This window comes from Labeo rohita, chromosome 15 (assembly GCF_022985175.1).
Source record: "Labeo rohita strain BAU-BD-2019 chromosome 15, IGBB_LRoh.1.0, whole genome shotgun sequence".
Lineage (NCBI taxonomy): Eukaryota > Metazoa > Chordata > Actinopteri > Cypriniformes > Cyprinidae > Labeo > Labeo rohita.
In genome coordinates this window covers 38,261,740-38,497,808 of record NC_066883.1, presented here as the reverse complement: position 1 = coordinate 38,497,808, position 236,069 = coordinate 38,261,740, and the positions used below count along the sequence as shown (strand labels likewise).

General features: G+C 35.5%; 15 protein-coding genes across 27 annotated transcripts in view; 11 read left to right on the top strand and 4 right to left on the bottom strand.

Annotated features, from left to right (window-relative positions):
• The first annotated feature begins 9,818 nt into the window (after positions 1 to 9,818).
• On the top strand, positions 9,819 to 39,317 carry LOC127177641 (mitogen-activated protein kinase kinase kinase kinase 5). Its single transcript, XM_051130033.1, is given in 30 exon segments — positions 9,819 to 10,048; positions 17,389 to 17,446; positions 17,523 to 17,613; positions 18,547 to 18,611; positions 19,166 to 19,221; positions 19,316 to 19,363; positions 19,444 to 19,486; positions 19,575 to 19,647; positions 23,612 to 23,743; positions 25,941 to 26,003; positions 26,084 to 26,165; positions 26,263 to 26,379; positions 26,507 to 26,588; positions 26,663 to 26,727; positions 27,035 to 27,117; positions 28,346 to 28,394; positions 29,757 to 29,919; positions 30,007 to 30,107; positions 30,378 to 30,419; positions 31,044 to 31,122; positions 31,197 to 31,273; positions 31,349 to 31,409; positions 31,502 to 31,604; positions 33,827 to 33,885; positions 34,060 to 34,163; positions 35,347 to 35,524; positions 35,628 to 35,696; positions 38,290 to 38,379; positions 38,456 to 38,582; positions 38,687 to 39,317. Coding segments are annotated over 30 exon segments (2,577 nt in total). The 5' UTR covers positions 9,819 to 9,952; the 3' UTR covers positions 38,808 to 39,317.
• A 1,288-nt stretch (positions 39,318 to 40,605) lies between these two features.
• On the top strand, positions 40,606 to 51,978 carry zmp:0000000529 (WD repeat-containing protein 20). The gene is made up of 4 exons (XM_051130006.1): positions 40,606 to 41,418; positions 43,849 to 44,031; positions 45,817 to 47,157; positions 48,799 to 51,978. The coding sequence occupies exons 1-4, from the start codon at positions 41,059 to 41,061 to the stop codon at positions 48,856 to 48,858; spliced, it is 1,944 nt and encodes a 647-aa protein (XP_050985963.1). The 5' UTR covers positions 40,606 to 41,058; the 3' UTR covers positions 48,859 to 51,978.
• Positions 51,979 to 52,337: 359 nt separating this feature from the next.
• Positions 52,338 to 58,688, top strand: si:ch1073-429i10.1 (delta(14)-sterol reductase TM7SF2). Of its 2 annotated transcripts, none has more exons than XM_051130014.1 (12): positions 52,338 to 52,536; positions 52,608 to 52,672; positions 52,742 to 52,847; positions 54,372 to 54,559; positions 54,660 to 54,714; positions 54,985 to 55,182; positions 55,263 to 55,366; positions 55,440 to 55,556; positions 56,302 to 56,470; positions 56,561 to 56,641; positions 56,824 to 56,946; positions 57,047 to 58,688. In XM_051130014.1, the coding sequence occupies exons 2-12, from the start codon at positions 52,646 to 52,648 to the stop codon at positions 57,205 to 57,207; spliced, it is 1,329 nt and encodes a 442-aa protein (XP_050985971.1). In that variant the 5' UTR covers positions 52,338 to 52,536; positions 52,608 to 52,645; the 3' UTR covers positions 57,208 to 58,688. The 2 variants fall into 2 exon arrangements, with proteins under 2 accessions (XP_050985971.1, XP_050985970.1); XM_051130013.1 differs by having other exon boundaries at positions 52,341 to 52,536; positions 52,640 to 52,672; positions 57,047 to 58,687.
• Positions 58,689 to 59,133: 445 nt separating this feature from the next.
• si:ch1073-429i10.3 (uncharacterized protein LOC100331798 homolog) lies at positions 59,134 to 68,746 on the top strand. 3 transcript variants are annotated; one of them, XM_051130027.1, is made up of 4 exons: positions 59,134 to 59,267; positions 60,272 to 60,415; positions 60,506 to 60,659; positions 61,625 to 62,441. In XM_051130027.1, exons 2-4 carry the CDS (start codon positions 60,288 to 60,290, stop codon positions 61,751 to 61,753), a joined length of 411 nt encoding a protein of 136 aa, XP_050985984.1. In that variant the 5' UTR covers positions 59,134 to 59,267; positions 60,272 to 60,287; the 3' UTR covers positions 61,754 to 62,441. The 3 variants fall into 3 exon arrangements, with proteins under 3 accessions (XP_050985984.1, XP_050985986.1, XP_050985985.1); XM_051130029.1 differs by lacking the exons at positions 60,272 to 60,415; positions 60,506 to 60,659; positions 61,625 to 62,441 and adding exons at positions 65,877 to 66,021; positions 66,125 to 66,277; positions 67,561 to 68,746 and having other exon boundaries at positions 59,149 to 59,267; XM_051130028.1 differs by lacking the exons at positions 59,134 to 59,267; positions 60,272 to 60,415; positions 60,506 to 60,659; positions 61,625 to 62,441 and adding exons at positions 64,078 to 64,233; positions 65,877 to 66,021; positions 66,125 to 66,277; positions 67,561 to 68,746.
• Positions 68,747 to 70,791: 2,045 nt separating this feature from the next.
• eif3k (eukaryotic translation initiation factor 3, subunit K) lies at positions 70,792 to 75,158 on the top strand. 2 transcript variants are annotated; one of them, XM_051130026.1, is made up of 8 exons: positions 70,792 to 70,983; positions 72,313 to 72,411; positions 72,504 to 72,624; positions 72,826 to 72,900; positions 73,165 to 73,231; positions 74,624 to 74,701; positions 74,787 to 74,912; positions 75,008 to 75,158. In XM_051130026.1, exons 1-8 carry the CDS (start codon positions 70,922 to 70,924, stop codon positions 75,037 to 75,039), a joined length of 660 nt encoding a protein of 219 aa, XP_050985983.1. In that variant the 5' UTR covers positions 70,792 to 70,921; the 3' UTR covers positions 75,040 to 75,158. The 2 variants fall into 2 exon arrangements, with proteins under 2 accessions (XP_050985983.1, XP_050985982.1); XM_051130025.1 differs by having other exon boundaries at positions 72,823 to 72,900.
• A 1,229-nt stretch (positions 75,159 to 76,387) lies between these two features.
• Positions 76,388 to 86,479, top strand: kbtbd3 (kelch repeat and BTB (POZ) domain containing 3). 4 transcript variants are annotated; one of them, XM_051130009.1, is made up of 5 exons: positions 76,388 to 76,432; positions 76,550 to 76,608; positions 78,118 to 78,334; positions 78,773 to 78,938; positions 82,129 to 86,479. In XM_051130009.1, exons 3-5 carry the CDS (start codon positions 78,129 to 78,131, stop codon positions 83,560 to 83,562), a joined length of 1,806 nt encoding a protein of 601 aa, XP_050985966.1. In that variant the 5' UTR covers positions 76,388 to 76,432; positions 76,550 to 76,608; positions 78,118 to 78,128; the 3' UTR covers positions 83,563 to 86,479. The 4 variants fall into 4 exon arrangements, with proteins under 4 accessions (XP_050985966.1, XP_050985967.1, XP_050985964.1 ...); XM_051130010.1 differs by having other exon boundaries at positions 76,391 to 76,432; positions 78,115 to 78,334; XM_051130007.1 differs by having other exon boundaries at positions 76,396 to 76,608.
• LOC127177640 (sarcolipin) lies at positions 86,422 to 88,039 on the bottom strand. The gene is made up of 2 exons (XM_051130032.1): positions 87,892 to 88,039; positions 86,422 to 86,897 (listed from the first exon to the last, which is right to left on the bottom strand). The coding sequence occupies exon 2, from the start codon at positions 86,840 to 86,842 to the stop codon at positions 86,744 to 86,746; it is 99 nt and encodes a 32-aa protein (XP_050985989.1). The 5' UTR covers positions 86,843 to 86,897; positions 87,892 to 88,039; the 3' UTR covers positions 86,422 to 86,743.
• Positions 88,040 to 88,123: 84 nt separating this feature from the next.
• sfrp2l (secreted frizzled-related protein 2 like) lies at positions 88,124 to 102,181 on the top strand. 5 transcript variants are annotated; one of them, XM_051130018.1, is made up of 5 exons: positions 88,124 to 88,302; positions 89,855 to 90,004; positions 97,821 to 98,323; positions 100,736 to 100,816; positions 101,364 to 102,181. In XM_051130018.1, exons 3-5 carry the CDS (start codon positions 97,954 to 97,956, stop codon positions 101,669 to 101,671), a joined length of 759 nt encoding a protein of 252 aa, XP_050985975.1. In that variant the 5' UTR covers positions 88,124 to 88,302; positions 89,855 to 90,004; positions 97,821 to 97,953; the 3' UTR covers positions 101,672 to 102,181. The 5 variants fall into 5 exon arrangements, with proteins under 5 accessions (XP_050985975.1, XP_050985976.1, XP_050985972.1 ...); XM_051130019.1 differs by lacking the exons at positions 88,124 to 88,302; positions 89,855 to 90,004 and adding an exon at positions 90,013 to 91,936; XM_051130015.1 differs by lacking the exons at positions 88,124 to 88,302; positions 89,855 to 90,004 and adding an exon at positions 96,643 to 96,732.
• Positions 102,182 to 102,235: 54 nt separating this feature from the next.
• Positions 102,236 to 106,458, top strand: tomt (transmembrane O-methyltransferase). Its single transcript, XM_051130021.1, has 4 exons — positions 102,236 to 102,519; positions 103,954 to 104,228; positions 105,340 to 105,536; positions 105,662 to 106,458. Exons 1-4 carry the CDS (start codon positions 102,302 to 102,304, stop codon positions 105,980 to 105,982), a joined length of 1,011 nt encoding a protein of 336 aa, XP_050985978.1. The 5' UTR covers positions 102,236 to 102,301; the 3' UTR covers positions 105,983 to 106,458.
• A 953-nt stretch (positions 106,459 to 107,411) lies between these two features.
• Positions 107,412 to 112,778, bottom strand: anapc15 (anaphase promoting complex subunit 15). Its single transcript, XM_051130031.1, has 5 exons — positions 112,618 to 112,778; positions 109,555 to 109,676; positions 109,411 to 109,470; positions 109,189 to 109,326; positions 107,412 to 107,872 (listed from the first exon to the last, which is right to left on the bottom strand). Exons 2-5 carry the CDS (start codon positions 109,672 to 109,674, stop codon positions 107,825 to 107,827), a joined length of 366 nt encoding a protein of 121 aa, XP_050985988.1. The 5' UTR covers positions 109,675 to 109,676; positions 112,618 to 112,778; the 3' UTR covers positions 107,412 to 107,824.
• Positions 112,779 to 112,996: 218 nt separating this feature from the next.
• Positions 112,997 to 120,244, top strand: folr (folate receptor). The gene is made up of 5 exons (XM_051130024.1): positions 112,997 to 113,162; positions 113,785 to 113,914; positions 115,288 to 115,476; positions 115,930 to 116,065; positions 119,855 to 120,244. The coding sequence occupies exons 1-5, from the start codon at positions 113,143 to 113,145 to the stop codon at positions 120,115 to 120,117; spliced, it is 738 nt and encodes a 245-aa protein (XP_050985981.1). The 5' UTR covers positions 112,997 to 113,142; the 3' UTR covers positions 120,118 to 120,244.
• Positions 120,245 to 122,170: 1,926 nt separating this feature from the next.
• On the top strand, positions 122,171 to 161,247 carry inppl1a (inositol polyphosphate phosphatase-like 1a). Of its 2 annotated transcripts, XM_051129994.1 has the most exons (28): positions 122,171 to 122,544; positions 134,522 to 134,585; positions 136,648 to 136,789; positions 136,904 to 137,000; positions 139,716 to 139,862; positions 140,116 to 140,206; positions 140,465 to 140,554; positions 140,700 to 140,795; positions 140,876 to 141,026; positions 141,148 to 141,254; positions 141,389 to 141,491; positions 143,153 to 143,349; positions 144,027 to 144,144; positions 144,363 to 144,459; positions 144,541 to 144,679; positions 144,825 to 144,924; positions 146,440 to 146,528; positions 148,948 to 149,029; positions 150,775 to 150,864; positions 150,941 to 151,054; positions 152,462 to 152,638; positions 154,139 to 154,294; positions 154,378 to 154,459; positions 154,542 to 154,664; positions 156,658 to 157,125; positions 157,159 to 157,417; positions 159,225 to 159,361; positions 160,583 to 161,247. In XM_051129994.1, exons 1-28 carry the CDS (start codon positions 122,393 to 122,395, stop codon positions 160,674 to 160,676), a joined length of 3,762 nt encoding a protein of 1,253 aa, XP_050985951.1. In that variant the 5' UTR covers positions 122,171 to 122,392; the 3' UTR covers positions 160,677 to 161,247. The 2 variants fall into 2 exon arrangements, with proteins under 2 accessions (XP_050985951.1, XP_050985950.1); XM_051129993.1 differs by having other exon boundaries at positions 156,658 to 157,417.
• A 4,101-nt stretch (positions 161,248 to 165,348) lies between these two features.
• phox2a (paired like homeobox 2A) lies at positions 165,349 to 170,684 on the bottom strand. Its single transcript, XM_051130022.1, has 3 exons — positions 169,495 to 170,684; positions 168,586 to 168,773; positions 165,349 to 166,750 (listed from the first exon to the last, which is right to left on the bottom strand). Exons 1-3 carry the CDS (start codon positions 169,715 to 169,717, stop codon positions 166,268 to 166,270), a joined length of 894 nt encoding a protein of 297 aa, XP_050985979.1. The 5' UTR covers positions 169,718 to 170,684; the 3' UTR covers positions 165,349 to 166,267.
• An 8,594-nt stretch (positions 170,685 to 179,278) lies between these two features.
• On the bottom strand, positions 179,279 to 220,812 carry clpb (caseinolytic mitochondrial matrix peptidase chaperone subunit B). Its single transcript, XM_051130005.1, has 16 exons — positions 220,209 to 220,812; positions 220,044 to 220,095; positions 217,465 to 217,551; positions 204,912 to 205,015; positions 202,608 to 202,736; positions 194,920 to 195,017; positions 192,935 to 193,049; positions 188,641 to 188,718; positions 186,335 to 186,390; positions 186,206 to 186,250; positions 183,888 to 184,049; positions 183,639 to 183,795; positions 183,492 to 183,565; positions 183,293 to 183,412; positions 181,476 to 181,580; positions 179,279 to 180,981 (listed from the first exon to the last, which is right to left on the bottom strand). Exons 1-16 carry the CDS (start codon positions 220,597 to 220,599, stop codon positions 180,760 to 180,762), a joined length of 1,995 nt encoding a protein of 664 aa, XP_050985962.1. The 5' UTR covers positions 220,600 to 220,812; the 3' UTR covers positions 179,279 to 180,759.
• Positions 220,813 to 224,547: 3,735 nt separating this feature from the next.
• The window catches only part of stard10 (StAR-related lipid transfer (START) domain containing 10), a 16,254-nt gene continuing 4,732 nt past the window's right edge, over positions 224,548 to 236,069 (top strand). Inside the window, exons 1-2 of the mRNA XM_051130023.1 lie at positions 224,548 to 225,229; positions 235,979 to 236,069. The exon at positions 235,979 to 236,069 is cut by the window's right edge and continues 57 nt beyond it. Of these exons, the coding sequence (XP_050985980.1) occupies positions 225,056 to 225,229; positions 235,979 to 236,069 (265 nt within the window). The 5' untranslated portion in view covers positions 224,548 to 225,055. The remainder of the gene's footprint in view (positions 225,230 to 235,978) is intronic.

The window sequence follows — 236,069 nt, the reverse complement described above, 5'->3', positions numbered from 1 at the left end:
ACATGACAGAGAAGAACGCCAGTGTTTCTGTCTCACAAACAGCAGATCGTGGTGCAGGCAACACCAAAGTCATGGGTTCAGTTTCTAGGGAATGCAGGATAATATTCCCAGGTGACAAGGTTTTGAAAAAATTTCATACATTAACAAAATTAGAATCTGGTGTTTAATAATGTTCTCAAAATGCGAGCACAAAACATTACTTTTATATTGCTTTTATCTCTGAAACATTTTGGAGATTCATCAAACCTTTTTTGAATGTTACTTGTTTCAGAACGTTCAGAGAACATTTCCACAATGAAACATTTTAACGTTTCTGACACATTTAAACATTTGAATTTGGAATGTTCGGTGAACATGCTAAAAAACATTCTTGGAACATCATTTTTGTTAGATGTGTAAACCTTGAATGCAATGCAATCTGGATAAAAGCTTCCGCTAAAGCATCGCCAATTATATGTAAATGTGTCTGAGAGACCAACAGAGCAGTGACTGTATGTTTCTGCATTGGCAGATGCTTTTATTATTGCATTCAATGTTTACATTTGATCATTTCATGCATTCCCTGGGGATCGAACCCATGACTTTGGCGTTGCGAGCGCCATGTTTGAGCTGCAGGAACATTTGCTCAAAATGTTTAAACATCATCTGTGTAAATCTGCTCTCTCTAACACCCTATCATGGTATTTACAGCACTGGATACACACGCATAACACACACACACACACACACACACAGTTCAGCCGATTTGTCATAATATGCTTTATCTGAAAAGTAAGTATCTTACCTCGGGATAAAGAGGGGAAAGAGGCATTTGTAGTGAGATTGCGGGCAGAGGACGCGACAGAGAGACGCAGACAGACAGCGAGAGTGAAAGAGGACGTGAAACACACCTGAATGAGACGTTTGTGTGATTCTGTGAGGACTTTGTGGACTATGTGATGTGGACAGACAGAGAAAGACGTCTGACAGACACACACAGGTACGTGTGCGAGAGACGGACAGATGGATGGATGGATGGAGATCTGGATGAGGTGAAGGAAAGGGCCGGAGGAAGAGGGTGGGCGGGGCTTATTCACTTCACGTTTGACTGTCTGAAACTTGACGCTTTATGATGGTTTGTGTGTTTATTAGTTGATTTAGTTGATGTCTGGATGTGTGTTAGCATGATGTTGAGTTTTCAAAGCCGTTGAATTAGTTTTCAGTAAACGGCAGAACTAAACTCGTGGTTAGATTCTGATTCTGACTAGTGTAGGTTGACCAATTGAATAAACACATCAACTTGCAAACATTTTTAAAGAATCTTCAACTTTTTTTCTCCCAATCACCAGAATATATTTCTCAAAATTTGGGGCACGTTTTCAAAACTCTGTAATAGTTATTTAGATATTCTATGAACTAGAAGTGCCTTCATCCACTTATTTTCTAAACCTAACCTTTACCTAGCACTAGTACTCCAGTGAGTGATTTAGTTACTTATAGTTAGTTGAATGTCTGAAGTGAACTCAAAGTGAATGGAAACCCAAAACTCTTCACTCTCTTCTGCCCCTAAATAAATTTACTGTAGACTTTACTTTAAAACAGTTTTGAAATATCTTTTTATTGATTGTATTTTGTGGCAAAGCGATGATAAGTGATCAAGTTTATCCACATAGATGCTGTTAGAAGAGTTTTGATTGTTGAGAGTCTAGAGACTGTAATTGGCACTTCATTCATCTAAAATTAAAATCTCTAAAATAAACCTTGCTGTGGTGAGAATGATGTCATTTAGTGATTGTTTTGAAGACATTCATAGATGAGCTGATGAAGAGACATATGAGACATCTGGACTCAGACAGATTGATAATCCACAGCAGACAGCAGCAGGTGGCCGTCTGAGTGTGTGTGTGTGTGTGTGTGTGTGAGATTACGCAGGTCGACATGCTCTGTAGCTCTGATACACACTCAACCTGGTGCTCCTCGCGTGGCATTCAGAATAACATTTTTTTTAATTAATTTATTTTTTATTTCAATTAAATTAATGTACTATATTTTACTTTGATAGTGTTTTTTATTTAACATTTTGTATTTTTCTGGGATTTTATGGCACTAAATAATATTTCTAGAATAATTATGATCCATTTGTTACCTGTTCACCACTTTTTGAGCACAGACTTTAAAATGACATTTCCAATTTAAAAAGCTGTAAAACTCAAATGCTTTGGAGCAAAGACTTTGTTTGATCTCTTTTTAAAGAATCACTTGGCAGATTATTGCTGAAGGGGGAAAAAAAATTATTGTGAAACATACAACTAAAAAAAATATATTTTATAGTTTGATATGAAATATGTGACACTGGTCCACAAAACCAGTCGTAAGGGTCAATTTTTGGAAATCGAGATTAAGAATAAATAAACTTTCCAATGGTATCTGGTTTGTTAGGATATGACAATATTTGGCTGAGATGGAACTATCTGAAAATCTGAGGGTGCAAATGAAGTTCTTAGCAATGCATATTACCAATCAAAAATTAAGTTTTGATATATTTCCGTTAGAAAATTTACAAAGTATCTTCATGGAACATGATCTTTACTTAATATCCTAGTGATTTTTGGCATAAAACAAACAAACAAAAAAAAAAAAGATAATTTTGACCCATACAATGTATTTTTGGCTACAAATATACCTGTGATACTTAAGACTGGTTTTGTGGTCCAGGATCACATATATATAAAACCAAAATATGGTTTACTTTAAAACGATGAGAAAATTGAAGCAAGTTGTGTTCCAAATTTGATATTAAAAAAAACTTTGCTTTCAGTAAGATTTAGTTTGGGTGTAATATCATACATTTCCACCAGGGTTGGGGCCATTCATGAACTGAATTGAGAATGAATGGTAAATTCCAATTCACTTCCTGGAATGGAATTGGAATTGGAATTGGAATTGAATTGAAATGTCAGGAAACAGAACTGAAATCAAATAAATTCCACTAAATTCCACTTGAGATATTTAGGCCTGAGAGATGCAGTCTTAGCGATGCCAAATTTCAGGAAATGATGATAATTTGATGCAATAAAAAGTGAATGAAATACATGAATGAACATGACTCATTTTTTTTTGTGAGTTGAGACATATATTATGTGGTAATCATATATTGAATGTATAGTACATCCAGAAACGTATCACCACTGTCATTCAGTTATTAATTCATAATGTACAGTTCTCATTTTTATTTACTTGCATTCGATCAACTCTATTTCATACATTACTTGGTATTTGTAAAGCATCATAAATAAAGTTCAAATGTATGTCTCTAAATGCAATCACAAATAAATGCTCAGAAACAGCAATAAATGGAATTCAGTGGAATTTCCCTGAATTGAATTCCACTTCCTGTAATTCCAACTCTGTTTCCTGTAATTGTTGTTGAATTCCAATTCCAATTCCATTTCCTTCTTTGAACTGGAATTGTTGAGTTCATTCCTGAACTGACCCCAACCCTGATTTCCACTAAATTCATTTCCCATTTATTTCCAAGCAGTACAAGTGGGACTGTTTTTTCAGGACCATTTAACCTTTTTAAATGATGCCCATGATTTTATTTGTGTGTGTGTGTGTGTGTGTGTTCGTGTTCACATAGCAAATGCCAAAACCTTTACTAAGTTTCATACCATTCCAATGAAGTAAAACATTCTAAAAAAAACACAAAAACCAAAAGAGATTGTTATTCATTGGGAGACTGAAGTTGATTTGGGTTTCACTTTAGTGATTTGAGGAGGTTTATGTGATTCTGCATAATGTTAAACACATGAAATGTCCCAATGAACCTGAATTTGCTCTGATTGTGTTGAAGTGTGAGTGTGCAGTGAAGTAATGAATCAGTGTTTGTGATGTTGGGCAACAGGAAGTGAGGTAAATGCTAACAATGATGTGTTGTTCTGTGTTTAAGGCAGTTATGGAGTCTCATTAACACAGACTCATTAATAAGCTCAGGTTTGATTGTGTTAATTGTGCATGCATTACACACACGCGCGCGCTCGAGCTGTGTGTCCCAGCGTAAGCCTTCATGCATGAGCGCACAACGCATTCTGTTTGTGCTTGGGTAGATTGTGTGTGTGTGAGAGAGAGAGAGAGCTGGTGCTGATGGGGTCAGGGGTCGGGTGGTGGTACAGCGGTAATAGAGGGACGCGTGCGTGTGTGTTTGTGTCCAGATGGCATCGGCTGATGAAGAGAACGGCAGTAATGCAGCAAGTGGAACAGTAGCACTAATCCGACTCCATCCTGCACGTGCCACGCAAACACACACACACACACACACACACACACTCACAAACACAATAATACACACATTGACGACTGTGCAAAATATGAGCCCTCATGAGGTTTCCGGACTTTATAACACAACTTCACATTTCACACGGTTTTAATCTCTGAACACTATTTGGTAACCTGAACCTCCATTTCGGCTCCGGACCTTGTGACTCTCCTAATACCACAGACAGAACAATCCTTTACAATTCATTTTTAAATTTGTTTATTATGCTTTTGTCATTATTTTATTTAATTACTTTTGGTATTGGTAGACAATGCAAATGTTGTTTACTTATTATATAATTCATAAATGGTATTTTCTCTAAATAGTGCACTAATCCGAGCGATCCGTTGCTTCACAGAGAGAAATGCTGGATAAACTGTGATCCAACACACAACTAACCTACAGCTCATGCTCACTATTGTTTAAATGTATGGAACAATTAAGAATTAAAAATTAAGAGCACATCTCTTCTACTCACCAAATCTGCATTTATTTGATCAAAAATACAGTAAAAACCGTAAAATATTATTGCAATTTACAATATATTTTTTCTATGTGAATATCTTTTAAACTGTAATTTATTTCTGTGATGCGCAGCTGAATTTTCAGCATCATTACTCCAGTCTTCAGTGTCACATGATCCTTCAGAAATCATTCTAATATGCTGATTTGCTGCTCGACAAACATTAATGATTATTAGCAATGTTGAAAACACTTGTGCTGCACAATATTATTGTGAAAACCATTATACATTTTATTTTTCAAAATTCACAGATGAATCGAAAGTTCAGACATGAAATAGAAATATGATGCTGATGTCTTTAGTGTTTCTGGAATATTACAGTAAATCACAGTCATCCGTAGGATCTGAAGCATGTACAGTGGCTGTAGCTAAAAAAAAATCACAGGGGTTTGAAATCATTTTCTCAATTTCTACAGTTTCTACAGTCGTCTATGAATACAATGATTATCAAACTGATGCTCAGTGTTTGTTTCATGGTCACACAAGGTGCTGGACTGATTTGAACTCTTGACCACAAACACACACACACACACACAGTCTCACAATGGTTCTCTGATTCTTAATTGGCCCTGTAATCCTGAGGAATGTCTCTAATTAGCAAATACTGCAGTTCAGATCCTTACCAGCCTGTTCCTGCACAAAACACACACACACATTATTATCAAATGATCACATATCATACACTTCTGTTGTTTTATATGAAATTGTATTAACTACTAACACAAAACCTAAAAGAAATGACATCTGGAAACTGTTCCCCGATGACAACAAGTGACAACACACACACAGACAGGTGAAGGTTCAGGTAGGCTACAGTGTAGGCTATGGTGATACCAGTATATTTTGACATTGTTGGGACATTTTTTGGTGTTTCCCCATGAGGAAATAAGTTCATAAATCACACGTATTGTGTTTTGATCTAACAATTGCCTGTAGTGTGAGGGGTGGGTTTAGGTGTAGGGTTAGTGTAAGGGGATAGAAAATACAGATTGTACAGTAGAAAAAACACTACACCTACTGAATGAACCCATAATTATAGGAATACAAGTGTGTGTGTGTGTGTGTGTGTGTGTGTGTGCTGCTGACACACTGCTGACGGTAAATCCAGATTAGAGAGGCTAAAACAGGCTGCAGGACTGATGCATGAACCCTAATACACAGACCCGCTGTCACCCTCAATAACTCACACACACACACACACACACACACAAAAGCTGAACCAGCACAGCCTGGCACAGAGAGAGACACAGGCGAGACGTTGCAGAGACATGACGTATTTCCAAACTTCTGCGGAATCTGTTTTGGTCTATCAAAAATATGAACAAAAGAAGAACAAAAAGCTAAAGCAGACCAGTTTAGATACATCAGTGTCTGTTCACTTCAGTCAATTAAATGTTCAGATCAATTTTCTGTATCTGCAGGATCTTTTGTCTTATGTCACTTTCCTTCGTTAAGTTTGAAGTCTCTGTTTGAATAAGCTGGTGCTTAGGTGATTTTTAGTGAATATACTGTATGAAGTCAGTTCTGCTCAAGTGTAGAGAATCACATTAACTAGCAACACTAACCAAACAAATGCAGTACTGACTGTCATGATCTTCAACATTACATCTACTGGTTTAACATTTCAAACCCAGCAAACTTCTGCCTGTCAAATGTTCTTCACTGTAAAATATATATTCAGATTCAAAGTTTCTTTGTGAAATTTACTATCAATTTCTGAGTGAAATTTGATTCAAAGTAAATTCATTTTAGTTTTTACTGTTTTTATTTACAGTAAGTGACACATAATTTAATATTTAATGACATTCAGGCAGCTGTAAGTGTGACTGAAGTAAACAGATATTTTCGAGGTTGCTGCATATGTTTTGTTTAGATCATCACAGTGTGTTTAATGTGCTGTTTCTCTGTGTTTCAGGGTTCCTCACACTGGATTAAAGATGTTTCTTCTTCAGTGCTGCCCAGACGCTTCTAGTGTTTTAGACAAGGATGTTTTTCCAATTATATGTCACATACAACTCATAAAACAGCACGAGTGATGATTCTTCTTTTCAAGGCAAGGCACCCCAGGTGAACAGGGTAAAAAATAAACTAATACACATTAGCATACTTACCCAGTTGTTTGATAACATTAGGAATTGCATGCAGCCTTTTTAGTACAATTTTATGTTTAAATGTGCAGTAAAGACATTGTCGTTTTTGCACTGATTACACTGATTTTCCAAAATATAAATCTGAACAGTGGATAAAGCCAGGTTCAGAATTTTTGTTTGATTTTGCTGACATATTGGAGTTAATTATTTGTACAGAAGGGATTTTGGATTTCTCTTTTTATCACTCTATAAATCAGAAAATACTATCATCAGGCAGAAAACTCACATTTTCGCCATGTTTTTAGATAAATAAAATTATGAATTGTAAAAATCAATGTGAATGATATATGAACAAACCCCTCAGTAAAAACTTTCAGAATATAGAGAGGAATAAAACTCTAAGTTTTGGTGTATGTAAGTGTTGCTGAAGTGGAGATAAAGACTCACAACCTTTAAAGATTTGCATTTCATCATGTTTTAAGGAAAAAAAATAATTCAAAAATTGAGGACGAATCACATATAAACAAACCCTTCAGTAAAACCCTTCAGAATTTAGATAAGAGAAAAACTCTAAGTTTTGGTGTATGTAAGTGCTGCAGAAGTGAAGAAAAAACTCTTTAGATATATGTATTGTAAATGAAATCTACAGGCGCAAATGGAAAAAGTGCAATAAAATAAACACTTAAATATGTAAAATTAAAAAAAAAAAAAAGAAAGAAAAAAGATCTAATGATGCAACAGTTATAAACATAAAAGTGCATGCAATGTATTTGTATGTATGATTCATCTTGTATCCAAATTAAAATGCTTTAATTTCATATTTAGTTGTTACATATTACAAGTTACATAATTTGTTACCTGAAGTTATAGTAATTATCACATGTAAAAATAAAGCCAAACCAGTCTTAGTTCAACAAATGTTTCAATTAAGTTAAAAATAGAACAGTTTATTTGTGACAGGTTTATATCCTGATCAGTACTTTCATTTCATACGTACATGTGACTCTTTGTTAATGCGGTTGAATCAGAACACAACTGAACCTGCAGCTCAAATAAAGCTGTGATGGTTTATAATAGACGCATCAATGTCAGAGTAAATCTGAGACTTTATCTGTCCACGGTAACCCGCTTTACTCTTCTGTGAACTCTAAACAACCTGTGACTTAAATGAACTGACACTCACCGCCAGACATCTACTGGATCTAAACATGGAGCAGAACTTTTTCATCTCAACAAAGTTCTCAGCTGAACTGAAAAACCATAAATTAATTCAATTATTAGAGTTTAATTTTAATTGAGGCAGCACTTCTGAAACAATAATGTGACAAAATAGAATTAAAATTGACTTTTAAACCTTTAAAGAAATAAACATAGCTCTCTTTTTAAATAAAAAATATATATATTGGATGTGGATTTGACAAAACCTTGATTTAAATTTGTTTTTGTTTTTAAATTTTTTAATTGTTTTATATAAAGATTAATATTACATATATATATATATATTTATATATATATATACAAATTCTAAAAATTAACTATACATATATATATATATATATGTATAGTTAATTTTTAGAATTTGTTAATGTGTATGTGTTACTGTAAGTAGTAAATTGTAGTCATTAAAAAAATAAAAACAAAATCAAAACTTCTTTCATTTGTACTGATTTTTTTCTGGTATATCTGTGGGAGCTATATATATATATGGTTTATTTTTTTAAAACAGTTATTAAATGTAAGTTGAACATGCAACATAATCAAAATAGACAGTAAATGGTGAAATACTGTAAATAGTAGGCAGTGTGTTATGATGTGTAAATTCCAGTGGTTCAGATTTCTTGTTTGATTTTGTTGAGATATTAAAGTTAAAGGTTTTTCCAGAGGGGTTTTTGGATTTCTCTTTTTATCACTCCATCAAAAATACAGAAAAAAAAAAAAAAAAAAACAACAACAACAACAAAAAAACATTTTTAGCAAATGCAATTTTTGGCATGTACTTATGAATAAAATGTTGTATAAATCAGAGTGAATGATATATGAACAAACCCCTCAGTAAAAAAATTCAGAATATAGAGAGGAATAAAACTGTAAGTTTTGGTGCATGTAAGTGCTACTGAAGTGGAGAAAAAACTCTTAAAAACAATGTACTGCAATTAAAATCTACAGATGCAAATAGAAAACATGCAATAAAACAAACATCTTTTTTATTTACACTAGTCTAAAACAACATTTCATAAAAAGCTATACAGCAAAAAAAAAAAAAAAAAAAAAAAAACTGCATTATTTAAAGCTATACAGTGTTGGTATGTGATTGTGTGCTGATCCTGCACTGCCTCCTGCTGGCTTAATGCAGCATCTCCGTTCGGATCTTTCTGATTTTCACAATCAGATTCAGCTGCACATCTTTAATATCTAATCAGTCTGTTGCTGTTAGAAGATTCCACAGATATCACAGAGACGAACACAATGTTACTGGCTGGATCCAGAAGCTCCAGTGAAGGAGCTGAAGCTTCATTGTGTCCTGCAGCAGGTCAAGAGAGTTTCAAGGGTTCAGAGATCTTCATTATCAAGAGCGTCAGGAGATTCAGTGTTCTGCTGCATTATTGTACAGGAAGTACAGTCAGGCTGCACAGACAACACACGCTGATGCACTGCAGCACTGAGCATGTTCGACACACACACACACACACACACACACACACACCTGTCTCTCTTTCTTTCTGTCTCTCTACTTTGACTCTCTCTCTCTCTCACACACACAACAAATAGTCCAAACTGAGTTACTTTCACACTTGGGTTTTATGTTCTCAAACTCTCTCTCTCTCTCTCTCTTTCTTTCTCTCTCTCTCTCTCTCTCTCACACACACACACACCTAAACAGGAAATAAAGCGAGATGTAAATGAGGTGAGAGAGAGGAAGAGGTTGTGCATTCTAAAGTGTAAGTGAGTGTGTGTCAGTTTTCCTGCAGCAGTGAACACACACACACACACACACACACACACAAACACACACATGATCTGTGCGCCGCTGTGTGTGTTTGTGTGATGATGGACGTTCTGGAGATCTCCACACGAAACCCTCAGGATGACTTTGAGATTCTAATGCGGGTCGGTGGAGGAACGTATGGAGAAGTTTATAAGGTACCCGCCTCGCTCTCTTTTCTCACCATTTCTCTTTCTGTTTCTGATTTACAACTTTTAAAGACATGGCTCTGTAAAAGGTGTGTGTGTGTTTCGGGTCTCTGGTGAGGTGTGTGTTGGTAGTTGAAGAAAAAATGAAGTGTCTCAGTTCAACTATTCACTAATAGTTTTGTGTTGTTTTTGGTAACATAAAACACAAATGAGAAACATTCAATGTTAATCACAAATTTTTAGTTTGCTTCCTGTCTGTCTCTCCCTCTCTCTGTCTGTCTCTTTCATTTTTAAGGCTGTTTCATCCTCTGCCTATAAATGTGTGTTTTTCACACTGACTCAGAAGTGTGTGTGTGTGTGTGTGTGTGTGTGTGTATCTGCTTAACCATACTGTGGGACAAATTTGTACCCAGAAGTGAGCAAAACCTTCCTGAAAGCCTTGTGGAGACGTTAAACTAGTATATAAAACAACTAAAGTACACATATAGAGAGCTGTATTAATGAATGTGTTTGCTTAGTCTTATTTTCAAGCACAAACATCTAAAAAGTTCTTAAATGATTATACATTTGCTTGAGAAACAAACATGTCTTGTTTTTTTGAAAAATGTCACAAAAAAAGTGAACAGGAACAAATATCTGCCAATGGGATCAGAAAAATAAAACTTAATTCAAAGTGAAAACAATAGCTTTTTCTGACACCATTAGCAGATTTTATTTCTTGTTTTATCCAAGCAATTTGAACTTGATTTTTCATAAAATGAGACATACTGGAGATCATTTTGCATCTCCAGTAAATGCATTTTGAGATATTTAAACTGTAAAATGAGACACAAATACTGGGAAGTACTGCATTTTTTGCAGTGTATCTGCCTAACCATAGTTGTGACCCTGGACCACAAAACCAGTCGTAAGTAGCACGGGTGTATTTGTAGCAATAGCCAACAATACATTGTATGGGTTAAACTACTTTTAGAAAAAAAAAAAAAAGATTGCCAAAAATCAGTAAGTAAAGATCATGTTCCATGATGATATTTTGTAAATTTCCTATTGTAAATGTATTAAAACTTAATTTTTGATTAGTAATATGCAGTGTTGGGCAAAGTTACTTCTAAAAGTAATGCATTACAATTTTCCAGTTACTCCCTGAAAAAGTAACTAATTCCGTTACTTAGTTACTTTTTTATGGAAAGTCATGTGTTACGTTACTTTTGCGTTACTTTTTAAATCTGGGCAGGGCTTGCTCCTTTGTTTTTAATATAAAACAATTCTAATGTAAAAGCCCTTTTATACCAAAAGTGAAATGAATTCACCTCAGGCTGAAAGAAAAGTTCATTTATACAGGAGATCACTCTTCAGCTATAAAAAAATGAAACACAAATGTTAGTTTATCTAAAGTAATTTTTGCTTATGCGTCATCAAAGGTCGGCGGCAAAGACACTGGTTAATAAAATGGGATTAAATACATAAAGGATATTTGTTTTATTTAACATATTTAATTGTTGCAGGTTTGCGTCATATTCTGAGTTTGCATTTCACTGTTTGTATTCATTTTGAGGAATACTGAATCTGTTTTTTGTGAGTGAGATGAATTAATGCATGTTCACATTTAGTCTAGAATACAGTAACATCATGTTTACTCACAATTTCCTGACTGGACACTTGTCAATCAATAAATGGGGGAAAAAGTAACTCAGATATTTTCTTAGAAATTCAAAAGTAATGCGTTACTAGTTACTTGAAAAAAATAATATTATTACGTAACTCGCACATTCCCTCATCTGGACAACTTTAAGAGCGATTTTCAAACCTAACAAACCATACATCAGTGGTAAGCTTATTTATTCAGCTTTCGTATAATGTATAAATCAATTAGAAAATTGACCCTCGTGACTGGTTTTGTGGTCCAGGGTCACATTTTAGGAACTAATTTGTAAGTTTTAAACGTTACATGCGTTGCGCTTGTCGCATTTACGCATTCATAAAAATGCAGAAGTTATCTGTGCGGGTTAAGCTGTAGCACTTATAATGAGAGAAAACAATTGAAGTACCCATTTAGAGAGGTGTGCGAAAGTATGTTTGTACCCAACTATATTTTGGGGACAAATTTATACTTAGAAGTGAGTTAAACCTCCCAAACCTCCCTCATTTGTAAAAAGAATATAAAAATAAGTAACTGACGTGTTTTCGTGAGGGTTAGTGTGTGGGTAAGGATTAAGTTGTAGTATTTATAACTAGCTGTGGATATAAAACGATGTATGTGACACAGAAAAAGTTTTTGCCGTGTCCCCATTTAGACAGATAAGTAAATGTGTGTGTGTCTGTGTGTTGACGGGTCAAAGCGCCACATCCGGTGTGATGTCTCAGGCCTGTGGGGTCACAGTGAGACTGAGCGGTTTGTTTTAATGATAGACTCTGAGTTGGGCAGATCTGATAATGTGAGTGTGTGATGTTACGGTGAGGTCACTGAGAAAGCGGATGTGATTCCTGTCGTTAGAGAGCTGCGGTGTGTCGACCATAATGACCCAAATCTGATCCGTCCTGTAGATCCGACCTGTCAGAATGAATGATGACTGAGCTCCATTATCCATCACGGTTCAGGCTGATTTACTGTAAAACACGGCGCATCTCTAGAGGAGCGTGTGGTTGTGAAAGCGCTGCACCGCTGCTTCCTCTTTCCTCTCAAAAGCACCTTTGTGTGTCGACATTTCACCTGTAGAGTTGATTAAACACTCCAGCGTGAGCAAACGTGGATTAACAGCGACAGCAACGATACCTGCACCGCCTGCGCTGTTTTAGAGAATAAATAGTGTGTTTTATGTTTCACCGTCGCTGTGTTTCGCAGTTGAGTGTCTGCAGTATGTAAATGAGGGCATGCGGCCTGTCTTCCTCTCCAGAGCCACAGACATGCGCATTACTCATCTGTCAGACTGACCAACAAAATACAAGATTTCACGTCCTAGATTCTGTCAGCACAATATGATACAATACAAATATACCACCAGAAAATTTCTGTCATCATTTACTTAGTCACACCCACTGACTTTCTTCCGTCGAACACAAAAGATGATGTTTAGTAGAATGTTCTCGCTGCTCGCTTACATGCAGGCAAAGAGAATATAAACCCATATGACGAAAAAGAAAAAAAAATGCCAAAATTGTAAATGAAGTTAAATGCATTTTTGAAATATATTTTGAAATATATTTAGTGTCAGACTTCATATAGCAAAATATATTTTAAAATGTATTTCAGGGGCAAGAAAAACACATTTCCCAAAATTTGGAAATGGAAATGTGGATGAAAGAGCCTACAAGAGATCAAAAATAGATTTATTATGATTCATTCATGTTTTGTTTTTTTTCCAAGTAAAATTTTATAAACGTGTTATACATTATATGTGTTATAGACAACAGGTTTTTTTTTCAAATGAGAAATGTTAACGCAGTTTCTTGGACTGAAAATAAATGGAGGCAGAATAATTTTTAAATGCTTTTTAAACATATTTATATTTTTAAGTAACATTTTCAAAAATACACAAAAAATGGCCAAAAAAAAAAAACATTTATATTTGTATAAATATATTTTGAAACATATTTACGCGAATGTGTTTTTGTATATTTTGAAATACATTTAAAATTGATTTGAAAATCTTTTTTTTTACTATTTTTTGGATGCTGTTGAGACGACTAACAAACACCTTAAGTCTCGTAAAAGTTGTTCATGCACCACATGCTCCATACTCTACGTCTGCTTGCGTTATATGTTAACTTGCACGCTTTTCAAAACATTCAAACATTCAGGCGTGTAAAAAAGTTAAACCTGGTAAAACATTTCTGCAGGGGAAAAATTTGACTTAAAAAAATAGTTCACTGACAAATAAAATGAATGTGAGTTATGACAGAATGATTTCCTAAAGTACAGTGCACTAGTCATATGAACTACTGTTCTGATGCTTCTGTGGTACTTTTTGGAGCTCAAAAACAGATCATTCACCTTCATTGTATGTAAAGCAGCATGTTCACATGTTAGATTCAATTCAACCTTTTTAGTCTGAGTATAAATCAGATCACATGTGTGAGTAAATGATGAAGACTGTTCATTCTTTATTCATTCAACATTTTAACATTTAGTTCAAATGCGTCAAATAATATGTGCAGTTCCATTCAGAATGTCATAAAATGCAATAATTTATTTTAAATGTCAAATAATATTTGTAATTCCATTCAGAATTTCTAAAAATGCAAGAATTTAGTTTAAATATGTCAAATAATATTTGTAATTCCATCCAGAATATCAAAAAATGCAATAATTTAGTTTACATGTACCAAATAATATGTGCAATTTCATCCAGGATTTCAAAAACTGAAATAATTTAGTTTAAATGTGTCAGATAATGTGTAACTCCATTCGGAATGTCAAAATCATCAGTCTTGTATTGTTCAGTTCATCTGTCTTCACTTCTAAAGTGTGTGAATTGAATGTTTGAGATGTTTTGAATTCTAGAATACTTAAAATATGAAAATCAGCTTGTAACTTTTCGTCTGAAGTTAGTCAAGTATTTCAATCTGTGAATGTGTTTTTAAAAAACGTCAGGATTCAGCAAATCTGTCGATTTGTCAGTGACCTAAAGAACCTGTTTGAGATCAGCGGCGTTCACATGACCGCAGATAACCAGTTCAGTTCGTTCCACAGCAGAAAAAATTCCACGTTCATCTGTTATCTTTCAATCTGAATAAAACGCTCATGCGGGAATCGGTGTTTCTGTGAGGTCAGGAGGGGGCGGGGCCATGGAAGAGTTCCGCCCCCACACAGGCTTCTGACCCGCCCACGCTCACACGCTCTAAAGGTCAGTTTTTGTGACACACACAGACCCTCTTAAAGCACGCAAACAACTGAATAATCGAATGAAATTTTGTGTCACGTAAACCAAACCTTTTTCTCTCCTGCGTTACTAACTACATCTTTATTTCTGAAGGGTCGGTCACCTTACAAAGCAGAGATAAAGCTCAGTCCTGCTGTTTTTTGGCTTTGGAACATCATAAATCTAGATAATCAAACTGTTTTTAAAATATCTTGTTGTAGAATCATGACACTGAATTATTAATACTTTTTTACTGACATTTGTAGCATATGAACGACTCTTATGAGTCTGTAATAAGGTGTTTGTTATAGATAGAGAGATAGATAGAGAGATGTATTCTTGTGCCAGGTGTTTTTCATAGAGGAGAATTGCAGAAGTGAGAGTTGATATTTATCTTCTCTCTGAGTGTAAAGGAAGCGTCTGCAGTCAGACGAAGCGTTTATCAGCTGCCGAATCTGAACCTGAGTCCAGTGTTTCTCCTGTACGTCTCTGTCTCTGTCTCTGCTGTAAATGAATCCCACAATCAAACAGCACAAATATACGATCAAACCACATCCAGAACGGTCACAGATGGTTTTCACCAAGAAACAAACCTCAAAGCACAGAACCGTTTAATCACACTGACGTCTAAAGCTTCGTTCTGACGCTGGGAATGAACAATGTGTGAAGCAGCTTCACTGAATGAGGGATTCATGTGGTATGAGAGCTGACATCTCCTCATAGTGAATATGAATAAACAGCAGCTCGTGTTCACCAGCGGTTCCTGCCTGTTTACTTCTGCTACTGTGTGTGTGTGTGTGTGTGTGTGTGTGTGTGTGTGTGGGAGTGTTTGTGTGTCAGAGCACGTCAGGAGCGAATCTCCGAACAACTTTCCACTCTTCAAGTCAAGCGCGTGTTTTTCCTCCTGTGTGTTTTCATGTGTTCGTATTTGGTGTGAAAATGCAGAAGTTGTGGACCGTGGGGTTTATTTTGATGCTGCCTACAAGACATTTGACGGCTTTCTCAGACCTTTTGTTCCTGAAAATTTCACATATGCACACTTTATATAATTTAGTCTACATTTCATTTCCACTGATCATAATTATATACAATTTTCTTTTAATAACTATCATATTTTATCCATTAAGAGAACGTATAGTACACTCTGTAAAAAATGAAAAAGACTGAGTTTAAATGACATTTTCTTTCAAATAAACAAATAAAATTATAGTCCTTCTGAACACATTATGGTAAATGTCCTCCTAGTTTTATATTTCATCTCTAATAATCTATTTTAGTGTATTTATTGCTCATAAACTACGTTGGGTCCATTGTTATAGTTTGTAACATTTTATGGTTTATGTAATTATATTTTTTCAAACAATTTTCTTTAGAAATATCATTTTTATTCATTAAGAGAATATACAGTACAATCTCACACATATATTTTGTGCACCCTTTATTTCACTTTGCTTGAAAAATCACATTTATGATCCTTAAATTACAGTTTTGTGATGTCTAGTTTTCTTTTGAAGTGAAGAAAAATATTTTTAAAAAATTATTAAAATAATATTTACATTACAATTATTTCTATTTATTCACTTTATTCTATTTCTATCTAAATAATTTAGAAAAGTTTAAATTACATTTTGTTTCAAATAAGAAAACAAAATTACAGTCCTTCTGAACACATTATGGCAAATGTTCTCCTAATTTGTTTTATATTTCATCTCCAATAATCTGTTTTAGTTTATTTATTGCTCAAAAACTATGTTGGCTCCATTGTTACGGTTTGCAGCATTTTTATGGTTTATGTAATTGTATTTTTTCAAACTATTTTCTTTGGAAATATCGTTTTTATCCATTAAGAGAATATACAGTACACTCTCACATATATTTCGTGCACCCTGTGTTTCGCTTTGCTTGAAATTGCAATTAATATCCCTTAAATTACAGTTTTTGTGATGTCTAGTTTTTTGTTTTTTTTTTTGAAGTGATGAAAAATACTGAAAAAATAATAATTATTAAAATAATATTTATTTTACATTTATTTCTATTTATTTATTTATTAAATTTATCTAAATAGCTTTCAAAAATTTGAAAAGATTGAGTTTAAATTAATTTTCTTTCAAATAAGAAAACAAAATTACAGTCCTTCTGAACACATTATGGCAAATGTTCTCCTAATTTGTTTTATATTTCATCTCCAATAATCTGTTTTAGTTTATTTATTGCTCAAAAACTATGTTGGGTCCATTGTTATGGTTTGCACCATTTTTATGGTTTTAATTCAAATAAATATTTAAATTTGAGGTTAACCTGATCAAGAAAAAACTTTCGGTTGCCATTGCAATTATGAGTCATAATTGTAAAATCATGAACTGTCAGTTTGCATTTACAGTTGAATAACTGTTGAGGAAAAACGTCTTTCAGTTTATGATACTTAAACTGCATTAATTAGCATTTCCTCAGACAATAATACATCATGAATATGTTTGTGTGTGTTTTCAGGCTCGCAGTAAACAGAATGGGGAATTCGCAGCCATTAAAATCATCAAAATGGAGCCTGGTAAGAGCTGATTTTGGTATATTGATATATTGAGTCCGCAAATGATGTACCGCTCACAACCCGTCTGTTTCCACAGAGGACGATTTCTCTGTCATCCAGCAAGAGATCGTGATGGTGAAGAGCTGCAAACACAGAAACATCGTGGCGTATCATGGCAGTTACATCAGGTGAGACACAAAACCACACTGCAAATTCGTTCACTATATATACAGCATGTGATGTATAAATTGTACGCACTTCGTTACAAATGGTTCCACAATTTGTATTTTTCAGCATCTGTTAATTTATGCCACATGAATTTTCTTTGACGCTGGATTATTAGTATTTTAAGGCTTAAATTACAAAAAATAATAACAAAATAATAAAGCAATGAACTAAATATACTTTTGTAAATCTGAGTTTTGATTGGAAATTATATGTAAAACATACTGAATTGGTTTAAATCCTCAAGAACTGTGACAGTCGAACACATGAGAAAAATAAACAAAACACACTGAGAAAAACACTAATGTAATTACAGTCATCATGTATCATACCTGCTGGGAAATCACAAACATGGTGTTGTTCAACGTGAATCTGTGTTTGACTAATTAGGAAAACATTCTGGGGAATCTCTTTATGTAACATGATGTAATTCACATTTCTTTTGATTACTGTCTGGTCAGTTCTTGTAAAACTGGAAAGTATGCGGTTGTTTTTTATTTTAAAACCAACTCAGTCTCTATTAATACATTAATGCAGTGTCATTCAGCGTCAGTTCTCATCTCATTCGTTTGTGACTGAGATCAGAATTAAAGTCAGATATGAGTCTCATATATGGAAAATCAATGAGAGCTTGAGAATGAGTTTGACTCTTGGGAAACTCACAGTCAGCAGATGAATGTCTGTGAACATGAGTGTCAACATGTATGATTATACATGCTCAAAACGCTCATAAATCATACAGAATGAGTTTTTTCGTAAAGTAAAAATGCGCACAGTTTTCCGTGAGGGTTATGGTTAGATGTAGAGCGACAGAAAGTATGGTTTGTGCAGCATAAAAGCAATAGAAGTTTATAGAAAGTCCCCACAATTCACAAAAACAAACCTGTGTGTTGTAGGATGAATAAACTGTGGATCTGTATGGAGTACTGCGGTGGAGGGTCTCTGCAAGACATTTACCACGGTAAAAAAAGACCTGTGGTCTCTTACATACCATTGTTTGTGCTTGTTATCTTGGTTTCCTGTTTTGCACGACAGTCATGTGTCATAAAAATATCTTTAGCCTTTCAAACACCTTGGGTCTCTAAAAACAGCCCTGTCCACTACAGCAGCTGTGTTATCAGGACATATGTGTCTTTTAAATGAATATGCAAATGAATTTAATTAGAATTCACAGCTACATCTTTACTGTGAATGGAGAAAGACACTTTCCATTCAGATGGTCTAGTTATGCCATCTGTTTATTTAGCTAAATTTGTATTTTTCATTCTATTTTTTAATCTTCTATTTATATAATATTTTGGTTTAGTTACCTTTTTTTACACAGTTTTTCTAAAAACAGGAGAGCTGTAGTGAACAAATGTGAAAACAAAGTAACTGCCGTTGCTTATTTTATAGACAAAGTAACTCAAGTATTTCATTGTAAATTTAAAACGTACTTGTAATGCGTTACCCATGCTGTTCACTAAATTTGTCGTGTGCGATTCTGACGTGTGTGTGTGTGTGTGTGTGTGTCAGTGACGGGTCCTCTGTCAGAGCAGCAGATCGCTTACATCTGTCGAGAGATGCTACAGGTGACACACTCTTCATGATCAAACACACACTCCAAATCACTTAATTATAGCGCAACGCACTTATTTTAAGAGACACGTTCTCTCTCTCTGTCAGGGTCTTGATTATCTTCACGGACAGAAGAAAATCCACAGAGACATCAAGGTAAAGTCACACACTTCAGCAGCTGTTCGTCTCCATCAGTTACTCTGTTCAGTCAGTTACTCTGAGTTTGTGTTTTTCAGGGCGCAAATATTCTCCTGAATGATCATGGAGAAGTCAAACTGGGTTCGTAGAACAACTAAAAACCGTTAAACCAGTATCACTTGTCTGTCTGTCTGTCTAACGCTCCTCTGTTTCTTCTCTCTGTTTTCAGCCGACTTTGGCATCTCGGCACAAATCACAGCCACGTTTGCCCGTCGGATGTCGTTCATTGGGACGCCGTACTGGTGAGATGAACCTCATGATCTGTTTATTTAAGGCTCTTTTAGGCTTGTTTTAGAGAGTTCTGACTATAGCTGTGTCAAAGCCAGTGTTGGGGAAAGTTACTGTAACGAAGCGGAGATGAGACGAGGATCTATGTGCAGGAGTTTATTGAACATCCAAGGAAAACAACAAATAATCCAGAACGGGGAACACTGAGAAACCAGGCAAGAACAGGGAGCAACCATCACAGACATTAAACAACTGACCAAATACAGGGGAAAGACAAGGACTATTTATACACAGGGTGAGGTAATGATCTAATTGGTAACCGGGGTAACTGATGAGGGAGTGGGTGTGGTTCAATGAAGATCCATGGCAACAAACAAGGGAACAGAGGTACAGGGAAGCAGGGAACAATAAGACACAAAAACTACAAAATAAAAGTCCTTAAACACGAATACAGAAGACAAAGACCAGGCACATGACATAACCCCCCCTCAAAAGAGTGGCTTCCAGACGCTCCAAACAGAAATACCAGTCCAGGAAGGGGGAGGAGCTCAGGCAGAACTGGGGAAGGGATGGAGGGCCAGGTCCATGTAAGGGGAGATAAACAAGGGACTGAAGCAGAGCAAGAGGCCAGGGTGGAGTCGGCCAGATGGGAGGAGCTGAGGACCACCAGATCATGAGAGAAGACCTCCACGGCGGAGCAGGCGGTACCCAGCAGGGCGGAGCAGGAGGCTCAGGAGCCCTCCAGGGCGGAGCCGGAGGCAGAGCAGGTGGCACTAGAGCCCTCCAGGGTGGAGCCGGAGGCAGAGCAGGCGGCGCTAGAGCCCTCCAGGGCAGAGCCGGAGGCAGAACAGGTGGCACTAGAGCCCTCCAGGGCGGAGCCGGAGGCGGAACAGACGGCGCTACAGCCCTCCAGGTCGGAGCCGGAGGCAGAGCCAGCGACACTAGAGCCCCCAAGGGCAGAGCCGGAGGCACAACAGCCCTCCCAGGCGGAACAGGAGGCGGAACAGGAGGCGGAGCAGGAGGCGGAGCAGGAGGCGGAGCAGCCCTGCGGGCGGAACAGGAATCTGCATCACGCTCTGGGACCTGGGGAGAGCAGGGACAGAGGAGGCAGACAGAATAGAGGGAGAAGGCGCAGCAGCCCTCCAGGGCGGAACAGGAGGCGGAGCAACCCTCCGGGGCGGAACAGGAGGCGGAGCAGCCCTCCGGGCGGAACAGGAGGCGGAGCAGCCCTCCGGGGCGGAACAGGAGGCGGAGCAGCCCTCCGGGCGGAACAGGAGGCGGAGCAGCCCTCCGGGGCGGAACAGGAGGCTGCGTCATCGACTGGGACCTGGGGAGAACAGTGACAGAGGATGTAGACAGGGAAAAGGGAGAAGCAGAGAGTTTGGTGGTTAACGCCCCCTCCGTAAGAGGTTCTACGGCTGGCGCCGACACCTCTGGAGGCATTGGCGCAGCTTCTCCGACGGGGAAGGCCTCTGGAGCAGACTTGAGACCAGACGGGGCCTCTGGGGCAGACTTGAGACCAGACGAGAGCTCTGGTGCAGGCTTGTGATCAGACGAGAGCTCAGAGGCTGACCTGTGAACAGGCGTGACCTCAGGAGCACAGTGTGTAGCCCACACACACCACATGGCCACTGCCATTAAGGGAAGAGCAGCAGCGATAACGTCACTTGGCTTGTGAAGATCTGCTGTAACGTGGCTTGACTCGGGAACAACATGGCTTGACTCGGGAACAACATGGCTTGACTCGGGAACAACATGGCTTGACTCGGGAACAACATGGCTTGACTCGGGAACAACATGACTCGGCCCTGTAGCTTGACTTGAATCAGGGGTAGCTGCCGCAACAAGAGGGAGCGCCATCTTAGCTGTCCGTACAGCCATTAGGGGTGAGTCCAACACGTGGGTCATCATGTGGCGTGACTTGGAGACAGCGACCATCTTGTGGACTGGCTTTGGCGTGGCGGCCATCTTTGCGACAGGCTCTGGCGTGGCCATCTTTGCGACAGGCTCTGGCGTGGCGGCCATCTTTGCGACAGGCTCTGGCGTGGCGGCCATCTTTGCGACAGGCTCTGGCGTGGCGGCCATCTTTGCGACAGGCTCTGGCGTGGCGGCCATCTTTGCGACAGGCTCTGGCGTGGCGGCCATCTTTGCGACAGGCTCTGGCGTGGCGGCCATCTTTGCGACTGGCTCTGGCGTGGCGGCCATCTTTGCGACTGGCTCTGGCGTGGCGGCCATCTTTGCGACTGGCTCTGGCGTGGCGGCCATCTTGTGCAGTGGGTCTGGGCTGGCGGCCATCTTGCAAGGAGACTCAGGAGTGGCGACCATGCTGTGAATTACCCTTTCTACTTCCTTAACAGAAAAAGGGGATTCACAGAACAGCAAAACAAAGTCTATATACTGTGACAGGGTCCAGCTGGGGTCCTCATCCGGTAAGTTTAAACTAACCTCTGGATCGAGTCCACTCCAGAAACAGTCCTTTATTTTGGTGTCATCTCCAGGCACTAGCTGGCTGTAATAAAGGAACTCCTCCACATAATATTCGATCGGTCGGCCGTTTTGAAAAATTGAGCAAAGAGTGCTCAGAGGGTCGCGATAAACTCCTGCTAGATCCATAGTTGGTCAGTTGTTCTGTAACGAAGCGGAGATGAGACGAGGATCTATGTGCAGGAGTTTATTGAACATCCAAGGAAAACAACAAATAATCCAGAACGGGGAACACTGAGAAACCAGGCAAGAACAGGGAGCAACCATCACAGACATTAAACAACTGACCAAATACAGGGGAAAGACAAGGACTATTTATACACAGGGTGAGGTAATGATCTAATTGGTAACCGGGGTAACTGATGAGGGAGTGGGTGTGGTTCAATGAAGATCCATGGCAACAAACAAGGGAACAGAGGTACAGGGAAGCAGGGAACAATAAGACACAAAAACTACAAAATAAAAGTCCTTAAACACGAATACAGAAGACAAAGACCAGGCACATGACAGTTACTTTTAAAAGTAATGCATTACAATGTTGCGTTACTCCTGAAAAAAGTAACTGATTACATTACTTAGTTACTTTTTTTGGAAAGTAATGCGTTACTCAATCACGTTTATTTATACAGTGCTTTTCAACAACAAAAACATGTTAAGTTACTTTTGCGTTACTTTGTTTATTTTTAATATAAGTTCTGTTTTGGCAAATGTAAAAGCCCTTTCACACCAAAAGTGAAATGAATCAGCCTCAGGCTGAAGGAACAGTAAATTCACGTCTGTTCAGAGGAATGCAGAAGAAGAAAGTTAAACACATTTCAGTAATAATAATAAAAAAAAAATTATCTAGAGTGATTTTTGCTTATTAGTATATTTCAATTAATTCATGGAAGGTCAGCAGCAAAGACACTGGTTAATAAAATGGGATTAAATACATAAAGGATATTTGTGTTATTTAACATTTAATTATTGCAGATTTGCAGCATATTCTGATGTTGCATTTCCCTGTTTCTATTCATTTTGAGGAATACTGAATTTTTTTTTTTGTTTTTTTTTGAATGAATACATGTTGAAATTTATTTTAAAACTTAAGTAACATCTTACTCCTGATTTCTCTCAACACGGGGACAGGAGACTTGTTAAACAATAAATAAAGTAACTCTAAAGTAACTTTTTTACTGTAAATTAAAAAGTAATGCGTTACTTTATGCAATCATTGTATCATTTTCCAAACATTATGGGAATGTTACTTTGAATGTTCTCTGAACGTTCTAAAATACATTAGACGAACATCCATTTCTCAAAAACATTCCATGAGTGATGTTTAAATAATGTTTTATGCTAACACATTCAGAACATTATTGAAGACCAGATAACTGTGAAAGAATGTTTTATTAATGTTACTGGAAGAACGTTTGTTCATAACTTTGAATGTTCTTTGTGAGCTGTGACAGTCTGAGTAGTTCTGGTTATTTCTGTGCATGTGTTTGTCGACAGGATGGCACCGGAGGTGGCTGCGGTTGAGATTAAAGGTGGATATAACGAGCTGTGTGATATTTGGTCTGTGGGAATCACAGCGATTGAGCTCGCAGAATTACAGCCGCCTCTGTTTGATGTTCATCCTCTCAGGTAAATACTGAACTCAATCAACACTGAACTATAAATACTTCATGCAAAAATTAACCTTTGCTGAAAATGTGCTCACCCTCAGTTCATCCACAATTAGGATGTGTTTGTTTGTTAATCAGATTTGTAGAATTGTGTCATTCAATGTAAAGAAAAATCCATAAAATTTACAGTAAAATACAGCAGCTGTGGTTGCTGGAATTTTATCATTAAAAATATGATAGCAATGTTTTATGGTTGTAACTTAAATTTACATTTAAATACCATCATTTCATTAACTGATGTAATGTCAACCAACATACTGAAGTACTGAAATCTGTTTTGTACCTTTGTAATACACTGATAATCACCGAAAGCAGGTGGTGATGAGAAAATCACATGATGAACCAAAGCCAATCACAAGCAGCTTTTAAATACTGGCATTTATAGAGAATGTATGGTGTCATTCACACATACGCTAAACACCATCATGGTAACACACATCTGACTGAAATAACATTCATTTAAAGGGGTCATCGGATGCTAAGTTCACTTTTTCATGTTGTTTGAACATTAATGTGTGTTGTAGTGTATGTACAAATCTACCCTATAATGATAAAAATCCATGCAGTGGTTTTTAATAAATCTGTAAAAAAAATTCCCTTTTTCAAATCGAGCCGTTCTCAGATGTCTGTCGTTGTGGCGTCACATGACAGAGGACACTCCCACCATAGTTGATTGACATGAGCGTCTTACCTCAGATCAGCTGTAACAGTCCAGTAACTTTCCATGTTTTGATGCCGGAGCAGGGATGTAAGTTAGACGAGAATATCTCAGATTGAGTGATTGAGGTGTTGTGTTGCTGGATGTAATAATGAACATAGTGGTCGTCATTTACTCCCGACATCTGAGCCGCTGAAGATGCAGTGGATTACGTTTGTTTGTGAAGGGAATGTGCCTCCCGATCTACATATATCTGTCTATGTTCACGTGAATCATTCATGATCCAGCTTCACTTACAGCAGAAGTGAGTATAAGTGTTTTTTTAATGAATCTTTGCGATCGGCTTACCTAATAACATGGTAGTTAGGAAGTTTAGTGGCTAAACGCGGCTAAATGCGGCTAAAGTAAACAGGCTCGTCACTCCACAGAGAGAAGAGAGGGGCGGGGTGAGCAGAGCTCATTTGCATTTAAAGGAACAACCCCTTAGAATGAGATGATTTTTGCAGAGATGATTTTGTCAAGGTAAAAGGGTGTTGTGTTACAAAACCATTGAGAATTTTTAATCAAAGTATATTAGAGACTTTTCATCAACTTGTGGAAAATGGGCATCCGATGACCCCTTTAACAACATTAGATGTAACATACAACCCTAATGTACAAAACTGATAGGAAAAAAATAAGAATAAACAGTTATTTCAACAAAAACATCAAATTTGAATGTGGGAAATTCTGGGAATGTCAATGTTTTTTTCCCCCACTTAGAAAAACGGTATACTACCATAAATTGACATCCAATGTCTAATACAGTTTTTTACCATATATAGTAGGGGAATTTACCATTAATCATTTATCAGATTTTTACTGTAGCATTTTTACAGTCTTTTACTGTTAAATTCACAGCCATTTTTACAGTGTTGCATCAGTGTCTCACCAATGGATCATTTGCAGTGAATGGGTGCCGTCAGAATGAGAGTCCAAACAGCTGATAAAAACATCACAATAATCCACAAGTAACCCACACCACTCCAGTCCATCAGTTCACATCTTGAGAAGACAAAAGCTGAAGCAAATCCATCATTAAGACATTCTGAACTAAAAATACATTGAGTCTATAATCCATAATAACACTTCCTCCAGTGAAAAGTGGTGTGGTCTGAATCAGGAGAGAAATCTGCACAGATCAAGCACCGTTTACAAGCCAAAACTGTCCAAAACAGCAAATATGTGGCTGGATTTTGATGTGAGAGACAACAGGAGATGGACTTTTTTATGGATTATGGACTTAATTTAGTTTATTTTAGTTATGGATTTGTTTCAGCTTTTGTCTTCTCAAGATGTGAACTGATGGACTGGAGTGGTGTGGATTACTGGTGGATTATTGTGATGTTTTTCATAAGCCGTTTGGACTCTCATTCTGACGGCACCCATTGGCGAGACAGTGATGGAATGACACATTTCTCAGATGAAGACTAACACAGTTTGTTCTCCGGTTTCTCAGAGTTTTGTTCCTCATGTCCAAGAGCGGCTATCAGCCTCCCAAACTCAAAGACAAATCCAAATGGTGAGAGACTGAGATGTTCTTTAGTAAAACTCATCAGAGTCTGAGCTCAAACAGTTCGCTCACGGCTCGTCTTATTCCAGGTCCACAACATTCTACAACTTTGTGAAGTCCATGCTGATCAGGAACCCAAAGAAGAGACCCAGTGCTAAAAAGATGCTGACGGTACGTTTGGCAGCCGTGTGTGTTGTGTTAACGCATGTGTGTGTGTGTGTTTGTGTGTGTGTGTTTATAGCTGAACGTGTTTCATGTCTTGTTTCAGCACTTGTTTGTGACTCAGCCGTCTTTGAGACAAGAGTTAACCCTCGAACTGCTGGACAAACTCAGACACCCTGAGAAACTCAAAGACTGTTTACACACGGATGACGATGATTTGGAGGTACGTATGCAGACGCACACTTACGGGAAAGATGAAGCTCCATCTTTAAAATCTAACTTCTTATAGACAGCAATGAGATTGAATGAATGATTCAGTGACTCAAATCATCTGTCTGTGTCTCTCTCAGGTGATTGTCCCACATTCACTCAGAAGAATTCACTCCATCAACAGACACAACCGGGCCGAGAGAACGAACTCAGACATCAGCTGTAAGACTCGTGTTTGTTCGTGACAGAAACACATGCATTATTTCATCATTATAAGCCTGTTTTCTGTGTTTCAGTGGAACAGATTTACACACAGAGACCCGTCGCTGGCAAACGAGAGTCTCCGGAAGGAACGGTTAGTGTGTGTGTGTGTGTGTATATGTGTGTTTAGCATCTGAGAGAAAACTGCTGAAAATGAGCTGAGTTTGTCACAACCTTCCTTTGAAGATGCTCTCTAAAAAAAAGACCTTTGACCAAACGTTTCTGTGAGATTTATGCATTTAAATTTCTAGAATGTGTAAATTCTATAACATCTGTGTGTATTGCTGTGACTGGTGTAGTTAGGGTCATCAGGAGGTCAGTGGACGAGTCCTCCCATCATTTCCAGAAGAAGGTAAGACCCGATATCATTCTTTCTTTATTTATTCACCAGTATATGAAACATACAGCCGATATTCTTCTGATTTCTCATGATAAACTCTTACAGGGATGAGAGCGTGGACACAGATGATGATTACGACGACGTGGAAATGTAAGTTCTTCTCATTTACTGCATGCAAGTTATACAGTTAATGAGCTGATGCACAAATCGAATCCATATGAACAGCACTGCCAAAAGATCTAAATCACAGCTTTCTCTGTTATTTTAGTATTACTTACATACTATTGTTGTATTCACATTTCAAATGAGATTTTTTTTATTTTTAGTTTTCTTTTAATATAAATAAAATATAAATATTTTAAAAAATATTAAAATTAATCAAATATAAATATTGAAATATATAGTCATATACACAACAGAAAATATATACATTTTAATTTTAGTTTAATTTTTACACGTTGTTATTTGCTTTTGCCATTTTTATTAGGTGTTTTTATATTTCTGTTTAGCTTTTACTTTTATTTCCATTTTAGTTTTATTCATTTTATAAAAAATATATTTATATCACTTAATTGCTGAGGCAACATTTAAATTTTTTTTCGAATTAAATTTAACTTTTTTTATCTAATATTTATATTTTATTTAAGATGAATTTAAGTTAATTTAACAAAAATAATTTTATTAATTTTAGTTAACATTAACAAAACTGGTTTGACCTGCATTGCTGAATGAGTCTTTTTTGGGGGGCAAACTAATTATGATTTTAGCTGCAAACACAGAACACAGAGGTCTTTTTTAGATGAGTAAAAATAATTCTTGTAAACTGATTAAAAGAAAAAAAAAACGGTCCATTCACTTCAACCATGTTCTTAAACATCCTGTTGTGCTGTTTTGTATTTGTTCACGATGCAGCAGACGGATGTTTCTGGTTGTGCATTATGTGTTTCACTCAATAGCTCAGCTATTTGTTCATATTTACATTCATGCATTTGGCAGATGCTTTTATCGAGAGTGATGTGATGTGTATTGCATTTAAGGTTTACATTTAGTTCTTGCTTTCCATATGAATCAAATTCATGACCCACTATTTGATTTACAGGAAATATATTAATAAAGACAGAAAGACTAACCAAACAACATTTAGGATAAAAGTATCTGCTAAAAAAGCATATCTGTGTCATATCTGCACAAATGTTCTTGATCATGTCGAACAGAGCACTGTGATTGTGCGTACGGTATTGATATCTGTGGTTAATCGTGCCTCTTCTTCTCTCCCACAGACCAGCGAGGTACAGTACGTCACCAATAATCCACAGTACAGATGAATGTCTTCATGAATTATGAAGATCTGATGGAGTGTGTGGTTTTGTCTCTTCAGTAACACACTGCAGTACAGCGATGACGTTCCTCCTCCTCTTCCTCCTAAAGTGAGTCGCTCCATCGCGTCTGTTCACCGATTAAACCTAAAGTTCAACAAAACACATCCGCAGGGAAATATTTCGGCAATATTACAACATTATGTTTTTCATATAAAAATCTGTTGAGTTATGTAATCAAATGACTTTCTTCAAGTAACCAGTAAAGCAACACATTACTTTTAAATTTACATGAAATATCAAAGTTTCTTTTTTTTAATAATTAATGCTAGTTGCTTTGTTGTGCCGTTTATTCATAACATAATTTATTCATATAACAGCTCTCCTGTTGAGGTGCAGAGGCATTTCCTTCAGTCTGAGGCTTATTCATTTCACTTTTGGTATAAAAAGGCCCTTACAGTTGGCAAAAATAAGCAAACCCAGCCAGTGCTGCCAACTAGTTTTCGGGGAAAGTTTCTAAAGGCAGGACAATTTGATGCTAAATGATGTTGTGATGTCATTGTGCAGTGACTTCACTATGTAATCTCAATGCAAAACTGCATAAAATACACAGAAATCTCTGCAAAAAACGATGAATATGATTCGAAATATTACTTCAGATTTGTTAGTGAAACTAAAAAATAAATATAATAATATTAAAGTACAAATATACATTTGTATTTAAATACAACATTGAATTTTTGAACATTTACACATTTTTGATTTTTTTTTTTATTATTATTATTTTATTAACTAGTAAAACTACACATTCTGAAAAATAATACATTTTTAAGCGGTGTCACTTACACTTTAAGAAAAGGCGTTAAAATAGTGCACAGTGTAGGTTACTTTGTTAATTTAAAGGAATTTTCTGTATTTATTTATTTATTTTAAATTACGCATGTATTTTGTGTTTTCAGTTTACAACTTAACAGAGAATGTCCTGGCAGAAAATGACCAGAACCATTTCTGTTTTTCTACATATTTTTTTTTTAACTGATCAACAAGTGCATGTGCAAACTAATAACAAGGTGTTATCATAAATGAACAATTATTAATGAACAATTGCAACTTAATTCTGGTGATATGTGTACTACTAGATTTTGTATTTTTGTGTAATTGAGAGGAAAAATGTGTGTCTTTTTAAGTCGCAGTTCTTAAAGCTGCCAAATTAATTTTAAAAATAGCTAAGGTTGTCAAAAAAAGTTGCTAAATCTAGCAACATAATTGCTAAGTTGGCAACACTGAGCCCAGCTCAAGTGACAAAAAGTAACGCAAAAGTAACATAATGCACTTTTCATAAAAAGTAACTAATGCAATTAGTTACTTTTATATGGAGTAATGCAAAATTGTAATGCATTATTTTTAAAAGAAACTTTCCACAACATGTGTATATATATATATATATCTATATATGTGTGTGTGTGTTTTCAGCCGAAGCAGCGCAGTAGTTCAGAGGAGAGTATGGCAGCAGAGGACGATCACAGTAAATCTCTGGGCATCAGCATCCCATCACCTTTATTCAGGACGTCCAGCGGGACACACACACGACCTCGACCCGTCCCACGACCACGATCCGTGCGCAGCGTCAACTCAGGTTACCATCACAAACACACACATATGTGCACTGTTCTCTCCTGATCCACCTGCCTAACAGTCAGTGTGTGTGTGTGTGTGTGTGTAGATCCGTCCGCGTTCTCCAGTTTCCACAATGATCCACCAGCAGACCTTCAGCCTCCTGAACTTCCACCTAAGAAGGACAGAAGACGCAGACAAGCTCCTCAGGTGCCTCCTGATGTCCTTCATACTGACACATTGCGAAACTGCAAATTACAACCAGAACATCTTGATTTGTCGCGATCCTCCGCTTAAACAAAGAAGATTCTGTGTCAAATCTGTTATTGATTATTTTGTATCTTCTCATCTACACACATGTAAGAAGCGTGGGTTTGACTGAACTTTCGCAGGAAGTCAGATATCATGTGTGAGGTTAGTCGTGTTGCTGCTGTCGGTCACTTTGACTCGGTTTAACTGTTGTTTCTCGCTCTTGTTCAGGATCCGGTCGAGTGTGTCAGTCCAGTGGTCAAGAAACCGCCGGTACGTTCTGACCTCGATTCCTTCTGATCATAATGCTTTCTGGAAATGAATCATCACTGATTATAAGTCGCATCACAACATTGCATTGTTGAGAATTTAATTATTACATTCAGAAATGTAACATTTCAATACATAAAACAAAATGTTATAAACACTATAAATTAGTGATACTATTATACTTTTCATTAATATTTTGATTTTTTTGTATATATATATATATATATACATTTTTTGTTTTTATTTAATTTTTTGTTTTGTATTTTTGCAATTTTTTTTCTATATTGCTTTGTAATTTTATCTCAGGTTTATTTTTATTTATTTTAGCACATCAAGTTAAATTAAATGAAAAATAATAAATGTTGCATTGAAATAAATGTTAAATTATTTTTTAATAATTCTATTAAAAATACATTATAGTGGCATTCATTATAAAGAAGATTTATTATAAACACCAAGCCTAAAAACAAAGTTCAATTTGATAGGAGATGAACTGAAAAATATTATATTACATTTGCAATTAATTTCACTTCTATAATATCATATTTACTATATATTATATCATTTTCAGATGATAAAAACTATGAGTTCCATCCCAAAATAAACAGCAGTGTGTCTCTCTGACAGATCATCTTCAAGAAGGTGTTTCACGGCTGTCCTCTGAAGCTGAACTGCTCGAGCTCATGGGAACATCCCACCACTAAAGGTACAGACTGACTTCTTCTGCTGGAGCGTTTTCAGACCGTAGACAATTAGTAACGCTCCTGCTGTTGTCTTTAGATCAGCACCTGATCTTCGGGGCGGACGAGGGCATCTTCACACTAAACCTCAACAGTTCAGAGACGACCATGGAGCTGGTGAGCGAGCGTCACGCATCCTGATCATTCCTCATCACATTCACTCTCAATTAATCGGCTTCTGCTCTTTTCCAGCTGTTTCCGGGCAAGTGTGTGTGGCTGTACACCATCGGGGGCGTGTTAATGTCCGTCTCAGGTGAGGAGCGCGCCCGTGTGATGATGATGATGATGATGATGGTGTGTGTGTCTGTATGTGATGAAGCTGAAGGACTGATGTGTGTGAAACAGGAAAGTCGTCGCAGCTGCACTCGCACTCGCTGAAGGAGCTGTACGAACAGACGCGCAGAGAGCATCGCATCGTTGCCCTGCCGACGCACAGACTGTTACCACGGTAACCGCCTCCTTTTGTCACATTGTATACACAAACAGAAAGACAGTGACAGGACACAGATAATGAAAAGAAATGGATAAAAAAAGTTTGTCACTTTGAAGTTGGTTTGAGAGAGCCTGACCAGAAAGTCTGAAAAAGGTTTAAAAGTTTTAAAAATGTGTAAAGATTTTAGAAGTTTGACGTTTAAAGCAATTAAAGCTTAAAGCTCATGTTTTGAAGGCAATATAGTCTGTCAGACAGACGGATAGATAGATGTTACTATGTTACTAGCATGATAATCATGTTACTAGTGAGTTGCTAGCATGATTAGCAAATTATTAGCATGTTACTAGCATGATTAACATGTTAATAGTGAGTTGCTAGCATGATTAGCACATTGTTAACATGTTTCTATCATCTATATAGCATGATTAGCATGTTTCTAGCATGTTTTAGCATGATAAGCAAGATACTAACATGTTGCTAACGTGATTAGCAAGTTACTAGCATGTTGCTAACGTGATTTAGCAAGTTTGTAGCATGTTGGTAGCATGTTTCTAGCATGATTAACATTTTGTTAACACGTTGCTAGCATGTTTCTAACATGATTAGCAAGTTACTAGCATGTCGCTAGCATGTTTATAACATAATTAACATGGTACTAGCGTGTTGCTAGCATGATTAGCATGTTGTTAAAATGTTTCTAGCATGATTAGCATGTTGCTAGCATGATTTAACAAGATAATAACATGTTTCTAACATGATTAGCATTTTGATAGTATGATTAGCATGTTGTTACAGTGTTGCTAACATGTTTGTTGGATGATTAGCATGTTACTAGCATGTTTTTAACATGATAAACATGGTATTAGCATGATTATTTTCAGTGTTTTCAGTAAGTTTCTAGCATGTTTCTAGCATGATTAACATGTAGTTAACACGTTGCTAGCATGTTTCTAGCATGATTAGCATGTTGCTAGCATGATTTAACAAGATAATAACATGTTTCTAACATGATTAACATTTAGATAGTATGATTAGCATGTTGTTACAGTGTTGTTAACATGTTACTAGCATGTTTTTAACATGATAAACATGGTATTAGCATGATTATCATGTTGTTAACATGTTGTTAACATGGTTAAGACATTGCTAGCATGTTGCTAACATTCTTTTCACATGATTAACATGTTAATAGTGTGTTGCTAGCTTGATTAGCATGTTGTTAACATGTTTCTAGCATGATTAGCAAGTTACTAGCATGTTTCTAGCATGATTAACTTTTCTATAGCATGATTAGCATGTTGTTAGCATGTTGCTAACATGTTTGTTGGATGATTAGCATGTTTTTAACATGATTTGCATGTTATTAGCATGTCATTAGCATAATTAACATGTTAGCATATTGTTAGCATGATTCAACATGTTGCTAGCATGTTTTAACATGATTTAATACATTGCTAGCATGTTGTAGCACATTGACACCATGATTATTGATGATAGATAGATAGATAGATAGATAGATAGATAGATGAGTTTGAATGAGTTTGAATGGATTAGAAATACAGCACATAGAAGGGAAGCTTGATTGAGTCTCAAAGGATTCTGGGAGTTTGAATAGTGTTGCTCATTTGAACATTCTGTCAATGTAAGTCTATGGGATTTTTCCCAGTTTTATTCGTCATTTTTTGGAAAACTGTAAGTTGGATCAGTTAGAAAAGATACAGCACACTCGGTCAGATCAGTGTGAAGATCTGGGCTGAGTTTGGAGTTTGTAGAGTTAAAGCTCTAGGACGAGTTAGAGTTAATGTTTTAGTAAGATGAATAATAAGTTTAAATAGTATTTCAGTAAGTTCACTTTCTCAAGTCAACTTAACAAAAACAGAATAAGTGAATAGGAAACAACAATATACAACAAGTGTTTAAAGAAAAAATAGACAATAGATGCAGCAACAGCTTCACCAGTGTGTGTTTGAGTCTGACCACACATGCAAGAAAACTGAGAAACCACGCATGCACACACGCACACACACATAGAACATCCATCACTTTTAACGGAACTTTGTTGTGACTTAGTGACCCAAATAACGGCAAACCAAAGGAAAGGCACAGAAACACACACACACACACACACACACACACACTCACTCACTCACACACACGCATACACACACTCATACGCACACACACTCACATGCACACTCACTCAATCTAATCTCTCTGTTCTTGTCATCTCAAAACAGGAAGTTTGCAATCAGCACGAAGATTCCAGACACGAAGGGATGCCGGACGTGTTCAGTGGGTGAGACGAGCAAATCCTCATCGCTTCTACTTTAACTAGTCCAGATGAACTCTGACTGCTCCAGAACACCTCATTCATTATGCTGTAGTTTAGCACAATCAGAGTGATTTGCATAAAACACACAGTGGTTTTAGTTCTTTAACAAATGGCTCTTGTATGTTTTTACGTCTGTAGCTCACAACACTCAGAACGGCTGTGTGTTCCTGTGCTGTGCGCTGGAGTCCAGTGTGGTTCTGCTGCAGTGGTACGAGCCCATGCACAAGTTCATGCTGATCAAGGTGAGCGACACAATCCATCAAATATCCAGCACCTCGCTGCTCTTCACCTCTGACCTTTCACGTCAGATCACTCGCCCACCATCCACACACATAAATGTCAGCACGTCTCCGTTCTGTTAAAAATATTTTTCTCACTTCAGTCTCACAATGCATGTTGCAATGTTTAGCGTGCATCTTGTTTTCTGTCATCTGTGAATGAAAATCAACTATAGTGCATTCAAATGTAATATTTTAAAAGAAGCCTCTTCTGCTTAAAGGCTGCATTTATAAAATACTGTAAAAATTGTGAAATATTATTAGAATTTAAAACAGCTGTTGAATATCTGTTAAACTGTAACTGATTGCATTACAAGTAACGTGAGTTACGTAATCAGATCAGTTACTTTTCCAACTAGGTAACGCTAGTTACTTTGTTTTCACATTTATTGACCGACATCTCTCCTGTTGAGAGAAATGGTGAGTACAGTAAATGCTGTGTAAGCATGATGCTTACTATAGTTCTAAATGTCAACATGCATTTACAGATTCAGTGTTTCTCAAAATAAATAAAAGCAGTGAAATGCAAATTCAGAATATGACACAGACTTGCAATAATTAAATATGGTAAATAATGCAAATGTCCTATGTATTAAATCTTAATTTATAACTCAGTGTCTGACCTTCGAAGATCCAATTCAATCATATTAATGAGCAAAAATGACTTTAGAGCATCACATTTATTTTTTATTGCTGAATTTGTCAAAAATATAACTTTTTCTATTAAAAACAAAACAGCAAGAAAAGGTAACACAAAAGTAACACATAAAAAGTAACTATGTAACACAATTAATGCAACATTGTAATGCTTTACGTTCCACAAAAAGTCACTAAGTAACACAATTAGTTACTTTTTAGGAGGTAATGCAACATTGTAATGTATTACTTGTAAAAGTAACTTTCCCCAACACTGGTCTTGTGTCACATGATCCTTCAGAAATCATTCTAATATGCTGATTTGCTGCTCAAGAAACATTTCTGATTATGATCGGTGTTGAAAACACTTCTGCTGCAGAATATTTTTGTGGAAACTGTAATGGAAGGTTCAAAAGAACAGCATTTATTTGAAATCACTTTTGATCAGTTTAATGCATCCTTGATGAATATAATGATCACACATTATCACTTACTCTGTTCGGTCTCACAGCAATTTGACTTTCCTCTGCCGACGCCGCTGCGTGTGTTTGAGATGTTGGTGGTTCCGGATCAGGAATATCCTCAGGTTTATATCCGGGTGAGCAAAGGATCCGGGCCGTCACACCCGGTTCAGCTGGACTACATTGACCTGAACTCAAACACATCGTGGTTCGCGGATACTGGACTCGGTACGGATACACACACACACACACACACACACACGTACTCACACATAGTCCTGCAGAAAGTCTCACACATCTCTCTCTCTCTCTCCATGTGTGTGTTTAACAGAGAACCGCTGCGCTGACAGAGTTCAGGTCAATCAGCTGGACAGCGACACACTGATGGTTTTGATTGACAGTGAGTATCGTCTGATATAAACCTGCTACATATATTATATGTATATATAATAATAGAATAAAATAGAAAGTTATATATGGGTCATTCTACAGAATTGGTGCAAACTGCTGTCCCACAACCAAAAAACACTTTTAAAAAGTATTTAAGTATTAAAATCTTAGATGTTTACTAAGATTCTTCTATTATCTATTGAAACCCACAATAATATTAAAAATATTAGTAGGATAAAATACTTTTAATTGGGAGGTGTCTGTCCGGAACTCTAAGCATTAAATTTCAACTTCTAAAAATGATATTGAAATAATTTGTGTATTTTTTCCTTTGCTGGTTTTTTTTTTTTTTTAATTGATTCTTTAAAAAAAGTGAAGTTCAGAAAAACATATTTATTTTATATTTTCTTTGTAAATTAGTAAACTTGTGTCCTGCATTTTTCATGTCACTACTGAAACAGTGTATGTTTTAGTCTATTGGCCGAGACTGATTTTAACTAAACCCATAAATTTATGATCAGGAAATCTTCCTGTGTCCCCCTCTCTCACAGCTACAAGGTGTGAGTAGATCGTTCCCATCATTTTTAAGTGAATGTGTTTGAATGCCTGAAAAATCAGTGTGTAACCCTAAGGAACGTCCCTACCGAACATCATCTTTCTGCAATTAAGCACAAAATAAGCACTATTTTGGGAGTCATTCCATTACATTTAGTTTTTATATGCATAACACTGTTCAGAACTGTGCTAACTAACCATGTGCAGATCAGCAACTTTGAACTAGGTTCAAAAGTACCTAAAATTGTCACTTCTGAAACATTTGGTGGAGTTTCAGTAGTGACATCTTTGTATTTTGGGTGTTATCCCATAGAATTGTCTCTACCAAAACACTCACGAATGAAACATGTTACATTGTTTCAGTAGTGACAAAGGGGAACACATAGTCCTCATATTTGAGGGAAATCAACAAAATTTTAGTACAGTTACACATTTTTTTTTTTTTTTTTTGTATTTTAGTATGTTTTAGTTTGCAAGTTAAAATTCTGTAATATGATGTGGTCGCAACCAAAACATTACTGTCACCACTGAAATGTGCTGCCACGACAGAAACATGGGATGTTTTGTCGGAAATAAACTATACTGAATTATCAACTAAGATATTATGATAGTGTTTGGTTCAATGTATATTCAAACTAATTAACCCTTAACCTTGAAATCACTATGACCAACTTTTTGCCTTTTACAAAGAAAATTTGGATTCAAAATACAACAAATTTCAAAAATTACACTTTTAATATTGTTAAAAACAATTTTGGGGAAAGTTACTTTTAAAAGTAATGCATTACAGTATTGTGTTACTCCCTAAGAAAAGTAACGAATTGTCTTACTTAGTTACTTTTTGTGGAAAGTAATGCATTACGTTACTTCCGCATTACTTTTTTTAATCTGGGCAGGGCTTGCTTGTTTATTTTTAACAAACATAAAAGCCCTTTCACACCAAAAGTGAAATGAATCAGCCTTAGGCTGAAGGGAAAGTAAATTCACCTCTGTACAATAGAATGTAGAAGTAAGTTCCACACACTTCAGCAATAAAACAAAGCACAAATATTTATCTAGAGTGATTTTTGCTTTTTAGTACGGCTGAATTGCATCATGGAAGGTCAGCAGCAAAGACATTGGTTAATAAAATGGGATTAAATACAAAATGATATTTGTGTTATTTAACATTTAATTATTGCAGGTTTGCATCATATTCTGAGTTGCATTTGACTGTTTTTATTCATTTTGAGGAATACCGAATCTGTTTTTGAGTGAGATGAGTTAATGCATGTTCACATTACATAACATCTTACCCCCGATTTCTTTCAACACGGGGACAGAAGAGCTTTTAATCAATAAATGGGGAAAAAGTAACTGGTGTTACTTATTTGAAAAAGTTTTCTTGTAAATTAAAAAGTAATGCATTACTTTACTAGTTACTTGGAAAAAAGTAATCTGGTTACATAATTCACATTACTTGTAATGTGTTACCCACAACACTGGTTAAAATGTAACTGTTATTGATTTACCTCTGAAAAAATGTAGCAAAATAGCAATATCAAAAATAGCAATATTATTACTGTGTTTCAGTAGTGATACATATGGGGAGAGGACAAATACTCTGAAACTTTCTGAAAATGCAATATGAGAATCAACTGCACAATTACTAGAATTGTGCACCTTGGATATTATATAATTTGCATACAAAACTTTTTTTTTTTTTTTTAAAAGCACTTTTCTTTTGCCAAGACTTTGGGCCAATTCTGTAGAATGCCCCATATATAATTTTTGGTGCACGTTTAAACACATGTTGCACTTGTTTTTATAAAGTCTTGTCTGTGGTAATGAATGTGACACAACTGTTGTAAACAACTCAGAACATTCCACTAATGGCCACAGAAAGTTCTTGCATAACATCTGAGAATGGAACGTTCCACACACTCATACTCATGGGCCCCTTGATAAACAAACACTAGAGATGTTGTCATCAGTTGTGTGGTTGTCATCGTGGCACTGTGGTGAGGATGATGATGATGATGATGATGATATTTTTTGCTGGTCATCAGACTCTGTTCATACGGTCACCATGGACGGATCTGCTAAATTTCACAGACATCTGACGGACTTCAGCTTTAAGTTAGACATCGACGCCGTGGGTAAGTGTGTTCACGTGTGCGTCGCGTGTTTTCAACAAGCAAGAACTCCATCACAACCCACAAACTCTGTTCTCAGTGTATCATGACGAGACGCTGATCGCCGTCTGGAAACACGGGTGGCAGAGGAGAGGTCAGGGCTCATCAGAGATCCTGCAGGAGATCACTGACCACAAGAAGACATTCCGGCTGCTGGGAACTGACAGGTACACGCGCACACACACACACACACACACATATATATATATATATAATTTTAGGGTCTGAAACTTTTTTATGAATCATTATGGTATTTGATTCCTGTCAACAGAATTGTTGTCATGGAGAAGCGAGCGTGCGACGACCAATCAGGACTCTGTAATCTGTACATCCTGGAGACGGTTGACTCCATCCCTATTTCCCAAACACACCCGGCCAACCTCTGTTATTAAATAAACTCCTCCTGCTGTTAATCAAGACGACAGCACAGGTGTGAGAACACAGGCCGCGTCTGTCTCCAGTGTGTGTGTGTGATTTCTGAGCGATCAGTCCACCGATGAACCGCTACAAGATCAGCTTGTACAGTTTCCGACTGGTTTGCTGCACAGTAAGATATTCAAAAACAGACAAATCCAGAGCAAACGACAATGTGGATGAGATTTCCAGGTATTTCAGAGACACAGCAGATTCTGACAGCGCCGTCATTACAGTAAGAGTGTGTTTGTGTGAGTTTGTGTATGTGTGTGTGTGAGCAGCGCCACCGCCTGGTCAGATCTTCACTGTCTGTTTGCTGTTATTCTGATGGGACATTTCAGATCTGCTGAATATCTCAGAGAGAACAGACTGTTTTCTGGAGGAGCTGGAGTATTTGCACGTCTGTCGTGGATTAATAAATTTGTTCTGTGTGAAATCAGACGGAGATATGAATGTGACTGAAACTGAAATAAAAGCCATTTAAGCTGGTTGTACAACTACGAGTCTCATTTTTAAAAATAATATACACTCCTCTTGTAAGACGTTATAGATCAGTTGAAATTTTGTCTGTTTTTAAAATGTTACTGTTTGCTACTTGTTTCACAGAGCACTCCAAAGTAACATTCTCATAATATTTGCAAAATGATCAAATGTAACAGTCCCTTACTGTTTTCTCTGATGTTCACATAATTAAGAAAAACATTTTTTAAACATTTAAGTTCTAAGAACATTCAATAATTACGTTTTCATAACAAGGGTGTAGACAAGAGCAGACATAATCCAAATTTCACAAAAAGCTTATGGATGTAATTATGAGTTAAACATTGAAGTGACTTGCTGTTTTTGTCTCTTCTGAAGAAGATTCATTCTCTTGTTTGCCAATGAACCACAGAGACATTTTGATCAGATTTATTCATGTTCATCTGATTTCATTTTATAAGTGACTTTTCTTTCTGTTTTAAAGATGTTTTCCTTGGACTGTTTGACAGCCCAAAAGAGAGTATAGGAAAATAGAACTTAATTTGTGTTTTGTGTTACACATTAAAAAACATGGTACTTACTATGGTAAAACTACAGTTAGTTTTTTAAATCATTTTAGATCGGGACCGGAGCGTGAATCGCATCATTCAATTCACGAAATCATTCGCGAGCCTGATCCGAGGTTGCGATCTGAATCAAAAGATTCACGATCCTGTTCGAAGTTCTGATCTAAATATAATGATTCGTGATTCGAAGTTCAGATCTGAATCAAATGATTCGCAAGCTTCCGTTCGAAGTTCCGATCTGAATCAAATGATTCGCGAGTCAGTTCAAAGTACCGATCTGAATCAAGAGATTCACGAACCTGTTCTAAGTTCTGATCTGAATCAAATGATCCGCGATACACGAAGCTCCTAAATCATCTAAACCAGACGATTCACAAACCTGCTCCGAAGTCACGATTTGAATCAAATGATTCGCGATCGAAATTCTAAATTGAATTACTGTTTTTATCTGGTGTTTGCTAGTGAATCGCTTGATTTTATCAGGGTATATTGAAATAAATAGGGAATAAATTAATAAATTATTGTTGTATATTGTTGTATAAATTAATAAATTATTGTTGTATCTGATTGTATTAGTTTATATAGAATGACAGTCAACATAAAAAGAGCAAGTGGTGAAAGCAGATAAACACAAAACAGCATAACTACATAAAGTTAAAGAGGATACACTTTATCATTCAGCTGATCTGTGAAAGTTTAAAACACTTCGGTTCCCAAATGTTTCTCAGGTAATATCAAAGATGTGACCTATTCCAAACAACAATGGTTACACATCTATTTCATTGTTTAATCAAAATTATTGCTAGGGACAATTTTCATAGAATATAATAGGAACGCTATAGATAGATAGATAGACAGATGGATAGATGTGGGTGTGTGGTTTGTAATGAATGAGGTGTTTGTAGTGAATGGGTTCTTCACATGATGCTGATGCTGAGATCACAGTGACTGTGTGTCTGGAGTAGCATCTCATCATCCTCCTCCTCCTCCTCCTCCTCCTCATAAGCAGCATCATCATCTTTAACCCGGTCGAGCTCTCGCTCACCGGGTCAGATGCGTCCGTCCGCTCCGGTTCGAGTCCGCGGGCGAGCCGTGCAGCGCTGCTCCCATTTTGCTTGTAGTTTTCCGCATTATTTCCAGGTCAGAGGCTCGGCGCTTCCTGTGCGGCGCGTGCGGACTGAAGATGGCCGCAGATGGAGGCGCTCTGAAGGATATCAATGAGATTAAATCGCAGTTCCGGACCCGGGAGGGATTCTACAAGCTGCTCACCCTCTCGGACTCTCAGCAGCGGGCCGGGCTGCCGCGGGGTCCCTCGGCGGGCGTCACGGTGGGGCCGGGCGCGGGCGGCGGTGCTGGTGTTGGGCTGGTGCAGGGGCCCGGGTCCGCCGCCGCCGCCGCCGCCAACTCCTCTCCGGGCTTCCTGCCGCCGGTCCGGGTGTCGATGGTGAAGCTGAAGCCGGAGGACCCGAGCGAGGACTCGGAGCGAGTGTGTTTCAACATCGGCAGGGAACTTTACTTCTACACCTACACGAACATCAAGAAGGTACGAGCATCTCTTGGTCTGATTGATGATTCGTTTTGGATGACAGATTCGGTTCGACTGCGGATCTGAGCGCTTCAGTGCAACAGCGAGATTCGTTTTGTTTACATTCGCGGATGGATGATGACGAACGGATAAAAGCACGCTCCAAGAACGTTTAGCTGACCATCACATTAAGTTCTGAAAACATCATTTCTAAATGTTCCCTCAACGTTCAAAACGTCCAGATTTTTAAGTGCTTTGTAAATTGTGAACTTTAAATGAACATTCCGTTTTAGAATTTTGCAAAAACAGGTATAATGTTACTTTTGTACGTTCTCTGTAACATTTAAAAAACGTCAGATGAACATCCCACTGAAATCTTTGATGTTTTGTTTTGATTGACAGATTTGAATCTGAGCGCTTCAATGTAACAGCGAGTAATTGGCGGAATGTTACATTGTGACTGACGGACAAAAACACGCTCTGAGAACGTTTAGCTGACCTTCACATTAACTTATGAAAACATCATTTCTGAATGTTCCCTCAACGTTCAAAACCTCCAGATTTTTTTCTGTAAATGAACATTCAATTTTTGTAATTTCGCAGCAATATGAGAATGTTACATTGTATGTTCGCTGAACAAAAAGTAACATTTAAAAAATGTTAGATAAACATTCCACTAAAATGTTTCAGGAAAAAAACGTTGTGAGATTATTGTTGAGGTTGTATAAACACTATTGTTCTGTTAACGTTTAGAGAACGTTATTACAGACCAGATTATTTTGAATGAACGTTCCATTAATGTTACAGCAGCGTTTGTTCATAATTTGGGGAGAACATTACCAGAACGCTCTGAAAACGTTTCCTGTTAGCTGCATGTGTGAGATCCAGAGAATCACATTCAAATCCCTCTTCAGTCATTATATGATGATCTCTGTGTAAATATGACTAATAATGGCACTCATGTTTACATTATTTTTTTTAATCTCAGATATGGAGCTTTCAGTAAAGTTTAGATGTTTGAAGACATTCACAGATCGAATGGGCTAGTCAGTGAAGGGTACTGGGTTAAGGAAACCTTGCACAACCCATGTCTAGTTCTTGAAATGATTTTGAAATATCTTCAGTGGCCACTGAACCGCCACAAGAGGTCACACGAGATCCTGAGATCCTAAGATCTGGACTGAGATCAGTCAAAGCTGCATCACTGTAGTATTACTGTTGTTTTCAGGATTATATACTCAGAAGTCAGATCAGTACAGGATGCTGTTTCAGACAGAATGCTTTAATTTGGGTTTTCTGTAGCCAAAATTATTCTAAAAGCAATATACAACAGCTTTCCTGTACATCATGGCACTCACAAGGTCATGGGTTTGATTCCCAGGGAATGCATTAACTGAAACACACACTTTAAACGCAGTAAACGCAGGATAAAAGCATCTGCCAAATGCATAAATATAAATCTGTGTGACAAACACATTTCATCTGCACTCTGAGCCAGTCAGACTTTTAGTGTTTGGCTTTATTTTATTTGTTTACCACAGCCTCGCTATTTGAATACAAATGTATATAATACTTCCAGAAGAATACAGTGATATTGCTGTTTTATTTATGTGATCTTGAACCACAAAACCAGTCATAAGAGTTGATTTTTTTGAAACTGAGATTCATACATCATCTAACAAAGGAATAAATAAGCTTTTTATTGATGTATTTGTTGGGATAGAACAAAATTTGGCAAAAAAAAAAAAATCTAAATATTGAGAAAATGACTTTTAAAGTTGTCCAAATGAAGTTCTTAGCAATGCATATTACTAATCAAAAATTAAGTTTTGATATATTTACAGTAGGGAATTTACAAAATATCTTCATGGAACATGATCTTTACTTAATATCCTAATGATTTTTAACATAAAAGAGAAATTGATCATTTTGACCCATACAAAGTATATTTAGCTGTTGCTACTAATATACCCGTGATACTTAAGACATTTTTAAATAACATTTTTGTTATTTAATAATAATAATGATCATAATAAAAATGTGTTTTTCACTCTAAGTGTGTAATGATTTTCTAATAGTTTACGTTTAGTTTACTATAATAACCCTGATTCAGATTTACAAAAGGAAAACATCATTGCATAATTTTGGAAAGATTATATACATTTGTATTTGAATAGTGATTCTTATAAAGTCTAGTTTGAAATCTGGACATCCTTTGTTAAAATTTTCAAAACACAACTTTGCTTGTATGTACATACAGTTAAATACTAAAATAAAACTTAAGAAAAATTTTACAGACATTACAAAAAATGTCAAAAATAACAAAATGACTGATACTTCAAAATTTAGATGAAAATATGAAAAAGTAAAAAAAAAAAAAAAAAGTCAATAAAATCATCTTAATGACAGAACTAACATTGCTCTTTCTGTGTGTGTGTGTGTGTTCAGGCTGTGGATCTCAGTAAGCCTATAGACAAGCGCATCTATAAGGGAACTCAACCTACCTGTCATGACTTTAACCAGTATTCGGCCACGGCTGACAGCGTGGCTCTGATCGTGGGATTCTCCGCCGGTCAGGTGCAGTACCTCGACCCCATCAAGAAGGAGACCAGCAAGCTCTTCAACGAGGAGGTGAGCGGATGAGCGTGACTCCTCATCATGAGCTCATGCACACTTACACCTCATGAAGAAATCATTGTATCGGCTGATCTGGGGCCAGTTGCATAAACGGCTTAGACTAGTCTTGAAAAGACAGTCATGTAATGTTTTTCTTCTAGACTGCTCATAACTTTTTAAAATCAGTTACAAAAAGGTAGACTGCCCTAATTTGAATTGAAAAGTAAGACTGGTTACCCCTTTATATTATATGCAATATTTATGCGGCTGGCCCTGAATCTCAGCCAGATGAACTGGATCGCCTGCGACTGATTTTAATAATAGCAGTTCTGTTGCCTGCTGTTTACAGTCCTGATTATTACAGCATATTACCACATCCCAGTTTTCATTATGAATCATGTTTTTCATAAAGAATACCCTGAACAATTCTACATTTTTTAGTACTTTGTGGACCAGAATCGTGTCAAAGATGTTAATGTTGTGAATCTTAAACTGTGATTTGAGATCTGTCAGATCAGTGTGCAATCATTAAGATGCTCATTCATGTTTCTAAACCAGTGATATGAAAACAGGAACACTCTTTAGGTGTTCTTCCTCAATTATTTAGTAATTTCCTCTGGCAGTTTGAATTTGTCAATCTAATGCAAAGCAGGACCCCTGAAAATGAACAGCTCTTACTTACAACTTCACAGTAAAGTTGATCTGTGTTTGAAATGAGCAAATTTGCTGACGAATTATGTATAATGTTCATGTTTAATGGTGAAAACATGTTCTGGAAAAACCATTTTACATGTAAAACACTCTTTATTTGGGATGTAACAGACTCTCCAGCTTGGCATGTGACTCATATTTCAGACTGATAATAATATTATATATTAGATTATAATATTAATAATATATAGTAAAATAGTCAAATATTATTAGAATCTAAAATATCTGTTTTCTAAGTTAATATCTGTTAAAGTGTAATTTATTTCTGTGATCAAAGCTGAATTTTCAGCATCATTACTCCAGTCTTAAGTGTCACATGATCCTTCAGAAATCATTCTAATATGCTGATTTATTATTAGAATTATCAATGTTGGAAACAGTTACTGCTTAATATTGTTTTTGAAACCTGTGATTTTTTTTTTTCAGGATTCTTTAATCAAAAACGATTAAAAAGAACTGCATTTTTTTCAAATAGAAAGGTTTTCTAACAATACACACTACTGATCAAAAGTTTGGGGTCAGTATGTTTTTATTCTTTCTTTTTGAAAGTAATTAACACTTTCATTCACCAAGGATGTGTTAAATTAATAAAAAGTGATAGCACAGATTTACATTGATAGAAAAGATTTGTATTTTAAATAAATGCGGTTCTTTTAACTTGTTATTCATCAAAGAATCCTGAAAAAAGGCAACTGTTTCCAACATTGATAATTCTAATAATAAATCAGCATATTATTCTGATTTCTGAAGGATCATGTGACACTTAAGACTGGAGTAATGATGCTGAAAATTCAGCTTTGCATCAAAGGAATAAATTATATTTTAGAGTATATTAAAATAAAAACCATTATTTTATATTGCAATAACATTTTGCAATATTACTGTTTTTTTACTGTATTTTTGATCAAATAGACTTCTTTGTAAAACATTAAAACAAGTCTTACTGATCCCAAACTTTTTGCGCAGCAATGTAAATTTTTTCACGATTCAAAAGAAAGTTTAAAAGAACAGCATTTTTTTGTAACAGCATAAATGTCAATTTTGATCAGTGCTTATGCTGATATCATGTATTATTTTGTCCCTCCCCAGAGGTTGATAGACAAATCAAAGGTGACGTGTCTCAAATGGTTGCCCAAGTCCGAGAATCTCTTCCTGGCGTCTCACGCCAGCGGTCACCTCTACCTCTATAACGTGGAGCACCCGTGCGGCACCACCGCGCCTCAGTACTGTCTGCTCCGGCAGGGCGAGGGCTTCGCCGTCTACGCCTGCAAGACCAAGACGCCCCGAAACCCGCTGCTCCGCTGGGTGGTGGGGGAAGGAGGGCTGAACGAGTTCGCCTTCTCGCCCGACGGCGTTCACGTGGCCTGCGTCGGCCAGGACGGCTGCCTGCGCGTCTTCCACTTCGACTCCATGGAGCTGCAGGGCGTGATGAAGAGCTACTTCGGCGGCCTGCTCTGCGTCTCCTGGAGCCCCGACGGGAAATACCTCGCCACGGGCGGAGAGGACGATTTGGTGACCGTCTGGTCGTTCGCCGAGAGTCGCGTGGTGGCGCGCGGACACGGGCATAAGTCGTGGGTCAACGTCGTCGCTTTCGACCCGTTCACGACCAACCTGGAGGACGAGGAGCCGATGGAGCTCAGCGGCAGCGAGGAGGATCTCCAGCAGGGGGCGCTGCACTTCGGCCGCGTGCGAACCAGCAGCACGCTCTCGCGCCTCTCGCGGCACAGCTCCAAAGGCGGCGCGTCGTCCGTGTCGTACCGCTTCGGATCCGTCGGCCAGGACACGCAGTTCTGCTTGTGGGATCTGACGGACGACGTTCTGTATCCGCGGCTTCCGCTCTCCCGCGCGCTCACGAACACCTTCGGCCCTACCATCCCGAGCAGCACGGCGTTGAGCGGAAGCGGCGGAGTCGAAGGTCACCACCATCCCTCCAACCCTCATCAGACGTCAACGTTGCCGCTGCCTTTGCCTCGCTCGCTGTCGCGCTCCAACTCCCTCCCGCACCCGGCCGTCGCCAACACTTCCAAGAGCCAGGGGGCGACGGAGAGCGGCGGGACGGGCGGGAGCGGCGGCGGCGGAGGAAGCGCGCCGTTTAGCATCGGCCGCTTCGCCACGCTGTCGCTGCAAGAGCGCAAATCGGACAAATCCGGGGTGGGAGGGGAGAAGGAGCACAAGCGCTACCACAGCCTCGGGAACATCAGCAAAAGCAACGATAAGATCAACGTAGCGCCGCGCAGCAACCGGCTAGATGGCGCTAAAGTGCTGGGAACCACGCTGTGTCCTCGCATGAACGAGGTGCCGCTGCTGGAGCCGCTGGTGTGCAAGAAAATCGCCCACGAGCGGCTCACCGTACTCGTCTTCATGAACGACTGCATCATCACGGCGTGTCAGGAAGGACTCATCTGCACTTGGGCGCGACCCGGGAAAGCGGTGAGTCGAGATGACGTATAAGGATTTTCGACAGGCCAATTTTAAAAACATAAATTGATCAAACATTATGATCAAAAAAATGTCATGTGGTGCGACCATGGTTATATTGAAATTCATTCATTTCCATAACATGCTTAACATTTATTTAGATGTTCTCAGTAATTTAAGTGTTTTGAAACAAAATATTTGCATTTATTTATAAATAATGATCTTATATTTTTGTTTTATAATTTCATAGTCTTTCATAGTTTCTTAAATGTAGTTAGCAGACTTATTTTTCCTGTAAATTGCATAAAACTGATAAAAAATGTTTTAAAAATACTATTTGCAATACCAGCATGCTGTAGTAATGATTCATATTTCAACCACATAAATGAGATATTTATTATTTTAATACAGTTATTCTTATTATTGGTCGCACCACATGATGAGTGGTTGCTCCAAATGACGCAAATCATTAAAAATCTATTTAAAGAGACGTGTGAAAAGTGCAGCACATGGCATTTACTGCAGGCATTTCTTTTGCCCCAGTTATTTCTGAATTTTGCCCAATCTTGGCTGCTCAATTGCCGCTTCGCTGGGTGTTTAATTAACCGGTCTGACCAATCATAACGCCAAATACACCGTTTTGTCCATTGTCCGTTGGTGGACTTGAACTTGAAAAATGGTGTGTATTGACGTCTTTTCACAGGTAAAACGAGATACCTGCTGATGTTCATTCATGTTTATTTTGTGCTATAACTAGTAAAGATGAAGAGATGATTGGTTCAGGCTCTACAGCGATCTGTCAGGACACATTAAAGAGCCACAAAACAGTATTTGTTGTTTCAATTTCTTAAAAAAAGGACACAATTTGAACACGTAGACTTTGTTTCATGCCAAAAGTCACCAGCTCTGTCTTGTATGTCGGCGTGTTACAATGATATGCTCTAAATAATTTTTTTTTCTCGTATTGTACAAAAATTAAACAGAAAATTTCTGAAATGACCCAAATGGCATACAGATCTGCTCTAAATGATACTAAAATAAAGTATTTTATGTATATAAACCATCAATTGAATATAAAAGCACAAAACCCACCAATCTGGGACAAATATCTATAACGGAAAACACTCTGCAGTGGTCGCACCACATGATATTTCAAATTTAGTCAAAATTCACAAGCACAGAATAAACAAAGCTAAACAAAACTAGCTTCCCACAAAAGGTCACTATATAATTTAGAATAAAAATAAATACTTGTAGTTTTTTTTGTGGTCATACCACATGACATCCAAATGCAGTAACTACTTACCAGCTGTTAAAAATGTTATTTTTTTCCAAACTTGAAAGAGAGTTACAAACCTGTCTGATGCTTCCATGGGTCATTGGCAAATTGCTATTTGATGCAAAGTCCTATCTTTGGATGGATTTCAACATAAAAGTCCCTAAATGGTAGTTTATTGATGGTCGCACCACATGATATTTCATAAAATGGAAATCATCGAACAAAGTTTGTTTGTATATTATGATGGAAATATAAATACAAATGCTTTGCAATTTTATACAGGGTTACAAAACAGGAAATCATGACAAATATATAGCCAGTCATTTTCAGATGTAAGTAATTTCATCACTCATTTCTCGTCTGTGTTTCACTAGCACCCGTCTCAGCCGCTGTCAGCACAGAACGGAAACTCTCCGAGCGGGACGGTGGTATAGCCGAAGCCTCATTCCCAGAGCTGATTCCAGTGTCTGCATCGGGAGCCAGTCGGTCACAGCGTTACCATTGACCCGTCCACTGATTTCCCACCAAACTACACGCTTGAGTTGCACACGAACGTAAAAACACACACACCGGGACCATGATGCACCGCTCTGACGCCGGCTCTCTCCTGCAGACAGACTGCGAGACTCTTCCGTGCAGAAACCCTGCTGGCCTCTTCTCTCGCCGCGTTCACTGCAAAAGCCACGGCCATTTTATTTCCTATTTATTTATTTGATCATCAAGACTTCTATTGTACATATTCAGACTACTCTATAACGGCAGAGGACATGTATTGAAATAATGAACTCAGATAATTAATATATGAAGATCCTATATTGTACATAGTGACAGATGCATTGAATGTGGATCGACGAGTTGTTGTTCTTGTGCGCTAGTGCTTCGTAAGTGACGATCTGGCTGAGAAAGTGCATCCTTTGCTTTGGCATCGGGCCTGAACTGAGAGTTACGTGCATTCGTTCGACCGCTAGACTCGAGTTTTCCGCTTCATAGATTACAGATGCTACTAGAGAGGTCAGGTTAGTGTCGTCTAGAAATGGTGTCACATGGTAGGCAGGGTATATGAACCGTGAACGTGAGATTTTATATATTTACTAAGTTTTTGCTAAGCAAACAACATCACCGCTGAATGAAATCGGACGATTGTGCCATTCTCACGTGACTGTTTAGAGCTAGTCCAACCTGGAAGCGGATCTCTTGAAATTTGCCTTGTTGAAGTCTACGGAAGCCCGTTTCCGCCACGGAATAAAACATAAAAATTATACTATGACTTTTTCATCTCTCAATTCGGACTCTTTTTCTTATATCCCACAATTCAGATTTTTCCTCACAATTGAGAAAACAGCATATATAAGCTCAAAAAAAAAAAACTGAATCATGTGATATAAACAAATATTCTGTGGCGGAAAACAAAAAAATAGAATTGCGAGATGTAGAGTCAGAATTGTGAGAAAATAAGTGTGAATTGCAAGATATAAACTCAGAATTCTGAAAAAAGGTCAAAATTGCAGCATATAAACCCAGAACTCCAGAAAAAGTCAGATATGACAGATATAAATTCTGCAGAAAAACTAAAAAGTTGTGAGACATAAACTCAGAATTCCGAAAAAAAGTAAAACTTGTAACTTGTAACAGAAAAGTATAATTGACATTATAAACTCAGAATTCCAAAAAAAAGTCACAGTTGTGAGATATAAACTAAGAATTCAGAGATAAAACATAAAAATATAAACTTATAAAAAAAATTCAGAATTCTGAAAAAAAAGTAAAAAATTGTAACTCAGATTTCCAAATTGACATTATAATCTCAGAATTCCGAGAAAAACATAAAAGTTGCGAGATATAAACTCCAATATATATAATATCCAATTTATAAATTTCAAAAAAAGTACAAATTGTCACACAAACTCAGAATTCCGAGGGGGAAAAAAAGAATTCTGAAAAAGTAATTATTGCAAGATGCGAGATGCAAAGTAAAAATTCTGATGAAAAAATAACAATTGCGTGATGTCAACTCAGAATTATGAAAAAAATAAAAATTGCAACATGTAACCTCAGAATTACAAAAAGTCAATTCTGAGATAAAAAGTCTGAACTGTGAGATAAAAAGTCGCAATAACCTTTTTTTTTAATCTTTTTTATTCCGTGACGGAAATAAGCTTCCATACAAGTTGGATGTAATAGAAGAGAGAAACTTCTCTGTCATTTAAGCAACACATTTAACTATTGTAGCATGGAGTAGGCGCTATTCCTTACACCTGCTATGCCTCTTGCAAAATTTTGCACATTTACAGGTTGATTTTAGCTCATTGGAGGGACCATTTCAGGAGTCGGGATCACTGAGAGCCAGTGTGACGTGTGTTTGTAGGGTTTTGTCATGCAGACTTCTCAGAAGGTCAGTGTCGAATCATTTTTATTGACCTTTGTCAGTCAGTTCGATTCTTGCCATAAAGCAGATCAGTGCAAACCTGCGTTAACAAACAACGTGCATTCAGTGTTTCTGACTGCTTCTGTAGAGGAGAAATATACTGTCAGTCATTACAGTTCAAACAGTCACCAAAACCTGCTTCTCAAGCACGTTTTACAAATGTTTTGAGTTTCTTTTGTGTTCCTGACACCTTAAGGATGGATTATTTTCTCACACGCTCCTATTTAAAGCATCTAAATACTCAAACCAACTGGGAAAGCATTCAACTTGTTTGGAGAAGTTTGTGATAAGCCATATTTGAGGGCATTGAGTCTTTCTAGAAGTCTGCGAGGAATAACACTACTTAAACTAGGTCTTTTAGGTCATTGCACTGGTTTAAATGTGGTTTGGCTGCTTTAGTGATCCCGACATGGACGTTTCTTCTCCTGGAGGCAGAACTTTGCTTGTATTTTAGACAAAGGCCAAGCTACTGAACTCATATGCGATCATTCCCACGAATTACAGAACACTACGTGAAAAATTAAAAAACAAAACAAAACAGTGTTTTAGCCCTGACGGTATGTATGCTTAACACTCAGTTCTCATTTTTTATGTCTTTTTGTAACTTTAAGTGTTTATTGTTTTTTTTTAATCTCAGATATTTTGGGATTTATGTTTTGTACGGCTGTAGCTTTGTAATTGTCTTTGCTGTTAACTGGACAAATGCAAATGGACCAATTAGTGGATGTTGGAACGTTTTGTGTATTTTTGTTGTGCGCTTTTTAATCTACTGCTTAAACGATACCATCCATTAGGTTGTTTTTCTTGTTTTCTTTTCTTTTTTTTAGCAAATGCATTCAGTTCTGAAGGATCTTTTGTCTTACTGTAGTATCCTAACAGATGACGGCATCCATCTGCGCACACTGAATCGCTGTACGAGCTTCCCTTCCTCATCAACGTATGAAAATGGATGATTCCGGTGTAACTTCCATTCCGCCACAGTGCTTTTCTTTCAAATCGATTATCTTCCACTGCATGTGTTTTCATTTAGCACACAGTTATATGCCTGAGTCTGGTGATGTGGCCAACAATATCACAATATCCAGTTTGTATATGGGAATCTGTTATTAAAACATCAAATACTCATGCATCGCATTGTTATTTGTAATCACTTTGCTTTCATTTTGCACGTCTGCAATGTGTGCAAAGAGTTGAGTCTGTAGAGTTGAGTCTAGATACTATTGTGACTCTCAAACTGATGTCAAAATAATGATTCATATTGATGATTGTGTGTCTCTATTGCATGTTTAGCATTTATTGCAGACAGAACTGACTAAATGGATTCAGAGAAGATGTTAACGGGACACTTATTGATGATCTGACACATGTAATTGCTATTTTGTAATTCTCGCACACACTTTCCTTTCTTACACGTCTTTTGCAGTGCAACTCTGTTACAAACACACTGATTCACAGAACAAGTGTTGGGGGTTTTTCATCAAACTCTTGAGATCTTTCAGAATGAGGGAAGTGCGTGCAACTCAAGTTGTCTGTTGAACGTTTTAAGGTATTACATGGTTCACCCAACATGCTGAAGATATCGCAACAGGTCAGTAGTATGTAGTAAGAGCTGAAGTATAAAAACCGTTCTCTGCTGTGAATACAGCAGTGTGGGCTTGTTTTTGGAAAGTTGCTCTATCTACCTCTGGTAAGACTTGAAATTCACATTTGATCACATATTAGGCAAAGCAAAAGTCATTTGATTGTTTTTTTTTTTAGACTTGGTTTGAAATAAGTTGGTTATTTCACAGATTATCATGACGACTCACCAACAAGAACATCAGGTGAGTATGAGAAATGAAATTCAGTGTTTTTCTAGATTTGCTGTAAATTTACACATCTCTGTCCTACAGACACACAGGAACAGATCCCTACAGGACACGGGTAACGGGAAGCTTGAGGATGGAACTCATGATGGCAAAAGTGTGGTACAGGTCCACAGTAAACGGAACAACATCCGTAAGTACTCTAGTTAGGTCTTGAGCCAGCTATTAACCTCAGTTTACATGATATCTCTAGATATCTCAGCTAGTGGAAGATGACACAAACCAATCTGATTTAGAAATTAATCAACAAAAAAAAAAAAGTGTCTTTAAGGCAAGACACTAAAGGCAAAACATAAGAGAATTATTCCTATTCTTGATAGTTTTTATAGAAGGGTTTGTTAATAAATGATTTGTCCTGATTTATACAACATTTCATTTCTTAAAAACATGGCGAAAATTCAAATCTTTTAAAGGCTGTGAGTTTTTTTCCTCCACTTCAGCAGCACTTACATACACCAAAACTTACAGTTTTATTCTTCTCTATATTCTGAAGGTTTTTACTGAGGGGTTTGTTCATATATCATTCACACTGGTTTTTATAACATTTCATTCCTAAAAACATGGTGAAAATTTAAATCTTTAAAGGTTGAGAGTTTTTTCTCCACTTCAGCAGCGCTTACATACACCAAAACTTAGAGATTTATTCCTCTCTATATTCTAAAGATATTTACAGAGGGGTTTGTTCATATATCATTTGACTGGTTTTATAATCACACTTTATATATTTGTGATTTAATTTACAACACAATCTTTAAAGGCCAATTTCTCAAAATAAGTTTGTTGCACCACTTCAACAGCACTTACTTACACCAAAACTTAAGATTTTATTCCTATTTATATTTATTCTGAAGGTTTTTATAGAAGGGTTTGTTTATGATTTGTCCTGTTTTATACAATATTTTATTTCTAAAAACATGGCGAAAATGCAGATCTTTAAAGGTTGTGAGTTTTTTCTCCACTTCAGCAGCACTTACATACACCAAAACTTACAGTTTTTTTCTTCTCTATATTCTGAAGGTTTTTTACTGAGGGGTTTGTTCATATATCATTCACACTGATTTATACAACATTTTATTCCTAAAAACATGGCGAAAATGTATTGGACATTAAATAATAATTTAACCTCAAACAAGAATTTGGAATCTGGCTTTACCCGGTTTGTATGCAAATTAGTGCATTTTTAATTAGACAATGCCTTATTTAGGTATTTAAACATTTAAATATTTCAGAAAATGTTCGAAAAACATTTATTTTAATGTATTGTGATTAAACAACTGAGGACGTATGGTGTTATTTATTAGTTAATATTTTTACTTTATTCATCTGTAGTGTCTTTCCTTAATAGTTTTAGTGCAATGTCAAGGATTTTATAATAAGCCTCCATAAAAAAAATCCTGCTGTTTTCAGTCCATATGAAATGAAAACAGCAGGAATTTTTTTTGTATTATATTGTATTTATTGTGTTTATGTATGTGAGTTATGTTTGTAAAGTGTGTAGAGTGTAAACATACTGTCATACAAGATAAATTTCAGACTTAATTAGTTTGACAATAAAGTTATATCTATCTGTCTATCTATCTATCTATCTATCTATATTATAATATGTACAGTGATTCAGGCTGTTGATTGTGTGTGTGTGTGTGTGTGTGTGTGTCAGACCTGTCTCTGTTGTGCCTTTTGTTGGGTGTGTTTCTCATAATGCTGCTGGACTGCTGCCGGTCCTCCTCCGAGTCGTGGGTTCTGCTCGGTTCTGCTGGAATCCCGATCTGGGACTGGTCGTCTGTGTGCGTCGTGCTGTTATTCACTGTCCTGCAGATGGTGCTCTATTATCTACCTGTGGGACAGGTAAGATCAGAAACAAGTCATGCATAAACCAGCAGCCTTGGGTAGTAAGTTGTTATTTGTCATTAAGGTTTGTATCTTCCATATATTTTCTTTTATGAAGGTGGCAGAAGGCAAGATGGGCTGCGATGGAAAGCATTTGAAATACAAACTCAACGGTAAGACAAAATCCCACCTCCAGACCCCAAGCCCCTAATCAACCAGTATATTGACAAGTTTTTTGTATTTATTGCATTGTTTGGTAAATGTTGAATCTGTAATATAAATGAATCTGTACTGAATCTGTGTTGAATCTGTAAATGTCGAATCTGGAATATAATAACCTAAAAAGTTGAAGATGACAATAAGATGACACTAAATTTAAATATATCCGATCAATGGTAAGAGACTGGGCACAGATATAAAAGGGGTTTTGGCATCTTTTGCAGGTCTGTATGCATTTCTCCTGACTGTGGTTCTGTTGTTGGTTCTGTGGTTTGGTGGCGTCCTGCGGGCCGGCGCTGTGATGGACAAGATCTTCTCTCTGGTGACCGCCGGCATGGCCATTTCGCTAATCTTCAGCCTGGTGCTGTTCCTGTGTCCAATCAGAACACCCTCCTCCGCACACGTGACCTACGACAGCACAGGTACGAGCCACACCTCAACTCCTTCCTGTTTATCCACGGCGCCTGAGGTCAGAGGTCATGTGTGTGTTTGTGTTGTACAGCAAAGCCCCTGCTGAAGTTTGCTCTGGGTCAGAGTATGGATCCCCATCTGGGCATCATCGACATCAAACACTTTGTCATGGTCAGGATTGGATTCATTGGCTGGGTGAGTTTGTGTAAATCACGATTTACTACGTTTATAAAATGAACAGCGATTGATGTGTGTGTTGGACCTGCAGGCCATGATGGATCTGAATTATCTCCTGACTTCTGTAGAGATGAAGAACTGGTCTCTCTCTCTGCTGCTCGTCATTGTCTTTCAGCTCATTTACATACTGGACTTCCTCATCGATGAGGTCAGCGGGACAAACTGATTTTTATCATGTTACTGTGGTTTGCATAACCCACTGTGGGAATGCACTGTACAAAACGCAAAACCAAGTTAACTTCCATTCAGATGCCTGATGTTTGGGAATGCAACTGATACCGTAAATATATTAAAGCTTTTTTTTTTAATTAGTAATATGCATTGCTAAAAACTTCATTTGACAACTTTAAAGGTGATTTTCTCAATATTTAGATTTTTTTGCACCCTCAGATTCCAGATTTTCAAATAGTTGTATCTCAGCCAAATATTGTCCTATCACAACAAACCATATGTCAATGGAAAGCTTATTTATTATTTATTCAATTTAAAAAATTGACCCTTATGACTGGTTTTGTGGTCTAGGATCACATATTTTAATGGCATATTTTGCCCCAGGCATTTCAGAAAGACTAAAACTACATTTGAGATGATTTTTGCTACATTTGAGATTTTGTTGCACATCCGGGAATTTATTTGATAAATGTGTTTCCATGCACGTCTTCATATCGGCTAAAAAATATCTGCCTTAGTTGGTGTTAGTATACTTATTTTAATGCATTTTAAGATTTTATGTATGTCTTGCCATTTCAGTTTATGCATTTTGTTATGCAGTATCCTAAAATGTGCATAAAAATAAGTAAACAAATCTGTTTGTATTTCACGTTGTTTGTTATTCGCTGAAACAGAACAAGAAATGAACTGTGTTTCTGGCGTCTGATGCTGTGTTTGGACAGGGCTCTGTGCTGACGACCAAAGAGTTTACGGAAGAGCCGATTGGCTTCATCATGATTTTGGGCGAGTTCATCTGGATCCCTTTCTTCTCCAGTCTGCCTGTTTACTTCCTGCTTCAAAGGCCCAATTCCATCCATTTCCTGTCTGCTGTACCCATCTGTCTGCTCTTCGGTGAGAATAACCATCATCAGACCTCACATTTAGAAAACAAACATACTATAATGCAAAATATATTCATTATAACGCATTATAATACAACAGGTATTGGCTTCCTGATTTATTACCTGTCCAACGAGCAGAAAGACGGTTTCCGCAAAAACCCGAATGATCCGGCCTACGCTCGTACGTCACCTCTTCACATTCACCTTCTGCTTCCTTTTGTTTCTTCCACAGTTTTAGGACCATTTCTGTTCTTTGTAAACACCAGTTCATAAACGCAGATCAAGAAAGCACTAAACTTTTATTGGTCATAAAGAGAATGTAAATGCTGCGCTGGTGGCTGATGATCTCAGTCTCTGTCGAAGGTCTGAACACAATCCGCAGCCCGGCGGGAAGCAGTCTGCTGGTGTCCGGATGGTTCGGATGGGTCCGACACCCCAATTACTTAGGAGACATTCTGATGATGTTTGCCTGGTGTCTGCCATGCGGTACGCCCACATCTAACGAGATTAAAACTCATTCAAATCAGCTTTAACCAGATTTTACGTTAGCAGTGTGCAAGTCATTTACCTGGTTTGTGTCACGCAGGGTTCACCAGTGTTTTGCCGTACTTGCCGGCGCTGCAGTGCTTTCAGTTATTGAGGAAGCGAGCCAATGAGATCGAAGAATCATGTCTGAAGAAGCACAGAGAGGCCTGGAGAGAATACTGTCGCCAAGTGCCGTACAAACTCCTTCCTTACGTGTATTAAAGATCTCGCATGTGTTTTAACATAAACTCCATCAAAGCAAAGCTCTTGTGTTGAGAGTTATTATTTTTAGCTGTGTGGATTTAAAAATCCAGCCCAAGTAATTGTTACCTAAAAGAGCTATTTATACCTGATTTAACCCATAACATTTAGTGATATTAAACAATATCAACATCAAGTGTTTGATGTCGCGCCAATAGCCTACAGTGCAACTGCGCTCACGGCGACCCGAGTTCGAATCCCGGCTCGTGGTCCTTTGCCGATCCCACTCCCCTCTCTCTTCACCCACTGCTTTCCTGTCTCATCTACACTGTCCTTTCCAAATGAAGGCATAAAACAGCCCAAAATTAAATCTTTAAAAACTAAAAAAAACCAAAAACAAATAAAAAGTGTTTGATAATATTACAGGGTGGGGAAAAAACAAGAACAATTTTTATTTATATTAGGTGTCAAAAAATAATTATGTACTTACTGCATAAAGCAGGTGTTGCAACAGTGTAATTCTACATGTAATTACAAAAATGAATCACATGTCTTAAATGCTAGTACATCGTAGTTAAAGACTCTTAAAGTGGGTGCAAATTTTAGTTAATCATAACAGACCTGAAGTCATTTTTTACTAAAAACTATTTTTCTCTGCTGTCGTTTCAAACCTACAGTGGGAAAATATTTTTAACTGGAAAAAGAACGACAGAAAAACTAAATTCATTAACTAATTCATCTTCTCGTTTTGCTAACACAATGTACAAAATGCAAATTTTCTTTGCAGAAATGTTCTACTTGCTGACTTTTTTTTAGCTTTAGCTTTAAAAGTAACTGAAATATCATAAATCATTTAATCTTTCCCTTTAATGTGATTTATTTTGACCAGTTATGTACTCATACCATTGTTTGTTCTATTATTTTTTCCACTTCTACATTTTAAAGATGTTCCCAGTAATAAATAAATAAATAAACAGATCTGTTCTTTAGTAAAACTGCTTGAGAGCTTCTTACAATTGAAACCTTTTCCAGTATAAAATGTAAATATTATCCACGAATATTGTAATCCAACATAATTACGGTAAACAAAAAGTGCCATGATGTTATTTGAACGTTGCATAATCCGTAGCATGTAAATATGGAAATTCATCATGGTGTTTTTTTAAACTGCTTACAGTTTGTGTTGGGGAAAACTGCTTTTAAAAGTAATGTGTGACAACACTGTGTTACTCCCTACAAAAAGTAACTACTACGTTACGTTACATTACTTTTGCGTTGCTTTTCAAAACTGGGCGGGGCTTGCTTGTTTGTTTTGAATAGAAAACCAGTCTGGAGTATCACGGGTATATTTGTAGCAATAGCCAAAAATACATTATATGGGTCAAAATTATTGATTTTTCTTTTATGCCACAAATCATTAGGATATTAAGATCATGTTCCATGAAGGTATTTTGTAAATTTCCTACTGTAAATATATCAAAACTTAAATTTTAATTAGTAATATGCATTGCTAAGAACTTCATTCGACAACTTTAAAGGTGATTTTCTCAATATTGTGATTTTTTGACACTCTCAGATTCCAGATTTTCAAATAGTTGTATCTCAAACATTTGCCAAATATTGTCCTATCACAAACCACACCTCAGATAAAACCTTATATACTTAGCTATATATTAAAACTGTACATTAATTGTATGTAAATGTAATTCACGTCAGCAAAAGTAAAAGTAAACGTCTGTATGGTAGAACACAGAAGTTCTTCAGCACTAAAGAAATGAAGCACAAATAGTTTATTTAAAGTAATTTTTGTTTCTCGTGTCCATACTTAGTGTTTGAGTTCTGACTGGATGTTACATTATTGACAATAAAGGCGCAAAAATGTGTGTTTGATGTAATAAAAGCATCTTTGGCTTTAAAATGAGATTGTGAAATTAAAATGTGTCATGGAGCGGATGTGAGATTAGTGTAATGAAGCGCAGCGCCGCGGTGGATGATGGGACACATCAGCCATTTCACCTCAAACTCTCTTCAAGCAGCAAAAACCCGCCGCCGCGGAATAAAACCTCAGAAACACCCGACAGGTGAGTCCGCACCAGACACACGCGTCACCCGGGCCCGGTTAACGGTAACGGGCGTCGGTCAGATTACGGTGGGTTGTGAACGTGAGTCTCGTGAACTGAAATCGCTTTAAATAAAAGCGTCTCGAGCTGAAATGAGAACAGCGCGTCGCGCGTTCGCTCGTCTCTTTCGCTTTCCTTCGATGAAATAAACTCATCATCGAGCTTTTGCTCGCGGTGATTTTCTCAAACACTTGCTGAAAGTGTGCGCTAGCGCTGTACGTCGGTAAACGGGATCAGTTCACCGGTGATACGACAGAAATCGAGTCGTTTGTGTTTCGACTATAAACTGCTATTTTGTCTCTTCTCTCAAATTTCAAGCAGCCATTATGTCATCGGCTCGGGGGGGCGGGGCTGGATTGACACACTGAGCGCTGATTGGCGCGGTGGCTGAAGCCACGCCCCGCGCGCCTGTAAATAGCGTTTATAGGCGGAGACCGTGTTGATTGACAGGTGTCACTGAAACCACGGGAAACCCCGTGAGACTTGTCTGACAGCTGTAATCAAAACCAAAACCAATGCTTTTATTATTTTGGAATTTTTAAACACAAGACTTACATTAAATCTCTTTTAGAAATGCAATTTTACCCCATACTTTTTTTTTTTTTATCTAATTTATGTAACATTTATATTTAATGTATAATTATACTATTTTCACACCACCAATATATCATTAACCTCATTCTATTGTGTTTTTACTCTTTGAACATGTTTTTTATACATTTTATCTACACGTCAACATATTCTCTCATTTATTTGAAAAAGTGCAATATTGCGTCATGTTGATCCATCTTTGATAGTCAAATAACATCCATCTACCCTGAATTGTGTTTATGATGTAAATATCTCTGTTTAAACATGTTTGCACTTTTGTGATTGTGTCAGTATGACTTTTAGATGTTAAAATAAAGATTTTTACAACAATTTCAATAATTACACTTCATTGAAATATCGTGCGTGTGTTTCAGGTGATCGTGTGTCAGAATGGCCCGTACTAAGCAGACCGCCCGTAAATCCACCGGAGGAAAAGCTCCTCGTAAGCAGCTGGCGACTAAAGCGGCCCGTAAGAGTGCGCCCTCTACTGGAGGAGTCAAGAAGCCCCATCGCTACAGGTACGATGAACCGCGAGTCGAGTTTCGTCACGTTGAGTCGTGGGATGAGCACTGACATCTTTATGTGTGTGTGTGTGTGTGTGTGTGTAGGCCCGGTACCGTGGCTCTGCGTGAGATCCGTCGTTACCAGAAATCCACTGAGCTGCTGATCCGGAAGCTTCCGTTCCAGCGTCTGGTGCGTGAGATCGCACAGGACTTTAAAACTGACCTGCGCTTCCAGAGCGCCGCCATCGGAGCCCTGCAGGTCCGTCACCGCCTTCACACCTTTACATTAAATCGCTTATATTCGTCCCAAATGCGAGATATAAACACATGTGAGACGTAAACGAAGAAATGCAAAACGTAAATGCAGAATTCGGAGACAAACAAACAAATGCAAGATATAAACAAATGCGTGACCTAATTGCAGAATTGCAAGATGTAAAAGAAGAATTGCAAGATATAAACAGAAATGCAAGGCGTAAATGCAAAATTTGAAAACAAAGAAATGCGAGATATAAAAAATTGTGAGCCGTTAATGCAGAATTGCAATTCTTTTACATCTTGCAAGATATAAACACAAATGCAAGACAAAGTGCAGAATTGTGAGACTTAAAGAATTATGAGATATGAACAGAAATGCATGGTGTAAATGAACAATTGCAGGATGTAAACAGAAATGTGAGATGCAGAATTGTGAAATGTAAACAAAGAAATGCAAAATAAAAACATGCAAGGTGTACATGCAGAATTGCGAGACTTAAACGAAGAATCGCGAGATATAAACAAAAACAAGACATAAACGAAGAAACGCAAGACGTAAATGGCAAAATTCGTAATTCTTTGTAAACGAAGAAATGCAAGGCACTGACAAATGCGAGATATAAACAAATGCAAGATGTAAACGCAGAATTACGAGATGTAAACAAAAATGCAAGATGCAAATGAAGAAATGCAAGACATAAATGCAGAATTTGGAAACTATCAAAGAAATGCGAGACATAAACACGTGAGACTTAAACGAAGTTGCAATTACCTTTTTGAAGAAAAAACACTAAAATTGACAAAAACAACAAAATCACTAAAACTTTAACTAAATTAAAAACATTAAAAAAAAAATCAAAATATGAACAAAAAGTGTAATAGTGTCTCTGAACTCTTGTGCTGTTCTCGGGTCACGTGACTCATTGTGTGTGTGTGTGTGTGTGTGTGTGTGTGTGTGTGTTGCAGGAGGCCAGCGAGGCGTATCTGGTGGGTCTGTTTGAGGACACTAACCTGTGCGCCATCCACGCCAAGCGCGTCACCATCATGCCCAAAGACATCCAGCTGGCGCGCCGCATCCGTGGAGAACGCGCCTGAGCGCCGTCCCCGTCCCTGTCCTCACCCTCACTTCATCTCTGTGTCTGTTTGTTCGTGTTAGATGGCCGTGTGTTCGTGTTGCTGTCGGTTTCGTACTCTCAGACGAGCTCTTGTGACGTGCCGTCGTGTGATTTCGAGCACAAGAGTTCAAGCCCTCAGGGTGACTAATTAAGGAATCCAGGCACTAATCAACACTTCCTGTGCCTGAATGAAAGACGTGGATGTCGAGGACTGATTTCGGGTGCTAAACTCCTCACTGGACGTGTCGGAATCGTGGCGAAACACTCTCTTTATTTTCTCGAAATAGGTTTTGTATGCGTATCGTTCGAGTGCTTTATGATGATTTTCTTCATTTTGACGTGGTTTGTTTTCCTGAGATGCACGGATTGGCAGACGGGCGTATGATTTCAGTGATGCGTTCTGGGATTGGCGGGTGGTTTTGTTGAATCTTGTGTTTTTGATGAGCATATGTAGCAGCAGACAACAGACTGTATTTTATACCATTTGATATATTCTTCATGAGTTGTTTAGGTAGACACTCACTCAGGTTTTTTCTACACCCTTTCATGGTTTTTATCACAAGGTGATTACGTTTGTTTTGTTTTGTATGTGTAAGACCCTAGAAAGAAAAAGCTAATCTTTGTACTACACATAGAGAATTGGACAATAAATTGGTGTTGAACTGTTACAGAGTTTGTTTTATGGAAGTATTTCACCTCCAAAACCGTTTTCTAAGTTAAAAATGTGATGAGTGTAATTATGTGAAACTAGACTAATGCATTTTCCGCTCCAGTAACACTGCTGGACTGAAAACAGTCCGTCTTACTCACTGAAATGGCCATTTAATTGTGGATAAATGCCTGTAATTGAGGTTAACGTGGCACTGATGAATGTGAATTGTGGTAAACCCGTAGTATTCTTTAAAGCAGGAGGACTGATGGGAATCATATCAGAGGAAAACTTTAAATAAACTGTGTTGAAAATGTACAAAAAAAAAAAAAAATAGACTAAAATAAATAAATAATAAAATGTGTGTATATACATTGATTAAAATGATTTAAAAAGGTTAAAATAAGGAAATAATAAAAAGTGTTATAAATATAAAAAATAATAAAATTAAACAAAATGCAAAATAAATAAAAATAAAAAATAGACTTAAATAAGTGTATATACATGCATTTGATTAAAATAAAGAAATAATAAAAAGTGATATAAATTAAAACAAAATTAAAAACAATTAAAATGCAAAATAAATAAAAGCAAAGACTAAAATAAAAAATGAAATGTGTGTGTATATATATTTGATTAAAATAAATGGTTAAAATAAAGAAATAATAAAAAGTGATAAAAAATGTAAAAACAAAATTAAGCAAAATAAATAATGTGTGTATATACATGCATTTGATTAAATAGTTAAAATAAAGAATAAAAAGTGATAAAAATGCAAAAACAACAAAATTAACAAAATCCAAAATAAATAATAAAAACAGACTAAAATACTGAAATGTGTATATATTTGATTAACATAAATAAAAACAGTTAAAATAAAGAAAGTGCTACAAATAAAAAATGCTAAATAAATAAAAAACAAAAAATAGACAAAAATAATAAAATGTGTGCATATACATACATTTGATTAAAATAAATAGAAATTGTTAAATAAGTGATAATGCAAAAACAACAAAATGCAAAATAAAAAAAAGACTAAAATTAATAAGTTATAAAATGTATATAAAAAGTGATATAAATAAAAAATGCAAAAATAACAACAAAATGCAAAAAGCGAAATAAAATATAAATAAAAACAAAAACAATCTATTAAATTAATAAATGTTCATTAATGCGATATATATATAATATATAGATTTCGATACAATAATAAAATATACAATAATGAAAATTTATTTAAATAAAATGACACTGATTAAATGAATAAATAAAAATGATTAAAGTAAAATAATATTGATTAAATAAACAAATTGATTAATATTAAATAAGTGACTATATCTAACTGTACAGTGCTATAATAAGTAAAATAAACAAAATAACGTAAAAAAATAAAATAAAATGTTACACCTATTTATAATTTTATCATAAATTCTATCCGGGGAATCTAGAAGACTGAAAACCCCTGTTTTGAGGACATTTGTGAACACCACGGGACAGGAATATGGTGATCAAACTAGCATCATATTCCCATCTCAGCACCATGGTTTCACCACAGTAAACTGTCGACAGGTCGCAGCGACGGCCAGCGCTGATAAAGGCTGCTGACACGGGACAGTACAGTGCGATTTTAACAGATCAAGATGATTTTTGTAACATGCTGAAGCGCACTGTGACCGACAACAGTGGAGGCTGCGGCGCGGTGCATTGTGGGAGCCGCTGATTGGCGCATTTCCGCTCCCATTGTGCGCGAGAGACGGTAAATAACACTGAAGCTCAACTCGAAACACTCGTAAAACACAACTTCCACTAAGGTAAGGCCGACAACACACTTAAAATACACAGGTGTTCTATTTAACAGTTATTTTAGGCAGAAAATGCCGCGTTTTGTGTAAACTGGTGTCTGTTTAGTCGGGTTTGTGTTTATCTGTGTGAATCCTGAAGCGCTTCAGTCGAGCGAGCTGCAAAATCCATCCAAAACAAACGGATATTTCACAAACGCCGAAAAACACCATAAACGCCTCCATTCCTGCTTTAAACGGCCGATATTGTTTCCCTAGAGTGTTTGCTTTGTTGTCCGAGTGTCATTGGCGAGAACTGCGGAGTGATTCGCAGTGAAATTGTCGAAGTTTTATCGTTAGTTCGTCTCTTTTCTCGCTCGGTTTTCGGTGCGTATCAAACAGGCGCCATGATGTTCACAGATGAGGGGCGGAGCCTACGCCAACCGTCTGCTTTGTTTCCTGCCCTCTGATTGGTCGGCTCATGAATATTGTCGTAGATAGGCTGTTTTTTTCAGCATGATTGACATGCTGAACTTGCTGTTGTTTTCAAGCGTGTAGAGTTCAAACTCTATCCTGAAGCGCCTTAAATGTAATTGTCGTCTGATTTTTCTGGACAAACATTTTCCATCTGCCCTCAAATGTACTTTTATGACCGTGTGTGAGCATGACATAATTATATTTTCAGGTATTTTTGAAGCAGGAGTTTTCAAACTAGTCCATTGAAAGTTTTAGAGGAAAAGTGTCAAAATAAATCATGGTTTGAATAAACAAATTAATTATTTTAAACATAAATAAAATGAAGAGAAATAATGAATCTGATATTTTAAGGCAAATAAATGTGATTAATAATAATAATTTAAATCAGTAAATAATGAAAAAAAATATTTAAGTATCTTAATCAATGATTTGTTTATTTAAGGTTAATTTAAATCACATTTTATTCATTTATTTATATAATTAGCTTATTTTAATGAAATGTATTTTATTTAAATAATTTACTTAATGTTATTTTTGTTTGTTTATTTATTTAGGTACGTAAATCTGATTAAAATGATTTGAATATTTTAACTAACTTGTTTTAATCAATTTTCATATTCATTTATTTTAATCAGTTTATTTAAATCACATTTTATTTATTTATTTATTTATATAATTTGTTTATTTACACAACTTAATCATGTTATTTTTGTATATTTATTTAGGTACTTAAATCTGATTAAAACTGTTTAAATATAAATTATATATTTAATTTATATTTAATAATATAAATTATATAAAATTATTTATATATAAATGTATTTGTTTTAATCAGTTATTTTTTTATTTTAATTAATTTAAATCACATTTTATTCATTTATATAATTTGATTATTTTAATTTACTTTAATTTGCATAATTTACTTAATCATGTTAGTTTTGTATATTTATTGCATTAAATCATTTTAATGATCTAAAACTAAGTAACTAAATATATATTTAAAAAATATTAAAATAAGTACATTTAAATAAATGAGTAGAAAAAATGTAGTGATGTAATATAAACGTAATATTATTTTAACAGATATTTATAAAATGCATTTAAAAATACATGAAAAAATATAGCTGCATTTTAAATGGTAGCATGGGGTCTGTGGCAGACTAAAAGAATAGTGTTTTCTGTGCATGTGTGTGTTTCAGGTGATCGTGTGTCAGAATGGCCCGTACTAAGCAGACCGCCCGTAAATCCACCGGAGGAAAAGCTCCTCGTAAGCAGCTGGCGACTAAAGCGGCGCGTAAGAGTGCGCCCTCTACTGGAGGAGTCAAGAAGCCCCATCGCTACAGGTACGATGAACCGCGAGTCGAGTTTCGTCACGTTGAGTCGTGGGATGAGCACTAACATCTTTATGTGTGTGTGTGTGTGTGTGTGTGTGTGTGTGTGTGTGTGGCCCGGTACCGTGGCTCTGCGTGAGATCCGTCGTTACCAGAAATCCACTGAGCTGCTGATCCGGAAGCTTCCGTTCCAGCGTCTGGTGCGTGAGATCGCACAGGACTTTAAAACTGACCTGCGCTTCCAGAGCGCCGCCATCGGAGCCCTGCAGGTCCGTCACCGCCTTCACACCTTTACATTAAATCGCTTATATTTGTCCCAAATTGTTGTGAATGTACATGTATGTGCGACTGCATTTCACTCAAGGCTATTACTAAAACTAAAACCATGAAAAACATTAATAGCAATACAAAATAAACAAATTTAAATTAAATAAACATTAAAAAAAACGACAAAGTAAATAAACATTTGTTAATAGAAATAAAATAATGACTGAAATTAAATGAAATGTAATTTTAAAAAAACGTCCTTGCACTGCTAGCATGGACTAAAGAAATAAAAACAGTAATTGCGATCTCACAATTCTGACTCAAAATTGAGAGAAAAACACAATTTCAAGAAAAACTGTTTGAATTTGGATATTTAACTCAAAATTGCAAAAAAAAAAAAAAATACAAATATTAAAATTGTGAGATTTTAAAAAGTCTCAATCACCTTTTTTTCCACAGTAGAATGTAACCTCAGAATTCAGAGAAAAAAATGTATATGGAAAATATAAATGGAATGGCAAGATCCAAACAAAGATTGTGAGATATAAACAAAAATGGAAGACGTAAATGCAGAATTGCAAAACGAAGAAATGCGAAATGGAAACAAATGCAAGACGAATGCAGAATTTCTAGACTTAATGAAGAACTATGAGATATAAATAAAAATGTAAGACTTAAATAAAAAAATGCAAGATGTAAACAAATGCAAGACATGCAGAATTGCGAAATGTAAATGAAGAAATGCCAGAGAGAAACAAATGTAAAATTGCGAGACTTAATAAGGAGTTATGAGAGAGAAACAAAAATGCAAGACGTAAATGCAGAATTGCGAGACTTAAATTAAGAATTATGAGACGTAAACAGAAATGTAAGCCGTAAACGAAGAAATGCATGATATAAATAGAAAAACCAAGAATTGTGAGATAAAAACAAAAATGCAAGACCTATATGCAAAATATAAACAAATGAGAGACGATTGCAGAATTGCGAGTTAAAAACAATTGTGAGACGTAAATGCAGAAACTTGCAAATCCTAACAAAAAAGTGGTTTGAGTTTTTCTTGTGGAAAAAAAAAAAAAGTCTAAATCATGAGATATAAACTTGCAATTGCAAGAAAAAGTCAGAATTGCAAAATAAAAATTTGCAATTACCTTTTTATATTTTTGTTTAAAAAAATATTACAAAATAAACATATAAACTGTAATAGTGTCTCAGCGCTACTGAACTCTTGTGCTGTTCTCAAGTCATGTGACTGATTGTGTGTGTGTGTGTGTGTGTGTTGCAGGAGGCCAGCGAGGCGTATCTGGTGGGTCTGTTTGAGGACACTAACCTGTGCGCCATCCACGCCAAGCGCGTCACCATCATGCCCAAAGACATCCAGCTGGCGCGCCGCATCCGTGGAGAACGCGCCTGAGCACCGCCTCTCTCTCCCTCTCTCTCTCTGTCTCTCTCTGTCTGTCTGTTTCTCTCTCTCTTGCTGTTTGTTGGTAGTTTTAGAGTTCAGTCGTGGTGGGGCGGGTGGGCGGTGACGTATGTGGTGTCTCTCTGTTTTTTGGCAGCAGACTATTAGGGTACTTCCTGTTTGCATGTACCAGCCTGTGACCGATCGGCCTCACACACACACACACACACACACACACACACACACACGTGTGCTCTCACTGTCTGTCCATCGATCATGAGTGAAGGGTGAATGAGGCGGTCAGGGCTGATGTCTGCGTTCAGAGCTTTCCGTCTCTCATGCAGGGTGCTAGAACAGCCCTGACCCGTCCCAGAATTCCCTGCACCGTCCATCACGAGCATGCACGTGTGCGCGTGTGCGTGAGGCTGTCGATCAGCACGGGGGTTTGTATACGAGTCCGAGCATCTCTCCAACAAATGTTTATTATTGCAATATTAAGAATTACTTTTAATAATTATTGATGTCTGTTTCTTTTTTTTAATGCATTCATATAAGCTTGTTTCATAGATCTAGAGCATATTTTTGAAGGTGGAGATTCTTATAAAGACATTTTTACATCACAAATCATGTTTATTTTCTAAAGGATGCGTTCGGTTCAGTCTCAAGCGTGCGACGGGATGTTCAGCGTGATTCTGATTGGCTTCGGCGCTGAGAATAATAACACGTTTATCCGCGGACGACCCGTTCGTTTTGGGTCTTTTGACAGGAAACTGGACTGACTGACTTATTAATTTGAACCGAATCAGTATATATATTGGCTTGATACTGTTTTTGAGTTTCGCCACGTGAATTTCCTTCATTAAAGAGCAGTTTTCTACTCTCATCCATTCAGCGTCACACGATTCCTCAGGCAGACATGGAAACCATTATAATTTAATCCTGCTTGATTTGTGGGTGTTTTTGTTTCTCCTTTATTCAGAGTTTGACTACAGAACATTCAGGTGTTTAAATAAACTGATCTTTGTAATTTGAAATTTCTCTTAATTGCGTAATAAATGGATGTCACACATTTTTGTGCGTTGTCTTTTTTTGTGATGCTAAAATAAACTACATTCAACTTCTGTTATAGAAGCTCATTACCATTTATTTATCTATGGACAGTTTTTAAATTGTAAAGCACTTAATTTCTAGCATGAAAGACGCTTTACAAATAAAGTATTAATCAGATTACATATGTTTATTAGACTTTTTTTGCATGTTATATTAGATTATCAGACTAGTACAGATATGGAAGAGGCTCAGAAACTAAACAAGTTTAAACAACACAAAATGTTGAGGGGAAAAACATCCCTATAATTCATTTTTTTAAACTGATATATTTCTTAAGTTTAACTAATTCAATGGAAGCATCTATTTAAGCAATACAGTGAATTTATGACAGCTAAGGGGTGTTAGGTACGATGCAAAGCGGACCCCCTTAGCTGTTATAAATTCACTGTGAACCACAGCTTCATGGGGCTTATTGCTTTTATAAAATGGTTATTCCATACATAGTAAGGTTTCACAAAATAAAACACAGCAAATAAAGTGTAATGATAGATTAAAAACAGTATTCTTCCGCCAAAGAATGTAGTTCCTCGGAAACGGTTGTGGTCGTAACAAAGTGTGTTTGTAGAGTAATTTACAACAGCTTTGAACGCGGCGCAACCAATCAGAATCAAGGACCGGAAATATCTGTTTTATAATATAATAATTATGCAATGAAATATTTCCATAGTGAGTCCATAAATAAATTGCTTAGAATTTTTATATTGAATAAAGCTCAGTGCGTTCTGGCTAACAAAAATTATGTTCTAAGAACGTTTTGCTAATGTTCCCATTAGGTTATAAAAACGTTCATTAAAAACATTACGTTTTTTTTTTTGTTTTGTGTTTTTTTTTAAATGCTTTACAAACGGATTTCCTTGTTATGCAAATGTAAACTATCCATGCAATTTTAAAAGTTTGGAAAGGAAGGAACATTACTTAGGAACATTACTTTTAAACTTTCTCTGAACGTTCTGAAGCAAGGAAAAAACGTCACACAAACGTTCAACCAAAACATTTCAGAAAACGGAACAATGTACAAATAATGTTTTTGTGCTAATGTTTTGAGAATATTTTTAAGGACCGGAATAATTCTAAATTAACTTTATATTAACATTACTGGAAGAACTGAGAAAGCCAGAACGTTCGCTGTTAGCTACGGTTTTTGTCAGGAAAAATATACGCTTATAAAACAGATAGTTCCGGTCCTTGATTCTGATTGGTTGAGCCTCATTCAAAGCTGTTGTAAATTAAACATACACCTTTGTTTACTTTTGTTTGTTACTTGGCAACCACTTTACTGCAACCACAACCGTTTCTGAGGAACTACATTGTTCGGCGGAAGAATATTGTTTTTATTTATATCATTACACTTTATTTGCTCTGTTTTATTTTGTGAAACCTTACTATGTATGTGGAATAACCGTTTTATAAAAGCAATAAGCCTCGTGAAGCCGTGGTTTACAGTGAATTTCTAACAGCTAAGGGGGTTTTAGGCTCCGCTTCACATCAACCTAACAACACCCCTTAGCTGTTATAAATTCACCGTAAACCATGGATTCCTGGGACTTATTGCTTTATTATAAGCCGTGTTTGGTTAATTTCTGACACTGATTCACACACTGAATAATCTGCGTGAAGGTGCAGAACGGTAGAAATTCGTAAAATTACTCATTTTTGTTCAGCTCACAGTGTTGCCAAGTCCGCGGTTTTTCCGCAGAATTAGCCTACTTTCATACAGTTGAGACTATTTTATACTATAGAGACCCCAATTAGTAAAATTTAGCCCCTAGAATGATAATTTTACCAGAGAACCATCTCTCGCCTCCCCCCCTCCCCAAAGCGATTTTTACCAGGGGACCCCTCGAAACGCAATTGGGCTTCTTTTGGGCTTGTTTTGAGTAGCAACTGAGCGAGTTTTGTTGTGAAAACCTGGCAACCCTGCTACGCGTGCGCTGTAATGACTCCGCCCACACGCGCGGCGGCGCTGTCGGAAGCAGCGCGTTCCCGAGCACGTCACCGGCGCTCGCTCGATGACGTCACGGCCTCTGCCGCTTCCACGCGCCGCGGTTCCGCTCATGAGGATCCGAGTGTCTGGAAAATAAACACAAATACAAACACTTAGAATTAAAAAATAGGTAAATAAACAGCCGGAATCATGGCGACGACATTTGAGCAGATGAGAGCGAACGTCGGCAAACTTCTGCGGGGCATCGACAGGTGAACATTATTATTAGTAACGGATGAACACAGTAATCAACGACAGTCCGTATGAAAACGGATTAAATATCGACAGAAACAGAGTTGATTGTTTTCAGGTAGTTGCTGTTATGTATATGCGTGTGATAATTCTAATAATTCAAGTCACAATGAGGCGGTTTATACGAAGCGCGTTGTTTAAAAGCAGAGAAGCGGGAAAATAACAGCGTTAAAATCATGAAATTACTTCAATTCCAGCTCTGCAGAAGACAATATGTCATTATTCAGATCAGTTCAGTTCAGAAACAGGGTTAGTTCGAGTTTAACGAGTTTAATTAATTCATTAAGAGCTGTCAACCATTAATCGCAATATTTATTTATTAAGTGTATATAAATAAACAAACATGCATGTATATATTTTTGGAAATATTTAAATGTATATATTTATATTCATATAATTATTATTATTATATACAAATATATATAATATAATCGTAACTAAATATATAAGGATATAAATATATAAACAATTTTTCTTGTGTGTATACATGCATGTGTGCTTATACACTACCAGTCAAAAGGTTTTGTACAGTAAGATTTTTAATGTTCTTTAAAAAAAGTCTGTTCCGCTCACCAAGCCTGCATTTATTTGATCCAAAACACAACAAAAGCAGTAATATTGTGAAATATTTTTACTATTTAAAATAACAGCTTTCTATTTTAATATATTTTAAAATACAGCTGAATTTTCAGCATCATTACTCCAGTCTTCAGTGTCACATGATCCTTCAGAAATCATTCTAATATACTGATTTGCTGCTTAACAAACATTTATGATTATTATCATTATCATCAATATTTAAAAGTTGAGTACATTTTTTCAGGATTCTTTGATGAATAAAAAGATCAGCATTTATCTGAAATAAAAAGCTGCTGAAATCGTTTTAGCATTTTTAAAAATGCTGTTCTTCTGAACTTTCTGTTCATCAAAGAAACCTGAAAAAAGTCTACTCAGCTCCTTTCTACATAATAATAAAATAAATGTTTGTTGAGCAGCAAATCAGTATATTAGAATGATTTCTGAAGGATCATGTGACACAGAAGACTGGAGTAATGATGCTGAAAATTCAGCTTTGAAATCACGGAAATAAATTACATTTTTAAATATATAAAAATAACATTTTTACAGGTTTTGCTATACTTTGTATTAAATAAATGCAGGCTTGATGAACAGAAAAAAAATCTCTTGACTGGTAGTGATGTAAACAAAAAAATTTTCATTCTGGATGCGATTAATCATTTGACAGCACTATTATATGAGTGAAATCTAATGAATGTGCATAATAACAGGTATAACCCGGAGAATCTGTCCACGCTGGAGCGATACGTGGACACACAGGCCAGAGAAAACGCCTACGACCTGGAGGCCAACCTGGCCGTTCTCAAACTGTGAGTGATGCGCACTATCGAGGGCTTGACGTCAGAGCGGCTGCGTCTCACTAGAGCCGTTCGGTCGCTCATCGGTGTGTTTGTGTGTTCAGGTACCAGTTCAACCCCGCGTACTTCCAGACCACGGTGACGGCACAGATCCTGCTCAAAGCTCTGACCAACCTGCCGCACACAGACTTCACGCTCTGCAAGTGCATGATCGACCAGACCCACGTATCCTTCACAGTGCACTTCTGCGGCGTCCTCGCGCTGCGTTTGTCTTGATTGTGTGGAGATGTTCAGCGTCATCAGAAATCATTCTAAGATGCTGATTTGCTCAAGAAACATTTCTGATTGTGATCAATGTTGTAAACCGTTGTGCCGCCCAGTATTTCTGTGGAGTTTCCTGATGTTTCCTTGACTGCAGTGTCGCAGCAGGAGGAGCGTCCGATAAGACAGATCCTGTATCTGGGAAACCTGCTGGAGACGTGCCACTTCCAGAGCTTCTGGGTACAAACACACACTCACACATGTTGGGTTTCTGTGTTTTTTGGGTTCATTCCATAGGCGTAATGGTTTTTCTGCTGTACAAACTGTATTTTTTATCCCCCAAACCTACACCTCACACAAAACTACAGGCATTTTTACATTTTTATAATCTCGCTTCCTAACGGGGACCAAAAAAATGTCCCCACAAGGAGAAAATATACTGTTTTTACACACACACACACACACACACACAGCTGCTGTAGATTGTTGTTGTGTGTTTCTCAGTCCAGTCTGGAGGAGAATCGAGATCTCATTGATGGAATCACGGGATTTGAGGACTCAGTGCGGAAATGTAAGTGATTTTTTTTATTACTGCTGTTATATAGACTATAATATGTCAACATCTACTCACTGAAACCTATTTCCACTGTGGAATAAAAAATGTTACTTTTTCCTCACTTCTCTGCAGTTATGTCTTCTGAGACACACACTGCTGCTCAAGTTTGGGATCAGTAAGACTTGTAATGTTTTTAAAGAGTCTCTTATGCTCATCAGGGCTGCATTTATTTGATCAAAAATACAGAAATATTGCAGTAATGTTATTACAATATAAAATAATGGTTTTTATTTGAATATACTTTAAAATTTAATTTATTCCTGTGATGCAAAGCTGAATTTTCATTAGCTGTTACTCCAGTGTCACATGATCCTTCAGAAATCATTCTAATATGCTGATTTATTATTAGAATTATCAATTTTGAAAACAGTTGTGCTGCTTAATATTTTTTTGGAACCTGTGATTTGTTTTTTCAGGATTCTTTGATCAATAAAAGGTTAAAAAGAACCATATTTATTTAAAATAGAAAGGTTTTCTAACAATATACACTACTGATCAAAAGTTTGGGGACAGTAAATTTTTATTTACATTGTTAGAAAATATTTATATTTTGAATAAATGCTGTTCTTTTTAACTTGTTATTCATCAAAGAATCCTGAAAAAACAAATCACAGGTTCCAAAAAAATATTAAGCAGCACAACTGTTTCCAACATTGATCATTCTAATAATAAATCAGCATGTTATTCTGATTTCTGAAGGATCATGTGACACTTAAGACTGGAGTAACAGCTGTTGAAAGTTCAGCTTTGCATCACAGGAATAAATTATATTTTAAAGTAGATTAAACTAAAAACCGTTATTTTATATTGTAATAACATTTCGCAATATTACAGTTTTTTTTCTGTATTTTTGATCAAATAAATGCAGCCTTGATGAGCATAAGAGACTTCTTTAAAAAACATTACAAGTCTTACTGATTCCAAACTTTTGAGCAGCAGTGTACATCTTGTAAATTCTCTATTTATATCTCACAGTTCTGACTTTTTTTTTTTTTTTGTCATGATTCTGAATTTTTAAAAACAATTTTTTTGCAATTCTAACTTTATCATCTCCCAATTCTAACTTTTTTTTTTTTATCAGAATTGTGCATTGTTTTGTAATTCTTTGTTTATATCCGAATATTATTTCAATATTCTACATGTTTCCAGCAACTCTGACTTTATATTTTGCAATTATGACTTTTTCCTTAAAATTGTGTTTTTTTTTCCCCTCACAACTGTAAAAGAAAAAGTCTGAATTGTGAGCAGAAACAAGAGTCCATAGAAATAAACCCAAAGATTTCTTTCACCAAAACAGTGATATGTTTTACATCGATTTGACGCTTACATGTATTGTTTGTGATGCAGTCATCTGTCATGTTGTGGGAATCACGTATCAGAACATCGAGTACCGGCTGCTGGCCGAGATGCTGGGAGATCCTCTGGGTGAGACGCCGTCATCCACTGATCCTCACACACACACACACACACACACACACACTCACACCTGATGGTGTTTGTCTCCTTACAGACACACAGGTGAAGGTCTGGATGAATAAATACGGCTGGACAGAGAACGAAGATGGACAGATATTCATTCATAACCAGGAGGAGAGCGTCAAACCCAAGAACATCGTAGAGAAAATCGACTTTGAGAGTGAGTTTGCTTGATTGACAACGACTTCTTACTGTCATTCAGAGTTCAGTGTTTGACGTGTTTTCATGATGACTGATGTTCTCTGGTGTCCACAGGTGTGTCCAGCATCATGGCGACGTCACAGTGAACACACACACACACACACACATGCCTGAGTTTCCTCTTGATTGAATTTTACAATAAACTCATTTCAGCTAAGAAATGTGGAGTCTGAATTTCATTAAAATTGCACATATTTATACATCAGATGCTTTGCTTTCATGTGTTTTCACTGTTGTTTCTTATACATTTAGCAGTTTATATATAGAGGAGTAGTCTTAATGTATATCAGAGCGACATGTTTTCTTTCCTTTTGTGTTGATCTTCAAATATTACAAAAATATGTGACCTGGAGCACAAAAGCAGGGTTAAGTATCACGGGTGTATTAGTAGCAATAGCCAACAATACATTGTATGGGTCAAAATGATCCATTTTTCTTTTAGGCCTAAAATCATTAGGATATTAAGTAAAGATCATGTTCCATAGATATTTTGCTAATTTATTTCCGTAAATATATCAAAACTTAATTTTTGATTAGTAACATGCATTGCTAAGAACTTCATTTGAACAACTTTAAAGGTGATTTTCTCAGTATTTTGATATTTTTGTATCTCAGCCTAATATTGTCCCATCCTAACAAACCATACATCATTGTTTTGAAAGCATATTCAGCTTTCAGATGATGTATAAATCTCAATTTCAAATAACTGACCCTTATGATTGCTTTTGTGGTCCACATATGAAGATTTAAGATTTTTATTCTTTAAGAAAAAGATCAAAAATGTTTGGAAGCTTCATTATACCACAGGTCATTTACAACTTTTTATCTCACAATTCAGATTATTATTTTTTTTTTTTCTAATTGCAAGACATCAGTAACATCAAAGAATTCTTACTTTTTCACAATTCCAAGTTTATATATACATTTTTTTGTTTCTGCCATGAAATGTTTGTTTCTCTCACAGTTCTGACTTCTACAAGTTTATATTTCACCATTTTTGCTCAAAATTCTAAATTTGTATCTTGCAGTTCTAAATGATCAGAATTGTGCGATTAAAAATTAATCTTTACTTTTTGATTTTGTTTTTAATTCATAAACAAGCTTCCACACAAATGTGATTCCAAATCACGTTTAAAATATGAATGAGTTTATATATTTTAATATAGCCTCTGATTGACAAACCTCCTCAGTGTGACTAGACAGAATTTAAAGGAAAATCAGTGGCTGTGCTAAATATTGCTTTAGCTGTGACCATTTTTAATGTAATGTTTTTCTAATTTGAAGAAATCACGGCCAGCTGTGAATTTCTACTGGTAATTAATGACGCTAACACGCATAAAAAAGCACTAAGAGAAACAGAGAAGAGAATTAATGTAAAGTTGAGTCGGGAGTGCGTCTTGTGTGCGCGTCATCGCGTGCTCGGGCGCGTGCGCGTGCGCGTGCGCAGTGGAGCCGGAGCGCTATCCGTGGTGCGGAAGCGTGAGTGTCATTCACCTCTCCATCCAAACACCTTCATCTCCTGAAGAATGCAAAGAAGTCTTCTGTATAAAGTCTGCATACGGAGCAGAAGAACACGCTGATTTGTGTCTGTTTCAGGTGTGATCGGGGAATGACGCGACTGATCACCGAACAGCAGAACACCGCGATCAGCTGAGGTACTGTTTACAATCATCAATCAGTAACTCGCAAGCAAAATCATAACGATGATTAATGAATGTGACTGTAAAGAGTTCTACTATGTGTCTGAGAGAGAAAGGCAGGCTTTGATGAGCTCAAATGATTGAGGTAATTACTGAATCATCATTTTTGTTAGTCTACGAGCAGAATTTTAATTTAATCAAACAATAATTTCAGTTTGATTTTAGCACTGGTTGGGTTTGGTGTTTTAGCACCATGTTTTACTAGAATAGTTGTTCTCCCAAGGTTTACTGATGAAAATCTGCTGAATCACTCTCAGGCCATCCAAGATTAGGAGTTTGATCATCAGATTTTTGGAAATGCGTCATTCCATCACTGTCTCACCAATGGATGTGAATGGGTGCCGTCAGAATGAGAGTCCAAACAGCTTGGGAAGACAAAAGCTGAAACAAATCCATCGTCAAGACGTTTTTAACTAAAATACATTGAGTCCATAATCAACAATAACGCTTCCTCCAGTGAAAAAGTGGTGTGGTCTGAATCAGGAGAGAAATCTGCACAGATCAAGCACCGTTTACAAGCCAAAACAGCTCTAAACAAATATGTGGCTGGATTTTGATGTGAGAGACAACAGGAGATGGACTTTTTCACTGGAGGAAGTGTTATTATGGATTGATTTGTTTAAGCTTTTGTCTTCTCAAGATGTGAACTGATGGACTGGAGTGGTGTGGATTATTGTGATGTTTTTATCAGCTGTGTGGACTCTCATTCTGACGGCACCCATTCACATCCATTGGTGAGACAGTGATGGAATGACGCATTTCTTTTGCTATTAAATGTCATATTTGCAGATCATTAGTGATAGAAGATTAGGATGAGTTTGTTTCTTCATCAGATTTGTAGAAATGTGTCATTCCATCACTGTCTCACCAATGCATGTGAATGGGTGCCGTCAGAATGAGAGTCCAAACAGCTGATAAAAACATCACAATAATCCACAAGTAACCCACACCACTCCAGTCCATCAGTTCACATCTTGAGAAGACAAAAGCTGAAACAAATCCATCATTAAGACATTTTTAACTAAAATACATTGAGTCCATAATCCATAATAACACTTCCTCCAGTGAAAAAGTGGTCTGGTCTGAATCAGGAGAGAAATCTGCACAGATCAAGCACCGTTTACAAGCCAAAACAGCTGTAAACACACATATGTGGCTGGATTTTGATGTGAGAGACAACAGCAGATGGACTGCTTCACTGGAGGAAGTGTTATTATGGATTATGGACTCAATGTATTTCAGTTAAAAATGTCTTAATGATGGATTTGTTTCAGCTTCTGTCTTCTCAAGATGTTCACTGATGGACTGGAGTGGTGTGGGTTACTTGTGGGTTATTGTGATTTATGTTGATGTTTTTATCAGCTGTTTGGACTCTCGTTCTGACGGCACCCATTCACTGCAGTGGATCCAGTGCTGCTATGAATCAGTGTGCGTTGTGAAATAAGGCTGACTGTTGTCCAGCAGGTGGCGTGCTGATGGACGTGTCGGGCGGGTCTCTGTGTAACGGCGTGTCGGAGCAGCGCTCGGTGTTCCTGGTGTCCGAGTCACACGGTCAGCAGGTGGTCAGCGTTCTTCAGGGTTTCAGAGAGAGAGGAGTTCTGTTCGACTTCAGCATCCGTGTGCAGGATGAGACGCTGCCGTGTCACCGCTGTGTTCTCGCCGCAAGCAGCGACTTCTTCAGGTGATTACAGCACATACTGCTCAACACGTCAGTACTGACCATGAATGCTGCATTTACTTGATCAGTAAAAAATGTAAAATAAAATTCTAATGTAAATCAGCTGTTTTCTATGTGAATATGTATTAAAATGTCATTTATTTATAAGAATTTTCAGCATCATTACTCCAGTCTTCAGTGTCACATGATCCTTCAGAAATCATTCTAATATACTGATTTGCTGCTCCACAAACATTTCTGATTATTAGCAATGTTGAAAACAGCTGTGCTGCACAATATTTTTGTGGAAATTGAAATGCATTTTATTTTTCAGGATTCACAGATGAACAGAAAGTTCAGAAGAACTGCATTTATTTGAAATAGAAATATTTTATAACATTCTAAGTATCTTTATTGTCACTTGATTAATTTAATGCAATAATTTAAAAAAATGTTTATCAGGGCGATGTTTGAGCTGGACATGCGGGAGCGTGATGACGGCACCGTGACGCTCAGTAACCTCTCGCCGCAGGCCGTCCACACCTTCCTGGATTTTGCGTATTCTGGTGAAATAGAAATCAGAGAAGACAATGTGGACATGCTGTTCCAACTGGCCTCTTTCCTGCAGGTGAGACACAAGATGTGACTGAAATGTTGCATTATGTGAGATGTGATGTGTGAGGCTGATTTTATTGTTTTTTTTTTCCACACTGAACACAAAGTGTTCACAGTTTGCAACTAATATAAAAAAAAAAAAATATATATAATAGTGTTGTATCATAAATTCTAAACCTGTGTAGTTATTTTAAATATCTTTTATTAATGCTTGTGGATTTTTTGTCCCTTTTTTCTCAAGATATATCACTTAAATATTAGTGTAGTTATTTCTTTTTTTGTATTTTTTTCTTTTTCATCTTAAATATTACTTAAGGTTTTAGTAATTGGTCCATTGTTTTTGTCATTAGGGGCCAAGCACCAAAGGTGCGAACGCACCTACTGTATCCGTTGGCGTTCCTATTGTTCTTCTTCTTCCGTTTCAGTTTCTTCTGCTCTTAAGTCCATGGCAGCCCATAGAACCGCTTGCAGGAAAGTTGTGTAATTTGGCACACAGATAGAGAATAGTCTGACCTGTCACCATAGTAAATTTGGAGTGTCTAAGTCAATCCCTCTAGCGCCACCAACTGTCCAAATTTGCACTCACCTTGGCTCAAGCTGAGACAAATTTAAACCAAAAATGTAAAATTCAGAAAAACCTTTTTCAACTCATCCTAGCTGGTTTGCCTGATTTTCACCAAAATTGGCTTAAACATCTTCAGACCATGCTGGGAAAAAGTTATGGAATTCAAGTTGATTAGTCAAACCGTTCTCGAATAACACGCAATCAAATTTGATGAAGAGCACGCCAAAATAGATTTAAGGCTGTATCTCCGCAAGGGTTTGGCGTATTGAGACCAAACTTGGTGTGTGTTATAAAAACTTTGACCTGAGTCTTCCTGCACAGTTTTGGTGCAGCGCCATCTAGTGGTCAGGAGATATACAAAATCTCTTTTTTTGCTTATAACTTCTGAATGGTTTGGCCAAAAATCACAAAACTGTTCTCTTTAGATTTGGTGTAGCGTGCTGAGTCAAATCATACCCAGTTACCCCATATCACCCCATATATTTGGGTGTTGACCATTTAAAATTTTGTCATAAAATGCTATATTTTATGAACGCATTGGTGTATTCTTACAAAACTCGGTATGTGTCTTTGACACAGTGCTCAAAAAATTGGGGGGAAGAACCACCTTGTGGTCAAAAGTAATAATGTCATTTCAAAAAATGCTAATAATGTTTGATTAAATTTGGCCTACTGCAATGAACCTGGTTTCGATGCATTCTTTGGGCCATGCAGAGAACAAAGTCAGCTGAACTTCCTGTCCGCCATTGTAATATATGTCAAAAACCTACATCTTCAAACTCCTAGACTGTTGGTCCAGTTGTCAACAGATTTGACTCAGATCATGTTCAGACCGTGCTGGTAAAAAGTGTCAATATACAAAATGGTTTTCGTCTCAAAAAAACCAAAATTTGTTGCAATGATGCCAAACTGAATCTGAGTCTGTATTTCTGCAAAGCTTTGACGTACTGACACCAAATATTGTCTGTGCCATTGTGAACTTACGCTGACCACGCCACATCAATTTGGTAACAGCGCCACGTATTGGTCAAAAGTGATAAGCTAATAAAACATTATATTAGTGGTTGTATTTATAACTTTTTTTTTAGCCATTTTGACTAAAATCATCTTAAAATTGTTTTAATTACTCATTGCTCCATGCCATGATTAGCTGCTTATTTTGTCTCTGTTGTTCTTGGCTTCTTAATTGCTGCTTGCTGCTATATATTTATTATTATAGTTTTTTTCTATGTAGTAACATTCTGTCAGATGTTATATGGCCTTTATGCTTAGTCTGGTGCTTTTATAGTAATATTCTTTAACCCTTAAAGATCTAGAACATTTTCGGGGCACCTCACACGCCTGTTCATTTTTGTTGTTTGTTCAGACCTATTCTAGCAGTCAGCATCAAGTGCCATAAATCATTATAAACAGGAGAACTTGAAGTTTTAGTCTAGCTAACTTAAAGTCCTAATTTTCCTTTTGTCTTCTCTAAGAATGAGAATTTCCAAAATTTTAAGTAAAACACAAGCTACAGTTGGAGGTTTTTACTGTGTACTCAAACAGAAACTCATGAAGTTTAGATTTTTTTTCTTTAGAAAGTTGTATTTAGGTGTTTTACACTTCCAAATAAAATTTTGTCCTTGTATAACATTCCTCAAGTAAATTATAGGCATTTACTACAGTATTGTTATAGGCGCTTTTCAGTGAAAAACAGGTCTATTCAGTTTACTGACAATGTAGATGTGCCAAAAAATGTTTAGGAAGTAAATGGAAACAGTGTTACATAATCACAAAACGCAGGGGGAAAAAAGGTGAGTAGTTTTTTAAAAAAAAATATTTTCAGTATGAACAACAAATGCAAACAGTGCAGCAAGTAGTGAAAACAATTGTCTTGTGCAACAAATAATCAAACACTGCAAATGAGTCAAAGACTGCACACAAAATGAGAGAGAAAATACAGAGTGACACCGAAAAAAATAATGCAAATGATGTTTATAAACTATATAAGAATAATTTACATGTCAGTGCTGATAACCTTGTGGTTAGTGCGCTGACATGTTACACAGCTGTGCTCACGGCGACCCGAGTTCGAATCCCGTCTCGAGGTCCTCCCCCCCCCCCAGATAACAAAAAAATTTGTAAAAAAGAATAATTTACATAATATAACAGCCAACTGCATCAATCCGCCGGCTGTAGTTTGTTTTTATGCAAGCACAACGCACTTTACTTTCACTTCGCGTTTGTTCAAATTTCCAAAGAAACATGCTAATTGGTGGTTCAGAAGTCTAAAACCTACATTTATTGGTTGAAATGATGACAGTTTGTACCAATCCTGGCACGGGGGCGGGACTAAGTGTCAACAGTCGTTCCTGTTTGGCTCAGAGGAACAAAATGCATTGGTTTCTTCTGTCAAATCAATGCGGATCAAAATGTGATGTCCAAATGAGACAAAAGTGATGCATCTAAAAAGCATTCAGATTGGATTAGCGGTTCAAAAGTTATTAAATATTAGCCGTGGACAGCTGTGTCAGTCTTTGAGAGTTAATGTGCGCTCTCGGTTTTATATAAACTAAGAAAATGAATAAATACAATAAAAGAAGAGGAATGATCTAATCGAGTGTGTTCACAGCACGTCTTTTGTGTTTCATTCACTCAGGTGGGTTTCCTCTCTCGCGCTTGCAGTGATTTCCTGGTCCAAACCCTTGATGTCTCCAATTGCCTGCCGCTGTTAGCGCTCGCCGAGGGTTACGGCTCCTCACGCCTCCTGCGTCGCGCCACCGAGTTCGTCACGCAAAACTTCCACGCGCTTTCCTCCAGTCCGGACTTCTTGGAGATGCCAGTCCGCGTCTTGGAGCGCTGCCTGTCCTCGGACGCGCTTAACGTCCCGGACGAAGAAAGCGTCCTGCACGCGCTCCTCCGCTGGACGCGACACCATCCGCAGACGCGCGAGAGCCTGCTGCGTGAGCTCCTTCCGCGGGTCCGTCTGCATCATCTGCGCCCGGCTGCGCTGGAAGAGGCCGAGCAGCTGCTGAGCGCAGACGGACGCTGCATTAGCATGATTAAAGAAGCGCTCGTGCGCGTTCAGCGCTTCAGCGGCATGTTTTGCGACGCGCGGCCGTCGACGATATCCAGCTATATTTTCGTGCACAAAACGGAGGATAACGGAGAGAATAGCCATGCGTTCTGCTACAACGTTGGCGCGGACCGTTGGACGGAGCTCCCGCACGACGCCACGCAGATTCTAGACCTGCCCGGATCGGCGCTCACCAGTTTCGGAGAAAAACTCTTCATCATCGGCGGATGCCGCGGCGATTGTCATCGCACCATTCGCCTGCACATCGCCTCGCCTGAGCACGACGCGACGGATGAGGTGTGGTGCTACTGTCCCGTCGCGCGTAGCTTCACGCCAGCTCTGCGCATGCGCCACCCGCGGACCATGCACGCATCCGTCGCCGCTCTGAATCGCATTTACGTAATCGGTGGGAAAACACACGGCGCTTGTAGCGTTCTGGACGTTGAATACTTTGATCCTCTGAGCCGCGTTTGGACGTCCGTCAGCGCTCTTCCCAGAGGAATCTACTTTCCGGAAGCGAGCGCGTGCGGAAGCGTCATTTACACCCTCGGATCCGAAGTAGAAATCACCGAAGCTTTCAATCCGTCCCTCGACTGTTTTTTCCGCTACGACGCCGTTGCGGATCAGTGGTGCCAACTAGTGGCAGAGTTCGGCCAGTTCTTCCACGCCACGCTCGTCAAATCCGTGTCCATTAACAACACGCTGTATCTGTGCGATCTCTCCACGTATAAAGTCTACAGCTTCTGTCCGGACACCTGCGTGTGGAAGGGCGAAGGCTCGTTCGAGTGCGCCGGATTCAACGCGGGCGCCATCGGCGTGCGGGACAAGATCTACATCCTGGGCGGCGATTATTCGCCCGATGAGATCACGGATGAGGTGCAGGTGTACGACAGCGGACGGTCCGAATGGCAGGAGGTTTCGCCGATGCCGCGAGCGCTGACTGAGTTTCACTGTCAGGTGCTGAGCTTCAACAGATACAGAGACCCCTGGAGGAGAGGAACCGCCGAAACGCCCTAAACTACAGCTTTATCAGCTCAATCAAGGCTACAGTGTACTAATTTGTTCCTTAATTTTAAAAATGAGGTAGCAAATAGTAAATTGTAGCCATGATTTAAAACAGTAGTTCATGCAAAAATGAAAAGTTGCTGAAAATGTGCTCACTCTCAAATCAGATTTGTAGAAATGTGTCATTCCATCACTGTCTCACCAATGGATCCTATGCAGTGAATGGGTGCCGTCAGAGTCCAAACAGCTGATAAAAACATCACAATAATCCACAAGTAATCCACACCACTGCCAGCAGGTGGCGCTGTGATTATAACTGAATATTAGCCTTTAGATGTGTTCAGTCCAGGATTCTTATACCAAACATGTGAAGTTTGTGGCAGATCAGACATTGTATGACTGAGTTGTAACAACTTCCTTTTACATGGTAAAACATCAAACTTTTTCAGGCCACCACAGACGAAAACTCTAGATCTTCACAATTTAACATTGCAAAGGCCTTTAGATTAGTCTGACCAAATATATTGTTGATATCATTAAATCCAGATAGGGAGTTAGTTAGACTGTTACAAATGGAACTTCCTGTTGCCAGCAGGTGGCGCTATGACTATAAATGAATATGGTCATGGGTATGTGTTCAGGACAGGACTCTTATCAAACATGTGAATTTTGGTGCGGATCAGACATCGTATGCTTGAATTATAACAACTTCCTCTTTTATGGCGAAACATCAAAGTGAATGGGTGCCGTCAGAATGAGAGTCCAAACGGCTGATAAAAAACATCACAATAATCCACAAGTAATCCACACCACTCCAGTCCATCAGTTCACATCTTGAGAAGACAAAAGCTGAAACAAATCCATCATTAAGATGTTTTTAACTAAAATACAAGTCTATAATCCATGAGTCCAAAATCCAGCCACATATTTGTTTAGAGCTGTTTTGGCTTGTAAACGGTGCTTGATGTGTGCAGATTTCTCTCCTGATTCAGACCAGACCACTTTTCACTAGAGGAAGCGTTATGATGGATTATGGACTTTGATTTTAGCTGGAAGCAACAGTTTGAAGTCAAAAATGTCTTCTCAGATAACAAATTTAGGTTGGTTTAAAATGTTTCTAAAATGCTGAAATGTCCAGTTTTCTTTTTAATTTTTATTTTTGGTGTTTTCCCCTTTTATTATGATAGGAAAGTGGAGAGCAGACAGGAAGTGAAGTGGGACAGAAAGAGGGGGCGGGATCGGGAAAGGTCCTTGAGCTGGGATTCGAACTCGGGACGCCCAAATTGCAACGACACTCTATGTCGGCTATTGGCACTGAGATATGTTTTTATGATTATAGTATTATTTAATGGTTAAAAAAATGTTTCTTACAACTTCATTTTCAATCAAAATATAACATTATTTCAACGTTTATTTTTACTATTTCAAGAGCATTAAAATGTCCAGATTAGAACATTTTGTAACAGTTACAAAACCGTTCTTAGAACGTTAATGAGATACAAGCAGTGTTGAAAGGGCGCTCGCACCCGCGCTCAACGCCACCTGGTGGCTTTAGGAAAACAGAGAACGGTGAGCAATATGCATTTAAAGTGGTAAATATAGAAAGAATATGTCAAAGTCATTTACATGTGCCAAACTTCTATAACTATAACTGAATATTGGCATGTAGATGTCTTCAAGCCAGGACTCTGATTAAACATGAAGTTTGGTGCAGTTAGTGTAAAACATCACATATTTATTTAAATACCATGTCTGAAAATGGCAAAAGCCACACAAAACTTGCAGAGAAAATTCAAAATGACAGTCTTCCTGTTGGGTTTCGGACAACATACCAGGGCATTTTTTTGTAGGTACTGGTGTGTTACATGTGTGTACCGAATTTCATACATGTACATGAAATGTAGCTCAAGGGGCACTTTGTTGAAATTTTATAGGTGGCACTATTGAGCCATGTTGCCACACCCATTCCTGAAACCCATATCTGATTAAAATTTTCACCACTTTTCAAGCATTCTTTTTCGAGAAGAAGAAGAAGCACCAGCGGTGCTTGGGCCCTAATTATAAGGACTTTTTAAGAATGTTTTCTGTAACCGTTATCAGAATACTTAAGTCAAATCAAATAATCAAATGATACAATGGATGTTTTGTCTTAACATTTTAATACAAAATACCTTTTAAGAAATGTTACTAAAAGTTCTGAAAATAATAATGGATTTGTTTCAGCTTTTGTCTTCTCAAGATGTGAACTGATGGACTGGAGTGGTGTGGGTTACTTGTGGATTATTGTGATGTTTTTATCAGACAATCATTCTGACGGCACCCATTCACATGCATTAGTGAGACAGTGGTGGAATGACACATTTCTACAAATCTGAACAAATAAACTTGTCTACATCTGGGATGGCCTGAGGGTGAGCACATTTTCAGCGAAATTTTCATTTTTAGCTGAAGTATTTCTTTGACTGATCCTCATGTTTGTCCAAACACATTTGCTGTTAAAAGTAGAAAATCTGATAAATGTTCTTCAGCGCTGTCCACCGTTCATAACAGTCACATCTGTCAAGCTCCAGAAATGTCAAAAAAGCATCAGAAGTCATTTTCTGATTTGTGCACTATATTGAAAAATGTATTAATGGCTTGATGTGAGGAAAAAAAAAAAAGCTAAAGCAAAATTTGCACACAAAAAAGAGTAATCTAAGACATTATATATATACTGAAGTGCAGAGAGCATTTAATGGAATTCAGTTCTGATGAACTTCTAAACTTTGTGGTCCTGTTGCAGAAGTTTGAAGTTCATTTTTAGGAGTGTATTTCTGTATCTTAATGTGAATGGATGATTCTAGAAATGCATGCCGTAACACAAACACACAGTTGCATTGCCAAAGAGTTCTTTATTTAAACAAATAAAACACTGTCTTCACTCAGCTCATTTCTGCTACTAATTTGGCAATTAATTTGAGTGTTTTTTCCCAATTTATCACATGAAACAATCAGAGTATCAAAGCACAACATTTAACACACGACGACAATCCGTAAGGACAAACTGTGCTGCTTTTGAAGGCGTCATGAGACGATCCATCCTGACCGGCAGATCTTCCATCCGTCTGCAGAAACATCATCTCCGGTGCTGGAACTCATCATCACAGCGGAGGACGATGACGACGATGATGATGAGGAATGAGCTCTTCGCTCTTCATGAGTCCTGATATTGTTTGACCAGTAACCACATGAGCATAACTGTGATCAACACAACCATAAAGTTCAGAAAGAGCTCCTGTGCGGATCGGTCCATCTGAGCCGTTCAGAGGAGAAACACGACAGCTGGAAGACTGGAGACGACCAGAGATCTGGATGAGAGACAGAGGGATGTAGAAAATAGACAAGTATGTCGGTCATTAAGAAATTAAGCCAGCAGCCTATCCATCTGAATATCCATCTGTCTATTCGTCCGTCCAAGTTTCACCCCCTGTTTGGCTTTGAATTTCAAACACAAATCCATCATCGGTTTAACTGCTGTGACACACACACACACACACACACACATTCACTGTCCGTGTCACATATCACAGCCTATTGTTTTTATATAAAATCATTTCTAATGAGTAGTGACAAGTGAACTTGATTTTTACATTTTTAGAGTTTAGAGTTTTGGGGGTCAGTATGATTTTTTTAATGTTTTAAAATCTCTTTTGTTTGATCACAAATACAGTAAAAATTCTGAAATAATATTATAATTTAAAATATCTGTTGTCTATGTGAATATCTGTTAGAATGTAATTAATTTCTGTGATGCGCAGCTGAATTTTCAGCATCATTACTCCAGTCTTCAGTGTCACTGATCCTTCAAAAATCATTCTAATATGCTGATTTGCTGTTTAAGAAACATTTATGATTATTTCTGCACAGTATTTCTGTGGAAACTGATACATTTTAGTTTTCAGGATTCACAGAAAGTTCAAAAGTACAGCATTTATTTGAAATACAAATGTTGCATTTGTTACATTATGTTACTTTTTGATCAGTTTAATGCATCACTGAAAATATCATTTTTACTGATCCCAAACTTTTTTCGGGTTTTCTCAAACTGCAAACACAATCAGGAAAGTGCTGCAAAACACAAAACTGGGAGAAAAGTACAGCACAGCAGAAGCTGAATGAAATGCATGCTGCAAAACTGCAAAATCTTGAGCCTCCAAATCAATACAATGTCATGCAATACATGCAGACGAGTCTGAAATTCAGTGATGCATTTGGGATGCAGGATGCAGTGGCCAAAGAGCAAAGAAAGAAGAGCGTCTTTCTTCAAGAGTTGCTCAGGTGATTCATCTAGATGCTTCTTACCTGCACGAGGTTCACCTGAAGTCTCTGTTACTCGGTGGATTTAAAGTCTTTGTGAGTCCAGCTGTCACATCCCTCAGCTCTTAAAGCAGCCACGCCGGACTGGACCGGACCGGATTGGAGCAGCAGCGGTCCAGCGCTGGGTGAGGTCACAGTATTTAAGCGTCTGCGGGGTTCTGGATCAGAGTCCAGCTGCTGCAGCTCTTCAGTGGGATGAGGGTTTGCTGGCGTCTCTATTGTTGCAGGTTTACAGACTGACGCCTCTGAGCCTCAACACACCTGTGACACGCATGACTGACAGACTGAGCAGAGAAATCCCATGTGTGTGTGTGCATGTTTGGAAAATTTGAAATGATCATCGTTAGATTGGAGTGTGTTTGAGAGATGAGTGTCTCCTCCACTTCCAATTCTCAGGTAACACATTTGTGGGTTATAAAAACAGTTTGAAGTGACCACTTTTTTTGTTGTTGTTGTTAATAGTACCGTATTTAAGCATTACAAAAATGTTTCTCACAGCATTCTAATGACTACTTTCACCCACACTGTAAAAACTTTTCACCAGTTTCAACTTGAAAATGTAAGTACAGCATCTGCCTCAAAATTTTAATCAAAAAGTTAAATCAACTCAAAACTACAAGTCAACTCACTACAATAAAGTGAGTTAAAATACCTTGTACTTTTAAGTTGATCTAACTTAAAATTTTAAGGAAGCTGCTAAGGTTAAGCTTTTAAGATGAAACTGGTGAAAACTGTTTACAGTGGAGTATAACGCTATTTTAAGATTTATTTTTAATATTTCAAGAATGTTAGAATGTCCAGTTTCCTTGTTGTGATTGTAACGTTATTTGAAGGTTACTAAAACGTTACTTACAACATTCTTCTAACTTTACTTTTACCCTAAATATAATGTTGTTTGAATGTTACTTTTTAATATTCAATGAACATAAAAATGTCAAGGTTTTTTTTTTCATTATAACATTATTTAAGCGTTACAAAAACATTTCTTACAGTTGTAACTTTTTCACAAAAAAAAGTTGTTTGAACATTTTTTTAATATTCTAAAAATTGGAATGTTTATTTTTAATATTCCATTTATGTTAAAATGTCCAGTTTACAAAACCTTTACTATATTTTCATCCAGAATATAACATTATTTGAACATTTTATTTCTAATATTAAATAACCAGTTTTCTTGTAATATAACATTATTTAAAGGTTACTGTTTAAAGGTTCAGTTATAAGTGTTTCTTATAACTTACTGAATGTTTGTTTTTAATATTCTAAGTATGTTAAAATGTCCAGTTGTGATTAAAACATTATTTAAACTACAAAAACATTTCTTACAGTTCTACTAACTTTTTTTTCAACCAAAAAAGTTATTTGAACATTTTTTTAATATTCTAAGAACATTAAACTATTCAGTTTTCTTGTAATTATAATGTTATTTTAAAAAAATGTTAATGTTGGAATGTTTATTTTTAATATTCCAATATGACCTTTCAAATATAAATAACATCATATGTTATATGCTATGTGATGTTTTAAGAATGTTGTTTTACAAACGTTGAACGTTTTCTCATTGTTATGAGAAACATATTATCAAATATTAATAAAATAATAAACATTACTTTAAGAACATTTTCTCCTAAAATTAACTTGTAAAAAACGTTAGTGAAAGTTGTGAGAAGCAGATGAAGTCTTTTCTGCTCAAGGCTGCATTTCTTTAATCAAAAATACAGTAAAAATTGTGAAACATTATTCCAATTTAAAATATGTATTTTCTGTAAATGTAAATTCCTGTGATCAAAGCTGAATTTTCAGCATCATTACTGCAGATGACATGCAGAAAATCAGCATCTGAAATGATGCGTCATGAGACAGGAGTGTGTTTGAGGAGTTAAAGTCGTCTCTTCTTCCTCTTACAGTAGCTTGTGACCTGAATTAACCTCAGTATAAATCTTTCCAGAAGGCAGAGCAGATGGAGCATCCGCCTCGGATTCAGGGCTGGAATTCTGTTGCTCCGTCTCCTCTTTTCCTCGTGAGTCCACCTGATCCAGGAGCGGTGTTGCCGTGGCGATCGGAGCAGTGACGTCTAATTGTTGGAATTTAGCAGCTGGTAAAGCAGCTCAAAGTGGAGCAACTCACTATCACATTACAATACACAACACTTCAGCTTTAAACCTGATAAATACACCTGAAACACATTCATATTGGATAATCTTTTAAAACATTTTAGGCTGGTTTTAGCTGTTTGCTTTTTTTCAGCAGAGATGCTTAATAGACAAAATGAGTAATCAGTATGTTTGTATGCAAAGTGTTTTGGATTGAATTTACAATTATTATCCATTTATTCTATGGACGAGGCTTCTGGTTCATTAGCCGCTATAGGGAAATAACGAGAATAACAACGTGCGGTAGATGGTAAAATTACTTGCACTACAAACCAGTGTGTTTGTAGGTCATCAGGGGGTCATCAGATGCCCAAGTTGATATGATTCTTTAGGGTCTTAATGAAAAGTCTCTAATATACTTTGATTAAAAATTCTCAATGGTTGTGTAAAGCAACACCCTTTTTACCTTGTCAAAATCAGCTCTGCAAAAATCATCCCATTCTGGTCGAGGCTGCTTTAAATGCAAATGAGCTTTGCTTGCCCCGCCCCTCTCTTCTCTCTGTGGAGAGACGAGCCTGTTTACTTTAGCCGCGTTTAGCCGCTAAACTTGCAAACTAGCACATTATTAGGAAAGGCGATCGCAAAGATTCATAAAAAAAACCCTTATACTCACTTCTGCTGTAAGTGAAGCTGGATCACGAATGATTCGCGCCAACATATACGGATATATGTAGATTGGGAGGTGCATTCCCTTCACAAACAAATGTAATCCACTGCATCTTCAGCAGCTCAGATGTCGGGAGTAAATGACGACCACTATGTTCATTATTACATCCAGCAACAAAACACCTCAATCACTCAATTCTTGTCTAACTTACATCCCTGCTCCGGCATCAAAACAATGGAGGTCGGACTGTTACAGCTGATTTGAGGTAAGACGCTCATGTCAATCATCTATCGTGGGAGCGGCATCTGACGTGTGACGCCAGAACGACAGACATCTGAGAACGGCTCGATTTGAAAAAGGGGATATTATTTTTACAGATTAATTAAAAATCCACTACATGGACTTTTATCATTATAGGGTAGATTTGTACATACACTGACAACACACATTAATGTTCAAACAACATGAAAAAGTGAACTTAGAATCCGATGACCCCTTTAAAATAATACATTACAATAATATGGTAAGACACACCGATTTGCAATATCAAGCTGCCAAAGGAGCTGTTATGTACAGCTAAAAATAGCTGGACACGGATGACACCAGAAGCCACACCCATAACACAAAAGGCCACGCCCACGCCTCTTACGAGAACAATCAGGTGGATAAAAAGGAACTTTGTATGGTTGGAGACTCTTTGAAACTAGACTTTATAATTAATGTATGCTTTCGTTTTGCATAGGTTCATTAATTTTTACATGAAAATTGTACATTTTCAAAGAAAAGAGAGATGTTGATCTATATTTCAATTCTTTGTAAGACCCTAAAAGCTAAAAACAAACCAAGTCCTCTTTATTTCTGTACCACTTTAAATACCTAGTACAGCTTGTTTCAAATCAGTAATAAACAGGAAAATAAATAGCAAAATCAATGATGCACGGTTTATTCAAAGCTGCAGTAGGATTTAATGTATCATAACCATTTTGGAATGTTTTTATTTACTTTACTAGAACACAAAAATCGCTTTAAGAATGTTTGTTTAAGCGACTTCTGACTCGACCAATCATGTGAGCTTGTGGGCGGGACTACCCGTTAGACTGACCAATGACAGCCGGGGTGTGTGTTCGAGAAACGTGTTTGAAAACACGTAGCTGCGGCAGAAAACGGTTTGGATGTGTGTGTGTCACACCCTGGAATCCTCCAGAAGATCCAGCGATGCCAAGCCTCCTGAAACTGAGCAGATCCACAAATAGATTCTTCTACATTAAAGGTGACAATAATCCAGCTCTCGTTACATAATCACTCATAAACGACGCCCCTTCACACGACAAGCGCGCTGTGATTAATGGCGGGAATCGAGAGGAATCTTCAGCTGAAACGCGATAGTTTGGCAGCGGAATCCAGCAAACAGGAAACCTCCTCAACTCACCAACGGCTTTTAAACGTTAAAAGTTATGTAACTATTACGACAGGTCGATCTTAAAAGCATGTTAATGGAAGGGAACTTTATTCATATTTGAAATTGAGCCTTCTTTCTCGAAATGTTGGGAGAAAACGTTCGTAGAACAACATTCTCAAAATGTCTTTCATTTTATTTGTACTTTAATGTTTCTGTAACCTTTAAACATCATTACAAACAAGAAGAAAACTGGACATTTTAATGTTCTTAGAAGATTTAATAGTAAATGTTAAAACAATATTTTGGGTGAAAATATAGTTATTAGGATGTTGTAAGAAATGTTTTTGTCAACTTCAAAAAACTCCACATTTTAACTTTCTTAGAAAATTAGCAATAGATGTATTAACATATTTTCTCAAAATGTCTTTTTGTACTTTAATGTTCTAGAAACGTCTTTGTAACCTTAAATATCGTTACAAACAAGAAAACGACATTTTAATGTTCTTAGAATATTAGAAGTAAATGTTCAAATATTGTAATATTTTGGGTGAAAATAAAGGTAGTACAATGTTCTAAGAAATGTTTTTGTAACCTTTATATATCGTTATAAACAACACGCAAACTGGGCACTTTGTTCTTAGAATAATAGAAGTAAATGTTAAAATAAAATAATATTTTGGGTGAAAATACAGTTAGTACGGTGTTATAAGAAATGTTTTTGTAACCTTCAAATAGCGCTGTATTGACGGTAAGAAATCTCAACATTTTCGCTCTTTGCTTTTTAAACTCGAATGTTCTAGAAACATTTTTGTAACCTTTAAATATCATTATAAACAACAAGAAAACGATACATTTTAATGTTCTTAGAATGTTAGAAGTAAACGTTTAAATAACGTAATATTTTGGGTGAAAATAAAGTTACAGTGTAACCTTAAAATAACACTTCTAATCACGACAAGAAATCGCAACATTTAACATTCTCAGAAAATTAACAGTAGATGTTTTAATAATGTATTTTCTGAAAATTTCTTTGATGTTTTTTGTACTTGAATGTTACCTCTGAATATTGTTGTAAACAAAAAATACAAATATTTTTGTAACCTTCAAATTAAAAACTAATCACGACAAGACATCTCAACATTTACGTTTGTAAAACATTTTAAAAGTTTAGATGAACGTCCAACGTCCAAAGTGTTTTTGTGAGATTTCTGTGATAATGTTTTCTGAATGAACTTTCTATTAATATTACTAGAAGAACGTTTGTTCCTAACTTTCAGAAACCTTGCCAGAACGTTAGCCAAAGTTCTGAGAATGTTGTTAGTTGAGATCATTTTTCCCGTCATGTTTGTACTGATGCTTCTGTTTGAACTGGTCGTCAGAATCAGGTCGTTTATATTTGATCATCTTCACTGATCACTGAAGCTTCTCGAAACAATCTTTAGCGTTCGTAGGGAAAGTAACCAGATCCTGATGAGGCTTAGAGCGGCGCTGTGGAGGTTCATCAGGTTGGTCTCATTCATGTCTCTGGTGTCCACAGGTGTTCGTCTATAAATATCAGTGTTATATGGGCGTCTCAAGAGACCAGCTCTATTTAAAAAGCTTGGCGTTTCTTCTGTGAGTCTTTTGCCAGGACAATCAACACAAAAACACATGCTGGAGATCTGTTTCCTGGCAGTGAGACAGAGCTTCACATTAGTGCGTGGTTATTATGGGCATTAACTAAGGACACAAGCATGGAAACAGCTTAGACTAGTCTTAAAGTTACTCATCTAATTTTTTTTTTTGTGAAAGACGGGTGATAACTTTTTAAAACCAGTTGCATAAAAACACAAATTGGTCTTATTTGGTCTACCACTTAGTTAACTGCTAGTTAGTCAAACTAGTTAAGACACAGTCTTATAATGACTGATCTGTGATATGCCTGGTTTAATGTAACACAAAAGCAGCTAACAAAAATATGTTTTAGGATTTGGCTAATGTTCTTATTAAGTTACAAAAATTTTATTTCTGAATGTCCTAGTTTTTTTAAGTGTTTAAGTGCCAGTTTTGAGAGTGTTTGCTGTTAGCTAGGATATATGTGTCAAACGTTTATTATTTTGTCAAATTTGAGTCATTTAAATATTTAGTCCATCTGTCTGTCTGTCTGTCTGTCCGTCCATCTCTAAGTCTGTCCGTATGTCTGCCTATCCCTCTTTCTGTCTGTCCATGTCTGTTCGTCCATCCGTCTGTGAGTCTGTCTCCCTGTCTGTCCATCTGTCTTTCTGTCTGTCTATCCTTCCTTCTGTCCGTCCATCTGCATGTCCATCCACCTTTGTCTATCCATCCGTCTTTCTGTCTGTCTGTCAATCCGTCTTTGTCCATTCCGTGAGTGAGTCTGTCTCTGTCTGTCTGTCCGTCTGTGAATCTCTCTGTCTGTCTATCCATCTGTCTGTCTGTCTGTCTTACTTTCTGTTTGTCCATCTATTCGTCTGTCTTTCTTTCTTTCTTTCTTTCTTTCTTTCTTTCTTTCTGTCTGTCTGTCTGTCTATTCGTCTTTCTGTCTGTCTGTCCATGCCTCTTTCTGTCTGTCTATCTATCCGTCTGTCTGTCTGTCCATCCGTTTTTCCATCTGTTTGTCCGTCTGTTTGTCCATTTTTCTTTCTGTCTGTCTTTCTGTCTGTCCACCTGTTTTTCTTTCAATCCGTCTATTTGTCTGTCTGTCTGTCTGTCTGTCTGTCTGTCTTTCTTTCTTTCTGTCTGTCTGTGTCTGTCTGTCCATCCGTCTGTCTGTCTGTCTCTCTGTCTATCCGTCTTTCTGTCTGTCCGTCTGTCTTTGTTAGTCCATCTGTCTGTCTTTCTTTTTATCTGTCTTTGTCTATTTGTCTGTCTGTCTGTCTGTCTGTCTGTCTTTCTGTCTGTGTATCCCTCTTTCTGTCTGTCTATCTATCCGTCTGTCCATCCGTCTTTCCATCTGTTTGTCCATTTTTCTTTCTGTCTTTCTGTCTGTCCATCTGTCTTTCTTTCAATCCGTCTATTTGTCTGTCTATCTGTTTTTCTGTCTTTCTTTCTGTCTGTGTCTGTCTATCTGTCCTTCTGTCTGTCTGTCCATCCATCTTTCCATCTGTTTGTCCATCTTTCTTTCTGTCTCTCTGTCTATCTGTCTTTCTGTCTGTCCATCTGTCTGTTAGTCCATCTGTCTGTCTGTCTGTCTTTCTGTCTGTGTTATCCGCTTTCTGTCTGTCTGTCCAGCTGTCCAGCCATCTTTCTGTCTGTCTGTCCATCCACCTGTGAGTCTGTCTTTCTATTTATCTGTCTGTCTGTCTCCTGTGGCGTCGGCCATGAGTAGTTTCCTTCTCTGTCAGTGAGGGGTTTGACGGGAGACACAGGTGTGATTTCAATGTCTTTTTCTCTGCTCAGTTGACGACAGGATCGTGGAAGCTCCTCGAGGGTGAGAACAGCCAGGGGTCAACGGAGGATGATGATGAAGGGAAAAAATGACTGAGGGGTTTATTTCTCCTCCACATTCTGACAGGAAGATTCTAAGAACTTCATACTTACACAACTAACAACGTAATATTGTTCAGTTCAGTCTTCAGAGTCACTGTTTTTTTTCCTGTAAATACTGAGGTCACACTTGTCCCTCTATAAACCAGCACAGTTAATAGCATCTGTCACTACTTTTTACTTTTATTCATCTGACGCTTTTATCAAAAGCAACTTAGAAATGAGAAATAAAAGAGGCAATAACAAAAGTGCTAGCGATACAAAGTTTAAAAAATGACTGAAAATACAAGCTAGAGCAAGGAGGGATTTAAGAAACAGTGAAAACAGAAGGTTTGGTTCTGAATTGTGAAAAAATCATGTTAATTCATGTGGCTTTCTTTGATGAGATTAGGTTTGTTGTGTTAAATATGTTTGTAAAAAGTTTGTGTTTATCACGACAGCTCTGAAAGGCTGTAAGTAGCTCATGAGATTCAGGATTGTGTTTGTGTGCTAAACATAGATCCGCTCCTGAAATGTCAGTGAAGGTTCAAGGTGAGAGAGACTGAGTGTGATTAACACTGGAAACGAAACAGACGAAAAGTAATGTCTAAGAAATCAGTTTTCATCTTTAGCAAATGCATCTAGTATTCAGAAACATTGTTAATCATAGTCATGTAGTTGTTTCTTTATACGTGCTACCTACTGTTTTCTGTTGATTAGTGAATTATTGCACCATATATATGCTGCATATGAAGCACGTTGAGATATTCACGCCTGCAGTCGCTGTGAAAGAATTCGAATCTGTTATGTTGACAGCTGCACATATAAACAGTTCACTAGGGTTTATATACGGTCAGTAACGCTATGACAGCTCTTCACTGTACACACTCATGCTTGACACTATGTGAGACACACAGTCAGTAAACACGTCCACTATTTCCACACAGTATTATTCACAGTATTCAACATGTTTTACAGCCGTGGCCACACATTCAGGCATTAAAGGGTTATATTGTTGATTCCCTGTCAATTTATTTTATTAGGATCCAATGGTGAGCTGAATTATTTATTGTAGTCACATGTTGAATGTGTCCATCTTGTGGCCACAGTGAGGAACTGTCGTGTGAATGCAGGATAGATAGAACCATCACAGGAGAACAACAGTCATTTTCTGGTTTTCTGTGTCATTGTGTTTTCCACCTTAGGTGAGTTATTTATTGATTTATTTGCATCATACTTGTTTCCTTTACAGTAAAGTTATGGTAACATATTTTCTATTGAAACAGGACATTTGGGTGAAATATTTAATAGCTAATAGTTTCAAGTTTGTTATAAGACGCATGTGGTATCAGTGGGAGGGGCTTTTCATTCTTGAGAACATGTGATTGGACAAACATTTGCATACGCCCAGAGTGCAACATGAGTCATAAATTTTTTTTGTTTGTTTCCTGAAGCAGAAGGGTTACGTTTTAAATGTGCTTTTTTCCTGCTGAATGTTTATTTTATTGTGTTTTGTAGCGTATTAGATGAACTATAAGATGTTGTATTCAGGGGTCTTATAGCTAATGTTTCCATTATGCAGAACACAGATCCAAAACATTCCCAAACATGGTTCATGGTTTCCTATTTGATTATTTATTAGGGTGTCACGTCCTACCGTTTTAGAAATTTTATTTTTATATTTTTATTTTAATTTATTTTTAATTTACGTTAATTTGGTGTAAAGTTGCTTTGCAACGATATGTATCGTGAAAAGCGTTATACAAATAAATTTGAATTGAATTATTTTACTAGCTAAACCTAAAGTACATTCCCAGAACGTTTACGTTTTTATTTTTTGCAACTGAAGCTAAATAAAAAATGATTGTAAAGTGTTTACATAAAGCACTATATAAATGCCTCATTCATTAATTCATTGCACTACATTCCCAGAACGTTTTAGACACATTTTTGTGTGAACTAAAACTAAAGTAAAAACGTTGCGTTAAAGTTAGAAACGTTGTTTTTATGTTATAAGTGTTTTTAGACATTTTTAAAGTTTTCATTTTCACAACTAAAACGCAAGTACATTCTCAGAATCTTCCGAAAACCAAAATTTGCTCGATTGGCCACAGAAACCTTCCCACGGGCCTCTGAAGTGTTTTACTGCCGGTCATAAAGAACCCGATGCGTTTGATTCACAGGATGTGGAGACGCCAAACACACACACACACACACACACGTGAGTTTGCACGCGTGTCTCCATCATGTTTAATCTCCGTTCTGTGTGTGTGATCGTGTTGCTGGTTTTCAGTCCGTCCAGAGCTGAAGAAGAAGCTGCTGTTGATGATGATGATGAAGGTCTTGCAGCAAACCCAGTGTCTGACTTCGTCACGTCGGCGGAGTTCGGCACCGTGCGCTCGGTGTGTAAACCGGTTCCGAACACGATGGTTCTGTGTTCGGGTATCGGCTACGGAGAGATGCGCCTGCCGAACCTGCTGGGTCACGACAGCGCGAGGGAGGCGCAGCAGCAGTCCGCCGCCTGGATGCCGCTGCTCGGCAAGAACTGTCACCCGGACACGCGGCGCTTCCTCTGCTCGCTCTTCGCGCCCGTGTGTTTACCGGAGGTCACGGCTCCGGTGCGCCCGTGCCGGAGTCTCTGTGAGGCGGTGCGGGACGCGTGTCTGCCCGTCATGAGCGCGTTTGGGTTTCCGTGGCCGGAGATGTTCAACTGCAGCCGGTTTCCAGATGGATCGGAGCTCTGCATCCCCGGAGAAAAAGACCAGACCCGGGCTGAACCTACCGACACGACCAAAGGTTTGAACAGACTTCATACACTTATAGAACAAGCATCACACTCCAGCTCTTGCAGGGTTTGTACAAGGTGTTTAAACTGCTTGAATTTGACTTTTTGAAATAAGGCATGGAAAACTCTTGAAAATAGCAGTGTTCCTGAAGAGGTTCTTGAAAAGTGCTTGAGTTATTGAAAGGCAATGTATGTATGAAAGTAGTGTTTAATTTGTTCAGTAAGCACATATCTCTTGATGCTTTAAACATTACAATGCTCATGATCACTTTAAAGTATTTATTACAATTTATACTGATAAATGTAAGATTGAATGGTGTGAGATGACTGGATGATTTCAGCTGATTTCCTATTAAACTGTCAGCAAATGAACTGCATTTCAAATATAGTGAATTAAGCTACAAACTCCATCATAATGCACAATGTTTCCATCTAACATGTATTTTGAGCTGCAGCTCGTCATATTAATGCAGTGTTTCACTAGTTAGCAGTAAACCGGTTACCACACCTCAATATGGAGCAGATTTGTGTTGGATGTTTTCTTTGGAATGGAAATATGGATGTTTTATTTATTTGCAAACATCATACTTTTTTCGCTTATTTTAGTTAATGTCATTAAACTAGTGAGCTAAGCCAGTAGTAGGACTGACAGTGTCGTGTAAACATGCCTCAAGACGCAAAAGAGGAACAGATGAACCGAATCAATTGAGTGAGTCATTTACGCTGGAACCACTCCGATTGATCGATCATTCAGTTCAAGTGATACACTAGCAAAAACAGTCAAATTAAAAGAGCTGTTCATTTTCAAATTTCGATATTGCTTGTTATGATTTTAAAGCACCTATAGCGAATAGGTGAAAATAGATATATTTTATATATAGCTATTTTATATATTTTATTATAGCTTTTTGAAACTCCGAATCAGTTAAACCATTGGGTCGCAAAATAATTCAGTGTTTCGAAGAGCTTCAATCGGATCGTGTATGCAAATAATTTGATTCAGATCGGAGCTTCCGTGCGTATTCGTGAGTCATTTGATTCAGATCGGAACTTTAGAGCGCGGATCGATCATTTGATTCAGATCGGAGCTTCGGTGCCTGTTCCAGAATCATTTGATTAAGATCGGAACTTTGGAGAGCGGATCCCGAATCATTTTATTTATTTTGGAGCTTCGGAGCGGGTTTGCGAGTTATTTGATTCAGATTGGAGCTTCGGTGCGTGTTCGCGAGTTATTTAATTCAGATGAGAACTTTGGAGAGCGGATCCCGAATCATTTTATTCATTTCGGAGCTTCGGAGCGGGTTTGCGAGTTATTTAATTCAGATCAGAACGTTTAAGCGTGGATCGCGAATCATTTGATTTAGATCGGAGCTTCGGTGCTTGTTCCCGAATCATTTGATTCAGATCGGAACTTTAGAGAGCGGATCCCGAATCATTTTATTCATTTCGGAACTTCGGAGTGGGTTTGCGAGTTATTTAATTCAGATCAGAACGTTTAAGCGTGGATCGCGATTCATTTGATTCAGATTGGAGCTTCAGAGGGGGTTCGCGAATCATTTGATTCAGTTCGGAGCTTCGGAGCAGGTTCGCGAATCATTTAATTCAGATTGGAGCTTCAGAGGGGGTTCGCGAATCATTTAATTCAGATTGGAGCTTCAGAGGGGTTTCGCGAATATTTGATTCAGATCGGAGCTTCGGAGCGGGTTCGCGATTCATTTGATTCAGATTGGAGCTTCAGAGGGGGTTCGCGAATCATTTGATTCAGTTCGGAGCTTCGGAGCAGGTTCGCGAATCATTTGATTCAGATCGGAGCTTCGGAGCGGGTTCGCGATTCATTTGATTCAGATTGGAGCTTCAGAGGGGGTTCGCGAATCATTTGATTCAGTTCGGAGTTTCGGAGCAGGTTCGCGAATCATTTGATTCAGATCGGAGCTTCGGAGCGGGTTCGCGATTCATTTGATTCAGATTGGAGCTTCAGAGGGGGTTCGCGAATCATTTGATTCAGTTCGGAGTTTCGGAGCGGGTTCGCGATTCATTTGATTCAGTTCGGAGCGGATTCGCAAATCATTTGATTCAGATCGGAGCTTCGGAGCGGGTTCGCGATTCATTTGATTCAGATCGAAACTTTAGAGCGCGGATCGCGAATCATTTGATTTACATCTGGGCTTCGGTGTGGTTCTCAACTCTTTTTCAGAATTTTTTCTTATTAAACAGTAGAAAACATCAAAGCATTAAGGCAGTACAGTTATAAAAATAAAACAAAGAACAAATCCAGAAAAAAGTATACACACATACAAATCCCTAAAGAAAATTAACCATGTTTTTATTATAGTAAAAGTGTAGTGATCATGTTTTTTTTCTGTAGGTTCAGACTTTATTCATCTGTCTGTCAAGGTTTTTCCTCTATTTTTTCTTTCCTCTAGGTTCTGTAATGTGTGAAGTCTGTAGTTCAGACTCAGAAGGAGAGCAGGAGATCCAGCAGAACTTCTGCAAGAGTCAGTTTGGTGAGTCACTGATCTGAGACTGCAGACATGTTCCGTTTCATCTGGTTAGCAGTGTCTATTAATAACCAATCATGATAGAACATCTCAAAATGTTTAAAGGAATAGTTCACCTTAAAATGAAAATTTTGCAGGAAATGTGCTGAGATTAGGATGAGTTTGTTTGTTCATCAGATTTGTAGAAATGTGTCATTCCATCCCTGTCTCACCAAAGCATCCTCTGCAGTGAATGGGTGCCGTCAGAATGAGAGTCCAAACAGCTGATAAAAACATCACAATAATCCTAAAAATAAATTTTAGATTTTTTAAAATGTACATCATTTCTATTCAGATTATTATTATTATTATTATTATTATTTACCATTTTTTCTTTATTTTAATTTCTGTTATTCTTATTTTATTTTTTATTCTATGTGCATTTTATTGCATATCAGACTATGGCTGTGTGTGTTGCATATAAAATTAGAATTTCATAATGTTGCTGTTTCCACATCCAATCATTCCTGTTATTAGATTATAATTTCTGTTTCTTTGCGCTCCTCCTCTCCAGCGTTCAGACTGCGGATCGGCTCCTGGTCTGTGGTCGGGACAGACGTGCGTGTGGTTCCTCAGGGTCGCAGTCGTGTTCTTCGCTGGGCCGGCGGGCCGCAGGAGCAACAGGCTGCGATGGAGCAGAGCGCCCTCTGGCTGCCACACGGATGCTCCTGTCCCGCGCTGGACGGCCAGCTCACGGGCTCCTACGTCGCCCTCGGTAACATGCGGAATGGACGCATGGTGCTCGGAAGACTCCTCAAATGGTCCCGTGATGAGAAAGAACTGAAAAAGTTCATCAGGATGCTGCTGAGACAAGACTGCTGAGATACAACCCACGGAGCAGGAAATTAAATGCTTTAAAACAACCTGTTTTACCCTGTTATTTGGCAAAATGTAATTTTTTTTTAAATCAATCTATTAAAGGAAAATAACCCCATTGCCCAGTCAATCATGATCCCACCAACAGACCCTGCAACTCTGACACAACTGAATTGTAGTATATGAAGAAATAAAAATAATAAATGATTAAGTAAATAAATATATAAAATGAAATATTTATCAAAATAAAGTAATACATAAATACACATAAATAAAGGATAAATATAACCTAATCATTTTAAAAGTACACACAAAAGCAAGCAGGTCATATCTATTGTAGGGTTGTTTTCTCTATTTCCATTTTTCAAAAGATGTCAAGAACTGTTGCCAAATTGTGTAAAATCTCTGGACTGATGCCTTTTTTTTGTCATTTCCAATATTGCTTTACCTCTTTAATTAAAGTAAGTAGGGGTGAAGAGGATGCTTTCATTTAAACAATTTGCCTTTTTATATTTTTTACCTTTTTTTTTTTTTTGATTTGATGATGACTGTACTAAACCCATTGTTTTTATTTCTAATTAAACAATATTGTTTTGTTGTACATTTTGGTGCTTTTCATTCAGCTTTTATCTGTAAATGTCCAGCGTTATTCCAGCGCTCAGGTCAGACGGTCACGTGACGTTCCAGGTGAGACACAGGTGTAAGCGGAGGCCTCTTGCGCTCCATCCATTATTCAGATGGAGGAATCTGATTGGCTGCTGCAGGAGCGTGTGTCTGCACACCTGTCGCGGTCGGTCTGTCTGTCTGTCTCTCTCTCTTCCGAACAGCATCGTCCTCAGAGCGTCCCGCACCCGGTAAAGTGAATTATTTCCTTATCATCAGATATTTGGGAGTGTGTTTGTTTGAATGAAACTGATCTGAGATCAGCTCAGTGTTGCCCTCGTGTCTTCAGTTACGTGTCTGGAAGGTGAAGGTGTTGTGTCACATCACAGAACAAAAACCCAAGCTGGTTAATAATGAATGTGTGTGTTTTCATAAGCGGCAGCTGAAGTGTGTGCTGTGGAGATGTTCTTATTCTAATCGGTAGTGTTTGTGAAGTCAGTCTTTACTAGTACTAGTGCTGATAGTGATGCTCTGAAACCGCTAGAAGTGCTGAAGTGCTGCTGCAGCGTTTATCTGAGTGACTGCTTTGAGGATGTTGCTATGAAGATGTTCTGAATGTTTAGTGTGTCGCTATGCAGTTGCTAGGGTGTTTTGAGTGTATGTGTGGTTTTGTTGTTGATACAGGATTTTGAGTATTTCAGTCTGTTGCTATGCAGTTGCCAAGTTGTTTGAGTGTTTTTAGTGTTCCAGTATGCAGTTTCTTGGGTGTTCTGAATGTTTAAGTGTGTTGCTATGTGGTTTATAGGTTGTTTTGGGTATATTTAGTGTGTTGCTGTGCAGTTGCTAGGGTGTTCTGAGTGTTTTAGTGTGTTGCAATATGGTTCTAGGGTGTCACTGTGCAGCTGCCAGTGTGTTTTTGTGTGAGTATTTTTTACTGTACCGTTACTAGGGTGTTTTTAGTGTGTTGCTATGTGGTTACTTGGGTGTTGAGTATTTTAGTATGTTGCTATGCAGTTGCTAGGGTGTTCTGAGTATTTTAGTGTGTTGCTATGCAGTTTCTATAGTGTTTTAAGTGTATTAGTGTGTTGCTATGTGATTACTTGGGTGTTGAGTATTTAAGTGTGTTGCTGTGCGGTTGCTGGGGTGTTCCAAGTATTTTAGTGTGTTGCTATACATTTTTATGGTGTTTTAAATGTATTAGTGTGTTGTTATGTGGTTTATAGGTTGTTCTGGGTATTTTCAGTGTGTTGCTATGTGGTTACTAGAGTTTTCAGTGTGTTGCTATGCAGATTTTATGGCGTTTTAAGTGTATTATTGTGTTGCTATGTGGTTTATAGGTTGTTTAGGGTATTTTCAGTGTTTTTTTATGCGGTTACTAGGGTGATTTAATTGTTTTATTGTGTTGCTAAGGTGTTCTGGGTGTTTGTACTGTGTTTCTATGTGGTTGCTAGGGTGTTCTGAGTATTTTGGTGTGTTGCTATGCTGTTTCTATGGTATTTTAATTGTATTAGTGTGTTGCTATGTGGTTTATTGGTAGTTCTGGGTATTTTCAATGCTGTTACTAGTGTGTTTTTAGTGTTTTAGTGTATTGTTATGTGGTTGCTATGGTGATGTGAGTGTTTCTCAGTGTCTCTGATATTCTGGGATGTTTAGTGACAGTAACACTCGTGTCTCTGTGTTCTCAGGTTGGAGCTGAAGATGGTTTCTCCTGCGATCGCTTTGGCTTTTCTTCCGCTGTTGCTCACGCTGATTATCCGCTACCGGTATTATTTCGTGCTCCTGTATCGGGCTGTTCTGATCCGCTGGGTGCGGGACTGTCTGACGGGTCTCAGCCGGGAGGAGCGGGCGTTTCAGTACATCCTGACCCACGCCACACCCGGTGACGCCCAGAGCATCCTGGACACATTCGACCGCTGGTGCAGCACAGTGGAGTTCATCAGCAACATCGGACCAAAGAAAGGTGTGTATACACACACACACACACACACACGTCTGATGTCATTTTCATGTGTTCTTTAGGTGGACTAGGTTTACATGTATTAGTGTTTATTTGTATTTGTAGAGGAGATCTTTATTTTTCTAGTAGGTAAATTTGTGATTTGCATCTTTGACCCCAAAACTCTTGCATGTGAAGCATCTGAATAAGAGCATCTTCTAAATGCCTAAATGTCTGAGTGTCCTAACCAATACCTGGTGTTGTGTTTGCTTTCTTTTAAAAGAGTTTTTAAGGCCTTCCTGTAGGTAGAAATACTATCCTTCCATGCAATGCGAAATACCTCTAGATTTTTCTAGGTTTTCTCCCAGCTGCGCTTCATGAGAACAAAACTTGAACTGAATTGATCTGATCTTGATTGTCTTCTATAGAGTTGCTTTATCTGAAATTGAAGTCATTTCATAATCTGTTTTTTTGCAAGGTCTAAAACTGTAATTCTCAACCTGGGCTCACAAAATTACTTAAAATGAAATAAAATAAGACAAAATGACTTTTAAAATGTGAGTAAATAAGGAAAGCCATGTCATTTCTATAGTGCTAATGCAGGTGCTTCACAGTAATATTGCAAAATTAAAGATTATGAAATAACTCCAATAAATCAGCTCTATAGAAGACAGTAGTGTCATCATTCAGATCAGTTCAGTTCAAGTTTTGTTCTCATGGAGCGCAGCTGGAAGAAAACCTAAAAACATCTAGAGGTATTTTGCATTGCATGGAAGGATAGTATTTCTACCTACAGAAAAGCCTTAAAAACTCTTTTAGAAGAAAACAAAACACAACCCCAGATATTTATTTGATAAAGTGACTAAATTAACAAGAAATAAAGCATCAGTAGGTTCAGACATTTCCCAACAGCACAGCAGAAATTACTGTTTCCTTACTTACAAGATTGATCGTATCTTTGTTGTAAAGAGCGCTATAGAAATAAACGTGACTTGACTCATCCGATAGTGTTAGTGCAGTCAAGTCAATAATATTCCAGAATATTAAGTGTCTTTTAAAAAATATAAGTACATGAACATGAAGTAGGAAAGTAGGGTTTATTCTTAGATCACACATCAGGTATGTTGTGACACAGGTAAGATTCTGGACCGGCTGCTGCAGGAACACTGTCCAATCACGGTGCTGGAACTGGGCACTCACTGCGGCTACAGCACCGTCCGCATGGCCCGTTCGCTGCCCATCGGTGCCCGCATTTACTCCATCGAGATGGATGAGAGAAATGCTCAGGTGGCTGAAAAAATCATTCGTCTGGCAGGTTTTGATGATGACATGGTGAGTTCTTGAGATGCACTGAGGCAGACATTCAGTTCAGTATGTTGTACCTTTTTATTAAACATTTTCACTTGCATTTACTTGATCAGAACTACTGCCATTAAGTGACTGTCTGCTGTGTTCAGGTGGAGCTGATCGTGCGTCCGTCAGATGAGGTGATCTCGCGTCTGCGTGAGGATTACGGCGTGGAGCGTCTGGATCTGGTGTTCATGGATCACTGGAAGCGCTGTTACCTGCCAGACCTGCAGCTGCTGGAGGGCAGCGGTTTGCTGGGCGAGGGGTCCATCATTCTGGCCGATAACGTCATCTTTCCAGGAGCGCCCAACTTCCTGCGACACGCGCGCCGCTCGGGCCTGTACGAGGTCAGAGTTCACCGTGCCACGCTGGAGTACATCCGCGGCATCCGCGACGGCATGGCTGAGCTCACCTTCCTCGGGATCAAGTAAAACACGCACGTTTCACAGCCACAGGATGTTACGTGATGCAGTGAACATACTGACAGTCACAGGTTTCATTTATTTGACCGTCGTTCAGTAACGTGAATCCTCAGGTGATGAACAACATTTACACGTATGCGTTTGTTACATCCAAAGTGACTTACATTGCATTCAAGACACATATTTATATTTATTTAGTGCTGCTAGTGAAAAAGTCAAAAAGTAACTGGTATTAATGTCAACATGAAATAAAATTCACCCCATGTATTTTCTAAATGCATCTTATTGATTTTATTATGAGTAATTAATCTGTGCATAGGTGCTTTTGAATTTTTTTTTTTTTTATAATAATATGTAATGTAAAAATATGTAAAATGAAATAACTGGACCTCCTGGTGGAAACCTGCAAATTTGAAAAATGTTTCAGAAAAAAATAAAATTCCACTGGACAAAAAACTCTGGAAAACACTTGTAAACATTAAAAGTTAAAATGGTAAAATCACTGAACGGACAGTACTTTTATTTCTCACATGCTTGTTTTTATTTTTCTTTCTTTATGAAGCTAAATTTAACTCAAGTTTATATGTAGTTGATAAAAGTTTCTGCAAGATTTTCTGTTTAAACTATAATTAATGTAGTTAACAGCATCCATTATATATCATATATTTATAGTATTCTATACTTATGATTACAGAGTTTAATGTTAGGTGCAATTAATAATGATTAATTACAGGAAATGTGCAATGTATGCAATGTACTTTTTTAAAATCTATTGACAACATAAAATACAAAATGAACATGCAAATTTACATCTTAATAAAGTTCAAAGATAAATGTTTTTAAAGAATTTTTAAAAAATAGATAAAGTTTAAGCTGACAGAAGTCAGTAATAGGGGTCAACCGATTATTGGCACCGATATTAAGCATTTTTATGGTTATCGGTCATTTTCAAAACCGATTTGTCGATAAAATAATTTAAAAGCATTTAAAGAGTTTTTGTCAGAGCCCTTGTTATTCTTAATTTTGACATTTATTTTTGATTTTTACACCAGACATATCGGTTCTTGATCTGTAATAATCGGTGACAAACACATATCGGTCAGCCCCTAGTCAGTAAATGCTCCTGTAATGTTAAGGTCGGCATGAAATGAAAACTCACCCTGTCTGTTCTCTAAATGCACGTTATAGCTCTTCCTGCAAACAATACGTGTGCATGTTTAATTTTGTAAAAAGTCATTTGATCTCATTGTGTTGAAGTGCTCTTAAGCTCCACCCCTGTGAACTCACACTGGATAGCCACGCCCACATTCCAACAGCCAATCAACAACCGATGCACAGAAGCAAGTCCCACCTAAATTTGTTACTTTTTCACAGACACTTTAAGTGTTGAATGAAGTAAACACTGATTCTGTTCAGATGAGACAGAAATGACACAAGATGAATAACTGACTATACATTTATTTACAACCACAAAGAAGAAATATGATACAAACAGCTCAACGTTGCTCAAAGTTGTTTCTCAGCTTGATAAGCACACAGGATAACAGCCGTCGGTGGTGATTTAGTGAGTCTGGGCTGTAAATCCGACGTGACGGCCAGTAACTCAGTAACTAAAGAGTCACCGTACAGCTTGTACGAGCCTGAAAAGAGACAAAAGTTCATGTTGCGACAAGTGCTGCTTTATCAGAAACACACAGAGCAGTTTCTCTTCAAAAACAATGAACGCTGCCTCGTGATCTGTGTGTGTGTGTGTGTGTTTGTGTTTGGAGTCGTTTGAGAGTGCAGCTGCACGTGGACGTTTCCAGTCCATCGTAGTTGTTCATTTGAGAGCGTCTGACTGATGGATCTGGTCTAGATCATCCACTGGTCCTGGTCTTGATCGGCTCCTTCCATGTCGACCTGTTAGAGAGCGACACTCGTGTCATTCACGACAGTCAAAACTCACACCTAAACTCTGATCAAATATGAAGTCAATTAATGCTTGTCATGCCAATAGCTAAAGACTAAATGAGCTTAAATAAAAAAAAATTAAAATAAAATTTTCGACCCTGGATCACAAAACCAGTCTTTAGTACAGATATATTTGTAACAAAAACCAAAAATACATTTTACAGTTTTTCTTTTATGCCAAAAATCATTAGGATATGAAGTAAAGATCATGTTCCATGAAGATATTTTGTAAATTTCCTACCATAAATATATCAAAACGTAATTTTTGATTAGTAATATGCATTGCTAAAAACTTAATTTGGACAACTTTAAAGGTGATTTTCCTAACATATATTTTTTTTTTGCACCCTCAGATTCCAGATTCTTAAATCGTTTTATCTCGGCCAAATATTGTCCTATCCTAACAATACCATAATATTATTTATTCATATATTTTAGATGATGTATAAATCTCAATTTCAAAAAATTGACCCTTATGATTTGTTTTGTGGTCCAGGGTCACATTTAATAGATTTAATATGAAAAAAAATGTGTCTTATTGACGGAGCATCCCTAACAATGTTGTTTTAGTATGACTCAGATACTCTTATAGTTTTTTATTAATTTATAAAAATATATAATATAAAGTACAACATATTTTGAATGTTTTATTTTTAGAATTTTCCATTTTAATTTTTGTTGAAGTTCTATTTTGTCATTTTTATTAGTTTACTTATAAGTCTGAATAACAAACAAATTAGAAATCAAAATGAAATGTGTGTACAATTTTTTTTTTAGGTATTTTACTTTTATTGGGAAAATGCAGGAACAACTGAAACATCAAATGCAAAAATGTTTTTTTACTTTAACTGTGGTTAAACTTTTAATAGTTGTGTTTTTAATTATTGTAATATTTGTGTAATATTTATTATTTTGATTTATTAGTTTTAGTTATTTCAGTATTTTAAGTTAAACTAAATAAATGAGAAATAAAATGTTTATTTTTTATATTTTACTTTATTTTATTTCAAGTAATGAAAAGTTCTCCTGTCCGAATAAATATGAAATAATATAATTATTAGTGAATGAGACCCACTGATATTTAAAATAATGAATGGTTCTATGTGTTAATATTTTCAAATGTAATCTTTATGGCCTGAAGCAGCATTAATGATTATATGCACAAATGTATTTTCGATTCAGAAGCTCAGTGTGTGTGTGTGTGTGTGTGTGTGTGTGTGTGTGTGTGTGTGTGTGTGTGTGTGTGTGTGCGTGTGTGTGTGTACCTCATTAATTTCTCCATCATCAGGAAACTCATTGTAGATGTTCATGTCGTCCATGTCCTGCATGTCCTCATCATCTTCCGAGTCTTCCTCGCTGTCCTCCTCGTCTTCATCGTCCTCCTCCTCTTCCTCGTCGAAGGTCTTTCAGGAAGGTAAAGCACATGTCACACACTCATCCAGCGACAGGAAACACATGTCAGCGTCACGCTGTTGTGTCACACTCACCTCAAAGATGGGCCGACCGATGGGCATCAGGTTGTTGTCCTTCTCTGCGATGTTCTGTAACTGAAGACGTGAAGACACGTCAGCACACACACGTCGAGTACATCACACACACACACACACACACACACACACAGTCAGACTGACCCAGGTCTGGTGCTGTTGCTCCTGCTGGTGCAGCTCGGCTTCATCCACACACGGACGGTCCAGATTAAACCACAGAGACTCGGTCACACGTGGGAACAGAGACGGGAACAGGGTGGACATCACTGCACACACACCACACATTCACTACCACTGTAATACCACACTTTATGACAATATTCTTATACGCTTCTTTGAGTAATACAGAAATGCACAAGTAAAACAGGTTTTACCATGTTTTTGCACTACAAAGATTTTACAACATACATGTAAATGCATGGCAACACTAGAAAGTACCATGGTATTACCATGTTTTTCTCATGTAATCCAGTAATACCATATTTTTATGACATAACATTCTTAGAAATATTCAAATACACTGTAAATGCATGGAATCACTAAAAACATTATGGTATTCTTATACATTTCTTTGAGTACTATACAAATACAAATGCACAGCATAATTAAAAATACCATGGTATTACCATGTTTTTTCACATATATTATGCCAACAGAACATTTTTAAGAAATACTATGATATTCTTATCTTACTCTTTGTGTGTCAACAAATAAATACATGTAAATACATGTAAATACATGGTATCACTAAAAAGTACCACGGTATTACCATGTTTTTCACATGTGCTATGGTACTAATGCTACATTTATATGACATACTACAATATTCTTAGAAATTTCTTTGAGTGCTTTGTAAATGCATGGTATTATTAGAAAGTACCATGGTATTACCATGTTTTTTCTCATGTAATATCATAATACCATGTTTTTATGACACAATATTCTTAAAAATTAAGTAAATGCATAGCATCATTAAAAAAAAATGTGGTGTTACCATGTTTTTCACATGTACTATGGCACTAATGCCACATTTTTATGACATACTACAATATCCTTGGACTTCGCGAATGCATGGTATTATAATAAAGTACCACTGTATTACCATGTTTTTTATCATGTAATACAGTAATACCATATTTTTATGACACAATATTCTTAAAAATAATGTTCAAATGCTCTCTAAATACACGGTACCACTAAAATACAATGGTATTCTTAAGTTTTTTTAATATAAAAATAAAAATGCCATGTTTTTTCACATACACTATGCTAATACCACATTTTTATGACTATGATATCATTATTCTTTGTGTATTAGGTAAATATGGTATCACTAGAAAGTACCATAGTATTACCATGTTTTTTTTCTCTTGTAATACCATAATACCATGATTTTATGACAATATTCTTATAAATTTGTAGTAAATTTGTAGTAAATCACTAAAAATACTATAGTATTCCCATGTTTTTCACATGTACTATGGTACTAATGCCATGTTTTTATGACATACTATGATATTCTGATAAATGTCTTTGGGTAGTGCATGTATCACTAGAAATTACCATGGTATTAACATATTTTTTCCTCATGTAATACAGTAATACCATGTTTTTATAACATAATATTCTTAGAAATGTTCAAATACTCCGGAAATACATGGTATCACTAAAAATACCATGGTATTCTTATAAATTTCTTTGAGTAGTATACACATACATATAAATACCGCGGTATTACCCTGTTTTTTCACACATACTATGCTAATACCACGTTTTTATTACATACTACAGTATTTTTACTCTTTGAGTGTTATGTAAATGCACGGTATCACTAGAAAGTACCATGGTATTACCATGTTTTTTCTCATGTAATACCATAACACCATGTTTTTATGACACACCATTCTCATAAATATGGAATAAATGCATAGCATCACTAAAAATACCATGGTATTACCATGTTTTTTCACATATACTATGCCAAGACCACATTTTTATGACTATGATATCATTATTCTTTGTGTGTTAGGTAAATGCACGGTATCACTAGAAAGCACCATAGTATTACCATGTTTTTTCTCTTGTAATACCATAATACCATGTTTTTATGACACAATATTCTTATAAATTGAGTAAATGCATAGCATCACTAAAACTACTGTGGTATTACCGTGTTTTTCACATGTGCTATGGTACTAATGCCACATTTTTATGACATACTACAATATTCTTGGAAATTACAAAGAGCACTTTGTAAATGCATGGTATTATAAGAAAGTACCACTGTATTACCATGTTTTTTTCTCATGTAATACATTAATACCATGTTTTTATGACATAATATTCTTAGAAATGTTCAAATACTCTGTAAATGCATGATATCACTAAAAATACCATGGTATTGAGTACTATGAACACACAAATGCATAGCATCACCAAAAATACCACCATGTACTACCATGTTTTTTTTCCACATATACTCTGCTAATACCATGTTTTTATGACTATGGTATTCTTATCTTATTCTTTCAGTGTTATGTAAATGCATGGCATCACTAGAAAGTACCATGGTATTACCATGTTTTTTCTCATGTTATACCATAACACCATGTTTTTATGACACACCATTCTCATAAATATGGAATGAATACATAGCATCACTAAAAATACCATGGTATTACTATGTTTTTTTCTCTTGTAATACCATAATACCATGTTTTTATGACAATATTCTTATAAATTGAGTAAATGCATAGCATCACCAAAAATACTGTGGTGTTACCATGTTTTTTCACATATACTATGCCAATACCACATTTTTATGACTATGATATTCTTATATCACTAAAAAAGTACCATGGTATTACCTGTTTTTGAGCACATGTACTATAATACCATGTTTTATGATGTATTTCTCAATTTTTCGAGTACTGTGTAGTCATGACATCACTAAAACATGGTATTTTGGACCGGCACCACTGTAGTAGCATAGTAATATGTAAACACCGTGGATATGAATGTATGATGCATCTCAAAACAGCTTGTAGTATCACCACAGTACTTGTTTAACTTCATAAAACACTTAAAACAACACAAACATGAGCGACACCGAATTCTGTACTGCGCCGTCCGCTCACTTAAATGCATTTAAATGTCTAAGTACCGTGAGTGATTGTTTTTAATAAGAGTATTGATCATATTATTTACCTGCAGCTGTGCAGAAAGTTCAAATATAAACACACGGCGGCCGCTGGCGCTGCACTGAATGTTTCCCCTCGGAAACACGAGCCCGCGCTCTTTAGTTCCGCGCTCACTGCGCCACAGCCCTCCAAACTCACACTGTCTCTCAAAAACAACCTTATAAAACGGATTTACGAGATCAAATCACGCTTAAAGTATGTGAGATCAAAGGAAACCTGATTGAAGATTCACTTAACACACTCCATAAAACAGTTGTGGGTCTGTTCACAATCACACTGTTCATATTGCTGAAAGTCTCAGGTGTTTGCTGTGTGTGAGGGTTCAGGAGTCCATAAGGCAGGTCACAGTGACCCTACAGCATGACTTGAGGAGGGTGGGAGGGAGTCTTGGTTCTTCAGGAGTCATCATGTAGACTTTGATCAGCTGAAGCAGCGAGATTCACACAGAACAGAACCTTCAGCTGATCCTGAGCAAACCGCAAAATAAAGAGCATTTCTCGACTCTAACTCTCTTTAACATTCAAACAGGAAAATGGACATTTTACTTTCAAGGTATGAAAACGAGACTTGATTTCACTGATCACAGAGTGGATTCAAAGGTCTGAGATCTCCGTTATCATGCTTCTGCTTTGCATTTTCTCTGATTAAAAAAAAAAGTATATATATTATTTGAATGAAAAGTTAAACTTAAAACAATAAGATGATTGTGAGACTGTTTTAGTGTTTTGTCTCACTTTTTGCTTTAATGAGCAGCGCTAATATACGATTAGGCACATAGAAATATTGAACAAAAGTCATATTTTTAATTAATATATAGATATTAATTTTCTTTGTTGTAACTGTACTAATTATTTAGTTTATTTCCAAGTCAAAAATGAATTGAAAATCCCAGATATTAGAATTGCAGTTAAAAAATATTTCTTATTCGTTTACCTCAAATTTTCTTTGTTTTATCATAATCATTATTTATTTATTTGTTTGTTTGTAAATTCCAAAGCATTATCTCATTTATTTGTAAGTTTTAGAAAATCTCATGGTTTTAGTTGCTGGTTACATTAGTGTATTATATCATAACTTTTGCAGTCAGAAGACCGTGAGAACAGAACTCCTGCTCTGTCACCTTGAACTAATCTTCATTGATTTTTTTGTCTTGTCTGTCGTGTCTTTTTCACAGGCTGGTGTTGTTTCTGGTGTTGCTGATAGTGCTGCCATCCAGCGACTCTGCTGTAGACAAACTCAACATGTGTATGGATGGAAAACACCAGATATCAGAGCCCAGACCGGAGGGACAGCTGTATAAGCAGGTACGAGACGCAACGCCAAAGATGCGTTTGTTTATCAAATTTGTAAAAATGTGTGATTCCATCAGTGTCTCACCAATGGATCCTCTGTAGTGAATGGGTGCCGTCAGAATGAGAGTCCAAACAGCTGATAAAAACACCTTGGATTACTTGTGCAATATTGCGATGTTTTTATCAGCTCTTTGGACTCTCATTCTGACGGCACCCATTCACTACAGAGGATCTATTGGTGAGACACTGATGGAATCACACATTTCCTTTTCTATTACATGTCATCTTTGCAGATCATTAGGGATACAAGATTAGGATGAGTTTGTTTAATCATCAGATTTGTAGAAATGTGTCATTCTATCACTGTCTCACCAATGGATGTGAATGGGTGCCGTCAGAATGAGAGTCCAAACAGCTGATAAAAACATCACAATAATCCACAAGTAATCCACACCACTCCAGTCCATCAGTTCACATCTTGAGAAGACAAAACCTAAAACAAATCCATCATTAAGACATTTTTAACTAAAATTCAAGTCTATTATCTATAAAAAAAAGTCCATCTGCTGTTGTCTCTCACATCAAAATCCAGCCACATATGTGTGTACAGCTGTTTTGGCTTGTAAACGGTCCTTGATCTGTGCAGATTTCTCACCAGACCACTTTTTCACAGGAGGAAGCGTTATTGTTGATTATGGACTCAATGTATTTTAGTTAAAAAATGTTTTAATGATGGATTTGTTTCAGCTTTTGTTTTCTCAAGATGTGAACTGATGGACTGGAGTGGTGTGGGTTACTTGTGGATTATTGTGATGTTTTTATCAGCTGTTTGGACTCTCATTCTGACGGCACCCATTCACTGCAAATGATCCATTAGTGAGACAGTGATGGAATGACACATTTCTACAAATCTGATAAAGAAACAAGCTCATTCTAATCTTGTATCACTAATGATCTGCACAGATTACATTTAATAGCAAAAGATATGTGTGATTCCATCAGTGTCTCACCAATGGATCCTCTGCAGTGAATGGGTGCCATCAGAATGAGAGTCCAAAGAGCTAATAAAAACATCACAATAATTGACAAGTAATCCACACCAAATCCATCATTAAGACATTTTTACTAAAATACATTGAGCCCATAATCCATCATAACACTTCCTTCAGTGAAAAGTGGTCTGGTCTGAATCAGGAGAGAAATCTGGACAGATCAAGCACCGTTTACAAGCCAAAACAGCTCTAAACAAATATGTTGCTTGATTTTGACTCATGGATTATGGACATTGGAGAGACAGCGATGGAATGACACATTTATGAAGTGGAATGGCAAATTAATATTTTCATAAAACGTTTGCTGGATGTTTGTGTGTTTGTGTCTGTCAGTGTTCTCCGTGGAAGGAAAATGCCTGTTGCACAGCGAACACCACAGAAGAAGCTCATGGGGATAATTCATACCTGTACAACTTCAACTGGAATCACTGCGGCATTATGAGCAAGAAATGTAAGGAGCACTTTATTCAGGACACGTGTTTCTATGAGTGCTCACCGCACCTGGGGCCCTGGATTCAGCCGGTACGAGATCATTTTACAGTACTGTTCAGAATTTTGGAATAATTATGATTTTTTTTATGCTTCTGAATAAAGTCTTTTCTGCTCACAGAAGCTGCATTTATTTGATCAAAATACAGTAAAAATAGTGAAATATTATTGCTATTTAAAACAGCTGTTTTCTATGTGAAGATCTGTTAAACTGTAATTGATTTCTGTGATGTGCAGCTGAATTTTCAGCATCATTACTCCAGTCTTCAGTGTCACGTGATCCTTCAGAAATCATTCTAATAAGCTGATTTGCTGCTCAACAAACATTTCTGATTATTAGCAAGAAGAGACTTCTTTCAAAAACACTATAAACCATTATTATTCCTAGCTCATGACAGGTAGTGTGTGTTTCTGTATATTGTTGGTAGTGTATGTTCTGACGAGATGAGGAGGTTTGAGTGTCTGTGTTGTTGTGGCGTGTTGAAGGCGAGCGAGTCGTGGCGTAAGGAGCGAATCCTGGACGTGCCGCTGTGTCTGGAGGACTGCCAGACCTGGTATGATGACTGTAAGGCTGATTTCACCTGTAAAGAGAACTGGCACAAGGGCTGGGATTGGAGCTCAGGTCAGTCCGCATGAATTCACGCCTGCTTCATATGCACTCAGTGAATCCAGTACTCGTTCCAGACTCATTCCGAGCTGCTGATTCCAAATATAGTGTCTGTGTTGCTCATTCACATCACACTTTCACGCCAAATATGACACACTTTGTAGCAGTTTTGCTTTAGATAACAGTTTGTGTGGTCAAGACGTCTTGAATTCTTTCTTAATCAGCAGAAAAACAGCACAAACACATGATTCCTGTCTGAATCAGAGCCAGATATCTGAACACTTCTCAGCACATTTTTTACATGCATGACATGATTTACAGGGTTCGTACAAGGTGCTTGAAGTACTTAATTTTACTTGAAATTTAAGGCCTGAAAAATCCTCGGAAATAGCCATATTGATGAAGAGGTATTCGGAAACCGCTTTAATTATTGAAAGACAATGTATCTATGAAATAAGTGTTACATTTTTTTCAATAAGCATGTATTTTTTCACACAAAAACTACTTTTTCACTTATTTAAACATTAAAATGCTTATTATAATTTTTCTTGACTCAACAATAAATTGTTGCTGATTCAGTTCAGAACTTCGGAGTGGGTTAGAATCATTTGATTCAGTTTGGAGCAGGTTCGCGAATCATTTGATTTAGTTCGGACCTTCGGAGTGGGTTCACAAATCTTTTGATTCACATCGGACCTTTGGAGCGGGTTTGCGAATCATCTGATTCATTATCGGACCTTCGGAGCGGGTTCGCGAATCTTTTGATTCAGTTCGGAACGTCGGAGCGGGTTCGCGAATCATTTGTTTCAGATCGGACATTTAGAGTGGGTTCGCGAATCATTTGATATAGTTCGGACCTTCGGAGTGGGTTTGTGAATCTTTTGATTCAAATCGGACCTTTGGAGCGGGTTCGCGAAAGATTTGAGTCAGTTCAGAGCTTCGGAGCGGGTTTGCGAATCTTTTGATTCAGTTCAGAACTTCGGAGTGGGTTCGCGAGTTTTTTGATTCAGTTCGGACCTTTGAAGCGGGTTTGCGAATCATTTGATTCAAATCGGACCTTTGGAGCGGGTTCGCGAATCATTTGATTCAGTTCGGACCTTCAGAGTGGGTTCGCGAATCTTTTGATTCAGTTTGGACCTTCGGAGCGGGTTCGTGAACCTTTTGATTCAAATCGGACCTTTGGAGCGGGTTCGCAAAAGATTTGAGTCAGTTCAGAGCTTCGGAGTGGTTTCGCAAATCTTTTGATTCAGTTCAGAACTTCAGAGTGGGTTCGCAAGTTTTTTGATTCAGTTCGGACCTTTGAAGCGGGTTCGCGAATCATTTGATTCAAATTGGACCTTTGGAGCGGGTTCGCGAATCATTTCAAATCAAAATCAAATCAAATCACCTTTATTTATATACCGCCTTTAACAATACAGAATTGTGACAAGGCGGCTGTGCAGTATTAAATAGGAAACAGTACATCAACAGTGCAAAGGGCAACAGTAAACACTCAATTCTCAGGTAGAGGTAATTAATCAAATACAACAAAATAAAATACAATATTGTGTGTAGAACCAAAAATCGGTGACAAATGGAGAAAAAAACCTTGGGAGAAACCAGGCTCAGTCGGGGCCAGTTCTCCTCAGGCCAGACGCAGAGGACTCACCAGGTCCCGTGGTCCTGTGCCGACAGCCGTCTAGGTGACGAGGTCTTCACTGGGGATCCGTCTCTGGGGCTCATCTAGTTGATGTGGACTCCGCTGACATTCAGGGCTGTAGAGGTCGTCTCTAGGTGCTGATCCACCGTCTGGGCTGGGTTCGGACTGGATCCGGAGGACTGCAGTGACCATCTGATCTGGATACGGACTGGATCTGGTGGTTAATGTGACCTCGGAATAAGAAAGAAACAGACTAATATTAGCGTAGATGCCATTCTTCTGACGATGCACCGAGTACATCGGGTGTTATGGGAAGTGTTCCCGGTTCCGGTTGACCTAATTAGTGCAGCCTAACAATCCTTTAACGGATTTGAGTTATAGAAATGTGTTAATGTGTTATGTGTAAGCAAGGTTAAAGAGATGGGTCTTTAATCTAGATTTAATCTGACAGAGTGTGTCTGCGTCCCAAACATTGTAGGGTAGATTGTTCCAGAGTTTGGGCGCTAAATAAGAAAAAGATCTGCCGCCCGCGGTTGATCTGGATATTCTAGGTATTATCAAATTGCGTTTTGAGAACGCAGCGGACGTGAGGGACTATAATGCGATAAGAGCTCACTCAGGTACTGAGGAGATAAACCATTCAGGGCTTTATAAGTAATTAGCAAGATTTTAAAATCTATACGATGTTTAATAGGGAGCCAGTGCAGTGTAGACAGAACCGGGCTAATATGATCATACTTTCTGGTTCTAGTAAGAACTCTAGCTGCTGCATTTTGGACCAGCTGGAGTTTGTTTATTAAGCGAGCAGAACAACCACCCAATAAAGCATTACAATAATTTAATCTTGGGGTCATAAACGCATGAATTAATGTTTCGGCATTTGACATTGAGAGCATAGGTCGTAATTTAGATATATTTTTGAGATGGAAAAATGCAGTTTTGCAAATACTAGAGATGTGGTTTTCAAAGGAAAGATTACCATCAAATAGCACACCTAGGTTCCTAACTGATGACGAAGAATTGACAGAACAGCCATCAAGTATTAGACAGTGTTTTAGGTTATTACACGCTGAGGTTTTAGGCCCAATAATTAACACCTCTGTTTTTTCAGAATTTAACAGCAAGAAATTACTTGTCATCCAGTTTTTTTCAACTACACAATCTGTTTTTCAAATTGGTACGTTTCGCCGGGCCACGAAGAAATATAGAGCTGAGTATCATCAGCGTAACAGTGAAAGCTAACACCATATTTCCTGATGATATCACCCAAGGGTAACATGTAAAGCGTAAAAAGTAATGGCCCTAGTACTGAGCCTTGCGGTCCTCCATACTGCACTTGTGATCGATACGATACCTCTTCATTTGATTCAGTTCAGAGCTTCGGAGCGGTTTCGCTAATCTTTTGATTCAGTTCAGAACTTCGGAGTGGGTTCGCGAGTTTTTTGATTCAGTTCGGACCTTTGAAGCGGGTTCGCTAATCATTTGATTCAAATCGGACCTTTGGAGCGGGTTCGCGAATCTTTTGATTCAGTTTGAAACATCGGTGTGTGTTTGCGAAAGATTTGATTCACTGTGCTTTGGAGCAGTTTCGCGAATCTTTTGATTCAGTTCAGAATTTTGGAGTGGGTTTGTGAATCTTTTGATTCAAATCGGACCTTTGGAGCGGGTTCGCGAAAGATTTGAGTCAGTTCAGAGCTTCGGAGTGGTTTCGCGAATCTTTTGATTCAGTTCAGAACTTCGGAGTGGGTTTGCGAGTTTTTTGATTCAGTTCGGACCTTTGAAGCAGGTTCGCGAATCATTTGATTCAGTTCGGACCTTTGGAGCGGGTTCGCAAATCTTTTGATTCAGTTCGAAACGTCGGTTTGCGAAAGATTTGATTCAGTTCGGCGCTTTGGAGTGGTTTCGCAAATCTTTTAATTCTGTTCAGAACTTCGGAGTGGGTTCGAATATCATTTGATTCAGTTCGGAGCTTCGGAGCGGGTTCGCGAATCATTTGATTCAAATCGGACCTTTGGAGCGGATTCGCGAATCATTTGATTCAGTTCGGAGCGCGTTCGCGAATCTTTTGATTCAAATTGGAACTTTTAACAAAACATTAAACCATTAAGGCATTATGCTTATGTACTGTACATCTCTCTCTCTCTCTCTCTCTCTCTCTCTCTCAGGCACCAATCGCTGTCCCGCTAATTCTCACTGCAGCCCTTGGACTGAGATCTTCCCGAGCGCTCAAGACATGTGTGAGAAGATCTGGTCAAACTCATACAAATACACGACGCTCACCAAAGACAGCGGCCGCTGCATGCAGATGTGGTTCACGGGTTCGAACCCCAACAAGAAGGTGGCTGAGTACTATCTGAACGGCGCGGAGACGGTCGCCATAGCAACAGGCCTGCATGTGATTGTGCTGCTCATGATGCTGCTGCACTGACTGGACTGATCTCTGTCCCACCGGAGAATAAATGTCTAAAGACCAACATCATGAAAGAGTGCTGATTTTCTGTGCATGCATCTAAGTTTAATGTTGTTTAATAAAATAAATTTCTACAGTAATTATATTTATACAATTATTGCATGTTGTGTAATAAAATAAAATATATAATAAATTAAATAAAATATCTTATTATTTTTAAATAAGAAATAATATAGATAATTTTTTTTTAACATGCAACATTGTATAAAATAAAATACAATAATGGGGGCCCAAGAAAACCAGTGTATGTCCTGTGGTTCTCGTGCGGTCCGTCAGTGAGCCGACAGGTGGCGCTGTGAAACACACAGGAGGTTTAGCGACACGCACTCAGAGTCCAGAGATGCTCAAACCACAGTGATTATTACTCATTTAACACTTCTCATGGAGAACATGTGAACATTTGCCACATGAGTTCAGTTCTCAGGAAGGACAGTGCGGTTCAAACGGCTTATTAGACAGAACAACACTCGAACAGTTGCATCATACACAATCTAGTTACTGCACAGCAGCTACAATCACTGATACTTCTATGTAATTTCACTCTCATAGAGATGATCTGATAGAAAATTCACATCACAATTGTGACCACAAAATCAGTCATAGGGGTCAATTTTTTAAAATTGAGATTAATGCATGAACTAAAATCTGAATAAATAAGCTTTCCATTGATGTATGTTTGTTATGTTAGGACAATATTTGGCTGAGATACAACTATTTGGAAATCTGGAATCTGAGGGAAAATCACCTTTAAAGTTCTTAGCAATGCATGTTACTAATCAAAAATTAAGTTTTATATATTTATGGTAGGAAATGTACAAAATATCTTCATGGAACATGATCTTTACTTAATATCCTAACGATTTTTAACATAAAAGAACAATCAATCATTTTGACCCATTCAATGCATTTTTGACTATTGCCACAAATATACCTTTGATACTTAAGACTGGTTTTGTTGTCCAAGGTCACAAATGTGTTGCATAATTATTTATCTGTCAGTACTGATGTTTATTACCATCACTGGGATGCCAGCACAACACAAATGCTTGTTTTCTCAATTCTATCCTCCAAACTACAATGACAATATTATATTGTTCCTGTTGAGTAAAGTGAACATAAACACACTGACACACATCTTGATCTTCACGGTGTGGTTCAAAATGACCCTAATTTAATTCAATAGGCTTATAATTCATCAAACATCATACTGTGAAAACAACAACAAAACAGTATGCCTGACAGTTAAAATAATATTAAAAAATTATTTCATTGTCTAATAAAATAAAAACACAGTATTTTAATGTAATTATTTAGTGAATATAATTTAAATATTTAATATTAATATAAATTAAAATGAATATTTCTTACACAAACAATAAATAAATAAATGTGACCCTGGAGCACAAAACCAGTCTTAAGTATCACAGGTATATTTCTAGCAATTGCCAACAATACATTGTATGGGTCAAAATGATCATTTTTTCTTTTTTGTCAAAAACCATTAAGATATTAAGTAATGTACATGTTCCATAATTTCGATTAGTAATATGCACTGCTAAGAACTTAGGAGAACATAGGAATTTTAAACATTTAACCGTCCAGTTTTTAAACTGTTACGGAAACATTGTGTCATTTTGCAAACATCATTAGAATGTTACTTTCGAATGTTCTCTGAAGTCCTGAAACAAGTAGCAACATTTATAAATGTTACTAAATGACGTATCAATAAGGTTTTGTGCAAACATTTCGAGCACATTAAAGACAGATCACTTTAAAAAAGCGTTTTATTAACGTTACTGGAAGAACGTTGGTTAAGAACGTGTAGGGAGCGTTTCCTGTTGGTTGGTATGCACTTTTTCTATTCACTTTTTTATAAGTGACAGACTATTTGAATGACGTGCGGTCAGGATGTGCTCAGTTTCCAGTTTCTACAGAAATAACCGAGTATCCATTAAAAAGACTCGTGACAACTAGCCCCGGTGACTTTCGCCTCTTAATATCGCGTTTGTGTGGTGCGTGGTGTGTGTGTGCGTGTGCGCGCCCCTGCTGTCGGATGTGCGCTGCTGTGTGTATTTTCTCTCTCATGGAGGATTTTCAGGAACTAACAGGAAAGCAGGAGAAACTCTGAAACTTGAAGCGCTCGAGCGGTGCGGCTGACGCGCGCGGCCCGCGGCTTCTGAGCGGCGTTTGCAGCGGATCCGGACCGTGTTTCGGAGGATTTTTGGATTCGGCGATGGCCGGCGCGAGTCCCGCTCCGCCGCTCTGGTATCACCGGGATCTGAGTCGCGCCGCGGCGGAGGAGCTGCTGGCTCGAGCCGGGCGGGACGGGAGTTTCCTGGTGCGGGATAGCGAGAGCGTGAACGGCGCTTACGCGTTATGCGTGCTGTAAGAACCCTGCTTTATTATTATCCCACACATCAGCTTTATATATCCACAACACGTGAGATTCACTGCAGCACGAGCGTGTTTGTGAACTTTCTTTCACACCCTGTCCAGCGACGCATCTTTGTAACAGTAGCGTTGCAGTCGCGTCGCGTTAAGCGAAACAAGCGGTTTGCGTGCGTTTTATAAAGCTACAGCATATATATTCGAGACTTTAAAAGTTGCGGAGAATGTTTAAGTGCTCGATTTTATGCTTGAGCACCTCAAGGCGTGTTGTTTTGTGTTATTGTTTCAAAACGCGTGTTTGGCGTTAGAACGCATGAGGGTTTATGTACAGTAAAGTTCACTTCAGTGTTCTAGTTTAGAATCCAAACACTTGGAGTTGGCCACGCAGAGGTCACGTGACCAGTGTGACCTCCACCTCATCATGCATAAAAATAACCACATGGACCAACAGGACGGTAGCATGCATTCTGATGGCTGAAATAGGGAATACAAGTGAATGCACTTTCCATTATGGATACAGATTTTAGTTATGCTCTGTTCTAAATCACTGCATTGCTAGAAACGTTAAGAGAAAGCGGTTTGCAAGATATTGCAATGTTCGACTCACTGTCATGAGTTGGTTCTTCTTGACTCATTGGTCAAGTCAGCGTCCAAATGATTCATTTTGGCCTTGCAAGCATTTTCAATTCATTTTCAATTTAAATAAATGTAAAAATGTAAAAAAAAAAAAAAATGTATGCAATAATCACACATGGCTGTGAAGGTCATTGAAGAGAAAGAGAATGAGAATTTTAACCTGATCCAGTGAGAAAACGTTAGTATATTGCAAGATTTCATATACATTTGTATGCACGTACAATTTGTAGAAAAAGTAAGCATGACACCGCAATCCTGAGCGTCTGTGGGAACACAAATCGATTGCATGAAAACGTGATGACATTGCATGAATTACACAAATTAGCAAAACATTGCAAAATGGATAGTTACTAATCTCGGAAATTCTACTAAAATCTACTAAATTCTTGGAAATTCATTAGTCGAAAAGTTAGCTGAAGTTTTGAGAACATTACTTGTTAGTTAAAACATTCTTGGAATGTTCTGGCAAGGTTCTGAGAAAACATTCTCACAGTAGCGTTAATAGAAGGTTCATTCGGAGTTATCGGATCTTTAACAGTGTTCTCAAAACTTTACTGATACATCATTCGAGGAACTTTTTTTTGGGAAATGTTTCAGTTCGTCTAACATTGTTTAAATGTTACTGTTTGTTCAAAGAACCTTTGAAAGTAACATTCCGTAATGTTTGCAAAATGATACAATTAAATGTTCCTTCAACTTCAACAAGTTTTCATTACTTAATAGGAACATTACCATTGCTGTACCCTGATATCACAATAATACTGCACTGTAAGAGTTAACACACACACACACATCAGTATAGTGTGGAGGCGTTTAAGAGAAGCAAGGGTTTCCTCTCTATTCAGATGTGAGATGTTGAGCTCAAAGGCCGGTGTTGCGCTGTGGATGTACGTGTGTTTTGTGGTCATGTGTGTGTGTTTCCATCAGAACACATCACACGCCACATTAACAGGGTTTAACGCTTTTTACTGGTTTTTAAAGGCACGTTAGTGTCAGAAATGTATGATTTTTCCATTCATGATGTTTAATTTCTCCAAGTCAGTGTTTTGGTTTCTAGAACTAGAGAATTAAAGGCTGAATCACACATCTCAGGCCTCAAGTTTGCATCTCAACTTAGGCTTGTCAAGAGCCCTGTTCAGCTCAAAATGAGAAGAAAGAAATCATTTACTCAATTTTTTAAGATGCAAATGAAGCCTTTTTGTATTGGATGTGTTTTTAGGAGATTTACTAAATAATTCTCAAGTGGCATTCTTCCAATAATGTTAATAGATCATTCATTTGGTCCTTAAATTGTTCTCAAAATGTTTGCACAAAAAGGTTACTTGTACATCATTCATAAAATATATTTTTTCTAGAAATGTTTCAGTTGGATGTTCATGTTACATTTTTTAAATGTAACTACCATGTTTCAGAACGTTCAGAGAACATGCGAAAGTAACATTCCTTAAATGTTTGCAAAATGATACAATCACATGATGCAAAATAAAAAAAAATGTTTTGAATATTCAGAAAGCATTCAGATGTTTTCGTAACTTAATGGGAACCTTAGGAAAATGCTCTTGGAACAGGAATACCATGGTATATGACTCTCTGTACCTTGGTATCAGCATATACTGTAAGATTTCACACACACATCAGCATAATGTGGACGTGTTTTAAGAGAAGCGAGGGTTTCCTCTGTATTGTGATGTTGAGCTCAAAGGCCGGTGTCTGTCTATGGATGTTTGTGTGTGTTTTGTGGTCACGTGTGTTTCCATCAGAACACACCACACACCACACTAACGGACTTTAATGCTCTTTAACAGCATGTTTGTGTCAGAAATATATGAGTCTTTGGTGATGAATGAAGTTGATGTTTGATTTATTCAGGTCAGTGTTTTGGTTCCTAGAGCTCGAGATCAGTGTTGTGGGTAATGCATTAGTAGTAACGTAACTTATGTATTCAGATTATTTGTTTCAAGTAACTAGGAAGAGGGCATTTCTTTTTATTTAGTTTAATTAGTTACTTTTTCCAATAAGTAACACCAGTTACTTTTTTCCTTATTTATTGACTGACTAGTCTCCTGTCCCCATGTTGAGAGAAATCGGAAGTACAGAGGCGTGATGTGAACATGATGAAACTGTAGTACTAGACTAAAGGTGAACTCATCTCATTTACTCATCTCACTTGCAAAAAAACAAAACAGATTCAGTGTTCATCAAAATTAAAACAGTGAAATGCAACTCAGAATATGACGCGAACCTGCAATAATTATATGTTAATAACTCAAACATCCTTTAATGCATTTAATCCCATTTTTAACCAGTGTCTTTACTGCTGAGCTTTGATGATCCAGTTCAACCATACTAATAAGAAAAATGACTTTAGATAAACTAACATTTGTGCTTCTGTTTTTTATTGCTGAAGTGTGTTGAATTTTCTTCTTCTGTGTTCTACTGTACAGACATGAATTTACTTTTCCTTCAGCCTGAGGCTGATTCATTTCACTTTTAGGTGTGAAAGGACTTTTACATTAAAATTGATAAAAATAGAAAAAATAGAATATCTGTTGCTTAAAATAGAACTTTTTATATTAAAAACAAACAAGCAAGCCCTGCCCAGATTAGAAAGTAACGCAAAAGTAACGTAACGCATTATTTTCCATAAAAAGTAACTAAATAACATAATTAGCTACTTTTTTAGGACGTAACGCAGTATTGTAACGCATTACTTTTAAAAGTAACTTTCCCCAAAACTGCTAGAGAATTAAAGGCTGAATCTCACATCTCAGACCCCAAACTTGCATCTCAACTTAGGCCTGTCAAGAACCAAATCATTTATTTGATTTTTCTGCCTGTTTGTATTGGATGTGTTTTAATGAGATTCACTAAATGACCAGCTGTGGAGGATGCTACTTTAAAAAGTAATGCATTACAATACTGCGTTACTTGAAAAAAAAAGAAAAAAAAAGTAACTAATTAAGTTACTTAGTTACATTTTATGGAAAGAAATGCGTTACATTATTTTTGTGTAACTTTTGCATTGCTTTTTAAATCTGGGCAGGGCATGCTTGTTTGTTTTTAATATAAATAGCAAATGTAAAAGCCCTTTCACAGCTAAAAGTAAAATGAATCAGCCTCAGGCTGAACGAAAAGTAAATGCACATCTGTACAATAGAACACAGAAGAAGAAAGTTCAACACTCTTCAATTAAAAAAACAATGAAGCACAAATAGTTTATCTGAAGTCATTTTTTCTTATTAGTACGGTTGAACTGGATCATCAAAGCTCAGCAGCAAAGACACTGGTTAATAAAATGGGTTTTTATTCATTTTGATGAACACTGAATCTGTTTTTTTTTTTTTTTTTTGCAAGTGAGGTGACTAAATGAGATGAGATCACCTTTAGTCTAGTACTACAGTTTCATCATGTTCACACTACACCTCTGTACTTCCGATTTCTCTCAACATGGCAACAGGAGACTAGTCAGTCAATAAATAAGGAAAAAAGTAACTGCCGTTACTTATTTTATTAAAAAAAGTATTTTCTTGTAAATTAAAAAGTAATGCGTTTATTTCCTAGGTACTTGAAAAAAGTAATCTGATTACGTTAGCAATGCGTTACCCACAACACTGTAAATGACACAGTCACATCCAAGCAAACAAAGAACATTCTCAAAAGATTCTGACAGGGTTCTCTCAATCGTACAAATATTCTTCCAATAATGTTAATAGAACATTCATTGGTCTTTAAAATGTTCTCAAAATGTTGCACAAAAATGTTACTAATACATCATTCATGGAACATTTTTTTAAATGTTACTAATTGTTTTAGAATTTTCAGAGGACATTCAAAAGTAACATTTTCATAACTTAATGAGAATGTTAGCAAAACCCAGTTAGTTTCTGATTGGATTGTTTGTGTGTGATTCGTGTTTATCTGAGCTCCTCATGATGTGTGTGTTGATGGTGCTCGTCCGAAGAGTGTTTGGACGTGTGAGTGTTTTGTGAGGGCTGTTTTTACCACGGCGAACGCGTCACAACACGCTCACATTTCTGAGCGACGGCGCTGTTGGTATGAAACGTTCCGTACAGACGTGGGGAGATCCTCGACACATGCATGCTGGGATACCTCGAGCCACAACACGCTTGCGTGTGTGTGGACTGGCACAACAGATGAACTATTTTAAGCAGTTGGTGCGTTTCTCATGCCAGCTGTGAGAAACAGAGCATGTGTGTCTGAGCTTCTTTGTTTTTGCCAAACACTCCTAGAGGAGCCAAACACGTGTTTCCCTGAGTTTTACATGTTCTGAAGGAAATGTGAGTAGTGTTTGACCATGCAAAACATCTGATCACTTACAACAACATCGCAGCTCTCCTCAACAGCACACGATTTCAGGAAGCATTTATAAATGCACAAATGATGCACTTACACACTTAACTTTACTGTTTACGGCTAGAGGTTTAATCACACCACTATCAGTGCTAGCACTAGTGAGCAACGTCTTAAACAGCCCTATCACAGAGCTATCAAGTGTTCTCACAGGAAATAAGGCCGCTGCTTTCAATATCTTATATTTTTTAATTCTTTCTTGTTTGTGGAAAATCGTGTTTCTCATTAGATTAAATCTGCATGCAAACATTCAAACAAAAATGAGGATGTGCAAAGATTCATCCTGATCCAGTGTTACTTACTCTTATAGTTTTCATTATTTTATTATTTTTTATTATAATTTTTTATTTTATTATTTTTAGTTGTATTTTTAAGTAGTTCCATGTTAAAATGACTTAAAACTTAAGTAATATGGCTAATTTAGTCATTTATGTCATTTTTTTATATTACATTTTGTTGTATTTAAATGTTTATATAATTGTAATTCCTTTTTTTTGAGTTTAAGTTTAGTTTAGTACATAAACTAAATGAAATATGTTTTGAAATGCTTTGCAATGAAATAAAAATACACACACACACACACACATATATATAGAATTTTTTGGCCACAAAACAATTAGTCACGATTAATCAATTCAAAATAAAAGTTTATGTTTGCATACTATATGTGTGTGTACTGTGTATATTTATGTGTATATATATGTATGTGTATATATATATATATATATATATATATATATATACACACACACACACACACGCGTTGTATTTTAAAAAATGTGTTTTAATAATATTGTATATTATATTAAATATATTTGTATTATGTATTTGTATGTAAACACTTGTATATAATTTATATTATATATAAATATACATGTACATAGAAATCTAACACATTTTCCTTAATATGTACATGTATTTGTGTGTATTTATATATCAATAATAAATATGAACAGTACACACACATACGGTATGCAAACATAAGCTTTTATTTTGAATCGATTAATCGTGACTAATCGTTTTGCAGCTCTATTGTATTTTAATTAAGTTTATGTTCCTTCAAGTATTTTTCAAATATGATTTTTATGTTGAGGTTTGCACAAACAGCTCACAGTCGCTTATTCCTCAGAAAGCTGAGAATCTCTTGAAACTCTTGTCAGCAGTAAAGTGTTTCTTTCTGCATTGTTTGCTAAATTGTTTAGTGTTTCTAGTCAAACACACAAGTGTAAAAATAGCAGGAGAATTTTAGTGTGTCACGCATGAATCCGCTAAAGTTTCCGTGGATTCCAAACGAGTCTTCAGCGTCTTGAGTTTTGGCATCGAGTGGCGTTTTCCATCTTTTGGCTTTGTGAGTCGTAAAATCTCTTCCTCAGGCGTCTACGGGACAGTAGAGGACGCGTTTAACAGATGCAGTGGACAATATAGGCGATAGACTCTGTGTGCAAGAAACTCTAGATAAAAACTGAATTACAGTAATATGAATGCTTCAGAATGTGAATTACAAAAACTGAGAAGTTTGAGAATTTTCAAGTGTTGATTCACCGAGTTTTTTTTACCTGTGAAGTAAATGCTTTCACGCACCTTTGTTCATATCAGTAATAAAAACAAGGAATCCAGAGTTTTTGCACAGGTGTGTGTTCTCTGAGGTTTGTCGTGTGTTTGCATAAACAGGAAAGTGATGTGGACGTGGGTGTGTTTGACCACAGTCAGGTCAGTCAGTAATTGCAGGATACATTTGGTTGAATTAATGATGTTAGTGCAGGTCAGTGTGTTAAAGGAATAGTTCACCCAAAAATGAAAATGCAGCCATCCAAGATTAGGATGAGTGTTTCTTCATCAGATTTGTAGAAATGTGTCATTCCATCAGTCTCACCAATGGATGTGAATGGGTGCCGTCAGAATGAGAGTCCAGACAGCTGATAAAAACATCACAATAATCCACAAGTAATCCACACCACTCCAGTCCATCAGTTCACATCTTGAGAAGACAAAAGACTTGTGAATGGTGCTTGATCTGTGCAGATTTCTCTCCTGATTCAGACCAGACCACTTCTTCACTGGAGGAAGTGTTATTATGGATTATGTATTTTAGTTAAAAACGTCTCGGTGATGGATTTTTCAAGATTAACTGATGGACTAGAGTTGTGTGGATTACTTGTAAATTATTGTGATGTCTTTATAGGCTGTTTGGACTCTGACGGCACCCATTCACATCCATTGGTGAGACACTGATGGAATGACACATTTCTACTAATCTGATGAACCAACAAATTCATCTTTATCTTGGATGATCTGAGGGTGACTACATTTGACTTTGCAGTGAATGGGTGCCGTCAGAATGAGAGTTGAAACAGCTGATAAAAACATCACAATAAACCACAAGTAATCCACACCACTCCAGTCCATCAGTTCACATCTTGAGAAGACAAAAGCTGAAACAAATCCATCGTTAAGACATTTTTAACTAAAATACATTGAGTCCATAATCCATAATAATAGTGCAAAAGTGGTCTGGTCTAAATCAGGAGAGAAATCTGCACAGATCAAGCACCGTTTACAAGCCAAAACTGCTCTAAACAAATATGTGGCTGGATTTTGATGTGATGTGTTTTTTCTCTGGATTATGCATAATGGTATTTTATTTAAAAACTAAAATTTGTTTATGATGTTAACTGATGGACTGGAGTGGTGTGGATTACTTGTGGATTATTGTGATGTTTTTATCAGCTGTTTGGACTCTCACTCTGACGGCACCCATTCACTGCACACTCAAATGTAGTCACCCTCAGATCATCCAAGATAAAGATGAATTTGTTGGTTCATCAGATTTGTAGAAGTGTGTCATTCCATCAGTGTCTCACCAGTGGATGTGAATGGGTGCCGTCAGAATGAGAGCCAAACAGCTGATAAAAAACACAATAATCCACAAGTACAATCTTTAGAAGACAAAAGCTAAAACAAATCCATCGTTAAGACATTTTTAACTAAAATACATTGAGCCCATAATCCATAATAACACTTCCTTCAGTGCAAAAGTAGTCTGGTCTGAATCAGGAGAGAAATCTGCACAGACCAAGCACCGTTTACAAGTTAAAACAGCTCTATTTTGATGTGAGAGACAACAGGAGATGGACTTTTCCACTAGAGGAAGCGTTATTATGGTTTATAGACTCATTTTCTAGACGTTAAAAACATCTTGATGGATTTGTTTCAGCTTTTATCTCAAGATGTTAACTGATGGACTGGAGTGGTGTGGATTACTTGTATTATAAATTCTGATGTTTTTATCAGCTGTTTGGACTGCACCCATTCACTCCATTACTGAGCAAATATTATTATCTTAACATGAAATCAAAAGCATCTATAAGAAATCCTCACTCCTACACCCTCACATGTGTGTTTGTGTGTATTTGTGTGTGAGATCAGATTTTCAGACTTTCAGCAGCTCAAACTGAAATTATCCAGGGAGGACTCGACAGGCTTTTTCTGTCTGTGGTCAAGCACACCCACTTGAGTTTGCAGTGTTTCCTTTTGCTGTTTTCTATCAGTGTGTGTGTGTGTGTGTGTGTGTGTGTGTGTGTGTGTCTGTTCATCTCATCTGTCAGTGTGTCTATAAAAACCCTCGTTCAGACGCCGAGATCCTGCTGCTGTCGGTAGAAACGGGAAGCGTTTGTCTTTGTGCTGATGTACGAAAGCGTCTGGACTCGTGATTCACCAGTCAGATTTATTCACAAATACACACTGACTCAGCTTTACAGTTTAGAATATCTCAATATCTTCATGCCATATAGTTGCATTTAGCAGAGACCAGTGATGATAATAATGTTAACATTTTGTAAGCGTCCAGCGTTTGTAGTTTGAAGGTGTTCTCAGATTAATAACACATAATAACAACAATAGCACTAATAACAATAATACTTCATAAAAATAGCACAAACGCTACTTTTTGCTACGGAGTGGTCCAACATCTAAAAAAGTACAGTTGTAAAAATGCTCCATTACTTTAGGAACATTTTATCCTAACTAGGGCTGTCAGTCGATTAAAATGTTTAATCTAAGTAATTACATGGTGTTTCGATTAATTAATCTAATTAATCGCACATCAAATTGACAAATTACTCCCCAAAAAAATGTAAAGTCATTGTTGTGTAAAGCATCAAACAAACATTACAAAAAGTACACTGTAAAAAATAAAAAACACAATTTGTTGAGTTAGTTAAAATAATTTGTTACCCTGCTGCCTTAAAATTTTAAGTTCAGTCAACTAAAATAAGTTTAGTCAACTTGAAATGTTAAGTTGTACCAAGTAACAACTTATATTGATATTTGTGTTTGCTAAACTTAACAGATGGGTAAGTAACCCAGCTGCCTTAAAATTTAAAGTTGATTCAACTCAAATATCTAAGTTGTCACTTAGTATAATTTAACATTTCAAGTTGAATAAACTGTTTTTGAGTTGACTGAACTTAAAATTTTAAGCCAGCCAGGTTACAAATTATTTTAAGTTGACTCAACAAATTGTTTTTTACAGTGTAGCTTTAGCAAAAAATAATTTGTTTAATAAAATTTATTTTATTTGATTCAAAATAGAATTTATTACACATAAACATTTAGGCTGCAACGGGCTAACGTAAACTATGGAAAAGAAGATCTTTCCAGAAACATCTCAGTATTTTTGTTCATATGATGTAAGTCATCACTGGTAATTAAAACAGCTTTGTTACCAACAGTCTTTGAAAATACCTTCGTTCATGTTCCACAAAAGAAAGTTTTCTTAAAAAAATTCTTTAAATAAGAACTTAAATCTGTCAGCAGGTGGCGGTAAATGTCTGCAATTTGTTCGAACGGCTGATTCATTCAGGAATGAAGTAAACGGCTCTCTTTATGAACAGGCTTTTGAATCATTGATTCACACGATTCGTTCAAAACGTGGATTCATTCAGAAACTACGTGCAACAATTCTGCTGTGGCTTCAAATGTAATATGTTCTGCAAAATTGAGCAAAAACACATTGTATTATGTTCAAAATATAACACAATATCAACTTTTTGTTGCATAAAATCACATTTAAGCTTGTGATAGATCGGTAAACTCAGCACCGGTGTCATATTGCTCTTGCTACCCATGTGATATATATATATATATATATATATCATATATTTGTCAAAATTGAATTGAATTGAAAATTGAATAAGATGACGTACAGGTCTGGGGGCGGGGCCAGTGTGTTAAAATATTTTAATCACGTTATTTTTCATAACTAAACAATTAATATGTTAAACTGACAGCCCTAGTCCTAACATAAATATATGACTTAAAAAACATTCCGTAGCTGGTTACTTGCTGAGGAAAGTTCATTTAACTTAAAACGGCAGTTTGAACAACCAGTTTGTGTTTCAAAATTAGTCTGCAACTTTTGAAGTTGAGGAAGCTCCAAGACGCAGCCAGTTGCCTCATTTTTAACTCCAGTCTGTGGCTCAGTGTGTATATGAGTGTTTATGGAGGTTTCTCTCTTTTATTATACTGACCTTTTAAAACACACACACACACGTCTGTTGTCTGTTAGGGCCCGTGGGCCGCTGTAGTGGTTGTCATAGCGACGTGGCTTTTGGCACACACTGATGATGACTTAGAGACGCCGCACAGCTGGCACTGTGTGTGTGTGTGTGTGTGTGTCAAATATGAGACAGGAAGATATTAAACACAGAAGAGTTCAGGACACACACACACATATAGTATTTTGTGATGTGGAGGCCAAACACACTCAAAAACGCTTCATCATACACACATTCACACTCTCTGGGTCCGTTTCTCACTTTCCCTCTTCATGTCAGTCTCTCTGTTCTACTTCCTGTTCCTAGAGATGGACACACACACACACACACACAGGCAGATAGACTGATGCTTTTATCATATATTTTCAAATATACAGAATCAACTTGTTTTCAAACATGTTTTGAAGAACTCTGTCTCTCACACACACAGAGTTTGCTTATCAAATGATTTGGTTTTTAGATTTCTGTCCGTGTTTCTGGATCTACAAAAAACACGCGCACACACACACACACACACAAAACACACCCACACACACTCATGGATTTGTTAGTCAAAACAACATGAGCATGTGTGTCTACGTTATCCATTTGAACCTTAACAAATGTGTCCCCATCAGTGTTATTTTACTATTATTTATTATTTTGAATGCATATTTTAAAGTGGCTTTTATTTTCTGTTTAATTTTTGTTACATTTTTAGTAGTGCTGGGCAATGATTACGATTAAAAGTTTTTGTGTACATAATATATGTGTATTGTGTAAAAAAAAATATATGTATATATATATATATATCACAAATGCGGTTGTTGCCCAGCACAAATTTTTGGTAATTTTATGTGCTTTTGCCATTTTTTATTTTTACAATTTTATTTATTTATTTATTTATTTTTCAGTACGTTTTTTTTTTTTTTTTTTTTTTTTTTTTTCCAGTTTCACTTTTAATTCTAAGTTTTTCATCTAATATGTTTGTTTTAGGTTCACAAAAATGTTTTATTTTTTTTTAAATAGTTTTATTTTTAGTTAATGTTTTCATAATGTCCTTGTTAGTAAAAACAATGTTTAAATGTACAGTGATTGTTTTTGTGTTTAACTGAAGTGCAGTGTTTTCTTTTCTGGTTATGGTTAGTGTGTGGGTTGGTTTGTAGTGTTTATTATTAAGAAGTGTGTGTGTGTGTGTAGTACACACATCATAAACAGGCTGTGTGTTTGACTGACATTAACAGGTTTGTAGTTCACACAGACACACACACACACTTTTGTTTCAGACGCTGCAGACAGAGTGAAAATTTGAGCCAAGCATGAAAATCAGACTCTGTGTGTGTGTGTGTGTGTGTGTGTGTGTGGAACCACTGACCTGGTTTCGTTTCTTCCACATGATAAATCGCTCTCTGTTTCCATGTCTGTCTCTCTAGGTTTCAGAAGCATGTTCACACATACAGGATCCTGCCTGATGAGGAGAACTTCCTGGCGGTGCAGGTACAGAGAGTGTGTGTATCTTTGTGTGTGTGTGTGTGACTCTCCAGAAGTGAGTTCCTCAAAGTTAGAAGTGTTTCATAAATTAAGTCAGTAATGTTTTTATTGTGTTAGTGATGCATCATAATAAGCTTCATATTGAAACTGTAGACATCTGCAACATGCTCATTTACATACATGAGTAAACAAGTAAGTGTGTGTGTGTGTGTGTGTGTGTGTGTGTGTGTGTGTGTGCGAGCTTGTGAACCAGCTGTTGAGTTCAGCTCACTCAATGCACAAGGAGTCTCCTATCTGTCTGTCTGACACACACACACACACACACACACACACACACACGAGACTCACCAGTCATCTGAGCTCAAGTGAGCATTTGTTCTTCCTTTTCATTTTTACAGAACTATTTAAAAAAAATTAATTAAAGCAGAAGTTCACTTCCAGAACAGAAATTTACAGATAATGTACTCACCCCCTTGTCATCCACAATGTTCATGTCTTTCTGTCTTCAGTTGTAAAGAAATTGTTTTTTGAAAAAAAAACATTTCAGCATTCTTCTCCATATAATGGACTGATATGGTGCCCCGATTTTGAACTTCCAAAATGCAGCTTCAAACGATCACAAATGCGGTTGTAAACGATCCCAGACGAGGAAGAAGGGTCTTATCTAGCGAAACCATCATAAAAATATTTTCATAAAATAATACAATTTTTATACTTTTTAATGTCAAACGCTCGTCTTGTCTTACTCTGCCTGAACTCTGTTTTTGTTCCGGTTCATGTCAGTTAGTGTATGTGGAAAAACTCCCATCTCATGTTCTCCCTCAACTTCAAAATCATCCTATATCACTGTTTTACCTTTTTTGTTAAGGGTGTTTGATCTTTGCATGTTCACTTTGCAAACACAGTGTCTGTTCTTCTGCAGCGATGGAGGATGATGTTTGAAGTTGAGGGAGAAAATACGATTGGAGTTTTTCGACATACACTAACTGTCTTGAGTCAGAACACACAGAGTTTAAGGGTTAAAAAGTATATAAAATTGCAATTTTATTTTTTAGAAAATAACCAATCGTTTTGCTAGATAAGACCCTTCTTCCTCGACTGGAATCATTTACAACCGCATTTGTAAACTGCATTTTGGAAGTTCAATCTCGGGGCACCATATCAGTCCATTATATGGAGAAAAATGCTGAAATATTTCTTTACGACTGAAGACAGAAAGACATGAACATCTTGGATGACAAGGGGTTGAGTACATTATCTGTAAATTGTTGTTCTGGAAGTGGACGTCTCCTTTAATCAGCTGTTTAGAAGCAAATCAATCAGTTGAATCACAATCACAGATGCAGATCTGTCACCTCTCAGTTTAAAATTCAAAATATATGCTCAATTTTTATTTCCATCAAAATAAATGTTTGCTTTATGTTAATCAGAGTCAAAATCTGTGTGACAAATATAAGACAAAATATATAAATATTAATAATAAAATATGAAGGTAGTATTGTAACTTTACACTAAAGTAAAATTATTAGTAGTAGTAGTAGTATTGTCACAAATCCATAAAAAACATTGTGTGAATGTGGCTTGAGAAAACTTAAGTCATTCTAGCGAGAGAAGTTTTCAATCCTCTGTTAATAATAATAAACTAGAGTCTCTGGTGAGGTTCTCCTCTATTGTCATGGTAAATCGACTGTAAATGCACACTGTAAAGCTCACCGGGGGGCTTGAATTTGTTTGAATCCTGATCATGAGTAGAGACGCAAGACTGAGTGAATGAGCTTCTGTTCCCATGAATCACAGTGTGTGACGTCACCCAATCAGCCCGTGTTTGTGTGTGTGTTTTATTGTATCACAGAATATATTTCAGTGCTGCAGCATCACATATTAACTAACCTTAGTTGAGTTTCACTGCCTGGCCTGTTACGATCGAGTTTTGCTGGACTCCAGTTTTGCAAGCCATACGTGTGTTTTCTCTAACAGCGGATGGTTTCATATTTATATTTATCCAGGCTTGTTTCAGTGTTTCCTCTGTTCTCAGGTATCTGGTTTTCTGACTCTGTGTGTGTTTCAGACGTCTCAGGGCGTTCAGCCCAAGCGCTTCAAGACTCTTCCTGAGTTGATTCAGTTGTATCTGCAGCCCAGTCAAGGCCTGGTGACTACACTGCTGTTTCCAGTGGAGAGAGAGGAAACCACAGAGGAGAGAGATTACTCGGGTACACACACACACACACACACACACACTCAAACACACACACACACATTATGATTCATATAACAGCACATGCTCGCTGACTCATGTGTGTGTGTGTGTGTGTGTGTGTGTGTAGATGGTGAAGATGAAAAACCCCCTCTCCCTCCACGCACCGCCTCCACCAGCAGCCCTGCAGGCTCCGCCTTCGTCAGTCCAGACACGCCCCCTGAGAAGTAAGCCCCGCCCCTACACAATTACATTACCTGAGTGAGAGAACTGACTTCACTTCAATAGTTTTGAAGCTTTAGAGCACTTGAAATATAACAAAATGTATTTTTTTTTATTCACTACTGTAAAAAAAAAATAATTTGCACCTGTTTGTAAGTTGCATCGGGTCAATTTTGATTGTTAAGAGAAACTTAGTGTAAAAGTCACAAGTTATTATTGCATTCAGAAACAATATAAAATACTGATAAACACATTTTTATTATAGATATTTTTATTATATATATATATATATATATATATATATATATATATAAAAACTAATAAAAATACAAGCAAAAACATGCAGCAAAATTATTAAAATTGTAACTGGAATTGAGATAAAAACCAAAAATATAAAACCAAAAATGAGTTCAAATGCTATTAAAAACTATAGTTGTATATCATTAATGCTAAAATAAGACTGAGTTAGTATAAACAACATTTTTTTATAAACTAGGGCTGTCAAACGATCGCATACAAAATTAAAGTTTGAGTTTTCCTAATATGTGTGTGTATTGTGTGTAATTATTATGTGTGTGTGTGTGTGTGTGTGTGTGTGTGTGTGTGTGTGTGTGTGTGTATATATATATATATATATATATATATATATATATGCAAACACTTTCATGTATATATTTAAGAAATATTTGCAAGTATATGTCATTTCATTATTTGTTATATATGAATAAAAATATTTTGTTCATAAATAACATATTTCTCTTAAATACAGTGGGTATGGAAAGTATTCAGACCCCCTTAAATTTTCCTCATTAATGTACACACAGCACCCCATATTGACAGAAAAACACAGAATTGTTGACATTTTTGCAGATTTATTAAAAAAGAAAAACTGAAATATCACATGGTCCTAAGTATTCAGACCCTTTGCTGTGACACTCATATATTTAACTCAGGTGCTGTCCATTTCTTCTGATCATCCTTGAGATGGTTCTACACCTTCATTTGAGTCCAGCTGTGTTTGATTATACTGATTGGACTTGATTAGGAAAGCCACACACCTGTCTATATAAGACCTCACAGCTCACAGTGCATGTCAGAGCAAATGAGAATCATGAGGTCAAAGGAACTGCCTGAAGAGCTCAGAGACAGAATTGTGGCAAGGCACAGATCTGGCCAAGGTTACAAAAACATTTCTGCTGCACTTAAGGTTCCTAAGAGCATCCATAATCCTTAAATGGAAGACGTTTGGGACGACCAGAACCCTTCCTAGAGCTGGCCGTCCGGCCAAACTGAGCTATCGGGGGAGAAGAGCCTTGGTGAGAGAGGTAAAGAAGAACCCAAAGATCACTGTGGCTGAGCTCCAGAGATGCAGTCGGGAGATGGGAGAAAGTTGTAGAAAGTCAACCATCACTGCAGCCCTCCACCAGTCGGGGCTTTATGGCAGAGTGGCCCGACGGAAGCCTCTCCTCAGTGCAAGACACACGAAAGCCCGCATGAAGGACTCCAAGATGGTGAGACATAAGATTCTCTGGTCTGATGAGACCAAGATAGAACTTTTTGGCCTTAATTCTAAGCGGTATGTGTGGAGAAAACCAGGCACTGCTCATCACCTGTCCAATACAGTCCCAACAGTGAAGCATGGTGGTGGCAGCATCATGCTGTCAGGGACAGGACGACTGGTTGCAATCGAGGGAAAGATGAATGCGGCCAAGTACAGGGATATCCTGGACGAAAACCTTCTCCAGAGCGCTCAGGACCTCAGACTGGGCCGAAGGCCGAAGGAGTGGCTTCACAACAACTCCGTGACTGTTCTTGAATGGCCCAGCCAGAGCCCTGACTTAAACCCAATTGAGCATCTCTGGAGAGACCTAAAAATGTCTGTCCACCAACGTTTACCATCCAACCTGACAGAACTGGAGAGGATCTGCAAGGAGGAATGGCAGAGGATCCCCAAACCCAGGTGTGAAAAACTTGTTGCATCTTTCCCAAAAAGACTCATGGCTGTATTAGATCAAAAGGTGCTTCTACTAAATACTGAGCAAAGGGTCTGAATACTTAGGACCATGTGATATTTCAGTTTTTCTTTTTTAATAAATCTGCAAAAATGTCAACAATTCTTTGTTTTTCTGTCAATATGGGGTGCTGTGTGTACATTAATGAGGAAAAAAATGAACTTAAATGATTTTAGCAAATGGCTGCAATATAACAAAGAGTGAAAAATTTAAGGGGGTCTGAATACTTTCCGTACCCACTGTATATACATTAATTTGTGTGTATTTATATATACCTAATAATTACACATAGTACACACACATATATATTAGGAAAACTCAAACTTTTATTAACTTTTATTAATCGCGATTAATCGTTTGACAGCCCTTTTATAAATATGTAAGAGTGTTTTGCACACGTTTTTTTGTGTGCTTAACATTAGTTTTATTATATAAGTCACTTTGGAATATTAGTCACAACACATTAAAAGATGTGACTTATATTCCAGAACATTTGATAATCATCCTGCTCTCAAGCTGTCAGTTTCAAACAAATCAAATGCAAAGTCATTATTTCCAGGGAACACATGAACTGAAAATAATGTGTAGCTTGAATGCAGTGCGAGTCACTTTCAAGAAAAGCATCTGTCAGATGCATAAATAATAAATGATTCCATTGGTATTATTATTATGGATGACTGTTGATATTTAGAGTGTTGTTCTCCGCAGCGTGACGGCGTCTAACGGCCTGAGCACCATCTCTCACGAGTATCTGAAGGGCAGCTACGCTCTGGATCTGGAGGCTGTTAAACAGGGAGCGAACAGTCTGCCGCACCTCAACAAGACACTGGTGGCGTCCTGCAAACGCCTGCACGGGTACAGAATAGGGCTAAATAAACTAAATTACTAAATGAATCCACAATTTTAACAAATTGAGTGAGTCAGCTCATTCATAAACACAGTCACTTGCTTCATTTTCTGAATGAGTCAACCATTTGAACGAATCTGTTGAATGAATGACTCACTCATTAATTAGTTTAAACATTATGTAATTAATTTGACAGTCCTAGTACATAAAGGCACATGTTTGTTCATATGCATGTACATTATTCTCTCTGTGTGTGTGTAGGGAGGTGGATAAGGTCTTGTGTGGTCTGGAGATCCTGTCGAAGGTCTTTGATCAGCAGAGCGCCTCCATGGTGTCCAGAATGATCCAGCAGGTGTGACATCACTTCCTGTGTGCCTAAGGGTTTGATGTGTGGTTCATCATGTCTGTGATTCACACTAGCAGCTCTGATTCATTCATTCCGACGGTTTATAGTATTATATTACTGATATTTCATCTTGTGTCTGTGTGTTTGTTTCTGGGGTTTGTTGATTTCAGTTCTGTGTGATTAGTGAGTAACTCTGTGTTTGTGTAATAAATGTGAGTCACCTCAGATAAAAGCGTCTGCTAACTGCGTCATCTCTGTCTGTAGTCCATGTCTCAGGGTGGAGATCAAGAGCTGGAGCATCTGGTCACTAAACTGGCCATCCTCAAAGATCTGCTGTCATCCATAGAGAAGAAGGTAAAGTGTTCTGACAAAATGCTTTTGTTCCTTCGTTGTAAGTTGCTAAATGCATGCATACATGAGTATGAGCTCATTCATTTTTATAAACACATCCTCATCATTAATATTCTGCCACAAATGATAAAAACACACTCTGTTTCAGGCTCTGAAGGCTCTTCAGGACATGAGCTCATCTACTCCAAACATCTCACCGCTGCTGTCCATCAGACACAAAGCTATTCCTGTGCAGACCTTCGAGGTACAAACACACACACACACACACACACACAAACATTGTGAGTAATAAACAATGTGGACAGAACAGCGTTTGTGTCTCAGGTGAAACTGGACGTGTATCTGGCCGACCTGACGAAGATCGGGAAGAGTCAGAAATATTCTCTGAGTGTGGACGTGGAGGGAGGAAAACTAGTGGTGATGAAAAAGATGAAGGACGCGCAGGAAGACTGGAACACGTTCACACACGACAAGAGTGAGTCTGATGATGATGTTCAGTGCTCGTATTCTTCATTACTAGCAGTGTCGAGTCTGTGCTGTTCAGTGAGGCTTTGTTACAAGATAAAATCTTGTTTAACAAACATTGTTGTTTGTAGTTCGGCAGCTGATTAAGTCTCAGCGTGTTCAGAATAAACTTGGAATCGTCTTTGAGAAGGAAAAAGACAAAAGCCAGAGGAAAGATTTCATCTTTGCCAGTGCAAAAGTGAGTCTCGCAGATGAACACCGGCATTTCTATATTCAGATTTTACTCACCACAGTGTGTGTTTAATCTGTTTGCACACACACACACACACACACACACACACACTGATTAATTGCTTGTTTCTCGTCTTGTAGAAAAGGGAAGCGTTCTGCCAACTGCTGCAACTCATGAAGAACAAACATTCCAATCAGGACGAGCCCGACATGATCTCCATCTTCATCGGAACATGGAACATGGGTGAGACACACACACGCACTCATACACACTAACTCTCACTTACACACACTCTTATATTCACTCACACTCACACACACTCACTCTCATTTACTGACACTCACACACACTCTCACTCACACTCATACATACTCAGTCCCACACACTCACTCTTACTTTCACACACTCTTAATCTCACTTACACACTCTCATAATCACTCATACTCACTCACTCTCACTTACACTTTCACACTCACTCACTCTTACGCACACACACTCACTCTCATTTACTGACACTCACTCATACTCTCACACTCATACACACAAACACAGTCATTTACACTCTCATACTCACACACTCGCTCACACTCATACATACTCACTCCCACACACTCACTCTTACTTTCACACACACTTAATCTCACTTACACACTCTCATACTCACTCACACACTTTCACACTCACTCACTCTTACGCACACACACTCACTCTCATTTACTGACACTCACACACTCTCACTCACACTCATACACACTCACTTACACACACTCACTCTTACTTACACACTCACACACTCACTCTCATTTACTGACATTCACACACACACTCTTTCACTCTCACACTCATACACACTCACTTACATACTCTCATACTCGCACACTCACCCACACTCACTCACTCACGCTCATACACACACTCACTTATAATCACTCAATCACTCATTTTCTCACACACACTCACACTTATACACACTCACTCACACACATAGTCACACTCTTACACATACGCTCACACTCACTCACATTCTCATACACACTCACACTCACACACACACTCACTTACACACTCTCATAATCTCTCACACTCACACACTCACTCTCACTTATGCTTTCATACTCTCATACTCTCACGCTCATACACACAAACGCAGTCACTTACACTCTCATACTCACAATCACACACTCACTCACTCTTACTTACACACTCACTCACACACCCACATACACACACACACACACGTTTGTTTTTGTGAATTGTGGGGACTTTCCATAGACTTCTATAGTTTTTATACTGACCAAACGATATTGTCTATCCCCTCACCCAACCCCAACCCTAAACCTAGCCCTCACAGAAAACATGTTTGCATCGTTACACTTTCAGATAAACATCATTACTATTTTTAATCATTTTTTAACATTGTGGGGACCGCAATTTCAGGTTTTACTATCCTTGTGGGGACATTTGGTCCCCACAATGTAGCAAAAACAAGTACACACACACACACACACACTTACAGTCTCATAATAACTCACAATCATACACACTTACACTCTCACACATTAAAACCGACTCACTGTCAAGTACACACACTTTCATACTCTCTCTCACACACACACACACACACACACACACACACATATTGTGTTTACATGTTTTATGGGGACATTCCATAGGCGTAATGGTTTTTATACTGTACAAACTGTATTTCCTATCGCCCTACACCTAAACCTAGCCCTCACAGGAGACTGTGCACACTTTTACTTTCTCAAAAAAACTCATTCTGCATGATTTATAAGCCTGTTTCCTTGTGGGGACATTTGGTCCCCATAACGTGATAAATACCAGGTGCACACACACACAAACACACACTCACACACTCATTCACTCACTCCATCTCTCCTCAGGCGGTGTTCCTGCTCCAAAGTCAATGGGATCGTGGATTTTATCTCGGGGTTTGGGAAAGACTCTGGACGAGATGGCGGTGACGATTCCTCATGACATCTATGTGTTCGGGGCGCAGGAGAACTCGGTGTGTGATAAGGAGTGGGTGGAGACGCTCCGCTGCGCCCTCAAAGACTACACCGAGATTGACTACAAACCCGTGAGACACTGCAGCTCTTCCCCTCATATATTTTTACATTTCACTTTCACTTCTGCTTATTCTGTTCTGTGACATTCCTATTATTAGGTTTAGGTTTAGGTCATTGTGTTATTACTAATTATAAACAGTTCTTATTATACTGTTATAGTGTTTATTACTGTTTTGAAATGACTGAAAATATAAAACTAAAAGCTTCATTTTAGTTCAGTTTTTTTTGAAATTGTATATACTTTTGGCATTTTTATTAGTTTTAGGGATTTGTTACTGTAGTATTATTTATATAGTGTTGTATTAGTATATAATTACAGTATATAATATTATAGTTTTTGTAAATAATGATGATGCTCCTATGGTTTAATAACATAACTGTGTTATAATCAGTTAGCTCAGACTAGACTGTCAAAAGCAAGTGTGGAAAAACTGTAAATGAAGCTCTCAGAGCAGAAAGAGACTCATAAATGAATCTTCCAGATGAAATCCAGCACATAAAAAGCAGCCACGTGTGTGTTTGTGTGTTTAATGATCCTGCGGCTGTTATGACTGTGACTTTATTAGAGTTTAATGTGTTTTTCTGTCGTGCCGCTCTCCTGTGTTTCTCATCTGGCGGCCGAACTTTCCGCAGTAACTGAACGAGTGAAACACACGAGTGTTTGATCTGTGTGTGTTTGTGGTCGTAGATCGCGGTGCAGACGCTGTGGAACATTAAGATCGTGGTGTTAGTGAAGGCCGAACACGAGAACCGCATCAGTCACGTGGGAATGTCCAGCGTCAAAACGGGAATCGCCAACACACTCGGTCAGAACACACACATTTATGTTTTGTTTTTTTAGATTATAGTGTATTATTTATATAAAGTATTATTATTATAATTGTTTTTGGCCAAATTGTACAGCCTTACAAACATAGTTAAAGTTAAAAAAAAATGCATTTTAAATTTATTTTTTTAGAAAATTTACCACCAGTTTGCTTATTTTCCAAAATCATATTATTATTTGTTATTGTCTGTTTCCTAGGAAACAAAGGAGCAGTGGGCGTGTCCTTCATGTTTAACGGGACGTCGTTTGGATTCGTTAACTGTCACCTGACGTCCGGCAATGAGAAAATCCACAGGTGTGACTCGAGTAATAAATTGGTTTGGCAGCAGTGCTGCTGTGAATGTGTGACGTGCTCATGACCTTTGACCCCCGGCAGACGGAACCAGAACTACCTGGACATCCTGCGTCAGCTGTCGCTGGGCGATAAACAGCTGAACTCCTTCGACATCTCGCTGAGATTCACGCACCTCTTCTGGTTCGGCGATCTAAACTACCGTCTGGACATGGACATACAGGTGATCTAGTCTATTATTCTGGTAGATAATAGTACGGCTGTGTACTGTGCAGTGTGCAGTACTGTAGTCTAGTATAATCAGTCTTGACCGGTGTGACCCACACATCTGTGAGTCTGAACACTCTCTCTCTCCCTGTATCTCACAGGAAATCCTCAACTACATCAACAGGAAGGAGTTTGAGCCATTGTTGAAGGTGGACCAGCTAAATCTGGAGAGAGAGAAGAACAAGGTCTTCCTTCGCTTCGGTACGCCTCGCCTCTGTCTGTCTCTCTGTGTGTGTGAATATACTGTAGATGCATAAAAAAATTATAAAAATACTTTATCACAAATATTTCAAAATGTTTAATACAAATATTTTTGCACTTTTACCATCTTGTACAAAGATTTACAGTGTTTACTGTGTTTGTTGACAAGCACATTTCTAAGCCTGTTCCCACCACTGAATAAAAAAATAAAAAAAGGTCATTGTGACTTTTTATCTCACAATTCTGGCTTTTTTCTTGCAGTTGTGAGATATTAACTTGTGAGAGATAAATTTTGAGAGAATTTTATATATCTCACAATTCTGACGTAACTCACAGTTGCGTGTTATACAGTCAGAACTGCAAATGATAAACTTAAATATCTTGCTATTCTAACTCTATAACTCCCAATTGCAAGTTCGTATCTCATAATTCTGAGAATTGTCACAGAATTGTGAGTTTGTATCATGCAATTCTGAGGAAAAAAAGTCAGAATTGCAAGATATAAACTTGCAATTGCAAGAAAAAAGTCAGAATTGTGAGTTTGTATCATACAGTTTTGAGAAAGAAGTCAGAATTGTGATATAAACTTGTGATTTTGAGTTATAAAAACCAATTTTGAGGGGAAAAAAGGCTGTTCTCAGAATTGCATGTTTATTTCTTAATAACTCACAATTGCTTGTTATAAAGTCATAATTGCAAGTGATAACTCACTATTCTGAGAAAAAAAGTCACAAATGTGCGATATAAACTTGTAATTCTGAGGAAAAAGCCAGAATTGTGAGTTTATATCTTGCAGTTTTGAAAAAAAAGTCAGAATTCCGAGATATAAATTTGCAATTGTGAGTTATAAAAACCAATTTTGAGGGGAAAAAAGACTGTTCTCAGAACTGCATGTTTATTTCTCACATTTTAACTTGATAACTCACAATTGCATGTTATAAAGTCAGAATTGCATGTGATAAACTCGCTATTCTGAGAAAAAAAGTTAGAATTGTGAGATATAAACTCACAATTGCAAGAAAAAAGTCAGAATTGTGAGTTTGTATCATACAGTTCTGAAAAAGAAGTCAGAATTGTGATATAAACTTGCAATTGTGAGTTATAAAAAACAATTTTGAGAGGAAAAAAGACTGTTCTCAGAATTGCAAGTTTATTTCCCAAAATTCTGACTTAATAACTCACAACTGCATGTTATAAAGTCAGAACTGCATGTGATAAACTTGCAATTCTGAGAAAAAAAAAGTCAGAATTGAGAGATATAAACTTGCAATTGCAAGAAAAAAGTCTTGTAAAAAGAATTGTAAGATAAAAAGTTGCAATTACCTTTTTTTTATTCAGTGGCAGAAAACGGGCTTCCATACATTTCCACTTTGTTTTTAAATGCAGTTTTTCTCCAGGTTATTTAAGTGTGCATTTGAGATCTGAGTGTCTTGGCTCAACAGCATTTCCTTTCCCTACCGTATCATTTCCTGTGTGTGTGTGTGTGTGTGTGTGTGTGTGTGTGTGTGTGTCCAGCGGAGGAGGAGATCACCTATCCGCCCACATACCGTTATGAGCGTGGCTCACGAGACACGTACGTCTGGCAGAAGCAGAAGGCGACTGGGGTACGTCAGAATCTGCCCACGTTACTTACTGAATCACAACTGTCTTAAAGTGATAGTTCACTCAAAAATGACAATGTGCTGTTAATTTACTCGTCCTCAGGCCATACATGATGTAGAACACTTTTTTCTTAAGTAGATCAGTAAAGATGACAGCGTGCTCTTTGGTGATTCATACAATGCAAGTCAATGGCTGCCGCCATTTTGAAAGTCAAAAAGCATATCAGGCAACACAAAATTAATATCTGTGACTCCTGATGATATGCACTGAGGTCTTATGAAACAAAATAATCAGTCTTTGCACAATACTAAACATTATTTACAACATTATTATCAGAGACTCAGACAAACGGTTCAGTTTGCAAATGAATCATTCTCCTGAGTGAAGTATTTGAAGTAGTTCATCAAATCAGACTGAAGAATCTGAATCATTTCATGGCTCGAGCAGCACAGATCTACAACTTACTGAATCAAAACTCACTTTCTGAAGTCTGACGGTCACTCCGACTGGAAATGAGCTGAAACGCCGCCGTATATCTGATCCTGTGATGAATGAACTGATTCAGTGCTCCAGTTCATCCAACAGTCAATGAACTGAGGAACCAGTTCGATTTGGATTGAAGACCGATGAGCTGCTGATATGAGCATGCATGAAGCAAGCACTTGAATGAAGGAGAGAAATGAACGTTTTTATGGTTTCTCATGGTTTATGTAGAAAGATGAGCTGATGAAGACTAGTTTATGCACTTTTTATGCTTTAGACATGTCAAACATCCACTTCTCACATTATTATTGGGTGCTTTAATAATAGAGTTCAGGGTTCGTACAAGGTGCTTAAAGTACTTGAAGTACTTGAATTTGACTTTTTGAAATTTATGGCCTGAAAAAACCCTTGAAAATATTAATATTCCTGAAGAGGTACTTGAAAAGAGCCTGAATTATTGACAGAAGTGTTTAATTTTGTCAGTAAGCACATATCTTTTCATGCAAAATTACACAATTCAAAGAACATCATAACTTTTTCACTTATTTCAGTTAATGTCAGAAAACAATCGAGCGAAGTGTCGTGTAAACATTGCTGAAGATGCGAAAAAAGGAGGAACAGACAAACCAAATCAACTGAGTCATTTATGCTGGAACCGCTCCGATTGATTTGAACTCATGACTTTGTTTTTTGATTTATTAATTGTAGAATTTTTTATTTTTTTTGTATTATATTGTATTTATTGTGTTTATGTTTGTAACTAAGTGTAAACATACTGTTATGCAAGAAACATTTAGACTTAAAAAGTTTGACAATAAAGTTATATCTATCTGTTCAGTTGATTCACTAGCAAAAGCCAGATCACATTAAGAGCCATTCATTTTCGCATTTCAGCATCATTTGTAATGATTTTAAAAAGCACATAGTGATGGGTGAAACGGAGCTTTTCCAAATCAGTTAAACTATTGCTTCAGAAAATGATTCACTATTTTGAAGTGCTCCAATCACATCATGTATCGCGAATCATTTGATTTACATCAGAATGGGTTCATGAATCATTTAGCAGATTGAATGGTTCAAATCAATTGACTCGTGATGCACGACTTAATGTTCTGATTCAAGATCGGAGAGTGAATCGCAAATCATTTGATTCAGGATTTCGAAATGATTTCACAAATCTTTTATTTATTTATTTATTTGTTTATTTATTTTCTACTTAAACAGTAGAAAACATCAAACCATTAATGCAGGACAGTTATAAGAACAAAAAAAGAAAAAAAAATACACAAATGCAAATGGTTTTACTGTGTAGTAATACTTCGCATATACTTCACTACATTTTTGCCATTTTGTATTAGTATATTTTTATTTTTTTTATTTCTCTTTTTTTAGAATTTGAAATTGTTTGATAAGTGAGATCTCTTTTGAAAATCAAAAAAGTAGTGCTTGAAAGTCCTTGAATTTCATTTTACAGTATCTGTACGCATTATGCAAACGAATCATTGAATCAAATTGTCCAAAAGAATCAGTTTGTGAAAATCATTACAGGTAATAATGTGGTAAATAATGTTGAGTTTCTTGCACAGATTGATCGTTTCACTTCATAAGACCTTAAATCATCATGGATTCATTTTGCGCCTAATGTGCTGTTTTTGACTCTCAAAGTGCCGGTACCCATTGACTTGCATTATATGAGTCAGTGAGGAGCGCGCTTTCAGCTACGAATCTTCTTTACTATTCTACTGAAGAAAAAATTCACATACATATTAGTTTTTTGGATGAAGTGTCATTTTAAAGAAGCTCGTCTTCATGTGCGTGAAGGAAGAATCCTGTGTGAACATGTTTACGGTCCTGAGGCGGCTACTTCCTGTCCTCTGACCTTTGGCAAAGGAAGTGAAGCGCTCTGATGGCATTGTTTAAATTCCTCTCGTCTCTCAGATGCGGACCAACGTTCCTTCATGGTGCGACAGAATCCTCTGGAAATCTTATCCGGAGACGCACATCGTGTGCAACTCTTACGGTACGCAGTCGCCACGGTGACTAGGCACATTACCGCGGTAACGGATGACTGTTTGTTACTGCTGTTACTCTCAAACAGGCTGAAATATGTCAGATATTCAGAGTGATTTACACTAGCAGTCACAAGTCTCTTCAGCTCACTGAAAAATACAGTAAAAAATCTGAAATATTATTATAATTTCAAACAGCTGTTTTCTATGTGAAAAAATAGTGTGTTAAACTGTAATTTATTTCTGTGATGTGCAGCTGAATTTTCAGCATCATTACTCCAGTCTTCAGTGTCACATGATCCTTCACAAATCATTCTAATATGCTGATTTGCTGCTCAACAAACATTTCTGATTATTATTTTTTATTATTATGAATGTGTATGCAGTTATACGTCTTGTTATTGGGTCATTACGTTTTAATGAATTGATTAAAAATTGATTCACCAACTGGTTCACATCCAAAAAAATAATGTTGACAAATCATTATAAAAATATTAAAATGTTGTGGTAAGATATGTGATTAAATATTTAATTAAATATGCAAATGTTGATACTTATTGCTATGCACTGTTACATTATTACATATAAATTTATTTATATATATATATATATTTATTTATTTATAAATTATAGGACTATATAAGTTATTAAAATATGCACATGAAGAGTTTATTTGCAAAAACAGATAATTATTACATTTTCTAAAATCATGTTTTTATGGTTATTATGTGTTTGTTTTATTAAGTTGTATTAATCTGTATTTTTGTAGGTATTTTTACCTAATCAAAATAAATCAAATTAAAATAAAAATACAGTCAAAAATCTGAAATATTATTACAATTTCAAACAGCTGTTTTCTGTGTGCCCAAAATAATTAAATTAAAAATAGAAATCAGCAAAAAAAAAAAAAAAAAAATACAGTAAAAAATCATAAATAAAATAAATAAAATAAAAATAAAAATCAGAAAAAAAAAAAAATAAAAAAAGTCAAAAATCTGAAATATTATTACAAATTCAAACAGCTATTTCTGTGTGCCCAAAATAATTAAATTAAAAATAAAAAGCAGCAAAAAATAAATAAAATAAAAATACAGTAAAAAATCATAAATAAAATAAAAATAAAAATCAGAAAAAAAAATTAAAATAAAAAGTCCAAAATCTGAAATATTATTACAATTTCAAACAGCTGTTTTCTATGTGCCCAAAATAAATCAAATAAAAATAAATCAAATAAAAATAAAAATCAGAAAAAAATACAAATAAAAATGCAGTAAAAAATCTGAAATACTATTACAATTTCAAACAGCTGTTTTCTATGTGAATATCTGTTAAACTGTAATTTATTTCTGTGATCAAAGCTGCGGTTTGACTGAAATTATGCACAGTAAAAAAACATGATTTTTAAACATTTTCAAAACCAGAGTAATCTGCTTTTGCAAATAAACTCTGCTTATATATAAAAAAAATATTTCAGAGCAAATGCATAAATATTGAGATACATATTAAATATTATCAGTGGACCTCAAAGAAATAAAATGAGCGTCAGTTTGGATAAAATCATCTGCTAAATGGCTAAGTAAGTGATTCAGTAATTCAGTTCTACTCTCGAAGTAAATGACAGGTATCCGCCTGTATGAGTTTGTGACTGTACGTTATGAATGTTGTGTCGGTTATTGAGGCTGATTTGTTTATCCATCGCTCATGAATATGCAAACGCTGGTTAATCACTGTTTGTGCATGTGTGTGTGTGTGTCAGGCTGTACAGATGATATCGTGACCAGCGATCACTCGCCGGTGTTCGGCACGTTCGAGGTGGGCGTCACGTCTCAGTTCGTCTCTAAGAAAGGTACGGCGCGCGTGTTCACGGCTCAGGTTGTGTTTGTGTTATTGGACGCTCACGCTGAGCCGCCGTTCCTCCGCAGGTTTGCCCAAGTCTTCAGAACAGGCCTACATCGAGTTTGAGAACATCGAAGCCATCGTCAAGACGGCCAGCAGAACCAAATTCTTCATCGAGTTTTACTCCACCTGTCTGGAGGGTAAGAAACCAAATCATTCACTTCCTCCAACGAGGAAGTTTTTCTGTAAGGTAAAAATATCATTATCATCAGTGGAAATCTGATCTGATCAGTGTCTGATCTCCACATGCTTCTGCTAAAGAAAATCAACAGCATTCAGACGAACTCAACTTCCTGGTTTCTGACCGAAACTGAATATTCAGTAGGAAATTGTAGGACTGAGACTCGTGTTGTTTTGTGAACTAAAACTATTACTAATCTTTTTTGGTAACTGAAAGATTTCAAACAAATGTCAGATGAAAATCTTAAATGAAAATTAGAAATGAAGTGAAATACAGAGGTCAAAAGTTTACATACACCCTAGAGAATCTGCAAAATGTTCATTATTTTACCAAAATAAGATTCTGCAAGGAGTATGTAAACTTCTGACCATAACTGTATTTCTATATTATAATAAAGTAAGTAAATGCAAAAAAAAAAAAAAAAATATATATATATATATATATATATATAACAACGACTAAAATGCATAACAAAATTACTAAAATAAATTAAAATCTTATAAAAATAAAAAAATAGAAAATAATAATTAAATAATAATAATGCCTTTCTGCCTTGGCAATTAATGGAAATTAGTATATTTCAGTTTTAGTACATTTAGAAATTTCAATTAAATTTGTTTTATTTATTTTATTTTTTTATTTATTTAGTTTTTTTCTGTGCTTTTTTATTTAGCTTAAATTTTTTGGTTTACAACGTTAAGTTAATAATAATAAATAATAATAAATAAGAAGAAACAAAAGCTAATAACGAAAAATAATGAAAAATGCATGTAACAAAATGACCAAAACTTAAACTAAAATGAAAAACCTTCAAAATAAAAATTAGAAATACTGCTTTGGCAACTAATTAAAATAGGTTTAAGTTCAAAAATTACTAAAATTGAAAAAAAAAAAAAAGCCTAAAGCTAAAGAAAAATATTTTTTAAATAAATAAATATAAATTAATAATTATTTATGCAGTTAAAAGTCTTGTTATTGACCCATTAAGTTTTTAAAAATTGATTCAAAACTGATTCACCAACCTGTTCACATAAAAAAAAAATGAAAAGATGTTGACAAATCATTATAAAAATATTAAAATGTTGTAGTAGGATGTGATTAAATATTGCATTCAATATGCAAATGTTAATACTTTTTAACTGTGCATTGTTATATCATTATATAATTACATATAAATGATTATAATTAAATATTTATGTAAATATATACATTTAACTTTTTTAAGTAAAAATCTTTTTTTTTAATTATAAAAAAATAAGATTATATAAATTATTAAATAAATAAATAAATAAATATATATATATATATATATAAATAAAATTATATACATTTGTCTCTCTATGTGTTTGTGTGTGCATATGAGCAGAGTTTAAGAAGAGCTATGAGAACGACACTCAGAGCAGTGATAACGTGAACTTCCTGCGCGTTGGCTGGTCGTCCAAACAGTTGACAACACTCAAACCCATCCTGTCCGACATCGAGTATCTGCAGGACCAGCATCTGCTGCTGACCGTCAAATCGCTGGACGGATACGAGTCGTACGGTACGTCTGTGTGCGTCTTCATAAAGCACATTAAAGCAGGTTACGAATCAGATCACTGCTACAAACATCTCAACACTTGAACCGAAACTAAGTTCCTGAGCTACAGAAGATTCACTTTAAACTGTCACTAAACCAGACTTCAGATGAAGAGCATGTACGGTGATGTCTGCTGTAGCGCCACCTTGTGGTGGAGATGAGAATTCAGCATTTGTGTGATTTGTGTTATAACAAATGGAAGAACCACTGCTCTTGTTACTTTGGCTGAGTGTGTTTGGGTTATTTTATTTTATTTTATTTTAATATTTTACTTTATTTGATTTTATTTTTTAAATTTTAAATTGAATTAAATAAAATAAAAAGCTTTTAATTTGATTCAATTTAAATTACATTTAAAATAACAAATAAAAACATACAATTAAATTTATGAATTAAATGAATAAAGCATTTAATTAAATTTAAAATACATTTAAAATAAATATAAGAAATGTTTTATTCTTGTTACTTTTTGCTGTTTATCTTTGGGGTATTTTATTTGATTTGATTTTGTTTATTTTATTTTATTTATTATTTTATTTTACTTTTTTTTTTTTTTAAATTAAAATTTTAATAAAATCAAATAAAATAAAATGCATTTAATTTAATTCAATTTTAATTACATTTAAAGTAAAATAAATAAAAAACATACAATTAAATTTATTTTATTGAAAGAAACGTTCTGTTCTTGTTACATTTTGCTGTTTGTGTTTGGGGTATTTTATTTTATTTTATTCATTTTATTTAATTTGATTTATTATTTTACTTAGCCTTGCTTGATTTTTTTTTTTTAATTACATTAAATGAATAAAAAGCATTTAATTTAATTTATTTAATTTAAAATAAATTTAAGTTAAAATAAATAAAAAACATACAGTTAAATTTATTTTATTGGAAGAAGCGTTGTATTCTTGTTACTTTTTGCTGTTTGTGTTTGGGGTATTTGATTTAATTTATTTCATTTAATTTAGCTTTATTTGATTTTGTTTTGTAAATTTGAAATTGCATTAAATGAAAAACATTTAATTTGTTTACATTTAAACTAATTTTAAAATCAAATAAATAAAAAAAAACATATAATTCAATATATTTTATTGGAAGGAGCATTGTATTTCTTGTTACTTTTTGCTGTTTGTATTCGGGCTATTTAATTAAATTTTATTTATTATTTTATTTAGCTTTATTTGATTTTTTTTTTTTATTTAAATAAAAATAATTAAATAAAAAGCATTTAATTTAATTACATTTAAAATAAAAAAAGTAATAAAAATTAATAAAAAAAACATACAATTGATATATATATATATATATATATAATTTATTTATTTATTTATTTAATTTTTTTACATCTTTTATTTAAATTAAATTAAATTAAACTGTATGTTTTTTTTATTTATTTTATTTGTAGTGTAAGGATTTTATTTTGCTCTGAAGTCACCTAATAATAATAATGTGTGTGTGTTTTAGGTGAGTGTGTGCTGGCCCTAAAATCAATGATCGGCAGCACGGCACAGCAGTTTCATACGTATCTGTCCCACCGCGGTGAAGAAACAGGGAACATCCGCGGCTCCATGAGGGTCCGAGTCCCGTCTGAACGCATGGGAACAAGAGAACGACTCTACGGTACGTTATAGACAGAAATGACACGATTGTTTTTGTCATCTACACACACACACACATGATTATTTTGTGTGTGTGATGTTCAGAGTGGATCAGTGTTGATAAGGACGAGACGGGCGGACCCAAAGGCAGGACTCTTCCTCCTCGAGCCGGACACGACTACGTCAAGTGAGTCATGAGTGATTCGTCATCATTTCCAGGAGTGTTTGTGATGATGAGGAGTTTCATTCTGACACGTTTGTTCCTTCAGACCGTCCACCAGCAGGAAGTTGGGATCAGCTGATCTCGCCAAAGTTTCAGAGGAGGGAGAAAAGAACGTCACGGGACGACACGCACACACACACTCCTCTAAAGAGGAGAACGTGCAGAACAGGTGCACACACACGCGCACGCACACACACACACACACGTACATGTTTGTTTTTGTGAATTGTGGGGACTTTCCATAGACTTGTATAGTTTTTATACTGACCAAACAATTTTTTCTATCCCCTAACCCAACCCTAACCCTAAACCTACCTCTTACATCACACACACACACACACACACACACACACACACAGTGTTATTTTAGTATCATTCACATACTTACTCACATACTTAATATTTTGCACTAGATTTTACTTGTATGCTTTTGTCATTTTTAGTTGTTTATTTACTTCTTTTACAAATATGCCTGTATTGTTTCTACATTTTTATTTCTAATTAAGTTTTAGTTAATTTGGTACTTCAAATGAAATAAAAATAAGAAATGTTGTGTTGCCATCCAGAAGAATTCTTCTTCTTCATGAACTTATTATTAATAATAATAAATAAATAATTATAATTAATTTATTAGTAATGTTATTTTATTTTAATATATTATTATTATTATTATTATTATTATTATTATTATTATTATTATTATTTTGGTGTCAAGTAAAAAAATTTTTTTGCAAAATATTCTAATTAATTTTTATTTCTAATTAAGTTTTAGTTAACCTGGTACTTCAAATGAAAGAAAAATAAGAAATGTTGCATTTCCATCCAGTTATTTTTATTATTATAAAATTATAGTTATATTATATTATTATTATTATTATTATTATTATTATTATTAATAATAATAATTAAATAATCATAGTTAATTTATTAGTAATGTTATATTATTTTATATTATTATTAGTAGTAGTAGTAGTTTTTTGGTGTCAAGTTTTTTGTTTGTTGTTTTTTTTTTTTTTTTTTTTTTTTTTTTTTTTTTTTTGCAAAATATGCCTGTATAGTTTCAAATTAAGTTTTAGTTAAGCTGGTAGTTCAAATGAAAAAAAAATAAGAAATGTTGCATTGTCATTCAGTTGATTATTATTATTATTATTATTATTATTATTAATTAAATAATCATGATTAATTTATTAGAAATGTAATCCTATTATTATTATTATTATTATTATTATTTTAAGATTTATTTTTGGTTATAAAATTTTTTATGTTATATTATTATTATTATTATTATTATTATTATTATTTAATTTGGTTATTTTATTTTAAGTATTTATTTTTTTATTTTTTTATTTTGTAAAATATGCCTGTATATTTTCTACATTTTTATTTCAGAAAGTTTTAGTTATTGTGGTACTTCAAATCAAACATAAATAAGAAATGTTACATTGCCAACCAGTTTAAAATATTAATAATAATAATAATAATAATAATTATTATTATTAGTTGTAGTAATAGTAGCAAATAATCTTAATAATAAAATAAATTAAGTTGAAAATAAAAATAACAACAACAATAATAATTTATTATTATTATTAAATAATCATAATTTATTTCTAATTAATTTACATTATTATTTGAATATATTGTTGCTGTTGTTGTTGTTAAATAAGTCGTCATAATTAATTAATTTCATATTATTTTAATGTGTTATTATTATATTATTGTTATTACTATTATTAAACAATCATAATTTATTTACTATTAATTTTATATTATTATTTTAATGTATTATTATTATTATTTGATTTGATTAGCACAAGTTATTTTAAGTTTTTCTTTTTTTTGCTAAACGTGTATGTACAGTTTTTATTAATTTTAAATAAAGCTTTAGTTATCCTAGTTCATCAAGTTAATCGAAAATAGGAAATATTGCTGAAAAAATAACTAGCAAAATTTTTGGTGTTGTATTTCATTTAATTTAATGCGTTGTACTGCAGATAATATTTTTTTTTGTTTAACAACAGATAATAACAGATACTGATATTATTTTATCAAAATAATAAAAAATTGTATTATTATTTTCATTCATTATAGTTTTATTTGAGGTAATGAATATGTTTAATGATTTTATCTTTGGTTGACAATGTGTTGTTTTGGTTTGTCAGAGGTAAACAGGACCCGTTCGAGGGCGACGTGACGTCCTGCAAAAACAGCTTCAATAACCCCGCCTACTACATTCTAGAGGGCGTTCCCAACCAATCCGCAGCTCTGGCGTCTGACATGCTCCCGAGCTCCGCCCTCCCTCCGCTAGCCAATAAAACGGCTCCTCCTGCAGGCGGCGTGGGGAAAAACAAGCCGCCCAGTGGGAGTTCGGCGCCGGGTCGCCGGCAGACGGCAGGACGTCCGGTTCGGCCCATCAGCGAGGAGGTGTCATCGGAGGACGACGGGAACATCGGGCCTCACGTCGGGTCTCTGAATCGCCCTCCGCCTGATTTCCCTCCTCCACCGCTGCCCAAAGGAGCTCTGGAGATGGCGGAGAACTCGTTCGGAAAACCGCGGATGTTTCCGGACCTCGCCGACGTCAAGATCCCGCCCCCGGCTGCGGTTCCGTCCAAACCGTCGTCGTCGCCCAGCTTCGCGCCGCCCTCCGGAGGAGGAGGCGCGGCCTTCTGTCTGGACGCTCCGCCCATGCTGAACCCGAGCTCCGCCCCGTTCCGCAGAGGAGGCGGAGCCTCGGGACTGGACGACCAATCGTGTTCGGTGCTGCAGATGGCCAAGACGCTGAGTGAAGTGGAGTATCCGTCGGGGAGAGAGCGAGGATCGGCCGCAGGCGTCATGAAAGCGTCTGCTCCTCACATCAGAGGCCTGACCTTCCCTCCGCGCTCCATACAGGAGGAGAGCATCGCTGAAGACCTGCCCGAGGAGGTGACAAATCAACACATGCACACGAGCAGCTCACCATCCAGGGCTTTCTGTGTCTCAAAACATTTTTTTTTAAATTAGATTTCATTAGTATAGTATTATAGTAATTGGGTAAATAAATATAAATATTATACTTTATATTTGCTAATTTCAAAATTCTAAAATGCAATAATAATAATAATAATTATTATTTTTGTTAATAATAATAAGTATACACTACCAGCCAGTAAGTTTTTTTTAATGTTTTTAAAGAAGTCTGTTCTGCTCACCAAACCTGCATTTATTTGATCCGAAGTACAGTAAAAACAGGAAAATTTAAAAAAAATAATTTACTATTTAAAACAGTTGTTTTCTATGTGAATATCTGTTAAACTGTCATTTATTTCTGTGATGCGCAGCTGAATTTTCAGCATCATTACTCCAGTCTTCACATGATCCTTCAGAAATCATTCTAATATGCTGATTTTCTGCTTAAAAAACATTATTGTTATTATTATTATTATTATTATTATTGTTATTATTATGTTGAAAACAGCTGAGTAGAGGATTTGATGAAAAGAAAGTTCAAAAGAACAGCATTTGTCTGAAATAGAAATATTTTGTAACATTATAAATGTCTTTATCATCACTTTTGATCAATTAAAATAAGATAAATTAAAGTATTAATTTTTAAAAATGAAAAAAACAATTATATTGACTCTAAGCTTTTGAATAGTATAGTGTATAATGTTACAAAGGTTTTTATTTCAACTTTTTATTTATTTATTAATTGAGCTGAACCTTTCTATTCATCAAAGAATCCTGAAAAAATTGTACTCAACTGTTTTAAATGTTCATAATAATAATAATAATAATAATAATAATAATAAATGTTTTTTAGCAGCAATTCAGTATATTAGAATGATTTCTGAAGGATCATGTGACACTGAAGACTGGAGTAAATTTAGCTTTGATCACAGAAATAAATTGCAGTTTAACAGATATTCACATAGAAAATAGTTTAAATATTTCAGAATTTTATTGTTTTTGCTGTACTATGGATCAAATAAATGCAGGCTTGGTGAATTTAAATATTTTTATTATGCTTGTAATAAATACTTTATTTCATTTGTTTTTATTATTATTATTATTAATTATATAAATTAATAATATTATTTTATATTAAATAATGTTACTAATTATAATATAAATATAAATATTTACAGTATGTTATATTTTTATTTAATAACAACAACAAAAATACGTATTATTATTATTATTTTAAATTTAAATTATTTAAATGATTATGATAGTTAATTATATTGTTAATAATGGTAACAATAATTAACTATGAAATAATAATAATAATAATAATTATTATTATTATTATCATCATCATAATAAATATTATTCATAAAAAAGACAATTTAAAATAAAAAATATTAATATTGGAAAATATCCATTAATAATTACTAATTTGTTTGAATAATATTATTTAGATATTAATAGTAATAAGAATTATTATATTAACTATTATTATTTAATAATTATTAATTAGCAATAAAAAATAAATATTAATATTAGAAAGTATTAATACGACACATTAATAATCAGTAATGGATATTATTTAGATTAATTATTATTATTATTATTATTAAATTTAAATTATAAATAATTGTAAAATTTAACAATAATGAATTAGTAGTAATAATATTAATATAAAATAATTTGTATTAAATAAATGTTAATTATTATTAAATTCTATTAGTTGTATTGTAATAATAATAGCAGTAAGTAATGTATTATTATGATGAAGAGTTGTTGTTTGTAGGGTCTGTGGCATGACGAGAGCAGCAGCAGCAGTCTGTCGGTGGAGTGCAGCGTCGGCGAGTGGCTCCAGAAGCTCGGTCTGCAGCATTATGAGGAGGGTCTGCTGCACAACGGCTGGGACGACCTGGAGTTCCTCAGGTAGTTAATACTTATTAGTTATTCATCTTGTTTTTAGAGGGTTTCGTGTTGTATATTTTTAATTTAATGTCTGTGTTATTATTCATGTTAATTATTATTGACTAAAGTTATAATTAATGTTTAAAAAATAATACAGTTAGTACCATAATTTTATTCTTATAAAATATTATTGTTATTATTATTATTAAATAATATTTTTTTAAGGAAAAGTGTCATTAACTTTTGACCAAATTAAAGTTCTATGGTTTAATGTTTAAAAAACAAAACAAAGAAAAAATGTCAAAAAATGCCATAATTTTATATATATTTGCCAATTTTCCTATGTTTTTTTTTGTAATATATTTATTATTTTTAATTTTTAAGTTTATCAGTGTCATTTGGTTTCACACCAAATTAATGTTCTATGGTTTAATATATATATAAATATATATATATATATATATATATATATATATATATATATATATGTGTGTGTGTATATATATATATATATATATATATATATTTTTTTTTTTTTTTTTTTTTCCACCTTCAGATTCCAGATTTTCAAATAGTTGTATCTGTAAAATTACATTTTTGCTTATTATTTGTCTTGTTTTTTTTAGTACAAATATCTAAACATTCTATAATCAGATGCATTTACTCGAGAGGGAAAATATATACAATATATATATATATATTGTTATATATATAACAATTTTCCCACTGTTTTTTAAATATATATATATATATATATCAATTTTCCCACTGTTTTTTAAATATATTTATTAAAGTTTATCAGTGTCATTTGGTTTCACAAAAAAAATTAAAGTTCTATGGTTTAATGTTAAAAAAAAAGAAAGACAAGAGAATAAGAAATTCAAAAATAGTTTTGACTTTTTTTTTTTTTTGACATTTTCTAAAAAAAACAGTGTAAAAATAAATAAATAAATATTTTTACCATACAGTAGGGTTAGTATTATTACTGTAGTAATATATGATGTGATTTACTTTTTATAACTAAACACAAAAATATTTAAAAGGTGTAATTTGCAAAATGTTGACAACTTTAGTAAATCATGTGTATCCACAATGTGATTTATACTATTTAGCATGTTACTTTTTACTGTTACTTTTTTCAGTGCTCTATCATACTCCATTATGATTAGAATTTTTGTAAATATATCTGTAGTTATATTTCCGAGTACAAACTGCTCATCCAATCGCGTGTGTTTCCTGCAGTGACATCACAGAGGAGGATCTGGAGGAGGCGGGCGTTCGTGACCCCGCCCATAAGAAAATCCTATTGGCCAGCTTAAAACAGCAGCAGAAATGAGCCGATCCAGATCCAGATCCAGAACCAGAACCGGCACAGACCGGCCTGAACTGAGAGAAACTTGCACTGGTAGAGAAAAAAGTGGTTTTAATTTAATCCCATGTAATAAAGCTGGTCGTTTTAGTTCGTAATGTTATTTAAACAAAAGGACGTGTCACTACAGCCCCGCCCCCAAACTTCCTGTCGTCAGCGTCCGGAGGAAGTGACGTCATCGGAACATTCCTCACCTTTGGTGACTGAAGTGTTAATTCTGAACACGTGTTTGTTTTTCTTGCATGTTTTATGACTTTAAAAGAAAGGGAAAAGCCAAAATCAGCTGTTTTGCGTTCACTTCTCTGTACGGAATGGATCGGTCTGTGTGAAATGTTGATCAGGAGACTCTGGTTTGTTTGTGTGGAGGATCAGAGGAGGTTTATGACACCGTCTCACCAGCAGGTGGAGCTGAATGATCATCCAGTGCTTCATTTGAGATGTGAATCTTTTTCTGTTCGTTCGTTCTGATTCTGATTCTGATTCAAATGCAGTCCGAAAGAATCACATCTTGCTGTTCAGATTCAGTGTTGTTTCAGATGAGCTCGAGTTTTACCTCGTCCTGTAATGAATCACTCAGCTGTAGTCTCTTTTTCAATCCTAATAGCAGGAAAACTGTTTGTTTTTATTTAACAGTGTCTTTAATTTTAATATAATTGGGGTGTTCCTCCTAAAATGCATGTATATGTTCTTGCGTAATTGTTTTGTGTATTAAGTTTTAACTTTATACGTTTCTCGCCCGTCGTTCATAATCATAACCTTTTGAACATTATTAACTGTTTAACTCCGTGTTGTTGTAAGTTAATATTGTGTTTATTGAATTTCTGTCATTTTAATGCTTTTTTGGTCCTTTTTTCAGTTTAATAAAATCAAAATCTAACATGCCTGGTTCAGTAGAGGAAAGTGTGTCTCATTGGAATAATTTCTGAGATTATATATGAAGAGTTTATTTATAAACACAGATCACTCTGTTTTTAACAGTTTTCAAAAATCATGTTTTTTTTATTCTGCATTGCAAATAATCTCAAACTGCAGTTGGGTTATTCTGATTAAGTAGAAATAACTAAAAAATACAGCTAACGAACACAGTAAAAACGTGATCATAAAAAACAGTTATCTGTTTTTGCAAATAAATTTTCCATACATACACTTAGATATTATGTATACGTATATATACACACACAAGACAGACTCGAATTAATGAATATTTGCATAATATGTAGTAACGTTATTATATATTCAGTAATATATGTATTTCTGCATTAATGTTTCTCTGTTAATGTCATTTTATTTTCAGAGTCTAAATGTTTGTTAATCAAAAAGCTGGTTCACAAAATTTTAAGAAAAAAAGCTTTTAAGGTGATTTTGTAAGTTCTTATATACAATTCTTAATAGTGTCTCATATTTTCCTAAGAATATTTTTAAGTCAGACATTAGTATGTTGTTTTATGATGACGTTGCCTTCTAAACTTTACTGTTGTAATATATTTGTCCATCTTTTCATTTTCTGAAGTATCAAGCACCTCATATTCATTCATTCAGTAAAAATCATAGTTACTTTAATGGCATTAACATTAACGCTTTAATATTTGAAATAACCAAATAAATTCATTAAAAATGAAGTCGGAGGTAATTCTAACTTAATTAAATCGTAGTATGACGTTTTAGCACATTCTTGAAGTTTTGTACTTTGCATTTTTAACCCAACTTTTTAAACTCTACAATAAACGACACTTGCACGGGTGTATTTGTAGCAATAGCCAACAATACACTGAATGGATCAAAATGGACTTTTCTTTTATGCCAAAAATCATTAGGATATTAAGTAAAGATATTTTGTAAATTTCCTATTGTAAATATATCAAAACTTAATTTTTGATGAGTAATATGCATTGCTGAGAACTTCATTTGCACAACTTTAAAGGTGATTTTCTCAAAATTTTTTTTTTTTTTTTTGCACCCTTAGATTGCAGATTTTCAATAGTTGTATCTCAGCCCAATATTGTTCTATCCTAACAAACCATACATCAGTGGAAAGCTGATTTATTGATGTATAAAAAGCTCTTTTTGACTCTTTTTGCTGGTTTTGTGGTCCACGGTCACTTATTCATTCATTCAATAAAAAAAAGCCTAGTTACTTTAATGAACATTAAAGGAAGTTGGAGGTTATTCTAACTTTATGAAGTCATAGGATGATGTTTAAGAACAATCCTGAATTACAGTTTAAGTTACATGTGCATTGCATTTCTAAAGCAACATTTTGAACTCAACAATAAATGACTCATTGCTCAACAACAACAACAACAACAACAACAACAATAATGACAGATTTGCAAGTTTTTTCTTGTTCCAGTCAAAAACAAAATATAAACTGTAAAAGAATTCCTGAATCATGCTGATTATTATTATCATTATTATTGTTGTTGTTGTTGTTGTTTAAAAAAAAGAAAAAAGAAAAAAAAAGTTAATTGAAATAAAATTTTAACTTAGTTCAGCTAGTTTCCAAGGTAACATTTTTCATTTAGTTTTAACTTGATGTAATTAAAATAATTGAAATAGAAATAAAAGTTAATAAAAAAAAAAACTATACATATTAAAAGATATATGTGACCACAAAACCTGAAAACTGAATGAATGAGCTTTCCATTGATGTATGGTTTGTTGGGATACCACAATATTTCAAAATCTGTAATCTGGGGGTGTCAAAAAAATCTAAATATTGAGAAAATCACCTTTAAAGTTGTGCAAATGAAGTTCTTAGCAATGCATATTACTAATCCAAAATTGTTTTGATATATTTACGGTAGGAAATTTACAAAATATCTTGAACATGATCTTTGCTTAATATTCTAATGATTTTTGGCATAAAAGAAAAATTTATAATTTTGACCCATACAATGTATTTTTGGCTATTGCTACAAACATACCTGTGCTACTTAAGACTTAAGGTTTTGTGCTCCAGGGTCACATACACATATCAAAAATAACAAAAACACAAAATTACTAATAATTAAATGTAACATTTAATAAAATAAAACCTAATTCAAAATGGTAACAAAAATCAATTGAAACTGAAATAAAAAATTAATAATAATAATAATAATAATAATAATGGCATTAAGAGATTAGCAAGTTTTTTTCTTATTCCAATCAAAAACAAAATATAAATTGTAAAAGAATTCCTGAAGCATGCTGGAATATTCTGAGCTTTCATTGGATTTCTGGAAGGTTGATTATTGTTATCTTAAAAAAAAAAAAAAGTTAACAAATTAAATATTAACTTAAAAAATAATAATAAAAATAAAACAAAACTTCAACTTAGTTCAGCTTGTTTCCAAGGTAACGTTTCTCATGTTCATTTAGTTTAATTCTGAATTAAAATAACTGAAACTGAAATAAAACATCAATAAAAAACTATACATATATTAAAAGATATATATGACCCTGGACCACAAATAAGGTCATAAGGGTCAATTTTTCGAAATTGAGATTTATACAATATCTGAAAGCTGAATAAATCAGCTCTCCTTTGATATATGGTTTGTTAGGATAGGACAATATTTGGAACTATCCGAAAATCTGGAATCTGAGGGTGCAAAAAAAATCAAAATATTGAGAAAATCACCTTTAAAGTTTTCCAAATTAAGTTCTTAATAATGAATATTACTAATCAAAAATTAAGTTTTGATATATTTATGGTAGGAATTTGGAGATCATGGAACACGATCTTTACTTAATTTCCTAATTATTTTTGGCATAAAAGAAAAATCTATAATTTTGACTCATACAATGTATTTTTGGCTATTGCTACAAATAAACCTGTGCTACTTAAGACTGGTTTTGTGCTCCAGGGACACATATACAAATCAAAAATGACAAAAACACAAAATTACTAAAACTTTATTTAAATTTAACAATTGAGAAATCTAAAAATAAAACCAAAGTTGATAAAAATCAACTGAAACTGAAATAAAAAAAATTAATAATAATAATAATAATAATAATAATAATGACATTAAGAGATTTGCAAGTTTTTTCTGGTTCCAGTCAAAAACCAAAATAGAGGATTCCCAAAATCATGCTGAAATATTCTGAGCTTTTATTGGGTTTCTGGAAGGTTTATTATTATCTAAAAAAAAAAAAAAAAATGAAATAAAAAATTAATTAGAAACACACTATACATATTAAAACACATATGTGACACAAAACCTGAAAACTGAATAAATAAGCTTCCATTGATGTATGGTTTGTTAGGATCTGGAATCAGAGGGTGTCCAAAATAAATAAATAAATAAATAAATATTCAAAATCAAAATATTCAAAATATTGAGAAAATCACCTTTAAAGTTGTCCAAATGAAGTTGTTAGTAATGCATATTACTAATCAAAAATTAAGTTTTGATATATTTATGGTAGGAAATTTACAAAATATCTTCATGGAACATGATCTTTACTTAATATCCTAATGATTTTTGGCATAAAAGAAAAATTGTACTGTTGGCTATTGTTATTGTTACAAATATACCTGTGATACTTATGACTGGTTTTGTGCTCCAGGGTCATAAATCAAAAATACCAAAAACACAAAGTAACTAGTACTTTAATTAAATTTAACATAGAATAAAAAAATATAAAAATAAAACCTAATTCCAAAAAAACAGGTATGAATGTGATGCGCCTGACACGAGATGGGACTGCAGAAGGTTTTTCTTTTCACTCTTTATTTTGTCATTTTTATGGATTATATACAGCAGATCATTCATGAAACACATGGCGTGCACTGGAGCCAGGAAACATTAAAAAAAAGAAACTACATTGTATTTATATTAATATTTACAAAATACTTTTCAATAAAAGCCTAGCTTAAAAAAATCATCCCAATATTTTTTTTGTTTGTTTTTCTTTTTTCCTTCAATAAATTAACTACAAGTGGCTTAACTATGCTTGTTCTGGGGTCTCAGTCTCACACACACACACACACACACACACACACACACACATCAAATCCATCGTCAAAGAGCTTCAGTGGAGACATTCATCAATAAGAAAATCATTCTCATCCAGAATCATTAAACTCATCCAGAAACTCTTCTGGAAGAACAAGCTGGAATATTCATATGTAAGATCTCAGACTGCTCATTTAGGAAGGGATCATTAATAAACCCATAATCTGCTGCGAATATTTGGTTACAGCTCCTCTAATCGCATTACACTTCGTTCTCATTCAACGTCTCTTCCTGAAGACCTGAATTGATTTCTGCTTCTGAAGCTCCTGCTAAAGGACGAACGCTTCTGAACCTTCGTTTAAGAGGAAATGAACTCATTTACTGACAATTCATGATGATGTGGATCTATAAGACGTCTCTTCAGCCTCCATAAAGAGGAGAAAATGAGAGGAAACGGAGCCGACGGACAAGGAATGGACGGTAAGATTAACACACGGACACACACGCACATCAGAAGCGCCAACATGACAATAAATTAACCGTCAGGAGTCCAGCTCTACGCAAATCGGTCGACAGAACGGAACTAGCGGGAGACGAGCGACGGAGACGGAGTCTCTAGAACAGGTTGGTCTTGATTGTGTTGGGTTTCCGGTGGAACGAGGACAGGACGCCCGCGAACGGCCCGGCCGCCATACTGTCCGCCGGCTGCCAGGCTTTCAGCAGGTCCTGGGTCTGGACGGCGCCGGGGGTCAGAGCGGCCGCCCCGGCCGAGCCGATGCTGGGCCACGGCGAGCTCTTCAGGCCCTGGTGGATGGAGGGCGAGATGGAGGCGTTGGTGAAGGCGGCCGAGGAGCCCGACACCGGGCTGGGGCTCAGGCTGCTGGTCCCGGGGCTGCCCATGTTCCCGGAGCTGGGCAGAGACGCCGTGCTGTCGGGCGTCGGGCTGCAGGTCGACTCTTTCGACTCGTCGTCCTCGGACGAAGAGCGGTTCTCGCCAGACTTCTTGGCGCTGGAGCCGTTGGCCGCGGCGTTCGCTCCTTTGGAGTTGGCGGCGCGTTCTTGTTTGCGGAATTTGGCGCGCCGGTTCTGGAACCAAACCTGAGGAAGAGCGACCAGCGTGAGCGTTGAAGAACCATTTTGGAAGAACCTTCCAAAGAATCATTTTAGAACATTCTAATCACCTTCATGCTTCATAATGGTTAATTTAGGAAATGTTCATTAAAGGTTTCGTTAAGAAACCATTCTATCAAACGGCTGCAAAAACTGTGATTTTTAAGTGTTTTTTTCCACTATAAATGCTTAAAAATGAACTTCCCAAAAGTGTGTTTTAATAGGTTTTAATACTAATGCCATGGAAGAACCACTTTTGGTTCCTCAAAGAAAAAATGGCTCTGTAAATAATGTGAATAACATTAAAAAAAACTTTTTTTTTTTTACTATAAAGACCTTTTGTACACTCTAAAAAGTTGACAGTTCACTTAACTTATTTTTTCAAATTATTATCATATTATTTACTTAATCATTTAATCACTTTTTACAGTGTAGAATGGAAAGACGTTAAAGGATCTTCATGGAATCATCAATGCCAGTCAAAAACGCTTATGATTTAGAGTGTGGAACCTTTATATTCCACAAAAGTTTTTAAAATCATCTCCACCCTACGAAAAATAAAAATGTCCTGCTTGTTCTATAATCAAACCTGAGCGATGGCGTGCATTTACAGCTCTTCTTCTTGAGCATGACAATAATGTATTCTAATGTAAATATGCCATAGAAGAACCATTTTTGGTTTCTCAGAAAACATTCAGTGAACAGTTCTTAAAAAAAAACACTTTTTTTGTGTGTGAAGAACATTTTAAGCATCCTTTTCCAACCTTATTTTAACCAAGAAACTCTTTTGACAGAAAATGAAAAGATGTTCCTGATCGAATTTATATCTTTAGTAAGTTCTGGAAGAATAAAAAGCAATATTACGGATGATTCATAAACCTATAATCAGTTGTGAATATTCAGCTACAGCTCCTCTAATCATATTACAGTTCTTCAGTCTGAGATTTTTCTTCATTAATGTGACCCTGAACCACAAAACCAGTCATAAGAGTCATTTTTTTTAAATTGAGATTTATACATGAATAAATCAGCTTTCCATTGATGTATGGTTTGTTAGGATAGGACAATATTTGGTTGAAAAAAATGGAATCCGGGGGTGCAAAAAAATCTAAATATTGAGAAAATTACATTTAATGTTCTTAGCAATGCATATTACTAATCAAAAATTAAGTTTTGATATATTTACGGTAGGAAATTTACAAAATATCTTCATTGAACATGATCTTTACTTAATATCCTGATGATTTTTGGCATAAAAGAAACAACGCAATGTACTTTTTGCCAATTGCTACAAATATACCCTAAATATACCCGCAGCAGGGTCACAAATCTCTCTTCCTAAAGACACTGACTAAACGGACAAACGTTTCAGTGTAAGAGAAAATGAAGAACTAATTCACAAACAACATAATTCAAGTTACTGATGTGCATCTGTAAAGCGCTGATGTTTTTGTTAGTGCCTCTTCGTGGAAACATCGAAACCAGTAAAGAAACTTTATTAACCATCAAAAAATTCAAACATTAAAATGTTCTTCACACTAAGAAAAAAAACAGGTCTTTGAGGAACTGTTCACTGAAGGCTTCTCAGAAATAATTCTTCTTTTTAAGAGCGCAGACTGAAAGTAGCTGCTATAAATCAATCTAATAAAATCAGCTAAATTAATTAGATTTGGAAGCGTCTGCGAACAGCGCTGGAGGCAAAAAAGCGAGACAGTTATTCAAATCAGCCCAAATTCAATTGACTTTTTACGCGAATTTCAAAAATATGCCTTTTATAAAACTAGAAACGCGTGTGAACATCGAAAGGATGGATGGAGACTCACCTGGACGCGCGCCTCGGTCAGGTCGATCTTCAGCGCGAGCTCCTCACGCGTGTAAATGTCCGGGTAATGAGTCTCCGCGAAGACGCGCTCCAGCTCCTTCAGCTGAGAACTCGTGAAGGTCGTGCGGATCCGCCGCTGCTTCCGCTTCTCGTTCAGCCCGGACGGGTCCGAGAAGAACTTGTACGGAACTGGAAGAGGAACGAACATGACTGAATTTTCAAGAGGAAAAATATAAGGTTTTAATCATTTGCTTGAGGTGTTTATATCATGTATGATGCATTTATAATTTGTAATTACATATAAATGAAACGCAGAATCGCGCAATTCTGTTTTATTTTGTAGAAGCGCGGCAAGAAAATCAGTGCGTAAAGAATAAAAATGTATAAGATAATCTTTACAGAATGACAGCTTTCCTAAGTGACACAATTTCCGTGAAAATAATAATTCTAGTTTATAAGAACAGGACGAATTCGTTTCTCGTTTCATATCCAATAAACGCTCTGTTTAATCTTAGATCTGCAGGACATAATTCAATTAATTAAGTGAATTTCCGCATCAAATTATATAACATAAATTGATTAAATTAAATAGTTTAACTCTTGGACTCTAGTTTGGGTTTGCAACAGCAAATTTTTAAAGACGACTTTATTCCTTTATTCAATTAAATCATTCAAAACGATCTTTATTCTTTTATTTCATAATTACATAATTCAAAATAAGCTTTATAATTTAAAATGATAAAAAAAAAAAATCACCCTGTTGGTGGATTTCTGGAACTCGGTGATGCGTTTATCAATGGACACCTGCTAAATAAAGCCGCGCTATATATTAAGACTTTAAAGCTGTTTTGTGCGTGTTTTCGTTACTATTTTTCCTCTGTCCGTGTGCGATTCGAGTGCCGTGCGTTACCTGTGGAGTACGGCGCGGGCTGGTGTTCTCTCAGCGCGCCCAGGGTGCAGCTGGCCGAGCCGAGCGGCGCGCAACCCGGGTTGGAGCTGAAGCCGGTCCGGATCGGGTTGTACTGGAACGTGTTGGTCTGACTGCACGAGTTAAAGTCCGCGTACGCCGACGCCTCCATCGCCGCCATGCACGAGTCATACGTGTTCAGATACGAGTAATCCATTTTGTACATGTGGAGGGCGGACGGAGACGCTGGCGGATGCTCCGGGTTCGGGTGCGCGAAGTGTCCGGCAGCGGCGTCAAACTCCAGCGGAAGGCGTAGTTTTCTGGCGGTATCCAGCGCGTGTTTCTCGGTGCCGGTGTTCCGGTGCTCTGCTGCGCCGGGCGGCTCGCGGTGTGTTTATAATAAAGTTGGTGTCCGGGAGACAATGGCGAGGCGGTGGTCTCTGTTTGCATGACAATGTCTCAGCGCTGAACGCCTCCTCCCCTCTGCTCCTCCATGCATCTCTAATGCACCTCCGCGTTAACCCTTTCCATCATCATCCTCCTCCTTCTCCTGGACACTCGACTTCTTTATATTTGCTCGTTGGAAATCTCTTTCTGAGATATCAGACGCGCACGCAAATATAATTCTAAATAAATGACTATTAATGGCTATTAAGACTAATGTCATTAAGGCGAGAATGGGCCAGTTTTCAAGAGCGCATTGGAGCTCATGCTAAATGAATTGCGGGATTGTTTTAGCTTTAATGTGGCTCTGGTGGTAGTGTGAGATGAGCTTTAATTTGATTGCAGGAATAATGGCCTTTATTTAAGACCACGAAGCCCCTTCGAGTTCATCAGGAGGGCCAAACGCACACTTCAGACACCGAATAAAACAAAACAAACGACTTCTGACGAAATATTAATTAACGTCGACTGATTTTGTTGGCTTTATTCGCCGCGTGCTCATCACAAATGACGTCTTGATGGAAACCTGCTGCTCACGATCACGTGCATCTGTTTGCTGTCAGTCACTATTACACACCAGAAGTCTCCTGAAACCATTTTATACGAGTTAAATGTGATGCGCACACACAAAAAATTAAAGAAAAACAAAAATAAGACGAATATTATGCATGCTGTTATAGCCACATTATCTTTGTTTACTTTCTTAGTTTCGTTGAGAAGTGCTAATATGTAATAAAAAAACGATTATAAACATTTAACAAAAATAAAATTCAAATTCGCGCAATAATAAGCGGAAACTTATCAAATTACGCACTAAATGGATTAATATGTAAATACGCCACATTTCAGTCACGTGTGTCATTTTGAGATCACGGATTCGGGTGTTCGTTTGACTTTTGACTTCTGACCCTGTAAGCAGCGGGAACCTGTAACCCGGTTATCCCGGAGCGGCGCGTCACGGTGCATTTGGCTGATTTCGGGTGAGCGGCGGCGGCGCGGATGCGCCCTTCAGACTCCATCCATCAGCGGCCGCATCATCCGCGCCGATTAACGTCTGTACCGGGATGTGACGATAAACGCACGCCTGCAACAAGTCGTCACGGATCCCGAAGCCTTTCAGCGCGAGCACATCACCGTAAACACCTGAGAGGAGCTCCGAGCTCACCTGTGTGTGCGCGAGACGCAGCATCTTAAGACGTACGGAACAGGGTTACGCGCTGAGGCCTTCTTCACAAAACCAGTCTTAAGTATCACGGGTATATTAGTAGCAATAGCCAACAATACGTCGTATGGGTCAAGATGATCAAATTTTCTTTTATTCCAAAAATCATTAGGATATTAAGATCATATTCCATTAAGATATTTTGTAAAATTTCCTACCGTAAATACATAAAAACTTAATTTCTAAATTGTAATATGCATTGCTAAGAACTTCATTTGGACAACTTTAAAGGCGATTTTCTCAATATTTTGCGCCTTTAGATTCCAGATTTTCAAATATTGTCCATCCTAACAAACCATACATCAATGGAAAGCTTATTTACTTTGCTTTCAGATGATGTATAAAAAATTGACCCTTATGACTGGTTTTGTGGTCCAGGGTCACATATGGCATATGAACAAATATTAATTTTAATGAATATTAAATAAATATCAGCGAAATAAAACAAAGAAAAAAACGAATAGACGCGAATTAATTGCCTAAAGTCACCGTTAATTTGGCATTTTAGATTGTAATGGAAAATAAAAGACATGGTAGAAATGGACTGTTTATTATAATTAATTAATTAATTGATATGTATATTCATTTGTTTTTTATAATGCACTGATTTATTGATGTTACATATTATAATTTGATAATATGCTCTACAATCAAATAAAGGTTCTATATTGGCATCAGTGGTTCTATGAAGAACCTTAAACATCCACGGTACCTTTAAAATGCAGAAAAAGTTTAAAATGTTCTTCAAAATGGTTGTTTTAGGAACTGGGGAACCAAAAATGATTCTTCTATGGAATCTCTGCAAAAACACCCTTCTGTAACTCTTATTTTTAACAGTGTATAACGACACCCGACAGTTTGGTTTTTTTATGGATCCACGACTATAAACTTTAGTTTTTCCTCGTAAAATGATCTAAATTGTCAATAAATAAAAACAAGAAAAGAGCTGTGTTTGTACTAGAGAGCATATGTGACTCTGGACCACAAAACCAGTCATAAGGGGACATTTTTGAAATTGAGATTTATACATCATCTGAAGCTGAATAAAAAAAACGCTTTCCATTGACGTATGGTTTGTTATGATAGGACGATATTTGAAAATCAGGAATCTGATGGTGCAAAAAAATCTCCTTTAAAGTTGTCCAAATGAAGTTCTTAACAATGCATATTACTAATCAAAAATTAAGTTTTGATATATTTACGGTAGGTAATTTACTACATATCTTCATGGAACATGATCCTAACGATTTTTGGCACGAAAGAAAAATCGATCATTTTAACCTCACACAATGTATTTTTAGCTACTGCTGCTTGAGACTGGTTTTGTGCTCCACATATGTTCGTGGAGCGGGTGCATGGTGACTTTGAGCCCGTGATTCGCATGGAATCCATGCATCCGTGTGGTTTTTTCTGTCGTGCCACCCGCTGCACGCCCGGCGGCTGTCTTTCAGACGGGTCACCGGAGCCATGCGTCACGCAGACGGGTCGCGTCTCATCCGTTGCCGATCCTTCATCCTCTCTCTCTCTCATCAATCTCCCTCTCTCATTAGCTCAATCTGCATTCAGCAGTGATCGGTCACCGGGAGACGCGCGCCTCGCTTTAATGGGCCGACCATCGGATGCGATTACTGTCAGCCAAACCAAACCAACCCAAACACAATTCAATTAGTCCCGGAGAGCACGAGACCCTCCGCTTTTCATTTCTTTATTTATTTCGTGCTCGGAAAATGCCTTTTTTTGTGATGGCCAAGCAAAATATGAGTGTTTTAAAACTATGGAGAAATTAATGGAGCGCCTCTCGGACGGTAAGTGCACTCATGTTAAGCGCTGGTTAGTGTAACTATCGATCACCAGCGCGCATGCCAGAATCCATCCGAAATAAAAAGCGCCGCGCTGGGCCTGAGCTGTCAATCACGGCGTCTCTCACCCGTCAATCACAGCATCTCTCCCAGACCCCCGCCTGTTATTTACACAAGCGCCATGAATGAGAAAAAGCCTCGTTACTGTTTCCGTTAATCGCCAATGAATTTTAAAGGTGCTGGTCTGGTCGGGTCGGATCGGGATTAGAGCCCATTTTCAAGACAAACACTCGGATTTGAAAGTCAGATGCGAGCGCGGGCCTTTGAAGAGATTAGCGGCTGTGTGTGCGCAATGGTTAACACGGGTGAACCAGGTTCACTTCTCCGGCAAACTCACCCCTGACACCGAGCAGACGGGCCCCGTGTCTCCGGGTCTGACTTCTGATCCAGAACAGATTCCCCTCTGCAAATAAACAACAGAAACAGAAACAGTTTCAGGCCGGATCTGCACCCTACAGATTCCGCAACCGAGATGAAGAAAACTGTTGCGTCCAAACCCAAATACAACAGTTAAAATAATCCACTGAAAGACATTTATTATATATATATATCTGTTCTGTGTTAAGACATTAAACGTTCAATGAAATTAGCAATACGCTTCAGATTCCAAAAGGGTGTTGATGCCATAGAAGAACCATTTTTGGACCCCCAAAGAACATTTCTGAACCATTTCGACAATCTAAAGAACCTTTTTCGACTTTAAAGAACATTTTCTGCATTTGAAAGAAAATGTAAAGAACCTTTATTTTTAGGAGTATACAGTTTGTTCTGTCAAAATAAATAATAAAACCAGTCTTAAATATATAAACGTTTTTATTGGCAGCGCTGGTTCAATCAAAAGCCTTTAACATCCGTTGCACAAAAGGTGCTTTAAATTACTAAAATGTTCTTAAATGTTCTTTTGGGAACCACAATTGCTTCTTTTATGGCATCACTGTAAAAACGAATTTTTAGAGCGCAATAAAAATAATTAGTATCTTCAAAAACAAATTGCACAGCACAAAAAAGCATCGAAAGTTACACTGACTGCGTTTTATTTTATGGTTTATTGTTAAGAAAATAATCCAGTTTTCACTGACAAGCATGCTTTTATTCATAACATTTGAAATAAACCTGCTGGAATTTAATTGGACCCTATAGAAACTATTTCCTAACATTTTCTGAATCATTTTTTGTCGAATCGATTAATTGAAATGCTCACCACAGTGTCTAATAAACCAAAAAATATACACCTATGTTTGACCCAGCACCACAAAACCAGTCATAAGGCTCATTTATTTGAAAATCTGGAATCTGAGGATGCAAAAAATCTAAATATTGAAAAAATCACCTTTAAAGTTGTCCGAATGAAGTTCTTAGTATTGCACATTATTAATCAAAAATTAAGTTTTGATATATTTACGGTAGAAAATTCACAAAATATCTTCATGGAACATGATCTTTACTTAATCACCTAATGATTTATAAATATACCCGTGCTACTGGACTGGTCACATATTGTACTGTAATGCAATATATGAAGTGGTCTTCGTTGCGTTTTAAATATCTGAGGCGGATTTCTGACGATTGCATAATTTTTTACGTTAAACAAACAGGAAGAAAAGAGCCAGTCTCCTACTGACGCACGTTTATGAAACAACAAAAATAGCGTCATGTTCAGTGTTTGCTGCTGGAGTGTGTATAGCGTGTGTGTAGTGTGTCTTGAGTGTGTTGTGGCAGCAGCTGGAGAGGCTGTAATGGGCAGAAGCGTTAATCAGATCAGGGCTCCGGGGCCCCGCGCGCTCAGAGCCCGACACAACCGGCGCTGCGCGGGACCTGTGCAAACTTAATCAAATTACACTCTCCTCTAAACTAATTAGCCGGCAATCTGCCACGCGAGCTGTCCCAGAGCAAGCTTTGAATTAGGCAGAATGGATTTTCCCTAGTCTTTCAAAAAGAGACAGAAGACAGAAGAGAAGCTGCTTGCGCTTTTAGGGCTCTTTTATTTCCCTCTTACGTTCATCCGAGAGGAAACACTGGAGACGCGCAGCACGCGCGTCACCGAGAACGTCTCTGTTTCCAGTGTTGTTTTTGGACATGTGTGGCGCACAGATGTTCTTGTTGAAATATCACGGTGAATGATGGGAACAGTAGCGTTCTGTTACAGCAGCAGGTAACAGACACCTGATATCAGATCCGCCCTCAAACACTAATGCACTCAACCTCGCATATGCGCTCAGACGCGCTGCAATTAAGCAATAGGCGTTTTGTTGCTTTCATACAACAGCTTTTGCACAAGAAAAATATTAAGCGCGCAATGCACAGATACTATTTTAAAAAGCGTAGACGGAATGCATGAGGGCAGGCTAAAATATCGCAACCCAGCCATGCAAGAAACAAGAACGCTTCAAACAAAAGCGCTGATTGCGCAGCGAGTGAGCGACAAACTGGAACGCGCCCATTCACAGTCAGCAAAACTGTCAACATGGCAAGTGAACGATATGATAAAACAGAACGCTCACGTTATTCGCCAGCAAATATGACAGAATAGAACGTTCACACCATCAGCGTCAAAACAAAACGCTCTCATCACCATCAGAAATCGACAGTACAAGCAAATAACGTACAAATAGAACGTTTGCATCGTCCGCTGAAGTCAAGAACAGAACTTCCACATCTTCTGTTTTGAAGCTTTTTCACTGAGGAATGCATTGAACATAATAAATAAGCTTTCCATTACGATGTATGGTTTGTTGGGACAGGACAATCTTTAAAAATCTGGAATCTGAGGGTTCAACAAAAAACTAAATATTGAGAAAATCATCTTTAAAGTTGTCCAAATGAAGTTCTTAGCAATGCATATTACTAATCAAAAATTACTTTTTGATATATTTATGGTAGGAACTTTACTAAATACCTTCATGGAACATGATCTTTACTTAATATCCTAATGATTTTTGGCACAAAAGAAAAATCATTTTGACACTTACAATGTATTGTTGGCTATTGCTACAATTATACCTGTATTACTTAAAGACTAATTTTGTGGTCCAGTGTCACATATAGTCGTAGTTCGCAGTGTAAACACAACTGTTGATTTGTACAGAAAAAACAATTTACACTTATAAAGCAATATGCAAACATAAAAGAATAAAATCAATCGACAAAATCTAACTTTTTTGTATCTCTCTCTATATACATATATTTTTGTACAATCTATTAAAAATGTTCTAAAAACATTCAAAAAAAATTTCTTGGCAATTCAGACATTAAGGGAATGTTTCATTGTATCATTTTGCAGACATTATAAGAACGTTACATTTGAATGATCTCTGAAGATTCTGAAACAAGTAGCAACATTTAAAAAATGTTCAACTGAAATGATACAATTGTGCTAATGTTTTGAAAGCATTATAGACTAGGTAGCACTGAATGAACGTTCTATAAACATTACTAGAATAACATCTGTTCATGACAAAGTTGTGAGAAGGTTTTCTGTAATCTGGGATAGTGATGGAGACACAGAAGCGGGACGTGCTGTATCTGTCTGTCTCTCGGCCGCTCAGTGTAATTTCTCATCTCTCAGATGCAGAGCTACAGGACTGTAAATGGTAAATCAATAATTCTCTCTGTTCCTGCAGGTTTGTCCGGGGGGACTCGAGGAGAAGAGAGAGACGAGAGAGCAGCAGCCGTTAAAAGACACGGACACACACGTTAATGGACGAGAGACGTTCACGGCTGCGTGTGTGTGTGTGTGTGCGTGTGCCGGATCAGTTCAGACTCTGATAGAGGATCATCATTACACGCACACACACACACACACACAGTCATTACCATGAGTGTGTGTGTGAGACAGAGTAATGAAAGCTGTCTCTCTCTCTCTGTGTTTATAATTGAATTGGACTGTTTTAGAGGCTGAAGGAGATTTTCTCAGTAACCTGAGATCTGCTGCTGCAGCATCTTCTCAAATACACCTCCACTCTGTCCAACACTCATTCACTTCTCAATTCACCCTTCTATTGTTCTCAAATAGACTTCTAAAACATCAGACCTCTACAATATCTTTCAACTTTGCTTTTCCTCTCTTATCAACGCTTATTTTTATTCTTTCACTTAGATGAACATGTAAACATTTGCTGTTTTACTTTTGTGTATCTACAGCATTCACTTCAAACAGTCTGTGTTTAGGTTTGATCTGTTAATAAGTCGCATGTATATCTAAAAATATATTATTTCTATGCATATATTTCTATATACAGCTTTGCAGTAATAAACAGGAATAGAGCTACAAGCAGCAATTACCGGGGTTCAAGCGCTTTAGGTATTTATGCACATAAGGAAAAATCAATTATTAAAAAAGCGTTTTAGTCAAATCCAGCTGATTTACCATAGAAACATGATGTTTTTATTACATTTATGACTGCTGTAGTGCCAGCTGCAGTCCGATCTCCCTGAAACCTTGCATGCTTGTTTAGAATCACCTGTCGCATGTGCCCAGTGGGTTTTGTGAAGTTTTGAGTTTTTATTTAGGTTTTATAGGCTTTTAGGTATATTTGGACAGGCCCCTTTTCTAAAGGACCCCGTTATAGCTTCCCAACCTGTAAATTTCAACATGTTTTTGATGTTTATTAACCTAGAGAGTCCAGAGAATTGCACTGCGGTGGTTTCTTTTAGACCGAGCAAAAAACCTAGGACTAGTCTGCGAAAGTATTTTTTCCACATCATCTCAATCATTTAAAAAACGTTTGATTGACAGCAGTGGTTCAGGTTATTCAGAACAAGGAGGTCTATCATACCATATGAATATCATGTGTATGTAATAATAATCATTTACGCCCTCAAAAAATGCGATACTGCCCCCTAGTGGCGGGCTGTTTTTTCAAATTTCCCACAGACCTTTGGGGCCTTAAGTCAAACAGGCCCACAAAGTTTTGTTCCAGTCAGCCTCCGTTAACCTTGTCTAATAGGTGCTCAAACTCCATTGGCCAATGGCGGACATCTTTTTTTTTTTTTTTTTTTTTTTTTTTTTTTTGAGATACGCAAATGTCCTTATAGACATTTGTGGCACTTTGGACCAAGACCGTGCACAGTGAATTTCATGTTGATAGGACAAATGGTTGCCTAGTTATAGCCATTTTTTAAGTTTTTCCCTCTATTTTTCCTGCTATTTTTTTTCTGTAACCTCAGCTTGAGATCTTACGTAAGTGTGCCAAGTTTGGCAAAGATACCTCCTTCTGTTCAGGAGTTATAGGCATTTTACTAAAAGTGGCCCTGCCCCCTTCAAACGTTTTGGAGTGACAGTGAGTCGAAAGTTCAACTTTTTTTTTTTTTATAATTATTGATATTCACTCTCCAGAGTATCTTTCTGCACTGGTTGTGTTCCGACTGGGCGAAAAACCTAGGACCAGTTCGCAAAAGAGCCTGTGACTTACAGTTTATGAGCGATTTCGTACTTTCGATCACTGTAGAGGCCCCATCAAGCCAATTGGGGTGAGCCTTGGTCACATTGCAGGCGCTATGTACTACCATTCCACCAAGTTTCAAGTCTCTACGACTTACGGTTTGGTCTGTACGATCAGTTTTATGTGGAAATTGCCCATCCGTGACCATTCCAACAACTATAGGGTTTCAGCACTACGTGCTTGAACCCTTAAATATGACTAAATCAGTGATGCAAACATTATCAAAAGACAATACCGTCATTACTCAGATCAAGTCAGTTCAAGTTTTGTTTTCATCCAAAAAAAAACAAACGGCAGATAAAATTAAATCAAATAATAAAACAAACCCCAAACAACCTGCAGTTCCCCAAGAGACTCCAGAGAATGATTCTGATATGAACAGACTGATATTAATGCAGCGCATCCAAAATATTGCAAAAGCACTGAAATTGTTTAAAGGACAGATCAAAATTCTGCCAAATGCAACACACACACACAAACGGAGAAAGGACTGCTTCACTGTGTGTGTGTGTGTGTGTGTTGTGGGAGGTCCGGTGGGCAGCAGGGCTCTGTTTGGCACATGCTGCCTCTGTTTTACGATGCTAATTTCATCCCCACAGGAAGTGAGTGAATCCCTACATGTGTAAAGGAGGATGCAGAGAAAAGAAGGAATGTGTGTCATGCATTCCTCCTCCTGCATCTCACACACACACATTCGCAAACACATTCCCGCTGCACGTTTCTTGCTGTTCGACTGTGACCTGCGGAGATCACGACATTCCTGAACTAAACCCGTTAACCAGCACACGGTCAAAAAACAGCAGTCGGTTGAGAGAGATTGGACTTTCTGAACTTTATTTAGCTTTGTGTACAAGAATAAAAAAACTTGGTTTGCAGTTAAACACATACATGAGTCAACCTACAATAAACACACAAAACACTGATGTTTTACACAAAAGCACCTGAAGATCTTCACGTTTCAGACGTTTCTGCTCCGCTGTTTCTCTTCTAATCACTTGAATTATAAGAACATGTCCATTTTTGTGGTTAAGATCAATTTGACATATTTGAAGTGAAACGAAGTGAGACAAAATGCAGCACAGAACTAGTGTTTTACATTATGATTCAGATCATGAAGACTTTTTTTGGTAACACCTGACAATCTCAACAATCTCAAGTGAGCAATACATATTTGAGATGTAACAATCTTTGTTATTGTTAGCTAAGAGAAATACAAGGTATTATTTTATTTTCACATTACGTGTACTTACTATAATAATAAATGATGCATAAATACATGCAACTAACCCTAAAACAAACCCTCAATCTAACCCTCACCCCAAAGTACATGTAGTTAATTAATATTACTCAGTATTTAAATGCACAATTACATGCCATAAAATAAAGCGTAGTTGCTCATGTTATTTGTGCATTAATTATTAATATTATTAATTTTATATGACATAATATAATATTATATTATATATGATTAAATTTTTTTGTATATATAAAATATAACATTTTGTAAATTTCCCAACGTAAATATATCAAAAAGTAATTTTTGATTAGTAATATGCATTGCTAAGACCTTCATTTGGACAACTTTTATTGATTTTCTCAATATTTAGATTTTTTTGCACCCTCAGATTCCAGATTTTTAAATAGTTTAGCTAAATACTGTCATATCCTAACAAACCATACATCAGTCGAAAGCTTATTTATTTAGTTTTTATCCTTATGACATGCTTTGTGGTCCAGCGTTGCATATATATTTATTATAATAATATTTAATAAATAATATAATGATATTATAATAACAATAAGAATATTAAGAATAATTTTGCATTGTCAGTTCATGTCAACTTTTACAGTTAAGCGACGTTAACAAATGAAACCTGATTATTTTTCCTTTGGAATAAAGCTTAAAAATCACTCACAATAAGTGCGGGAACATAAATTGACTCAAATTTCATGTTAACATTTTAATCCAAACTTTCTAATACACTTTGATGAACACGTCCTGCCGGTGAAAACATGTGATCACATGCGCCATAAAGACTCTCTTATATACTTTAGTTTTCATAAATATACACATCTATATGTCTGTACACGTGACCAGCGCTCTGGAAGCGTGATGGAGATCTTCATTATCACAAACATCATAAAGCTGCTGTGATTTATGTGCGTTATTAACGTTACGAGTGTGAGCGCAGATGTAGAGTTGAGCATTACAAACACCGTATATGTCATTTTTACATGTCTGTCAATAATCTGATGTGTGCGTGAGCGATTCATTACCAGACAAACACTGAAGCGTAAATGCTCAGTGATGTCGGTGGGCGTACGTCACGTCCTCGGGGTTCAGCGGCGGGCGGATGTCCAGTTTTCGTGCGATGCTGTCTTCACCCACCACCTCCAGACGGAGAGATGGAGCTCCATCCTTCTCCTGCTGTCCTCCGTCGACGATCAGACGCAGCGTACAGCCCTTCGGCAGCAGCTCCTGTTCGTACGCCGCCGCCAGCTGATTCACCACCCGCCGCTCCACCTGCGCAAACACACACACGACACCATCAATCACCACAAACTACAAAACAGATGATTTCAAACGCAAATCACACTGACATAGAACAGGTTTGGTTTGTTTAATGTCACAATGTAACTGAAGTAGCGTCACATCCACATCCGGATTAGTGAAAAAGAAACAAATGTAACAAATGGCGGGACTTGGTTCTGTGTAGCACTTGCTCATTGGATGATGAGATGTGGGCGTGGCTCTTAGAAGAACATGAGCGTGTAGGGGCGGAGTTTAAGTTGTGACATTCTGATTAAACATTATGAGCTCCAAAAAATGTAAATGTGGACAGATGAAATATTCGTAATAAGATTAATAACATGAATTTCAAAAAAAGCAGATAGGAATCATTCTAATATGCTGATTTGCTGCTCATTTCTGATTATTAATGTATTTAGGATTGTAAAGGTCAGTTGATTCTCCTGATGGGTGGTATTGATCAGTGATTAGCAGGTATCGATCAGCACCTCGTGTTTGATGGAGCGCGCGCCGTAATGCAGGTTATATCCTCTCGCCAGCAGATCCAGTACGGGACGCTCCCACAGCAGCGTGATGTTGTGCCTCTGCTTGGCCTGAAACAAATCCACATCCAACCAAAATATTATTTATAATAAAAAAAATATATATTTTTAAATGTAAAAACATTTTAATAAAAATAAAATAATAATAAATATAAAATAATAACATTAATAATCATATAATAAATATAAAATAATAATATTAATTATATAACATTTTAATATACATTTTATATTTTTTTAAATATGTATTACATATAAAAAGTTAATTCGAAAAAATGTTTCAAATAATGTAACAACATGTAATAACATTGAATATATATATAATACATTAATGACATTATATATCTAGTATACACTACCAGTCAAAAAGTTTTTTTTTTTTTTTTTTTTTTAATTTTCTTTTGATCACCAAGCCTGCATTTATTTGATCCAAAATACAGCAAAATCAGTAATATTGTGAAATATATTTACTATTTAAAAATAACAGCTTTCTATTTGAATATATTTTAAAATGTAATTTATTTCTGTGATCAAAGCTGAATTTATAGCATCATTACTCCAGAATGACCCTTCAGAAATCATTCTAATATTCTGATTTGCTGTTCAAGTAACATTTATTATTATTATATTTAAAACAGTTAAGTACATTTTTCAGGATTCTTTGATGGATAGATCAGCATTTATCTGAAATAAAAAGCTTTTGTAACATTATACACTATACCATTCAAAAGCTTGGAGTCAGTATAATTTTTATTGTTTTATAAAATTTTTAAAAAGGAACAGAAATGAATGCTTATATTTATCAAGGATGGTTTAAACTCATCAAAAGTGATGATTAAGACATTTATAATGTTTCAAAAGATTTCTATTCCTAAATGCTGTTCTACTGAACTTCCTATTAATCAAAAAAAACTGAAAAAAATCAACTCAGCTGTTTTCAACATAATAATAATAATACGTAAATAATAAATGTTTTTGAGCAGCAAATCAGAATATTAGAATGATTTCTGAAGGATCATGTGACTGGAGTGGTGATGTTAAAAATTCAGCTTTGAAATCAAATGAACAAATTACATTTTAAAATATATTCAAATAGAAAACAGTTATATGAAACAGTAAAAATTTTAAAATTGTATTGTTTTTGTTGTACTTCGAATCAAATAAATGCAGGCTTGGTGAGCAGAAGAGACTTCTTCAAGAAACATTACACATTTTACTGTTCAGAAACTTCTGACTGGCAGTGTACAATTTTACTATATATATATATATATATATATATAATTTTTTATTTTAATCTATTTATAATTGTAAATAATAAAAACAACATTAATAATTACTGCAATACACGCACGCGCGCACACACACACACACACACACACACACACACACACACACACATATATATATATTATTAATAATATCATTGTTATTGAATATCATGTTGTTTAACATTAAAGCTTGTTTTTGTCTTTACTGCAAGCATTTTTAAATGCTGGTATATGCACATAAAATACACACACACACACACACTGATGTATGACTGCAGGTCTTGAACAGGCGTGTTTGTCCCTGTAGGCAAACGCCTGACAGATATGAAGTTTTATACGTATTTAAATATTTATGAATAGACCACATGTTAACTTCACTAATATGATTACAGTCGTCAGAGCAGCAGGGTGCTATTGATCCCGGTGTGTGTGTGTGTGTGCGTGTGTGTTTAAAGTCACAGGATGGTCTGGTGTGGGTGTTTCACGTGTTTTCACCTTCTTGGCCCAGTAGTTGAGCTCTTTGCTGACCAGCTGAATGAGTTCAGAGTGACAGAACGGCAGGAAGTAAACGATCTCGTTGATCCTCCCCAGAAACTCGTCCCGTCGGAAATGAGCCTGAAATCACCAATCAAATCGTCCGATGACACATCAGCAACCAATCACAGAGCTCCGGTGAGAAACACACGAGGATTACCTTGAGGATGGGCCGGATCACCTGCTCTTTGAACGTGTTGGAGATGGTGATCTTCTCAGATTTCTGAACGTCCTCTGCAGGAACACAAGCAGGTCAAACGCCACTTTCTCGTAAATGTAAAGTTAAATGTCGGGTGTAATTCCTCACCCAGATTTTCAGCCAGACGTCGGCGGCTTTGCTCCTGAGCTTCCTGTCTCAGCTGCAATGCATGCTGGGCAATTTCATCACTGGCTGCATTGGACGTCATGATGAAGATGGCATCTTTACACTCAATCGTCTTCCCTTTCCCATCAGTCAGTCGACCCTGAACCACAGAGACGTTATAGAAATCAGCGTATTTACAGAAACCAATTATTATCTCTTTATATAAAGTTGGACATATGTTGGAACCTGTACCTCATCAAAGAGCTGCAACATGATGGTCAGCACGTCTGGATGAGCTTTATCCACCTCGTCGAACAGAACCACGGCGTTCGGACACTGTTTGAGCCGTTTGGTCAGCTGACCTCCTTCTTCGTGACCCACGTACCCTGGAGGAGAACCAATGAACTTCGCCACCTGAGAGAGACGGACAGAAGAAAGGAAGACAGAACATGAGAGACAAAGAAGATGCGAACTGGGCAGATCTGACCTCCGAGGGGATCAACTCCATGATTAGATCAACACACACACACACACACACACACACACCCGTTCATCCAGCCCTGTAGAGTGACAGTGACAGTCCTCTATCAATACAATAAGAGTGTGTGATTGAATTGTGTGTGTGTTTAGGCTCAGTCTAAGGTCACTGTGGAACAGCGCGACTAAACGGCTTATGAAGGAGAATCACAGTACAAGAGCAGAGATCCACTTCTAGATACACAAGCTCAGCTTCACAAAACATTACTGTATGCAATTCATAACACACACACACAAAAAACCACGATGCACATCATTTTCACTGACGCCACAGCAGATCTTAGTGTAGATCAGGATTTGGGGCTTATTAACTTTTAAAACAAAAACATTTCAAAATAAATTAAAACAATGTCAAAAAATCATAAAACATTTACAAAAAGACAAATTTAAAAAGAAACATTGTGAACTAAAAACAAAAAAGAAAAATAGTGCTAAAAAAAAAAAGAAATGTTGATTGGGGTTTCCAAAACTGGGGTTCATTGATTAAATGTAAAACAAAATCAATCAAAATAAAACACATACTTCAATGAATGAATTAATACAAATGATAAATAATACAATTAAATAATTCAATAAAAATAAAAATCAATAAAAACTTAGTTCAAAATGCCCAACTGAAATAGTTAAAATAAAAACTTAAACTTAAAAAAGAATTCTTACTAAAAATGAATTAAATCCTAAAAATGTCACCTTAAAATAAATTTAAAAAATCAGAAATGTCAAATTAAAATGAAAAATTGTAACATAAAATCAATCAAAATAAAAATCTTGCAAAAAAAGTGCATTAAACAAAAACAAAACACAAAAACAAAACAAAACAAAAAAACGTAATATTAATATTAATGTTGATCGAGGTTTCCCAAACTGGGGTTCATTCATTAAACGTAAATTTAAAATAAATAGTTTTAAAACAAAAACTATCAAAATAAAACGTGTACTTTAATGAATGGATTAATACAAATGATAAACAATAAAATAAAATAAAATATTATTAATAAAAATATCAAAATATGAAAAAAAGAAAACATAGATATGTACTTTAAAAATGCCCAATTGATGAGGAAAAAAAGTTAAAATAAAAAACTCAAAATAGAAATCTTACTAAAACTGAATTAAATCCTAAAAATGTCAAATTAAAATAAATAATTAAAAACAACAACAAGAAAATAAAAAAGTCCAATTCAAATTACAAATTGTGAAATACGAAGAAATCAAAATAAAAATCTCGCTAAATTTTTTATTTAAAAAAAAAAAAAAAAAAAGTAATATTAGTATTAATGTTGATTGGGGTTTCCCAAAGTGTGGTTCATTCATTAAATGTACATTTAAAATGAATGGTTTTAAAACAAAAACAATCAAAATAAAACACCCATTTAAATGAATGAATTAATACAATTGATAAATAAATCAAATAAAATATTTTTAATAAAAACATCAAAATATGAAAAAAATTAAACACAGATATTTATTTTAAAAATGCCCAACTGAAAAGGAAAATAAAGTTAAAATAAAAATTTAAAATAGAAATCTTACTAAAAATGAATTAAATCATAAAAATGTAAAATTAAAAAAATAATTAAAAAATAAAACTAAACAAAATCATAAAAATGTAAAATTAAAATATATCATTAAAAATCTAAATAAAATAAAAAGATGAAATATTTTGTGAATGTGCTGCTAAATTATTGAAATATTAACTTAAAATCTTATAGGGACTTCATGCAAATTCTTTTAGCTCAAAGGGTTTTGGTTGACAAAACAACTGGGAATCTCTGCTGTAAACTGTCTTCACTTTTCTCATGACGGAAGAGAAGAGAATTTTACTGAGCAAGTCAGTTAAACTGTCTGAATGCTAATACGTCTGGTTCAATGGCAGACATCATTAACCTCTTGAACGCTAATGTTAGATTCATTCTCTTTCAGTACGTACAAAGTGATTTCACACTTGCATTTGTTGTTTTTGAACATCCTTAAAAATCCAGTTACTGAGACACTTTGATAGTGAATTCTGTCCTTAAAAACGTGTGTCTCACCTCATGTTTCTCCTGAAATTCAGACATGTCCATCCGGATGAAACCCTAAATAAAAAGCGACAAAATCTTGTCATTCGCCCCTTCATGAGAAGTCAATCATTTCAGATTAGGGTTTATTCACTGACTGACCTTCTTAATGTCTTTATGCATGTATCGCGCCACCTGCTTGGCCAGCTCCGTTTTACCTGCAAAACAACAGTCAAACATTTACTTGCTTCCATGCAACTGATTTCATCAAACAATAAAAGCACAAACGCTAAAAATATCACAGCGGTCACGTGACAGACAGAGTTTGACGAAGACGCGAGTGGTTTTGACTCATTATGACGCGACCGCAGCATCAGATGCTGAAGCCTTTCTGTCGCGGTCGTCGTGGAGACAGGATGACTACTTCCTGTCAGGGAGAGAGATCACTTCATGCCGCGTGTTTATTTTGCTGGCGTCTCGTGGCACGTGTGTCCATCATCTCTCCCTCCCTTCATTCTTCTCTCAGGGTAATGTAGTCTCTGAGAGTAAATATCGCTCTTATGAATTTTAATAAACGCATATATGGTAAGTGGAGGGACTTGTTGAATATTGATGGCGAGTGATCAGACGCGCCGCTGGCGAAAGGAGAAACGTCTCTTCATCAATCAAAGCGCAAAAAACAAACACTCACGACTCCACATCGTCTCTGTGTGTTTATGCTTATGCTCCGAACTTGAGTGTATGGTAAAAAGGATAACAGTTTTAACAAATAGATTTCATATTTTCCAGTTTACTGAATACAGTAAATCAAGATTGTTGTTTTGTATGAATTTAATGCTTAAATATGTAAATGCTGCATTATCGAATTAAACGAATTAATTTACACAAATTTCCAGAAAACAGATCTGAACACCAGATCAAGCCAGGTTAAAAAATTTAGTTTGATCATGTTGACATATTAGAGCTAATGGTTTTTATAGAGGGGATTTTGGATATTTGTTTTTATCACTCCATAAATCAGAAAATACCGTCAATAGAGAGAAAAAATACATTTTTGTCATGTTTTTAATAATAAAATGTTGTATAAATTAGTGTGAGTGATATATAAACAAACCCCTCAGTAAAAAACTTTAGAATATAGACAGGAATGAAACCCTAAGTTTTGGTGAATGTAAATGGTGTTGAAGTGGAGAAAAAAATTCATTTTGAGTAAACGGCCTTTAAAGATATGTACTGTTAATGAAATCTGCATATGCAAATATATAAACTGCAATAATAAAACCAGGTGAATGATATGTGAACAAACCCTTCAGTAAACACCTTCAGAATATATAAAGGAATATAATTCTAAGTTTTGGTGTATTTAAGTGCTGCTGAAGTGGAGAAACAAACTTATTTTTTCTAAATGGCCTTTAAAGATATGTATTGTAAATGAAATCTACATATGCAAATACAAAGTGCAAAAATAAAACCAAGTGAATGATATATGAAAAAACCCTTCTGTAAAAACCTCCAGAATACATAAAGGAATAAAAATCTAAATACACCAAAACTTAGGTGCTGTTGAAGCGGAGAAACAAACTAATTTTGAGAAAACGGCCTTTAAAGATATGTACTGTTAATGAAATCTACATACGCAAATAGATAAACTGCAATAATAAAACCAGGTGAATGATATATGAACAAACCCTTCTGTAAAAACCTTCAGAATATATAAAGGAATAAAACTCTAAGTTTTGGTATATTTAAGTGCTGCTGAAGTGGATAAACAAACTTACTTTGAGTAAACGGCCTTTAAAGATATGTACTGTAAATGAAATCTACATAGGCAAATACAAAGTGCAAACATAAAACCAAGTGAATGCTATATGAAAAAACCCTTCAGTAAAAACCTTCAGAATACATAAAGGAATAAAATTCTAAGTTTTGGTGTATTTAAGTAGTGTTGAAGTGGAGAAAAAACTCAAGGAAGCTTATTTATGTATAAATACGTATTGTAATTGAAATCTACAGACGCAAATAGATAAAGTGAAATAAAATAAACACTTAAATGTGTATTTAGGATGTTTTCTTTCCACTTGTCTGAAAGATGGCATGTTACGAAAGCAAATTAGACCAAAATCTTAGTGTGTGCAGAGTCGTTAAAATAAACAGAAACAAAGAAGTCAACTGATGTGCGGTAAAACACGCCAGAGGCCTGTCTGACGCCACGACTTAACGTGTGTATGTTCATCACATCTGATGACACATAAATGACAGATCTGGTGAATAAACGCGTCTATGAATATCATATTAGACTGTAAATCACTTTGGATCGCAGGATTTTACAAAATTCCTGTGTGACTACTTGAAGAGAAACAACAAAAACACAGATTTACATTTATGCATTTAGAAGATGCTTTTTTTCCAAAGAGAATAACAATATGAGAGATACAGACTTAATATTGTTGGTAAAAGGAAGAAATTACCGATTCCAGACGAGCCAAGGAAGAGGAAGACGAGGGGATGTTCTTCATCGTACCAGCCATTCTCCTTCCTCCTAATGGCTGTGGAGAAAAACAGACAATAATTAACTCTAGACAGACAGACAGACGGTAATGAGAGGAGGACAGACAGACCGGACGAGAGCAAACGCTTTAAAAAAACAGACAAAGAATGAGGAAAGACAGAATGACGGAGAGAGAGACAGACGGAGAGAGAGACAGGGCCTCTCTGCACCATTAGACACACACTAATTTCATTACTCTGCTGCAACGCTGGAGCAACTAAATCAGGTTAGAATAGATCCAGCAGAGACGCGGCACGATAACACACGCTCTCCATGGCAACCCGCGCATGTGTGTGTGTGTGTGTGTCCGTCCTCTGCCGTTAGTGCTGATCTGACATCTGTGTGTGTGTGTGTGTGTGTGTTTGTGTGTGATCATCAGACGTCATTACAGCAGATATGTTTGTGTTATTTGTGTTGAGCTGCGTACAAACAATCATTCAGTTGTCTTTAAACAGATCACACACACACACACACACACACACACAGCTCTCTAAATGGGTTAATTCCACAGACTTTTTATATACAGCTAGTTATAAATAATATACCTACACACAGAAAACTTACTGTATTTTTTATAAAACAGCACCAACAACAACAACAACATGATAAAACTTACCCAAAAAACATATTTATCTACAATAAGATTCTTACCAAGTGAATGATATACGAACAAACCCTTCAGTAAAAACCTTTAGAATATAGATGGGAATAAAACTCTAAGTTTTGGTGTATATAAGTGCTGCTGAAGTGGAAAAACAAATTCATTTTGAGAAAACAGCCTTTAAAGATATGTACTGTTAATAAAATCTACATATGCAAATAGATAAACTGCAATAATAAAACCAGGTGAATGATATATGAACAAACCCTTCAGTAAAAACCTACAGAATATATAAAGGATAACAATTCTAAGTTTTGGTGTATTTAAGTGCTGCTGAAGTGGATAAACAAACTTATTTTGAATAAACAGCCCTTAAAGATATGTATTGTAAATAGAAATCTACATATGCAAATACATAAAGTGATATAATAAAACCAGGTGAATGATATGTGAGAAAACCCTTCAGTAAAAACTTTAAAAGACTTAAAAGTTGTTATTACTGGATAAATATAACCCATAGAGATTGTTGTAGACGATGTGATAATGCACAGTGTCTCTCTTATTGCTTTTATAAAATAGCACCAACAACAACATGATAAAACATACCCCCCAAAAATACATTTATTTATTAAGATTCTGCCAAGTAATAAAGATAATTAACATAACTATAACTGTTCACAGTAACAATACACTAATAATGTTTTTTTTTGTATTACTAAGATACTATTACAGTTTACATTATATTATATTCTTTATTTTTATATTCTAATTTCACTTTCACAAACTTAGTAATTTTGTTGTATGCATTCTTATTTTTTTTTTAGCTTTTTATAATAATGGTTGTTTATTTCAGTTATTTTTAAGTTTTAAAAAATGAAAATATTAGATATATTGTATTTATTTCTGTTATAAGTATTTTTTTTTTCAAATCTGGTAACCCAAGAGAGTAAATTGCTTACTGCTGTTTAATTATTTTTATTTTATCTAATTTTTCCCCCTATTTTATTATAGACTGTTTACTTTGTGACTGACTAGAAAAATTAATGCACAACCTACTGTCACTTCTAGATCATTCACAATGTGTGTTTGTCTCTAAAACGCAGACAAATCACACACACACACACACACACACACACACACGCACACAGCGTTCCGTCACGCTTGGTACACACACCGTCCTTCCGGAGACAGAACATTTCAAAGGCATCAGGAGGTAAAACACAGGCACACACACCCCGTCCTTGAGAGTAAACAAGTAATCAACTCATTTCTAATCCCTGTTTATTATCAGCCAATCAGATTCAACCGCCTACACACACTATTAGACAAACACACTCAACCGCTAGAAATCTGAACATTATTCATCAGACAAAACAACTCCTGGAGAAACTAGAAAACATGACAGACAGAAACACACACTCAGAATCAGATAAAAAAAAAACAGGTTTTCATCAACATTTGTGTATATTTGAAAAATTTCTTTATTGAGACACTAGAGCTGGTGTTTTACAGTGAATACAGTCACTCGCTGCGTGTCAAACACCCTTCAGACAGCACTATATTCACTATATGACATCAGCTCCAATGTCTCACTGATTAAAAACGACTGTACCTGTGACTGCTAAGAGCGACACGCACAGACACATGATGTATGTGTAGCGTGATGCTCTCTGTGTCTCGGGACGGAGGGCTGTAATGACATTAGTGAAGATAATCACCACCAATAACCTTTAGCCCTGAGAGCAAAACCCAGAATCAATCCACAGCTTTCTCTCTCTCTCTGTGTGTGTGTGTGTGTGTGTGGTTTCACATTCGTGTCAAACTCAATGACAGTTTGACTGCGTTTAAGTTTAGTTTAAATCACTATATAGTTATTTTTGCCGAAAATAAAGTTATGGTGCCATAATTTTTTTTCTGATTATACATTTTACAATATATTACAATATAATAGAAAACAGTTCTTTAAATAGTCAAATTCACATTATTACAGTTTTTATTGTATATAAAATAATGATTATCATTATATTCTAAAATTTAGGAAATATTTAAAAAAAAAAATTTAAATCACAAAAACACTATGTACTAAAATGTACTAAAATTAAAGTAAAAACCAAAAATATAAAAATAAACTAATTAAAAATTAGTAACAAATACTACAGTACATCAGTGCTAAAATAACACTGGTTCAAGTTTATCAAATGCACAAAATCAGCTTTACTGCGTCAGATCATTAAAACACATTGAGAGGTTTGATTTGTGTAAGTGTGTGTGACGCAGCAGAAGCAGCAGCACATACACACGCGTGTGTGTCTCTGTGACTCGGGCTGATGTATTCACTATATCAGCTCTCACAGATCAATAACGCTGGTTTTATCACAGTGCTGATGGGATCCAATTGCTTTCGGGACAATTTGCCACAGCAATAACTGTCCATTTATCAAATCAGAGGCAGAGATTGGGCTCACTGAAGCGTCACTATTTCCTCTGCTGTCTCTCTCTATCTATCGAGGACGGGCGTCTCACTACTGATGGACACACAGAACAAAGATCTGTGAACGATGAGCAAAATCACTCAACGAATCCCTGCCAGAAGAGCAGCTGATCAAAACCGTGCTGGACCAGGTGAAAACACTCACACAGACTCCACAGACCAGAATATCAGCAGTAAGTCACCTTAGCAACTACACAGCAACCTGCTACAAAACTCAGATATAATATACAGTAGCAACTGCATAGCAACACTGTAGAAACCACCTAAAGCATACTGACATTCAATGCAGAAAGTAAATCTCAGAAAATGCACAACTCTCGTTTAAACAAAAGGCATAGAACTGGAAAAATGTAAATGAAAAGTAACTTTGCAAAACTGCAACAATGTAACTGCAAAAACGTAAATGTAACTTTGCAAAACTGCAACAATGTAACTGCAAAAATGTAACAAATTTATCTGCCCCATATATGTGTGCATACAAACACACACTTTTGTAAAAGCTCACTGATCGATAAACAAACACCCCTCAATGTGTGTGTGCGTGTGTGTGTTGAGTATTTATTAGAGGCGTATGTTATTGTGTTTTAACTCATATCTGTCTCTCTGTCTGTCCTGGGACTCGTAGAGGAGAGAGAGACACACACACACACAGACACACACACACAGGAGAAAAATCAAAGAAAAGAAATGAAGTATGAGGAGAGACGACAAACATGAGGACTGGAGAGAGTCAACCGATCTGCTGGAAACAGAACGACACAGGAAGTGATGGAGAGACGGAGACGCCGGCAGGAAGGACCAGTAATTGAGTTATGAAGCAGACGAAACTCTGGAGCAGCTGCGTTATGCGCACACACACACACACGCACACCCAGGCACACACACACACACACACACACACGCACACACACATCTGCATTAATCAATTATCTGCACCCACAGACACAAAGAAAACCAAAAGAAGACACACAGAAGAACTTTTTGCGCTGTCCAGTACAAACAGAGCATTTGTTGGAATAAAAATGAAGCAGAGTTGATTAGACGCTCATGACTGGAGTTGTGTGGACCATCATGCACAGGGCTTGTGTGTGTGTGTGTGTGTGTGTGTGTGTGTGTGTGTACCTGATGCCACTGTATTGATGGCTCCTTCCTGTCCAATGATGTGCTCCTTCAGCCTGCGCTCCAGAGGAAACTTCCTCCTCTCCTCCGCCTCGCGCTTCCGCTGCGCCTCCCCAAACTACACACACACACAAACACACGCACACGCACACACACACAAGATAAAGATAATGAATATAAGTGTTTGAAATAACGTTTCAGTAACATACAATCTGACACAGATCAGGGTTTGTAAAGATACTGTAAAGTGAAATTCCAGGAGTTTTCACGCACTACTCTTGATTTAAGGACTGCAGAGATCTCACTTATCAAACAATGTCTTCCTTTCACATTCTAAAAAAGATGCATAGATAAAAATATACTAATAAAAAATTGGAACAATATAGTGAAGCACATGCAAAGTATTACAAAGTATACCACACCTTTACTATGGTAAAACCATGGTTAATTTTCTTAAGGAATTTGTTTTGTTTTTATAACTGTCCTGCATTAATGGTTTGATGTTTTCTTCTGTTTAAGAAAAAGAAATCATTCTAAAATCCTGATCTGAAACAAATGATTCACCATCGCCTCCGAAGTCACGATCTTAATCAAATGATTCACAATACAAACTCTGAAGTTCTGATCTAAAGAAAACGATTCATGAACCTGTTCTGAAGTTCCGACAAATTAATTGATTTGTGATCTGCGGTCTGAAGTCACGATCTGAATAATGATTCACAAACCATTAATTCAGATCAGAACTCGAGGCGCGAATCGATTTGAAACCCGTTCTGAATCAAATGATTCGTGATACGAGATCCAATTGGAGTGCTTCAAAACGGTGAATCACTGTGTGATTCAACTGGTTTAACTGATTTGCAGTGTTTTACCCATCACTACGTGTTTTTTAAAATCAAGCGACGTCGAAATTTGAAAATGAATGTTTTTTATATTTGATCATTTGAAGCCACATTTAAACTGCATTTTGGAAGTTCAGATCAGGGCACCATATCAGTCCATTATATGGAGAAAAATCCTGTAATGTTTTCCTCAAAAAACAATTTCTTTACGAAAGAAAGAAAGACATAAACGTCTTGGATGACAATGGGGTGAACACATTATATGTGAATCTTTGTTTTGGAATCTTTAATTTGTCAGCTCAGTCAATCAAGAAGATCTGGAGTAATAGCAAATAATGGGGTGGAGCTACAAATATTTTATTTACATTTACGCAATTGGCAGATGCTTTTATCAAAAACGCTTTTATTGCAAAGCGAATTGCATTGCATTTAAGATTTGCATTTGATCAGTTCTTGCTTTCCCTGGGAATCAAACCCAGGACCCACTGTTTGAGCTACAGAAATGCAGTATAAATAAACTGATGAAATTAATAATGAATAAAAAAATAAATAAAGTTACTTTCTGGTCACTTAACAACAGATTTTATTTATTAACAAATTAAATATTAGTATTTATGTATTTACAAAATATTAGAAATATTTATATATATTATTTATACATTTATATATATTATTGTATATATTTATATATATTGTATTGAGATTTGCTATATAGTCACAATACTGTGTCACATGAGTGTACTGTATATATAATTCTATATTCACCTTTATATGAAAGAGTGTCTGAGTTTTATCAGTGACGTCATCAGCTGATCAGAGTCTGTCAGCAGGTGTGTGTGAGTGTGTGTGAGTGTGTGTGTCGCCCTGAAGCCTGTAACAGTGATACGGGATCATGATGGCTTCACCTGCAGCTCATTAACCCTCCAACAGGATTACTGTGGATTACAGCCCTAATCCAGACTAAATACACACAAATCAGCAGATTACACACACATTAACAGCCCCAACTGATCTGAGATCTGGAGACGGATTCCACAGGGTAAAATGTGTTCAAATCAGGGTGGCTATTTGAGTCTGTAGACTGCAACAATTTGTGCGCATTTCCTCCTCTAAACAAGCTGTGTGACTAACTTCAGCACGTTTTACCGTGTTCTGGGCCTCTTTCAGCAGCGTGGCCATCTCTCCCTCTTTGGCGTACGTCAGCGGCGTGTGTCCCAGGTCGTTCTTCCGTAAGGGGTTGGCACCTGCACACGGCGAGAGGTCAGAGGTCAGGGGTTAACGTTAGGGTGTGGGGTCAAGCGGTTGCTCTCAGTCAGAGGTCTGCGTGGAAAGCGGGCGGTGAATGACTCTCGGGCGGGGGGCGTCGAGCGCACCGGCTGCATCCGGACGTCAGCGCGCGTGCTCGTGTCCTGCGGTGATGACGTCACACTGTGCTTGTGTTTGACAATTAAAACACACCGCAGTGTGTGTCAGCCGTCGTGTTTAGCGCTGCCTTTTGCCCTGACCTGCCCCGCACACACACACACGCACACGTGCCGATGCAGCAAAAACACGACGGCATTTGAACCGCACAAAGTATTATGGAAGACTTAAAAAAAAAAAAAAAAAAAAAAAAAAAAAAAGAAGTCTAAAAGGTAGACTTTTTTCTAAAAAAACTTGCATTTTTGAGAAAAATCCCACAATTCTGACTTTTTTTTTTTTCGCAATTCAGAATTGAACTGCGAGAAATAAACTTGCAATTCAGAGAAAAAAAAAGTCAGAATTAAGTTTACATCTCCAACATTTCTGAGAACTGTGAGATGTAAATTTGCAATTCTGCTTTTTTTTTTTTTTTTAAGAATTCTAAGGCTAAACATCTTGCAATATCTCTTCAATTGCGATATATAAACTTGCAATTCTGTGAAAAGTCCAAATTCTGAACTTGTCTCACAATTAACACATTTCTGAGAAAAAAAAGTCAGAATTGCGATGTGAGATATAACCTTGCAAATTCCAATAAAAAGAAGCAGAATTGTGAGTTCACATCGCGCAATTAATAACTTGTATTGCTGAGAACTGCGAGATGTAAACTCGCATTTCTGACTTTTTTCCCCCAGGATTCTGTTTCCATTCTGTTAACTCTCAATTGCAAGATAGAAAAATCACACTTTAAAAAAAAGTCTGAATTTTAAAAGTTGACTTTTTCCTCTGAATTCTGAGTTTACATCTTGCTATTAATAATTTACATTTCTGAGAAAAATCAGAGCTGCGATGCAAGATGCACACTTGCAATTCCAAGAAAGAGTCAGAAATGTGATGTGAGATATAAACTTGCAATACTGACAATGCAGAATTGCAATGAGAGATTTCACCTTTGCTATTTACTTTGCAAAGGTAAAATCTCAAATCTCTCAGAATTCTGTTTACATCTCACAATAACTCTCAATTGCAAGACAAAAAAAACGCAATTATATTAAAAAAGTCTGAATTACAAGTTTTCTTTTCTTTCTTTTATTTTGAATCTTGCAATTTATAATTTGCATTTCGGAGAAAATTCAGAGTTGCGATGAAAGATGTAAACTTGCAATTCCAAGAAAGAGTCAGAAATGCGAGTTTACATTTCGCAATGAATAACTTGCATTTCTAAGAACTGCAAGATGTTAACTCGTAATTGACTTTTTTTTTCGGAATTATATAGTTAAACATCTCGCAAGAACTCTTCAATTGTGAGATATAAACTTGCTGTTCTGTGAAAAGTCTGAATTCTGAGTTTGTCTCACAATCAATAAAACATTTCTCAGAAAGAAGTCAGAATTGCAATGCGAGATATAACCGCAAATTCCAAGAAAGTAAAAATTGCGAGTTTACATCATGAAATTAATAACTTGCATTTCTGAGAATGGTGAGACATAAACTTGCATTTCAGTGAAAAAAAATTCTGAATTCTGAGTTTACATCTCATGACTAATAACTCACATTTCTGAGAAAAATGTCAGAATTGCAAGTTTATATTTTACAGTCTGTAACTGGCAATTGCAAGATACAAAATTCTGAGAAAAAAAATCTGAATTGTTAAAAAAAACAAAACAAAACAAAAACAAAAAAAACTTGCAATTGTGAGGAAAAAAGTCAGAATTGAGAGATAAAGTCACGATAACCTTTATAATATTTTTATTATGTGGTGGAAATACATTTCCATTAAGTATAGGGTGGACAGTCTGATCAAAATGCTATTGTAATTTTAAAATTAAGTAATGCTCTAAATCCAATAATTCTTGCAGAAAATAAAAAAATTGGTGTGTGTTCATGACTACTTTAAAAATCCAGTGCATAAAATTTATCTCAGATGAAGATTTGCAATTTTTAAATTTGGACGCACGTCAAATTAACTTGTAATTTAACCATTAAAATATAAAGGGAGAAAAATAAAAACCTAATTATATACCCAAAAATATTGTTTATGTTTACCCCAATAAAATAAAAGATGCAAACTTTGTTCTTATAATCTGTAATGATCATCAAGTAAAAGTAGCAATTCAATATATATATATTTTTAAGATATAATAATATAACAATAATCTATTTAAGATATTACGCAACATCTTTAATTAAAAGACACTTTTATAAATTCTGGATTAATACGGCAAGTAGCTAAACAACTCAGCTCTGTCCTGCTTTTGTTTAACGACAAGTTCTCTCATCTTGATGTGTTTGGGACGAGTCCCGGAGTCCCGCAGTCCCGCATACGCATTTACTGCGGTACAAACTATAGTAAAACCTCGCCCTGTGTCACATGACTGTCTCAGCGCTGGACTCTAACACAAAGAAACAGGCAGAAATAAAAACATCATCCCACATTAAATTAGACACGGAACAAACACTTCCTTCCCCACTCGTAAAATACAGTTTATCCGCGAACGCGCGATCAATACCCGTACACGGGCGTCTTCGCGGAGCTGTCGAGTCCCCGGGCATTGTGGGTAATCGCTCGGATTATTGATAAAACCTTAAACGTGTCCGTCTAACAAATCTCAATCGATAGTGGACAAACAGAAACAGGAAAACTAATAAAGAAATACAAGACGAGCTCGTCTCTCCTCCGCAGCGAGTCTCTCGTAGCGACATAATAAATAGCATCATTTAGTCGTCTAATATCACACACCGTTCCCGCCGGGCTCACGGCTTCAGGGCGACACACACACACGCGCTCGCTGCAGCTGGTGGCGGTGCGCTGAACCGCGGGCCGCTTTGACCCCCGGGGTCAGAGTTCACCGCGCGGGTGATTCGTCACGTCCCACGACCGCCGGGAGTCAGGGGCGTCCCGCTCGCTCCGTCCCCAGGCAGGGTGAGCTCTACTGGGGCGGCGGTCAGAGCTCAGAGCCCTCACACCTCCAGGACAGCAGTGATAGATCGAGACTGGCGCTGACCGCACGCTCATCAGGGAAATAAAGCTGCTCACCTGCCCGCAGGTGTGTGTTTGGAACTTCAGCAGACTTACAGCGCAAAACTGATGAAAAATGCCCTTGGAAGTTCGAAAAAATACTTATGAAGAAAAATGGCATCTGTGCACATGCTGCATAACACAATCACGGCCAATTATTATTAAGAAATTGTTACTTTTATTCATCAAGCATGCGTTAAATTGATCAAAAGTGACAGTAAAGACATTTATAATGTTACAGAAAATTTCTATTTCAAATAAATGCTGTTCCTTTGAACTTTTTATTCATCTGCGAATCCTCAAAAATAAAATGTATGATGGTTTCCACAAAAATATTGCGCAGCACAACTGTTTTCAACATTGCTAATAATCAGAAATGTTTGTTGATCAGCAGATCAGCATATGAGAATGATTTGTGAAGGATCATGTGACTCTGAAGACTGGAGTAATGATGCTGAAAATTCAGCTGCGCATCACAGAAATCAATTACAGTTTAAAAGATATTCACACAGAAAACAGCTGTTTTAAATTGTAAAAATATTTCACTATTTTTACTGTATTTTTTATCAAAATGCCACCTTGATGAAATAACTTTTCAGAAGCAAAGTTCTTTTAATACTTTTAAAAGTTATTTTACATTTCAAATGTAAAGATTAGAATTTTATTACAAATTGTATTAAATTCTTCTACATGTATTATTCATATAAAAATGTATTTTAATGATAGAATATTTAACAATTTTGTGTGTATATAAATATATAAAAATGATTATACTTATTTATTCTAATTATGTATTATGTATTACATGATTCATATAATAATTTATTTTATAATATACTTAATTAAATTAAAAAGTAAAATAAAAAAACAGACTTATTTGTTTTTGAAAATAAAATCTTCATATATTATACTAATATATAAATATATATATATGTATTTATTACAATTATTATTACAGTTTGTAATATGTCTTACATTCATCTGATAATTTTAGGATATAATAGGAATAATAGGATATTTTACATAATTTTTACAAGTATATAAATATAATAAATAATTGCATATATATTTATTAGTTATTCTAATTATGTATCATGATTCATAAAAGAATAATATACATTTAGAATGTATTTTACATATCTACATAAAATTATTTATATATTATTTATATAATCGCCATTAATCGCATACAAAGTCTGAGTTTGCCTAACATATGTTTGTATTGTGTGTAATTTTTATGTATATATAAATACAAGCACATTCATATTTTAAAAATATTTACAAGTATATGTATTTATTATAATTTTTACAGAACTTATATTATATACAAATAAAACTATTTTGTACATAAATAACATATTTCTCTTAAATATGTTAATTTGTGTGTATTTATATATACATAATAATTACACACAGTACACACACATTTATTAGGCAAACTCAAACTTTTATTTTGTATGCGATTAATCATGATTAATCTTTTAACAGCCCTAATATATATATTTTTTAAATTTATGTATTATATGGAGGACGAGAAATGACTTAAGTATAAATAAATAAATTAATATATACATAAATGCAGAAATAAATAAATAAATGTAGAAAAACAGAAAAAGATAAATGTAGAAATACATAAATGAATTAATGAATGAATAAATCATTTTGTCAAAACTGTCACTTTTAATTGTTCTACTTTTTGTACCATTTGTGTTATACTATATTTATTTCTATTTTTTTATTTATTTCTACATTTATGTATTTATTTATTTATTTATTTATATTTAGGTCATTTCTTGTCCTCCATAGTATTATGACTTATTGTCATTATTATAATAATTCATATATTACAAAATAAAAGTAGTGATTTAAGAACAATAAAGGTCATCTGCTTTGTTATAAAAGCCATTGAGTTGATTGGCCGTCTGCTATCTTCATAGTCAGCATCTTAAGCATCAAGAACCCTCATTGTGACTGATTTGGAACGGCTCGATAAAAATCAATGGCAAAATAATACCGTTTACGAGAAGCACACAATACAGACTGCTGTAGTTTATCATCTTCAGCATATTGGCCAATACTACTCAACAAAATAAGCATAAAAATACAATTGGTAAATCACAGAAGCTGTTTCAGAGGTGGAATAAGTCATTACATTGAAATGAAAGAGCATGAAGGCAAACATTATTTTTCTGCAGAATAACGAATGAATCGTTCCCAACGAGTGCAGGAATATGAATGAAGCGAGTTAATGGTGATTTCACGTTAAACGCAAACACACAGACAGACGGATGGACTCCTGTAATGCGCTCGTCTCATTCTCATTGCATTAGCGCGGCGGCGCTGTCTGTCTCACACTGATGATGTCATCGGCGTGATAGATACACCTCGGCGGGACGCGCGGCGCTGCTCTGTCTGAGGGGGCGTGGCCTCGCTCCACTAAGACTTCTGGGTAATGCGCCCGAACGGCGTAATCCAATTTCTCTGCATCAAAACGAGCGATTTTGTTCTTTGTTTCGGCTCATTTCTGTCACTTCAATCTGAAAATGCATCTGCTCCCAAAAACATCCAGTGATTTATAGAAAGTGTTGATGCTTAAAGTGAGTGTGGAACCGCACATCAGACATCAGACGGAGACGCAGCCTGTGTGTGTGTGTGTGTGTGTGAGCGCCCTGCGGCTATAATAACACGCTCATGTAAATCACATTACACACACACACACACACACCTTCCTGTCACCTCTCATGTGCAGGTCACATAAGCCACAGTGTCTTTACTCCAGAGGTCAAAGGTTAAGCTGGCCAGCCTCAGGCTAACAGGAAGAGAGCGCCGATGCTCTGTATTACACAGAGAGACAGTCAAACGCAGACGCTCAGCACAAACACTCGGGCATTTTCACCTGTTTTCTGCTCCAGCAGGTGAAAACGGTGCATCTGACTGCTTAGATCAATAGATATGGACATAAAACTCGTTGTTTACCTTCATCAGGGCATTTTTTCCACCCTTATTAGATGTATGCATCATCTTTAAGGTCACATTTTTACATTTAATCAATAAATTCAGAATAATGAGACACTGTTACCAGTCAACAAAATCCATTTTTACACTACAGAAGCAGCATTTACACTAACATATGTTGTTATTGCGGTGTAAATAATATTTTGAATGCTGAAATGTTTTTAATTTATTTTTACATTAAATGACACAAGTAAAATCTGTTATAAATAAATTTAAATAAACTACATTAGTTAGTAACATGCGACTAACTGAATTCATGTTACTAATTAACTGATTTAAATAAAAAAAAATAAAATGTATTGAAAATAAAATAATATACTATTAATAATAGTAATAAATTATATTAAATATATTTTTTAAACAATTTCAGATAAATTTAAATTAATTATATTAATTTGTAAACTATGAGTCAATGAATTCATGTTACTAATTAATTGATTTAAATAAAAATGTATCAAAAATAAAATAATATTAAATAATATACTATTAATAATATTAATAAATAATATTAAATATATATTTTAAACAATTTCAGATACATTTAAATTAATTATATTAATTAGTAAAATATGAGTCACTGAATTCATGTTACTAATTAATTGATTTAAATAAAAAATATTGTTAAAAAATTAAATACTATACTATTAATAATATTAATAAATAATATTAAATAAATATTTTAAACAATTTCAGATACATTTAAATTAATTATATTAATTAGTAAAATATGAGTCACTGAATTCATGTTACTAATTAATTGATTTAAATACAAAATATTAAAAATAAAATAATATTAAATAATATACTATTAATAATATTAATAAATAATATTAAAGAAATATTTTAAACAATTTTAGATACATTTAAATTAATTATATTAATTAGTAAAATGTGAGTCACTGAATTCATATTACTAATTAATTGAATTAAATAAAAAATATTAAAAATAAAAATATTAAATAATATACAATTAATAATATTAATACATAATATTAAATAAGTATTTTAAATGATTTCAGATCAATTTAAATTATTATATTAATTAGTAAAACGTGAGACGGTGAATTCATGTTACTAATTAACAATTATTTAAGTTTAAAATAAATCTTGCCAATTGTTAATTTTCAGTTGTATGCGTTACAGTCATTTTAATTAATGAAATCTTATTTCAATTCTCTTTTTATGTGTTAAAAGAGTGAGTCGTTGAATTATTCATGCAACCGATTCATTCAAAAAGCTTCGTTCAGGAACAAGGCAAGTGACTCTTTATGAATGAATCACTGAATCATTCAAAAACACAGATTCATTCAGGAACAAAACCATTTTGTTCATGGGCATCTCTGTGAACTGTGTGTGTGTGTGTGTGTGTGTGTGTGTTCTGAGGGTCATGTGACCTCACCTGCGTCCAGCAGCATCCGTACGGTCCGCAGGTCGTCGGCCAGCGCGGCGTAATGCAGAGCAGAACAGCCCCGGAAAGAAGCGCGGCTGCTGAGACGATTGCTGAACTCGTCCTCGCGGCTCACCAGCACTGACAGACACAATCCACAAAATCAAGATCAGCTTTACTGATCTGAAATCAAGCAGGTTTGCTGTGATGTGATGAATGAATGACAGACACCGTGAACGTATGTTGTGAACACAGATGAACACAAACAATTAAACACTCCAGTGCTTGAATTCAATCACACATGACATGCTGAATAACACATGATTTCAGACGTTCATCAAACCCAAATAATGCAGATAAAAAACTAGATCGAGACATTGAAATCATTTAAAAATATTTTTAGAATTTTACTATTTTTTTTATATTTTAATAATTTTTTAAATAATTTATTTTCTAAATAACATAATAGATTATTTTAAATTTTGAATATTTTTTCTTGGTTTTGCAATTTCCAATTTTCTGTCAAACAGTCGTTTTATTTAATGACATTTAATTTATTTCTTTTTATTTATGTTTAAGAGCTCATAAATTCGTAAAAGTTGTTTTTAATCAAGTCAAAAAAAGTATTTTTGAGCTCAAATATATAATACAATGAGGAGGATGACAATATCAATTGTTTTCAGATGTTTCACAAGTTCATCAAACCCAAATAATGCAGATAAAAAACTAGACTGAGACATTTAAATAACTGTTTTATTAATTTTATAATTTAAATACTTTTTTTATATTTTAATAATTTTTACAATTATTTTCTAAATAATATAATAACTTAAATTTTAAATATTTTTTCCTGATTCGCAATTTCCATTTTTTTTTGCCATTTTATTTAATGGCATTTTATTTATTTATTTATTTATTTGTTAAATTTTATTTATGTTTAAGGGCTCATAAATTCATAAAAGTTGTCTTTAATCAATTAAGAAAAAAAAAAAAGTATTTTTGAGCTCAAATGCATAATAATATAATATGGAAGATGGCAATATTAATTGTTTTTAGATGTTTTTTTACTCACAATAATAACAGTCAATAGTAAAAGTAGACTGAAATAGATTTAATTCAGTAATTCACGTTTTTAATTATTATTTGTTTACATTAAAAAAAATTGCTGATTGTTGGTTGCACAATGTTTCTTTTGCATAATTAATGATACTAACATTTATATATGTTTTGCTGATTATTAAATTCCACTTTTTTCCACAACTGTACACTTAATTTTAAAATATTATTTTAAAATATTATCTTATTTTTTTTATTAGTATTGTTCTTAAAATTAAAAAAAAATTAGCTAACGTTAATAATGTGAAAAAACACTCAAAATACCACAAAATATCATCCTGTGCTCCAAAGACATTCATGAAGCAAAAAAAGATTCCCCACAACTTCCTTTTCAGCAGGAAACAGGAAAAACAAAGTGATTTCACGGGGTCTTTAATGCTACACGTTTACTCCATTTGAGCTATTCGCATGTTTTTTTTTATTTGATTTATTGTGCACTGTTTCTGCAATAAAAACGTAGTTTTTGAAGAAAACACTTCAACAGAGACACAGAGACTGACGCTAAAAATGAAGCAGAAGCGGCTGACGACGTTCTTAAAATAAGACAAACCGCTCGAATTAAGCACAAACGCATGTAAAAGCGCTCACATAAAGCGCACAATTATTCTCGGCGCAGACGCGCGCAAATAAATCATAAAGCGGCAACAGTGTTTTTCTTCTGTCCGTGTGCAGAAACATATTTTCTCTCTGGGCTGCTGTCAGGCGGGTCGTCACGGGTAACTAATGTCTAAGAGCCAGATAATCACAACAAAACCCAATAAACCGTCAGACGACCAGAGCCCGGCGATCCATCACACACACACACGCACACACACACGGCCTGCTGGAATATTCTCATATTCCACACACACACTCGCACACACTCATTCATCATGGTGCTTCAGGGAAAGATGCTCCTTCAAGACCAAAAAACTGCCAACAAAACAAATGTGAGTAATATACATACAGCAGCCAGATATGACGTGCGTGCGTGTGTGCGCGTGCGTGTGTGAGAGAGACGGAAAACACTTACAAACAACACGCTGCTAAATAAATCGAGTGCCGATATGCAAACGCCACAAAATGAGCGTGCTAAAATTGATCTGTGTAATAACACACACTCCTGCTGTGTTTACATGTGTGTGTGGATGGGTTTATTGATATCAGTGGTGATGATGATGATGATGATGATGGTGAAGCACGTGTAGATGCGCGTCTCACCCTCTAAGGAGTGAACGCCCTTCTCTCGTGCCGTTTCATACACGCTGCTGAAGTCGTCGCCCAGGTTCGGGTCGGCACCCGCCTCCAGCAGGACCTTCACCACACTGACAGACAAAAACACACACGTCAGTAACAGATTCAGCACACAAACACACACAATCACTCAATATATGAACACAAAAATCACAACCATTTCAGGTGATTTGCATTGGTTTTTCAATATTTAGAACATTATTGTGCTTTTTTATTAGAATAACGATTACCTAACATGTAGAAAATGATTACATCACATTATTTTAGTAATGATTGATCAATATTTAGAAAATTATTGCATGACATTATTTTAATAATGATTGTTCAATATTTCAAAAAATATTTTCACATGATTTAAATAATAATTATTCAATATTTAGAAAATTATTGCATCATATTATTTGAATAACAGTAAAACTTGTAGCCACATTATTTAAATATTGATTGATCAATATTTAGAAACTTATTGCATGACATTTTAATAATGATTGTTCAATATTTAAAAACAATTATTTTCACATTATTTAAATAATGTTTATTTAATATTTAGAAAATTATTGCATGCAATTATTTTAATAATGATTGTTCAATATATAAAAACAATTATTTTCACATTATTTAAATAATGTTTATTTAATATTTAGAAAATTATTGCATGAAATTATTTTAATAATGATTGTTCAATATATAAAAACAATTATTTTCACATTATTTAAATAATGTTTATTTAATATTTAGAAAATTATTGCATGAAATTATTTTAATAATGATTGTTCAATATATAAAAACAATTATTTTCACATTATTTAAATAATGTTTATTCAATATTTAGAAAATTATTGCATGACATTATTTTAGTAATGATTGTTCAGTATTTGAAAACAATTATTTTCACATTATTTAAATAATAATTATTCAATATTTAGACAATTATTACATATTATTTGAATAACAATTATCTAACAATTAGAAAATTATTACATCACATTATTTTAAAATATTATTATTTAAATAATGATTATTCAAGATTTAGATAATTATGACAGCACATTATGTGTGCTGTAATAATTATTAATGATAATTCAGTATTAAAACAACTGCCACATTATTTTAATAATGATTATGCAATATTTAGACAATTTCGTCACATTATTTTAATACTCACTTTTCAATATTTAGAAAATAATTGTATCACATTATTGGAATACCAATCTTTTTAATATTTAGATTTTTTTCATCTCACATTATTTGGATAATGACTACAGAATATTTGAAAAATTACTGCAGTCATTATTTGAATAATGATTATTTAATATTTAGAAAACTTGAGTCACGTTATTTGAATAATAATATTTAGAAAATTACTGCATGACATTATTTTAATAATGATTGTTTAATATTTAGAAAGTTATTGCATCATTATTTGAATAACGGTTATCTAACATTTAGAATATTATTACATTATTTTAATAACGACTGTTCAATATTTAGAAAAATAAAGCATCACATTATTTGAATAACGCTTATTCAATATTTAGAAAATTACAGCAGCATATTATTTGAGTAATGATTATTTATTATTTAGAAAATTACGGTCACATACATTGTTCATACAGTATAATGACTATTCAATATATGAAAAATTACTGAAATAACTTGTGATTATACAATATTCTAAAACAGATATTTGCTAAAACAGATAACTCCGTTTTTAAACATTTTTTAAAAACCATGTTTTTTCATTGTGCATTCCACTCAATCTCAATCAGACTGCAGTTGGGTTGTTCTGATTAAGTAAAAATAACAGCTAACATAATAAAAACATGGTAACAATAAAAAACATGATTTTTGAACATTTTTAAAACGGAGTAATCAGTTTTTGCAAATAAACTCATTTATTCAACAAGTAAGTGAATGTGTCAGAAAGAATAAAAGAATAAAAGTGTTAATCAATGAACATGTAAACTGATCAATAAACATCCACACAACATACAGACAGAAACTCAAGCTGAGAAATGATCAGTGATTCAGTATCTTGACTGACAGATGTTTGACTCCACTGATGGGCGGGGCAAGCGTGTGGTGGGAGGGGCCACTGTCACCATGGAGACGCTGCTGGCCCGGAGCGGTCCAGGGTTTCAGAACACTCGAGCGAACGGAACACACACTCCCGAAAAGAGTCAGTGCAGCGTCAAGACAAACAACATTCTGACCACGACACACACACGGTTCAGGAAAATCACACACACAAGCATGACGCTTAATTCTAGACATGGAGGTGTTTTAAACGTGCCAGGAACAGCAGCATATTTTGGGTCAGGAGAACGCGGGTGATGTTGTGACCTGCAGCAGTGTGTGCGTGTGTGTGTGTGTGTGTGTGTGTGTGATGTTCTCAGGGTCAGTATGTTTATCTATGAGTTTTGTGAGATGTGAGAGCATATGTGTGAGAGCAAAGAGTAGTGACCCTGAGCAAAGCACAAACTCAAACACGTCCTCCAAAAGAGATCAACAGTTTCAAGAAACATGCAGATTTCTCTAGTCAGAAGTTTGTTATTATTCCACACGTTATTCTGCATATACGCTTTCATAAACTAAAAATTAAACTCAATTTAAGAAATCAAAATAAAGCAAGACACTTCAGAACGTTGTACACAATTAAATCAAACAACTAATTTTTAACTCACCTACATACAGTTGAACACATTTCTTAAATAAAGATGGTTCAGTATGTAGAAAGTTACTGCAGCACATTATTTGAATAATGATTTTTCAATATATTTAAAAAAATTAAGGTACTTTAATAATAATTTTTTTCTTTTTTTAAAATGTTGCCGCATTTTTTTTTAAATAATGTTCAATATTTAAAAAAAAAATCATTGCATATTTTTACTACACTGTAAAATAATAATAAAATAAAATGGATATTAGAAAAGTAAAATACATCATATACACTACCAGTCAAAAAAATTTTTAAGGAAGTATTTTCTACTCACCAAGCCTGCATTTATTTGATCCAAAGTAAAGCAAAAACTTTAAAATTCTGAAATATTTTTACTATTTAAAATAACAGTTTTCAATTTGAATATATTTTAAACTGTAATTGATTTCTGTGATGTGCAGCTGAATTTTCAGCATCATTACTCCAGTCTTCAGTGTCACATGATCCTTCAGAAATCATTCTAATATGCTGATTTGCTGCTCAACAAACATTATTATTATTATCATCAATATTTAAACCAGTTGAGTACATTTTTGTAGGATTCTTTGATGAATAGAAAGATCCAAAGATCAGATTTCAAATAAAAAGCCTTTGTAATATTACACTGTCCCATTCAAAAGCTTGAAGTCAGAATATATATATTTTGTATGTATTTTTGGTAAAGAAATGATAGAAATTAATACTTTTATTTAGCAAGAATGCTTTAAATGAATCAAAAGTGATACAAGATGATAAAGACATTTCTAAAGTTCTATTTCAGATAAATGCTGTTCTTTTGAACTTTCTATTCTTTAAAGAAAGCTGAAAAATTCTACTCAGCTGTTGACAACATAATCATGGAGTAATGATGCTAAAAAAAAAATCAGCTTTGAAATCCCTGGAATAAATTACTTTTTAAAATATATTCAAATGGAAAAGGGTTATTTCAAATAGTAAAAATATTTCTAAATTTTACTGTTTTTGCTGTATTTTGGATCAAATAAATGCAGGCTTGGTGAGCAGAAGAGACGTCTTTAAAAACATAAAAAAGATCCTACAGTTAAAAACATTTTTTTTTTTTATAATAATGGTTCAATATTTAAAAAATTATTGCAGGATATTATTTGAATAACGATCATTCTATATTTTGAAAATTATCATTTTATATTACTATTATTCAATATTTTAAAAATTACTGCAGCACATTATTTAAATGATTTTTCAATATTTAAAAAAAAGGTTAGTTAACTTTTTAAAGCTGATTTAATATTTAAAAAATGCTGCACAATTTAGAAAAATGATTGTTCAATATATACAAAATTATTTTACATTATTTGAATAACGATTATTGAATATTTTAAAAATCACTGCATGTTTTTGAATAACAACTGTTCAACTTTTAGAATTCTTTTGTCACACTGACACTTTAATGAACATTTTACAAACTTGCACAATCACAGTTACAACTGTTCTCTATAACCAAAACGGATATTAGAAACGTAAATTACCTCATACATGTATAAAACATTCAAGAAAACACAAAGAGAGTGAATGCTGAGAGTTATATCAGGACAGAGTTATTACGCTTAAAACCGTCAGTATTCATTGAAACAACAGACATTACTGCACACAGACGCTCAAAACAACATGATGAGATCACAGTGAACATACGGACACACACCTGCCTCTGTGAACCTGTGTTTACAAAACACATCTCACACAGGACGCTTCCTTCCGATCACACGCACACACACACACTCTCTCTCACATGTGCACACACACACACACACACACCTGGAGTTGCGTCCAGCTGCGTCCATGTGTATCTGACAGGTGGTACGAGCAAAGGTCAAAGTGCATCTGTGTTCAAGTGTCAATGCAGATATTTTACCAAACCACACACTGCTCATGACTTAAACTAGTTAAACTAGTCCCACTGCTCATTTAAACAATTAGTTACACAACTAAACTATCTAAATTGATGAACTTCAGGTGACAATTTAATTTTTGCATTCCAGTCAGGATTTATTTAGCATAAAACATCTGATCTGACAGAATTAAATATTAATAAAACCTAAATAATAAAACACTCTAGTTTATAGAATTTAATTATTTTAATATCAAACAATATATATCATATTTTTTTTGATACAGTCAGTATTTAAACATACATTTAAACTAAACAGGGATACAAAAGGCGGGAAATTTCCATAAACTGGAACCCTTCCAAAAATTTCCAAAACTTTGGAAAGTTGCCAAAAAATCCTGGAAAGTTTCCTCCCATTTACCGGATTTTCTTTTCATCCCTTGGCAACCCAAACGCTACACACAATTAATTAGAAACCACTTAAATATAGAGAAGTGAATTAAAGACTAACTACACTCAATTGGACAATGCACTTCTTAAATATTTAACTACACAATAACAGAACTGATTTTTTGCAATTCCAATCCAATCCCAATTCCTAAAGTATTTATCTGGCACAAAACAATCGATCGATCCTAATTAATTAGGATGACAGAATTTAAATTGAACAGACAGACGTATAATAAATAATTAATAAACCTAGAGGAAAATGAAAGCACTGAATTACAAGCATGGACAGCGGCATTTAAAGATGAAAATGGGGAAAAAATGCTTTAGTAAAAATGATTCAGTAAAGTTTTACAGAAGATGCAAGTCAAATTAAATCTGATAAAACAGGATTTTTCCACACAGCTAGTTAGGAAATCGTAGCTGGTTTCTGGAAAACGTGCATTATGTTGATAACAATCTACTTCAAGACGCCTGACAAACCGTATGTGCTTAAGTTAGCAACGTCACTGCTTTAAATGAATATTAAAGGCTTGATATGAGGGTCCGAACTCACGGCCCGTTCCCATCCACTCCAGAATAATCCCAGGCCTAAATGAGCGCTAATCCCCCTCTCCAGAGCCTTTCAGTTCGCTCCCTCACTCCTGCGCTCTTTATCCTGGAGCGAGGCCTTGTGCCGCTGGATCGGAACGGTCAACAAGGGCTCCTCTTCATGGCGGGTCATTGTCCACGTGAATGGACAGATCTGGGTGGTGGCCGTCGCTGGGTTAAGAGCGCAAACAGTCTCACACACATCAAAGCTCAGCAAACAGCTCCGTCTAAAGCACATCCTTCTCGCTTTTAAAAGAGAAACAGTCGCAGACTTTGATCACGCTGTCGGAGCGTCTGTCCCGCCACGACGCCCAACAAAACCACCCGAAATATACAGAAACACACTTGACCAGACACAAGACATCTCTGACGAAGTGATAGATCTGCTTTGAGATTCACGTGCAGTTCGCAAACTACAGGAACATTAGGATTTTGGGTTAAATGTGGACATCCAAACTTCAACTTCCAAATCGCTGGCAGCAAACTAAAATTTTAATTTAACCTTCATAATGCATTCATAACCTGTAGATTTTCACATTCTGGGTGCGTTTTGACTCAAAGAAGCTTAATATAACTTAATATTTTTCAAAAAAAACCATATTGCATCTAATCAGCAATTTCTCATTAATGAGTGAATGTGAGAAAAATTCACATTTACTTACTGATAAAACTGAGATTTTTTTTTTTGAAATTGCACATTACACATGAACCACACTAACAAAACTATAATAATAATCCTATATATTTTTTTCAATATTGATGAGAAATTTGATTTGAAAATATCATTGTATGACATTTATAACTACATATAATTTGAGAATTATCAGTATTAACCCCATTGGAATGAAAGGAGTTGAAGTCACGATTGCTAAAATACCAGTCCAAAATTATGCATATTTTTGTGAAAAACTCGATTTAAACACATGCATTTAAACTAAACAGTGTTGCAATTTCAGACAATTTCTATAAAGTGGAAACCTTTCCAAAACTTTGAAAGTTTTCAAAAAATCCAAAAGATTACCAAATTATTTTTCATCCCTTGGCAACCCAAACATTAAACACAATTAATTAGAAACCACTTAAATGTAGAAAAGTAAATTAAAGACTAGCTACACTGAATTACTTCTTACACTTCTTAAATATTTAACTCTAGAGTAACAGAACTGATTTTTTGCAATTCTAATCCAATCCCAATTCCTAAAGTATTTTATTCCTAAAGTATATTTCTACCAAAGCAACATAAATATTACTCTGGAAAGTTTTCAGACAAAAAACGTCACTGCACTTACATAAACTTTCAGTTTCAGATGATAAAGTGATCAGTTTTCACGCAACAATAGTACATCAATACAAACATGCTCATGTTCGTCAACTAAATTCAGTCCAAAAGTGTGTGAGATATGGAGAAGCGGCTGAATATATTTTACAAAGGTTTTCTGACACTAACATAACTTTATAGTTGAACAAAAAGTATTCTTGACACCTAACGGTGCTTCATACACAGCCGGGTCAAAAACGACTTGTACAATTATTTTAAATGGCTAATTTTCTTAAAAAAAATTATTGCAGAAAAATAAATTATGTGTATTTTGAGGGTCTTAAAACATTTGCAAAGTTTCAGTTCCTCACTAAAAAATTACGCATATTTTAGAATTTTTTATACACACTACCGCTCAAAAGTTTGGATCAGTAAGACTTGTAATGTTTTTTTAAAGAAGTCGCTTATGCTCATCAAGGCTGCATTTATTTAAACAAAAATACAGAAAAAAACTGTAATATTGCGAAATGTTATTACAATATAAAATAATGTTTTTTTAATATACTTTAAAATATAATTTATTCCTGCGACGCAAAGCTGAATTTTCATTAACTGTTATTTCCAGTCTTAAAAATCTCAGGATTCTTTGAATAACAACAAGATAAAAAGAACAACATTTATTCAAAATATAATTATTTTCTAAGAATGCAAATCTATGCTATCATTTTTTATTTTTTAACACATTCTTGGCAAATAAAAGTATTAATTTCTTTCAAAAAAAGATTGAATAAATATTTACTGACACCAAACTCTTGAACAGTAGTGTATATTATTAGAAAACCTTTTAACCTTAACCTTTTAAATAAATACTGTACTGTTAAATAAATAAGTTAAACCATTAATTAAACCAAAATATATTTAAACCATATATAATATATAAAAATACAATTATAACAAAAACTGGGTGTATCAATGAAAGTAAATAACATTGGTTTGCAGATCACTTAAATAGTACTGCACTTTAATAAATGAATAAAAAAAGTGTAATATTTTCATGAATAAATGTTCCTCTCCACCATGCAAAGAAAATGCAATAAACCTGCTTTGACTTTCACTTACTACCAAATATTTCAATCAAGTTTCAAGTTTAATTTATTTATAAAGCACATTTAAAACAACCTTGGTTGACCAAAGTGCTGTACAAAATTGCTTAAGCCCATCACCAAAATTGAGACAGACATTCACAAGACATTTAAAGCACAAGAAGAGTACAAATGGGTTTTTAAAAGACTTTTAAACTCAGACGCTGTGGTCGCTGTTGTGATTTAGTTTTAGTATGTGATTTTGAGAACAATCCTGACACTTCTGAATGCAGATTTAGGGCCCTTTGAATTCTGTGATGTGGAAAAAAACGCAACAGAATTCAGTTGTAAAAACTGAATTTAATGTATAACGCAGAATGTCACTGAATTTGGCAAATTTTAGATTGAATAAATCAAATAAAATATTGGTTTAACTTGAATAAATTGTGACAGAAAAATTAATTTCACAAAGCAATAATAATAATAAAATGTTATGAAAACATTTTAAGGAATATCACACAATTTTTAACCGTGAACAGGAACAGCAAATTTGTATTACTACTACAATTTAATTAAACCTTAAAATAGATTCCAGAAATATTAAAATAAGAAGGAAAAAGGCATAATTTAGAGGGAAAAACATATTTCATATTGCCCTAAAAATGTAATTTTAGCCAGACTTTTAATAAACTACTGTTAAATTCTGTAAGCTTCATAATTTCAGTTAATTAAGCATGCTTTTTGGTTACTAACATTTAATAGTCCATTTAAAAGTGTCCAAAAAATATTAAATGGGAAGAAACTGAATTTGGGGAAAGGTAAAACAGATTTGGCAAGGCCCTACACATTCAATTCTGCCATCTGAGACTTAAAACGTTCATTGAAAGCCAGACAACTAAACCACATCTTTACCAACATCTGCTCAGATACATCAGTCCATCACAAGAACAGACTGAGCATCACCAACATGTGAGAGATGAAGGTCGTTGATGCATCACAGTCAGTGCTGAAATATGAGCCTGTGTGGGCGGAGCCTCACTCCCCCTGCAGCTCTGATTGGCCACCAGGGGCTTTGAATGACAGGAAGACACAGGACTGTGAGTTATGCCACTCATAACAGAGACAGAGAGAGAGGAACACACACACACACACACACACACACACAGTGAGGCGTCGGTGATAAATGATAATATTTTCAATAGAGACACTGATAGAAACACCATTAATCAATTTCCAGTGAGTGAGAGAGTGACGGTTTCAACAGTTTGGCCGTCTGTTTTTATCAAAATCACTCGAAAAGAGACGTGATGTATTATCACGCACACACACAACACACACACACACACACACACACACACACACACTCACTGCATGTGTGACGGATGAACAGAGATGGAGCCAAGAGAGAGAAAACTAAACACTATACATCCATACTATTCACACCATCACTGCAGTGTGTGTGAAACATGCTAATGTTCTGGATTCATGAATATGTGGATGAACTACTGCATTAAAACCGCAGTGATTTTAACAATACCCTTAGGGTTGCCAGGTTTTCACATAAAACCTGCCCAATTCGCATTGTTGGGGTAAAATACACATTTTTTGGCAGGGTTTCCCTGGTAACATTTGCATTCCAGGGGATAAATATCACGTTTTTGGGGTCGCTTCAACCCGCAGACATGAAAAACAAAAGCGTTAAAGTAGCCCAATTCCGCGGGAAAACCGTGGACTTGGCAACACTGATTACCTTCTTTTTAAGTAATTATTGGATCAGATTTTCAAATGTTTTAAAAATGCAACTGAAAAGAAACATAAGCATTTTTATTTGAGACAATAACTGGATGACAGTCACTAAATTAAACAAGCAATGTTTTATCATCATGTGACAATAACATTACATACCGTTTCATATATTATTATAGAAATTAGCAGTCATCAGAGTAGTCAAACAAAATCAGAAATTATGGTAATGCTTTACTATAAAGCCTCATTTGGTAATGCATTAACCAATATGAACTAACAATGAGCAATATATTTAAGATTTTTTTATTTTTGACAATAAATATACAATTATTTTTCATTTGTTCGTGTTAGTGAATTAATTTTAAAAAGTAAAATTAACATTAATAAGATAATAATAAATGCTGTAGAAGTGTTGTCCATGTTAATTCATTTAGTTTAAAGTTTAATCTTAACAAACAAAAATGTAAATGTTTTTAAGACCACTATGACTTTTTGCATTGTGACATTATTTTCAAGAAACCTTAGTCTGATACAAGAAATAAAAATATTTGATATAATGCACAACATTATATATACTAATATATATAATAATACATTGTAAGCTATATTAGTTATATTGTAGATATTTACAAAATATAGCAATATTTGTTAAAGCTGATTTTAGTTTTAAAAACATTTTAGTATTTTTACTGTATTATAGAAAAAGAAAATATGAATATATATATAATGAAAATAAAGTGAATTACATTAATTAAAAGAACTCCTAAATTTGTACATATTATAATATTATCAAAAAAATAATGTTTAAATGCAAAAAAGGGTTCATTCTCTCTAAAGTGATCATTCTGTCATCATTTACTTCTTTCACATCATTCCAAACCTGTATGGTTTTCTTTTATTTTGGTATTTTGAAAAATATTAAGTGCTAAATAACATTGGACCCCATTGACTTTCATTGTATGGACAAAAGTACGCTGAGACATTTCCCAAAATATCTAATTTTATGAAAAACTAAAGAAAGTCAAGGAGATTTGGGACGACATGAACTTCATGGGTTTGGTTTTTACTCAGTTCTTCTTTTCTCTACATTACTAGTTTCTGGTTAGATTCTGTTCTGTGTGTGTGGTTGGGGGGGGTGTTGACACAGTGAAATGAGTCCCGTCTCAAACGAGGGGTGACACTGACTCCAAAAATTGGATTTGGCGACCTCCTCCCTCTTTCTCCTTCTGTCTCTCCTCCGTCTGTGTGTGTTTGTTAAGTGAGCTTTAATTGAATTAAATTAAAGGTTCTGTGGGTCTCTGACACACAAGCTCTGCCACGGCATTCTGGGTAAAGAGTTCACAAACACACACACACATTCAGAGCATCTGTCTAACAAATGAACACAACACACACTTACATACACACATGGTCTGCTGTACGTGTGTTTATAGCAGCAGCTAATGAAGCAGTAATTAAGAGCTCAGAGTGATCAAGACTGAGACAAACATTTGTACACACACACACACACACACACACACACACACACACACACACACAAGTACTAGTGGTAGTAAAGTCCAGTAACAATGACCGACATAATCCTGTTCACAAGTCTGGTAAGATATTTCTAAGGAAATTCATACTTTTATTCATCTGTGATGCATTATATTGATTAAAAAGGGAATGCTGTAAATAAATGTTGTTCTTTTGACCTGTTTCTTTTGATCTGCAAATCCTAAAAACTAAAATGCATGATGGTTTCCACAAAATAGTCTGTTTTCAATATTGCTAATAATCATAAATGTTTGTTGAGCAGCAGATCAGCATATTAGAATGATTTCTGAAGGATCATGTGACACTGAAGACGAGTAATGATGCTGAAAATGCAGATTTGATCACAAAAATAAATTATGTTTTAGCACAGATTTACATTAAAAACAGTGATTTGAAATCCTAAAAATATATCAGTATTTATACTCTATTTTTGTTCAAATAAATGCTGTCTTGGTGAGCAGAAGAGACTTCTTTCAGAAACACACACACAAGTACTAGTGGTAGTAAAGTCCAGTAACAATGACAGACATAATCCTGTTCACAAGTCTGGTAAGATATTTCTAAAGAAATTCATACTTTTATTCATCTGTGATGCATTATATTGATTAAAAAGGGAATGCTGTAAATAAATTTTGTTCTTTTGACCTGTTTCTTTTGATCTGCGAATCCTAAAAACTAAATTGCATGATGGTTTCCACAAAATATTCTGTTTTTAATATTGCTAATAATCAGAAATGTGTGTTGAGCAGCAAATCAGCATATCAGAATGATTTCTGAAGGATCATGTGACACTGAAGACGAGTAATGATGCTGAAAATGCAGATTTGATCACAAAAATAAATTATGTTTTAGCACAGATTCACATTAAAAACAGTGATTTGAAATCCTAAAAATATATCAGTATTTTTACTGTATTTTTGTTTAAATAAATGCTGTTCTTTTGAACTTTCTATTTATCTGTAAATTGTGAAAAATAAAATACATCACAGTTTCTGCAACAATATTGGGCGGCACAGCTGTTTTCAACATTGATAATAATCAGAATGTTTCTTAAGCAGCAAATCAGTATATTAGAATGATTTCTGAAGGATCATGTGACACTGAAGACGAGTAATGATGCTGAAAATGCAGATTTGATCACAAAAATAAATTATGTTTTAGCACAGATTCACATTAAAAACAGTGATTTGAAATCCTAAAAATATATCAGTATTTTTACTCTATTTTTGTTCAAATAAATGCTGTCTTGGTGAGCAGAAGAGACTTCTTTCAGAAACACACACACACACACTCACTTGTGCTGTCTGTTCATGGCGGCCACCATGAGAGCCGTCCAGCCCAAACGGTGTCGACTGTTTGGATCGGCTCCCTGCGCCAACGACCTGAGACAGAGAGAAAGAGCATTAGTGAGAACACTGCACAGGACAGACAGAAAAACCTGCCCTGAGGCTGCGAGTGTGTGTGTTTACAGTCAACAGTGAGCTGCGACACTTACTCGTCCTCACCAGACTGACCTCTAACTTAAAACACTTAACACATCTGCTGTCTCACACACACACACACACACACACACAGCCATCTGCACCGATTGCCTTTCGGGGCCCAAACGGCAGAAACCCAAAACACTCTCACACGATGTCTTCTTCAGTTTCTGACAGACGTTCAGACGCTCAACATATGCGTCTCAGCAGGGTTATTATATCAGTCTTTGTTACTACACCAGAGTTTTGTTGTTATTGGAAATATACCCTCATCTCAGTTTTTTAAATGCTGATTATGTCTAGATTTTATTGTTTTACTCTCATAACAGACACAGATCATCAATGTTAAAATACAACCATATAAATCCACCATAAAAACTTTTTTAAAAATATTAAAACTATAACAACTGATTATAGTAAACATAAAAAAAATATTATACGAAAACAAATATCTCTTTTTGCACAATTTGTGTCTATCCCACATCTCCTACACAATTTCCATCACAACTTTTAACAATATATAAATAAATAGGTTAAAATAAATAAATAAATAAATAAATAAAATAAAAAAAAACTGGTAAATTAAGTTTGGAGAAAAACATTTTTCGAATGCAAAAATGTAAAAATAAGGTTAAAATAAGTATAACAGTAATAAACTACTACACTGATGAAACACACTAAGGGTGGGGATGATCTTTTATCTCCTGCTACTGTCTGTCAAACCTCGTCATGTGTTGATGAAAATATTTTTCTTCACAAAATAAGTTTTTAACATCAGTCTGTGTGAAGCAAAGGCACAATCACTGTCGCCCCCTAGCACACACACACAGCACTGCATGAACATGATGAGCAGAAACACTGGAGAGAAGACACTGATGTAAACACATGACAATACCCACACAATCATTACAAACATAAACACTCCTGATCAGTGTCTGTAAACTGACTTTCATTTTCTCCAAAGAGAGCTGATAAATTCTAGAGCATTACAAGAGACATGGACATATGGAAATATTTTTAAACTCACATTATGTGTGTTATTTTATTTGTTTTGATTACAAATAGAAAAAAAAAATATCAGACAGGGGCCTAGAACTCATTTAAACTACGGGCTTTCAACCCGGGATCCAGGGACTCACATGGGGCGTGGAAAGGTTTAGAGAAAATGGTGAAAAAACTGGGAGAAAAAAAAAGAAGAATAATACAAAAAAATACAAATATTAAATAAATTATATTATAATAAATAAATAGAATAAAACAGATTAAAAGAAATTAATAGATTAAAATAAATAGAAATTAGATTAAAACAATACATTAATTATTTGCATTCAAACAAATAAAATTTGTTTAAGTTAATACATAATCAACACCAAATGATTACTAAAATATAACAAAATATGATACAGTGTAGAAAAATATGTAAAAAAGGTTCAAATAAAAGTTCAATCAATAAAATAAATACAATAAAACAAATAGATTTAAATAAATTAAAAGACTAAAATAAACAGAAATTAGAAATTAGGTTTAAATAAATATATAATCAACACCAGCTGATTACTAAAATATAACAAGTAAATAAGGTTAAAATTAAATTATCAATCAATCAAATAAATAAATAAATAGATTAAGACAAATAGATTTAAATAAATTAATAGATTAAAATGAATAGAAATTAGACTAAAACAATACTTTACCTGCATTCAAATAAATAAAAAATAAATACATTTAAATTAATACATAACACCAATTGATTACTAAAATATAACAAAATACAATAACATGTAGAAAAATAAGCAAACAAGGTTAAAATCAAATAATCAATCACACAATTAAATCAATCAATAAAATAAGAAAAATAAATAAATAAAACAACATCTATCAGCAGAAAAAAATCATAATAATGAAAATTTAACAAAAACAAAATATTTTCTGAAAAGTATTTGATATTTACAATATTAATTTTTCACAGTGTAAATATTTACAAATTTTAAAATGGGGGTCATTTACACAAAATGTTCATATTTGGTGGTTCGTGGCACTTAAAATCAATTAATATATGAATAATTAATATATATTAATTTGACAATTAATATATATATATATATATATATATATATATTGAGAGAAAGTATGTTTATTGTTATGTGATCTGCTTATTTATTATTTGCTGTATTTTGTTACTTTTTCTTATTTATTTATTATTTAAAATTTTTTAAAAAAGTGAAAGTTGAAAACCCCCGATTTAAACCATGAAAAAGCTGGAATAACTCTGAATTTTTGATAACATCATAAATGTGTTTAATGTCATTTTTGATCAGTTTTAACGTGTGTTTCTTAAGAAAAGTCAGAGTCGACAGAGGAGAACCATCACACCGACATTATTTTGATCTCACCTGATCACCTCCTCAGTGTTACTGGATCTGGCAGCATCTAGAAGAGCTTCAGCTGCACACAGGGAAAAATTCTCTTATAATAACACCGAACACAGCATCTCAGAGTGAAAATGTGAATGTTATTATTATTATTATAACTCCGTGTGTATGTGGAGCGTTTGTGACCTTTATCATCGCTGTCTTTCTTAAAGCAGAAGGCGAGGGCCGCGGCTGAGATGACGCCCGCGGCTCCGGCAGCGCCAGCGGAGTCTGAGCGGCTGTGGTGTCCGTCCCTGTAGCGCCCCGCGGCGGTCAGACTCGCCCAGCTGCTCCGGCGGCCCTCCAGGCTCACTCGCCACCTGCTGGCCAGCTGATGGTACTGCATGTGCGACTCCTCGCTCACAACGCTCTTTCTGGACGCTCGCGAGCCGCTGGCCACCGGGCTCCGGTTCGGTTCGAGCTCGCAGAGGTTTCGGAAGCGGGAGGCCTCGCCGTGGCCGGTTTGCAGCGCGCGGCACGGCGACAGACTGCGCGACCTTCGCATCAGGACGCGCGCCGGTACCGAAGACAGGAACATCGCGACCGTCCGAGCTGACGCGATAATAACAGCCGGTTCCGTGAACAGATAAGACGGTGTGTTTAGTTGTGGTGTTTCTCTGATCTCACCGACGGCCGGTTTGTGGGTTTAATTCAGCAGGAAGATCAGAGCACGAGAGCAGAAACGTGTGTCCGGTAAACGAAAAACATCCGCCGTGCGCGCGGAATCATGGGAAGTGTAGTGTAATAACGTCACTACCGCACCGCATACACTCAGAATTTTTTTTTTTAATATATATTATTTTGTTTTGTATTATGTGTAGTTATATATATATGTTGGGAAAAAATGTGTGTGTATATATAATAATAATAATAATAATATTAATAATAAAATAAAATTTAATAATTAAATTAAATTAAATTAAATATATCACACTGTAATGTAAAAAAAGGTTTTTCAATTTAACCAGAATTAAAATTTTCTTTCCAACTAGATCGAGATGAGAGATGAAAGAAAAATGCATAATAATAATAATAGTAATAATAAAATAAAATAAAATTAATTAATTATAATACACTGTAAAGTTTAAAAAACACTATTTTTGCAAACTAACCACAGTTTTTACATTTTCTTTCCAAGTGGATCAAGATGCGAGACAAAAGATCAATGTAATAAAATAAAATAAAATTTAATTAAATAAAATTAAATAATTAAATAAAATTAATTATAATACACTGTAAAGTTTAAAAAACACTATTTTTGCAAACTAACCACAGTTTTTACATTTTCTTTCCAACTAGATCAAGATGCAAGACAAAAGATCAATGTATAATAAAATAAAATGAAATTAAATGAAATGAAATTAAAGTAAAGTAAATACTTAAATTAAATTAATTATAATATACTGTAATGTAAAAAAAAAATACAGTTTTTGCAAATTAACCACAGTTTTTACATTTTCTTTCCAAGCGGATCAAGATGATAGGCGAAAGTAAATTTTTCTGCTTTTGCTCAAGGTTTGATGGCAATTTATTATATTTAAATGGTTAATTAATTATATTTAGCCCATGAAAACGTAGAGATAAAATTATTTTGAATTAAAAATTGTACCATTTTTTTTACATAATAATAAAAAAAACATTTTTTAAATATATAATATAATATATAAAATATAAAATAATAATTAAATTAAATTATTTAATTTAATTTAATTTAATTTAATACACTTTTTTAGCGTATTTTTTATTTTTATTTTCAAGTGGATCAAGATGAGAGACGAAAGAAAAAATTATCTGCTTCAGCTTAGAGTTTGATATTAATATTTTTATTATTAAATTATTATTTGAATCACCAGTATCAGGCCCATACTGTACATTATGAGATATGATGATCATATGACTCGTGTGACCTGCAGGTGGCGCCTAAACTCACAAAAAGCATGAGCCAATAGATTTGAACAAAAGCAGAATATTAATGCAAAAATGAGTGTTAGACCTGAATGCAGTCAGAATCTCTTTGCATTCTACATTATTATTCAATAATCTTTAATATTATGAAATTATTGACATTAAATTATCACTTTTTTAGTTGCAAGTAGAAAGTATTAATGATATTTCTGTACCAGTGCTGGACTCAATCCACATCCACAATGACTGAAACTCCTTTTAACAGTAAAAAAAAACCCAATTTCCATCATGCACAATACACTGTGTTAAGATTCAGCTGAACTCTATCACTGCACATTTATGCTGACGTATAAAACAAGAGGTTTTATTCTTCATCACTGCCAGAATGACCAGTGCAAAGGTTTAAAATAAGCTCACATTCAAACAAATATTCGCTGTGTTTGATTAGCTGAATGGTCATTAATGGAGAAAGGCGCCACAGTCAAGACATTTAAATTCTGCTCTTATAAGATCTATTGACTTTACATGAGAGTCTAAAGTACTCAAACCGCACGCACGCATTTTCATTCCTGATCTTCAGGCTTCAGTAGAGTTTATGGATGTCTGAGAGACGCAGATCTGAGCGTAACATACGGTGCATGTGGCGTAAATGTGTGTTTGTCATCAGACGAGGTTTGGTACAGATCGTACGGATGTTTCTCTCAGGTGACTGTGGTTTGATGAAAAATTTAACCTAACACTTCCACACCGCAAACTTCCTGTGGTGTGTGTCTCACGTCTTCTGCTTCGTGTCTGTCCTTATTATCAAAATATAAAATGGCACAATGACATTTAAACACTTTAAATCATGATTTTTGCTCAGTGTCTTGGTGTTTTGGTGTTTTAAGTGGATGTTTGAGATCAGTTGTCTTAAGCAGGCTCTTAAACACTTCATAAAACACTGTGTGATGCAGTTTTTATTTTATTAAAATTATATATTTATATATTTATATCTTTTATTTCATTAATTTAATTTACACATTATTTATTACATTTAAATGTATTAAAATGTATTTAATCAAATATTTATTATTTATGTAATAATTATTTTTATGACATTATTAAATACATTTAATTAATTAATAAATATTTATTTATCTAAAATATTGCTGTATTTTTATGTATTAAATGTAATATTAAACATTTAATTAATGTTTATATTATTATTATTATTATTATTATTATTATTATTATGTATTACATTCACCATGAAATAGATTTAATAATTAACAAATTAACATTTAATAAATAAATTATAATTTATTTAAATTATTGATTTATTATTTATGTATTAATTTTACTATTAAACACATTTAATGTTTATTATTATTATTATTATTATATTCACCATTAAATATATTTAATAAATTAACGTAAATATTCATTTATTTATTTATATTTTTAATTTATTATGTATAAAATGTACTATTAAACACATTTAATTAATGTTTCTATTATTATTATTATTATTATTATTATTATTATTATTATGCATTACATTCACCATTAAATATATTTAATAATTAACAAATGAACATTCATTAATAAATATGTATTTATTTATTGAAATTATTGTTTTATTATTTGTGTACTAATTTTACTATTAAACACATTTATTATTATTATTATTATTATGCATTACATTCACCATTAAATAGATTTAATAATTAACAAATGAACATTCATTAATAAATATTTATTTATTTATTTAAATTATTGTTTTATTATTTGTGTATTAATTTTACTATTAAACACATTTATCATTATTATTATTATTATTATTATTATTGTGTATTACATTCACCATTAAATAGATTTAATAAATTAACATAAATATTTATTTATTTAATTATTATTATTATTATTATTATGCATTACATTTACCATTAAATAGATTTAATAATTAACAAATTAACATTTAATAAATACATATTTATTTATTTAAATTATTGTTTTATTATTTATGTAATGATTAATTTTACTATTAAATGCGTTTAATGTTAATTATTATTATTATGTATTACTTTCACCATTAAATAGATTTAACAATTAACAAATTAACATTTAGTAAATAAATATTTATTTATTTAAATTATTGATTTATTATTTCTGTATTAAATTTACTATTAAACGTATTCAATGTTTTTATTTAGAAGAAATATTAATAGTAGTAGTAGTATTGTCTCAATCTGTTGATCATTAAACATAAATTAATCTCAAAAAATATATAATCTCAATATATATATAAAGTATTTATTAGCAAGTGCAAATTCTCCTTAGCACCGAATTGCATGCCTTTGCATTATTTTGCCTCAATAATGTTAAAATACCAAATAACAGCAATTTTATAAAGTTTATGAAGACTTACTGAAGCCTCATAATGCATTATTTTCTCATGTATGATGTTATTTTTGTATGAAGAGCAATCTGAACACACGAACATTCAGAAGAGGAAATCGATAAATGCGATGGTTATGATGGGAAGCTCTAATAACACGTCAGCGATGTGCGCGTGCACGATGGTGGGCGGAGCTCAGCTGTCAGTCATGCCTGCGCGCTCCCGCCTTTGCTCATCAATTACACACACACACACGCAGCAGCGGGATGTAACAGCTGTTACACCGGGAACCGTGTTACATTGTTGCGTCTGTTATTTCCCCGCGAACTCAAACGCGAGTTTATTCACATCTGCATCTTTAAACTCGCGCTTCCGCACGGGAGCGACACGCGTCACACGCCTGCGGAAAACGCGCATACGAGCATATGTTTGAACATCAGACTCGACTGACGCGAATCAGGGATCCGAAACCGCGGAGACTCGGTTCAGGGAAAGAGAGAGAAACCGCCCGTGCGTTTAACGCGCGTCTCATTCGCGCTAATCATCACGCGACGCGCGTCGGATCATCCACCGGCGGCTGAGAATCATCTCCGTAAAACTAAAGTTTAAAAGCAAACTCTGCAGTTAGTTTCATCCGGGATCCGGTTTCAGCTCCGAGTGCCGCAGGTTCAGCAGCAGCAGCAGCAGCAGCAGCAGCAGGAGGAGGAGGAGGATGATGAAGATGATGATGTCCGGGGAAGAGGTTCTGATCCCGGACGACCGAGCTTTCAGCCGGTTCAGCCACGAGTGTCAGTCCGAGGAAGGCTGGAATCTCACCTACAACAAAAACAACATCAGCGTGTGGATCCAGGTGCTGGAGGAGGAAAAGAGTTTACACAAGATCAAGGTGAGCGGATGTGGTCTGATGTGGCTTCTGCTGGTCTGGAGCTTCATGTGATGCTTCTTTAGAGGCCTTGAAGATCTTTATGAACTCACTTTAGATGATCAGTCATATATTAACCTTGTAAAGCCGGATGTAATAGTCCAAATTTTTCAAAAAGAAACAATGTAAAAGTAAAATCAAATCGTATTTGATCCATCAGGCTTTTATACGGAGTAAAAACAGCTCAAGTTTATTAAAAATGCATGCTATTAAATTTACTGCATATGGACAAAAGTATGAAATTGTGGTTGGAATATAAATCAATGAGATCTGATGTGGTCTAATGTGGGTTCTGCTGGTCTTCTTTAGAGGCCTTGGAGATCTTTATGAACTCACTTTAGATGATCAGTCATTTGTTAACCTGATATAGTAGTCCATGTTTTCCAATGAGACAAAATATATATATAAAAAAAATTGAAACATATTTGATCCATCATGTATTTATGGCTCAAATACACTGATATAGTCAAAATATAGAGTAAAAATTGCTCAGTTTTATTCAAAACGCATGCAGTTTGACAGAGTGCATCCAATATAACAGAAAATATGGAAAAAAAATGTTTTTGTTTAGGATCATATTTGATCCATCATGCATTTATGTCTGATATACTTATTAAAAATGCATGCAATTTGATGCAAATGCTTATATTTGCTGTATATGGACAAAAGTATTAAGTTCTGGCTGTAATGCAAATCATTGAGATCTGATGTGGTCTAAAGTGGCTTCTGCTGACGCTTCTTTAGAAGCCTCGAAGATCTTTATAAACTCACTTTAGATGATCAGTCATATATTAACCCTTTAAAGCCTGATATAGTAGTCCATTCGTTTTCCAATGAGACAAAATGTAAAAGAAAGAATTAAAACGTATTTGATCCATCATGCATTTATGGCTCATATAGTCTGATATATTTATTAAAAATGCATGCAATTTGGTGCAAATGCTTATATTTGCTGTATATGGACAAAATTCTTATGAAATTCTAGTTGTAATGCAAATCATTGAGATCTGATGTGGTCTAAAGTGGCTTCTGCTGGTCTGGAGCTTCATGTGATGCTTTTTTAGAAGCCTTGAGGATCTTTTTGAATTCACGATATGATGATCGGTCATCTATTAACCCTTTAAAGCCTGATATAAGAGTTCAGTTTTTCAAAGAGTGACAAAATATAAAAGAACAATTAAATCGTATTTGATCCATCATGCATTTACGGCTCATATAGTCTGATATAGTGAGAATATGGAGGAAAAAACAGCTTAATTTTATTAAAAAATATATGCAATTTAGTGCAAATGCTTATATTTACTGTATATGGACAAAAAGTATGAAATTCTGGTTGTAATGTAAGTCAGTGAGGTCAGATGTGGTCTGATGTGGATTCTGCTGGTCTGTGACGCTTCTTTAGAGGCCTTAAAGATCCAAAAATATAATGCAATGCAATGATGATTGAGAGATGAAAAAATAAAGATCTTCAAAAGGTCCTGATGATCAGATTTGAGACTAAAAATTCATGGAGAATCAAGAAAAGCCAAGATGCTGTAATTTGGAAATATGACTACAGTTATTCTGACATTTACTTGGTCGAAATCAGTCAAGATTTGACAGAAAAACACACATGAAGCACCAGCTGAAGGTAATGTTTGTTCAGTTACACTTTTACTGGATAAATTGTGGGCAACGACACACAAGTTCTGACCATTTATGGGGTTAAACTCATCGCTGAGGCACTGGAGAGCTCAAGTGTGTGAGTGGTGTGTGTTTAACGGGCACATCCGGGTGTGTGACGGGCGAGCAGGTTTATCCAGCAGGTGTTGACGCACACATACGTGTGTGTTTGAACTGTAACGGAAACTCAGCAGGATGTCCACGCGTGTGTTTGTCTTCTCACACCGGCGAGAGTCACGTAGAGTCTGTCGTCGGCACAAACGTGCCAAGATCCGTTTATGAAATGAGTTCAGCTCGTGCTCACAGACTCAAACCGCTGTGTTCTAGCTACACAGCGTCCAGTTTTCTATTAATACCGGATCTTTTGTGTGTCTGTTTGCTCAAGGTTATGCATGAAACTCTGAGTTCATAAAGTTCAAATCCTGCTTGTTCAGGTGTTGGATTCTCACGCAGCTCACCTGAGAGCTCACCTGTGCATCACACACACACACACAGGCCCTTTGTTCACAAAATAGGAAGAAATCTATCAAACAAAGAAGCGACATTATGCGTTGCAGAAGTAAAGCGGAAAAAGGGAAATCAGGCGGAATGATTGGCTGTTTACAGAGCAGCCAAACCCACGTTCATTTCACAGGAATTATCGCTCCTGTTTGACAGAGACACGAAGGTGAACAGAAATATCGACCTCGGGCTCTTTTCTTAGATCTGTCTGTCTTTAGGAAAGCAGCTGATAAACGACGCCGACAGAACAGACCTGTGTGTGTGTGTTTATGCGTGTGTGTGTTGAGAATGCGTGTTTGTTTTTCTTCAGCAGAAAGAACAGGAAACATCTCTTTTATTATTATAATTCAGGCCGTCATTCTGCAGTGCAGACTGTCACACAACCTGTTAACCATAAACACCTAGTGTGTTTATTAGTGGTGTTCAAGTCACAAATAGTACTAGAGATCACAGTGGTGTGAATAAGCATTTGTAAGCAGTATATAAAGAAGGGCTGTCAAAGATTAATCACAATTAATACAAAATAAAAGTTTGACTTTGGCTAATATACTGTATGTGTGTGTGTACTGTTGTGTACAATATGTTGTGTACAAAATATGTTTATTTATATATAATATAAATTATATAAAAATGACATGATACATATACTTCTAAATATTTCTTGAATACATACATGAATGTGTTTGTATTTATATATACATAATAATTACACACAGTAAACAAGATGAGGCAAACTGAAACTTTTATTTTGTAAGCGATTAATCACGATTAATCATTTGACAGCACTAATGTAAAGACAAAAAAGGGGTTAAAAGCCATTAAAACAATAAACATTTTAATACATAATTACGTACATTAGAATGCATCCTATTTAATTATTTCTGAGAAAAAAAAAAAAATATATATATATATACATACAATTTATTTATTTATTTATTTTTAATAAGCACAGGTCAGAACAAGCATGTTGGCATTTTATTTTTTACAAAAGTTATTTTAAACCTTAAAGTAGGCATTTTTCTTGCATTTAACAACCTTTCCAAAAAAACTGATAATTTTTTACATTTTTGATTATTTATGTATTTATTTATTTATTTTTCCTGGTTACATTGACTGGGCCTGCAAAAAATTGCTTGTAATTTATTTTATTTTTATTTATTTATTTTGTTATGCTATACTGTATTATCACCGAATCTTGGATTCAGTTTTTATATAAGCTTGTTTTCTTTCCATTGGCACTGTGTTCTGCGTTTCATTTTGGAGCTGATTGATCGTAGGCCTCATTGATCTGAGCTCATTCGCCTCCGTTTTGGAGCCAAAATGAGCCACAAAAAGGGTTGCCAGGTCAATTGCTACTCAAAACCTGCCCAATCGTGTTCTGGGGGAAATTTGTTTTTTTATTCAAAAGGTGCATAAGCTCAGACTTACATTCAAAGACGTTGTTTTGTCTGTTCTTATGATTTTTCACTCTCAATCATTTCATTTTTGTATTCAAGCCTGCATTTAATTGCAGTTCTCAGAAACTTTGCATTAGCTGGTATTAATCTATAAAGGTTACGTAGCTCTTCTAAATATCCCCTGTTCATATTCCCGTTTAAAGCAGGTCAAGCAGCAGGGGATTTACAGGCTGATTTTCAGTTCCAAAATCAGCACTGAAACCGAAAAAATTAATTGAGTAGATTCTTTGTTCTGACACCAGCGTCTCTCTCAGATCACAGATACTTTATACGTTTGGAGTTTCAGTCGTCTCTAATATCACTGATGACTTAAAAACGTTTCATTTGCAGTGAAAACTGACTCTCACTATTGTAACGCAGAGCTTCACTTGTGTGTTTCTGTGAAGGAATCTGCTGAATGAATAAGTGTAACTATGAAATCTGCATTCGTGTGTGTGTGTGTGTGTGTGTGTGTGTGTGTGTGTGTGTGTGCCGACGCGTGTTCCTGTGGGTGAAACAGCAGTAAAGCATAATAACACAAAATGCTGAAGTGTGAGAAATACACTATAGCCTGCAGACAAAAGGCCAGAGAGAACGAGGGCGAGCGAGATTCAGTGAATAAATATTCTCTCTCTCTCTCTCTCACACACATGCAGTTTTATCTGCAGTGATCTGTAGTGAAGAGATAAATATTGCCGCCATCATCAGTAGCAGTAGTAGCATTAGTATTAGTAGTGAACATTATAGTCAGGCCATGAAATTGATGTTAAGGGCTTCATTTTCATTCAAATGCGTGTGGTTTACAGTTGAATTGTCGTGCATTTGCCGGCGTATGCTTAAAGCAGACAAAATAGTCATTCATCATTTACTACCAAATAACTTTGAACCCCATTGACTTTCATTGTATGGACAAAAAACACTTAGACGTTTCTCAAATTATCTTATGTAGTGATCCACAGAAGAAAGAAGTAGGGCTGTCAAATGATTAATCACAATTAATCACATACAAAATAAAAGTTTAAGTTTGGCTAATATATGTTTGTGTAATTATTATGTATATATAAATACACACAAATTAATGTATATATTTAAGAGAAATGTTATTTATGTACAAAATATATTTTATTTATATATAATATAAATTATATAATATAAAAATTATAATCAATACATATACTGGTAAATAATTCTTAAATATATACATGAATGTGTTTGTATTTATATATACATAATATTTACACACAGTGCACACATAAGAAGTTAACTAACTTTTAGTTAAAGTTAAAAAAAAATTTGATGTAGAAAAAATCCCCACGGAAATATATAGACATAAAATAATAAAAATAAAATGTAAAAAAAAGGAGCAAATTACCAAAACATTAACTAAAATAAAATGAAAACTAAGCTGATTAAACAATTCTGAAATCTTTTAAACAGTTAAACAACAATAAAACAATAGTTAAACTACATAAAATATGTATAAAACCTGTAGTAGTATCTCAGTGATACTAAAATAATGCTGATTTTTAATGACATGCAGGTGAACAAATAATGACAGAATGATTATTTTTGGTGAACTGTCCCTTTAAGAAGAGAATTTTTTTGTCGCATAAAATCAAGAAGAGTGTGCGGTTCGTTTTAGATCTTCATTTGTGTTGTCATATTTAGAAGTTCTTCACACTGTCCATTCATACTGTACTGTAACTTTTTAAAAGGCTCATCGGATGCTAAGTTCACTTTTACATGTTGTTTGAACATTAATGTGTGTTGTCAGTGTATGTACAAATCTACCCTATAATGATAAAAATCCATGCAGTGGTTTTTAATTAATCTGTAAAAAAATATTCCCTTTTTCAAATCGAGCCGTTCTCAGATGTCTGTCGTTATGCTGTCACATGACAGAGGACACTCCCACCATAGTTGATTGACATGAGCGTCTTACCTCAGATCAGCTGTAACAGTCCGACCTCCATTGTTTTGATGCCGGAGCAGGGATGTAAGTTAGACAAGAATTGAGCGATTGAGGTGTTGTGTTGCTGGATGTAATAATGAACATAGTGGTCGTCATTTACTCCCGACATCTGAGCTGAAGATGCAGTGGATTACGTTTGTTTGTGAAGGGAATGAACCTCCCGATCTACATATATCCGTCTATGTTCACGTGAATCATTTGTGATCCAGCTTCACTTACAGCAGAAGTGAGTATAAGGGTTTTTTATGAATCTTTGCGATCGCCTTTCCTAATAAAGTTTAGCAGCTAAACGTGGCTAAATGCAGCTAAAGTAAACAGGCTCGTCACTCCACAGAGAGAAGAGAGGGGCGGGGCGAGCAGAGCTCATTTGCATTTAAAGCAGCCTCGACCAGAATGAGATGGTTTTTGCAGAGATGATTTTGACAAGATAAAAAGGGTGTTGTTTTACACAACCATTGAGAATTAATTTTTAACCAAAGTATATTAGAGACTTTTCGTTAAGACCCTAAAGAATCATATCAAATTGTGGAAAATGGGCATCCGATGACCCCTTTAAATGAAACATATAGCTCCTATAACATTGTTAAGCATTGTTTTCTGAAGGTTCAGCGTCTGCTTTTATTGGCCGCTTATGGAGAAAGAAAACTAATGATGTAATAAATGTCCAAATGAGACCAGAGGAGAAATGCATGTGTGTGTGAGTAATAAAACACGATTCTCCCTCGTGATCAGCGTGTGTTTGTTCTTCATGTCTCTCTGGAGGAACGACGCATCTCTGGAGACTTGCTGGAACAAACCATTTCACACAGACCCAACCATTATCACTCAATGTGTAAATATAATATATATTATTATAAGGACAATTTTGTACCTAGAAGTGAGAAAAAAGTAAAATAAATAAATACATAGTGTATATAGCTGTATATAAAAACAATAGAACTATATGCAGTGTCCACATTTAGGTGTGTGTGTTTGATCTAGATCTTCTGTTGCAAAGTGTGCAGTGTGTGAGCGATATTGCAGTGGTGTGTGTAAAGGGCGTCACATCTGTGAAGCGTTTCGCCGTTCCTCGTCTCAGTGTGGCTGATAACCTGCTTTCATTTGCATTTTATGTAGCAGTAGTTTGAGTATTTCTTATCGTCCGGAGCTTCAGGCAAATGTTTTCTGCACAAATTCCTTTGAAAGAGTCACAGACTGAAGCTGGCAGTGGATTCACTGCATTAGAATCCCTACCGCTGCTGGTTTATGGCTCGTTTTCGGCTCATTAGCAGGTGAAACGAACACACAGATCACAGAAAGACTTCAGTTGGAGATCATGGTACTCTGTGTGTGTGTTGATGATGAAAGAATTGATGTCCGTGAAGAAACACAACTGCAGGCATGATGTGCTACAAACCAGAACACATGAACACACACATATGTATGAGTGTGCAGCTCTATGTGGGCGGCTATAGATGTCAGATTCTCCTTAAAGCTGTTGGGCTTCCCCCAAACCACACACACACACACACACACACGGTCTGTCCTCCCACTCATGATGTTGGGCTCCAGTGGAGCTTCAGGAAATCCCACTCAGGCGTTTCGGTCCTTCTGCCTCTTTCACCACAGATTGACCGTCAGCGCTACAGCCACTAATGATCATATTTGCTGCTGTTATAGATGGCTTCAACTTTATTTATTTATTTCTAAATCACGTTTAATCTTTTTATACACGTATATTAAAAATAATGTTTTATGAACTACATTATTATTATTAAGCAGGACAGAACTGATATTTGTGTGCATGTGCATGCGTGTTTGTTTTATTTTAGTATTGGTTCTGGATGTGGATGTAGAGTGTTTAATATGTAGTATATATGCGGGATGATCAGTCATTCGGTCATTGTCGTGACATAAAGCCCATCAGTGATCAGGACGATCAGGAGGTTTATGTTTTGTTTATTTCAGATCACTCTCATCTGTCATTCCTGAACAACTCATTCTGATGTTCTGTCAGCGTACAATGGCTGTTTTATATCAGTCTCCTCATGTCAGAGTGAATGCTGTGTCGTATCACTGCTGTTCACCTGAGCATCATTCAGCTGAATGACAGGATGATGATTCTGCGCAGTCACACAAACCAACTGCAGCTGCAGCTAGTGACGTGTTACAGCCCGAGAGATGTCCAGACATACACATACTTTTCATGTCACACTTTTTTCATTGCATTTGTTCCTAAAAGTCATTTATAATGATAGTTGTTTTATTAATAACAGCATAGTTTAGTTTCTTATGATCATTTTTACATTTACAAGTATTGCAATTGCATTGCATTTGAAGTACACATTTGTTCAGTTCTTGCTTTCTCTGGAAATCAAACCTATGACCTCGACCAATACTTTTTGAGCTATTTTGAGGTTATTTCATTCTCTCTCTTTTATATTGTAGCATTGTTTATGATCCATATCATTTGCAATGCATCGAGGGATCTTTTTTGTCTTTTCTGATTTTTTTTTTTTTTTTTTGTTTATTATACAGACCTGCAATTTAAGAATTACATTTAATGAATTGTATGTGCATTTTGTTTTAAATTTGACTGTAATTCACTATAAACAATCATAATTTAGATTCATGACAACTTTCCTCTTTCATCTTTTATCTCATGTATAAGATTTATTTATCTATTCCTGTTTCATACAGACATGCAGGAAAACAAATACATTTTTGCCATAAAATGACATATAAATCAGTGTGAATGATATGAACAAACCCCTCAGTAGAAAATATCAGAATATAGAGAGGAATAAAACTGTAAGTTTTAGTGCATGGAAGTGCTGCTTCATGTGAAATAAAAACTCAAAACCTTTAAAAATAAGCATTTTCGCCATGTTTTAGGAATACAATGTTGTATAAATCAATGTGAATGATACATGAACAAACCCCTCAGTAAAAACCTTCAGAATAAAGACAGGAATAAAACTGTAAGTTTTGGTGCATGTAAGTGCTGCTTCATGTGAGATAAAAACTCAAAACCTTTAAAAATAGTCATATTCGCCATGTTTTTAGGAATAAAATGTTGTATAAATCAGTGTGAATGATATATGAACAAACCCCTCAGTAAAAACCTTCAGAATATAGACAGGAATAAAACTCTAAGTTTTTGTGTATGTAAGTGCTGCTGAAGTGGAGAAACAAACTCTTAAAGATATGTGCTGTAATTGAAATCAGGCGCAAATAGATAAAATGCAGTAAAATAAACACTCAGAAGAGTTTATGTTCATGTTGTGTAGGCTTTTTATTATATTTTATCTAATTATTATTGTTATGTATTTATTTTTTTAAACTTTCCTCATTTTTCATCCTCTCTGCTGGTCGTCTTAGGACTTATATGTTAATGTGTTTTGTAATTTATTAACCAGTTCAGAAGTGAAATGAGTAACAAGACCTTCAGTTTTTTCCTGGAGTGTCTTCCTTAAAACTTCAAAAACTAGAGCTAGTTTGCTACATTTGGTTTGCTTTGGCGACTCTCTTGCTTTGTTTCCAGTGATCAGTTTTTGTAGTGAGCCATCAGAATTGTGTTTACAGCGAACACATGCAGTAAAGTGAGTTCAGCGTCTGCTCCAGGGACTTTTACTCGAGGTCACAGTGCTTCTCTTGTTTAACTCGCATGAGCTAATGTTTCATGTCAACAAGCAATTTAAGGAGATATAACTTTGGTCAGGGATTGAGTCTGAGTCTGTGTTACATCAATCCAGTGTGTTGCATGAAGTTATTTCTATTTTTAAAACATGTTCTGAACCTTTTGATCTCTGGTTAATCATTAAAACTTGTGAGTCAGTGTTATTTTAGTATTACTTAAATACTATTATAGATATTATTAATAATTTTAAATTAGCTTTTATATTTTCAATTTTTATAAACTTTGTTTTCAGTAATTTGATGTGCTTTTTAAATATTTAATACTATCTCTTTTTGTATTTTTATTAGTTTTTTTTTTTTTTTTTTTTTTTTTTTTTTTTCTTCAGTTTTAGTTTTTGTTTAATTCCAGTTTCTGATTTAGTGTTTAAATCAAACTAAATAAAAATGAGATGTTGCCTTGGCAAAAAACATACCTTTTATGAATAAAAATTTAAAAAGTACATTTTTCATCTAATATTATATTTTATTTTACTTCAGCTTTAAGTTAACAAAAAACGTCTTAATACTTTTAGTTTCAGTTAATGAGAATGACCCTGTTTGTAACTGCTGTGGAACTTTGTTCTGCATAAATCTTCACATCGTTTTATCTCATGGTTTCCTTTTTTTTTTTTTTTTTTTTTACTTTTATCACTAGTGAGTTTTAGAGCAGGAAGACTTTAGTGTGTCATTTCTTTGCCTCCAGCTGTTTTTCATTGGTTCTCTCGTTCTTGTCATTGCTCTATAAAACACAGGTGCTGTTGAGACGAGGTCTACTTTAATGGCCTGGTTTAATATTTCACAAATCTCTTCAGAATCAGAGTAACTGCAGCCTCATTTCACCTGATGTAGGTCATTAGTTACACGCGTGTGTTTGTGTTTTAGGGTTACTTATGCTTGAGTGATCACAGATGTGTGTTGAGCTTCATTTACGGCCTTTATTTTATGACACAGCCATAAATATGATCTGCTACTTCACAAAATATTTGTACAGTATAATGTCATCAACATATTGGTCCAGGATGATTTCCAGGAAGAGAAAAACATTTTGTCATTTTTATTAGTTTTTGTTTTCAAAATGTAGCAATTTTGTTGTTTTATTCTTTTTTTTTTTAAAAAATATGTAATGTTTATTGGGTTTTTTTATTTGTTTAAAGTTTGCTTTATTAGCTATCTTGCTACTTTAAATTCAATTAAACTTATTTTTTTATATTTCAGATTTTCATTTTAAATTCTGTTTTCATTTTAGTTTTTCATTTATGTTTTTGTCATTTTTATTAGGTTTGGGATTTAAAAAATTCTATTCATTTTTGTTTCAGTTTTAGTTATTTTAGTACATTGTTAAACTAAATGAGAAATGTTGCCTTAGCAACTAGTGGAGATAAGTTAAGATGTATTTAAATTTTTAATCTTTTATTTATTTTTATTATTTTATTGGCCTGTGATGCATTCTGGGTAGGTAACGATGTTCTTCTGCTCTTCGCTCAGTGTCGGATGCTCTGTAAGGACATTACAGCTGAGACCATGTACGACGTGCTCCACGACATCGAGTATCGGCGGAAATGGGACGCAAATGTCA

Coding starts and splice junctions, on each gene's coding strand:
- si:ch1073-429i10.3 (XM_051130029.1), top strand. CDS start 65,893: ATGGCCCGTACTAAGCAGACCGCCCGTAAATCCACCGGAGGAAAAGCT. Junction 66,022..66,124: donor AGAAGCCCCATCGCTACAGG/TACGATGAACCG, acceptor GTGTGTGTGTGG/CCCGGTACCGTGGCTCTGCG. Junction 66,278..67,560: donor CCGCCATCGGAGCCCTGCAG/GTCCGTCACCGC, acceptor TGTGTGTTGCAG/GAGGCCAGCGAGGCGTATCT.
- kbtbd3 (XM_051130009.1), top strand. CDS start 78,129: ATGGACGTGTCGGGCGGGTCTCTGTGTAACGGCGTGTCGGAGCAGCGC. Junction 78,335..78,772: donor GCAAGCAGCGACTTCTTCAG/GTGATTACAGCA, acceptor AATGTTTATCAG/GGCGATGTTTGAGCTGGACA. Junction 78,939..82,128: donor AACTGGCCTCTTTCCTGCAG/GTGAGACACAAG, acceptor TCATTCACTCAG/GTGGGTTTCCTCTCTCGCGC.
- tomt (XM_051130021.1), top strand. CDS start 102,302: ATGTCCAGCGTTATTCCAGCGCTCAGGTCAGACGGTCACGTGACGTTC. Junction 102,520..103,953: donor CTCAGAGCGTCCCGCACCCG/GTAAAGTGAATT, acceptor CTGTGTTCTCAG/GTTGGAGCTGAAGATGGTTT. Junction 104,229..105,339: donor CAACATCGGACCAAAGAAAG/GTGTGTATACAC, acceptor GTTGTGACACAG/GTAAGATTCTGGACCGGCTG.
- eif3k (XM_051130025.1), top strand. CDS start 70,922: ATGGCGACGACATTTGAGCAGATGAGAGCGAACGTCGGCAAACTTCTG. Junction 72,412..72,503: donor AACCTGGCCGTTCTCAAACT/GTGAGTGATGCG, acceptor TTGTGTGTTCAG/GTACCAGTTCAACCCCGCGT. Junction 74,702..74,786: donor GATGCTGGGAGATCCTCTGG/GTGAGACGCCGT, acceptor GTCTCCTTACAG/ACACACAGGTGAAGGTCTGG.
- si:ch1073-429i10.1 (XM_051130014.1), top strand. CDS start 52,646: ATGACGACTCACCAACAAGAACATCAG. Junction 52,673..52,741: donor CTCACCAACAAGAACATCAG/GTGAGTATGAGA, acceptor TCTGTCCTACAG/ACACACAGGAACAGATCCCT. Junction 55,367..55,439: donor GGATTGGATTCATTGGCTGG/GTGAGTTTGTGT, acceptor TTGGACCTGCAG/GCCATGATGGATCTGAATTA.
- inppl1a (XM_051129993.1), top strand. CDS start 122,393: ATGGCCGGCGCGAGTCCCGCTCCGCCGCTCTGGTATCACCGGGATCTG. Junction 140,555..140,699: donor TGTCATCCATAGAGAAGAAG/GTAAAGTGTTCT, acceptor ACTCTGTTTCAG/GCTCTGAAGGCTCTTCAGGA. Junction 149,030..150,774: donor CATCGTGTGCAACTCTTACG/GTACGCAGTCGC, acceptor TGTGTGTGTCAG/GCTGTACAGATGATATCGTG.
- sfrp2l (XM_051130016.1), top strand. CDS start 97,774: ATGTTTAATCTCCGTTCTGTGTGTGTGATCGTGTTGCTGGTTTTCAGT. Junction 98,324..100,735: donor ACCTACCGACACGACCAAAG/GTTTGAACAGAC, acceptor TCTTTCCTCTAG/GTTCTGTAATGTGTGAAGTC. Junction 100,817..101,363: donor CTTCTGCAAGAGTCAGTTTG/GTGAGTCACTGA, acceptor CCTCCTCTCCAG/CGTTCAGACTGCGGATCGGC.
- clpb (XM_051130005.1), bottom strand. CDS start 220,599: ATGTTCCTGTCTTCGGTACCGGCGCGCGTCCTGATGCGAAGGTCGCGC. Junction 220,096..220,208: donor GAAAGACAGCGATGATAAAG/GTCACAAACGCT, acceptor CCCTGTGTGCAG/CTGAAGCTCTTCTAGATGCT. Junction 202,737..204,911: donor GGGCGTTCACTCCTTAGAGG/GTGAGACGCGCA, acceptor TGTGTCTGTCAG/TGCTGGTGAGCCGCGAGGAC.
- LOC127177640 (XM_051130032.1), bottom strand. CDS start 86,842: ATGGACCGATCCGCACAGGAGCTCTTTCTGAACTTTATGGTTGTGTTG.
- zmp:0000000529 (XM_051130006.1), top strand. CDS start 41,059: ATGGCCGCAGATGGAGGCGCTCTGAAGGATATCAATGAGATTAAATCG. Junction 44,032..45,816: donor GCAAGCTCTTCAACGAGGAG/GTGAGCGGATGA, acceptor GTCCCTCCCCAG/AGGTTGATAGACAAATCAAA. Junction 47,158..48,798: donor GGGCGCGACCCGGGAAAGCG/GTGAGTCGAGAT, acceptor GTGTTTCACTAG/CACCCGTCTCAGCCGCTGTC.
- anapc15 (XM_051130031.1), bottom strand. CDS start 109,674: ATGTCCACCCTGTTCCCGTCTCTGTTCCCACGTGTGACCGAGTCTCTG. Junction 109,327..109,410: donor TCGGTCGGCCCATCTTTGAG/GTGAGTGTGACA, acceptor CCTTCCTGAAAG/ACCTTCGACGAGGAAGAGGA. Junction 107,873..109,188: donor ATGATGGAGAAATTAATGAG/GTACACACACAC, acceptor GCTCTCTAACAG/GTCGACATGGAAGGAGCCGA.
- phox2a (XM_051130022.1), bottom strand. CDS start 169,717: ATGTACAAAATGGATTACTCGTATCTGAACACGTATGACTCGTGCATG. Junction 168,774..169,494: donor GCCCGCGCCGTACTCCACAG/GTAACGCACGGC, acceptor TTCCTCTTCCAG/TTCCGTACAAGTTCTTCTCG. Junction 166,751..168,585: donor TGACCGAGGCGCGCGTCCAG/GTGAGTCTCCAT, acceptor GCTCTTCCTCAG/GTTTGGTTCCAGAACCGGCG.
- folr (XM_051130024.1), top strand. CDS start 113,143: ATGGACATTTTACTTTCAAG. Junction 113,163..113,784: donor ATGGACATTTTACTTTCAAG/GTATGAAAACGA, acceptor TCTTTTTCACAG/GCTGGTGTTGTTTCTGGTGT. Junction 115,477..115,929: donor TGGGGCCCTGGATTCAGCCG/GTACGAGATCAT, acceptor GGCGTGTTGAAG/GCGAGCGAGTCGTGGCGTAA.